Raw genomic sequence first — 284,409 nt, 5'->3', positions numbered from 1 at the left:
GTTTTGTTTGTGGAGCAGCCCAAGAATATTATACCCGAAGTATTAGAAAACGAGCAGGCTGCTCTTCTTGATATGGATTTGACACAAGTGAAGGTACGCAAACAAAAAAAAAAAAAAAAAAAAAAAAACCCTAATAATCTCTGATTATTGCAATTTTTTTTTTTTTTTTTTCTAGAAATGAATTAGTTTATGGATGATATGGCAGTTAGTTTTGGTTGGTTATTATATAGGCAGCTGATTTGTATGCGATACTGAGTTATTTCTTCCCAAAGATGGGAAAATTCGTGTGTGACCATCTATCCATCCGAGTATGGAGTCCGGCAAATGGAAGAAGAAGATGAAGTTGAGCAATTGTTGGAGTAATGAAGATGAAAATGATAACAGTGATCACATCCACGAGGATAAATTAATGTGAAGAGAAAAGGAGGCTGAGGTGATTGAAATGCTTTCCTTCTTTTCCGCATCTGTATATATTTATATAAGTAAAATCTATCTCTTCTTCAGTATTAATATTCGCTGCATGGAATGTGATTGCATGAGAACAGCTAAATACATCTACAAACTTGTGATGTAGCAGGCTTTGAAAGAGGTCCATTAGGATATTTCCTCATGTATGGAATATAATTATCCAGCTTGGATGTTGCAATAGGGGTACGTGTACGTGTAATTTTGGTAAGATATGTGTAAATATATGGCAATAACTTCTCTGTGTTCATTTTTCAGAGGATGAAATGAACTAGATCGTTCAAGGACCTTCGATCAAGTAGCAGCGATATTTTTGGAGAGGAGCTTGGGTTGAAGAGAGTACGGAGGGGGGTGAGAGGAAAGCGAAGAAGAAACAGAGCAATGCGAAAGGGGGCAGAGCTGATTTATTACTGGCCGATGACAGTGGATGGAGAATGGTAAAAGGGAAGTAATTTGAAACATGAACAAAGCAAGGGGAAATGAAAAAAGTGAATTTCACTACTCTTGATATACGCATTGCAAAAGGTATGAACAAATATAGATCAGAATCCTTGACCTCTTTATCTTTTAATTGTAAGATAATGCATTTGACAGTTTGTCCGTTGGTACAATGTAAACCTCTTAACTCACTATGTCATATATACCTTCCATTTATGAGTTTAACTGAGTTCATATATTTTGGCAAAAACTTTTTTTGTTAAGAAAACAGCTGCTTCATTAATTATATTCCTTTCAAGTTCAAACAACACTTCCAAACAGAAAAAATCCGTATTTGAGAAAGGGATGTCAATATGGACAATTTTTCTACTGGGACTATCTTCCCTTAAAAGATAGAATTTTTTATTTTTTTTATAGCCGAGGATATCCAGACTAGTTTACAGTATCTCAACTAACGCTAAGTCCTTAAAACCACCGAGTAGATAAAAGCTCCAATAATAATATAATAGCAACCGAAAGAGGGTTATCGACGTCGATGTCTGTGAGATCTACTGGAATGTCAATGTCGATAAGCATAGTTCTAGGAAGGTTGGTTGATGACTCGATTCTATGGGAGGTTTTTATCAAGTTCACAGTTTCTTGGCAAATAATTAACCAAGTCTATGTATGTGAGAACTTAAAGATAGTTAAGCTTGTTAAAGTTTCAAATAGTGGTACATTGGGTTGTTTACTGAAACTTATAATAGATTTAACAGATTTTACTCTATTTTACTCAATATTTTCCAGGTGTAGCACATATAAAGGCTGTCTTTTATCGGATGGGTCTATCTGACAAGGACATTGTTGCACTGTCCGGTGGCCACACATTGGTAACATTTTGCCCTGATTCCACTTTGCAGCTAATTCTCTAGTCTGATTAAATGTTATATGTAATTTCTTTTTATTTCTTTTAGGGGAAAGCACATGCAGACAGATCAGGCTTTGAGGGCGCCTGGACAAAGGATCCTGCAAAATTCGACAACACATACTTTGTGTATGATAAATTATCAGTGCTTCACATAAATGAAATTTGCATACATTCTATTTGCATAATTCATGATGAATCTAACTTTTGTATACATTCTATTTGCATAATTCATGATGAATACTATGATGTGAGCAGGGAGCTTCTGAAAGGAAATTCAGAGGAACTGTTACAACTTCCAACAGATAAGGCTTTACTGGAGGATCCAGAGTTCCGCCGCTATGTGGAGTTATATGCAAAGGTAATATTGATTCTTAATAAATGGGAAGATGAATGGTTTATGTTAGGATGAAAACTTACAGTGTTGCATCACATTATTAATTGAGATTTTTTTTTGTTCATATGGTAGGATGAGGATGCATTCTTCGCAGATTATGCAGTATCACACAAGAAACTTTCAGAGCTAGGCTTTAATCCATCTCCCCTGGGTTCTAAGGGCGCTGTGAAGAACTGTACTGTATTGGCACAAGGTGCTGTGGGAGTTGCAGTTGCTGCAGCCGTGGTGATCTTCAGTTACTTTTATGAAGTTCACAGAAGGGTCAAGTGAAGAACTTTTAAGTTTTATCCGTATCACATGGAATCCATGTTGGAAATTTCACCAATAAGTTTCTTGATTGAACATGATGTTACTGGCAAGTCCTATGAGAGGAAGCATTTATGTCTTTCACTTTGATTTGATAATAAATGGGTCTTTTATGTGGAATGATCATATTACATTTTCTCATTTATTCATTACTTCAGCTGTGGTCCTATGTTTAGTATCAAGTCTCTGAGCATTTGGTCCGAGACTACTGTGGTTCTATTTCTTAGAAACAGGTCCCGTTTTTGATTTCGACTTGAAATTTAAAGAACTTTTTTTTTTTTTTGGTATCCGGGGATGTCCGGGTCAGCTTTCCCTTCCTGTTGTCCATAGGGAAAAGGGGAGACTTATTTTGCATAATAGATTGCCAAAAGTGAGACATCAATTATTTTTTTCTTTTATTGAGATGTGCCTTGTTGAGGCATACATTAAATAAGTGGTAGGCAAAATTAAATAAATGCTACATTGTTTAGTGGATACAACCGTCAAATTTCTACCCTCAGATTTCTACCTACATACTCCTTCCACTCTTCTGCAGGAAGTGGAGTCAAGGAGAACAAGTTTATCTCCAATCTAAAAGCTACATAGATTATGAAATTAAATTATTAGTTAAGGTAAAAAGACTCCATCAGATTCAGGCTCTTGGACTCAAAGAAAGAGTGATATCTTGGAAAACCTTAAGTCGCTTGTCGATCTTCCTCTGAAATATCCCTGCATTATTGTTGCTAGTTTCATCACTCTTCCCAGCTTCATTTGTTGAACCTAGAACTGCAGCAATAATAGCCTCTTCAAAGTCCTCGTTGTTGGGCAAAAACTCTGTCAGTTTGTTCTCTGCTTCTTCAGTCGATAGCCTCCTTGTCTTGTTTTCAGGTTTCTCTGGTTCTATAGCAAAAGGCTTGGTGTACTCCCCAATGTCATTCACTCTCATAGAATTAGCAGCATTTCCTGACCTTGTTCTTTTCAGTTTCTCATGAAACTGATTCCCAATTGGTTCTTTTACCATTGGCTCCTTCAAAAATTTGGATGAATAAAACGGCGGTGCATCGATATTCCATGGATTTCCATAAGGGGGAAGTTGTTTGATACTTCTCTGCTGAGGAGGATCAATGTTCTCATCAGCAAAATCATCCTGAGTTTTGATTGCCTTGGTTGTGGGCAAGATTTTTTTTTCTTTGGAAGGCTGAGATTGCCATGAGTTCCCATAGGGAAAAAGTTGTTGTTTGACACTTTTCTGCTGAGGAGGAGGAATGATTTGATTCACAATTAAATTGGAATCAGTGTTCTCATCAGCAAAGTCATCCTGAGCTTTATTTGCAGTTGTTGTTGTTGGCAAGACTGTATGATCTTTGCAAGGCTGAGGTTGCCAAATTGATGAAGAGCCAAGAAAGGCATCAAACAGCCTACTTTGTTCAACCCGATCCCCTCCTTTGTTCATCATCTCAGACTCAAGGTCTTTGAGCATCTGTTGTGCTCTTTCATAGGCCTTAAGATGAGAATCAACCCCTCTGGGTCCATCAGCAACTGCCGGTTTCACTCGCCGCAAAGTTTCTTTAGCCTCAGCAATTCGCCCTTGTTTCATCAAACAAATACCAAGATTGCACATCTTGTTGTTATCCGGTGCAATCGTTAGTGCTCGTCGATAAGCATCTTCTGCTTCAATGTAGTTGTTCTGCTGCATCAATGCCCATCCCAAGTTTCCCTGTAACATAACATTGACTCCAGTTCAGTAAAACCGATTTATACAATTTTTTGAAGGAAAATACTAAGCCATTGAACAAAATTTGTACTCGAGCATTCTCACCAGTAATCGAGTTGCTTCTTGCTCCACAGAGACCTGAAATTTCTTGCCTTGAGATCTGGCAGTCTTAGTGCGTTTCCCATTGAAAGCCAGCCCTTGTTGAATCAAATACAGCTTGTGTCTCAGTAGTGCTATTTGGTCATCCAATCTTCCACATCTCTGTACAATAATTTACCCGAATAACTAAAAATCAGTACTCCCTTAGTCTGAACAACAAAAAAGAAGTACAAAATGGGGAAATGTGTTAAAACCTTGTAAAGATCCAACAGGATATTGTCAAGAGACTCCTGTGCTTGATCTGAACAACGACTTCTCAGTGACTTGATGGCTTCAATGGCTTCTTCCGCCCGGTTCTGTTGCTTCATCACAATAGCCATATCTTTCAAAGCACTATCTACTCTATCCCCAGCATTAATGGCAGCCCAAAACAAAGGAATCGCCTTCTCAGGGTCTTTATCCACCAACTAATCATACAAAGAAACAAAACCCACATCAAGAAAACATAAACCAGAGAAACAAAAAATCAACTAAAGATCAAAAACCAATTTTAAAACACCCTAATCTTACCTGAACATTCTTGGCCCTCACATAAGGACTGTCACCAACTGGGACTTTGTGTATGGCATGAAAGGACTCCGACCGTGTTCTTGACACCCCGAGAGGCTTCGCCGGTGATGAAGGAGCCGATTTGGTTGGCCTGAAACCAGGAGGAGCGTTCCACATATCTTGCAACATCTTTAAAACCAATTTTTTTTATCTTCTTTTTTCTAATTAGATTAGAGTATTTGTATTTCAGAGATTTTAAAGATGAACAAGAGATAAACGAAGTCTCTGTGGAGAAGAAAAAAGAAGAAAAGGAGAGAGATTTAAGAGTGGGGAGGCAGAGAGTGAAGAAGAAAGGTGTGATTTAGAGAGGCTTTTTAGGAGAAACTTTTTGAAAATTTCCGACCGTTGAAGTTACCGTTCCACCTACTAGCCGTTAGAACGTAGACTCTCCCCAATAATATACTCAGAAAGCGGCACTCAGAAAATCATTATTTTAAACTCACCCCCAAGATAACCGTATTTACGCATTTTTGTACGTAGTCCTCTATTGATTATTTCTAGTAATACCATATAGAATTGAAATTTTTGCAATAACATCCTTACCGAATCTATTTAATTATACTATATATATATTTTTCAACATAAATTTCCATGAAACGACAAAAGATCATTCAATTATATAAACATTCTAAGTTGTTAATGGAAATACAACTAATTTTTTTAATAATTGAGGTGTTCGGGTTAGCTTATGCGCATATCAACTAATCTTGAGGTTTATTTATTTATTTTTTTGGTAATCAGGTGTTTGAGCCAGCCTCGAGGTTTGAATTTAGAAACTCAAGGAAGGGAGCAAACCTTCTTAACCATCAGGCCAACCTCTTAGGATTTCTGGGGTTTATTTAATACCTTACAAACTCAATAGATCAAGTAAATCACAAATGTGGTAAATGACCACTTGGTGTGACTCGAAATCTCGAATCTGGGTAATTGACGCAGCGAGTTAGCGTGAATAAACAAAGGTAGCACTCGACTATGCCTTCAGAACTAATAAACAAGTCTCAATCCAAAAACTTAAACTGCGAAATCTAAAGAAAAATCTGAATAATGCATTGAATGGTCTTCAAAATGAAAAATAAGTTTATATAGGGTGACAACCAACCCTAATAAGACTCCTAATAACAAAAGGAAACAAAAACTAAATCAATTAAAACAAGAAAATCCGAAATAAAATAAGAAAAAACGTGCAAATAACTAAAATAGTCCCGAACATGCCAAAACGGTGGATTTTGACCTCAAAAATTACCTCTGACCAATTAAAGCAGTTGCCACGTCGACGGGCTCGAAATAAGCTTTCCAACGGTATCTTACAGGCCCCATAACTCTTTCTGGATTAAAAGTTATGGCCATTTGAATGGGACATGTTCATTTAAGCCCTTTGGACTTTACGTATGGACTTCTGACGTTCAGCCCACTCTATGAATTCATCTGCCAGACGTTCTACGTTAGTAACCAAAGTTCTTGCACCACATCCCAAGTGGTTCAATTGGAGGGATGTTCCTAAGAAAGCTGGTCTTAAACGCTACAATAAAATGAAGATATTATTACTGTACAAACAACACAAAAAACCAGTAAATATCGATCAAAATATTATTTAATTCATTATTTCTCTTGGTTTATCTAACATAGGTTTGATTATAAAGTGTTTTTATGTGTATTCGTATATATTAGATGCTGGCGTATCGCACAAGAGCTACCTGGAAGAAGTACCTCAAGTGTCAGGAATCACAGCAGAACCAGTAGAATGAAAAATTACTTAAACCAAGCTACCGGTGGTGAAGGCTGTAGTTCGCCGCAGAATCAAAGTGTCCAAGGTAGAGAAAGAGTTAACAGACTTAAATCTAAATCTGGAGCTTTCTCTAAGCTGTACTCCAGCCAGCGCCATGAAATTTTAATTTGGAGTTGACATTTTAGACATTATTCCCTGCTTTTAATAATACCCACCAGTGAATTATAAAGGAGAAGGGAGATTATTTGAGTTCCAACTAGACAGATTACTGGGCACTTGCTGTTCAAATATCGTAATTCTTGGGTTTTATTTCGTCTTCATAGTGTCATGAACCATCAAACTCTCTGGTTTTTAACCTACATATGATAAAACTCAAAAGCTATCTGTTTTAAATACAGTAATGTTTTCATTACGGATCATTCCATATTATTTTTATTTTTATGCAAAATCATGGACTTATAAAAAAACCCTATGTAATTAATGATATATTAATCCAGAATAAATCATTTTAACGCTTAGAATTTTAAATTTAATTTAAGATTTTCCTCTCAATTAAGATGTTAATTAAGAAGATTGATATGTTTTAAAAGAAAAGAGATGAAATAAAATGACAGGCCAGAATCGCTGCCTGAAAGAAATCCAAGGAAAACACATTGAACTCCAAACCAATTGCCCTGCCAATTTTACCATATACCAAAACTACCCCTCCCGTTCTCTCTGTCTCTCTGTGTCTCTCCAATCCACCTCCCCAGGCTCTGATTCCAAATCTTTTCAGACCGGGAGTGTTCAGGCTAGTTTATATACACTTTAATTAATCCATCGAGGCTCTGGAATTGTTGGTCAAGTAAGAGTTTTAATGGCCACCGCTATTAGTGTCTTAGGATACTTGAACTCAAGTGCTCGTAGAACTTTTTTTGCTCTTTTACTATCAAACCCCCTATTAGTCAGGAATTGTTAGTTTCAACAACATAGAAAACATTTCCTTTCCTGGAACAGATCAAATTCTGTTCTGCTTGGATGAGATAAGTTAAACTATGCTCATCACTTGTTAACACTTAGCTTCATTAGTAGCAAAGTGGATGATGATGACGGTAAGATTTTAGAAGAAATATTAGATGTTGACGGTTGTAAGAAAGAAAAGGAAGGTAAAGAGAGAGAGAATAGGATCATGTGCATGTATAATTTGATCAATTTTTTTTTTTTTTTTTTTTTTTTTTTTTTTTAATAATTAGGGTATTCGAGTCAGCTTGCACGTATTTCAACTAATTTTTCAAGACTCTAAAACTGTCAGCCTGATAAGAGCTCCAATGACAATCGTGGGGATTCGAACTCATGAGACTATATTAGATCCCGCTCTTACTCTTTTACCATCAAGTAGAGACCGATGCAGTACTAGTTGATTAATATACAATGTTTAGATTTTGGCTCACTTTATTAGAAATATTAATGAACAAAAAAATTAATTTACAATTAGTTTTTATTTTGATCCACTCTAACAGAAATTTCTGGATCCAACTATCATCAAGGGAACTCAAATTCAGGAGATCATGTTATATCCTCCTTTACTCTTTTACCTTGAGGTTACCCAATGGTTGTTAATTTTGATCAAATTGCATGTCAAATCAAGTCTACTGCGTGGGAGGATTGTGGTGAATTGTTAATTGAATCTAAGAATAGGTATTAATAGGAATAAAGTTATGAAATTCCGATAACTTTATTCATGTATCCCAACTCATTTATATACACTGCCTTTAATTAATAAAACAAACAAATAGACATTCCAACCTTAGATTGAGGAGCCAACACTAACTCACTCCTTTTTCTTTTTTTTTATGACCGAAGGTGTCTGAGCTAGTTTACACGCACATCAACTAATCTCTCGAGATCTTAGAATTACCGATCAGATATGAGCTCCAATGACTACCCCTATTAGCAATTGTGAAGACTCGAACTTGGGAGTTAATGTTAAATCATTTTCTTGCACTTTTACCTTCAAATAGACTTAAACTTGAGAGACTATGTTAGATCATTCTTTTGAAAGATAATGTTAGATCATATTCTTACTCTTTTACCATCAATAAGACTTGAACTTAGGAGACCATGTTAGATTCTCTTTTGCTCTTTTACCATCAAACCATCCACTGGTGGTTAAGTCACATTTTATTGTGGCTAAACTACTAACCATCCGAAATACCAATTCAACATAACATGTTATTGCCGGTTATTGCCCTTCATGTGTGTCGCCGTAGCTAGTAACAGAAGCCATGGAAGATATACTTCTCTAAAAAAAATAATAATAATAATTAAAGGGCTTAAAAAGAGATTTTACGAGGCTCAAATAACACCAATTATAATTAAAAGAGGGATTAAAAAAAAAAAAAAAAAAATATTTTACTTACAAAATTACAATTGATATTTAACCCCATTTAATCTCTTTTCTAATAGAATTAAAATTTCAATATTGTAATTAATCCAAAAATATTCTTCTCCCGATCTTCTTGTATTCCTCAAGACTTAACACATCATAGCGGTATATGAACACAGGCTGATTGAGTGATCTCTTCATAACACATCTTGATTTAAATGTGTTAAAAAGATACATATCCATTACCTATTGATTGTGACATGGATTTGGATATCATGGTTCTAATAATAATGAATATGTGATGAGAAGAAATTATTAAATGTGAAGTAAAATGAGGCAATAGAATAATGGGGTAATTAAGTTAAGGCCTTTCAAGCATATGAAACTCATGAAAGTTAATGTAGTCAACAATTCCAACAAAGATTCGGAAGAAAAAAAAGGATAAGCTTTCTCTAAAGGATTATGAATGTGTCATGCTTTCTATCTAATATCCACGTTTTTTTGGTACTTTGAAATCTTCTAAACCCTACTATCTCATTCTTAATGAATATTGATCATATGCATGTCACGTATCATTATATAATATACATATTCTTTCAAAGAATGTGGAGCCCTTAGTTTCTTCAAAAATAGTTCATTCTTCGTGAAGTCAAAAGTTAACAAAAGATGGTTTGAGCTTGGAGAGGTAAAAGTAAAGGTGGAGCGGAGCATTTACTAATTATAAATCCTAAGGGTTGGCTTGGCAGTGAAAAAGGTTTGTTCTATTCTTTGAAACCAACTTCTTGGATTCAAATCTTAGGATCACCTACCACAATAATATTGTAACTTATTTAGTCATTTGAGCTTATAAAATATTCAATAGATATCGAGAATTAGTTGAGTTATGTGCAAGCTAGTCTAGATACCCCGATTACCGAAAAAACATTACCAATGACTATGAGGTATTACATATCATTATATAAGTTACCCTAACTTCAACAACAATTCTCATATGTGATCATTTTGTCAATTCATATAAACAATTTATGCATGTAATGTAACATTATTTTGAAAATTTTAATTTTGGAAAATTAGGGTTAAAAGTTAATAGGATTAGGGGCACATCATATGCCCTAGAATCTCCAAAGTCTATAATGAAAATTAAGTAGCCATGCTTGATCATCAATGAATTGCTTTCAAGAATTCAACTTGCGGCTGTGAATCATAACCACCATAAGGCTACATTACCCCCATTATCAAGATTTATAGAAAGAGCGCAGTTAAATATACACGTTTAGCTTTATACAAATAAGAGTGTAAAGAAAAAAAAATACACACTAAAGTAGAAGGTAAAATTTTTTGTGCATGCACAGTATACCCAACTCCAATCTAATGTAAGAGAGACAGACCAATAATATCGTCCAACTTTTACTAAATTTCTTTCATTATTTAGTTGATTTTGTACGAGCATGATGATGGATGGGTGCAGTACTTAAGAGAGAAATGTTAAGTACGTATGAACTAAACAGTAAATCCCTCCTTCCTTTAAACCATCAATAATGAAGTTTTCTGTTTACTTCCATGGAATCCGTCTATATAAACAATGTAGAGTTCATCTCTTTCCTTTACATCTCCAGAAAACCTAGTAAAGCTTTAGTGAGCTGCAATAGTAGTCGTCTATTACTGTTCCTCTTTCTACTTGTATTTTTCTTCTGTCGCTTTCTCTGCTTCATCTCTCTAAGCTCTCTTAACGTCTTTTGTTCTGTTTTTTTTTTTCTTTTTTTGCAGCACATGCAAGACATGGATCCTCAAGCTCCTAAACCTCAGATCCCAAATGCTGAAGCTCCTCAAAAGCTTATTTTTTTAAGGGGAAATGAAGGTTTGGCTTCCATGGTGGAGATGGATATAGATCTTCGTCTTCCTGAAAAGAACGCTAACTTTGTCACTAGGTCTCATACAGTAAATAGATTTAAGAATATTAATGAACCGATGTTTTTTTTTTTTTTGTCCATCTCCTTCTTACGAACGTCCCTACCGACATGATTTCAGAAAACATTATCTCCCGGTGAATTGTTATGGGTGCGGTATACACTTTGATCGTCGACCCGCTACTGAAGACAAGATACCGGCGTCTCAACAACACTTTTACTTCTACAATGAGAAGGTTTACTGTAGCTTTGCCTGTAGACAATTTCAAATAGACATGGAAATACCCTCCCTTGCACTAAAAGATTACAAGGACAGTGCTTGTACCTCCAACGCAGCATCCGCAACGACTCCAAGGAAGAGCAATCCAAGAACTCAAGCTCCAGCACGAAGAAGCTAAGAAAATTGCACGTCGTTTTCTGCACTGTGATAATCTTCACTCTCTTCAGCCACTATAAGCTGTAAGGTAGAAGAAGACTTCACAAAATCTAGCCTACATGCAAGATATTTGGTGAAAATGTAGGTTTTTGTAAGAAAGCGAGTAATTAATATGTTTTCTAAGTACTGCAAACAGCTCTGCCTCTGTGCTTCTTGTGTTCGTTTCACCATCTCTCCTTGAATCGTGAACTTTCATTATATCTTGAGGTATAGATCGAGTGTAAAAGGAGGAAAAGCAGAAGGAACTCATTTTCTCAATCATATATTAAAAATAAACTGCAATATTTCTCAACATCAAAGATTTTAAAGCATCAACTGAAACCTATTCAGTTCCCATTTAAGAAAAATTAATTAACCCTTGTTAATTTATTAACTACCTTTTTGAGTGGTTGATATTTTTAAATATCGGTAATGGAAGTTGTTCATATGCATAAGTTCAGCTAAGATCAAATCAGAAAAGAAAGCTAGCTGCAGGCTACGGCTGTAGTTAATGATGATTCCATATTGATCATAGAAGAACCCCACCAAAATCGAGGTATGATATGATAAAACAGCAAAATTAGTAAGATGATAAGAAGCAGTTTCGGTAATCAAGGCCATATTTAATAGTTGTTTAAATATTAACAAGGCAAATATTGTTTGTTTGGTGGGTTAAGAACTTAAGATCACCAGAATGTCAAGACCTAAAAGAGCCCTTAGATCCGTTAGGTAGAGAGATTCATGACAGCATCGGTAATAGACGCAATGAAATACAGCAGAGAAGAGTACGAAGATCAGTGGTCGATGCACTTCGATTCATGGTTTTGGTGATAGGTCCATCTGTAACGGATTCAGAAATTTCTTTTAGGGTAAGCCAAAATAAAAATTTATTATACATTACTATTTTTGTCAATTAATATTTTTGTTAGGGTGGGTCAAAATATATAAATTTGCATATTAATATTAAAAAAAAAAAATTTGAGGGTGGGCCAAAAAGTGGCTGAATCCGCCACTGGGGTCCATTTCAATCAGGTAAAATTGAGCAATACTAACCCCAACAATCTTTTTTTCATCAATTTTTTCTCATAATATATCTAACATACCAGTTTATAATTGTTCAACTCACAATTAATTAATTTGATAGTTTATAAACTGTCATATCTGAATTATAAGAAAAAATTTGTGAAAGAAAGTTATTGGTATAGTATTATTCTACAAAATTTTCTCTCATCTTCATCACCTTTGTCACCTCATTTTATGTAACATTTTTAAATTATATTGCTCTAACTGTTTTTTTTTTTTTTTTTATGTCTGGGTTAATTTGTGAGTAACTCAATTAATCCTTTAAAATTTCAAAATTGACAGTAAAATAAATCTTTTTAGTGATCACTCCTATTATCAAGATAGATCGAATTCATACATCGAGAATCTTAGTTGATCGGAAAACCACCCATCGATGGTTATATTGCCCCAACTTGTTGCCCATCTCACTCTCCTTGTGTATTTACATTATTTCTCTTAACTCATTCCATGCCAAATCAATTTCAGCCACATATATGAAATTTAATTGAGTCTTGATTATGTACGTATGTGATATTTCATCATAATAACCATATCAGCTGTCACTTTGAAGTTTAATTTTGGATAAGAAAAGACATATCAGTGAAGGGTTTGGTTAGAACTGAATAGTTGGGGAGAATATTTAGTTGGAATAGAACTAGTGGCTATGATTAATTGGGTTAGGAGATACCAGTAATAGGATTTAAAAGAGAGAAATTGTACAAATGGTGTCATTGATCGAGGAGCTGAGGCTGTGAAGTTCGTGCCAAAATCAAATGGCCATGCCTGTGCTTGCTTTTTGGCGATTTTGCTTAAGCAAGTAAAAAGAAGGAGATGGACCACTGTTGTTGAACTGGACATTCTTAGCTAAGTTCTCCTTCAGTGTACCTTCGCTTTGGAAAGCCCTTTTGTGGTTATGGTTGTGGCTATGACCTTCAGAACTTAGTATATCGATCTCGTGACTTATACGTCATCACTGTTAAAACCCTTCATTACGTTTCATCACATGTTTCCATGGAGCTCACCTTAATCCACTGTTTCCATTCATACAACATTTTGTCACTGTTATTGTACTCCAATTCGGTCCTTCAAATTAATTAACTAAAAGTAGGAGAGACCAAGAGAGATGAATTCCCAGTGAACAAAATGAAGTGACGGTGCACCTTCTCATTGCGCCAACCGCTCAAGATGGCAGCTTGGATTGCAGCACTACAGACTACATCCTCATCTGACTAATCTTCTTGCAAAGTTCTGAGAAAATCCCAAAATTAGATGGAAGAGTTGGTTTTAGCAATATTCAGTGTTAGGTGTAGTCGGAAAGACTTTACTGTTAAACTTTGAAATAATTTTTCCTTTTCAAATTTCAGTTGGCACCATTTGATGCCATGAATCAACCGGCTACAATGGCAGACTTGGTCATGAAAATATAGGAGGGAAGGATGGAGGTCAAGTATAAAGTTAGGATCATCCAATCCTTTTTATTATAAATAATATTTAATTACAATTCTGTCTTTGGTTGGGTCTTGTTAGCATCCTTTTATTCGTTATTTTGAAAAGAGAAAACAACATTTACCCACCCAAGGTTTGGCAAGTCTCTGTTGCCCACCCATGGTTCATAAATTCTTGATTTCAACCCTTAAATTAACACCATTAGTGATTTTTGGATTCTGACACACTATAGAGATGTTATTATCAAACTGTCCTTGAACCTTTTACTTTTGATTCAAAATAACCCCCACATCTCAAAATTCTCTCTATTGCCTCTCTGCCTCCACCTTTACCATTGCTTGATAGGAGATCCCGGTCAAGCAAAAAATCTGGCCTGGGTTCGACACCGTTGGACCTCTCTAACACAACCATCAGTATCTCATTATCCTCTTCACCAAAACCCTTAACTTTTTCACTTGAGTGCACCTACTAATCGCTGGCCATCACTCCTCACTGGTCTACTCCATCGCATAATGTCAGTTTTTTGCACTCCATTGCCTGTTGTTGTGTTTGTTTGTTTGTCTATCACTTTGTTGTTTTCTGGTCGTCTGTCGTCCCCCTTGCATCCACACCCCTAGTCACTCCTCACTCAACCAACCACCATACTTCCAGCTCAAAAACACAACTCCCAACACCATTACAACCCCCAGTTGCCTTAACCCCAACTAATGCTGCCGCCAAACCAATCGCCTCTTGGGTTGTAGTGGTTTGGATGACTGTGGTGGTGGTGGTTTGAAATGTGGGCTCATTGGGAGTTAACATTTTCATTTCAGACTCAATATAATAAAATTGACAATTTTACTCTTTAACTGTTATATTAATCAATTTTCTTAATTTAAGAGGGGAATATGAAATTTATGAAACCATGGTGGGAACACAGAGATTCGTCAAACCTTGGGTGAGTAAAATTTTAAGCATATTACAGGGTGACTTATGTAATTTCACATATCACAAAATTATAATTTGCAATTCACCACCGTAAAAAAACTCTTTTGGCCCATGCAGGTCTCGAACCTGCGACCTTCGCGTTATTAGCACGACGCTCTAACCAACTGAGCTAATAGGCCGAATTATTTTTCTTAAAATGTTTTAAAAATATATTGATATAATTTTGATTTGATCATACTTACAAACTTTTATTCTCCCTTGAACGAAGAGTTAATTATTAGAAACACACCCACAATACTTTTTGGAAATTGTGAATGCGCTTTAAATTTGTTTTCATCTCTAGAGGTGAATAGTAAATCCCGAGAACTAACTGAATTGGTTGTTTGTTGAAAGAATACACCGCGCTGACGATTTTATGGTGACCGAGAAATTATCCATGGCGACGACAGAAGATTACGAGGTATGTGTTTCTGTTTGTTGCGATTTGTGAAGTATCTTACTAATAGATATGCTGATTCGTTAAATTCAATTAATTACCTTATATTTTCTTTTAATTATTGGGGTTTATATTCTGGGGTGTTCATAGATTGATAATGATAATATGGATTAGGGATTTGTTGAATTTAATCGGTCTTTTGATAATTCTGTTTCACAATTATCAATTTAATTATATTCAACCCTAAACTTAGTTGTTTTTATCATATAGTCAGCTATTTTATGTATTTATGAAGGGCGTAATTTGCTTGTAGATTGAAGAGAAAAAACAAGCTGCTGCTGATGTACTATTCCAATATTCAAAGTTTGTGATGGCTTGTATTGGGAATCAAGCTCGACCTTGTGACTTGAGATTGCATTTGATGAAGGTATATCTAATTTTTTTTTGTATAATTTGGGTATAATGTTGTTTAATTTGATTGGGGGAATGAACTTTCTTTTACACTTGCCCCAATTCAAGCGATGTTGATTGACACTGATATTTGTGGTTCATTTGTTCAGGAGATTTCTGGGTTGCCAACTACTCTGAAGAGAGACTCACCTTCTCAAGGAACAGCTTCTCCTGATGCGATGGGTGAGTCTTCAAGCTCAGGCACAGGTAAAGTGGAAAACACCGACAGTTTTCGGCTACAATAGTTTAAAGATGAGTTGTGGTTAGTTGTTATTTGAGGTGTTTCTCTTTCAATTAATTAATTTTTTTTTTTTTTTTTTTTTGGTAGTTACCGAATATTCTTTTTATATTGTGGAACATAAAATGTCATCCAGTATTGACGATTTGTTAAATCAATTTTTTGCAATCAATTATAGAGTGATTTAGACTCCATGACTTCTTGTTTCTAAATTTTCTAGTGGACAGAATCCCCAAGAAACTTTAATGCACACACGAATTTGTTTATATATTTATTGATACGTGTGTGATGAAGGGTTTTTTTGTTATTGCAGATCTTCTTGATTCTTGTCTGAACCTGATCACACTCTAGGCTATTGAACTTAAAGTAGGTTAGTCCATGGATTATGTGAGATCTTTAAGCATTAAGATAAGATTTTCCTGTTGAAGAATGTATGAACTTATAATCAAACAAATGTAACTGTTCGACTAGCTAAACAGTGGTTATTGCGCATACTTAGTCATTAAAGTAAAATAAGGTGCATTTAACATAAAGGCTAAAGTAGCAGAAACACCTCACAGAATGCTTTTGTTCGTATGTGACTGCAAAACTTTTTTGTTTTGTTTCCTAGTTGAGCTACATGACTAGGTGGTTTGTACAATGAAATGAATTGGATGCTTCACCTTTTCCTCCTCTTATTGTTAATCCACATCTCTGGTTGAAAGTTTTGTTATGCCATACAAAGAGGAGAAAGATTACTATCATTCAATAATTAACAATTATGGTGTCCATAAAGAAAAGAAGAAGAAATTAATTATCTTTTCAGGATATAGGCAAATATATTTCCACTTTTTGCTTGAACAATAGATACATATGAATTACAGAAGGGAATTTACCAATAGTATCTATTAATTAATTTTATGTTTGTGTTTGTGGTTGCCCTTCAAATTCAAAATCTGATAACTTCAAGCTTCTGTAATTTAAACATCAATTCTCAAGCCCGAGAACAATTGCAATTGCATCTATTGCTGCTATTGCAGCTGCCCTCTTTATCTCTTTTCAGCTTGAAGCAATTAAGAGCATGGGACTTCTCTTTCTTTGTTTACAAGTTGCAGCAGGGGGTTTAGGTGGTTGTTGACAGGGCTAAGTTACTGTGAGCTGAAGATTCAGTTCTAGACTCTTTTCTCTTTCTGCATTTGACTGGTTATTGCACCTAAATCTTTTAGCACCCTCATTCATAACAATTGCTTCTGGATTTTTGTTGGTGAGTCGAGGGATCAATACTTCACTTGCATAGCTTCGTTTTTATAGTAGATATTGATTTCATTATCTGTTCTTCTGGAAAACCTTCTTGCTAAAACAGACCAATTTAACAAGAACACAAACAAAATCCTGTTTGATCTTCTTTGTCAAAATTAAATAATGAGAATCAATAAAACTTTGTTTGTTGCTTACCTGTTACCAACAATAGTGAGTAGTTTAAACTTAATAATAATTTCATCTTCTTCATTGAAATTACCACACTTGGTATCAGGGCATATCTGGTCGCTTTACCAGTAGTGGCAACTCTTGCCACAAGAAAGAAGATCAGCTGCTTTTGGGACAGCTGTAGCAGATTACTACGTGAGCTTGAATGTAACTGAAAAGTTCTTCACTGATCCAGTCACCATTGTTGGTGTGACCCTGCTTACAACATGAACACCGAGACATGGTAGTACCAACAAACTAGCAACAAGTAATGGTGTAGTTCACTAGCTTTTCATTGAATTAGAATCCTCTTGTGATATAAACTACTTGAGTCAGAATATCTTGTGAAATGTGTTTTATCTTCATTATGTGTGGGGAAACTATCTCTGTTATCTTCTTTTTCTTTCTTTTTCTAAATTGTTTCTGCTAACTACCAAACTTTGGTGTTTTGTGAGAGGGTGTGGGATCGTGTTTTTTCATAATCGTATATGCACCTATAATCATTTATACATCCTGCATAAATTGGAGGGTTTATGGAAGTTTTACAGAAGTTGCTTCAAAATATTAGTCTGTAAAATTTTGAAGATATAACTTATTGATGCTAGGCATGCAATGTAGAAAAGATTTGAACAAGATTTTAAGTTGACTGTCCTCTTGCATTTATGAGTTAGATACTCTTTCCACCACACATCAAGTTCTTGTAAACTAAATATTATCTGGTTTAAGTATGGGGTTAATGTGGTGATTTTATCCATTAATTCACATGTATGATCTTTCATATCTTTAATGGCAGCATTGAGTAACATATTCTTATCAACTTCACAGATTCTGTAATGTAGTATTTCTTTAATGGTGTAAGACAATGGTAAGAGCAGGAAGCAGTACACTAATTTTTAAATTTATTTTTTTACTAGTAACCCCGTTACTGATTACACCAAATTCAAAATTTAAAATCTTTTATTGTAATTTTTTTTTATTAATTTAATAAACCGATCAAGTTTAATTATAAAATCCAGCATTTGTAGTATTGCGTTTCTTTTTTCTCTTGTGTTTGAGTGAGTTTGCGTACACCTCAACTAATTTTTTAGAGTCCTGAAGTTAATAGTCTGGTAATCCTCTAATGGTCACTCCTATTAGCAGTTAAGGAGAATCGAATTCAAGATTTCTTGGGTAATATACCTAAGGGTTCTGTCTTAAAAACTAAACTGAATCGGTCGGTCAGACTGGGACTCGACAGCTTCTCTGGTCCGGTTAAGGTCTTAGGGGTTTTTTTATAATATTTTAAAATTATAAGGGTTATTTTGTAATTTTATAGGGGTGTTTTGGAGATATATCCAAAGTTTAGGGATTAATTGATAATTTTTTGGGGCATTTTGAAATAAATAAAAACTTTAGGGATTAATTTAAACTTTTGAGGGGAATTTTTGTAATATATTAAAATTTGAGGGATTAATATGTAATTTTTAAAAAATAAGATTATCATTGATGTTATCCGTCTAATTGGCTGATCCAACCGGTTGACCTGTGACCCGAGCAGTAAAACGGGTTGCTCTCCGATTTAGGTTTTAAAACAATGCCTAAGAGTCTTTGTTGACCACTTGACTACTTAGGGGTTGGTTGAAACTTAACATTTTGTTTTGTGCTTACAAAAAATTCTCTTATTCTTTATAAAAAAAAAAAAATTATTGATAATTTTTTTTTTATTATTATTCAAATGGGGTGTTAAGAAGTAATTGAGTGTTTTTAATCATGTCTTTGAATAATTCTTTAGTCAGGATGTCTTGATATAAGTTTATTATGATCATGCATATATACTATTGGATCTGAGTTATAAAATATCATTTTAATTCAATGTAAAAAATATATTGGTGAATATGTTTGGTCATGATCAAATATATATCAGAATGTTCTGACGAGAGAATCAGGAGTGTGCCCAAAAATCATGTTCTCATTCCATTTATTAGGTAAATATAAACTTTGATAGGATACCGAACATCACTATAATTTACCCAAGCCTATTGGGCAACATAAGCTCATGAGCTTTAACACCATTTTTTTTTTTAATGATCGAGCGTGTCTGAGTCAATCTATGCATACCTCAACTAATCTCTTATAACTTTGAAACTACTAATTAGATAAGAGCTCCAGTGGTTACCCCTATTTACAATTGAGGTGAGACTTGAACTCATAACCTTTTAAATAATATACCCAAGAGTCATTGTCGAATCACTGAATCACCCAAAAATAGTTTTAACACCATTATTTGGTTGTTTTTACATGGAAGCCACAATCTATTAGGTTACACAATTGATTTTGTGTAAAATTAAATGATGTTTTTTACTTGGAAGTAAATAGTTAATACAGTGAAAGTTAAAAAGGTGGTAGTTGGATCTTGGATGGTTCACCAAGATACCAACTGCAATCATAGAAGAGTAATGCTACAGTTATTGATGGGTGTGTACCAAATTTGTACACCGAATGACGTGATAAAATCTTGACCGTTTATTTATTATCGGTTAATATTAATCAACGGTCAGGATTTTGTCGCGTTATTCGGTGCACAAATTCGGTATAAACGTTTCGGTAACTTTATCATTTTCCATCATAGAATTATTCTCTCTTTCTTTTTTATTTTTTTGTACGTAATCAAGCTGTCTAAGTCAGTTTACACTACTAATCCTCGAGAGATTTTCTCTTTTGTTATTTAGTTTCTTATTAAAACCATTTTAATATATGATGGGTTTAAAAAATCTTATATGCAAAAGACTATTCTTACTATTATCTTATAATAATCATGCGGCTTGTTTAGAAATTTAACCAGGTTATTCAGAATTGTTCTTTGTATAAATTACTAGGCCCAGCTCAGAGGAGAGCATCAATCTGTTCCCGGAAATAGCGAAACCGGTGCTGGTCACATTAACTACTGTATCCAAACATAGATTGTGATCTATAACAACTAACGCTTTAACTCCAGCTTTTAATTACAAGCTCGCTGTCTTTACTCAGTTTCAAAACCGTTGAACGCAAAGCAAAAATGGGCTCCAAAAACAAGCCGAAGAACAAAAAGATTATCAGACGCTCCGTACACTCGGATCCTGAGTTCCTGAGTGTTTCGAGGAAGAAATCTAAGCAGAAGATTCAATCTCCATTCAAACCCCAACATGGAGTTTGAGTTTTCCTTGGGTCCCTACTACGAAACAAGCAGGCCAAAAAAGAAGCTCAAAACTTCTAACTATTCTCTCCGTCATTACGAAAAGAATGATGAAGAAGAAGAAGAGGAGAAGGGAGAGAAAGGTCCAGGGAGTGACAGTGGAAGGGAACAGGAGGAAACCTGTGACGTGGCGAGAAAGTGGAGGTCGGAGGATGATTATAATGACAGGGATGAGAGTAGTAGTTGTGATGAAGTCCGAGTGAGGGACTTTGGTGAGGTGACTAGTATGAGTTGTCATGAATGTTATGAAGAAGTTCACAGAAAGTATTTTCATGAGGACTGTGAAGGGAGTGAACAGGAGGTAAATTTTCTACCTGGCTTTGCTGTGTTAATTCAGCGTCAAATATTTCTGTTTGTTAAATTCTGATTCATGTTTTATACTAAATTTATCTGAACTTATTTTTGTTTTGTTTGTGGAGCAGCCCAAGAATATTATACCCGAAAGTATTAAGAAAACGAGCAGGCTTGCTCTTCTTGATATGGATTTGACGCAAGTGAAGGTACGCCAAAAAAAAAAAAACCCTACTAATTCTCTTGATTATATTGCAATTTTTTTTTTCTAGAAATGAATTAGTTTTATGGATGATATTGGCAGTTAGTTTTTGGTTTGGTTATTATATAGGCAGCTGATTTGTATGCGATACTGAGTTCATTTCTTCCCAAAGATGGGAAAATTCTGCGTGTGACCATCTATCCATCCGAGTGTGGAGTCCGGCAAATGGAAGAAGAAGATGAAGTTGAGCATTTTGTTGGAGTAACTGATGATGAAAATGATAACAGTGATCACATCCACGAGGATAAATTACATGCTGAAGAGAAAAGGAGGCTGAGGTGATTGAAATTCTTTTCCACATCTGTATATATTTATACAAGTAAAATCTATCTCTTTCTCTCAGATATTATTACGCTGCCGTGGAATGTGATTGCATGAGAACAGCTAACTACATCTACAACACTTGTGATGTAGCAGGCTTTGAAAGAGCGTCCATTAGATATATTCCTCACTGTATGGAGTATAATTATCCAGCTCTGGATGTTGCAATAGGGGTACGTACGTACGTATACTTTTCGTATGATTGAAAGGAGCTAAGATATGTGTAAATATATGTGCAATTAACTTCTCTGTGTTTCATTTTTCACAGGATGATAATGAACTAGATCGTTCAAGGACCTTCGATCAAGTAGCAGCTGATATTTTTGGCGAGGAGCCTTGGGTTGAAGAGAGTACGGAGGGGGCTGAGAGGAAAGGCGAAGAAGAAACAGAAGCAAATGCGAAAGGGGGCAGAGCTTGATTTATTACCGGCCGATGACAGTGGTTAAAAGGGAAGTAATTTGAAACATGGACAAGGCCAAGGGGAAATGAAAAAGTGAATTTCACTACTCTTGAATACGAATAATATACTGATCCGCATTGCAAAAGGTATGAACAAATATAGATCCAGAATCCTTGACCTCTTATCTTTTAATTGTAAGATAAAGCATTGCAAAAGGTATAACCTCTTAACTCACTATGTCATATATACCTTCCATTTATGAGTTTAACCGAGTTCATATATTTTGGCTTAAAACTTTTCTTTTGTTAAGAAAACAGCTGCTTCTATTAATTATATTTCCTTTCAAGTTCAAACAACACTTCTAAACAGAAAAAACTCCGTATTTGAGAAAGGGTATGTCAATATGGACAATTTTTCTAATAGGACTATTTTCCCTTAAAAGATAGAATTTTTATTTTTATTTTGTTATGGCTGAGGATGTCTGAACTAGTTTATGTGTACTTTAATTAATCATTCAAGAACTTGAAACTACCGACCAGATAAGAACTCCAATAACTACCCTTACTAGCAACCGAGAAGGGTTATCGACGCCGACGTCAGTAAGATCTAGCCTTAAATGCCCATGCTGACGTTTGTGAGATTTGACCGAAATCGAATCAATATCTGCCAAATCTTGAATAGATTTTCAAGGGAATGGACTCAAGAGACGATTGGGGTTCCATTTGCGGTGTCGTCGCCGACCGATTTGTATTTGGGGAGTGTTTGCTAAATTTCAAACCTATAGGGACTTAACTGTTATTTTTAGGGGTGTATTTGCTAAATTTTTTAACTTTTTGTCAGCTGGTTAAACCGGTCAACCCGGGATCCGGCAACGTTGCTAGGTTTCATCCTGGGTTGAGTTTTAAAACATTGAAAAATACAACTACTGGGGATGTCAATGGAATAACAGTTAGAATAACTGTCTCCTCCCCACAATTTTTATTGTGATCAATGGATCCAAACTCATTCGTCTTGCTCCAAATTCAGGCTTTCATGACTGCAAAATCCAAAAGCAGTAACAAATGGTTCCAGTTGCAAAAAAGTAAACCACACATGATATAAATAAATTCTGAAATGTGAAAGAGCAAGGTGAAGTACAACGATAAGAAAACTGAAAAATACACTCAAATTCAAGTTTCCTTGGGAGGACCCTTCTTTGCAGCCTCAGCAGCAGCTTTTTCTTCTTCAATCTCGGCTACAATGGCATCAATTTCAGCTTCATCAAGTTGCTTTAGACCATGCTCCTTTGTCATCACAGCAACTTCTATGTTTTTCCCTCCACTTTCAACAACCTATCAAGAGAAATTTAAACAATTACACTTCTCAGAAGATATTCAATTGTTTATTACTGTAATGTAATCAAATACTGTACTCTTGCTTCATAACTGCGTTATATTTTGCAGCATAACTTAACATTAAATATGATAGCCATGTGAATGTACATAGACCAATGTGTAAGTGCCAGTGGCATCCTAAAGACATTGCCATCTCGGGTGTAAAAGCAAGTTTGAAGAACATGTGACACTTTTAGCAGCGTCATAGTTTAGCAGGACAGTAACCCTGAAGGGTATTGCTTTGGTATACACAATTATAAGCCAAATGATTGATTTTTTATTTCAAGTGATTGCATGTGATTGAAGCATTCCTACACCTAGTAAATGTATAGTTGATATATCAGATACAATCCATTGAGAAATAAAAACTTCCAAGTATACTAATTGCTCACTATGTTCCTTTGCAAATGGTCGTACACATCTAAAAGTGCATAGTACCTTTCATATATCAAGAATGAGACATCCTTAAAGAAGCAACATTTATGTATAAAAAGGGAGATATAAACAAATAACTTCTCATATAAATAACCAAGCCAGAATAAACAAACCTCAAGCAATGCTCGAATAGCAAGCTTAGTAGTTTCTCTCCCAGAAGTTTCTTTATAATTCTTCTCAAGAAACTCCCGCATTGAATTAGAGTTTCTTCCAGTTGCATTAGCTTTCCAAGCAGAAAATGTCCCAGAAGGATCAGTCTGATACAGTGCTGGTATGCCAGTGTATGGATCAAAACCCACTATCAGAGTAGAAAGACCGAAAGGTCTCACACCGCCACTCTGTGTGTACTTCTGCTGAAGACCAGCAATGTAACGAGTAATATACTCAACAGTCGCTGGATCCTCAACAGTCAGCCTATGGCTCTGACATTCAATCCGAGCCCTATTTATCAGGACACGAGCATCTGCTTTCAACCCAGCACAAGCCAATGCAATGTGATTATCCAAGCTCACAATCTTCCTAACCGACCTGTAGAATTATGCATTAGAAAACACATCACAAAAGTCCAATCCACTGCAACACTAATTAAATAAATCTAGATACCAAAACTAAACCGAACACAATGTATTTCAATCACGGGTACAATTCCAACATCTAATTCTGTAGCATTGATATTAAACTTCAACGAACAACAATAACACACGCATCAATTCGATTCATAAAAACCCTAAAAAAGGGAGGCAAGGTTGAAATTTACAAAAAACCCTAACAAAAACCTAATTCTTATTTATGTTTATCCAATAAAGAAAAACAAGAATAGAATATGGAGAAGTACCTGGAGTCTTGGAGCTTGGCAGTGGATTTCTTCTCGACGCCGAGAACGATGGTGTCGGTGCCACGTACACCGACGGCTGCGTTGCCTTTGCGCACGGCTTCCAGAGCATACTCCACCTGGAAGAGATGACCGTCCGGTGAAAATACTGTAATAGCTCTATCGTATCTGGCCATTGCTTTTGTTTTCTTTTTGCTTGATCTCTCTCAATTTCTTTCTTTTGCTTCTGTTCGTGTTTGTGTTTGCTTAATCTGTGTTAATTGATTCAGCGACTTACTGGCCAAGTCACTCACTTTATTTTTCCTTTTGAATATAATCTGGTGTAGGCTGGTCATGCTAGTTACGTGCGCTCTCCAATAAGATGTTGCCATATGGACTTGAAATATTGGACCCACTTGTTTTTTGCTAATTATCAAGGGTAGTAAAACCATTGGAACAAAATTCTCTTGGGAAGTAATAGAAATCTCCGTTAAGTTTTAAACGTTAAATAAATGATAAAAAGGTAATTTAATAATATTTTACTAATTTATAACCGTGTAAAGTTTAATGATTTACTAACCATTTATTATAAATAGGGGGATTTATGTTATTTCAGAAATGTCAAGAGGACTTTTACTATTATATTTATATCGTACTTTATATGGATTATTGTCGTTGACTCGTAATAGATGCAATAATATTCCGACTATCAATTTGATGATATTTTGTTGATATAGTGATTTGCCTCTCATTTATTGGAACTTATGATGAAGTCATGAAGATAAAACCTCCAAATAAGTGCAATGGATAATTTGTTACACAAATTATGATGATTATAATTTTCATTTTGTTTTAAGAGAAACAAGTATAGTTTAACCTTTGTTTTAAAAATCGGATCGGATCGGCCGGTCAGACCGGGACCCGACAGCTTCTCTGATCCGGTTCAGGTCTTAGAGGGGCTTTTTATAATATTTCAAAATTATAAGGGTTAATAGTAATTTTATAAGGGTGTTTTGGAGATATGTCAAAAGTTTACGGATTAATTGGTAATTTTTTGGGATATTTTTTAAATAAATAAAAATTTTAGGGATAATTTGAACTTTTTAGGGGAATTTTTGTAATATATTAAATTTAAGTGATTAATATATAATTTTTAAAAAATAAAATTGTTGCTGATGTCATCGGTTGACCCGTGACCCAGGCAGCAAAACAGGTTACCTTTCGGTCCGAGTTTTAAAACAATGAGTTTAATTACCTCTAGTGGTCGGATGGTAATAGAACTTTAGTGTTAGGTGTATTATTCAAGAAGCCTGAGTTTGATTCTCCTTGATTATTAATAGGATAATAATTGGTGGTTTATCTAGTCGTTAACTTCAAAGTCCCGGAGATAGTCAAGGTGCGCACAAAATGGGTCAGACAACCCGTTCACCAAAAAGGATAGTTTTGCTTAGTCTTCTCTCTACAATGTTGAATTCATATTGAGTAAAACGTAAGAAGAAGATTGAATACAAACCAAACTTCATATCGTAATCGTAATCAGAACCATAAGTTCATACTGGCTGGCACATAATATATATATATATATATATATATGGCCAACATTACAACCCACTGACTTACACTAAATAGAAGTTCAACAACAGTAGCTGAAATTGAAAGGTTCTAAACAGGCATAATCCTGAAACAAACCAATGTACATTTTTTCAGCTACTATAGTAGTTCAGATAGGTAAGGTGGTCTGGTCTTCTTCTTCTTCTTCTTCATCTTCTTGTTAGTTACTTGTTAGCTTCTATTTCCCATGGCCGTCAAAACTTAATCAATGCTCCTGCCCAGATGCTTCATGATGGTCTCAACCGTTATCTTGTCCTGAAGTGGCTTTGTAAGATACCCATCCATCCCCACTGCCAAGCATTTTTCTCTGTCCGTTGACATTGCATGGGCTGTTTGAGCAATAATTTGGATGTGCATCCTAGTTCCCTCTTCCATTCTCCTTATTTCTTTCGTAGCTTCGTATCCATCCATCACTGGCATCTGTTTTTGCAGGACAAAATATTTGCATAAGTTAATTAGTGCTGCAACCTTTAAAATGCAACAAAAATTGATAAATTATGTGTTGTTCCTTGTAATTTCTTACCTGGCAATCCATTAGTATCAAGTCATATGGTGGGCTCTTTAAAGGCTCTGGTTCTAGTCCTTTCTTGACAGCTTCATTCCTTCTCACCAGTGAATCGATCATGCTTGTCATCGCTTCCACTGCCTGCAATCCATCTGACACAGCGTTAACTGTTGCGCCCGCCTTGAGCAGAATTTTAACTGCTACCATCTGGAGTAGTAATGTATCTTCCACAACTAGTATATGCAAGCCCCGGAGTTTTTCTTCATCACATCCGCTTGATGATGAACTACCTTTCTCTTTTGGAGGACTGCTGACCATTTTTTGCCTCTTGGATGTTGGACTTCCATTTTGACTTTCATCGGAAGTGGAAGCTATTTCCTTGCCCTTTGACTTACTCCTTCCACTCTCAAGTCCATTGTCAGGTAATTTTGGGCTGCTCTGAGATTGATTTTCTGAATCTGTGCTCGAATTACTTGGTTCAGGATTTTGATCAGTGAACTCAATATGGTGGTTTATGAAATCCTGGTATCGAGTTGGTCTGGAATTAATGAGTCTTTCTATTTTGTCTCCCAGACTCAAAGGGACTAAAGCATCAGCAATGTCACAATCAACAAGAGCTTTATTTGTTGAAGCTCCACCGTCACTTGAACAAATCTCTATCTCCAGAGTCCTCCCCTGTAAAGCAGCTTCCAAGATTTGGATCATCTTTGTCTTGTAGAGCGGTTTGTTAACCACAATTACATGCCCTCTCTTTCTAAGCTCTGCCTTCACCATACTTGAGCTGTTATGGCTTAGCGTCCAGGCGAATTTTGCTTTCCCCGTAAATTGATCCAGGTAATCAAGTTGACTCAACCATATACCAGCCTTAAAATCAAGAAGTCCTATATCAACCACAATGATGAAAACTTGATCCTTCATGGCTTTTATGTTTAGTATTTCCTCTTTCAATGTTTGACTTAGTGAAGGCTGTTCCTCACTTGATAAAGGTTGCTCCTCTTCCAACGGTTCACTTAATGAAGGCTGTTCCTCTGAGCCATTGCACTCATTTGTGGGATTAAAGAGTTCCGGAAGAATTAGTGTCAGCTGCTTCCAGTCACTTGCTTCTATGGTGGACACTTTGTTCCTGCGCAGCCACTGCGACGTAATCCCTCTTCCCACGCTACCACCTAAAGCAAGCACCACCTGTTTCAAGTTTCAACATTTTAAATAAGTCAGTGTTCTGCTGTTTGATAGTTGCATACAAGAGCTCAACTCAACATGAATCACTATACAATTTTGAGAAAATTAGTCCTGTATCATATAGGAGTTGCAAACCGCTACAAAATGAACCCAATTTACACACATTGGCGCAAAAATTTAACCTGTAATGCCAGTTGAGCTAAGAAATCTGGACATGTTTCAAATTCAGAAGGATGTAATTTACTCACCACAGTAGGTTTTGAAAAGTCAACTTGGCAGCTCTGCTCACTGCCATCTGAAGGTGTATTGAGAAGCAAGTATAATCGCATTAAAATTCCTGGAGAATCTTTCTTAACAATTTTTACTTCTCCACCCATCTTGTTCACCTGCCATTAACATAATTTCAAAAAATGAATTAAGGGCTTTCCAAATGAAATACTTTGTGTAGCTTTGTATTGTGGTATGCATTTATTTAGTTCAGAAATCTTACCAGTGTTCGCACAATGCTTAGTCCAAGACCAGTTCCACCATGCCTGAAAATTGAAAAAGGCTTTAGCAACAAGTTCTCTATCTCAGTTTTCAATTTTTTTATTTATTAATTTCTTATTTTCATTTGATTTGTAGAATAATATATGGTATGGTTTGTAGTTTAACTGTAAAATTCAATGCGATAGTTAAGCTGCCAAATCAACTAGTCCCGAAAATTGATGGCGCTGAAGTGTGCAACCTATACCCGGCCGTTGAGGCAAGTGCTAGGCTCTGATGAGTAGGAGGGCGCGACAGTTGCTGCAAAACCTGGGGCCCGGGCTCAGGCGAAGCGGCAGTCGGTGCATTTTATAAAATCATAAACTCCTATAAAGAGGTTGGATTTGATTAAACTACTTACTTTCGAGTGGTTGAGGCATCAGCTTGTTCAAAACTGTCAAATACAGTTTCCCATTTGGCTGGATCAATTCCTATACAAATTAACAAACAGGTATGAATTATGCAGAACTGGATTATGTTTCTTTTAGAATGCATATAGAAATATCACATTTTTATAAGGTTCATACCACAGCCTGTGTCTTCAATTTCAAACCAAAGAATCATCTTGTTTTCCTTTTTGCAGGTCTTCTTCACATAATTAGTCTGCTGCTTGAACTTCGATCTAAGAGCACACCATGATTTTTTCTGCTCAAGCAGAGACTTCCCGGAATCTTCAAAAGCATTCCAGTTCTCACACCATCCGCGGACAATAACATGACCCGCTGTAACTCATTGGAACAGTTTTTGTGAGAGCTAATTATACTATTAATCCAATGATACTCTAACAATGGCTTGCATTATTATTGTATATTGGCGTTGAAAAGAATTAGCACTTACATTTTGTGAACTTAATAGAGTTGCTAATAAGATTTGAAAATATCTCTACAAATCTAGCAGAGTCGCCTCGGAATGTCTCTGGCATATCATCTAAAAAGAAATGCATCAATGAAAAATGTATCAGAATTCATAATATATGCAAACATTCAAATTTACATTCATATAAATTTCTTTCTCAAAATAAAAATTGAAGTCATACCAGAGAGATCTAAAACTAACTCCACATCCTGGTTTATACACTGCACAGAGTGCATGTCAACAATTCCTTCCAGTTCCTGGCCCAAGTTGAAATCAGCTTCTTCCAAGACCAGCTTTCCAGATTCCACCTGCATAATGTTAGAGGAAACAATAGGAAAATGAGAAATTTCCATAAACACAGTATAGGGGAATAAAGCTCTATGCATGGCTTTAGAACTTTTGCTACTCCGATGTTACAGAATGGTAGTAATCAATATGTTCCTTGAGAAACAAGTAAACGGTAACTTAAACCTCTTAACAAACATTAAGCTGAGACTAATTAAGCATATAGTTGATCAAATGGGGGTTCTTGGCAGTTCATTATTCTTATAATCAGATAAATGCTGAATGCAGTAGACTAATCTTTCTTAATCACCGTATAATAAGCATTTTGTAACTTTTAAAGTTTTGGCTCATCTTAGATGAAAAACTAATAAACAATTTGATATAATAAAGCTGGTAAACGTGGGAAGCTAGTTCGGGTAATTCACCTTGCTCAGGTCCAATATGTTGTTCAGCAGCCTCAGTAGAGCCAAGGAGCATTTCCTTATTTGAGTCAAAGAAGCATAGTGTTCACTGGCAAGGCTTGAATCAGTTATCACGATGTCCAGAAGGCCGATAATGGCCGCCATTGGTGTTCGAAGTTCATGACTGTAAAGCAACATAAGGTGCAAACAAAATGTGTCATATAGGCGTATCTTTAATAGTGTTAAGACAAGTTGAAGATGAAGTTAATTAGGACCTGCTTTAAACCATAATGTGCTATCAGTTCTATTCAAGTTATTCATTATATATGCAAAGTTAAGTCCTTCAAATCATTAAATGTACTATTTAACAGCACTTTATGTGTTATTGAGACTATAAACTGACCTCATGTTTGCTAGGAACTGGCTTTTGTAGTTGTTGGAGGCCTCAGCCCTTCTTCTTGCATCCAAATGACTAATTAGTTCTGCTCTCAATTTCATTTCCTTGGAGACTCCATTTGTCAATATCAAAATGCATAAGCATCCTATGATGAGAATACATACTGATGCAGATATCAAAATAATTAGAGTTTTGAAGGCTCTCTGATCAGCCTTCCCCATTATGTATTCCCGTGGTATAATGATGACACCCACCTTCAAACAGAGGTTAACTCAACTCAGTTTCGTGGTAATAAATATAAATTTTTTATAATTTTTTATAATAAATTAACTACATGGCCAAAACTTACAATGGGCAGTCTCTTCAGGTTCAGAAAGAAGGAGTCTATGTAGTAATCCTCCTTTCCCAGTTTAGCATGCTCAATGTGGACAACGTGGCCAGGAGGAAGCTTATTTCCATAAATCGCCTGCAGCCACCTTGCCCCTTTTCGTATCACATGGTCTTGAGAATCAACAGCCATCACAAGCTCCGGGCCCATTGATGTATTTGCTAACAATGGAGCATTAGTTGACGTGGCTAGCAAGTAACCCTCCTGGGAAGTTAAATATATGTGGCCACTGTGCACTTCTACCAGCTCTTTCATAAGCTGGCCTACACTAGAAAGTGCTGTGGTGACACCCACAACAGCCACAATGCTTTGATTGGAAGGGCCAAAAACTGGTAATGCTGCTGAAAGCAGCGGTGAATCAGTGTACTTGCTAACTGCAACATCCCACGTGGCCGCACCATCAGGCACTTGTGAAAGGCCTGCAATATTGATAAGATCGTCTGCAGGGATAGGCTTTGCTTTGCCAATCTTGATCCCCGTGTTGGGATCAAGTGGTTCTCGATACCAAATGGCAGAAATATTGCCTTTTATGGATTGATCATTCCAACCTTGACGTGAGTACATACCTGCACTGATTGAATAATTTGAGAGATCAGAGTAAATGTAGAATGTGTTGTTACTCCTGTGATCTCTATGGAACGCCTGAACAAAACCATTTCTATAGTTTATGGTTATTGCATTAAGTGCTTTACGGCTTTGAAACAGTGACCATGTTACAGCCTTCATGGTTTCATAGAGCTGACAAGAAATGAAAGTCCAAAAGTTAGATCATTTTAAACTGATTATCAAATTTTAAGGATAAAAGCGGACTACATTTTGCTAACCTCAACTAGTTGTGCCTGAGACGTCGGATTCGCCTGAGTCACCGGACTACTGTATTTTCTCAAGACATACTCAGACAGCTTGACTTGGGCAGTGGTAATTTCAGATGTGGAGTTTAATATGTTCCACATACGCAAGATGGGTCGTTGTAGAAGTTCATAACGGAGCCCATAAGCCAAAGTGTCGAGGGATTTAGTAGTGTAAACTTTAGTGAAATGCCATGTTAGAACAGTTAACATGCCAATCAGAATGGCAAGCATAATCTGCACAAACCCATTACGAGAAAGAAGCAAAGTTAAAATCAAACCAACCAAAGTAGAGATTTTGGGCGTACGTACGAATTCCACAAACCAAAAGTTAGCTCTCTAGACTTTCTTATCATATCAACACATACCATGTAAAAAGAAAAAAACAAAAAGTAAATTTTCCTTCTGTAGAGGTGGGAACCTCATCATAACATATATAGTCTTTTGTAAAGGAAACGTAAAGCCATGATTTTTCGAAACGCTACAGTAGTGTGAGTATATTCATCTCTTCCTTTGTGAACAAGTTCATATAGTTTTACGAAAAATAACTAAAACATATTTCATCTTCAACCTCACCACCACTTCAAGTTGAGTAAACTTTGCCCAGAAACCAGAGAAAGGAGAATTTTTTTTTTTTTTTTTTTTTCAGCAAAAATTTACACATGGGCTGGGCTAGTTCTTTTCAAGCCTTGGTGGTGGGTACGTATGTGATGTTTGTTACATAAATAACACGTATTGCGCACAAAAACTCATACACAGTTGTGCAGTGAAGGTAAAGAAAGCATCTATACAATGGAAACGATGAAAATATTATGAAAAGAAGATTAAAGAAAAGTTTTTTTCACCAACCATGATAGCAAGGCGAACGACAAACACACTGTAGTAAGATGTGAGACAGTGAGTGCTTGCTTGCTGGAAGTCATCCTGTTGGTCAACGGGACACATCCTACGTCCACTTGGTGCCCTCTTCCTCCTGCAACTCAAAGAGCGGGTGAAACCCGTGAGTCTGTGAAGAGCTCTTCTACGAGGAGTGGTCATTATTGGTGAGTCTGGAGTTGCTGAAGTGCGACAGGGTGGTGGAGGAGGAGGAGTGGCCATTGGTGAGTTTGGAGTGGGTGTTGTAATAGTAATTGGTTGGATCTCTAAAGCTTTTTCAGGCATTTTGGTGACTGGGGTAGAATGGTTTTTGGTTTTTATTGTTTCGAAAAGAAGAAAGAACTTTGGAGTGAGAATTTGAAAGCAAAAGAAGAAGAAGAAGAAGATGGTGGAGGAGGAGGAGGTGTCAGGTGAGGGTGTGAAGAGATCTAATGGCCTATTGGAAGTGGTGGGCGGTGTCTAAATAAGTAGTTGGTGGGGGGGTGTTGTGTGTGTATGGGTGATTCGTCATTACCCACTTTGTGAAGGACAAAACCTCATCTTCAATTCAGGTAAATGTTTTCAGAGGTGGACAAGGGCAATTGCAAATGTGCTGTTTTATTCCTCTCCCACAAATATTTTGCCACATCTCCCCATTCCCTTTCCTAAATTCCCTTTCCCATCTTCCATTTTGTGGGCTTACTCTACTATTTTTTTTTTTTTTTTCTTTTTTTCTTTTATCACTGCCTTCAAGAAGATAACAACTTTCATCTTGTGGGATATTTCAGAGATTTAACCTTGATAGTTCTAAGTCTACCCTGAAAATGAAAGGATCACATTAACAGAACAAGAAGCTAGCTAGATTTATTGATGTATTTTAATTATTGCCTCATGATTGTATTAAATTCAGATATTTGGATACACTTTCCTTTTAGCAGTACTACTTTTACTGTAAAATATCGTTTTTTATACCATAAAACATATCAATTCCACTACTGTTTCTGTATAGGATTAATCAAGATAACAGAAAATGAGACATGTTCTTATTTAGGGTTTATAATCCAACTGTGTTGTGCTCAAGGACTTATACCAGCTTTCTGTAGCAGTAAAACCAGTTTGGTCCACCATTTATATATATCCATCCACTTTTGAGTTATACTTGTAAGAATTTCAGTCAAGAACAGAAAAATTCCTGGGCCATATATACTTGCAGAGAGAGTATTGCCATTGGAGGTTTCCTGATCGAGCTGGCAACTTATCAAGAAAATGGGCACGAAAGCAGCTTCATTTTTTTTTTTTTTTGTCAGGAGAATGTAGATCAGAAAAACTATTTACAGTAAGAAAAGAGAAAGAGGTCAATATCAATGTGGTAACTATTTTATGTTACGTAATACGGATGGTGTGTGTATTCAGAATTTTCCAAAATTGAAAGAGGCGACACCCTCGTACCCACAAAGGAGATCTCTCTCTTATAACTTGATGACCAAGCATTTCAGGGCCTGGCCCACTTTCTACTTTGTCTCGTTGGGGACCTTCAACTTATTTCTTAAACTTATTAAAATAACAAAAATTATTTACCATTTTTTGGGCGTGAATATTCATTAACTCTTAATGATATAATTTTTAACAGCTTATTAACAGTTTATCAATGATAAAATGATCTTTATTTTTCAAAAATCTTAAATTTTTAATTTTTTTAATGATCAAGGGTGTTTAGGCCAACTTCTGTGCATCTTAACTAATCTCTCGGGACCTTAAAACTATCGCTAAGTGCTCTAATGGCCACCCTTATTAATAGTCGTGGAGACTCGAATTCGGAAGATTATATTATATCATCTTCTTGCTTTTTTACTATTTACCATCAAAGAGATTCGAACTTAGAAAATCATATTAGATCCTCTTCTTACTCTTTTACTATCAAGGGAATTTGAATTTAGGAGATTATGTTAGATCATCATTTGCTCTTTTATTATCAGCTCAATCAGTGGTGGTTTTAATTTGAAATGTGTATGATGGTTTTTATTTTTTTATTTTTTTATGACCAAGAGTGTCCGGGTCGATTTGTACATACATGAACTAAACCCTTGGATCCTGAAACTACTGATCAGATAAGACTTCTAAGGGCTATCCCTATTAAGGGTCGTAAGGACTCGAACTTAAGAGGTCATGTTAGGTCTTCCTCTTGCTTTTTTACCATTAAAGCCGTGAGAGTTTAAACTCGAAAGATAATATTAGATTCTTCTTTTACTCTTTTATCATTGAGAAAACTCAAATTTACAAGATCATGCTAGATTCTTTTTTGTCCTTTTACTATCAAATCATCATGTTCCGTTCACGATTTAAAGTTTCTAAAAATAGGGAAATCCTATTAAAATTGAAGAGTCTATGTGCAATTCAATAAATCCCCCACAAAAAAAGATGTGGATGTGGGAGGGAAGGATAAATGATCGCAAGATTTAAAGAATCTTTGGTGATAGAGACTAAAGAAATAAAAATCAAGAAACGACAATTACGTGTAAAAACAAAACCATAGTCCTAACTAAGTCACATTTATGTGGTGGTTTGGTGTCGAACTATGAGTAGCAAAATGTCCTGCTCAAACCAAGTCTAAATCAATGAAGATTTTAAAGAATAAAATCGAACCCATGACAGAAAAAGAAAAAGGGTATCCAAAAATCTGAACATAATTTTGATGGGGCAAAAGTGGTGCTGGTAGTTGACACTCAAAATCATCAATTCTTATCCTTAAAAAGGATTAGTTTGCCAATAAAAAAAAAGTTTGCTTACTTCTTTGAATTTTTTTGTTCAAATTTTTGGATATTTTAGACTTATGGGATGTTCAATAGATTCCGAAGATTAATTGAGATACGTACAAACTGATTTAGACACTCAATTATCCAAAAAAAAAAAAAAAAAGAATCGTGAATTCTTGATAAGCAGGCACAAACCAAAATAATAGTAAATGGGAGAGCGTGCGTGGTGGTGGTTCTTCTTCTTCAACCTCTGGCATGAAGGTTTAGTGACTCCAACTCAGTAATCCATAAAAGCTTAAGAATTAATTGAAGGGTGTTATTTAACACCACTTGGTGTTAGGTCTTGGTTCAACTTTAAAGAAACAAGATCATGTCACTTACTCTTAGTGCTCCTTATAATTCTTTTCTCACCCACCAAACTCCCAAAAGATAAAACACTCATAATAATAATAATAAATCCTCAATATTATTATTATTATTATTATTATTCTTTTGGTTCATCGGCATTTTCCATTTGGTAGTGGGTGATTGCTTCTTTAAAGTTTGGAGAGGGTAACTCATAGAATGATTCTTTCTCCTTCAGCATGCAGTTACTTTAACTTTGAATTCGTTTCAGTTCTTGCTTTGAAGATGAGACAATGGACNATTGAAGTAAATTTACGAAGTATTTTATTCACATTTTTTATTTACAAATTTCATGTTACGAGTTTACAAATTTTAAGTTAATGTATTGTTAAAACATTGTATTTAAATGGAACCTAAATTTATGAAATCACGGCAATAATACGATATTACAACCTAGTACGTGGGCTTTCGAAAATATATTTCATTTACTTCTTTTATTTACAAGTTTCATGTCGAGAGTTTACAAATTTTAAATTGATTTATTGTTATAACGTTGTATTAAAACAAAACTAAAATCTATAATATTACGATAAAATTAGAACAACATTTGATAATACAAGCTAATATATAGGTTTTTAATTTAATAATCATCAATTATATAACTTATATACATCTACACATATTGGATTATACATATATTTTAATTAATGATATTAAATAATACTAATAAATTAAATAATTGATTTTGAAATCACGAATACTGGAGTGGACTGTGGACATAAGTAATGAGTCAAATTATTCTGATTTATGTATATTTAATTTAATAGTTTAAATAACCCTTAAATTAGTAAATATTCAATGTATTAAACTTTAATAATTCATGTCTTTAGTTTAATGTTACAAGTTTTAATATAAAAAATTATACATCAAATCCTACTAGTGTAGGTTGGCGTGTAAAGACAATCTCAACCTATAGGGATTTATCTTTTATATAGATAATTATCAATACAAAACAAAAACAATTATTAGTCCATATAAAGAAAGAAGAAAACAAAATGATTTATTTTATAAATAGGGTTTAGGATTCATTTTTATTTTTTAATAATGAGGTGTCAAATCAGTTTATGCGTATCTCAATTAATACTCAAATGACAGAAGTATTATCTTTGTGTCCCACGAGGAATCAAATCTGGAATTATGGATCTCAATGGATTAGCCTGGCGGTTAAGGAGATTTGCACTATTTCTTAAGTTTCTGCGTTCAAACATTGGGATCACCTACCATAATAACATTGTAACTTACCTGGTCTTTTTAGTTTGTAAGGTGTTCAATAGATCCTAGAGATTAGTTGAACTTTGTGCAAGCTGACCTAAACACCTTGGTTACCAAAGTAAAAATCTCGAACTATAGGTTGGACCATTTATAGCATTTTAGTTTGCCCTTACCGCTGGGTTACCATGGGTGGGTTTTAGGGTTTATTTTATTATTCAAAATGAGTAATAAATATAGATAAATGGTGTAACAATTGAAAAAATCATACCACATCAGTTTAAACACAAAAGTTTACGTACTTAGTTTATAAGTATAACATCACTCTACTTTCATATAATCATGGGTGTGTTTCAAATTAAACAACGAATAATGTTATGTGCATTAACCAAAACCCATACAACCCAAGTACTAACTGGCGGATTTCTCTTATTGTCACGTCAGTTCCCCCCAAAAGCTAAAAAAAAAAATTTTAATTTCAACTGTTAGTACTTGATTAGTACAACTTGGTTAATGCAGATAGCATTACTGCCCTAAAGTAAATAGTAATAACCTTACAAGAAAATGGAAATGTACGAATGTTTAAACAATAATTAGGGTTTGAATTTACAAAGGGGCAATCATCATAGCATATGTTGAAGCGCCATGAGATGCGATGGAACATATACAGGGCAATTGTGTACTAATTTTAAATTTGCTGGACCATAATTTCTGGTTTCCCATGTGAGCCCTTTGCAGAATTTACATGATTTTATTATTTCTTTTTAGTACTAGTGCTACTTGATGAAACATCTAGGACATTTTTGCCCTCAAAAATGTTTTTAAAAAACAAAATCTTGAATGTGTTGTATGTTCATCTTTATCAAATGAAAAGCATTTTCCCCCTTTTTATTGAAGAAGCTTTTAGGTTTTATAGCATGATGGAAATTCTAACCCTACATGATTATTATTTGTACGTTCACATATTGGTTATATTCCTACATCCAAATAAATCTATCAAACGATTCATTATAATGTGGTTGAATCTATAATTAAAGTTAACTTGTTTAACTCTACTAAAAGATCTTCCAAATGAAGCATCAAATGACTCACGTCCATACTTTACCGTCTATGACTCTATCGCGCACAATAATGTTTTTTTTTGTAATTATAATCAGTGTTCATATTTACCGAATCTAAAACATTTTTCCCCTATTTATTGAAGAATTTACTACCATTAGCTTTAATAACAAGATGAAAATTCCGAGCCTATATAATTATTATTAGTACGTTCATATATAATTAAAGAAACTCGGTTAGCTCTAGTATATGACCGTCACAAACAAACTATATCTATTTAGTCATAAACGCGTTCATACCTTAACCTCCCCCCAAAAAAAAAAAAAAAAAAAAAAAAAACCTCCTCTTGAGTTTATCTAGATTTTGAATAAATAATTGGGAATTGATTTTTGTGTTGCTTGAAGGAGTCAATTATTTGGTAGATTTAGACCATTCAACTTTTTTATTTTAAAAGAATTAATTAATTAAAGCCTTACCCAACTAATAGAAAATACCAATAAAATGACAGGAAAATAACAGAAATAGTGGCAAGAAAACAAATACATCCATCAATGTTGAGAGATGACTTGTCTATTATTAAGACACTCCAATAATACCCCCTTTTTTAATTAGATAGTTCATGGTGGGCATTATTAAGTTGCCAAACCAATAATTATTGTTCAGATTATGGTTCCGGATTATGTTTGGTTTATAATCCGAACAAGCTTCCCTCGTGCAAGTGTCATTCACATAGAACTTTTTCCCTTGTCGGCCTTCAAAGTTCTCATTTGAATATTTGCTATTATCACCAAGATCTGTATCGACGATCGCTCTGTCCGGGCTTACACCCTGAATTTTGCAGCAACTGTCACGCTTTCCTACTCAATTAGGGCCTAGCACTTGCCCCGACAATCAGGTATAGGTCATCGAAAATAATTTTCAAAAATTAAAATAAGATAAAAAAAAATATATATATATATTCTAATGTTTTTAATATTTGAAAAGGTGTATGATATGATATGATATTTAGAAACTATTTTCATATTAAAAGCTATAAAAATAATTGAAAAAAATTTGTTCTTCTGATTTTACACTAGTTATTAGGATTTTATTCGAAAAACAAGTTTCGAAAACATTTCAACTTATTTTAATCAAACGTGCTTTCATAAGATTTTTTGTATTCAGTATTTTGAAAAACAAAAAACTGTATTTGAATTCTACCGTCTTAATTGTTTTTCATCGTGATAATGAGACATAGGTAAATTTTCTCCTTTTGCATCAATGATACAGAGGAAATAAATAATGAAAGGGTTCACAAATGTAGATGCTAAATCAATCAAGAACCCCTAAAAGTAAAGGGAATGTGTAGAACTTAGAAAAATGGCTACTTTAATAGCAAAAAATCCTCCACTAAAGGGGAGAAAAGCACTATCTTTATTTTATTTTTATTTTTTTATGGGCCCTATAACATGCTTCTTCCAAGGTCATCTTGCTTTCTTATTCAAATTAAAATACTAATCCAAACCCAAATTGATAAAAATCAAACCCTAATTATGGTGGGATTATCTTTTGCTTTTTAAAATTAAATGTCTCATATGGGGTCACTAATCTCCTAAACAATCAACTTTAATTATGTCTTTTAAATTATGAAAAATGTTTACATATTGATACTGCAACACTATCGAGACGATATCAATTATTAAATTTTATTTAAAAGTTCAATCTATTGACGAACTTATATTGATCAGAAAAGAAAACATTATCACACGAATAACAGTATGACTATAGAACCCTATAATTAATTCAAAATAGACTTTCACGGAAATGGCGGATGACCTCCTAGACCATCTATCCAAAAGTCGTTTTCTTTGTATTTCAACTTGTTTGTTTGCTTGATTGTTTAATCCTCTTTTTTCTTATCTCTTGACTCTTATTTTCTTTCGCTTTTTCCTCTCAAAGGATGATAAAAGGCTGACAAAGATAGATGAGACTTAAATTTTATTGAATTTATTGAACTCATTTTCTTTTTCTTTAACCTTTAAATTGCCCTTTGGCCACAATCAAATACTTCTCAAGAACAACAAATTAATCTATTAAAAGCATGATTTCAAGTGTCATTAAATAAAATTAATTAATTATTTTAGTAGTCCCTTGAACCCTTTATGGTGTTCATACCAATTATCTAAACCCTTTGCTTCAATGAGATGGTCAATCTTGGAGGCTCCAGTTGGGTGCAATTGTTTCATCCAAATTTATAGGTCACCAAACTTTCTTCATGCTGTCATCAACAGTAAACCAAGATTATAATATTCAATAATTTTTTAAAATTTTATATTAATAAATTATCATACGATACATCAGTGAATTCTGGTAGAAGTAAGTTTTTATTCGTTGTTTTACATAATGAAATGAATTTTGTACTATGGTGTACTTGTCAAAATGACACCAAATCTTGACTCCAATTGAAACCATATCATAGATAATTTAATGCAATGAAGCATAAAGTATTGGGAAATTATTGAATCTTGTGGGTTATTTTAATCCATGACTTTGACTTTATAACACAAGACAAGAGCATCCTAGATATAATTACCCAACTCCACACAAAACCCAATACAATTAATTAATTGATTGATTAAGCAAAGGGGTTAATAAATTATTAAATAAAATTAGGAACATTCTTGTTATTATACTGGCACTCAATTGTCATTATTCTAAGTTTAATTAATTATAATTAGTAACATCATGAACATGTTGACATTTTACTCACCAAATTAGACTTAAAATTCACAATTGGCTTATAAGTCACTTTGGAATTTAAGCCACAAAAATTGAACTTGTAATGCCACTTTGATGATTGAATATAAAGTTAAAACCCTAATTTTTCAACTTTCCTTTTTAAGCATGGCTGATTTTGGAAGTATTTGAAGAAAATTGTAGCCATTCATGCTCAATTGAGTAAAATATTATTCAATTAAGTCCAGAGCAGACAATATCTACTTGGTTTGGGTTCAGGGTGATTAGAAAATTTTGATTGTTCACAAAAAAACACTTTGAAAATATGGACAAACATAACCAGGTTGTTCTATTAATTGAGATATCATATCAGTTTTACGTATATCAATTAATCTTTAAAGGTGGGATTATCAGGTTAATCAAAAGGTTTATGCAAACGAAAAACACACCGATTTCGATTAAAAATCGAATGTAAACTGAAACGAAAATGAACTAAATTTTTGGTTCAGTTACCTGTTAACCGGTTTTAATTAACTTTAATCTTTAAAATTCTTCAATATTTATTTAAGTCCCTAAATTCAAATATTTATTATTTTATATTAATAATTTTTTGCTTTTATATTTAGGGTAAACCGAGAATCGAAATTCATGGGCAAAGATACTAACTTTGCACCCAACAGAAACTGAAAACCGAACCAGTTTTTTGAATTTCACAGACCGAAAACCGAATTGGTTGTAAAAAAACCTAATTTCGGTTCGGTTCGATTTTCGGATTATTTATCCTGCCCCCATTAATCCTCAAAGAAAGTTATCCCTCAACAATCACCGTCATAGCCCTCACAAGTAAATCATGGGCAAAGATACTAACTTTGCACCCAACAGAGAATCAAACATAGAACTGTGGTTGAAGTCATGCACAATCCTCTTAGTTCGCCTTTAAGAATATTTATCAATTTCATATTATAAGTTTATAAATTTTAAATTATTATATTTCCATTGAAGTAAATTTACGAAGTATTTTATTCACATTTTTTATTTACAAATTTCATGTTACGAGTTTACAAATTTTAAGTTAATGTATTGAAAACAGTGTGTTTAAACGAACCTAAATTTATATCACAGCAATAATACGATATTACAACCTAGTACATAGGCTTTCGAAAATATATTTCATTTACTTCTTTTATTATAAGTTTCATGTCGAGAGTTTACAAATTTTAAATTGATTTATTGTTATAACGTTGTATTAAAACGAAACTAAAATCTATGATATTACGATAAAATTACAATAACATTTGTAATACAAGCTAATATATAGGTTTTTAATTAATAATCATCAATATATAACTTATAACATCTACACATATTGGATTACACATATATTTTAATTAATGATATAAATAATACTATAAATTAAATAATTGATTTTGAAATCACGAAACTGGAGTGGACTGTGGACATAAGTAATGAGTCAAATATTTGATTTATGTATATTTAATTTAATAGTTTAATAAACCCTTAAATTAGAAATATTCAATGTATAAACTTATAATTCATGTCCTTAGTTTAATGTTACAAGTTTTAATATAAAAATTATACATCAAATCCTACTAGTGTAGGTCGGCGTGTAAAGACTATCTCAACCTATAGGGATTTTCTTTTATATAGGTAATTATCAATACAAACAAAAAAACAATTATTAGTCATATAAAGAAAGAAGAAAACAAAATGAATTTTATAAATAGGGTTTAGGATTCATTTTTATTTTTTAATAATGAGGTGTCAAATCAGTTTATGCGTATATCAATTAATACTCAAATGACAGAAGTATATCTTTGTGTCCCAGAGGAATCAAATCTGGAATTATGGATCTCAATGGATTAGCTGGCGGTTAAGGAGATTTGCACATTTCTTAAGTTCTGCGTTCAAACATTGGGATCACCTACCATAATAACATTGACTACTACCTGGTCTTTTTAGTTTGTAAGGTTTCAATAGATCCTAGAGATTAGTTGAACTTTGTGCAAGTGACCTAAACCCTGGTTACCAAAGTAAAAATCTCGACATATAGGTTGGACCATTTATAGCATTTTAGTTTGCCCTTACCGCTGGGTTACCATGGGTGGGTTTTAGGGTTTATTTTATTATTCAAAATGAGTAATAAATATAGATAAATGGTGTAACAATTGAAAAAATCATACCACATCAGTTTAAACACAAAAGTTTACGTACTTAGTTTATAAGTATAACATCACCTACTTTCATATAATCAGGGTGTGTTTCAAATTAACAACGAATAATGTTAGTGCATAACCAAAACCATACAACCCAAGTACTAACGGCGGATTTTCTTATTGTCACGTCAGTTCCCCCCAAAAGTAAAAAAAAAAATTTTAATTTCAACTGTAGTACTTGATTAGTACAACTTGGTTAATGCAGATAGCATTACTGCCTAAAGTAAATAGTAATAACCTTACAAGAAAATGGAAATGTACGAATGTTTAAACAATAATTAGGGTTTGAATTTACGAAGGGGCAATCATCATAGCATATGTTGAAGCGCCATGAGATGCGATGGAACATATACAGGGCAATTGTGTACTAATTTTAAATTTGCTGGACCATAATTTCTGGTTTCCCATGTGAGCCCTTTGCAGAATTTACATGATTATTATTTCTTTTTAGTACTAGTGCTACTTGATGAAACATCTAGGACATTTTTGCCCTCAAAAATGTTTTTAAAAAACAAAATCTTGAATGTGTTGTATGTTCATCTTTATCAAATGAAAAGCATTTTCCCCTTTTATTGAAGAAGCTTTTAGGTTTTATAGCATGATGGAAATTCTAACCCTACATGATTATTATTTGTACGTTCACATATCGGTTATATCCTACATCCAAATAAATCTATCAAACGATTCATTATAATGTGGTTGAATCATAATTAAAGTTAACTGTGTTAACTTACTAAAAGATCTTCCAAATGAAGCATCAAATGACTCACGTCCATACTTAACCGTTACGACTCTACGTGCACAATAATTTTTCTTTTTAATTATAATCTGTGTTGGTATTTACCGAATCAAAAAAAATTTTCCCCTATTTATTGAAGAATTTACTACCATTAGCTTTAATGGCAAGATGAAAATTCTAAGCCTATATAATTATTATTAGTACGTTCATATATAATTAAAGAAACTTTGTTAGCTCTAGTATATGACCGTCACAACAAAACTATATCTATTTAGTCATAAACGCGTTCATACCTTACCAAAAAAAAAAAAAAAAAAATCAAACATAGAAGAAATTTTATATTCTACATTTAAAGCTACCATATATTCTAGTTCTTGCAATCAAATGGACCCCAAGCTTTAATTTTATGAGTCTTATTTATGAAGCTTTCAAATTGATTTATGCTAATTTTCAAGTAACATTTATGTGTTTTTATTGATTATAAAGAGATGAATCCAAAGCCCAGAAAAACCTCCTCCGAGTTCATCTAGATTTTGAATAAAAATTGGGAATTGTTTTGTGTTGCTTGAAGGGTCAATATTTGGTAGATTTAGACTATTCAACTTTTATTTTTTTTTTTTAAAGATTAATTAATTAAAGCCTTACCCAACTAATAGAAAATACCAATAAAATAAAAGGAAAATAAAAGAAATAGTGGCAAGAAAACAAAACATCCATCAATGTTGAGAGATGACTGTCCTTTCGGAGCTTTCACATGGGATCCCAAAATACTCAGAAACCATCATCTGGTTCTCATTCACAATCTTCGGATCTGGGAACTCAATCTTATCCAGAGACTCAGACATTTCTGAGGTTTCATCTGCTGCCAAAGGCTTAGGCATTGCAGGAATAGCCATTACTTCAGGTGATGTCCCGGCATATGAAAGAGACAACTGAACAAATCCTGCTGGAGAATGAAAGAGATCAGTTGAAGAAAGTGAAAACTCTTTCTCCAACTTCCCATTCTCGACGACTACTTCAGACAAAGGCACCAAAGCAAATCCCAGTAATTGGTCTTCCAGATAATTCTTCACCCTGCTCATCATAAATATCTCACATTTCAGGGAGGAATCAACAGTTTTAACATTAAGTCGAAGATTTTCCTTGAATACTGGATTCCTCCCCCCACCGTTGATGATTTTGGTGGAGACTGTGCTCTCAGGATCACTAGTGAGACAAAGCTTAGCATAAACATCTTGCTTGTGGTAAATGCAGATGTTCTGGATGTCCCTAGCCTGATGTATGTAAACTTCAAGCACACCAATGAAGTTCTCCAGGTTAGACACAACAACTTCTTTCCTGTTCGCTTGAGCTTGAGCTTGACCTCCCTTTGTTACGCTGCCAGTGTGGGCAAAAAATTCAGATTTCTGCTTCTCAGGCTCAGCAATAACAGCGCTCTTAAATGGTGAGACAACAGATTGTGGAGAATCCATGGGAACACCAAGAGATTGAACCTGGAAAAGCAAAACAAGATATAACTGAACAATCAGCAAAACACAAATGAAATCCTAAGTCAAAGCTGAGAAATTGAAGCAAATTAAAAAACCAGCTGATACTTAGAACAGATATTCATAGATTAAGAACTAACTTTCAGAACATATTTGGTAACACTTGAACCAAATTCTAAAACTGTTAATATGCTTAGACCCAAAAGTACGGCAATGCATCCAAACCCAAAATTGAATTACTTCCCTGAACTAAAACAAAGATCAATCCTACACAAAATTCAGAGTTAATCAACTATCAAAACTAAGGAGCAAACTACAAGACCAAAACATAACTTAAGCTCAAAATTAAACAAACCCCAGAGCTGAAATAAAACCCTAAATTTAAAGTTTTACCTTAGCCTAAGCTGAAATTAGCAGACAATTCTCAAACCCAGAAACAGAAACACTTCCAAAATGAAACCTTTCACATGAACCAAGTACCAACCCCACAAAATTCTCAAAACCCAGAAGGCAAAAACCCTAAAAAAACGGTTACTTTTTCTCAAAGTGAACTTCTCCAAAAACCGAAAACACCATAAACTTAAAAACAATCAAAGACCCACAAACAGTTATGGCTAGATGAGACCAGACTCCCATAAAGCAACCAACTTTTCAACACAGAAACCGGAATCCAAGGAAGACTTAAACAGTCAAAGCCAAAAAAACACAGTAACCCAGATCATGTCACACAATTCTAAAAACATACCTACTAAATTCAAAGCGCAGAAGTAAAAAAGAGAAACGAACAAAGTGATTATAACAACAAAGCCTGAGCCTTTATTGCTCATTAAATTTTTCACCTGCCCTTTAGCCTCAAAGTCAAAAAACCCGTTAGAGTAAAGCTCTAGATCTAGCCAAAACCCAGTTGAGTAAACCAGGTAGTATCTTGAGAAGTGAAGTGATAAGAGAATAAAATCCAACAAAACCTGCGAATTCAGTTGGGTATACAAAAAGAGGTCTGGTATTATGTAGGTATATATGGAAAAATTGATTGTTTCTTTTTTAGATGAACAGTGAGGAATAAAATTTTAAAAAAAAAAAGGGATATTAACGCTTTTTGGGTATTAAAATAAGAGTGTAGAGACAACAGAGTTTAGAGAAACACCGCCCCACGCTCTTGGCTTGGCTTGGCTGGGGACGGGCGATTGTGGACCAATTAGAGGAGAGATTGGTGCGTTCTTGCAGGTGGGACATGGAACAGAAGATGAGTCTTCATTCACTGTTTCAACTGTGGACTCCTTTGTCAATGTTGTCAGGCTCTTTCCCCTTCTCTTTCTTTCGCCCCCCGTTTGTTTATACCTTCTCTCTCATTGTTGGGATTTTTTTTCTTTGTTTATCTTGGGATTTTCAGATTTTTGTGTCTTTTTGTTTCCTCTTTTTCAATCTTTTCAACGTTAATTACACTCTTTTCCCTCGCTTTCTCAACGTTAATACGTTTATAATACTCTCTTCTACTCACCTTTTTCAACGTTAATAACACCCTCTGTCACTCCTCCTTATAAACGTATCAATTTGTAACTGATTAATTCATAATCAAACATATATGATCTATTATAAATTGATTAATTATAAACTATTATATCAGAATTATAAAAAAAAATTTATAAGATTTAATTGTCTCATATATATATTATTAACTAAGGTATCTAGATCAGTTTATACGTACATCGATTAATCCTTAGAGGTGGAATAATCATGTTAATCAAACCGATTTATGCAAATCGAAAATTGCATCGGTTTTGATTAAAAACTGAATGTAAACTAAACTGAAAATGAACCAAATTTTCGGTTCAATTACCGATTAACCGCTTTTCAAATTATCCTTAAAATTCTTCAATGTTTCATTTAAGTCCCTAAATTCATATATTTATTATTTTATATATAATAATTTTTTTGCTTTTATATTTAGGGTAAACCGAAAACCGAAATTTATGGGCAAAGATACTAACTTTGCACCCAACAGAAATCGAAAACCGAACCGGTTTTTTGAATTTCACAAACCGAAAACCGAAACGGTTTGTAAAAAAACCTAATTTTTGATTCGGTTCGGTTTTTGGATTATTTATCCCCCCTATTAATCCTCAAAGAAAGTTATCCCGCAACAATCACCGTCATAGCCCTCACAGGTAAATCATGAGCAAAGATACTAACTTTGCACCTAACAGAGAATCAAACATAGGACTGTGGTTTGAAGTCATGCAGAACCCTCTTAATTCGTACTTTAAGAATATATATCAATTTCATATTATAAGTTTATAAATTTTAAATTATTATTATTTCCATTGAAGTAAATTTACGAAGTATTTTATTCACATTTTTTATTTACAAATTTCATGTTACGAGTTTACAAATTTTAAGTTAATGTATTGTTAAAACAGTGTGTTTAAACGAAACCTAAATTTATGATATCACAGCAATAATACGATATTACAACCTAGTACATAGGCTTTCGAAAATATATTTCATTTACTTCTTTTATTTATAAGTTTCATGTCGAGAGTTTACAAATTTTAAATTGATTTATTGTTATAACGTTGTATTAAAACGAAACTAAAATCTATGATATTACGATAAAATTACAATAACATTTGGTAATACAAGCTAATATATAGGTTTTTAATTTAATAATCATCAATTATATAACTTATATACATCTACACATATTGGATTACACATATATTTTAATTAATGATATTAAATAATACTAATAAATTAAATATTGACTTTGAAATCACGAATAATGGATGGACTGTGACATAATTAATGAGTCATTATTCCGATTTATGTATATTTAATTTAATAGTTTAAATAACCCCTAAATTAGTAAATATTCATGTATTAAACTTTAATAATTCATGCTTTAGTTAATGTTACAAGTTTAATATAAAAAATTATACATCAATCCTACTAGTGTAGGTTGGCGTGTAAGACAATCTCAACCTATAGGGATTTATCTTTTATATAGATTTATCAATACAAAACAAAACATTATTAGTCCAATATAAGAAGAAGAAAACAAAATGATTATTTTATAAATAGGGTTTACGATTCTTTTTATTTTTAATAATTGAGGCGTCAAATCAATTTATGCTTACCTCAATTATATTCAAAGGGAGTTATCGGATATCAATTCATCGTCACAGCCCCCCAAATAAATCATGGGCAGAAGTACTATCTTTGTGTTTAACAGGAAATCAAATCTGGAACTGTGGACCCCAAGGGATAGTCTAGCAGTTAAAGAGATTTGCATTCTTTTTTGAGTTTTTGGGTTCAAACTTTGGACCACCTACCATAATACATTGCGACTACTTGTCCTTTTAGTTTGTAGGGTGTTTAATTTGAAACACGCCCGTAGACCACACTGTTATGTGGCTTACGGTGTGTTTCAAATTAAACAACGGCCCTAGAGTAAATAGTAATACCTTACAAGAAAATGGAAATGAATGAATGTTTAAACAATAATTAGGGTTTGAATTTCAAAGGCAATCATCATAGCATATGTTGAAGCCCCCATAGATGGATGAGCATCTACAGAGCAATTGTGTACTAAATTTAAATTTGCTGGACCATAATTTCTGGTTTCCCATGTGCCCTTTGCAGAATTTACATGATTTTTTATTTCTTTTAGTACTAGTGCTATTTGATGAAACATTTATGACATTTTTGCCCTCAAAATTTTTTTAAAACAAAATCTTGAATGTGTTGTACGTTCATCTTTATCAAATGAAAAGCATTTTCCCCCTTTTTATTGAAGAAGCTTTTAGGTTTTAGCGCATGAGGAACTAACCCTACATGATTATTATTTGTACGTTCACATATTGGTTATATTCCTACATCCAATAAATCCTCAACGTTCATTATATGTGGTTGGTCTATAACTAAAGTTAACTTGTTTAACTTTACTAAAAGATCTCCAAAGGAAGCATCAAATGACTCACGTCCATACTTACCGTCATGACTCTATCGCGCACAATAATGTTTTTTTTTGTATTATAATCAGTGTTCATATTTACCGAATCTAAACATTTTTCCCCTTTATTGAAGAATTTACTACCATTAGCTTTAATAAGATGAAAATTCCGAGCCTATATATTATTATTAGTACGTTCAATTAATTAAAGAAACTGGTTAGCTCTAGTATATGACCGTCACAAACAAACTATATCTATTTAGTCATAAACGCGTTCATACCTTACCTCCCCAAACAAAAAAAAAAAAAAAAAAAACCTCCTCTGAGTTTATCTAGATTTTGAATAATAATTGGGAATTGATTTTTGTGTGCTTGAAGGAGTCAATTATTTGGTAGATTTAGACCATTCAACTTTTTATTTAAAGAATTAATTAATTAAAGCCTTACCCAACTAATAGAAATACCAATAAAATGACAGGAAAATAACAGAAATAGTGGCAAGAAAACAAATATACCCATCAATGTTGTGTGACTTGTCTATTATTAAGACACTCCAATAATACCCCCCTTTTTTTAATTAGATAGTTCATGAGGGGCATTATTGAGTTGCCAAACCAATAATTATTGGTCGATTATGTTGGTTTATAATCTGAACAAGCTTCCCCCGTCAAGTTATCGTCACATGAACTTTTCCCATCTTCGGCCTTCAAGTTCGATTTGAAATTTGCTATTACCACTAAGATCTGTATCAACGACTGCTCTCTCTGGCTTGCGCCCTGAGTTTTGCAACAATCGTCACGCCCTCCTACTCATCGAGGCTAAACTTGCCCTGACGACCAGGTATAGGTCATCGAAAATAATTTTCAAAAATTAAAATATGATTAAAAAATTATTTCTATGTTTTTATATTTGAAAAGGTGTATATTGATATGATATTTAGAAACTATTTTCATATTAATGCTATAAAAATAATTGAAAAAAATTGTTCTCTTGATTTTACACTAGTTATAGGATTTTTCGAAACAAGTTCGAAAACATTTCAACTTATTTTAATCAAAGTGCTTTCATAAGATTTTTTGTATTCAGTATTTTGAAAAACAAAAAACTGTATTTGAATCTACCGTCTTATTGTTTTTCATCGTGATATGAGACATAGGTAAATTTTCTCCTTTTGCATCAATGATACAGAGGAAATAATAATGAAAGGGTTCACAAATGTAGATGCTAATCAATCAAAACCCCTAAAAAAGAAGGGATGTGTAGAACTTAGAAAAATGGCTACTTTAATAGCAAAAACCTCCACTAAGGGGGAGAAAAGCACTATCTTTATTTTATTTTTATTTTTTATGGGCCCTATAACATGCTTCTTCAAGGTCATCTTGCTTTCTTCAAATTAAATACTAATCCAAACCCAAATTGATAAAAATCAAACCCTAATTAGGTGGGATTATCTTTGCTTTTTAATTAAATGTCTCATATGGGGTCACTAATCTCCTACATCAACTTAATTATGTCTTTAAATTATGAAAAATGTTTACATACTGATATGCAACACTATCGAGACGATATCAATTATTAAATTTTATTTAAAAGTTCAATCTATTGACGAACTTATATTGATCAGAAAAGAAAACATTATCACACGAATAACAGTATGACTATAGACCCTATAATTTTCAAAATAGACTTTCACGGAAATGGCGGATGACCTCCTAGACCATCTATCCAAGTCGTTTTCTTTGTATTTCAACTGTTTTGTTGCTTGATGGTTTAATCTCTTTTTTTCTATCGCTTGACTCTTATTTTCTTTTGCTTTTTCCTCTCAAAGGATGATAAAAGGCGACAAAGATAGATGAGACTTAAATTTTATTGAATTTATTGAACTCATTTTCTTTTTCTTTAACCTTTAAATTGCCCTTTGCCACCAATCAAATACTTCTCAAGAACCAAATTAATCTATTAAAAGCATGATTTCAAGTGTCATTAAATAAAATTAATTAATTATTTTAGTAGTCCCTTGAACCCTTTATGGTGTTCATACCAATTATCTAAACCCTTTGCTTCAATGAGATGTCAATCTTGGAGGCTCCAATTATCAACCAAGATTATAATATTCAATAATTTTTTAAAATTTTATATTAATAAATTATCATACGATACATCAGTGAATTCTGGTAGAAGTTTTTATCCTAGTTTTACAAATGAAATGAATTTTGTACTATGGTGTACTTGTCAATGACACCATCTTGACTCCAATTGAAACCATATCATAGATATTTAATGCAATGAAGCATAAAGTATTGGGAAATTATTGAATCTGTGGGTTTTTTAATCCATCTTTGACTTTATAGCACAAGACAAGGCATCCTAGATATAATTACCCAACTCCACACAAAACCCAATACAATTAATTAATTGATTGATTAAGCAAAGGGGTTAATAAATTATTAAATAAAATTAGGAACATTCTTGTTATTATACTGGCACTCAATTGTCTTATTCTAAGTTTAATTAATTATATTAGTAACATCATGAACATGTTGACATTTTACTCACCAAATTAGACTTAAATTCACAATTGGCTTATAATCACTTTGGAATTTAAGCCACAAAAATTGAACTTGTAATGCCACTTTGATGATTGAATTAAAGTTAAAACCCTAATTTTTCAACTTTCCTTTTAAGCATGGCTGATTTTGGAAGTATTTGAAGAAAATTGTAGCCATTCATGCTCAATTAGTAAAATAGTATTAATGAGTCCAGAGCTAACAATATCACTTGTTTGGGTTCAGTGTGATTAGAAAATTTTGATTGTTCACAAAAAAACACTTTGAAAATATGGACAAACATAACCAGTTGTTCAAGCTAGTGGCGCGTACCTTAACTAATCCTCGGATCTATTGAACACTCTAGAAACTCAATATGCTAGGTAGTTATAAATGTGGTAGATGACCACTTTGTCGGACTCAAACATAAGACCTTTAGGCAATCCACCTAGTGACTAAAGTCTTGTCGTTCGGTTACAAGGCTAGTGGTTTACAAACACACTATTATCCGTCAGAAAAATGATATCAAGATACCGAAAATTTTTCGAGTCTTCAAATTGACGGAGTAAACTAGTTTACAAGTCTTGGAAAATGAATGAAAGTTTCACATTATTATAAATTTTATTAGCCCTTTTTTCTTTTTTCTTTTTTTTTTTTTTTTCATGTATTGCTTGGGAAAACAATTAAGTAGTTGGAGAAGAAAGCCTGAAATTTAGGTTGCATTTTTTGTCCTCAATAATGTGTCAAAAAAAACAGTTGAGCATTCAAAGTGCTTCTAGATAAGCTTTTGAAATGAAGGGCTGAGTGGGCAATTGGCAATTAAAATAGTAGGACCACATCCTTTTGAAAAATTTACTAATGATTACTGTGCTTAATGGGCTGGGCCTGAAAGTTATTGGGCTGGTGTACTCAGTGGAGTTACTGGGCTTAGGCCCATTATGATCAGCCCAAGCCTAGCCTTGAAAAGATTGTGTAATAGCCCACCCCACCTCACCCCATCTATACATCTCTAAATTCTCCAAATAAAATTAGTTTTTTTTATTGTTTTTAAAATATAGATTTAATTTTTTTTTCTATTTACAAAAAAAATAAAAATAAATAAATAAACATACTCAATGTATCAATTTAATTCAAAGATAATGAATTAAATTCATGGTGCTTTTTAAAATTAATCCCAACTAAAAGTTCATTTGGAGGATTATTTAAGAGTTATATTTAAGTTTAAATAAAGCCAAACATTGCATAATTATTATTATTAAGAGTTAATTACATAGACTTCCCTTAAGGTTTCAATATTTCACAGGTGCATAGAAAAGATCATTAAGTTTAACATGAACACCGCACTTCTTTCACTTATGTTAGCCGTTAGGATCATTTCCATTACATCTCCTTCATTATAAAAAAATTAATAACTTGCCCCCTATAAGTAGCCACTTACACTTCCTACCGTCAAATTTTGATGTTAAATTAATTGAGAGAAGTGCACAAAGTTGAAAATTAAAATATTTTGCAAAGTAAAAATATAAAAACTAAAAAAAAAAAAAAAAACAAATAATAAAGTATACTTTTCAAAATATATATTTTTGTAAATTGAAAATTTAATAATAATTTTTTAAAGAAAAGATCTAGAGGTGGGCATTTGGGACTGGGTTAAAAAACCCAGCCAAAAAACCTGGTCCTAGGAGGCCTGGTCCCAAAACAGGACCAGGCCTAAGGAGGAGGGCCCGGTCCCTCCTCCAAGGCCCTGGGCGTGAGCTCAAATTTTTTTAAATGTTTTTGTTTTAGTCCCTTGTACAATTATATAAAACTCTTATAAATTTTGAAATAAACATAAATTATAAGGGTTAAAAGAAAGTTTTACAAAATCTATAAAAAAAATAAAAAAAAATTTCCAAGCCTTGAAAAATTTATAAATTTTACCCTTGAAAAATACTAAAAACCCACTACAAAATTTTGTTTTGCCCCTAAAATATAAAAAAGGATCAAGGGGGAAAAAGAAAATTTTCAAGCCCATAGGACCGGTCCGATTCCTAAAATTGCTCATGGGCCTAGGATCGGTCTCAGGCCCATGAACAACTGATCCCATTTAGGAGTAGTCCCAAACGGGCCTAGGCCCGGGCTTGCTTGGGATTGGTCCTTGACTAGATCTAAAAAGATCGTCCATTCTGGAGATCTAAGAATGGTGGTTCTACAGATCTTTGATCATCCTACACCTCTTTTTTTTCTTTATTTTTTTAAAAGTAAATTCTTGTAAAAATAATATTATATCTTAAGTATATATTTTTTTAAAAAATTTCTAAATATTTTATTATTATTTTGAAATGTTTAATATATGATTTAGTATTTTTAATATAAAAAGTTTATTTTACCCTTTCCTCTATTAACTTTAAGACAAAAAATAGATGATAGATGGTGTAAGTGACTAATTATGGGGGACAACTGCTAGTTTTTTATGTTAATAGGCTTGTAAAGAAAGTAACCCTACCAGAGCCTAATAATTAATAAAGTTAAAAGGATGGGGTGTTTGTGTTAACCTAACCATTTCTTTCATCCTCCTGTGAGATGTTCAAACTCTGGGAAGTCTACGTAATTAACTTATAGTTAAACTTTAATTTATGTACACTTACATTTGCACTTTTGAAAATTAATAAATAAATCAATAAAATTAATAACAGCTGTGAGATGACTTGGCTTCGTCGATTCCAACGGCTATATTTTTGAATTTTATTAATGGACGAATAACTCCCTCCCTTGGTCACATCTCCAACGGTCATCTTCCTCCGCCATCCTCAATTCAAAAACGCTCTTCTTCACGCTCTTTCTTCTCTATACTTTTTGAACTCATCTCTGTCTCTCTCTCTCTCTCTCTCTCTCTCTCTCTCTCTGCGTGTTTCTGCAAATCGAGAAAACAAAAACAGAGAAAACAAGAAAAGCAAAAACATGAAGCACAGCACTACTTCATCAATCCGAAACCTTCTCTCTAAATCTCTCTCTTCGAAGCACAAAACCAACCTTAAAATTCCCAAATCCAACAACGAAAACGATCCTCCACTCCACCCTAACATCAAGCAACTCTCGCCCACCCTATCACCTTCCAAATCGTTGAGTTTCAAAGCCCAGATTGCCCCATCCGACGGTCACCCTGAAGTGTCCAAATCTCAGGACCCACCACTCAAGGTAATTAACCTAATTTACTGCTTTTGAACTTTTTAATTCAATTTCTTGCTTAAAAATTACTAAAAGTTGTGGAATTTTTGAATTCACAGAGTCAAAATGAGTTCCCGGAACCGGACGCTCACTGTGAAGTATCACCGGTTTCAGATCCGCCAGTGAAGGTACACTGAATTACTCCATGTTTCAATTTTTTTTTTTAAAATTTGAATTGTTATTTAATTATATATACAAGAGGCCCTAATAAATGCGTTTTTTGTGATTGATTTTGTTATATAAATATATGATAAGGTTGTGGTGAGGGTTAGACCAGTGTATGATCATGAAAGAGATGTGAACCGGACGGTGAGGAAGGTTTCTTCGGATTCATTGTCTGTTGGGGATCGTAAATTTACATTTGATTCGGTTTTCGACTCGAATTCTAATCAGGTTTGACACTTATCTTCTTCTGGGTTGACTCAGTTTCTTTGATTTACTTAGCAACCAAACATAGAGTAATTAATGGAATTGAGTTGTTTTTGTTCCTATTTGCTACAATTTGACAAATAAATTAATTAAGTTTAGCTTAATTATAAGAAATTGGGTTGGTTTAGTGAACAAAGCTTACATTTTTGGATCATTTTTTTTCTATGCTTCAAAACACAAACTACTGTTTGATGCTTACCAGAAGAGTATTTTAGATAAATATTAATTGAATTTAGCTTAATTTAACAAACTGGGTTAGGTTAGTTTGGTGAACCAATCTCATATTTTTCTATCTTCTTGTCTTGTGTATTTTTGGCAACAAACATAAGCTGACCAGGATATTGTACAGAAAGATTTTATTCAATTTAGTTTAGTCTATTAAAGTGGGTTAGTTTATTTAGTGAACCAATTTCACAATTTTCTATCATTTTGTTTTCTGCTGTATTTCTTCGCATTGAATTATAAGCTGTTGTTTGATGCATACCAGGAGGATATATTTCAGTCAGTTGGTGTCCCCTTGGTTGAAAACGCATTGGCTGGTTACAATGCTTCAATCTTGTCGTATGGGCAGGTATCTAAGAATTAATGCTTTGAGTTTAGTAGTTTTTATGAGCTTTTTGATTGTGTATGTGCTGGTATTAAGTAAATGTTGTTGGATTCTTAAAAGACTGGAAGTGGAAAGACCTACACGATGTGGGGGCCTCCAAGTGCCATGGTTGAGGATCCTTCACCCAGAAGTCAGCAGGGCATTGTTCCTCGGATATTTCAGAAGCTCTTCGCTGAGATTCAGAGAGTATGTTTTGTTTTCCTGAATTCATAGTCTGTAAGACTTAAGTTATGTTGAAATGTTGTTCATGGCTGATTGGCTTTAACTGTTGTGTGCAGAAGCAAGAGAACTCTGATGGAAAACAAATCAATTATCAGTGTCGCTGTTCTTTTCTTGAGGTGTGTGAAACATTTCAACGTTAACAAGTGATGCTTGGCTTATTGCTTTGCATAATGTAATGCGTTTGTGGTCTGATTGGTTTATAATTGCAGATATACAATGAGCAAATTGGGGATCTACTTGATCCAACTCAGCGAAACCTTGAGGTGCAAATTTTACTGTCCCTTTCCTTGTTACCCTTTTATGTGTTCGTGATGTATGCCTGGAGCTAAGAGTTGGTTTTGTCTAAATTGTTGCAGATAAAAGATGATCCCAAAAATGGCTTGTATGTTGAAAATTTGACTGAAGAATATGTGACTAGTTATGAGGATATAACTCAGATTCTGATCAAGGTAGGCAAGCAGATATCTCAAGACCATTCTATTTTGCCTATGCTCTATCCAGTAACTACCTTCCTTTTCTGTCCTGTAACTTTCTATACGTGTGTGATTCATAGGGGCTTTCAAGTAGAAAGGTTGGAGCAACAAGCATCAATTCTAAGAGTTCACGATCCCATATTGTGTTTACTTTCATTTTAGAGTCCTGGTGCAAGGTATCGTTGAATATTTGCAGATTCATTGTCCCTAATGCAATTGAAGGATATTTTTCTTTGTTCATGTTACTAAGACTTCCATTTAAATATGCGGTTGATTTCATGAAACAGGAAGCTTCATCAAAATTCAGTAGTTCTAAAACTAGCAGAATCAGCCTCATTGATCTTGCTGGAGCAGATAGAAACAAACTTGATGAAGTGGGTAGACAAAGTGCAAAGGAAGGGAAATATGTTAGGAAGACCCTCTCACAGCTTGGGTATAAATCCTTGACCAACATACTAAATGAAGATTTTTACTTTCAAAAAAGAGAAAATATTATAAAAGGAATGATTAACAATTATGTCTTTGTTTCATTGGTGCAGGTATTTGGTAAATGCTCTAGTACAAGAAACTCAACCTGGAAAACCTGAAGATGCTGTATCCAGAAATTCCCGTTTAACGCATTTACTGCGAGAATCACTTGGTGGCAATTCAAAACTAACGGTTATCTGCAATGTCTCCCCAGATAACAAGTATGCCATTTTAACTTCACTTTAGTTGCTATATACAGAATTTTAGAAACAAATCAACTATCACCTTAAGCTAAAGGATATGGTAGTTTTCAACACTACTGGTTGGAGTCAGGATGTTAATTGTTAATTGTACTTGGCTGGCACACCGAGCATGAGGGAAGGTATTAGAAGTTTTATTTGTCTCACATCACCAATTTAGTGGGTTGTTATGGTCTATATGTGTTGGTCTCTCTTCTCCTTTGAGCTAGCCTTTGGGAGGGGGAGTGAGGGGGAGGATGATAGTAGTTGTGCTGGTTTCAACACGATTGTTAATTGCACTTGACTGGCACACCGAGCGTGAAGGAAGGTGTTAGAAGTTGTATTTGTCTCATATCACTAATTTAATGGGTTGTTATGGAGTATACGTGTTGGTCTCTCTTCTTCTTTGAGCTAGTTTTTGGGAGGAGGGAGTGAGGGGGAGGGGAGGGAACTTTCCCAAAGGGTCCACAGAGGGAATTTCACAGAGGGGAGTGTGGGGAAGGTCCACAGAGGGAGTGTGGGGGAAGGGAGGAGGGAACGAGGGGAAGGGAGGGGGAGTCCCTACCCCCACAGAGAGTGGGAACTTGGGGAGGGAACTTGGGAAACTTGGGAACTTCTACTAGATCCCTTCTGTTTCTCAAAATCCAATTGTCTGCTGCTGTGTTTTAATGGTTTTCTCATAATTAATTATTGCATGTCCCTACCCCCACAGAGAGTGGGAACTTGGGGAGGGAACTTGGGGAGTCCCTACCCCCACAGAGAGTGGGAACTTGGGGAGGGAACTTGGGAAACTTGGGAACTTCTACTAGATCCCTTCTGTTTCTCAAAATCCAATTGTCTGCTGCTGTGTTTTAATGGTTTTCTCATAATTAATTATTGCATGTCCCTACCCCCACAGAGAGTGGGAACTTGGGGAGGGAACTTGGGGAGTCCCTACCCCCACAGAGAGTGGGAACTTGGGGAGGGAACTTGGGAAACTTGGGAACTTCTACTAGATCCCTTCTGTTTCTCAAAATCCAATTGTCTGCTGCTGTGTTTTAATGGTTTTCTCATAATTAATTATTGCATGTCCAATAATTAATTAATTAAATTTTTTTATGCTTTGCAAGTTTAACAAGGAGACAAAGTTATCCTTTATATGCACGTTTAAATAACAAATGTTTTGTTAGCTTTATATTACTCACAGCTTGTTTTATAAAATGTAAAGGGGAGTAGTTTTTGTACTTTTAATATGTTTGTTTGAATTATACAAATCAGTATCCGTGGGATTATCGTGAAACTGTGCTTGAGATATCTGGTGTCATTTTTTTAAGATTTTGCTTGTTGTTGAAGCAGAAATATCGGTGAAATACTGAGCACCATCAGATTTGGACAACGAATCAAATGCATAAGAAATGATCCGGTAATAAATGAAATATCAGAGGATGATGTTAATGATTTGAGTGATCAGATCCGTCAACTAAAGGTACAAATTCTCTCCTGCAGAAGTTACATTTTCTGTTTAGTTACATTTATTATTAAAATATGTATCATTTTGTTTGCAGGAAGAACTAATAAGAGCGAAGTCTGATGTATGTAAATCAGTTAGGAGCAAAAATGGACACTTTAGAGGGAAAAATGTACGGGACAGCCTTAATCAATTGAGAGTAAGCCTTAACCGCTCCTTGATGCTCCCACGCCTAGATAATGACTTCGAAGAAGAAGTGAATTATGACGAGGAAGATGTTAAGGTACTTCGTGAGCAGCTAGATAAGTTACATAAGTCTGATGAGGAGGAGAAGGAAAGCTCCAGAGATCAATCTGACAACAGAGATTCTGTCCACTTTTCTTCGGTAGATGAAAGTTGTGAGGCAGACTTGATGAGCGAAGATGACATGACTTATCCGCAGGAAATTGAATTGGAAGAAATCAATCTGGAGGGTCCTCAGAATGAACTTCCTACCACCACGTCAAAACCCATTAATCATGCATTTAGAAGTAGCATTTCAATCAGCTCATGCCATAACTCTACCCTTCTCCAAGAACCAACTTTGTCCGAGTCTCCGAAAATTGGAAATATCCAGAGAAAGAGCATGGCCATTCCATCAAGTCCTTTGGCAAGTCAGAAGAATGTGTCAGAGAGTTCCAAATCAGATGTATTACGACAGTCACTTAAACATAGTGAGCACCTGCGATCATCATTTCAGTCAAGCAAGATGCCTCCAGGTGCAACTGAATCTTTGGCTGCTAGCCTTCAAAGAGGCTTGCAAATTATAGACCATCACCAGCGGAACTCACTATCAAACAGATCTTCGGTAGCGTTTTCCTTTGAGCACTTGACTTTGAAACCTTGTCCTGAAGTTGACAAAGCTAATGCTTCTGTTCAGACATTACCAGAAGAGAGACCATCTGGCATTTCACTTTGTGCATCTTGCCGTAAAAAAATCGATAACAATTCCAATGAGGTTCAGGATAGCCTGAAGACATGGATTGTAGCAGTTAATGAAGAAGGGAGTTCCCAAGTGACTAGAGTATGCTCCAGACTTAAATTCTGCAACCGCCATAGAATATTCTATGTTTTGTCTGTGTAGATTTATTTGTTCTGTTGCTTTTGTATCAGGATGGTGCAGAGCCCATTAAGAGAGAGGTGCTTGAAAATATTTGCAAGGAGCAAGCAGCAAAAATCGAGCAGCTAAACCGCCTGGTGATTATTTTTTTCTTTTTTACATCTACGAATGTTGGATCTGACAACTTGTCTTTCATATTATTGACAACATTCTGAATTTCTGCAGGTAGAGCAGTACAAACATGGTCATGAAAGCAATGCTCTTTGTGTCGGGGCTCTTGAAGAGGCGAGTCATGAAGACCTTTTGATGAAGGATGACAAATGTGATATAAAGGAAGTCCAGGAAGTCTCGGACCATCAGGAGAAAAATACTTCATTTGATGTGAATGAGAAGGAAGCACTTCTTAAGGAAATAGAAAGTTTGAAGAGCAAGTTGCAGTCATATACTGATGCATCGCCATTCAAATCTACTGAGAATCTGAGATCCTCTTTGTTGTCACGATCCATTCAACTGAGAAAGAGTGTAGATTGTCGACCTAATACTGCTGAAGAACTAGAGAAGGAAAGAGAAAGATGGATAGAAATGGAGAGTGAATGGATTTGTATAACCGATGATTTAAGAGTTGATCTTGAATCAAGCAGACGGCATGCAGAGAAAGTGGAAATGGAACTGAGATCAGAGAAGCAATGCACTGAGGAATTAGATGATGCACTTAGTAGAGCTATGCTTGGACATGCTAGAATGGTTGAACACTATGCTGATTTACAAGACAAGTATAATGACTTGGTTGGACGTCATCGCGCAGTCATGGAAGGGATAGCAGAGGTGAAGAGAGCAGCAGTGAAGGCAGGTTCAAAAGGTCACGGCTCACGTTTTGCCAAATCCCTCGCCGCACAGCTTTCAGCTGTTAGAGTTGAGAGGGAGAGGGAAAGAGAATTCCTGAAAAAGGAGAACAAGAGTCTTAAAATCCAGCTTAGAGACACTGCAGAAGCTGTTCATGCTGCTGGAGAACTCCTTGTTAGGCTCAGGGAAGCTGAACATGCAGCCTCAGTGGCAGCGGTAATCATAATATATCATATCCTTTATTTCTCTTCATGTTTCGTCTTAAATCTTTTGCCATCTTGTTGGAAATATACTGAGTTAAATGTCCTTTACAGGAGAACTTTTCCCAAGTTCAGCAAGAAAATGAGAAGTTAAAGAAGCAAATAGAGAAGGTAAAGAGGAAACACAAGATGGAGATGAACACAATGAAGCAGTATCTTGCAGAAAGTAGATTGCCAGAATCTGCATTACAATCGCTATATCGCGACGATTCTGATGAAGCAGTACACAGCAGTGCAATCCCAGATTATGATGATCAAGCATGGAGAGCAGAATTTGGAGCTATATATCAAGAGCATTACTAAGTGGACTTAACAACTCTAAAACTCTGTCAAATGAACCTTAACTTGCCTGTGCAAAGTTACCATCCATTGATGAGCTTGCATCGGAGCAATGACCCTACTTGGGTTATCTAGACCACTTCCTCTGTTATTGGCTTTCTTCATTTCCTTTTTTTGGCTTTCTTGTATTTGTTGTGCAGCACTACTTTGTGGGTGAACTGAGAATATGCGAATGTTTGTTGTAATATCAAGATTATCCCTCCTAGTTCTCAAAATGTCACAGACATCCTCTCATCAGTGAATCTAGTAAAGGGATCTAACTGATATTAATGATCTCTATAATGAACTGATGTCATTTACCGTATTAATGTATATTTAAGAGGTCCCTCATTGATTATTAATAGGAATAGTCACTAAGTCTTTTATCCGAACGATAGTTTTAGGATCTTGAAAGATTAATTGAGGTATGTATAAGGTAGTCACTACTCACTAGGTCTCTTATCCGACTGATAGTTTTAAGATCTTGAAAAATTAATTGAGGTGCGCGTAAGTTAGTCTAAACAATCTCAATCATTAAAAAAAGAAAATCAGATCGACATATGGTCTCTTATCCGATCGATAATTTCAGGATCTTGAAAGATTAATTGAGATGCGCGTAAGGTAGACACTACTCACTAGGTCTCTTATCCAATCGATAGTTTCAAGATCTTGAAAGATTAATTGATATACGTGTAAATTGATCTGAACAACCTTGGTCTTTAAAAAAAGAAAATCAGATCAACATGTTACGTGAGATTTCAATTTTTAGGTCGATGAACTTCCTCATCGGATCCACATTTCACGGTAAAGGAGAGTGTTTACTGTTTTGGGGTAAAGAGGTAATTTGACAATTTTAGTATATGCAAATAAAATGTGTGAGAATATTCTCCAAAAATAAAACGTACGACATGTCGTATCTGGTTCAACTACAGTAAATAAATATTGTTTTACACTCGTTCAGTCTCTGTCCGTAGCTGGTGTATTTCATCAGATAAAATCGAGAGAGAACAAGAGATAGATACAGATATTTAGGCATGGCAGCGCCGGATGATTCTTCTTCTTCAAACCCCATCAACGATGAGAATTCTATTTCCGAAACTAACCCTAACCCTAGTTCTTCTAAATCTTTAGTCTCTGTTCCGTCCGGTTCCCCTGCAGTGTGCCTGGTCCAGTTCGCTAGCGACTCCTTCGCCGGCGCCTTCATGGGCTCCATCTTCGGCTACGGTATGTTTATAAATAGCGTTTTGAATTTTGGGTTTTATTTTTGTTTTTGTTTTGGATTGAATTGTATTGTACAGCTTTAATTTATTATTATTATTATTATTATTTTTTTGGTTACCATTGATGGGTTTGGTTTAATGTGCTTAAACATTTATATTTTACGCTACATAGTTGTTTCTTTGATATATGTGTTATATTTGGTTTTTTTTTTTTTTTTTTTTTTTTTTTTTTTTTTTTTTTTTTTTTTTATTATTTCTTTTTTGCATGTTTTTATATCTTGACTCTAGATAGTTGATTCATTGATAAAATGTGTAGATTTTAGGGTTTTTCCTGGCATGCTTTTATTCTGTTTTTGGATTGAACTTTTGGACAAAGCTTTAGATTTTTTGTAAACCTTCATGGTTTTGGTATGTTGTGGCTTATTTCGCAGTGGCTTAAGGTTTTTTGCGGAATTATTGGTAATTGATTGTGAATGATCTGTTTAAGTTATTATTTGGTGTTAATGTTGACTGATTATTGTATATTATAAGACTATGAGTTGAGCTCCAAATAATCTCAGTGGTTGGAGAATCTGGCGATGGATTGGGAATGTGGGTGTTTTCCGTCTTTGAAAGCACTAATGCCATTTATTGATATGATCGAATTAGGATTTCTTTTTCTAACTCTATCCTCTAATTACTGTGCTTTAAATGTTTTGTTTTTGCATTATCCTGCTTTGCTTCAAGGGACCTTAAATTGGATGTCCATGATGTTATTTAGTTGAAATTGTGTTGGGAATAAGTGTTGGTAGTATTGTATGTATTGGAGTTACTTTGTTTTGATGATTGAGTAAAGCTTTGTAGCTTATTTGCAGCTTTGAGGTGATTGCTTTAAAGAACGAGTAAATGGGCAGCTTTTTGTTTTTGCAATATTGAGCTTTGACATTAGATGGAACTTTTTAAGTTGTAACTTAGATAAGAGTGCTATTTACGTGGATATTATGTTGGGAATGCACAAATGACATATGAATTAGTGATTTAGTTTGCCTTGGAAGTTTTATTTCACTGAGACATTATTTCCTTCCTGATGCTCTATGTTAATTAACCTTGTTGTGCTCATGCTTTAGAATGCCTTGCGTGGACTTGTTTCAGGTTCCGGGTTGGTTAAGAAGAAAGGCTTCAAAGGATCCTTTGGAGAGGCCGGATCTTATGCCAAGGTATGTGAAATTCCATGGTTTTTATCTTGGGTGGATTCTTTAGTCTTGTTAGAATTTGATTAAATGTCATGGTTTGATTAACAATGTAGTGTTTTTCAATATTTGCTGGCTATAAAAGTCTCATGCATCTATAAATTTCCTTGTTAGACATTTGCAGTTTTGTCTGGAGTACACAGTTTGGTTGTCTGCTTCTTAAAGAGGTTGCGAGGGAAGGATGATGGTATGGCATTAACAGTAGAATACTTTCCATTTTTATTATTTCTGGATTTTTATTATAATCAATGTTCTTTCCCTGCAGTAATTAATGCCGGAGTAGCTGGATGTTGCACTGGTCTTGCTCTAAGTTTTCCAGGTAAACTTATAATATCTCTGGCCATGCTCCACTCTATTTTCCTTTGGTGAGAGAAATAAACAATTTCTAAATATTTTTGAATATCTATCAGACATGTCTAGCTCAAGAATAATTTATCACCTACAAGGAAAGCTTCTTCTCAGAAATTATATTGATTATTTGAAGTTATAGTTGGGCTCTTGTTAGTTTTATCTTCAGTATATAGTTAATTCAAAATCTTTTATATAGTTATCACTGGCTGGGTGGTTTATTTGTGTCATTTGCTTATGTAGGTGCACCCCAGGCTCTCTTACAGAGTTGTCTCACATTCGGAGCATTCTCGTTTATCATTGAAGGGCTAAACAAACAGCAACCAGCGATGGCTCATTCATTTTCCACGAGAAACATAAGTGGGCAGTTCAAGAGGCCTTCTTCCTTGGCACTCCCTCTTTCACTCCCTCTACCTGATGAATTGAAGGGTGCTTTCTCTTCTTTCTGCAAGACCTTGAGAAAACCTAAAGAGGACGATTTTCCAACTTCCTGTTGATAAACTTGGGCATGTGATGTTTTCCAGTTTCTCTTAGATTTACCTGTGTGGTGACAATGTTTTATGTAGAATCTTAGTTGAGATTTTGAAGCTTGTTGCAGGCAGAATGATGAAATTATTTTTTGTTTGACACTGTTACATTTCTTGATTAGGTTGAGCTTTAAGTTTGATATAACCTAAGAAAAGCAGAAAAACACTCTCAATTCTGCATGAACCCTTTTAGAGAATGATTATCAGTTTGAAGAAATGAAGTGTCTATTTTTTCAGGGAAAAAAATAAAATGAAAGGAAAAAAGATACCAATCTATGAGAGGATCCCTTATAGAAAATATTCAGAAGGTAATGATATATCTTGATTTACTGCAAATATATATATATAACATATGGAACTAAATTCTTCAGAAACTCCTAAATGAATGTTATCCCAAATAGGAAAAAGAATATTACAGTCAACCGAGTGGAGAATATCCAAAAAGAATCTAAAAATCTTTATTAACCTAACTGTGTTGTACATTGAGGAACACAAAACCACAACTCTATAAAACCCTTTATAACAACCAGCTTACTTTTTCCTCCTCTGCCAAACAGCTTCTCACCTTGTTTTAAAACACCAGAATGTTTTCTTCAAACTGTGATGCAAAAATGGTTAGACACTTACTCTAATATGCATTTGATTATTGTTTTAATATTTTTTTTTTCTCATTAGTTTTAATATGGAAGATGGGTATATCTACATATGCAGACATGTGGCTTGAAAGTAGACACCTCTGATCCTGGATGGTACAAATCCATGACGAAAATTCTCAGGAAAATCAAGGGTAAACTTCCCTTTTATTATCCCATTCCAACCATGAAGATCTATATTTAAATTCTATATCAAACAGGCTATTACGTTTTTTTAACCAAATGTTTTTTTAGGTGCATCATACAACATAAATGTAGAGGAAGGGATGGCGTATATTACAGGAAAAGCAAATCCGAGTAAACTTCTGAAGAAGCTCAGGTCAGAAAAATATGCAGACCTCTGTTGGGTCATGACTGGAAACAGAATCACTTATGGCAATGGCAGTGCTTATTGTCAACCAATGGAGCCCCCTTCAAGTTACTGGCACAACCACCATCCTGTGCCTTTGCATCATCATAATTTCTATCCTCAAAGGCCTCCAATGGTGCCTTATTCATACCATGATTTTCAAAACTACGGCTACTGGGACAGAATTTCTTACTAGCTAGAGTTCTTTTAGGGGGGAAAAAAATAAAATAAATAATCTATTAGACGACTATCTCCTCTTAAAAGATGAGATTAAAAGCTTTTATTTTCGCTTTATTTTAAATATATTTTTAGTAAGACATTGTGTGTGCTAATGTGCAAATCCTTGATTTTAGTTGGATTTTTGTACAAGCTTTTCCGGTAGAACAATTTATGGATGTTATATTTGAATTTCGACTTTGTTTTTTATTGGAATATATTAAATAATGGAGTTAATTTTTGGTTAATATATGAGATAAATAATTGTTTTTATCTTTATTTTTTATCAAATGTGCATTGATTCAAAGAAATTTGTGAATTATAAATTGTTGGATATGATTCATACTTTGTATAGCCTTGACAGATTATCAGCTTATGCCGATGCATTCGACGGTCTCACTTCCCTGTGAGTGGGCGGCAGTTTTCTATTATATACATTATGTAATAGTGAAAAACTTAGAGTGGAAGATAGAGAGCAAGACGATGAGTGGGCGGCAATCTTCTATTATATACATTCTGTAATAGTGAAAAACTTAGAGTGAAATGTCGATACTTTTGATTATTGTATTGTACTGATTACTAAAACTTAATAACATTATTTTATTTGAATGCTGGATATAATTCTTTTTATTGGAACAAAACAGAGTAAATCGATTGTCTTTTTTACTTTTCTGTTTTATTATTGTATGTGTTTTGGCTGTGGTTTCAACATAAACCATGTCTTGGGACGATGAAAATTAAAGACATTATGACTAATGAATGGGACACATGAACAAACAAATTAATACAAGTATAATCATACTATAATCTTAAGAATTTGATATGATAAATCTTCTATAGTAGATTTATACATGGTAGAACGAGATACTGCGAGATTAATAGTATCACAAGTCTATGCATGTATATATACACATACCTAATTGCCATTCAATTTTGATTCACAATAACGTAAGAATTTTATGATATCTTTGATTCAACAATGGAGAATTTTATGATATCATATTCAAAACTGGAATATGAATCTCATATCTATGATTTAAAATGGAAAATGAATCTGATCATGATCATAATTAGAGTTTTGTCATTTTGAAAGGTAAATTCTGAAACTTAATGAAAACCTAAAGTACCCTAAAATTCATAATCATAAATAACACTTTCATTGCTCAATTTTAGAAGAACAAAGCACACAACTTTTCTTATGGGTTCTTCATCCTCAGGATTCATGGTAACACTAGCTCAAACACCCATTTTTTTATTTCTTTTATATGTTCTTTGTATCTTATATTATTATTATTTTTTTATTTTGTAATATTTATAATGTTGAAGACTAGTAGATTGATAGTGGAGACTGACTCTCCTGGTTGGCATAAATCTATTATCAAATTATTGAGCATTGTAGAAGGTACTCTTTCTCGTCATGAATTCTGCTGCATCATTCATTCTCATCTTATTTGTTGACGGTGATTTGAATGGTTTTGGCCAATTTTTGTGAATTTTTTCAGGTGCATCCTACAGGATTGATGCACAACAAGGGTATGCATACATTTCAGGTAAAGTAGATAGAGGGGATTTTCTGAAGATGGTAGCAAAACTAAAAGAACATATACAACTCTATCATATGGAATATGATTATGGGTACCAAGGCCATGCACAGAACCAGCATTCTGCCGCATCATCAGATGCAAAATCTCCAGATCAACAGAAACCGGGCGATATGAAGAATCACAAACGTATCAAGCCTAGTTGCTGTACTGTAATGTGAACAAAAATGGGAACATGAATTGCTTTTTATTTTTTTTTTATAAGTTTCCAAGAGACAATGCAGATAAGTTTCCAAGCTGAATGTTTCATTCTACAGCTATGCCAAAATATCAGTCTCTATGTTTCATAATTAATAATAGTACAACATCTCACAATTTCATTTAAACAGTTTGAAGAGAAATGTCGTATGAGAATCAGTTTTCTCATAGGCTCCGAAACTCATTACCTGTTCCACTTGTACTTTTCGACTTATTTTCGTGCCTTTCAATAGAAGGGAGATCATAGAATTCTTCCAAGTAGGACAAAGCTTCTGAGTTATTGTCACAGATCTTCCATAAAGATGCAACCTCATTTCTTGCTAAAGTACCCCAATTTTCACAATCACCAAGAAAGTCGAATAGCTTCCCATAAAACGAGTCGTAATTCATCACAAGAAAAGGAACTGGAAGCTCTGACCCAATCCTTTCCAGCTGAATTAGTGCTAGAATCTCAAACATCTCATCTAGTGTACCAATCCCGCCAGGGAGAGAGACTACTGCAGTTCTAATGGAGCTACTATTCCTAACTGCAGCATCCACCATGCCATGCTTTCTTGCAGAGAAAAACCTACATTTTTTATTGTAGTACATACAACTTAGAAACCTGTGAGACATGTCGGTAAAATTTGTAGCAATAGTAATATTACCTGCAAGTCAGATATGATTCTGAAGGTAGGTAGGGATGAAATTTAGAGGCTGTCCATTCACCTGCTTCTTTATCTATTTTAAGTCCACCAACTGGCTTTCCTGCTTGCATAGCACCTTTGGTCACAGCATCCATGAGCCCAGGACCAACCCCCGACCACGTGGTGCAGTCCAGGAGGTTAGCAATCTGCTCAGCTACAATGGCAGTCAAAAATCAAAGAAACTAATGGGGAAAATCTCAGACATCAGGACAATTTTATTCAATAATGCATGCACCTTATGTTTGTTAGCCATGCATCCCAGCACATACATAATTAACAAAATACTGATTTGAAAGTAATTTGAGAAAATGATAATATGAGATATCTTGCCTCTCTACTCAACTCCAGAGCTTGAACATGATGTGGATGATCAGGTCCCATCCTTGAAGAACCCAAGTACACAACTCCCCTCCCCAGTCGGTGTATGAGTTCGTAGCATTGTTCTATCTCTTTTCTAACCTTTCAAACAATAAACCCACTTTAGAGAAATAGCTCCCCCATGTTTATTGACACTGTGATGCATGACATATATTCGTAAAATCGACTAACAAGAAAGCAACGGCACAAGGTGGCACCTAAATGCAGAAAACCTGCAATAATGAATCTTCAAGAGGTTTTTCCCTCTCCCAATAAGAAAGCAAAAGGGAGACAAGATGCTAAATGCGAATTCCAACAGCATGCCATATTCAATCCTTTTGAGGTCTTGTTGAATCAGATCAAAACTAAATACCACAAACGCAAAGGCAAATGTAAATCAACAAATCAGTTCTTATTAAATAGTCTGGCTGCAATATTTATCTTTTACTCCACCTCAATATGGCTTCTCCCAATCGTTCAATTAAACTCTTAGCTTCTACTTCTACAGTGCAAATGGCAATTCAAATCTTATGAATCAACACTCATCATATAACAAATCTCAAAACGTCGAAGCTTGAATGAACAAAGAATTTGAAAAATTAGAAACTTTAGAGAAACTAAGAACTGGGTTTACCTCAAGAGGGCTTGTTCTCTCTTCAAAGTCAACCACCTCACTCTTACAGAGCAAAGCTGAAGCTCTTCCTGGGCAAGAATTAAACTTTGAAGTAAATTTAACACTGAACCTCTTTTTCCCGCTTGAAGTTTGAAACTTTACAGTCTTATGACAAGAATTCTTCAACCAAACATGAGAACCAAATGAACCCACCAAAGAAAACCCCATTTCAGAACATTCAAATTAGAAAAATACTGTTCTTGTTTTAGTCAATTGGTTGTTTCTAGTAAGGGTTTATGTCTGAAATTTGCAAATATGGACCATCTGAAAACTTTTTATGAGATTTTTGCAGAGATAAGGAATTGGGTTCCAATTTGGACAGAATTTTATGCTGTTTCCAACCACAAAAGAGAAGAAAATTTTTAAATGATCAAAATATTATATTAGGGAGTCAAGATTCCAATTGAAATTTGAATGTCATTTTTATAAATTAGCCGGTAATATATATATACTCTAATTGAGATCATTGTGGCAGGGTTTTAATATATTAATTTGGCCGAACGACTTATGCATACCCAAGGTTTGTCGAAATGACATTGGTATCTAAAAAGTTTTGAAACGATAAATAGGTACCTTCCGTCATATTCTGTTAGTGATTTTCGTTAGATAATAGTGAAAAGACTCAAATGCCCTTGAAAGTTTAATTTTTAGTTTTTTATAAATTTAAAAATTTCTAAAAAACCCCCTAGGTTTGCTAATTTGACTAAATACCCCAATATATAAAAATTTTATAAAATAACAAATACACCCCCGTCACCCACAGTGCCAGATTCTGGCCACCACCGCCCGAATCTGGCCGAAAAATTGTGTTACGACACAGACCCGTCGGATCTGTGTCGTTTTAAAACCTTTTGGGTACCAACTTGTCGTTTCGATAAACATTGGGTATGTATAAGTCGTTCTCCCTATTAATTTTTATTCTTAGTTTATAATTATATAGCATATGTGCTCATTAATTATTATCAATTTTTTTTTTTTTTTTGGATAATATAGTTTTTATAATTCCGGTTAGGTAGTAAGCTATATGTGAGACTAATGATAATAGTTGCTTTATCTTACTTTCCATTGATATAATTGGATAAGTAATTGTGCCAGTTACATTTTGGGCTACATATTAGTTGTAAACTTTGTTTTTATAATGGACCTAGGAGGTTGGTGTTCTAGTAGAACTTTGAGTCCTACTTGCTAGATAAGTCTCAATTAAGATGGTAAGTCTCAATTAAGATGGAAGCATCATCCCCTGCTATTATCATATTAGACTTACCAATTCAGGATCTTGAGTAAAGTAGAAAGTAAATAGGATTCCAATTCTTTGTTTTGGATTACTGTGAGTTAATGGGCTGGAACCCAATTTAGCTTAACTCGTAGGATAACTTAACTTATATAGTGGTCAGTTCACAAGCTAGATTTAAGCGTAGATTCAACCAGAATTGGGTTAAGGTATTGGGCCATAAGATGTTTATTTCATTATTGGACCTTGTTAGGCCCAATACGAATTTTGGCTCATACACTATTGTAACCTTTATTGACTAATTAAATTTCCTTTAAATCAACGTTAAGACTTTCTTGATACTTACATGGAAAATACTGTGAGGTCCTACTTTTCAAACTTCTATTCCAGATGAGCTGGATAAGCTGAGCAATTAGATTGGTCATTCATGAGAAGTTCCATGGATGAATAGATTTAATTGGGTCAGCTGAGTAGGATTTGCCTTAGAGTGAACCATTGGAACTAACTGGATGGATGAAAAGTTGTAGCTGCTTCTGTAGTATGAAATCAAATGTCCCCCATGATACTTTCTATTTACTTCATAGATAGCTTCGAGTGCCAAGTATTTTCCACGTACTTCAGTCATTCTTAATTTGTTGGTAATTTAATGGCTATAAACAAACTTTCTCTTTAACTTCCATTTGAATTGAAATTGAAACAAAGGCCCTACACAGAGTAGATAACTAAAGTAATTAGAATCGAACACTAGGAATATTTCTCAACAAACTAAGCAAATACTACACAACTTTATAAAATATGAATGGCAAGCTGTTAGGGCTAAAAATCATATTGGGTTTGACGAGGCCCAATAACGAAATAAATATGTTACGGCTCAAGGCCTCAACCCAATCCCGATTGGGCCTACGCTTAAAATTACCTTGTGAACTACCCACTCTATGAGTAAGGCTATCCTATAAGTTAAGCTAAATTGAGTTTCAGCCCGTTAGCCTGCAACAATCCATAAATAGGAAATCATAATTCCATTATATTTCCTTTTTTTTTTATGGGATAAGGTAAGTATGTATAAAAGACAAAAAATGTACAAATACGAGGGGCATACCCCAAGAGAATGATTGATAACTCTCAGTCAAGAACCCGTGGGAAAACCCATAAAGTCACGAACAGCATGAAGAGAGCACGCAGGCTCCCCACAAAGCAAGAAGATGCCATAAATAACAAAGCCACAAACCAGCATAAAAGAGCACGTAGGCTGACCACAAACACAAGCCACAAACCGGCATAAAAGAGCATGCAGGCTCACCACAAACACAAAGCCACAAACCGGCACAAAAGAGCACGCAGACAAAGCTAATCAAGAAGATGCCATATCACACGGAGCTGAGTCGAGATCTCGTACTTAGGTGCTGAGTCGAGATCTCGTACTTAGGTGCTAGACCCAAAATCTTGGCTCGAACTAGATCACAAATAGCTAAGACAATATCTCTGCGAGAGCTACAATGCTGACAAAACACGCGATTATTCCGTTCAAACCATAGGAAATAAACTGTGGCTGAAAGGACCAACTGGGAAAGAAGGTGGCTGAAGTCACATTTTCGTTGAAGATGCAAGCTAGCCCACTGGAGCAGAGGGAGCCAGGAGAGAGTAGGCCATGTAGAAAGCGTCCTGGTAGTGACCTCCTGCCAAACATAACTAGAAAAGTCACAGTTGAAAAACAAATGGTCATGGGTCTCTGTAGCTGATCTGCACAAAACACACCGGGAGGATGTAATGACACCATGAGAGCTGAGCCGGTCCATGGTGTGAAGCCGACCAAGAGAAGCGAGCCAGAGAATGAAAGAGTGACGTGGAATATGCCCGGGAAACCACAAAAGATGATGAATCGAGTTCACATCCCGTTTGTCTCGCAACACATTCCAGGCTGAATCAATAGAGAAACGTCCAGATGGATGGCCTTTCCACACAAGATGGTCAAGATGACTCGTTGAAGGCTGCACTGTAATAAAGTCCCAGATATGCTGAAGGTCTACACTGCCCGAGGGAAAGTCCCACAAACCATCCTGAATAATGTCTGAAACCCGAGCATCCCACGATAAACCAGTGGAAGTCAAGGTTCTAAAAGGGAGGAAGTCACACAAAGGACCCTGCGGAAGCCAGTGATCTCGCCATAACATGGTGTCCCTACCATTTCCAATATAAGTCACAATAAGACCCCGACACCAAACCCTGCTAAGTAAAATCTTCCTCCAAGCCCATGAAGCCCTAGAAGTAACTCGGATATGCCAAAAGGATCGACCACGGAGGAGAACCAAACGGGCCCAAGAAGACTATATAGAAGATCTATCAGTAAGAAGCCTCCAAACGTGTTTAAGAATAGCTGCCCTATTCCAATCTTGGATCCTCTTAATCCCCAGGCCACCCTCCGTCAATGGATAGCAAACAGAAGACCATGCAACCTTAGCACCAAAAGAGGACAAAGAAGTATCCTTCCAAAGAAACGAGGCCAAAATACTCTCAATCCGTCTGACTGTAGTTGCCGGCAAAAGAAACATGGAGGACCAATAAACCTGTATGGAGAAAAGTACCGACTTTATCAATTGTAGTCAGCCTGCATAGGTCAAAGATGCTGACGTCCATAGCCTAATCCGAGAAAGGATTCGCTCCAACAGAGGCCTACAATCAGAATGTCAAAGGCAGGTAGAGATTAGAGGAACCCCTAGATATCTTACCGGTAACTGGCCTAACTAGAAACCCATGATAGACTGTAACCTAATCTGCTCCTTATCTGTAACTCCAGAAAGAAACAACTGGCTCTTCTCTGCATTAGTCACTAATCCAGAAACCTTTGCAAAATAATCTAAGGCCGATTTGATCAAGCTAACAGAGGAAGCATCTGCTCTACAAAACACCATCAAATCATCTACAAAACACAAATGAGTAATAGCTGCCCGCCTACATCTCCAATGATAATGAAAACTAGGGCTGTGAGAGGTCCGTCTGACTGTGGTTGCCGACAAAAGAAACATAGAGGACCAATAGACCTGTATGGAGAAAAGTATCGACTTTATCAATTGTAGTCGGCCTACATAGGTCAAAGATGCTGACGTCCATAGCCTAATTTCGAGAGAGGATTTGCTCCAACAGAGGCTACAATCAGAATGTCGAAGGTGGGTAGAGATTAGAGGAACCCCTAGATATCTTACTGGTAACTGGCCCAACTGGAAACTCATGATAGACTGTAACCCAATCTGCTCCTCATCTGTAACTCCAGAAAGAAACAACTGGCTCTTCTCTGTATTAGTCACTAATCCAGAAACCTTTGCAAAATAATCTAAGACCGATTTGATCAAGCTAACAGAGGAAGCATCTGCTTTACAAAACACCATCAAATCATCTGCAAAACACAAATAAGTAATAGCTGCCCGCCTATATCGCCAATGATAATGAAAACCAGGGCTGTGAGAGGTTTCCCGAAAAATACCAACTAACCCCTCCATAGCCAACACAAAAAGGTAAGGAGAAAGAGGCCCCCCCTGCCGCACACCCCGGGAGGACCTAAAAAAATAGTCAAGCTCTCCATTCAGGGCAATAGAGAAATACGGGGTAGAGATACATGCCATGATCCACCTCACCATACGCTCAGGAAAACCTACAGTACGAAATCCCAAAAGTATGAAATCCCAACTCACAGTATCAAAAGCTTTCTGAATATCAACTTTAAGGGCACATCAAGGTGAAGTACCCCCAAGATGATAATTCTGCAAAAGCTCTTGAGTCAACAGAATATTATCAGAAATTCTTCGACCCGGGACAAAAGCTGACTGGGAAACCCCAATAATATCCGTAAGCACTACTTTAAACCGATTCACAATCACCTTAGAAATGCACTTGTAAAGTACATTACAACAAGATATCGGCCTAAAGTCTGTCATACGACTCGGGCTCTCCACCTTAGGAACCAAAGCAATCCTGGTGGCATTAACACATCTTGGCATTTCATTAGTAGCAAATAAATGTCTCACTGCATCTTTGAAATCTGTACCAATAATATCCCATGCCCGTTTAAAAAACAAAGATGTGAATCCATCCAGGCCCGAGGCTTTATCGTCTAGGCCCGGGGCTTTATCATCTAGGGACTAGGATAGAGAACAAAGCAATCCTAATCTTATCATCAGTGATAGGAGCAGTCAATGGAGAAATCATATCAGGAGAAATGCGGCCAGAAAAATACCTGGAAGCCTCTGCAATCTGAGGTTGACTAGGGGCAGCAAGAAGATCCTGAAAAAAACCCACTGCCAAATGCCCTAAACCCCGAGTGTCAGTAATATGAGTACCATTCCCATCAGTCAAACCATGGATGTGGTTCCGAACCTGCCTATGGATCAGCGACTTATGAAAGAACTTACTATTCTGATCCCCTAAGTGTAGCCACTGAACACGAGACCGCTACTTAAAGAAAGCCTCCTCATCTCGACAAAGACTGAAATACTGGTTGGCAAGGTTCCTCTCCTTAGATATACACTCAGTAGAAAAGGGGTCCCGATCCAAATTTCCTTGGGCTATTGCCCACCGAGCCTGAGCCTCAATTACCCTGCTGGAGATATGACTAGAAACCTTAATATGTAAAGCTTTTAGCTTCAGTTTCACTAACCCCAATTTCTGCGTAAGACGGAACATAGGATTGCCTACAATAGGCTCGTCCCAAACTGCCTGAACAATATCCCTAAAACTTGCATGATCAGCACAAAAATTTAGAAATTTAAAAGGGGATGGTACCTTGCCACGGTAGGGACCAAACCGGATGACAATAGAGCTATGATCTGAAACATCCCGAGGTCGAAAATCTAAAACTGTACTTGGTCGATCAAGGAACCAAGAAAGTGATGCAAAGACCTAATCGAGCTTCCATAAAATAATCCCATCGCCCTGTTGACTGTTATGCCAAGTATACCGAAGCCCAGTAAAAGGAACCCCAATCAACTTAGCATCATGGATACATTGGCCAAAATCATCCATATAATCGTACCACGCAAGATCACCACCCACTCTGTCAGAGGTTCTCAAGATGGCATTAAAATCACCTAACACAAGCCACAGGAGCCCCTCTGAAGCAAACACTGCCAACTGATCCCTAAGGAAATCCCACAGATTGCGGCGATTCCCAGGGTCATTAGAACCATACACAAAAGTAATCCCAAATGAGAATCCCTCAGAAACATGAGTAACCCTGCAAGTAATCTCCTAAAGAGAGCAATGAAGACTATGCACAGAGTAAAGAGAAGAGTCCCAACATACCAGAACACGGCAAGCAATAGAATCTGTCGTATTCGATAAAAACTGCCACGAAGGACAAACAGACGAGACCACTGACTGTAAATGAGACTACTCAACCTCAGTCTCTAACAAACCAATCAAACCCAAAGAAGAGTCAGAAATCCAATTCCGCACAGCGCGTTGTTTCAAGAAGCTGTTAAGGCCTTTAATATTCCAACTCCCTATCATTGGAATTGGGATAAAAACAAGCTAAGAAATCACTTGAGCCGAAGCCCCCGCTTTCCCTGACCTATCCCCTTTGCTAGGGGTGGCAAGGAAACTGATCCAGATAAGGTGGCATCTGGTGTCTGGAGATCGTTACTATGCAGAACAAGCGAGGCAAACCTATTGGAAGAGGTAGATTGCCTACTCCCAGAACTCATAAAGGACTGAGCATTTTCTGTGCAATTTGTAAATCCCATAATACGGTCTTGCTCATCCTCAATAGGAAAAGGGGAATCAGGTTCCGACCCCGATTCAGAGCCAAAAAATTCACCTCTGCTAGCATGAATAGTCTGCTGAACGGGACCAAAGCCAAAGAAGCATCCCGAACTCTAACTGTACTCGGGACTAAAACTGTAGATGGCACTAAAACATCCCTCTCCATCCCCTGCTCCCTCTCCCTAATGGGATCAACAGTGGCTGGCTGCCTCAAAGGCTCACAGTTCTCAGATTGCACTGCTTTCCCTGGTGCCTTCTGGAGACTAGTAACTACCTTATTCTTACCCTGATCTATAGCCGCAGTAGGTACCTTTGGTTGGAGACAAACAGGACCAAAAACACAGCACTTAAGGCACCTCTTAGGGGTCCACTCATATTCCACTGTAATCTGAATCCGCTCTGCAGATAATCGGCACTGAAATTCAATATGACGTCTTAGAGGCTTTGCTGCATCTAGCTCAACACATACCTGAGCATAATCCAAACGGGTCCGCTCTGATGTTGTCTTATCACTAGACAACGGTCGACCTAACATAGAGGAAACCATGCAGAGTCCTTTGTGGGACCACAAAGGATAAGGCAAACCATGCAAACAAGCCCATACCGAAACCTTAGAGATACGGCTCTTATCAAAAGTAAACTGAGCATGCCATTGTTGCAGAATAATAGATTTACCCCCAAACATCCACGACCCTCTCTCAAGGATTGAATGCACCACATCCTCATCCCTAAATCTGAAAATGTAGAAACCAGTACCTGTGGACATAACATCTTCCAACCCCACAGCTTCCCATGCACGGAAAGCAATTGAGCGGACAACATGAAATGGCATAGAATACCCCGGGAAATGACCCACAATACAACGAAGCCATTCTACATAATTGTCATCAATAACATCATCTGGTATATGTAAGATGTCATCCTTAATATCAAGGTCCATAGCTTCAAGGGTGAAATGGGACCCGACCTCTGTCACTCTAACCTTGTCCGCCCAAGAGGAGGACACTTTTGATGTGCTCTTTCCCATACTTTTATGCTCTACATTTGGCTTAGGGACTGGCTTTTTTTCACAGGGCTCAGAAGACGCCCAATTGAGCTTGAAAAACTTCTTAGACTTCGGCATTTTTAAGCCATTAAACGATTGCAAAGACAAACCTGCAATATCATTAGATTCAAACTCAAGAAAACCAAAGGAAGAGTTTTTGTGATGAAAAACCTTGGCTCCTTGAATCGCCACATTTGAGAAAACGGATAACAAATACTTGTCATCCATCCATGGCTCCAAATCCCCAATCCATAAAGATTTGCCCGAATTCCCAGAAGTTTGTGGCTGTTGGGAGTTGGTTGAGGCAGCATTTAATGTTTTCGCTTGGGTTGGGGGCGGCACGATGTTACTTGGGAGTGAGGGGTTTGGTTCGGACATTTTATCGAACACTTGGTGGCAGGAACAAAAGGTGTGATTTTGGTGAGTTTCAGAGTTTGAAAGAGCTGGGATTTGTGAAACAATGGTTGGGGTGAAAAGGTTTTGGTGTTGGAAAGTGGAGTGTGGTCGGGAGGGCTAAAAGGGGAAGGCTGGGCGCTGGGCATTACGCGCTGGGCGCAATGGCCGCACGCGCACGAGTGCGTAAGGCTTACGCGCAAGGCTAGCAGACTTTTGTCGAACACCTTGCGTGCACGATCAAAACTCGACCAGAATGCAACCAACTTTCCACGAATATACAAAATCAAAACCAACAAGAAACCAAGAAGAAAAAACTACAGAAAATCACACCAAAACAGGTCCACGAAATGGCATAAAAACCCAACCCAAACCGTACGTTCCTGTGAAAAAACAGTGGGTTTTTCTGGGAACCAAAGGTCAACAAGGTGCAAAGAGATGTGGGGATTGTCGATCTTGCCCGGATGAGTCAGTATTGGCACTCCATAGCAATTCTTAATTGAAAAAACCCACTACGAAAGAAATCCAGATGTGCAGTTTTCGTCAAATTCGACAAAAAAATCCCGACGACCAGAACCCCTAAGTAAGGCAGTGACGAAATGACTAGAAAGAGGGTTGAACAAACTTTCCAAAGACGGTTGGATTGTCGGATTCCGATGTCGGATGCGCTGGGAATAAGACGGCAAAGCACCGGCCGCGGCCACGAGTTGAGAGCAAAAAACACTTGAAAAAAATTCCTCCCTACTAAGATTCCAAATCTTACTCAAACTATCAAACTTAATATGATAAAGTCAAGAAATCATATCTCTTTCATGATAGGGATTATCTCCCAAGATAGGACTTAGTGTCTTACTAAGATTCCAAATCTTACTCAAACTATTAAACGTAATCTGATAAAGTCAAGAAATCATATCTCTTTCATGATAGGGATTATCTCCCAAGATAGGACTTAGTGTCTTACTAAGATTCCAAATCTTACTTAAACTATTAAACTTAATCTGATAAAGTCAAGAAATCATATCTCTTTCATGATAGAGATTATCTCCCAAAATAGGACTTAGTGTTCTACTAGGATTCCAACCCCTTGGGTTCACTATAAAAGTAGAGGCTTATCCTCTCATTAGGCATGTAATCTCCCATAGTCAATCTACACTACTCAAAACCATCTATTTGCTCCTAAAGTTCTTGCTTCCGAGAACCCGATGCCTTCGCTGTATTCCTAGCTTCCGACAAGACTCTTGGTAATTCTTCATTTCCTTAATTCTCATCAAATAATCTCTTTTAGCCTTATTGACCTGAGCATCGGAATGCCTACGGCAAATACCACCCCGATGTTTTTCGGAAGCTTCACACTTGTCCTTTCATGTGTGCAGGTCTAGTGGATTGTCAGTGGCTTCAACCTTACAGGATTAGACCTTATTTTCATGATGGTAGATTTTTTGTATCTACAGTTTGGCGCCCATCGTGGGGCTTCTAACAATCGTTATTCCAACAATGACTTGTAACATGACAGGAGACATGGAACTCCCTTCGACTAACATCGTTAATCTGAAAAGTTCCATCATGATAAGAAATTTTTTCTTTACTTTTCTTCATTGGTTTATCTGTTCACGTCATATTATATCTATTCGGCATATCATAATCTGTTTCATGTGTATTATATTTATTCAGCGTGTAATATGATACCTTGAAGCATCTAAACACAAATCACGCTTCTCATTCTCTGTCTGCATATTCTTCGCATCTTTTCTTCTTCTCCTCTCTCTTTTACTTACTTCAACATCCTCCTCTTATAATCCCTCACACCTTAGTCAATCTCCACATCTTCACCCAAACGAGTGCGAGGGACCATCAAATTACCAGTGAAGTTTGGCAGAATATCAAATGACGGAAATCACCCCCTGAAGCATAAATTGCAATCCATCTTTCCAAGCATCACCCTGCTCCCAACGCCAGTAAGAGAAAAACCCAACTACATTGACTCCTCTTTAGAAAAACCAAATCAGATTCCCCTCCCAAAACCTTTGTGAACCTTCTCAAAGTCCGACAAAAGTCAAACATAAAAACCAACTGCCCCTCTCGCCAGTAAGCCTCTCTAAAAACAGAAAAGACTTTCTCACCATCCAAACACTGCTCAAAGGAAAGAAACGCAGAACCTACATTTTCGGTTCCCACTACCAAAAACTCCTTCAAATCCAACCCAAATTATTTGCTGCAGATCCAAAACAAAAAACCATTAAGAAACTGCCACTCTCCACCTATAAATTCTCCCTTTCCCCTTCTCTCTTCTCACACACTTTCCGTCTTTCTTTTTATACCAACGCCCATGGTAATCGCGCGGCTGATTTAGCTCTCATTTAGCTCTGCATGCCTCACCTTGAATCTTTCGTGTACGCAAGAAAAGTCAGTCAATCCCATATGCCTCGGTCAAGCCCAACAACAACTCTCCCCTTAGCTCGGTTCCTAAGACCCATTCGGTGCAGCTAGAAAACCCATTTTGACTTTCGTTCGGAGCAACAAATTATCACCAAAATGCAACCAAGCGTGCTAAAACTATCGCGAGTCAAAACCTCCCTTTTAACTTCTTTTTCTCCTCGTTATCGTCTACCTCATATCCTGTGCATCCACTATCAATGCACCGACACTTACCGACTCACTCACAGTCGATATCTTCTCTGGAGCTCCCATGTCGCGCTGTCGTGCCCATTCTACCATCACCCCCCCCCCCCCCCCCCCCCCCCCCCCCGATCTCTTTCTTTTTGCATGGAAATTTTAAGGTTCCCTATAAAGCTTCACCCGAAACAACCAACACCAACGCTGACCTTGCTGTTTTCCTTAACAAGAACTTTACCAATTACAGTATGCTTCATCCTAATGGAGTTGACTCGTTTAGAGACTACTTTGACAGATAATAGAGACACGTCCTTATTTCATATAGAGGCACATGGTGGTAGTCTTTTCCCCTTTTTGGACTGCTAGAACAATTTCTTAACCTCTGCTTGTTTTCTTTACCTTTTGTTTTCTAGTTTTAAGGGCAAAGGTTCTGCCACTCTAAAAACAATGCCCTTTTTCTAGACTTAAAACACTACTGAACACTGATGAACAGAACACTCTTAAGAACAGTGCCTTTCTTGGTGTTGCTTTGAAAGTCACTTGTAGCTTGATCTGTTCTTATCCTTCTCGGGTTATCACCATTCCGTCTACTTGTGACTGTTTTTTTTATTGTTTTTAATATATAGAGAGATGTACCCTCATGCATATACCCTTTCTCCTTACTACGCTTCTCAGCTTCCTCAAGTAGTGCCTGAGCTTCTTCAAGTTCACGCTCATCTGTTTTCCCTAGATTTCTGTTTTTTCATTTTCTTTGCTCATACTCAGCAGCAAGCCTCTTCGGCTCAACCTCCTTTGTTATTTTCTGTTGCGATTAGTCCCCTTGACTCCTCCTCACGTTCCATTTCACTAAGTTGACGTTATTGTTCTCCTTTCCTTTTCTCAATGATTGAATTCCTAGCAAGGAGTATCTTATGCTCCTTGTCAACATTCTACCATAATACAAGTAACAATTCACCGAGTTTGATGCCAAGCATGCAAGAGGATATGTCATGGCCCTCGGTTTACGATTTCTCACTCAACTCCAATAAGCACCTTCACTCGCCAACATTCAGCAATACTCAGCACCACTAAACAACACAAGTAGTCCACTCAATGATATTTGGGTCTGCACATACAACATCAGTGTGCCTATTCGGTTCAGCCCAAAAATGAATCACGTGCCCACTCAACTTCAACTGGTTTAGCTCTGACGTAAAAAGTAACACCCCTCTCTCCACTTAGTCCAGCAAGCATGGGTGGCAGCACTTGAAGGGGAAAGGTATGTGTCATTATCTCCTTTTAACTAACACTCTATTTGGTTAAATCTTTCTCTATTCGGCCCATTACTTAAATAAATGCAGCCCATTTTTCCATTTAGCTCACTCTTCATTCAGTCCATAACACTGCACATCATGCATATTGACTCTCCATTCGACACTTTGCTTAAAACATGAATGTCATGCATGTCACTACTCCAGCTTTAATCAAATGTTTTCAACTACAAAGTCGGTCATGCCAACTGAGCCACATAGCCCTCAAAGGTTTTAAACTACAAAGTCAGTCACGCTGATAGGGTCTCGATACTTAGTATCTATAATTTTTTCAACTATAACTGGTTTACATTGACTCGGCCACAAGGCCTGATACATTGATTTTCAACTACAAGTCGATCACGCCGACTCGACCACAAGCTCCATACAAGCTCCACTTGGCATACACCTTCAATTGGCACAGACTGATTCATAAGTTTACACTTTCGATCGGCTCAGACTGATTCATAAGTCTACACCTTCGATCGCCCAGACCGATTCATAAGTTTACACCTTCGATCGACCTAGACTGATTCATAAGTTACACCTTCGATCAGCCCAGATCGATCCATAAGTTTACACCTTCGACCGGCCTAGATCGATCCAAAAGTTTATACGTTCGATCAGCCCAAACCAATCTATAAGTCTACACCTTCGATCGGCCTAGACCGATCCATAAGTTACACCTTCGATCGGCCTAGACTGATTCATTAGTTACACCTTCAATTGGCCCAGATCGATTCATAAGTCTACACCTTCGATCAGCCCAGACCGATTCATAAGTTACACCTTCGATTGGCTCATAAGTTTACACATTCGATCGGCCGAAACTGATTTATAAGTTACACCTTCGATCGGCCCAGACCGATCCATAAGTTTACACCTTCGATCGGCCCAGACCGATTCATAAGTTTACACCTTCGATCAGCCCAGATTGATTCATAAGTTTACATCTTGATTAGCCCAGACCGATATATAAGTTTACACCTTCAATCGGCCCAGACCAATTCATAAGTTTACACCTTTTATCAGCCCAGACCGATCCATAAGTTTACACCTTCGATCGGCCTAGACCGATCCATAAGTTTACACCTTCGATCGGCACAGACCGATACACCTTCGATCGGCTTAAACCGATTCATAAGTTTACACCTTTGACCGACCCAGACCGATTCATAGGTTTACACCTTCGATCGGCTCAGACCGGTTCATAAGTATACACCTTCGATCGGCCTAGACTGATTTATAAATTTACACATTCAATCGGCCCAGACCGACTGAAGGACTTGCACCTCAAATCGACAAGTCATCGACTCAATCCACACAACAATCCATCCGACCTAACGTGCTGCTATCACTAATCCACTCAGTCTGCACTCATTCAATTAAATCTACTCTCTAAGCTAAGTACTTTTTAACTTAAAGAGTGGGGGGCTAACTATTAGGGCCAAAAATCGTCTTGGGCTTGATGAGACCCAATAACGAAATAAACATGTCACGGCCCAAGGCCTGGACAAAATCCCGATTGGGCCTATGCTTAAAATCACCTTGTGACTACCCACTCTATGAGTTGGGCTATCCTATAAGTTAAGCTAAACTAGGTTTCAACCCATTAGCCTGCAACAGTCCATAAATAGGAAATCAGAATCTCATTCTATTTCCTCTTCTACTAAGATTCCAAATCTTACTCAAACTATCAAACTTAATATGATAAAGTCAAGAAATCATATCTCTTTCATGATAGGGATTATCTCCCAAGATAGGACTTAGTGTCTTACTAAGATTCCAAATCTTACTCAAACTATTAAACTTAATCTGATAAAGTCAAGAAATCATATCTCTTTCATGATAGGGATTATCTCCCAAAATAGGACTTAGTGTCCTACTAAGATTCCAAATCTTACTCAAACTATCAAACTTAATCTGATAAAGTCAAGAAATCATATCTCTTTCACGATAGGGAATATCTCCCAAAATAGGACTTAGTGTCCTACTAAGATTATCTTACTCAAACTATCAAACTTAATCTGATAAAGTCAAGAAATCATATATCTTTCATGATAGGGATTATCTCCCAAAATAAGAGTTAATGTCCTACTAGAATTCCGACCCCTTGGGTTCACTATAAAAACAGAGGCTTATCCTCTCATTAGGCATGTAATCTCCCATAGTCAATCTACACTACTCAAAACCATCTATTTGCTCCTAAAGTTTTTGCTCCCGAGAACCCGACGCCTTCGCCGTAGTCCTAGCTTTCGACAAGACTCCAGGTAATTCTTCATCTCCTTAATTCTTATAAAATAATCTCTTTTAGCCTTGTTGACTTGAGCATCGGAATGCCTACGGCAAACACCACCCCGGTGTTTTTCGGAAGCTTCATGCTTGTCCTTTCATGTGTGCAGGTCTAGCGGATTGTCAGTGGCCTCAACCTCACGGGATCAGACCGTATTTTAATGATAGTAGATTTTTTGCATCTACACAAGCTATAGAAAATTTATAGAAGGCATGACTGTCTTTGGTTAAATTTTTGATAGACAATATGTCGTCAAGCTTTATATATGAATAAATGGTAAACATTATATGCTAACTCGCTCAAAGAATGTTTTGGACTTGGAGAAGAGATTTTTTGTTAGGTGTGAATTGTAATGTGGTGTGATTTGTGAGGAAAGAGCAATGCCTCCATTGTGGTCAATAGCTTAATGCATTCACATGCAAAATTAACTCCACGCTAATTAATCACCACGTTTATGGTACTTTTTACTTTTGATTTTTTTTTTCAGTCAAAATTTAATACTTTGGGTTTAATCTTTCAAACTTTTTGTGTTACGTAAAACATGTGGAATGGATATCAGATATAACATTTATATGGTTAGACAAGATGAAATACTTGTTCAAGGGAAGTAATGGTGCTTCAAATGATAAGAGTATAATCACAATCTAAATGTGATCTTTGTTTTGGACAAAGCTTGAAACGGAGTAATTTCCTAAGAGATCACCGTTCTCATATGTGCTTGTTATATGTTATCCTTTTTAATTAACTTGGATTCCTTGCCGCTTATTAAACAAACGTCCATTATGTATAAAACATCTTACAATAATTTACATAAAAATCAACACATTGTGTGAAAAGAAGAAGAGTAACAAAGAGGTTAAGTAAGCAAGTATTGTCAGCATTTCTCCATCATTCTTTCACTTCAATGACATATTAAACTTGAAGGAGGGTTTAGAAAATCCAATTAAAACTTTTATAGTTTTCTACTGTAATCTTATTGACTAAATTATAGATTTGTGAGGAAAGAGCAAAGCCTCCATTGTGAAAAGAAGAAGACGTAACAGAGAGGTTAAGTAAGCAAGTATTGTCAACATTTCTCCATCATTCTTTCACTTCAATGATATATTAAACTTGAAGGAGGGTTTAGAAAATTCAATTAAAACTTTTATCGTTTTCTGCTGTAATCTTATTGACTAAATTATAGATTTGTGAGGAAAGAGCAAAGCCTCCATTATGGTCAAGAACTTAATGCATTCACATGCATAATTAAATTTAAGTCCTTGCTAATTAATCACCACGTTTATGGTACTTTTTACTTTAACTTCTTTTTTTTTTTAGTTATTAAGTTTAATACTTTAGCTTTAATCTTTTGAACTTTGCGTGCCACGTAAAACATGTGGAATTGATATCAGGTATAACGTCAAGCATATTTGCATACGCATACTTGCAGAACAAAAGTATATGGAACCCACATTGAAATCAAATCAATACAACTTGTGAATATCACTTGAGTCCATTGATTTCTCCACAAAAATTTACATATAAAATGTAATAAACAAAAGAAAGAGAAAAATTGAAAAGAAAGAACTGTCCATGAATCTATCATACTGCAGGGATCACTTGATTTCAGATTTGCTAAATTAGTTTGAAACCGTAGGAAATGAAAACTGTGTTATTTTTTTTTTTTTCATATTTATTATTATTTTTGTTTTTTGTGCAGGTGTATTAATTCTAGTGAAACAGTACAATATTAGTGGAAGACTTAAAAGAATTTAAAATATAATTGACGTCAAGTCCACTCTGTTAGTGGAAGACAGAGAAATAGAAGTCTATAAAATCTTCTGCTATTTGCTGCCTTTCCAAATTGTACTCTATGGATTGATTCCTTTGTTAATGGAAATTAAAAGTCGTAAAAGTCTTTTTTAATGGAAATGGATGTATATTCGATCAATGAATCAATGCTGGAATGCATTATGATTCCTTTGTTCACATATAAGATGAAATATTGATGGAAAGGAATCAAATGGGTGGTATGTGGACAAAAAATACCCTCACCAATAAAATAGCCAATATAAATTAAAAACTATTATAATAAATAAATCTCATATTATATTATTGAATTCATTGGATTCCTTACCTCCAAAATTAGGATTCCTTGCAAAATTTTGAGGAATCCTTTACAAATATTTTTAAGGAATTGATTATGCATGAGATTTCAATTCCATTACGTAAACAACGGAATTAGGAATAAAAGTTATCAAACAACTTCATTTTCCATCCTTATTCATTTTGTTGATTTGTGAAATTTTCAGAGTAGATTTTTTGTTAATCGATTATTTTTTACTCATCTTGGAAGTTACAGTCCTTACGGTTTTAGCTCTAATTTTTAAACTTAGCTATCTTTTGTTTTTATTAAATTTATAAAAACTTATTTTTCCTTTTATGCAAGTATCAAAACCTAATTAACTACTCAATAACGAGCTCAATTAAATATAAGATTATCCTTGAAATCTTGCTGCATAAAATAAAGAACAAGGAAATTTCCTGCAATTTTCCAGAGTCGAAATCTTGACCAACTAGTTTGGTGTTCACAACTTACAAATGGGTCCCGACATAAGTTGAGAAAATCAGCTAAGGTTTGTTTAGCGTATTATATGTTATATGTCAACAATAGTTGAGAAAATCATATTAATTATTATCAATTTTTTTTTTTTTTTTTATAATTCCGGTTAGGTACTAAGCTATATGTGAGACTAATGATAATAGTTGCTTTACCTTACTTTCCGTTAATATAATTGGATAAGTAATTGTGCTAGTTACATTTTGGGCTACATATTAGTTGTAAACTTCGTTTTTACAGTGAAACTAGGAGGTTGGTGTCCGAGAAGAACTTTGAGTCCTACTTGGTAGATAAGTCTCAATTAGAAAGGAAGCATTATCCCTTGCCTTCATCAGATTATGCTTATTATTTCAAGTAGATTTAGGATCTTGACTAAAGTGGACAGTAAATAGGATTCTAATTCTTTTTTTTTTTTTTTTTGGATTGTTGCTGGAACCCGATTTAGCTTAACTCGTAGGATAGTCTAACTCGTATAGTGGTAAGTTCACAAGGTAGATTTAAGTATAGACCCAACCAGAATTGGGCTAAGGCATTGGGCCATCAAATGTTTCTTTCTTTATTAGACCTCGTTAGCTCCAATTCAATTTTTGGCCCATACACTATTGTAACCTTTATTGACTAATTAAATGTCCTTTAAATCAACGGTAAGACTTTCTCGATACTTACATGGAAAATACTGTGAGGTCCTATTTTTCAAACTTCTATTCCAGATAAGCTGAGCAATTAGATTGGTCATTCATGAGAAGTTCTATGGATGAATAGATTTAATTGGGTCAGCTGAGTAGGATTTGACTTAGAGTCGACAAAATTTATTAATGTGAACCATTGGAACTGATTGGATGGATGAAAAGTTGTAGCTGCTTCTGTAGTATGAAATCAACTCGCTCAAAGAATGTTTTGGACTTGGAGAAGAGATTTTTTGTTAGGTGTGAATTGTAATGTGGTGTGATTTGTGAGGAAAGAGCAGAGCCTCCATTGTGGTCAATAGCTTAATGCGTTCACATGTATAATTAACTCCATGCTAATTAATCACCACGTTTATGGTACTTTTTACTTTTGGTTTTTTTTTTTTTTTTTTCCAGTCAAAATTTAATACTTTGGCTTTAATCTTTAAAACTTTTTGTCCTACGTAAAACATGTGGAATGGATATCAGATATAACATTTATATGGTTAGACAAGATGAAATACTTGTTCAAGGGAAGTAATGATGCTTCAAATGATAATAGTATAATCACAATCTAAATTATGTGATCTCCGTTTTGGATAGAGCTTGAAATAGAGTAATTTCCTAAGAGATCACCGCTCTCATATATGTTTGTTTTCTGTTATTCTTTTTAATTAACTTGGATTCCTTGCTAGTTATTAAACAAACGTCCATTAAATATAAAACATATTACAATAATTTACATAAAAATCAGTACATTGTGTGAAAAGAAGAAGACGCAACAGAGAGGTTAAGTAAGCAAGTATTGTCAGCATTTCTCCTTCATTCTTTCACTTCAATGATATATTAAACTTGAAGGAGGGGTTAGAAAATTTAATTAAAACTTTTATAGTTTTCTACTGTAATCTTATTGACTAAATTATAGATTTGTGAGGAAAGAGCAAAGCCTCCATTGTGGTCAAGAACTCAATGCATTCATATACATAATTAAATTTAAGTCCTCGCTAATTAATCACCACATTTATGGTACTTTTTACTTTAACTTTTTTTTAGTTATCAAGTTTAATATTTTGGTTTTAATCTTTCGAACTTTGTGTGCCACGTTAAACACGTTTATGGTACTTTTTGCTTTAACTTTTTTTTTTTTTTTTTAGCTATCAACTTTAATAGTTTGGCTTTAATCTTTTGAATTTTGTGTGTCACGTAAAACACATTTATGGTACTTTTTACTTTAACTTTTTTTTTTATTCTTAAGTTATCAATTTTAATACTTTGGCTTTAATCTTTTGAGCTTTGTGTGCCACGTAAAACATGTGGAATTGAACTTGATATCAGATATAACGTGAAGTATATTTGCATACTTGCAGAACAAAAGTATATGGAACCCACATTGAAATCAAATCAATACAACTTGTGAATATCACTTAAGTCCATAGATTTCTCCACAAAAAATTTACATATAAAATGTAATAAACAAAAGAAAGAACTGTCCATGAATCTTTGATATTGTCTTAAAACAGAAGATATATTGTTAGTCTTGTGACCTGAGGTTATTATGTGTCTCTCTAGTTAGGAATTAACACCCTTGATTTCCACCTTTGATCAACCTTTACTTGATTTTGGTTAACACCCGTGATTTCAGCCATTGATCAAACTTTTGTTGATTTGGGCTAACAGTGTGATAAGAAGAAGACGTAACAGAGAGGTGAAGTAAGCAAGTATTAGATATATTAAAATTCAATTAAAACTTTGATACTTTTATAATGTAACCATTATTGACTCATTAAATCAAAGTTTCATATTTTGTCCTCTTTAATTGACTTGAAGTCTACTCTGTTAATTGGACCACTAAAATTATAAGTATTTGCAATGAGATATTTTTCCAGGTCAATATTGTGAGGCCACGGGGTCCCATATCTTTGAAATTTTGATGCATAAGTAATTAATATTTGGGTCAATTGACTCTGTGGCCATAGGGGTCACTTATCTTTGAAACAGGGGATCTTGGAGCCACGTGGCCCACTGACATCTTTAAAATCTTGATGTTATCAGTAAAGATCAAAGAAATTTCCTGCAAGTTTTAAAATTGATTTCAGGACAAACTAATTGAGTGGTTCAGTGAACGGAAACTCTATAAATAGCGGGCCACTAATAATAATATTCTCATGCACAATTCCTTTTCCATAAACTTTTCCTACGCAAATGAAAACCATGAGCATTTTTCTTGCCTTTCTTTTCATTTCCACAACCCTCAACATTAGCTTCTGCGGAGGAAGCTCTTACCGGGGTTGCATTGAAAGTGAGAGACAAGCTCTTTTAAGGTTCAAGAAAGATCTGATAGTTGATTCCAACCGGCTTGCCTCTTGGACTTCTGGTCACGCAGATTGCTGTACATGGTCTGGCATTTTCTGTGACAACTTGACGGGCCATGTCCTTGAGCTCAACCTTAGTTCTCCTCAGTATAGGTCAATGCTGGGTGGTAAGGTAAATCCCTCTTTGCTTGATTTAAAGCATTTGCGCTCGTTGGACTTGAGCGTTAATGATTTTTCTGGTCAGATTCCTAAATTTCTTTGTGATATGCACAATTTAAGATACCTTGATCTTTCACTAAATTCCTTCCAAGGTATAATTCCTCACCAGCTTGGAAACCTCTCTAATCTGCAGTATCTTGCCCTCGGTTCTGGTTTAGATGTTGACAATTTAGGGTGGTTACCTACTTCTTTGGGCCGTTTAGATGTTGACAATTTAGGGTGGTTATCTAGTCTTTCTTTGTTGAAACACCTTGACTTGAGGGGTGTGGATCTCAGCAAATCCTTTGATTGGCTGCATGTGATCAATACACTCCCTTCTCTAGTAGTGTTAAAATTGCGTTCTTGTGGAATCCATTATTTTCCTCAACTACCCATTGTAAATTTTTCGTTTCTTGAGACCCTTGATCTGAGTTATAATCATTTTGAAGGTCCAATTCCTTATGGACTTCAAAACTTGACCTCCCTTAGATATCTTGGTTTATCTGGAAATTATTTCAATTCTCCAATACCCAATTGGTTTTACAGACTTAGCCGTCTCCAGGGACTTCGTCTTGATGATAATTGGTTGAAAGGCACGTTAGGGATTCTAGGAAATCTGACATCTATAGAAGAGCTTCATCTCTCATCAAATGGATTTGAAGGTGGAATCCCAAAATCAATGGGACGACTTTGCAACTTAAGGTCAATCAGTATCTCATTTGTCAATTTAAGCCAACCAATATCTGATGTCTTTGATATTTTTTCTAGATGTGTTTCAGACGAACTAGAGATTTTGGATTTAAGTGGAAGTCAAGTTTTTGGTCAATTTACTGATAGACTTGGACAATTTAAAAAGTTACATACTTTTTCTTTGTTTTACAATTCTATTTCAGGTTCTATTCCATCCTCTTTGGGAGAACTATCGTCGTTAAAATATCTTGGTATTGGCTATAACAAATTGAATGGAACTGTTTCTGAGATGCATTTTTCCAATCTTACAAGATTATTAGAATTTAATGCAAATGAAAATTCATTAATATTCCAAGTCAGTCATCACTGGGTTCCTCCTTTTCAACTTAGGACTCTAGTATTGAGCTCTTGTCATTTAGGGCCTCAATTTCCACTGTGGCTTCGTTCACAAAAGCATTTAGAATTTCTTGACATATCCGATTCAAGAATTAAAGATGCTATTCCAACATTTTTATTCAAAATTCCTTTCATTTCTGTAAATCTCTCTCACAACCAACTCTATGGGCAGATTCCAAATTTAATAGAGTCAACTCAACTTGAAGTCCTTGACTTGAATTCAAATAATTTATCAGGTTCAATGCCTCTTATATCCTTCCAATTGTCTCTGCTTGATCTTTCCAACAATTTTTTGTCAGGACCAATTTTCCATTTCTTGTGTCATAAGTTGAATGAGTCAAAGAGCCTGGAGATTCTCATCCTTAATAACAACTCTTTGTCAGAAGTTATACCTGATTGTTGGGCGAATTTGGAAGTCTTAAAAGTCTTGAATTTAGCAAACAATAGATTCACTGGCAAGTTTCCAGCTTCTATTGGGAATTTAAGTTCTCTTCATCTATTAAAGCTTCGCAAAAACAACTTTTCTGGAACAATTCCTGTGTCACTCAAAAATTGTACAGGTATGGTGTCGCTTGATTTGGGTGAAAATGAGTTTGTTGGAAATCTCAAGGCTTGGGTTGGAGAAAGATTCTCAAGAATGAAGATTCTCAACCTTAGATCAAATAAGTTTTCTGGCCATTTACCAAAAGAACTTTGTGATCTCAGTTCTTTGCAAATCTTAGACCTTGCAGATAACAACTTCTTTGGAACCATACCAAGATGCATCAATAACTTTAGTGCTATGATGACAAAGAGCTCTGATGAGGAAAGCGATATGAGTTATGAAACTTTTGAGTCGACTTATGTTTCAACATATCTGGAGGGTGAACTACTTGTGAACAAAGGTCACATGGTCGAATACAACACAATTTTGAAGTTCGTGAGACGTATAGACCTTTCAAAAAATAACTTCTTTGGACAGATTCCTACGGAAGTGACAAATCTTTCAGAATTACAGTCATTAAATCTATCACACAATGGTTTTACTGGAAGAATTCCGGAGAAAATTGGCGATATGAGATCTTTAGAGTCTATCGATTTCTCCAGAAATCAACTTTCAGGTGAAATCCCACAAAGTATTTCAAGTTTGACCTTTTTGAGTCATTTGAACTTGTCTAACAACAACTTAACCGGAAGAATTCCTTCAAGCACTCAATTAAGTGGCTTTGATGCATCCTGTTTTACAGGAAACCAACTTTGTGGACCTCCACTTCCTAATAATTGTATTGTGACGGTTCCAACAGTCAACAATCAGAACAAAGGAGAGAAAGATGGTAATGAAGATGAAGTGAACTGGTTCTTTGTGAGCATGGCACTTGGATTTATTGTGGGATTCTGGAGTTTTATCGGTTCTCTACTCGTCAACCGAAGATGGAGATACTTGTATTGCCAATTCTTGAATAGCCTCGAAGACAAACTGGGCAGTGTTGTAAGAAAATGTTACTAGAGTATTTTTGTTTTTTGTTTCATCTTTTGTCGTTTGGAGCTTACTTTGTTTGTACCAAAAAGAGAAGTGAGTAATTGTTTGAACGTTTGTCATGAAATGATATCTGCTATCTTTTTTACATATCAAAAAGATTATGTTAATGCATTCATTGCTTTAACACACTGATAAGTGAGTAGAATTGTTGTAGAATGATCAAATTTTTTGTTTTAATGGGGCCTACAAAATTGAATAGATGACATAAATGTGAATAAATAAAATATTAAAGGCAAAATGTCATGATCAACCTCAACACCACTTCTAGTACTCACAAATCCCTTCATGGAGACTTTCAATTTTTCTATCATCCATAAACAGACTTCAATTTTTGATCTTCAAGACCGACTCTGCACTTTCTATCTCCCTTGCTCACAAAGAAACCCGCATACCCATTGCAAGAGACGGTTTTTTAAACATCATTTGTGAGTTCCAATAATGGAGGAAGTGATACAACTTGGCGTTGAAGTGAGACAAGAATTGATGGTTGCTAGAATCATAAAAATGACTCCATTAAAGTAATTTAATACTCTTTGTTATGATTTAATTGAATATATATTGAGATAATTTGTGAATTTATGAATTTATTGATGAAAAATCACATTTTAATGTTTTCGTACTAATTTTGCATGTTTGGAATGATTTGGGAAATGGTGTGAGTTGATATTAGGTTATGGTTTATGGATTGGGGTTGATTCTGTCTCATTTATGTTTATTAAGGGGTAAAATGTCATGTTTTCAAGGGGTTTATTTTGTCACTGTTTAAATGTATAGGGACTAAGATTACCACATTTTCTATAAAAGGAACGTGAACCGTGGTAAAAAAGAAGCAGCCACCGAAGACCCAAACCCTTGCTCATCTCCACTAGATTTCGACCATCTCCGGCGACCCTTCTTCTTCTAAAACTCCGATCGGACATTACCTCCATCATCTCCTTGAAGATCCGCCGCGGTTGCCATTCATCACCATTTGCGTCGCCACGATTCTTCATTTTTCTAGCGACTTTTTGTCTTCTTCGACGACGTTTCAGCTTCCCCAAGCGTCGACTTCTTCTTCCCATTGTCGAGAGCTGTCGCTCGACGTCTCACATCATCGTTTTGCTCTGTCGCGACGTTCCACCTTCTAGCCGCGATTCTTCGTTTTTACGGCGTCGTTTCGTCTTCTCCGACGTCGATTCAGCTTCCCCAAGTGCGGACCATCCTTTCCTCAGGGTTCCCTAGCATTTTCATCGCCTTTCACCATCCGCTGCCGTGAACCACCGCGGGAATCCTCGGCTGTCGACGCGTCTCTTCGTCTTCAGCCAACCGTTCAACTTCCCAGCTCACCTTGGTTCTCCCTCATCCACAAAACAACCACTCCAGCTACCGGGGACTTGTCTTCCATCATGGGCAGCAACCGTTCACCTTCCCCAGCCTCCGTCGACACCTCTCTGAGCGGCTGAGCACCGGTTGCCTGTTAGGCAGAGGCGAGACCAGGATTCAGGCTATAGTTTTCTTTACTTAAACAATGTATGATTTGAATTATGAAATGCTTTGTTGGATTTGTGTTCGTTATGAAACCAAATTGATTGCGTGTTGAATGTTGGGTTTGAAAGTTCTGAATGATTAATTTTCGGCCTTCTAGATGCATTTTTCACACTTTATTTTTTATATTAATTTAGTGCACATTAGTCTGTGTTATTAGCACCGTATTCGATGGAATTGTTGACATTACTCAATAATTACAAAAAAGTTCTTGTTCAATACATGATATTTAAACTAAAATTATCAAAAAGATTTTACCAAACATATCCTTTTATTTAATGATAATCAAAATAAAATAGGGATGGTTCACGGACTCATCATGGATAAGTGTAATTAAAATGTACTTTAACTCCAAGGGGTTAGTCTAGCAGTCAAGAAGATTTGTTTTTCTGATTAATTTCTTGAGTTCGCATATTGAGACCACTTATCATATTTATGATTTACTTGGTCATTTAGATTTGTCAGATGTTCAAAATGGATCACAAGATTAACCAAGGCGTACGCAAGTTGACCCGGACACTCCGGTTAAATTTCAGCTAATTTATAGTTTACACATTAAGATTGTTTACCTAAAAGAGTCGGCAGGGTTAATAACATAAATTACGGTAATTAAATAAAATAGATAATGAGTGGATTAGCACATGCATGGTGGTGGAGATTTAGATTATGAAAGGGTGAAATGTCAAAGTGAAAAAGGAAAAATGACATATCATAATCATATATTCACAAAACAAAGAAGGGAGATCATAGAATTCTGCCGAGTAGGACAAAGCTTCTGAGTTATTGTCACAGATCTTCCATAAAGATGCAACCTCATTTCTTGCTAAAGTACCCCAATTTTCACAATCACCAAGAAAGTCCAATAGCTTCCCATAAAACGAGTCGTAATTCATCACAAGAAAAGGAACTGGAAGCTCTGATCCAATCCTTTCCAGCTGAATTAGTGCTAGAATCTCAAACATCTCATCTAGTGTACCAATCCCGCCAGGGAGAGAGACTACTGCAGTTCTAATGGAGCTACTATTCCTAACTGCAGCATCCACCATGCCATGCTTTCTTGCAGAGAAAAACCTACATTTTTTATTGTAGTACATACAACTTAGAAACCTGTGAGACATGTCGGTAAAATTTGTAGCAATAGTAATATTACCTGCAAGTCAGATATGATTCTGAAGGTAGGTAGGGATGAAATTTAGAGGCTGTCCATTCACCTGCTTCTTTATCTATTTTAAGTCCACCAACTGGCTTTCCTGCTTGCATAGCACCTTTGGTCACAGCATCCATGAGCCCAGGACCAACCCCGGACCACGTGGTGCAGTCCAGGAGGTTAGCAATCTGCTCGGCTACAATGGCAGTCAAAAATTAAAGTAAGCAATGGGGAAAATCTCAGACATCAGGACAATTTTATTCAATAATGCACCTTATGTTTGTTCGCCATGCATCCCAACACATACATAATTAACAAAATATTGATTTGAAAGTAAATTGAGAAAATGATAATATGAGATATCTTGCCTCTCTACTCAACTCCAGAGCTTGCACATGATGTGGATGATCAGGTCCCATCCTTGAAGAACCCAAGTACACAAACTCCCCTCCCTAGTCGGTGTATGAGTTCATAGCATTGTTCTATCTCTTTTCTAACCTTTCAAACAATAAACCCAATTTAGAGAAATAGCTCCCCCATGTTTATTGACACTGTGATGCACGACATATATTCGTAAAATCGACTAACAAGAAAGCAACGGCAAAAGATGGCACCTAAATGTGGAAAACCAGCAATAATGAATCTTCAAGAGGTTTTTTCCTCTCCCATTAAGAAAGCAAAAGGGAGACAAGATGCTAAATGCGAATTCCAACAGCATGCCATATTCAATCCTTTTGAGGTCTTGTTGAATCAGATCAAAACTAAATACTACAAACGCAAAGGCAAATGTAAATCAACAAATCAGTTCTTATTAAATAGTCTTGCTGCAATATTTATCTTTTACTCCACCTCAATATGACTTCTCCCAATAGTTCAATTAAACTCTTAGCTTCTAATTCTACAGTGCAAATGGCAATTCAAATCTTCTGAATCAACACTCATCATATAACAACTATCAAAACGTCGAAGCTTGAATGAACAAAGAATTTGAAAAATTAGAAACTTTAGAGAAACTAAGAACTGGGTTTACCTCAAGAGGGCTTGTTCTCTCTTCAAAGTCAACCTCCTCCCTCTTACAGAGCAAAGCTGAAGCTCTTCCTGGGCAAGAATTAAACTTTGAAGTAAATTTAACACTGAACCTCTTTTTCCCACTTGAAGTTTGAAACTTTACAGTCTTATGACAAGAATTCTTCAACCAAACATGAGAACCAAATGAACCCACCAAAGAAAACCCCATTTCAGAACATTCAAATTAGTAAAATACTGTTCTTGTTTTAGTCAATTGGTTTTTTCTAGTAAGGGTTTATGTCTGAAATTTGCAAATATGGAACATCTGAAAACTTTTTATGAGATTTTTGCAGAGATAAGGAATTGGGTTCCAATTTGGACAGAATTTTTATGCTGTTTCCAACCACAAAAGTTAAGAGAAGAAAATTTTTAGATGATCAAAATATTAAATTAGGGAGTCAAGATTCCAATTGAAATTTGAATGTCATTTTTATAAATTAGCCGGTAATATATATGTACTCTAATTGATATCATTGTGGTAGGGTTTTAATATATTAATTTTTATTCTTAGTTTATAATTATATAGCATATGTGCGCATTAATTATTATCAATTTTTTTTTTTTGATAATATAGTTTTTATAATTCCGGTTTGGTACTAAGCTATATGTGAGACTAATGATAATAGTTGCTTTATCTTACTTTCCATTGATATAATTGGATCAGTAATTGTGTCAGGTATATTTTGGGCTACATATTAGTTGTAAACTTTGTTTTTATAAAGGACCTAGGAGGTTGGTGTTCTAGTAGAATTTTGAGTCCCACTGGGTAGATAAGTCTCAATTAGGATGGAAGCATTATCCCATGCTATTATCAGATTAGGCTTACCACTTCAAGTAGATTTAGGATCTTGACTAAAGTAGAAAGTAAATAGGATTCCAATTCTTTGTTTTGGACTGCTGTGAGCTAATAGGCTGTAACTTGATTTAGCTTAACTCGTAGGATAGCCTAACTCATATAGTGGTCAGTTCACAAGCTAGATTTAAACGTAGATTCAACTAGAATTGGATTAAGGCATTGGGCCATAAGATGTTTATTTCATTATTGGACCTCATCAGGCCTAATACGATTTTTGACTCATACACTATTGTAACCTTTATTGACTAATTAAATATCCTTTAAATAAACATTAAGACTTTCTTGATACTTACATGGGAAATACTGTGAGATCCTACTTTTCAAACTTCTATTCCAGATGAGCTGGATAAGCTGAGCAATTAGATTGGTCATTCATGAGAAGTTCCATGGATGAATAAATTTAATTGGGTCAGCTGAGTAGGATTTGCCTTAGAGTCGACAAAATTTATTAATGTGAACCATTGGAACTAACTGGATGGATGAAAAGTTGTAGCTGCTTCTGTAGTATGAAATCAAATGTCGCCCAAGATACTTTCTATTTACTTCATAGATAGCTTCTAGTGCCAAGTATTTTCCACGTACTTCAGTCATTCTTAATTTCTTGGTGATTAAATGGTTATAAACAAACTTTCTCTTTAACTTCCATTTGAATTGAAATTGAAACAAGGGCCCGACACAGAGTAGATAACTAAAGTAATTAGAATCGGACACTAGGAATATTTCTCAACAAACTAAGCAAATACTACACAACTTTATAAAATATGAATGACAAGCTGTTAGGGCTAAAAATCGTCTTGGGCTTGACGAGGCCCAATAACGAAATAAACATGTCACGGCCCAAGGCTTCAACCCGATCCCGATTGGGCCTAGGCTTAAAATTACCTTGTAAACTACCCACTCTATGAGTTGGGCTATCCTATAAGTTAAGCTAAACTAGGTTTCAGCCCATTAGCCAGCAACAGTCCATAAATAGGAAATCAGAATCCCATTCTATTTCCTCTTTTACTAAGATTCCAAATCTTACTTAAACTATCAAACTTAGTCTGATAAAGTCAAGAAATCATATCTCTTTCATGATAGGGATTATCTCCCAAAATAGGACTTAATGTCCTACTAAGATTCCAAATCTTACTCAAACTATTAAACTTAATCTGATAAACTCAAGAAATCATATCTCTTTCATGATAGGGATTATCTCCCAAAATAAGACTTAATGTTCAACTAGGATTCCAACCCCTTAGGTTCACTATAAAAACAGAGGCTTACCCTCTCATTAGACATGTAATCTCCCATACTCAATCTACACTACTCAAAACCATCTATTTGCTCCTAAAGTTCTTGCTTCCGAGAACCCGATGCCTTTGCCGTAGTCCTAGCTTCCGACAAGACTCTTGGTAATTCTTCATCTCCTTAATTCTTATCAAATAATCTTTTTTAGCCTTGTTGACTTGAGCGTTAGAGTGCCTACGGCAAATACGACCCCGGTGCTTTCCGGAAGCTTCACACTTGTCCTTTCATGTGTGCAGGTCTAGCGAATTATCAGTGGCCTCAACCTCACGGGATCAGACCCTATTTTCATGACGGTAGATTTTTTGCATCTACAGTTTGACGCCCACCGTGGGGCTTCTGACAATCGTTATTCCAACGACGACTTGCAACATGAGAGGAGACACGAAACTCCCTTCGACTAACATCGTTAATCTGAAAAGTTCCATCATGATAAGAAAATTTTTCTTTACTTTTCTTCATTGGTTTATCTGTTCACGTCATGTTATATCTATTTGGCATATCATAATCTGTTTCATGCATATTATATTTATTCAGTGTGTAATATGATACCTTGAAGCATCTAAACACAAATCCCGATTGGGCCTATGCTTAAAATCACCTTGTGAACTACATACTCTATGAGTTGGGCTATCCTATAAGTTAAGCTAAACTAGGTTTCAGCCCATTAGCCAGCAATAGTCCATAAATAGGAAATCAGAATCCCATTCTATTTCCTCTTTTACTAAGATTCCAAATCTTACTTAAACTATCAAACTTAATATGATAAAGTCAAGAAATCATAGCTCTTTCATGATAAGGATTATCTCTCAAAATAGGACTTAGTGTCCTACTAAGATTCCAAATCTTACTCAAACTATCAAACTTAATCTGATAAAGTCAAGAAATCATATCTCTTTCATGATAGGGATTATCTCCCAAAATAGGACTTAATGTCCTACTAAGATTCCAAATTTTACTCGAACTATCAAACTTAATCTGATAAAGTCAAGAAATCATATCTCTTTCACGATAGGGATTATCTCCCAAAATAGGACTAGGTATCCTACTAAGATTATCTTACTCAAACTGTCAAACTTAATCTGATAAAGTCAAAAAATCATATCTCTTTCATGATAGGGATTATCTCCCAAAATAAGACTTAATGTCCTACTAGGATTCCAATCCCTTGGGTTCACTATAAAAACAGAGGCTTACCCTCTCATTAGGCATGTAATCTCCCATAGTCAATCTACACTACTCAAAACCATCTATTTGCTCCTAAAGTTTTTGCTCCCGAAAACCCGACGCCTTCGTCGTAGTCCTAGCTTTCGACAAGACTCCTGGTAATTCTTCATCTCCTTAATTCTTATAAAATAATCTCTTTTAGCCTTGTTGACTTGAGCATCGGAATGCCTACGGCAAACACCACCTCGGAGTTTTTCGGAAGCTTCATGCTTGTCCTTTCATGTGTGTAGGTCTAGCGGATTGTCAGTAGCCTCAACCTCACGGGATCAGACCCTATTTTCATGACGGTAGATTTTTTGCATCTACACAAGCTATAGAAAATTTATAGAAGGCATGACTGTCTTTGGTTAAATTTTTGATAGACAAGCTTTATATATGAATAAATGGTAAACATTATATGCTAACTCGCTCAAAGAATGTTATGGACTTGGAGAAGAGATTTTTTGTTAGGTGTGAATTGTAATGTGGTGTGATTTGTGAGGAAAGAGCAAAGCCTCCATTGTGGTCAATAGATTAATGCATTCACATGCATAATTAACTCCACGCTAATTAATCACCACGTTTATGGTACTTTTAACTTTTGATTTTTTTTTCAGTCAAAATTTAATACTTTGGCTTTAATCTTTCAAACTTTTTGTGTTACGTAAAACATGTGGAATGGATATCAGATATAACATTTATATGGTTAGACAAGATGAAATAATTGTACAAGAGAAGTAATGGTGCTTCAAATGATAAGAGTATATCACAATCTAAATGTGATCTCTGTTTTGGACAAAGCTTGAAACGGAGTAATTTCCTAAGAGATCACCGTTCTTATAGTGCTTGTTATATGTTATCATTTTTAATTAACTTGGTTCCTTGCCGGTTATAAAACAAATGTCCATTATATAAAAACATCTTACAATAATTTACATAAAAATCAACACATTGTGTGAAAAGAGAAGACGTAACAAAGAGGTTAAGTAAGCAAGTATTGTCAGCATTTCTCCATCATTCTTTCACTTCAATAATATATTAAACTTGAAGGAGGTTTAAAAATTCAATTAAAACTTTTATAGTTTTCTACTATAATCTTATTGACTAAATTATAGATCTGTGAGGAAAGGCAAAGCCTCCATTGTGAAAAGAGAAGAAGTAACAGAGAGGTTAAATAAGCAAGTATTGTCAACATTTCTCCATCATTCTTTCACTTCAATGATATATAAACTTGAAGGAGGGTTTAGAAAATTCAATTAAAACTTTTATAGTTTTCTACTGTAATCTTATTGACAATTATAGATTGTGAGGAAAGAGCAAAGCCTCCATTGTGAAAAGAAGAAGACGTAACAGAGAGGTTAGGTAAGCAGTATTGTCAACATTTCTCCATATCTTTTACTTCAATGATATATTAAACTTGAAGGAGGGTTTAGAAAATTCAATTAAAACTTTTATAGTTTTCTACTGTAATCTTATTGACTAATTATAGATTTGTCAGGAAAAGGCGAAGCCTCCATTGGTCAAGAACTTAATGCATTCACATCTATAACTAAATTTAAGTCCTTGCTAATTAATCACCATGTTATGGTACTTTTACTTTAACTTTTTTTTTTTTTTTTTTTGGGTTATCAACTTTAATACTTTACCTTTAATCTTTCAAACTTTGTGTGCCACATAAAACACGTTTATGGTACTTTTACTTTAACTTCAGATATATGTCAAGCATATTTGCATACTTGCAGAACAAAAGTATATGGAACCCACATTGAAATCAAATCAATACAACTTGTGAATATCACTTGAGTCCATTGATTTCTCCACAAAAATTTACATATAAAATGAATAAACAAAAGAAAGAGAAAAATTGAAAAGAAGAAACTGTCATGAACTATCACACTGAGGGATCACTTGATTTCAGATTTGCTAAATTAGTTTGAAACCGTAGGAAATGATAACTGTGTTTTTTTTTTTTTTTCATTTATTATTATTTTGTTTTTTTGTGCAGGTGTATTAATTCTAGTGAAACAGTACAAATTAGGAAGACTTAAAGAATTTAAAATATAATTGACGTCAAGTCCACTCGTTAGTGGAAGACAGAGAAATAGAAGTCTATAAATCTTCTGCTATTTGCTGCCTTTCCAAATTGTACTCTATGGATTGATTCCTTTGTTAATGGAAATTAAAAGTCGTAAAAGTCTTTTTTAATGGAAATGGATGTATATTCGATCAATGAATCAATGCTGGAATGCATTATGATTCCTTGTTTCACATATAAGATGAAATATTGATGAAAGGAATCAAATGGGTGGTATGTGGACAAAAAATACCCTCACCAATAAAATAGCCAATAAAATTAAAAACTATTATAATAAATAAATCTCATATATATTATTGAATTCATTGGATTCCTTACCTCAAAATTAGGATTCCTTGCAAAATTTGAGGAATCCTTTACAAATATTTTAAGGAATTGATTATGCATGAGATTTCAATTCCATTACGTAAACAACGGAATTAGGAATAAAGTTATCAAACAACTTCATTTTCCATCCTTATTCATTTGTTGATTTGTGAAATTTTCAGAGTAGATTTTTTGTTAATCGATTATTTTTACTCATCTTGGAAGTTCAGTCCTTACGGTTTTAGCTCTAATTTTTAAACTTAGCTATCGTTTGTTTTTATTAAATTTATATTCAACAGAAACATTTTTCCTTTTATGCAATTATCAAAACCTAATAACTGCTCAATAACCAGCTCAATTAAATATAAGTATCCTTAAATCTTGCTGCATAAAATAAAGAACAAGGAAATTTCCTGCAATTTCCAGAGTCGAAACCTTGACCAATAGTTTGGTGTTCACAACTACAAATGGATCCGACATAGTTGAAAATCAGCTAAGGTTTGTTTAGCGTATTATAGTTATATGTCCCCATAGTTGAGAAAATCATATTAATTATTATCAATTTTTTTTTTCAATAATATAGTTTTATAATTTGGTTAGGTACTAAGCTATATGTGAGACTAATGATAATAGTTGCTTTACCTTACTTTCCGTAATATAATTGGATAAGTAATTGTGCCAGTTACATTTTGGGCTACATATTAGTTGTAAACTTGTTTTTACAGTGAACCTAGTAGGTGGTGTCTGAGAAGAACTCTGACTCCTATTAGGTAGATAAGTCTCAATTAGAAAAGAAGCATTATCCCCTGCCTTCATCAGATTAGGCTTATTATTTCAAGTAGATTCAGGATATTGACTAAAGTGGAAAGTAAATAGTTCTATTTCTTTTTTTTTTTTTTTTTTTTGGACTGTTGTTGGAACCCCGATTTAGCTTAACTCGTAGGATAATCTAACTCATATAGTGGTAGTTCAAAAGTGGATTTAGCATAAACCCAACCAGAATTGGGCTAAGGCATTAGGCCAAAGATGTTTCTTTCATTATTAGACCTCGATAGGTCCAATTCATTTGGCCCATACACTATGAACCTTTATTGACTAATTAAATATCTTTTAAATCAACAATAAGAACTTTCTTGATACTTACATGGAAAATACTGTGAGGTCCTACTTTTCAAACTTCTATTCCAGATGAGCTGGATACTAAGCAATTATATTGGTCATTCATGAGAAGTTCCATGGATGAATAGATTTTTTTGTTAGGTGTGAATTGTAATGTGGTGTGATTTGTGAGGAAAGAGCAGAGCCTCCATTGTGGTCAATAGCTTAATGCGTTCACATGTATAATTAACTCCATGCTAATATCACCACGTTTATGGTACTTTATACTTTTGGTTTTTTTTTTTTTTTTTCCAGTCAAAATAATACTTTGGCTTTAATCTTAAAACTTTTTGTCTACGTAAAACATGTGGAATGGATATCAGATATAACATTTATATGGTTAGACAAGATGAAATAATTGTTCAAGGGAAGTAATGGTGCTTCAAATGATAATAGTATAATCACAATCTAAATTATGTGATCTCCGTTTTGGATAGAGCTTAAAACAGAGTAATTTCTTAAGAGATCACCGTTCTCATATATGTTTGTTTTCTGTTATTCTTTTTAATTAACTTGGATTCCTGCAGTATTAAACAAACGTCCATTAAATATAAACAATATTACAATAATTTACATAAAAATCAGTACATTGTGTGAAAAGAAGAAGACGCAACAGAGAGGTTAAGCAAGCAAGTATTGTCAGCATTTCTCCTTCATTCTTTCACTTCAATGATATATTAAACTTGAAGGAGGGGTTAGAAATTTAATTAAAACTATAGTTTTCTACTGTAATCTTTTTGACTAAATTATAGATTTGTGAGGAAAGAGAAAGCCTCCATTGTGGTCAAGAACTCAATGCATTCTATACATAATTAAATTTAAGTCCTCGCTAATTAATCACCACATTTATGGTACTTTTTACTTTAACTTTTTTTTAGTATCAAGTTTAATACTTTGGTTTTAATCTTTCGAACTTTGTGTGCCACGTAAAACACGTTTATGGTATCTTTTTGCTTTAACTTTTTTTTTTTTTTTTTTTAGCTATCAACTTTAATAGTTTGGCTTTAATCTTTTGAATTTTGTGTGTCACGTAAAACACATTTATGGTACTTTTACTTTAACTTTTTTTTTTTTTTTTTTAAAGTTATCAACTTTAATACTTTGGCTTTAATCTTTTGAGCTTTGTGTGCCACGTAAAACATGCGGAATTGAACTTGATATTAGATATAACGTGAAGCATATTTGCATACTTGCAGAACAAAAGTATATGGAACCCACATTGAAATCAGGTCAATACAACTTCTGAATATCACTTAAGTCCATAGATTTCTCCACAAAAAATTTACATATAAAATGTAATAAACAAAAGAAAGAACTGTCCATGATCTATCATACTGCAGTGATCACTGATTTCAGTTTTGCTAAATTAGTTTGAAACCGTAGGAAATGAAAACTGTAATTTTTTTTTCATATTTATTATTATTTTTGTTTTTGTGCACGGCTTCTGAGGTGAATTCATTCTAGTGAAAAGTACACTATTAGTGGAAGACTTCAGAATTTTCTATTATGTGAACCATTGAAGTTAATTGGATGTATGAAAAAATTGTAACCCAGATACTTATTTACTTTAGATAACTTCTAGTTCCAAACATTACAGATAGTATGGCACATTGTAAAATCGTAATGTTCTGCGGAGGAAGCTTACCGGGGTTGCATTGAAGTGAGAGACAAGCTCTTTTAAGGTTCAAGAAAGATCTGATAGATCCTTCCAACCGGCTTGCCTCTTGGACTTCTGGTCATGCAGATTGCTGTACATGGTCTGGCATTTTTTGTGACAACTTGACGGGCCAAGTCCTTGAGCTTAACCTTGCCAACTTCGTTGAATTTAATGAACTGTTTCTGAAGATGAACTTGAATCATTTCCTTGGTCAAGGCGGCTGGGTGGCAAGGTAAATCCCTCTTTGCTTGATTTAAAGACTTTGCGCTCGTGGACTTGAGCGTTAATAATTTTTTCTGGTCAGATTCCTAAATTTCTTTGTGATATGCACAATTTAAGATACCTTGATCTTTCACTAAATTCCTTCCAAGGATAATTCCTCACCAGCTTGGAAACCTCTCTAATCTGCAGATCTTGCCTCGGTTCTGGTTTAGATGTTGACAATTTAGGGTGGTTACCTATTCTTTGGGCCGTTAGATGTTGACAATTTAGGGTGGTTACTAGTCTTTCTTTGTTGAAACCTTGACTTGAGTGGTGTAAATCTAGCGAATCCTTGATGGCTGCATGTGATCAATACACTCCCTTCTGTGGTAGTGTTAAAATTGCGTTATTGTTGAATCCATCATTTTCCTCAACTACCATTGTAAATTTTTCGTTTCTTGAGACCCTTGATCTGAGTTATAATCATTTTGAAGGTCCAATTCCTTATGGCTTCAAAACTTGACCTCCCTTAGATATCTTGGTTTATCTGGAAATTATTTCAATTCTCCAATACCCAATTGGTTTTGCAGACTTAGCCGTCTCCAGGGACTTCGTCTTGATGATAATTGGTTGAAAGGCACGTTAGGGATTCTAGGAAATTGACATCTATAGAAGAGCTTCATCTCTCATCAAATGGATTTGAAGGTGGAATCCCAAAATCATGGGACGACTTTGCAACTTAAGGTCAATCAGTATCTATTTGTCAATTTAAGCACACCAATATCTGATGTCTTTGATATTTTTTCTAGATGTGTTTCAGACGAATAGAGATTTGGATTTAAGTGGAAGTCAAGTTTTTGGTCAATTTACTGATAGACTTGGACAATTTAAAAAGTTACATACTTTTCTTTGTTAACATTCTATTTCAGGTTCTATTCCATCCTCTTTGGGGAGAACTATCGTCGTTAAAATATCTTGGTATTGGCTAACAAATTGAATGGAACTGTTTCTGAGATGCATTTTTCCAATCTAACAAGATATTAGAATTTAATGCAAATGAAAATTCATTAATATTCCAAGTCAGTCATCACGGGTTCCTCCTTTTAACTTAGGACTCTAGTATTGAGCTCTTGTCATTTAGGGCCTCAATTTCCACTGTGGCTTCGTTCACAAAAGCATTTAGAATTTCTTGACATATCGATTCAAGAATTAAAGATGCTATTCCAACATTTTTATTCAAAATTCCTTTCATTTCTGTAAATCTCTCTCACAACCAACTCTAGGGCAGATTCCAAATTAATAGAGTCAACTCAACTTGAAGTCCTTGACTTGAATTCAAATAATTTATCAGGTTCAATGCTCTTATATCCTTCCAATTGTCTCTGCTTGATCTTTCCAACAATTTTTGTCAGGACCATTTCCATTTCTTGTGTCATAAGTTGAATGAGTCAAAGAGCCTGGAGATTCTCATCCTTAAAACAACTCTTTGTCAGAAGTTATACCTGATTGTTGGCGAATTTGGAAGTCTTAAAAGTCTTGAATTTAGCAAACAATAGATTCACTCGGCAGTTTCCAGCTTCTATTGGGAATTTAAGTTCTCTTCATCTATTAACACTTCGCAAAAACAACTTTTCTGGACAATTCCTGTGTCACTCAAAAATTGTACAGGTATGGTGTCGCTTGATTTGGGTGAAAATGAGTTTGTTGGAAATCTCAAGGCTTGGGTTGGAGAAAGATTCTCAAGAATGAAGATTCTCAACCTTAGATCAAAAAGTTTTCTGGCCATTACCAAAAGAACTTTGTGATCTCAGTTCTTTGCAAATCTTAGACCTTGCAGATAACAACTTCTTTGGAACCATACCAAGAGCATCAATAACTTTAGTGCTATGATGACAAAGAGCTGATGAGGAAAGCGATGAGTTATGAAACTTTGAGTCGACTTATGTTTCAACTATCTGGGGGTGAACTACTGTGAACAAAGGTCACATGGTCGAATACAACACAATTTTGAAGTTCGTGAGACGTATAGACCTTTCAAAAATAACTTCTTCGGACAGATTCCTCGGAAGTGACAAATCTTTCAGAATACAGTCATTAAATCTATCACACAATGGTTTTACTGGAAGAATTCCGGAGAAATTGGCGATATGAGATCTTTAGAGTCTATCGATTTCTCCAGAAATCAACTTTCAGGTGAAATCCCACAAAGTATTTCAAGTTTGACCTTTTTGAGTCACTTGAACTTGTCCAACAACAACTTAACCGGAAGAATTCCTTCAGCACTCAAAGTGGCTTTGATGCATCCTGTTTTACAGGAAACCAACTTTGTGGACCTCCACTTCCTAAAATTGTATGTGACGGTTCCAACAGTCAACAATCAGAACAAAGGAGGAAAGATGGTAATGAAGATGAAGTGAACTGGTTCTTTGTGAGCTGGCACTTGGATTTATGTGGGATTCTGAGTTTTATCGGTTCTCTACTCGTCAACCGAAGATGGAGATACTTGTATTGCCAATTCTTGAATAGCCTCGAAGACAAACGGGCAGTGTTGTAAGAAAATGTTACTAGAGTATTTTTGTTTTTTTGTTTCATCTTTTGTCGTTTGGAGCTTACTTTGTTTGTACCAAAAAGAGAAGTGAGTAATTGTTTGAACGTTTGTCATGAAATGATATCTGCTATCTTTTTTACATATCAAAAAGATTATGTTAATGCATTCATTGCTTTAACACACTGATAAGTGAGTAGAATTGTTGTAGAATGATAAATTTTTTGTTTAATGGGGCCTACAAAATTGAATAGATGACATAAATGTGAATAAATAAAATATTAAAGGCAAAATGTCATGATCAACCTCAACACCACTTCTAGTACTCACAAATCCCTTCATGGAGACTTTCAATTTTTCTATCATCCATAAACAGACTTCAATTTTTGATCTTCAAGACCGACTCTGGACTTTCTATCTCCCTCGCTCACAAAGAAACCCGCATACCCATTGCAAGAGACGGTTTTTTAAACATCATTTGTGAGTTCCAATAATGGAGGAAGTGATACAACTTGGCGTTGAAGTGAGACAAGAGTTGATGGTTGTTAGAATCATAAAAATGACTCCATTAAAGTAATTTAATATCTTTGTTATGATTTAATTGAATATATATTGAGATAATTTGGAATTTATGAATTATTGATGAAAAATCACATTTTAATGTTTTCGTACTAATTTTGCATGTTTGGAATGATTTGGGAATGGTGTGAGTTGATATTAGGTTTGGTTTATGGATTGGGGTTGATTCTGTCTCATTTATGTTTATTAAGGGGTAAAATGTCATGTTTTCAAGGGGTTTATTTTGTCACTGTTTAAATGTATAGGGACTAAGATTACCACATTTTCATAAAAGAACGTGAACCGTGGTAAAAAAGAAGCAGCCACCGAAGACCCAAACCCTTGCTCATCTCCACTAGATTTCGACCATCTCCGGCGACCTCTTCTTCTAAAACTCCGATCGGACATTACCTCCATCATCCCTTGAAGATCCGCCCGGTTGCCATTCATCACCATTTGCGTCGCCACGATTCTTCATTTTTCTAGCGACTTTTGTTTTCTTCGACGACGTTTCAGCTTCCCAAGCGTCGATTCTTCTTCCCATTGTCGAGAGCTGTCGCTCGACGTCTCACATCATCGTTTTGCTCTGTCGCGACGTTCCACCTTCTAGCCGCGATTCTTCGTTTACGGCGTCGTTTGTCTTCTCCGACGTCGATTCAGCTTCCCCAAGTGCGGACCATCCTTTCCTCAGGGTTCCCTAGCATTTTCATCGCCTTTCACCATCCGCTGCCGTGAACCACCGCGGGAATCGGCTGTCGACGTCTCTTCGTCTTCAGCCAACCGTTCAACTTCCAGCTCCCTTGGTTCTCCCTCATCCACAAAACAACCACTCCAGCTACCGGGGACTTGTCTTCCATCATGGGCAGCAACCGTTCACCTTCCCCAGCCTCCGTCGACACCTCTCTGAGCGGCTGAGCACCGGTTGCCTGTTAGGCAGAGGCGAGACCAGGATTCAGGCTATGTTTTCTTTACTTAAACAATGTATGATTTGAATTATGAAATGCTTTGTTGGATTTGTGTTCGTTATGAAACCAAATTGATTGCGTGTTGAATGTTGGGTTTGAAAGTTCTGAATGATTAATTTTCGGCCTTCTAGATGCATTTTTCACACTTATTTTTATATATAATTTAGTGCACATTAGTCTGTGTTATAGCACCGTATTCGATGGAATTGTTGATTACTCAATAATTACAAAAAAGTTCTTGTTCAATACATGATATTTAAACTAAAATTATCAAAAAGATTTTACCAAACATATCCTTTTATTTAATGATAATCAAAATAAAATAGGGATGGTTCACGGACTCATCATGGATAAGTGTAATTAAATGTACTTTAACTCCAAGGGGTTAGTCTAGCAGTAAGAAGATTTGTTTTTCTGATTAATTTCTTGAGTTCGCATATTGAGACCACTTATCATATTTATGATTACTTGGTATTTAGATTTGTCAGATGTTCAAAATGGATCACAAGATTAACCAAGGCGTACGCAAGTTGACCCGGACACTCCGGTTAAATTTCAGCTAATTTATAGTTTACACATTAAGATTGTTTACCTAAAAGAGTCGGCAGGGTTAATAACATAAATTACGGTAATTAATAAAATAGATAATGAGTGGATTAGCACATGCATGGTGGTGGAGATTTAGATTATGAAAGGGTGAAATGTCAAAGTGAAAAAGGAAAAATGACATATCATAATCATATATTCAAAAACAAAGAAGGGAGATCATAGAATTCTGCCGAGTAGGACAAGCTTCGAGTTATTGTCACAGATCTTCCATAAAGATGCAACCTCATTTCTTGCCAGAGTACCCCAATTTTCACAATCACCAAGAAAGTCCAATAGCTTCCCATAAACGAGTCGTAATTCATCACAAAGAAAAGGAACTGGAGGCTTGATCAATCCTTTCCAGCTGAATTAGTGCTAGAATCTCAAACATCTCATCTAGTGTACCAATCCCGCCAGGGAGAGCGACTACTGCAGTTTAACGGAGCTACTATTCTAACTGCAGCATCCACCATGCCATGCTTTCTTGCAGAGAAAAACCTACATTTTTTATTGAGTACATACAACTTAGAAACCTGTGAGACATGTCGGTAAAATTTGCAGCAATAGTATATTACCTGCAAGTCAGTATGATTCTGAAGGTAGGTAGGGATGAAATTTAGAGGCTGTCCATTCACCTGCTTCTTTATCTATTTTAAGTCCACCAACTGGCTTCCTGCTTGCATAGCACCTTTGGTCACAGCATCCATGAGCCCAGGACCAACCCGGACCACGTGGTGCAGTCCAGGAGGTTAGAATCTGCTCGGCTACAATGGCAGTCAAAAATTAAAGTAAGCAATGGGGAAATACTCAGACATCAGGACAATTTTATTCAATAATGCACCTTATGTTGTTCGCCATGCATCCCAACACATACAATTAACAAAATATTGATTTGAAAGTAAATTGAGAAAATGATAATATGAGATATCTTGCCTCTCTACTCAACTCCAGAGCTTGCACATGATGTGGATGATCAGGTCCCATCCTTGAAGAACCCAAGTCACAAAACTCCCCTCCCTAGTCGGTGTATGAGTTCATAGCATTGTTCTATCTCTTTTCTGACCTTTCAAACAGTAAACCCAATTTAGGAAATAGCTCCCCGTTATTGACACTGTGATGCACGACATATTCGTAAAATCGACTAACAAGAAAGCAACGGCAAAAGATGGCACCTAAATGTGGAAAACCAGCAAAATGAATCTTCAAGAGGTTTTTTCCTCTCCCATTAAGAAAGCAAAAGGGAACAAGATGCTAAATGCGAATTCCAACAGCATGCCATATTCAATCCTTTTGAGGTCTTGTAAATCAGATCAAAACTAAATACTACAAACGCAAAGGCAAACGTAAATCAACAAATCGTTCTTATTAAATAGTCCGGCTTCAATATTTATCTTTTACACAGCTCAATATGACTTCTCCAATCGTTCAATAAACTGTTAGCTTCCACTTCTACAGCGCAACTGGCAATTCAAATCTTATGAATCAACACTTATCATATAACAAACTCCAAAACGTCGAAGCTTGAGAGGAAAGAATATGAAAAATTAGAAACTTTAGAGAAACTAAGAACTGGTTTACCTCAAGAGGCTTGTTCTCTCTTCAAAGTCAACCACCTCACTCTTACAGAGCAAAGCAGAAGCTCTTCCTGGGCAAGATTAAACTTTGAAAAATTTAACATGAACCTCTCTTTCCCACTAAAGTTTCAAACTTTATAGGCTTGTGACAAGAATTCTTGAACAAAACATGAGAACCAAATGAACCCACCAAAGAAAACCCCATTTCAGACATTCAAATAGTAAAATACTGTTCTTGTTTTAGTCAATTGGTTGTTTCTAGTAAGGGTTTATGTCTGAAATTTGCAAATATGGAACATCTGAAAACTTTTATGAGATTTTTGCAGAGATAAGGAATTGGGTTCCAATTTGGACAGAATTTTATGCTGTTTCCAGCCACAAAAGTTAGAGAGAAAAATTTTTAAATGATCAAATATATTTAGGGAGTCAAGATTCCAATTGAAATTTGAATGTCATTTTTATAAATTAGCCGGTAATATATAATAAACTCTAATTGAGATCATTGTGCAGGGTTTTAATATATTATTTTTATTCTTAATTTATAACATATAGCATATATCCTCATTAATATTATCATTTTTTTTTTAAATGTACAGTTTTTATACTTCCGGTTAGGTTCTAAGCCTATGTGAGATTGATGATGATAGTTGCTTTATCTTACTTTTCAGTTTTCATTAATATAATTGGATAAGTAATTGTACCAGTTACATTTTGGGATACTATTGATGAATTTGAGAGAAGTAAAAATAAATTATTCTTCATTGATGAACTCTTGAAAATACATGAATATATATACAGGTGTTCTGTAACTAACAACAAACTGGAAACAAACTTTCTAAATGTAACTAACTCTTGCCAACTTATTCAACATTGGAGGGTGTTACAATATGAGCAGGAGTGGCAAAAGGAGCAAACAAAGTTGCTGAAGAATGCCAGAATAGAGAGAAAAGTAGTATATTTCTTGTGTATTGAGCTTACATGATTGAGTAATTTATACAGAAAATGTAAAGCTTACAAGGGATGTAATCAGAGTTATAAAGACAGAATATTTGACAGTAAAGGATTTCCTGATGTTGCTCCTGGAAATCATGTCAATTTGCTTGATTCCAGGTTGCTTAATTCTAGCAATCTTCCTTCCATATTTGCATGATTTACTTCACATTCCATCACTCCCCCTCAAGTTGGTGGTTTGTAGATGTCAAAACTCCAAGCTTGTGAAGCAAATATGAATGTTGTCGACTACACAATGGTTTTGTAAAAATGTCTGCTGGTTGCTCTGATGTTCGAATATGCTTTGTCTTGATTACCCCTTCTTGAATTTGTCTCGAATGAAGTGACAATCAATTTCAATGTGCTTTGTCCTCTCATGGAATACAGGATTTGCCGCTATGTCATTTGCAGCTTTTGTCACCGTGTAAGATGACAGGTACTTATTTGTATCCCCAAATCTTTAGTAACCCAGAATCCGACAATCTCACATGTAGTTTTTGCCATAGCTCTGTATTCGGCTTCTGCTGAAGATAGTGATACCGTCGACTGCCTCTTTGTCTTCCAAGAGATCAAGGATCCCCAAGCTTTATACAGTAACCAGTGAGAGATTTTTGTCATGGGACCGTTCCCCAATCTGAGTCCAAAAGGCTGTTATGTCCAAATTCTTGTCTCTTGGTAGAAGAAGTCCTAAACCTGGGCAACCTTTCAGATATTTTAGTACCTTAGTTGCTGCCTCCATATGGGATTCTTGGGTCATGCATGAATTGGCTTAGGATGTGAACGGCATAACTTATGTCTGGTCGTGTCATGGTGAGAGATATTAGCCTTCCCACGAGTCTTTGATAGATGGTGGGATCCTTCAATGGGGGATCTCTTTGATGATGACATTTCTTTATCATATTGTTGGCTTTGAGTTTAGTGTTCTGTTCCACTGGAATCATGCTTGGTTTACATGCAGATAATCCGAAATCTGATACTAGCTCAAGAACATATTTTCTCTGACTGAGGGATAGCGGCGGGGGATCTTGCAATCTCAATTCCAAGAATACTTAGGTTCTCCTAGATCTTTTATGCGGAAATGTCTTTGAGGTGTTCTTTTAAGGCTTGAATGGCATGTGCATCATTCCCTGTGTAAGAATGTCATCCACATAAAGATAAGGCAAAAACGAAGTACTTTATGCCATGTGAAGGAGCGTAGTCATTTCTGGATTGAACAAAGCCAATGTCGTTAAGAGCTTCTGTGATTTTAGCATTCCATTGGCGAGATGCTTGCTTAGACCATAGAGGGACTTTCGCAGTCGACATACATTATTCTTCCCCTGGCGGCGAAGGCCCGAGGGAGATCCATATAAATCTCCTCATGAAGATCACCATGGAGAAAGCATTGTGCACATCCATTTGGTGGAGAGACCAATCACGAAACAGCAGCAACAGATAGAAAAGCTCGAACAGTAACATGTTTAGCAATGGGAGAAAAAGTTTCTTGGTAGTCAAACCCTTCCCGTTGAGTGAACCCTTTGGCAACCAAACGAGCTTTATAGCATTCAATGGACCCATCAGCCTGATGTTTGATCTTATACACCCACTTGCATCCAATAGGTTTCTGATGAGGGGGTCTAGGTACAATGTCCCAAGTATGATTTTGTGCTAGAGCATGGAGTTCATCGGCCATGGCTTGCCTCCACTGTGCATGAGGAACAGCATCGGAATAGCAAGATGGTTCTTGTTCTGCGGAGATTTGACTGATACAGATCCTGTGGGCGGAAGAAAGACAGTCATAATTGACATAGTTGGTAGTAGGGTAAAGAGTACCTGAGGTAGTTTGAACAGTATGGCAGTCATAATCGGCAGTCCAAATGGGTGGTCGGGTGGACCGTGTGGAACGGCGGGGGGCCGGCTCTGAATCATCAGGGAAATTGATAGGAATAGCAAGGGAAGAGTCTTCTAAGGAAGAAGATTCTTTGGTAGGATCTGTAGGAACACCAGTAGGGTCAGCTGTGGTTGGAGAAGTACCTAGATCTGCTGTAGGTGGTATCATAAAATATGTGCCAGAATGAGATGGGTGATCTTCCAGAAAAATTGATGTCTGTTGGGGAGGAATGGTGGACTGAGCAGTAGTGTCCATAAAAGGGAATGAAGCTTCATGAAAAATTACATCTCTAGAAATCAGAAATTTGTTTCTTGTCTGATCATATAATCGATACCCCTTCTGATGCATATGATATCCCATGAAGACACAGCGAGTGGCCCGAGCACCAAACTTGTCATGAGCCCCAAGATTAGTAGCATAACACAAACAACCAAACACTTTGAGATGGCTAATATCCTGGTGTTTCCCAAAAAGAAGTTCATAGGGTGTCTTACCATTAAGAACTCTGGTAGGCATCCGATTGATCAGGTAAGTTGCTGTGACCACACATTCGCCCCAAAAGGTGACTGGTATGTTGGCTTGGTGTTTAAGAGCTCTTGCAACTTCTAAGAGGTGTCGATGTTTTCGTTCAACTATCCCATTCTGTTGGGGTGTGTAGACACAAGAACTTTCATGGATAATGCCTAAAGAGGAAAAATACGAAGAACAATGGTGATTAAAGAAATCACGGGCATTATCCGTTCGTATTCGTTGAATGGATAAATTGAATTGTGTTTTGATCATGGAAACGTATGCCTGAATTTTGGAAAGGGTTTGGGTTTTAGAGTGCATGAGATAAACCCATGTCCCTCGGGAGAATTCATCAACTATGGTGAGAAAGAATCGAGAGCCATCATGGTTCGGGGTGTGATATGGTCCCCAAATATCCATATGAACAAGGGAAAAAAGATGGGTAGTGGTTGATGTGCTGTGTGGAAAAATGGTACGAGATTGCTTCGCAAGAGGACAAATCAGACAATGGGGTTGTGGAACAGAAGCACTATGACCCAATCTTTGGTGCAAAATCAAGGAACCTTTATTAAAATTTGTATTACAATCAGAGAATTTATTTTGAGTAATACAAGACAAAAGGTTTTGAGATTTTTCCGCGGATTTAGTGATCCAATAGTAAAGGCTGTTTTGGACTTTACCCGAGCCCATCAGTTTCCCAATCAAAGGGTCCTGAAATTCACATTTGTTAGGAAAAAATTTTAAATGGCAATTGTTATCTTGACAGATTTTTGAAACAGAGATAAGGTTAAATCTAAAGGCTGGGACAAATAAAACATTATGGAGAACTAAGGTTTTGGTAATCTGAACGGTCCCTACTTGGGTAGCGGGAGCCATGGTTCCATTCGGCATACGAACAGATGTGTAGGATTTTGTGGGCATATGAGTGAAATATTTTGAGTTGCAAATGATGTGGTCACTTGCCCCTGAATCAATTATCCAGATATCATCTTTAATTAAATTGAGACAACAAGATGTACCTGCATAGGATGCTGTATTAGCCCGGGGAAGCTGACTGATCATCTGTATTATTTGCTGATATTGCTCAGGACTGAATGTGGGTACTGAATTCTCAAGGGTATTTGTTTGGTTGACAGTGGTTCCAGATTTATGATTGGATGGGCGTCCATGCAGCTTCCAGCAAGTATCACGAGTGTGATTCCTTCGTTTGCAATAATCACAATAACGTGTACTCCGTCCAAGCTTATTTGGACTTGGTCCATGTGACCCACTTGTTGGATATGGCCCATTGGAATTAAAAGTAGCTGGCCCATTAGAATTAGAGAAACTTGGCCCATGTGATGGAATAAATGAATTTGGCTTGAAATAATTTGACCCGTTGGATGGTAAAATTGAACTTGTGCCATTGATATTAGTCTTTGCCCCATATAATACTTTTGACTCATTCTTTCCCAGATCTGAAAATTCTTGTGCGTCACCATTACCACTTTCACTTTGCACTCCCTCATGGATCCCTTTCTGTGTGACATTGAAAACAGCAATGTTGCCGGTGTGGGAGCCATCGTGTGAGTTGATACGTTGGCTCTCATCTTGCACTGCCAACTGGTAAGTGCGACGGAGCGTCGGTGCCGGCGTGGTGGCAAGCATCTGTGTTCTGAAAGGCAGAAAACTATCATTTAAACCCATTAAAAAGTGGATCAATCGATCCTGATCTTTTACCCTTTTAATTTGTTGAATCATGGTTGGCGGCCCCTCAAGTGGTTCAGCGACAGCGTCCAATTCATTCCAGATTGCTGATAGTCGGTTGAAATAGGATGTCACCGGTAAGTTGTGTTGTTTTATTTCGGCAAGGGACTGCCGCAAGGTGAACATTTTTGCCAAATCAAGTTGACCATACATTTCCCGTATATTTGCCCACATCTCTTGGGCATTCTCTGTCTGTGGTAGTCCAGCGGCAATCTCCTGGGTCAGGGAGTTGCTGATCCATGCTCGGACGAGGGTGTTGCAACGTTTCCAATGTTTGAGGAGGTGAGATTCAACTGGTGGGGGAAGGGTTCCATCGATGAACCCTTCCTTGTCTTTTGTGATCAATGACCACCGAAAGTCACGAGCCCAAGTGGCATAATTATTTGATCCGGTGAGTGGTTGCTTAACAAGGACCAATTCGGCGCCGTCGGACGCCGGTGAGTAGAGAGGGTCGCCAGGTTCTGGTCTATTGGAGTTGTTTTGGACAATTTGGAATATTGGGTTGGATGTCTGACCCATGAACTCGAATGGGTTTCTGCAAAAATGGGTTTGGGTTTGGTCAGATTTTGGATCCTGATTTTGGTTTTGGTTTTCTGCTGATTGGTTGGATGATGGTGGGGTTGTGAGTTGCGGGTTGGAGTTTGAATCCATGAGGGAAGTAGTTTGGTTTGGTTGAAAAAAAAATACTGATAACTTTGTGTTAAAAATAAAAGAAAACTAACCCAAGTGCCTTGTTTGCAGGTTCTGGAAATCTGGCGAGGAAGGATTTGCTGGGAAGAAGGATGCTCAATCCAAAGGCCTTGATTCACTGACTCTGAAATTCTTGGCTTGAGAGGGCTTGCTGGGCGGAAGCACAATTAAGCAGGTTGCTCTGATACCATGTTACAATATGAGCAGGAGTGGCAAAAGGAGCAAACAAAGGTTGCTGAAGAATGCCAGAATAGAGAGAAAAAGTATGTATATTTCTTGTGTATTGAGCTTACATGATTGAGTCAATTTATACAGAAAATGTAAAGCTATACAAGGGATGTAATCAGAGTTATAAAGACAGAATATTTGACAGTAAAGGATTTCCTGATGTTGCTCCTGGAAATCATGTCAATTTGCTTGATTCCAGGTTGCTTAATTCTAGCAATCTTCCTTCCATATTTGCATGATTTACTTCCACATTCCATCAGATTCCACTGTACCATTTGCGTGGAATCTCTTATGGAATGGAACCATTTTGTTAAGTGCTATACTGCTGATGCTGTCATGCATGGTTTCAAAAGGAGATACTGAAGTGAACAGGGAAAATTGAGACGGTACCCCAACTTCTAATCTCTAAGTATTTGAATGCTCTGAAAATTTGTTATGAGAAACTGAACTTGGAAGCGGGAGTTTAGTCGATTTTCATACGGGGGTTGAGGAGTGGATTTGCGCTACCAACAAGCTCGATGAGATTGACCATACTGAGGGTGATTGGGTTTTGCTTGGTGGGATTTAAGGGCCCAGTTGAATAAATGGTAGAGGGAACATTCTTTTGGTCATGTACGCAAACTAGTACACTGAGTTTCTGTGTTGTGTTTTGAATGCATCAACATTCTTCTACCATAAACTGAATACCTCCTTGAAGAATTATAAAGGTTTCTTATTACAAGTGTGGTAATAACTGTTATAAGCACAGGATTGTGAAAGACCCATTGTCTATTTTCTATAGAACATCAAACTGTTGGTGGTAGTGATATTTTGCTGAAAAATGAACAAATGTTGTTGGTTGAAGATGCAAGTTTTTTGACACCAAGTTTGAAAAGTTGTTGTGCTAAAGCAGTTGGTGGAGCTGCTATTTTTGAAATGTTTATGTGATAGTTTTAGGTGAAGAATTAATATCTAGATGAGAATGATCACACAACTAATCAAAGTTATTTTGTAAATAAAAGTAATGAAAACCAAACAATGGAAAAAAAAAAAAAATTATTTTGCTTTGGTTAGTAAAAGTAATAGAGAAGTTAAAAAACAAAATAATGATTTTTTTCTTGCTCTCATTTGTATTATTCTTTTCATAAGAACTTTTGTGTTATGATACATGATAATTTTTTTCCTAAAGAAAGCTAGTTTATATATATTTATCTATTTTGAGGTCAAACCTTACTATCTCTGTCAGTGGCGGAGCCAGGATTTTTTTCCGGGGGGGCCTCCACGGCTCCGCCATTGTTTGTCAAACAACTAGTGAAAACTTTTAAAAAACAATCAAACCTTAAGCAAAAGAGTTTACAACAACCACAATTCATCAAAAATATTCCACACAAATTTAGAGGTCAATCGCAACTTTAATACAAGTAAAATACATAAAAGCTTACAAAGAGATGGATTAAAATCACCAGAGAAGCAGTCAAACTTCATGCTGTATAACTCCAAATCCAGATGTTAATATCAAAACTCAACCGTCTAGATTAAATATCCACACATCCTCTGCGTATTGACCAAAAAATCAAGTTAGAATGGTATATCTGAAGATTTGAATATATGAATATTGATTGTTTAAATATGAAAGCAAGTTAGAATAATATACCTGAAGATCTTCAATTTAACACGATTTTCCGCTTCGATATATTCTGAAAGTGTTCAATGATATCTTCATTTTCAATTGTAGCAAAAACTCCATTTTCAATGTAAACCACCAAGCAATTATTCATCCAGTCGTCTCCCATTCGATTACGCAAACTATTTTTCACAAGATTCATTGCAGAGAACACCCTTTTAACTGTTGCAGTAGCCACAGGCAAAACCAATGCTAATTTAATAAGCAAGAAAACTTTGTTGTAAGCAACATCCTTCTTAAACTCAACCTTTTTTTTAGCAAGGTCGACAATCACTTCGACATGAGTGAAATTGGCATTGGTGCTAACATCCTCATAATAGTTTTCAAGTTGATCATTGAGTAACCAAATATCGTGTTGAGGAAAATCGGCAGGATAGAATTTTGCAAATTCAAGCAATCTATCTTTGTTAAATGCAACAAAAGAGTTACTTGGATTAAGAGATGTCATACATTGAAGCAACCTCATATTTACTTCATCAAAATGATTATTGGGTTCTTCTTGAATGTTATCCAAAACTATATACATCAATTCCACCTTAAAATGACGTTTATTCGTAATTGGCGCAATCCCCCGTTTTGTCCTCCCAAATTTATCTTCCATATTCTCCAAGATTGGTATGTCATTATCTTTGCACAGATCAGAAGCTTCTTTTAACAATATGTCGAAGCAAGTGTCTTCATTTCTCATTTTATGCAATCGACGCTTCGAAATTTGTACAAATTGTATGACATTAAGAAGATCTTGATCTTTTCTTTGTAATGCTTGTGACAGTTCATTTGTGATTCCCAATACTCTTTTCATTAAGAATAATAAAAAGACGAATTCAAAATTCTCCATGATTTGTAATAAACTCATTGCTTGACTTTTGTTTTGCCAATCGTCTCTTTCAATCTCAATCACCCTAAGCATATCAACAACAGAAGAAAATAAATTTATGACACTATGAATTGTCCCTATGTGTGAACCCCAACGTGTATCTCCTGGTCGTTTAATAGTGCATTCTTGATTCAAACCTCGTCTCATATGAAGATCATTATTAGAAATCAAAGATATCACATTTTCATATTGTTTATCACGTAGAAGATCTCTGCACTTACAAGATGTTGCTATAGTGTTTGATAACATAGAAAGAGATTGAAAAAATTCACCCAATGCCGAATGGTTACTTACAACTTTGACTAGCACCAGTTGGAGTTGATGAGAGAAACAATGAATGTAGAAAGCTGATTTATTTTCTCTCAATATCAAAGTCTTCAAACCATTGAACTCACCTCTCATATTGCTTGCTCCATTGTAACCTTGTCCCCGTAAACTTGTCGAACTCAATCCATGCTTTACAAAAAAAGCATCTATTGCAATTTTCAAAGACTTTACAGAAGTATTATTAACATGCACAACCTTGATAAAACATTCAATAACACAACCTATTTTGTCCACATAGTGAAAAACAATAGCCATTTGTTCTTTCACTGCCACATCACGATATTCATCAACTAGTAAAGAGAACGGTTGTTTATCTCACAATTTCTGCAATAATTTTCTTGGTCGTCAAATGAACACAAACACTAGTTAATTCCCTTTGGATGTTCGGGGCCGTCATTTGATGGTTTTTCGAAGCATTTTCCAGCACAACTTTTTTTATGTCGTCATTATGATTGGATAGAAACTTTAATAATTCCATAAAGTTATCTTGATTTTCAGATTCAACCGACTCGTCATGACCACAAAATGCCAATCCTTGATGTAAAAGAAATCTAATGCAATCAATTGATGCATTCAAGCGAATGCGATAGTCCAATTTGGCTTTTTTTGATACACACGTAAGCAAGATTTACATCGATGTGTTGCCTTTGGTTTATCAAATCAATACACTTGGCAAGACATTGGTTATGAGTACTAGAATGATCTCCAACATGTTTTTTCACTTTCTCTTTATCTTTCCAATTATTACTTAGTCACAAAAACTTCACCACCTACTTGGTCACCATAACCAGTTTTGAAAAGATAACAATTTAACAAAAGATGTAATCTTTTGCCACACTATATTCCATCTAACTTAGACCTTCTTTGTACCACTCTAGTGTAAACCTACCATTTTTATCTCCGAAAAGAGTGAAAGGAAAGTTATGATCTTTAGGTTGGCAAGGACCTTTCAACAAGTATGCTCTTCGAACTTCCTCCTTTTGCTTGTTAGTACAACAAATTTTGTTAATTGGTATCCTCAATCCTGGATCAGTTTCAAGCTCATCTAAATTGAACATCTTGACCGAAAGTTGAGTTTCTTTTACTTGGTGTTGTTGTTGCTGATGTGGGCTTCTTCTTCTAATGAGATTTGATTAATCTCAATATCAGTAGAGTCTCCATTAACAATTTCTGCTGGAATTTTCTTTAATCTCTTGAAATAATTGGATATCATAGCTATCAAATAAAAAAAAGATAATATGATACATGTAAAGAAATACTGATGAAACTTTAATTAATAAAATTACAATGACTGACTTATCACGTTTTTAGATGTAACAATTAGATCTAATTAAAATATTATTTTAGCAATTAATTAATCATTTTATTGTGTTAATTTTCTTATATTTAAAATCATTTTAGTGAAATTTAAAAACTTATATAATTTGCTAATCAATTTTTTGACTTATTTAAATTATTGGCATAGATCAACTAGATTTAATTTAATTACTATTAGAGCATACTTAGTCAACTAATCACATTATAAAATAATAAAAATATCATTATTAATATATTAATGATTGGTGCAAATCAAGTTGTCCTCTAATTATATAAAAAATTAATTTTATAAATGTATTTGTGATATCTAAAGTCACAAATTAATAATAATGTTTTCAACCAATTACAAAATCAAATAAACACAAAACAAACTCACAAGATTCATACTTCTTTTCATCAGAATAACAAACCTCCATAAAAACAAATATGATTTAACCCTAAAATAAACTAAACTAAAATAAGTAATATACATATCTAAAACTGATAAAGCAAAAAATACTCTTCAAAAGTTGTAACTTCAACCGAGCTAGTAAGACAAAGAGAAAGAGAGGCGCACTCACTAAATAAAATGAGGGATACAAAAGTTGTGATCCTATGGAGATTGGCCGGCATATATATAATATATTTATAATAATGAAACTAGTGGGCCAGCATAGCCGCAATATTTATGATGGGTGAGCCTGGCAATGCTGCATTAACATATTATAGCAATTAGTTTGATTGTGGGCCATATATATTTGTACCTTTTTTTATATAAAAACAATTAATTATAAATATTTGCAATTTTTTTTTCAAAATCTGAGGCCTACCCTCAAGGATGCTGGATCCGCCCCTGATCTCTGTTTATAATGAAGTGAAAGATAAACAAAAGTATTCTGAAAAATAATAGAGTTCATCAATTCACATATGAACTAATTAATTTGCATGCCCATTGGGCCGGTTTGATGATAACAGATTTGAAGTTCACGTTGTAAAGAATTGGAAAAATAAAAATATGCAGTAAATAGCATGAAAATCAAGCTTCTACAAAACAAACACATAAAAGTAAATATAATAGGCAATAAAGCAAAAATATGGTCATCATACAAATGTCATACCTAATTAATCTCCAATCATTTTCACGATTGGTCCATATAGCTTGCAAAGCATTATCCTAGTACATGAACAACAGAGAATAAGTGACTAAATAAGCCAAAAAGCCAAAACTTCTTCAATTCTTTCAATTGCATCCAACAACATACAATTAAATTTGCAAGAGTAGTTTCAAAAGTGCATTCTTCTTGCAGCTCCATTAATAGATCAGTATTTGGCATCAAATCCCACATGCCTTGTAAACAAACCAGTCCATCAAAAAACTTAATACAATTTCTTCATTAAGCGCATAAAAGATGAAATCACAATGAATGTTCAAAATCAACAATAAAACAAAATATTCAGAAAGTCAGAAATATTAAGAATTACTAGCCTCAAAAGTATTGGAAATCTCACTGGGTCCATCCTAATGAAGAAATAAACAAATTAAAGCATCACTAAAACATATGATTTTCAAGGCTTCCTTTGAACATAAACTCATACACAAGTAACTTATGATCATCCTCACAACAATATCTGATCAATTTAACAAGATTTGGATGTCTAAGTTGGTTGAGGCATCTGCGAAAAACAATTAATTAATTAATTAATTGAAAAAACCACATTACAATGAAACGAAAGAGAGAAAGAAAGATATGCAAGCCGTTCACGGTGGCCCTAAAGGCCTTCCTTATTGAGAACCTTTATAGCGGTAGGGAGAGATTTGAGAAATATGTTAGGGTTAAGAGAGTGAGGAATTGGAGAGATTTAAAGGACGAGAATCATATGTTATAACGTTTAAGAAGATCAAGTAAGTTTTAGTTTTGGGATCAAAAGACAATTTTGCCCTCCAGCTTCCAGGTATTATTACCGTTGTAATGTTTTTTGAAATTTGAAAATGATCCAAAAGATTACATGGTGTTGGTGTTTTCTTTCAACTGTTTAATTCTTTTTCTATAATTTTCCATCTTTATATGACTTTATAATATTGAAAGTGTTACGATAATCACCGTCGAGTGTCTTTAAATTGAAAAATTCATAAATTTGTGTCCTTTTTTTTTTTGTCATTTCACAAAAACATTGTACCGTGATTAAAAATATTTCTATATATACGTGATTATAATTGCATCTTATACAGTTTTCCAATATGTTAATTCATTTTCAACTTTACAAATTCATAGTTACTATCATGTTGCCGTGCCTGGATTGAAATTATTAGTTATTGGATTAGACCTGATGCTTTGACAAACATAGTTTTAGTTATTGAAATTGTCAGATTTGATTTTTTTTAAATGCGCTTTCTTAAAGAGAGAGAGAGAGAGAGAGAGAGAAGAAACCCTCCACAATGGAATATGTTGCTTTAACAAAGATAATTAGTAATGTTGTCTGTGCTTGCTATTATTCTCCCTATATTGAACTGTCTTCAGAGAAACTTCCCCTGCAATAGGAATGCTCCACGCTATGAGCTACTATCTTTCTACTACGTAATTCTTTTCTATAATTTAATGTACTACCATTTTTCCTTTCTTTCTCTGTTGTTTCCTTTAATATAGATGTTGTGGTTTTACAAATTGTACTATTACTTATGCTCCAGTTTTAATAAATGGACCATGCTTATGAATTTAAACTTCTTCTGAATAAATTGTGTAAGCTGTTGTTTCCTTTAGCTAAAGTTAAACTTCTCGATTATATATTGGTATTGCACTTTGATGCTTTACATGTAAAGACCGTGCTTATGAATGTCAAAACAAGAATCACATATTGTGTAACCCACAAAGGCATATGGATCCTAGGGATAGCTTCAAGTAAACTAGATTAAAGAATCTGGTTCTCTATATGTCAAGTGAGTGAAAGTTAGGTTTAGTTTTACTCAAGTCATAATGTTATCAACCAATAAGCTTTGCTATATCCATAATACATAAGAGAACAATCATGAATTTTCCCACACCATGTTTCAAGCAGTACATTTACAGGATGAGTTATGCCATAGCGTAGCATTGCATTACGAATGACTTCCAAATCTTTCTCATTATCAAACTTAGCTGAATGTACTCCTACAATAGTGAACTGTACAAACGTAAAACACATATGAAACAATCATGTATTAGAACAAGGTTCAATAGTGAGACCAATCAACTCGTCAATCAGTCAAATAACTATCATTAGTAGATATGAATGTTAAGCAATATTTCATAGTACAAAGCCAAGTGTCATGCACTATTATCCAGCTAAATACGCTTTTGTTATTTGTTAAACTTGTGTAATAGTTAGCAACATTTAAAATTTAGAATTATATATAGAGGATGCATGTTATAATTATACACTCAATTTAATATGCCATGGAAGTTTATATCCAGAGAAGTTTGTCGTGTGAAAATGAATATAGCTCAACTTGCCAGTACAACATGGAAAACCAAACACTGATGGAAATAGTCAGAAAAATAGTATAAATGATTTTTCGTAATGGAAACTTTCCATGTACTCCCCTCCACCCAAGTCAATCAATCTTGCAATTTCATCTTTCATGGTTATATTGCCTCTCTCTCTCTCTCTCTCTTTCCCTCTCTAACCTGTTACATAACGTTAACTCACAAAACTGTTTGAGTAATTCACCAAAAGCATAACCCCAAAAAGGAGAGACTTCAAACAATTGAGAGATTCATATATAATAACTGAAGAGAATTTTACTGGCTTGTCTTTGTATTTTTTCTCCAAAAACTCCAAATCCGGTCGCACATGCACACAATTTATACAGAGTAAGTCCAAAAATCAAGCACGACCACTTTTCCTTTCAAATCCTATACAAAAGTTGAAGTAGTTCAGAACTAAAGCTATAAAAACAAGCAAATTTTCTGTATTTGACTCAATTAGATATGAAAAAGAATCATTGCCCTCACATAAATCTCATTGCTATATTAGGATACATAGTTTGAAAAACATGCAACCACTTTGGCTCCAAGCAAATTTAAGGGGAAGAAGTAATATGTTTGACAGCCTATAAACTCAATTATATTTATTTGGAAGGTTAATTAAATTCTATAAATTTGAGTTAAATCATTTACCCTGTGAAATTGAAGGGGAGCTATATTCAACCAATCAAGTTTCGTTGGAAATTCCAGTACAATGGAAGTAGTTTTCTTAAATTGACCAAAAAAAAAAAAAAATTTAAACAGATTAAACATCAAGGCACTCACAAAAAAAATAAAATTATTTGCAGAATGGCTTAACAAATTGAAGAGAAATTTAATATAACTTATTATATAAGGTGAAAGCTAGTCTTTTTACCTGTTTTCAACATCATAAATATAGTTCATAAATTGTTGGACTCGTGTTGATCGTGATGAGTCTCCTTCAATGATTCAAAGGAAGTAGACTAACATCCTATATTATGTTAAATTGCATTACCTATTTATACACTTCATAATTGGAACCATAATGAACATGGCAATACCGTCATTTGGTTTAAACAATGGCCAGTTGACTCCAAATAATCCATTCCAGATAGCTTTAGCAGATGCATATTGCATTGCCTGTGAAAACACAATAGTTTTATATTCACTAAAGCAGTTGGTGGAGCTGCTCATTTTAATGTAATGTACTTGCATTAGTTAAGTCTGAATTGTTAGAATTATGTTTGTAAAAATATCCACTGCAAATAGGTGTAACAATGGACAATTTGTGTATAAAACTTTCCCTGCTGTGTAAATGAATGGGTAATGAAAACTTTAGTAATAACCTTCTTCCTACAGTCTCTCTTTCTTCCTTAGCATTCTCTAGCAAATACCAACAAGTGGTATCACAGCTCACCATAATCTTCCAAGACCTGAAAACAAAATTCCTTAACAACACTCAACACCATTTGAAACCACCTTCATGGCATCAACTTTATCTTCACTTTTTCCACCTGTTTTCAATGGAGATCAGTTCCATGTATGGGTTTTTACGATGAAAACTTTCTTAAAAGGTCATGGTTTGTGGCAATACGTGGAAGAGGAAAAGTAACCACCTTAGTTGAGGGAAAATCTCACACTAAACCAAATTAGGATCCATGAAGAAGATGTGGCAAAAGCTCCAAGAGCCCTATCATGTATTCACTCTGTAGTTACATACCAAGTGTTTACTAGGATCATGGCTTGTGAAACTTCCAAATAAGCTTGGGACAAGCTTAAGGAGGAGTTTAGAGGAAATGACAAGACCAGAATATGCAAATCTTTAACTTGAAGAGAGAATTTGAAATTCTCAAAATTCAAGAAGCTGAGTTTGTCAAGGAATATGTAGATAGACTCATGAATGTTGTTAATAATATCAAGTTGCTTTGTGAAGTGTTGACAGACAATAAAATAGTTGAGAAAGTTCTTGTCAGTTTACTAGAGAGGTTTGAGGCAAAAATCTCTCAAAGACTCTAAAGACTTGTCTCAAATGACATTGGATGAGCTTGTCCATGCTTTGCAAGCTCAAGAGCAAAAAAGGTTATTAAGACAAGAAGATTCAAATGAAGAAGTCATGGTAGCAAGTCAAAAGGGAGCAACGTTCCAAGGTGGAAACAAGAGATATGCTGGAAAGAAAAAAGGGAAAGAAAAGGCCAATTACCAAGGAGGAAAGTATGGTGGAATAAAGACTTATCCTCCTTGTTCTCACTGTAAGAAGAAGAACCATGCCGAAAATCATTGTTGGTTCAGACTTGACATACAATGCAGGTTATGCAAACAATTTGGTCACATTGAAAAAGTCTGTAAAAACAAAGGGAACCAACAAAATTAGTAAGCAAATGCTATGGAGAACCAACAACAAACTCATGAATCTAAGCAACTATTTGTGGTTTCATGTTGTGTTGTTAGCACCTGTTCAGATGTGTGGCTGATTGATAGCGAATGCACCAATCATATGACACCTAACATCAACAATTTCCTAGACTTGGATCAAGCTTACCAGTCCAAGGTGAAAGTGGGAAATGGTGATCTTGTAGATGTCAAAGGCAAATGAGAGGTTTTTGTCCAAACCATAACAAGTACCAAACATAGAGTTGATGTCTCATATGTTCCTAAAATTTGTCAAAGCTTACTCAGTGTAGGACAAATGCTAGAGAAAAACTATTCTTTGCATTTTCAAGATTGATCATGTGTCATTTTGGAGTGTGATGGTAGTAAGCTAATGAGAGTTAGGATGCTGGGAAAGAGCTTTCCTATAAAGTGGGGGAAAACTGTTTTTCAAAATCACTTAGCTAGTGTAGATGAATTTGATTTATTGCACAAAAGATTTGGACACTTTCATTATAATGCTCTTAAGGAGCTTAAGCACAAAATCCTTGTCAAAAATCTGTCCGAAACAGAACAAAGGAAAGGTTTATGCAATACTTATCAGCTAGGCAAATTCAGCAAGCCACCATTTTTAGTAAACCAAGCATGGAGAGCAAGTGAAAGACTCTAGCTTATACACACGAATGTGTGTGACCTAATGCAAAATGCATCCTTGAGTGGAAGCAAGTACTTCATCTTGTTTATAGATGACTACTCTAGGATGACTTGGGTTTACTTTCTGAATCAGAAGAGTGAGGTTGTTGTCATGTTTAAAAGGCTCAAGTTGTTGGTTGAGAATTAAACTGGTTTGACAATTGAATCAGTTAGAAGTGATAATGGTACTAAATATACCTTTAATGAATTCGAAGAGGTATGTATGGGAGCTAAAATTATGCACCAATTCAGTAACCCTTACACCCCACAGCAGAATAGAGTTAGTGAGAGAAAGAATAGGACAATCATGGAGCTGGCCAAGTGTATGATGGTTTAGAAGAAGCTGCCAAAAGCCTTTTGGGCAGAAGTTATAAATGCTAGTATATACATCCTCAATAAACTCCTAGCCAAAGCTCTTGATAATCAAACACCATTTGAGGCTTGGTATGGAGTTAGCTGATGGTAGATCACTTGAAGGTGTTTGGTAGTGTATGCTACACTTATGTCCCAGCCAACAAAAGAAGTGAGCTGGATGAAAAGGTGGAAGTAGGCATCTTGATTGGTTACATCAATCAATCTAAAGCCTACATAATTTATAATCCAAATAACAAATAAATAATGATCAGTAGGGATGTCAGAGTTGATGAAATGGTTGTGTGGAACTGAGAGAGTCAATAGGTTGAGGTGGAATCAAGCTTGTAGCAAAGTAAAACTCCTGAAAATCAGAACAATGAGGGAGATTCAGATGCAGAAGATGAAACACCTTTTACAGGTATCAGGCCCTTGTCTAAAATATATGAAAGGTGTAGTGTAGCTGAATTAGAACCTATATGCTACATCGAGGATACAAAATCAAAGGTCTAGAAAGCTACAATGAAGGAGGAGTTGACCATGATAGAGAAAAATGGCACTTGGGGGCTGGTTGACAAACCTGCAAGCATGAAGGTGATACAAGTGAAGTGGATATTCAAAAGAAAATTGAATCTTGATGGGTTTGTGAACAAGTACAAAGTCTCACTTGTTATCAAAAGCTTTGTACAATAGTATGGAGTGGACTTTTCAGACACCTTTGCTCTAGTGGCAAGGCATGGTACCATTAGACTTCTTGCATTGGTAGCCTAGTTCAAGTGGAAAATCTTCTAACTTGATGTGAAATCTACTTTCCTTAATGGGTGGTTAGATGAAAAGGTATACATAGAGTGGTTTGAAGGACATGAAATCAAGGGAAAAGAAAACAAAGTATATCTGCTAAAGAAGACTTTGTATGGCTTAAAACAGGCTCCTAGAGCCTGGTATAGCAGGATTAATGAGTATTTATGTAGCCTGGATTATATTAGGAGCCCAAATGAGCACACTCTCCATGTAAGAAAGCAAAATGGTAAGATGATCATTGTTTCTCTTTATGCTAATGATCTGTTGGTAATTAGAAGTAATGCTAACCAACTAATGAAGTTAAAAAATGCAACACAAATGGAGTTTGATATGACAGACTTAGGAGAAATTAGTTATTTCCTTGGTGTGGAGGTACATCAAGCTCCAAATGGCATATTTGTGTGTCAAAGGAAGTATGCTTATGAAGTCTTAAAGAAATTCAGCATGGATAACTGCAAGCCATTGGATACTCCATTGGTTCAAAGCCAAAAGCTATGCAGAGAAGATAGATGAAGGTGTGTATACAAAGCTAATAGGTTGCTTGCTGTATCTAACAACAATAAGACGTGATCTCATGTACACCACCAGCCTGTTATCTAGATTCATGAATAAGCCTAGTGAGATATGCGTCAAGGCTACCAAAAGAGTGCTAAGGTATGTCAAAGGCACTATAGAACTTGGAATCTGGTTTAGAAGCTTTGAAAAGTTCAATTTAATAGGTTACTCAGATAGTGATTAGGCTAGCTCAGTTAATGACACAAGAAGCACTTCTAGATATGTATTCTTCTTGAATTTTGGAGCATTTAGTTGGTTATCCAAGAAACAAGAGACTATAGCTCAATCCACGATTGAAGTAGAGTGCATCTCTACTGTAGTTGCTGTGAATCGGGCAATCTGGTTAAGGAAGATTTTAGATGAATTAAAGTTGAAACAATGTAATCCTATAGTTATCCTTTGTGATAATAAATTAGCAGTGGCTATGGCCAAAAATCCAGTATTACATGGTTGAGCAAAGCACATAGAGATCAAATTTCATGTTGTGAGGGAAGTTGAACAAGATGGAGAAGTTGATCTGGTGCATTGCAAAAGTGAAGAGCAAATTGCAGACATCATAACTAAAGCTTTGAGCAAAACCAAGTTTGAAGAATTAAGACTTAAACCTGGTGTTTCCAACAAAAATATCAAGGAGTGTTGATGGTAGTGATATTTTACTGGAAAATGAAGAAATGTTGTTGGTTGAAGATGTAAGTTTTTTGACACTAAGTTTGAAAACCTGTTGTGCTAAAGCAGTTGGTGGAGCTGCTATTTTTGAAATGTTTATGTGATAGTTTAGGTGAATGCAACCAGTGATTAAGGCTCATTTTTAATGTAATGTACTTGCATTAGTTAAGTTTGAATGGTTAGGATTGTGTTTGTAAAAATATCCACTGCAAAGTAGGTGTAACAGTGGACAATTTGTGTATAAAACTTCCCCCATTGTGTAAATGAATGGGTAATGAAAACTTTAGTAATAACCTTCTCCCTACAGTCTCTCTTTCTTCCTTAGTATTCTCCAACAAATACCAACACAAACAAATTAAAAAGATTTTAGATTAGTGTTACTAAAGTATGATTAATTACAAAATAATTTGATTGTTAAAACTAATTTCAAATGTGTGTGTGTGTATTTTGTGTGTGTACCTTTCTGATTCTCATGATTTAAAAAAAGTTAAGCTCAACAAAACCTTGGAAAGTCATGACTAGGCCAAGCGATATTGCATCTCTCTTTGGCGCTTGGCTGTAGAGTGAAGATAAAAAGGCTCATGTAAACTTCCAGATTTAGCAATTAATACAACGCTTGAAATTACTAAGAAGTTTTTCTCTTAAATGGAATAGATATCTATCAGCAGACCAATTCTGGCATAATATTGTGGCAAAACACCCAAAAAGTGATTAGATGAAGCCTCTCCATCAACAGGGAGCATAATGGTGGCCCTGTTGGTAAAGTTATTCCAAGAATAAGAAAGCCAATATGCTAGTTTAATCCCATAGCATGACTACAAAACCCTGTAACTAAAACTGCTAAAATTATCCAAGTTATGAACTCCTGTCTTAATGGCTCACCATTAGGATTCTTCCTTAACATCCAAGAAACCACCAGATGGATGACCAAAATGTTAAGTAGGAGGGCAATAGTAATACCAAACCAAATTATTTGGAACAACTTCAATTTTTTATTGCTTAATCAAGGCATGCTAAGTGAAACCACCATTGCGACATTGTAGCATGTGGCAACCATGGAGAATGACAATGCCACTCATCTGAACTTGATGTTTATAATTCTAAGCTTGACAAGGAAGTAAGGTATCATTGGGAATGAGTGAACAGATTCTACTTTGGCGACTGGAAGCAGTGAATGGGCTACCAGCTCCATTTCTCTAACAAAGGAATCAATAAATGAGCAAAACCTTTGCTTAATAGTGTTGGTAAACCGAGTGTACAAAGTCCAATAAAGATTGAGCTTCTGTCAATTTTCTTAATTAGCCATTTGTCACATATCTCGAAGGGAAATGGGGGGTCTTGGGTTTATAAGGGTGAGAGTCTCTCCACCTAATATAACACATTTTGGGTGTGAAACTCCCAACCCATGACAAGTGGTATCAAAGCAAACTTCATTCATCTTTTAGTGTCCTACCAAGCGCCCACGCAGAAGGATATCCACTTGTGATTGTGGATCCACTTAAGGGTGAGATGGACGAGCAGGTAGGGGGCCTCACCTGTGATGGGGGTGTCACAGGATTAGGTGGGGGAGAATGTCACATATCCCACATTGAAAGGGAAATTGGGGGCTTGGGTTTATAAGAGAGGAATACCTTCACCTAATAGGTTAGTCTTTTGGGTGGTCTTGGGTTTATAAAGGGTGGAGTCTCTCCTCCTAATAAATTAGCCTTTTGGGTAGGGTTGCAAAAAACTGATTAACCAAACCGAATTGGTTTTTCGGTTCAAAGAGTATTTGAAACCGAAACCCAACCAAAATGCCCCTTGAACTGGTTTCTAACCAAACCGAAGATTCGGTTTGGTTAGCAGTTAACCATTTTTTGAAAACACCCCTTGATTAACTTTAATTATTTGAGCAGCTGTTTCCCTTTCCAATTTTCTTGCTATTTTCACATAAATCAAGTGCTTTTACAAAAAAACACCTCTTCTCCATGTCACTTCTTCAAGAGCACTTTCAAGGTTTGAAATCCCCTAACATAAAATTAACAAAAAATCACTTTTGAAAATTTAAAAGCACTGTAACAGTAGCAAAAGCACTTGCAATTCCAAAACTAAAAACACACTATATATTCAATCAGCACGTGATAGACTAACACTCCAACAGAAGTTGTGCTCATTGCTTAATGGAATTGAAGACGAAGAGGGAATTGGAGAGTGGAGAAGGTCAGATGGAGAGGGTGGGATTTGAAATGTCACGCAGTCATAGTGGTGCTTTGGCAATGGCGAGTAAGTGGAGATATTGTCGCATCGAGACGGCAGATGACGGTGTCACGTGGTGGGGTTGGGAGTTGGAGACGGTGGTGGTTTGCGCTGGAGAGGATTCAAAGTCAATTGAAAATTTGAAATGTGAAATTAGGGCTTTTTAAAGAAATAATGGTTTTAAGTTAAATAGGTTTGGGTTGGGGAAAACTTTTAACGTTTGGGGAAAATCAGTTTCCCAAACACAATTACTCTTAAACCATTAACCGTACCGGTTTTTTTGTTTGTAAAATTTTTTAATCTCGAACCGAACTGGTTTTCAGTCCGATTTTCTGGTTCGATTCGTTTTTTATTTTATTTTATTTTATTTTTTTGTTGTAACCCTGTTTTTGGGTGTGAGACTCTTAACCGTGACACATGAATCTATTTGTACTTCCATTAGGAAATAGAAAAACATGAATCCGAGGGAGTGATGCATCCATCAATATAAAACTTATCGAGGGAAAGATCGATACCATATACTCGGAACTCAATCCCAGAAGATGAACCAACTACAATACCACACTGGAAAACCAAAAACAATGATCAGTACAAAATAAAAGAAAATTAAAACAAAGCAAATTGCTTCAAGACTTGAGCGACGAAAAGGGGTGGGTGGAGAGGCCTGATGAGTCTATAGACAAGGAGAATGACTGCAGACCATATAAACAGTTGCAACAATAGAAGAGTGAAAGCACATTCCAAAGGGTTGGATCGGAAGAAACATTTTCGATTTAAACTTGAGGAGGGATGAAGAGGCATGCAAATTCTTGTGACGTCCTTGAATCCTTTTACATTTATATTCCCGAAATCTACAATTTCAACGGGATCCATAAGAACCGAACCCATGGTTTAGCAGCAGGACTGAAGAAAACAAAAGAGAAGAGAAACGGGAAAATAGAGAAACAGATAGACAATAGAGAAATATACTGTATATGTTTGTTTGTTCAGAGGCAAGTGCAACAGAATTTAGGCACAGCTTTCACGTTTGACTATGAATATTATTCTCTTTCATCCAGATGATATCTTGCAATTTAATTTATTTCATCCCAACATAAGAAAACAAATACAAAAATCATCTGCCATAGAAAAATTTCTTCAGTAAACCATGATATTGAATTACTGAAACTGAACCAGTTACTGCGAGGAATTTTAGAAGAACAGTTCTTTTAAAATAATATCTAAAAATGGATACAAATTAACAACTTATTCTGTTAATTAACCCAGAAGGCGCTGAATCTATTTCGGTTGCCACAATTAACAATGGCAAATGGGGGAATATTAATCTAACCAAGCAAATTAAAACATCCAACTCAGAAAATCTTATGCCATTTACCATCATGCGAGATGCAACACCACGTTTAGTTTACTTTATTTTAAATAATAAATACAAAAATGTAGATACGCTTTTAATGGTGAAACGCCGCGTTTAATTTTTATGTCTCTCTCGGCTATTCGTCGTATTCGACGACGCCTGCAGTGGTAATCAACTTGGATGAGTCATGAGACCGGCAACTGAGGTAGCGACACGGATAAGCCAGGTACTAATTTCGGCATCCAACTACACAAGGCCAACACGATCTTGGACCCCGTGTCTGGAACAAACTCTCCATCGAATCGGTGTTCGCCACTCACTGAGTCCATCTTTGGTAGCCGGAGTTATCGACCCGCATCTATTAACTCACCACTCACTCGCCCTTGGCTTCTTCAACTGGGCCTCTCAACAGCCCAACTTTACTCACTCCTCTCTCTCTTATCAGTCAGTCCTTAAATCTCTGTCTCTTTCCCGCCAGTTCAACGCCATCGACTCTGTTTTAAAGCAAGTCAAAGTAAACAAAATCATTCTCGATTCTTCTGTTTACCGCTTTATAATTCGCTCATTGATTCAAGGGAAAGATTCCCAGAAAGCGTTTTCGGTGTTTAGTGAACTCAAGTCGAAAAGTGAAGAAATCGGGCCTGAAATATGCAACTCTCTATTGGCTGCTTTAGCTTCTGATGGGTATTTTAATAGTGCATTGAAGGTGTTTGATGCAATGACTCAAAGAGGTGTAGATTTTAGTACTATTGGTTTTGGTGTGTTTATATGGAGATTTTGTAAAAATGCCGAATTGGGTCAAGTACTAAGTACGTTAGATAATGTTAAAAGGAGTTATAATTCCGTGATTAACGGGTCAATTATTGCAGTTTTGATAGTTCATGGGCTTTGTGAAGCTAAAAGAGTGGAAGAGGCTTATAGGGTATTGGATGAGTTGAGGATTAGAGAGTGCAAACCTGACTTCATTGCGTATAGGATTGTTGCTGAAGAGTTTAAACTAATAGGGAGCGTGTTTGAAAGAGAAACAGTTTTGAAGAAGAAAAGAAAGCTGGGAGTTGCTCCGAGAACTAACGATTATAGAGAGTTTATTTTAGGTTTGATTTCGGAGAGACGGATATGTGAAGCAAAAAAATTGGGTGAAGTGATTGTTGGTGGGAATTTTCCCATTGATGATGATGTTTTAAATGCATTAATAGGATCGGTATCAAGCATTGATCCTGGTTCTGCAATCACGTTTTTAAATTTTATGATTGAAAAAGGGAGATTACCAACATTGTTAACATTAGGTAACTTGAGCAGGAACTTACGTAAACATGGCAAAAGTGATGAATTGGTGGAGGTTTATAAGGTTTTATCTGCAAACGATTATTTCTCAAATATGGAGAGTTACAATGTGATGATTTCATTCTTGTGTTCGGCAGGGAGACTGAGAGAAGCATATATGGTACTTCAGGAGATGAAGAAGAAAGGTTTAGCCCCAGACGTCTCATTTTATAACTCTCTTATGGAAGCATGCTGTAGAGAAGATTTATTGCGTCCTGCTAAAAAATTGTGGGATGAGATGTTTGCTAGCGGCTGTAGCGGGAATCTGAAGACTTACAATATACTAATTGGGAAGTTCTCAGAAGCAGGTGAAGTTGAAGATGCTTTGAGGCTCTTTCACCATATGTTGACAAAAGGGGTGACACCTGATACTACAACCTATATGTCCCTCCTCGAAGGCCTCTGTCAAGAAACAAATTTTCAAGCTGCTTTTGAAGTCTTTCACAAGTCTGTTAATCAGGACACAAAGCTGGCTCGCAGTATATTGAGCACACTTATCCTTTCTCTCTGTCGTAAAGGTCTGTATTTATGAACTTTATCGCGTATTTCTTTACAGCTATAATTACCTTTCTTCTTCTAAATCTATTTCTGATTGGATTTTGGCAATATTTACCCAGTACTTGCTTTTTATGAGAGGTTATATGTATATATGAAGGTTTACTATATATCTTTCCTATGCTCCATGCAGGTCATTTTCTTGTTGCTACTAAGTTCCTTCATGGTCTTACTCCTGATATAGGACATTCAGACTCCCATGTAATTTTGCTGAAATGTTTAGCTGATGATAGAGAGGTTCAAATTGCCATTGAACATATAAAATGGATTGAGAAAACCTCACCATCAATGTTGCAAGTTATATCTACTGAACTATTAGCATTGCTTTCTTCATCTTCACAACCAGAGCCTGTTTTACAATTGCTACGGGCAGTGCAAGAAAATTTTCTCGATTCCAACAGTGTTGGACAGAAATTGGGCCGCTGATAATACACTGAATATTTGCGGGCGTTTTATTGGTGTGATAAGGCTTTGAAGGTGGTCAATACGTCAGTGCTGGATTTAGTAATGTAACAATAAAGAGTAATTGTATGCATTTCATGTGGCCAAAACATCAGTTGAACTTAATCTGAGGTCATTTCTACTGTGAAAAATACAACTCAGTTTTGTTTCAGGTAGTGTAAGCTATGTCTACAATATGCAGAGCGAAGGCCAATCTCACCTCTTTAGTGACCTCTAAACGATTTTAAAAATCTGTGTATGTCCCATTTCCTGGCGGAAATGGAAAGTGTGAACTTTGATTTAATCCTAGATATAAAACAGTTAATACTAAAAAGAATTATACAGAGAAAACGAGTGTTAATTCAAAAGGATATGAGAGATGAGGATTCATTGGCCGAGAGGTTTGAGCTATCTATAGAAAAGGAGAATGATTACACAAGATATGGACAACTGCGACAACAGGAGCAAATAAGAAAATGCACAAGGTTTTAGTGGAAGAAACCTTGATGTATCTTTAAAATGGGCATGCATATTACAGTCCCATTCTTTAATGTTGTTGCAGATACAATCTCGACAACACCTGTGACAGTTGTTCACATTGTTCTTGTAAAAATTAAATTAAAGGATTCATTGCCCAGGACCGAAGAGAATACAATGAATTAAAAAGAGATTATTCCTTTCATTATTGTATGATCTCCCTACAAAAAAATTTCTGTTCCATACACACACCAATGCCTTACTTCCTCATTTACACTATTCATAGTGAATGGCAAACAGGTATCCCAAACTAAATTGCTCCATCTCAAAACTAAAACATGAGAAATATAAATTGAGGAATTCTAAAAACAACTGTACAAGTGGAAGAAAATTTACACGCAATGTACAACTTGTTTTGGTCAATCTTCAAGCCGCTGGATCTCACCCATCATGATCCGGTTGCTAGAAACTTTGAAGCCAAGGAGAGCAGGATCAATCTGTCTTCCTTTCTTCCCTTTCTTTTTGCCACTTCGCCCAGCTGGTGCAGCAACATCAGATGACTCCAAAGCCGCTCCATTTAATGGATCAGCTTCTGGGAGAACTGGTTTCTTAAGCATGTCTATGAATGATGTCTCTGAAACAGCAGCCTCACTGAAAGATGATGTCCTAAAACGCAAATCTTTCTTGCTGGATGCTTGAGTTTCAGGAAGCCGATTCGCTACAGGATTACCAACAGATTCCCGCTTCCCTTCTTAAATTTGCCACAATTAACAATGGTATAAGAATCAATAATATTATTGCAACCCACAAATCACAAGCATGTTAAGTAGAAAATAAAAAAAAAGAGAAAAAAAAATTAATATACCATCAGATGCAAGGGTTATTGAACTTTTCTGCTTGACAAAAGCTGCAGAAGTTGGCTCAGGCAACACATCCTGGGAAGTTGAAGCTCTTGCTAGAAGTTGGTGTTTGCTCAAGTCAGTGTCAAGCCCTTTGGGTAATATAGAGGGAAGCCTGTAAACCAAAGACCATTTTAACCACACAAGTTAAAAACTAAAAATTAGTAATGTGAGCACTTATTGCTATTTTAATTTCACAAAACAAAATTTTACAAGAAAATTAGATGCTGGCAGTTGTATAAAAAATTCGTGATTTTACAAGCCAGTATGTGTATGAAAACTTCATGATTTTACGAGCCAGTCTGAGTGTGAAAACTTCATGATTTTACGAGCCAGTATGAGTATGAAAACTTCATGATTTTACAAAATTACAATTAGAGCATCAAAGAATCATACCTTTCATTTGAAAATTCTCCAAGTGACTTGTCTAGCCCTATTTCATAATTGTATAAGCCTCCATTTCCACCTGCATCATTTCACTGTACTTTAAGACATTCACTTTAACATAAAGGAAAAACTATGACAATAGAAATTTTGAGACTTTACCAACACTACTTAAAGAACTATGCCTACTGTGGGCATTAATTGGTAGCTCTCCATAATCCAGAGAGTTTTCTGCTTGCTCCACCGAGTTGTCTTTGATCTCTGAAATTGACATGCCCATGCCTTTGGACCCATGCCTCTTCCCCTTAGGTCCTTCCAGCTCTAAGAAGTCCTTATCTAAAGTTGATTTACCAATGGGGCTCGAATGTTCTATGCTGCTGGACAAGAATGGCTGTTCTAATAGTGCTCCAGAATTAGATCTTATGATTAATCTTTCACCATTCCCTGAATGCTTGAATTGTGCACTTGAATTGGAATTTTGAGGCCCTTCCACAAAGGAGCTGCTCACAATGACTTCTTGACCTGGGAGAAGATTAAAAGGAAGATTTGACGACTGCGTCTCAGAAACTGGCCAAAAGGCTTCCCGGGTTTTATGTTGGTAACCAATTTCTGAGGACTGCACAGATTGAAGACCCGAATTTTGCCGGATAAGATCCATTAAAACTCGCTCTGAGTTCTCCCTATCACCGCCAGTGGATGTCCACAAACTTGTATCCACAGAAGTCATATTAACTTCTGAGTCTTGTCGTTGTCTATCACCTTTAAGGTTCAATTGTTGCATCTGTTTTTCAATCCAGCTATTTTCCTGCAGCATATTGTTCCCAGAGTGGCTCTCTTTCATATCTGGATGAGTAGCATAAAATTCATCAGAGATTTGTTGGGAGTGTGAGGGGATGCCAGAAGAAAAGGAACTCAGCTGACCAGTTGAGTGCATATAGAGATGTTGATCTGGAAAATCTAGACCTTGAGCTCGTGCATTTATATTATCTAAATTCCTTCCAGGAGTGACAGCAGGAGGAACAGACAATGACCTATCCAATGCCATAGAGCTAGGCTCAAATGACCCTCTCTGATGTCGTTCCTGTAAAGCATGATTCCAGTTATGGTGGTTGAATTGCTCCTCATGCGAAGAAAGCCTCTGCTGTTGCTGGTAAAAATCTGAAGCACTAAAACCTGCTGAATGAGCTTGGTGATGACCAGACGGACTCCTGGCAAGCTGACCAGCCTCATCAACCGACCATGGGCCAGTTATACGCCCTTCCCCTTCCAGCCCTGACTGCTGCCTCAATGCCATGGATAACTGACGTGCTCGCAATTGTTCTTGCTGGAAATGAAGCTGTTGTTCTGAAGAAAGCATATTCACATGCTTCGCTTGTGATCTTAGGTCCAACAAATCAGCTGGCTGTCCCCGGAGTGCACTCTGACCAATCTTTGCTTGGATGATCTGCTCCAGTGATGGATCGAGGTGCCTTGCTTGAGAATTCAGTTGGAGTTCATGTAGAAGTTGCATCCTTAACTGAACTTGATCGAGCATGTTATCTCTTACAGGTTCCACCTTCAACTGTCCATAACCAGGATCAGGCATCTGATGCTGCAACAATTGTTCCAGAAGTAACTGCTGTTGCTGTTGTTGTTGCTGCTGCTGCTGCAGCAACTTCATTTGGTTGAAACGGATCTGCTGCTGCTGCAGCAAGCGATGCTGTTGTTGAAGTTCAAGCTGTCTCTGCTGCTCAAGCTCAAGCTGCCGCTGTTGCTCAAGCTCAAGTTGCCGCTGTTGTTGCAGCATGAGCTGCCGCTGTTGTTGAAGCTCAAGCTGCCGCTGGTGCTGAAGCTCAAACTGTCGTTGGTGTTGAAGCTCAAGATGCCGCTGGTGTTGAAGCTCAATATGCCGTTGGTGTTGAAGCTCGAGATGCTGCTGTTGTTGAAGCTCGATATGTCTCTGTTGTTGTAACTTAAGTTCCAAAAGTTGTTTCATGTCTGCTACTGGATGAGCCGACTGCTGTTGATGCAGATTCTTGCTCTGAGAAAGAGAAAAACCAGGAATTTGCTCCATCCCCAACTCATTTGTATATGAAAAAGGATGAGGAGAAGAATAATTTTGTTGTTGAAGTTGTTCCTTTTGCAACTTTTGTAACATTAAGTGCTCTGCTACATCAAAACCATTCAATTCTTGCTCCCTACGAAATAATTGTTGCGCATCTATAGAACCTTGATGAGGGTGGGATTTTGAAAATGTATTCCTTCTATGATCTTCAGGCCACATCTCCCCAAAAGCAGGTTGATCAGCCCATGTACCCAAAGAGCTTTGGCTGACAATTGTAGGATCTCTGTCAAAAGAATCCAAGAACTGACCCTGGTCACCTATGCTTGAAGCCAAATTTGATGATTGAGAACGCCTCAAATGAGAGCTATCTCTCAGCTCAGACATCAACAGACCAAAAGGATGCACCTTATCATCCTCCTGATGTCTAGGCATATTAGCTTCTGAAAACTCACTAACAAGGGAATGGTGGCTAGCAGGACTAGAAAATGAACTGTGAATATCAGCACCAGATCTCCTCATATGATTAGCATTGCTGCTTCCAGGTCTCCCAGGAAAGACAATTTCTGCAACAAATAAAAGATCAACAATTGAAGTGGCATCATGAACAGATACAATAAGAAAATTAATAGAAAAACCAAGCCATGGAACATACCTTCATCTTGAGCAACAGAATTTTGGAAGCTTTGATTGTCAGGAAGATGGGGCTCAGACTGATGTTCATGATTAGGCACTCCTGATCTAAAATCAATACCTGAAGTAGCCTCAAAACCAGTTGAAACCCACAGCTGATTATTTACAAAAGCAGACCCCTTATAATCAGGTCCACTAGCAGGAGAGCCTACACTCTCTTCCAAGCTGCCTACAACAGTATCAGACAGCTGTGATGTTGTAACCAGATTATTGCATATGGAGGACCCAGATTTAACTTTCAGATGCGGCATGAGTACACCAAGTTCTTGAAAAGCTGATCCAGCAGGGGCATTTGACAATCGAACAGGTAAATCAGTTCCAAAATAACCTTGCTCAAACCACATAATGATGTCAATCCCCATGTATGGTCCCTGAATTACTCCTTGAGGATCAAGATAGAACAAATTTAAATCCTCTAGTGATACACCAACATCTGATGGATGTGCACTGTTATTGCTTTTTTGATGAAGCTGATCCCTGTTTGCAGTTTGTTGCAGAGATGCAAAATCAAATAGAGAATTTGAATCATCGGGAAGCTGGTTACCGACTTCAAAAGAAGCAGCTGATTTAATATCTTCCAATTTAGGGTGCTTTGTGAGAATCAAATCATCTGCTCGTTGGTTTTCAACAAATTTCACTTCATTAACACTGTTACTGGAGTCGGTAGTCTCTCCAGCACCACATGTATCGTTTCCCTTCAAAACTGAAGGTATCAAGCTATCATGCATGACATCAGTTGCACCTGACCTAATACCTTCACCTTCTTTAAAACCACCCCTTTCTGAAATGATGGAAAGAAATATTAATATATATAAAATGAATAGTTCATATTTCTCAAATCAATTAGCTAGAAATACTCAAAGATTTAAAGCAACATTTCTCACCCTTGGCAACATGGGAACCAGATGAGCTTAATGCCTCGGCACCATTACCTTGACCAGAATTATTTACACCAGTTTTTTCCAAAGATTCAACAGTTCCTTCAGTATTAACTGAAGAACTCTGTTTACCCTCGCCGATAGTTGTGTCACCAAATCCTGAATAACAGCAAATCTCAATCAGAGAGAAATTGAACAGTTTATTAGGGGTATAGTCAATGGTAATGCAACTCTTGTTACCTGTAGTATTAACACTTGATGCCACACTTTTGTCCCTATTAGAGTTCTGTAATACTTCACTGCTTCTAATTCTTCCTTTCCATATATCCCCAAGAATAGCCTGTAAACAACAATAATCCAGTTTGAAGAATCTAAAATAACTACAATAATTTTATATTATGAAGGGGGAAAATTCATATACCTCTTCCTCTGCATCAGGAGCAACAAAAGCCAAGGGCTCAATGGAGGCTACTTGTGTTATTGGTGATACATGGTCCATCTCATCAGCTACGGAATCAAAATTCAGAAGTGTTTTTTCTTTACGATAAATGTCAAGAAGCTTTCCTCTAGGATAACAATATACAGCTGAGGAGCCAGATAATTTATTTACAGGAACGGAGCCAATAACAGATACAGAGGGAGGCCTGCCTATTTGTTGGCTTCCATTGATAGTAGACCTACCACGTCCAGGAGCAAATCGAACATTTGAGCTTTCTACCCGTCCCCGCTCCAACCCAAATCCTGGTGCAGAGCGGTATGCAGCCGACCCACCTGCATGAACTTCCATGCGATGACGTGGCCTCCACTTATCACGGGAGTCATTGTCACGCTCGGAAGTGGTGCGATTGCCACTGACAAAAGATTGTCTGTCAATCTGAGTATCTTCCTTCTCAGCTTCTGTCCTCTTTTCAGTTCGAGAATCCTTCTCTTTATCTTCGGGACCCCACCTTGAAGACCACTTGCTGTCTCTCCGGGATTCATGGCCAGAAGTACGGTTACTAGGATCATGCCAACGATCTGCAGAAGACAAAGCTCTAGTTTCAGATATATCCCTAGATGAGGTGACATCTGCACGACGATCTTCTTTTCTGCGATCTCTTCTACCAAGTATGCCTGTTTCTCTCTCCTCTTCACGCCAGCGGCGACTGCTTTCAATATCAGGCACAGTCTTCCTCCAGTCTTTCTTGTCTTGAGATCCATCTAAACGCCAACTGTCTTTTAAATTAGTATCAGTTGTGTTTCCCTGAGGCAATGAATTTGGTGCACGCATTTCCTGCCATTATATAGATACAAAAGGGTTTTAAGGGGGTAAAAAACATACATGCTTAAAAGAAAATTTAACGGCATTCAAGAAGATGTCATGAACCTCACAGCAAACATATGTCACACTCATTTACCTCTCATAAATTGGTACTGGCATAAATCAAAACCCTGAATTAGTCTCAATAAAGACATGATTCTAGGTCCTCACAGAGGATAAAACTCACTGAATTATTCTCAATAATGATATTATTATTCATTCTTACGGAGGATACAATGAGCTAGAACTCTCCTTTACAAAAAAAAAAAAATTTGTGAACCATTATGCTAATAAACCAGTTTTAATGGCATAAATAAAACTAACTGCAAACACAAATGCCGTAAATTTTGAGGCAATTTCCATAACTCGAATTTATCCAGAGGCTCTCACAATGCAACACTGCTTGATACAACATGGGCAGGTGAAAGGGGCACACACACAGAGATAAGCAATTTNAAAAAAAAAAAATTTGTGAACCATTATGCTAATAAACCAGTTTTAATGACATAAATAAAACTAACAGAAAACACAAATGCCGTAAATTTTGAGGCAATTTCCATAACTCGAACTTATCCAGAGGCTCTCACAAAGCAACACTGCTCGATACAACATGGGCAGGTGAAAGGGGCACACACACAGAGATAAGCAATTTTAAAAGTACAAATTGAGTGACCATGGCATAAAGGATGAGGTTTACAAACTTGAAATGAAGAATCTAATGGTAAAAATATCTTACACAATAATCCCAAAACCACCTTGACACATATATCATATTAGGCAATATGGAGAACACACGAGAAAGGAGACGTTTTTTACTTATATTGAGAATATTTACAGTGAAGCAATAACTAAAAAAAGAAAAGAAAAAGAATCAGAAGCACTATCACAAGTAAAACCACGGTTTACAACAACTCCATCTTCCAACAAAAAGGAAAGAAGTTCATTTCGATCATGCATTTGGTAAGAGTCATATTAAATTTGACATTTTAATATCAGAAGAATAGTAAACTGTCAAAGTTATGCTAAACAAGCGATCCAACAAAAGCAGTCTCTCATCACCATCATATTATTCTTTTAAAAAATGAAAGCAATAAAAGCATCAAACACAGTTCAGTCACTCCTACAAACAAGTAACTTTTAACATAAAATCCAGTTTATTATGTACCCATAACAAATCTAAAACTTGCCCTGTCCACCCCACACATTGGTTAATAGAAAACCCTAAGGCACATATCGAAAGAATGAAGAACTTTCTTACCCCTCCTGTAGTCAATGTCTTAGGATCAACTGGTTTAGCATAGAGCCACTGTGGAGACAGCGGTATGCTGTTCTCTGGAGTTACTTGATCTGCGGTATCAACCAAAAGAAAAATACAATAATAAATAGCTATCAAAACTATGTGGGCATGTAAAAGCAAGAGGACTGAAAGGAAGACAAATGAGAATTTGAACACACATATAAATTAGTAAACTTCTATCCAACACTAACATAACTCCAAAGAAAAAATAACTACCTTTTGACTCATCAAGTAACCCCATCAGGGACTTCTCCTCACTAGTTCCTCCCCAAGCTTCATCTAACATAGTGCAAAAACCAAATTATTATCAACTCATACAGAAACGAGCATCATTCTTTAGAAACTAAATAAGAAACTAACTGATAAAGAAACCATTGATACAAAACAAACAACATCAACTACTTTCACAGGAAAACCAAGAGAATTTTTCTTTTGACAAGAAACGAAATATCATTCAAAGAGGGAAAAAAATTTAAAAAATGAACCAGGGACCTCTGGAACGTCAAGGAAAGCAAAAAAATGCTATTCAAATCATATGCCAAAATCAAACTATACCCCTAAAAGTATACCACCCCAAAAGAATAAAAAGGAATTAGATCTGGGCCCAAGAAAACGCTTAGCCCAGGGAAACTTCTTAGTGCAGATTATGAAAAAACCAGTAGATTACTAAACATAAGTTATTTGGTATCACTTACACAACAGATTATTATTTTTTTTTTAAATTTTGAAAATAAAAATAAAAAAAGAAAAGAAAAGAAACATAAACATAATAATAAAATTCAATTTCTAAAAGAGGCAATCACAGTATGTTCCAATTACACCAGTTATATAGGAGTTCCTACAACGTTAAACAATTAAGAGTAAAATATAATCTGAGATAAAAACGTGAAAAAAGAAATTGAAGCTACCGTTGTAGATCCTAATTAAATTTTGACTTATGGTTACACTCAATGGAATCAGTAAGCAAATAAACAGTATCATAAGATTTGACAAGTTAATGGTCTAAAACGATTCAAATGAATAAACAAACCGATTACATAAACGAAAGCATGAAGCTCAAAACATAAAATTAAGTAATTCGAGGGAAGAAACGAACCAAAAAAAAGAAAAGAAAAGAAAAACCATTAATGATATCTACAGTTGAGAATTTACAATAAGCAAAGAGCTGTATTACAGATCGATCAGATATAACATAAACGTTACTTTTAATAGAAATGAGATCAAATAATGAGAAATTAAAATTTAAAAACACAAAAAAAAAAAAGAGGAGAACCTTTGACGGAGCGGTCTTGATCGAGCGTCTTAGAAGAGAGGAGATCGTCCGGCAGATCGAGCTTTCCGTCAGCCATCACCGAAATTCGCAGGAAATTGGAGACCGAGATTAGGCAGATAGCGAGCGAGCGTGAGAGAGAGAGAGAGACAGAGAGAGAGAGAGAGAGAGAGATTGCTAGGGTTTGATGAATTGCAGAGTTTGTGTTGTGAGACAGAGAGAGAGTGAGTGATTTTTTTTTAAGAGAGCTTACCCAAAATAAAAAATTAACTATATACTGTACTACTGCGTAATACCATAAAAGACTTTTTCATTTGTTACTTAATTTTATATATATATTTTTTTTTTAAAATATGTATTGGTAACGTCACTTGCAAGTGCAAAAAGAAATATTAAACTCAATAGAATTTTTTTAAATTAAAAAAAAAAAAAAAAGTGTGATATAGCTTTTATCCTTGAAAAATTGATGGGTCGAATGGCGTAATGAAATAGTTTACGTACACCCTAGTGATGTAATTAGCAGTTAAACATTAAAATATTAAAAGGATAATTGATAATTCAGGTGGTAAAAATTGAAAGAAAACAAAAAGGAACAATAACAGGAGCCAGAAAGTCGATTTTCAGGTTATAATGAAGTTAAATAAGTTGCTCCTCTTAAGTAACCCAAGAACAAGCCAAACTGTCCTATCTGTTTTCGCTGCTGCTTCTTTTCATGTAAATCAGAATTAAGAATAGCTTTTGTTTACTGATGTTCGTTCCGGTAATAAAGGAAGATTATTGATACTTGACAGCACAGTTCACAAGGAACCACATTGCCGCCTCGCCCGTTGCTGCCGAATATCCTTTTAGGAAGGGGGATGCAATCAAGCATGGAAAGGCTCAGTAGTCAATATTCATGAAAATGCAATCATGTCCATAGACACTAAAGTACCAGATATTTTTCAAATACAATAAATGTTTCCAAAAACAGAATCTTTAATCGAGTGTGGATTTAGAAGGCTTTCTTTTTTCATTTATATAAATCATATGGTTATGGAACCGTAAAATGCTTTCTAAAAATAAGTTACCAAAAACAAAAGTTTTACTTTAATAAAAAAATAAAAATAATGGAAAGAAAGTAAATAGAAAATTATCAAATACCAGCTTTTGAGCTATTCCCATTTAACAAAGAAATGTTTTTAATGTTATCCATGAACTCCTCTCAACTTGCAAAATAATCCATAAAAAATTGAAGGAAAAAAAAAATTGAAAGCTTATTTGTCAATGGATAAGATAAGTACACTTCAGAACTATTATTACCAAACAAAAAATTGGGAATTGCATTAAGTATAGACCTAACTATAACAAGAAGGTAAATTTCCAATCAAACACCCTGCATTACCTCTCAAATCAATTAAGAAAAGAAAAACTCAGAACCTTAGAATAAACAAAAATCTCGAGGCTACAGCCTCAAATAATCATGTATCCTAGAAATAAATTGCACAATACTGGCTTTTAATTCATTCTCTGGGCAGCTTCCTTAGCAAGGACCTTTTCTTTAGCCTTGGTCTTGGCTTGAGATTTGGAACCCATAATCCCACCACCCCACTTCTTCCTGTTCTCGTCATACTTGTCATTGAAATTGGCCTGAGACATTATAAATAAATCCAGAAATGAGATCAAATCCTCCAAGAACTCTAAAGTCATTCTGTTTATGACTGATTTAACTTTAAACTTACCTTAATAGCCTCTAAGATTCTGCTGAAGTCCAGTTTATCTTCATTCTTGACTGTGGTCAAGCACAAAACTGATGCAGTCTTCTTGTGAACAATCTATCATAAACATTACAGTGATTTAGTTTCCGGTTCATAATTTTTGCTTTGACATGCGTTTAAGACAAAAGATAAATGGGATAATTACCGCTCCCAAGCGTGCTTTTCCCTTAACAATACAGTATGGGATCTCCATCTTCCTGCACAAAGCTGGTAGCCAGACAACCAACTCTATTGGGTCTACATCATGAGCAATAACCACCAACTGAGCCTTGTTCTATTACAGGAATTCAATAGAAAAATTAGCTGTTGGGAAGAGAAAACAAAGGGTGACAGTTGAAGACTTGGAAGTGCAATTGAGCAAAGATTAGACAAAATGAATTTTACCTGCTCAATAAGGTATGTGACATGGTTGAGCCCATATTTCACGACAATAGGCTTTTTAGCTTCAACAGGTTTTCCTTCAGCCTCTGCCTGAGCCTTTTTCAAGAGCCTTTCCTTCTTTGCTGCTTTGTCTTCGGGCCGGTACTTTAGAAGCATCTTGAATAGATTTGATGCTGTAGATAAAGTTTCAAAAAAGAAAATTTATTCAAAATTGACGTCTCTAAAGAAAACTCTGTTGATGAGATAAAGTATAAACAGAAGAATAAAGGGGAAACTATACCTTTTAACAAATACAAGGTTAAATTTCAACACATAGAAACTCATCAGAATAGAAACTCATCAGACCAAGCAAAGGGTTTAGACATACACATCTCCAAAGCATTAATAACTTCATTTTATGTAAATGTTCAAATAGCATTAAAAAGACTACAATGAAAAAGCAGGAGATATAACAAAAATATTATAACCATAAATCACTGCTACAAGGAAACATTACGGCTCATATAAGCACTTCATACTCAAGAATAATGCAGAAATCACACGTATTTGATTACTGGCTCACGTATTTCCTCAAAAGAATATGAAAATTTCGGGGGAAAGAGTACCTAAATCATGTACTTTTACAGATACAACCAATCATTTTAGCATCAATTATAACAAATGGAATAGGGATAAAAGAAAGCAGAATGATTCAAGAACAGCATATAATTTGAAATCCTTGATAAATGACATAACAAAAGAACAAGATCCATTGTAACTTTATCACAAAACAAAATGAATAGAAGTGATGCTTATAAACACTGATACAGAATCTCACACAACGTAACTACCTCGGGCCAGTTGTTTAATCCCATTCGAGATGAAACTATCCATTTATCAAAACAAAGATTGAGAAACAAAGAAAACAAAGTAAAAGCTGCTTTTGAGTTAAATATTGAGCATACCGAGGTTCTTGTCAAGAGTCTTGGTGAACTGGTTCAAGGCAGGCGGGACCTTAAGCCTGAGTTTAAGAACTCTCTTCTTCCTCTGAATATCAACCTGTTTGGGCCACCTGACGAACCGGGTCAAATCCCTCTTGGGCGGCAATGCACCTCCGATTCCAAACTGCTTCGTTCGCTTCTCGAACAACGGGTTCACCACCTTCTCCTTTAAAACAAAAATAACACCAAAACCATCAATACCGTAGCCAAAACCAAAACCAAACAAAAGCACGGAGAGAGGAAAAAAAATTACCGATTTCTTCTTGGCTGCGGCTACTGGTGCTTTTCCAACTCGTTTAGGAGCCTACGAATGTAATAGTAAGATGCGAATAGTTTATCATCATATACATTTGAAAAACATAACGATATTGTGTGAAGTGAGTAAAAGAAGAAAAGAGAGGAGAGGCTCACCATTTTTGAGAAGAAGGGTTTCCAAAGCTACAGCTTCTTCTCGGCTCACTGTTGTAAAGGCAAAACCCTAAAGAAGTGGATCGTTATATAGGTAGTACGCTACAGACGGCATATGGCGTTTAAGCTAGGCCCAACACTAGCTAAACTAAGCCCAACCCAAATGCCATAACCATTATAAAAAAATAAAAATAAATACTCTCATGAAAAAATCAAATAATTTGTATAATTTTATTTGCCTAAAAAATAAATAGCTTTTATACATGTACATACAGCCAAAAATCCTTCAACATTATCTATCTTGAATCCTTGATGCACCGCCTTGACGTATTTTTATTTTATGGATTTTCAAAATCAATACTTATTATTCAAGACATTTTAATTACTTTTTCAAGTTTTGTTATGCCCACAACCATCTCAACCACAAATCATATCTAATAATATTGTGTACAATTATTACCAATAAATTTAATAATTATTTCCCAAAAAAATTATCATGTTTCTATTTTTCTTATGCCTTTAATTTATATTATAAATTATAAAATGTAAAATTTAATTGGATCAAAATCATCTACTTTTTAAATTTTATGTTCTACTATAGTGTTTATAGTCTTTCATGACTGAGCAAATCAAAATTTTAAAAGAAAGCGTGCGAGTTATAATTTTGTAAAAATCATGGATGTGTTAAAAAGTTTCCAAAACCTCATGGGCCGTCTGCGGTCTTTAGTCTTTACATACAGAAACTACATCGTGTGGAATTTTGTTCATTCCCTATGGTTTCAGTTTAAATTCTTTGAGGACAATAGTTTCAAATTCTACTGTTTTAATCCTTTGGCTAAACTAAAATGTTTGTTGACTAAAAAAATTATATTGAAAGACAAAAATACCCCTCTTTTAAAGTTATTAAAATTTTATTGAACATTGGTAGAACTCTCATATATATATATATAAGAAAAATACATTATACATTACAAATTGAAATAAATAAACACATTTCACATTAGATAACCAAAATCATATAAAATATGATGAATTTGTAGTGTATAATGTTGTTTATTTAATTTGAATTTGTAGCGTGTAATGTGTTTATTTAATTTAGGGTTGATTGTGTAAGTAATTTTTTATTTCCATAATTTAATTAGGGGTGTTTTTGTCCTTTCAATATAATTTTAATAGTCAATTAACGTTTTATTTAGTTAAAGGACTAAAACAGTAGTATTTGAAACCATTGTCCTGACTAGTACACTAAAACCACAGGGACCAAAAAGGAATTCACTCCGAATTCTTTCCTGCATTTTGACGCACCTCCCATTGAAGAAAAGCGGTTAGATGAAGAAAGCAGCTCAGTAACACTTCCAATCGTCCTATAGATCACCAGCACCACCATCTTAATTATGGACAACAGGAACGTCGTCGTTTGCGACAATGGCACTGGGGTACCTCTTTCTTTCCTTTCGTTTACTTTCTTAATCTTCTGTTTTGACATGCTTTGTATTATAATTTAATCAACGGTCAGAGCATTTCAATGAAATTAGCTTTTTGAATTATAATAAGATACTCTAGTTTTCTATTTTCATTATTTGTGATTGATATGTTTAGATCTGCTCAAATATTAGAATCTGCGTTCTGCAATGTTGCGTAGATTGTTAGTTTTAATCAGTAATAGTCCGATTAGATTTCAATGTTAAGTTTAAACTGCTCTTGCTGCTAATTTTGAAATTTACGATTAGCTTTATATCTCTTCGTTTGGTGCTGTGGGAGCCGAGAAAGTAATAGAATAGAAGGGAGACCATTTCACCTGTTTGGTTGGAATGAAGTGAGTTTAATGAGTTTAAGGATACTGTGATTAATTTGTCGTAAAATGTTTGGAATTTCCTACAAAATTATGAAAAGTAACAATTCTCCTTTCCAAATAATGGAAAGTAGCAATTTTCTACTTTTTGTTGCATCAGCTAAATGAATGGATAATAGAATAATATGTTTTTTTCTTTCGTTTTCCTTCTCCTCTACCCTTTACCTTCTTTTGTTTTTTATTTTTTCTTATAGATAATGGAATGGGTATTTATTTTCTATCTGATGTGAAGACTCAACTGTATATTAAATCCATTTTTTGCTTACTGTTTTCCTTTGCTTTGGTTTCATATTACTTAATGCAGTATGTCAAATGTGGATTTGCGGGGGAGAATTTTCCTACTTCTGTGTTCCCTTGTGTGGTGGGGAGGCCAATGTTACGGTATGAAGAGTCGCTCATGGAACAAGAGCTCAAGGTGAAACTATTCTTTTTTAAATGTGAAATTATTTTAGTTATCTTAAAGATACTCATGTAAACATAAACTTGATCTTAATAATGTGAAATCATGCCTATCGCTCATGCTTAATACTTGTAGCTCGTAAGGAGAAACCCTTTTTCCTGTTTTATTTATTCATTTTCAAATTCATATAGGATATTATTGTTGGAGCAGCTTGTGCTGATTTGCGGCATCAACTGGATATATCCTATCCTGTTAACAATGGTATAGTGCAAAACTGGGAAGATATGGGTCATGTGTGGGACCATGCTTTTTTCAGTGAATTAAAAGTAAGCTTTATGGTGCTTCTGGTTATTGTGGATGTTTATTATAGGTGGCCTTAATCTGTCTTTTTTCTTTGCTGTTCTTAGTGTAGTTTTACTACATTGTAGCTAACTTTGTGTACACACTATTTCAACAGATTGACCCAACAGAATGTAAAATTTTACTTACAGACCCACCTCTTAATCCCTCAAAAAATCGTGAAAAGATGGTTTGTGATCCAATTTTTTTAACCTAATATTTTGGTAATTAGTACATCCTATTATCTAGAATTAGTATCTGATGATTTTGGTCTGACTTGACTTTACAGGTGGAGACAATGTTCGAGAAATACAACTTTGCTGGTGTCTTCATTCAAATCCAAGCTGTTTTAACTTTGTACGCTCAAGGTGCTTATGAAGATGTTTGCAGGTTTACTTTCAATTAACTGTTCAGGCATATATATATATAAAAGAGTTTGTTCTACTGATACTTTTGAAGAACTACAATAAGCAGAATCATGATGACTTCAAGATTTTCCATTTTTCTTGAATGCCTCCATATTCTTACTTTTTGTCTGTTTTCTTTCCTCCATTCCCCTTTGCATGTTTTCTTGAGCTTTTCTTTGAATTTGCCACAGGTCTGCTGACTGGACTAGTTATTGACTCTGGTGATGGTGTCACCCATGTGGTAACTACTGAAGAACAAGTTTTACATTATTAATCAGAATCTTGCAACATATTATCTCTGTGTCTTTACTTTATTGTCTTGAGCTGATAAGTGGCTTGGATGTTGCTTGTAATTGAAATGATTCTATCATCATGGATCATTTGATTTGAGGTCATTCTGTTTTCTTTAGCATTTGAAATCTTTCCGGAATTTTATTACAGTGCAGTTTCATTATTTTCCAACCACCGATCGCTTAAGATAAAGGTGCATTATTGGATATAAAAAATTAATCTTTCATTCTGAAACAGAATAAAAGTTAAAAAAAAAAAAAAAAAAAAAAAGGGGAAAAATGAGTTATTAGCAACATGACACTATACAGAGTACTTTGCTGACACCCATCAAGGTAATCCTAAACCATAATTTTCATCAATGTTTCTCCCCAGGTTCCAGTTGTTGATGGCTACTCATTCCCTCATCTTACTAAGCGAATGAATGTAGCTGGTCGGCACATAACATCCTATCTTGTTGATTTACTCTCACGGAGAGGGTGAGGGTCAATACTTTGTCCAAGAATTAGCAAGAAAATTACAATTCATATTACATTTTGGTTGAATGTTGAATTTCTGTCCTGTAGGTATGCAATGAATAAGACTGCTGATTTTGAGACTGTTAGGCAAATCAAAGAGAAGCTCTGCTATATAAGGTGAATGCAAAATTTCATGCTGTGGAATGATTTTGTGGATCTTGTTGCATGATGATATAATATCTGTTTTATCTTACTGCAGTTATGATTACAAAAGGGAATATCAATTGGGCCTTGAAACCACCATTCTGGTTAAGAATTATACTGTGAGTTTATTCTCCTATTATTTTATAAATTTTTCTTTTTCTTGTTTCAATATAAATTCTTAATTTAGTTATGTATTAACTGAATTTATTTTGATCAGCTGCCAGATGGAAGGACCATTAAAGTAGGAACTGAAAGATTTCAGGCCCCTGAGGCTCTTTTTACGCCAGTAAGCCTATACTATTATTTATTGTCATGTTCTATATGTTAAAATTTTCCAAGCTATGTATTGCCTGATCAGGTTAATATGCTGTTAGCCTGTTACATAATTCCAGATGCTTTGCATTGGTAGTTAATTTGAAATGGCTTGGTACTCAGATCATTTTATGACACGCTATTCCTTTTTGGACAAAGAACGTAGATTTTAATAATGGAAAAATTGAATCTGTAATTACAAATCAAGCTACCACGACATTTTAATTCCTTAAGAGCAAAGAAAAAGATTACGGCATGTGCTATTAGTTTCTGTAAAACTAGTACTTGTTTGAACCCTTGTGTATGGATTTTTATAATTTGCAAAATTGTTACACGAGTGGTTTATATAGTAATGAATAACCTGATTTAATATATTTTACTGGCATCAGAGAACTATGAGGCCATCCTATTACACTATGTATTAATGGTTTTAATTTGTGAAACTTAAAGAATACTTCCTTCTTTCAGGAACTTATTGATGTTGAAGGTGATGGAATGGCTGATATGGTTTTTCGCTGCATTCAGGAAATGGATATTGACAACCGTATGATGGTACGTTCATTAAAAATCTAGTAGTTTGTATGTAATTCTTAGTTGAGATTCTTTGTTGAAATTTTATTTTAATCTTTGCAGTTATACCAGCATATAGTTTTAAGTGGAGGGAGCACCATGTATCCTGGACTGCCTAGTCGGTACTACATTAAACTGCATTTTGCATCACATGAAATCTCGCATTCTCTTGTTCTTTAATGGAGTACTACAGTTGGATTCATTTTGATAACCTTGGAATGCACCATGAAGTTCGTATCTTCAGATTCTTCTGTAAAAACTTGCATAAAGATGCTGAAAACTATTAACTTGCTTTATCCATGTCCGTAAAACATCTTAACATACTTGAACTCGAAAGGCTAAGAACTATATCCAGTAAACGTAGTGATAAATCACTCTCTCCTTTTTTCTGGCATGGTCTCTGCTAACAAAGAATGCTTTCTAAGATTTCTTAAGGGCACATTTTTGGCATGGTGGTATATTTCATGGGTAATGCTAGAGGTACAAAGAATTTTACAAAGATTTCTTATACAAAGTGATGTGACAGGAGATGAATGGAAGAGTGAATATGATGAGTTTGACTTTTTGTATTCACTCTTCTATTCATCTCTTACCACATCACTTTGTAAATTTCTTTATACCTCTATCATTATTAATATTTCATGCAGTACACTATCATAAGGTGGCGTTACTTTTGTTTCAGCCTTGAGAAAGAAATCCTGGATCGGTATCTTGATGTGGTTCTGAAGGGAAATAAAGATGGGTTAAAGGTGAGATCTGAGTCCTTTCTGTTATAAGTTAGAAAATTAGATACCAAATTATATTTTTCTTCTATATGTAATAGATGGTTAGAGTTTTATTTTATACGGACAAACTTAATTACTGTAATTCTCACGTAAAAGAATAGACAAAATCTTGGTGTTCCAGGACCTTCATAAGTGATTATCAAATTAAAATATGATTGGAAAGATCTTTAGAACTGCTGTATGTAGGAGGCAATTGGTAGAAAATGATTCTTTTATGTGGGGAGCTGCATTTATAGAAGAGCACAATCTTCAATTTTTTTTTTTTTTTTTTTCCTCATGTTCTTTACCTTGTGAACAGAAGTTGCGATTGCGAATTGAGGATCCGCCAAGAAGAAAGCACATGGTATATCTTGGAGGGGCAGTTCTTGCAGGAATCATGAAGGTCTCTCTCTCAAACAGACTCAAATTATAAGTCTTGGTTTGACAATAGCATAGACAATTTTCCCACATTCTCTTCCAACTTCTAAATCATCTAAGAAGTGAATGTTTACACATGCAGGATGCACCGGAGTTTTGGATTAGCAGGGAAGATTATATGGAAGAAGGACTTGCTTGTTTAAGCAAGTGTGGTCAGGCTTGACTTTTCTGATGCAGTCTGCCTGTGCTTTCCCTGTTTGGAATGCCTCTGATACATTCCCTATGAGCAAAAGCATGAGAGAAACAGCTATACAGATGAGGGTGTTTTGACTTTGAAGAACTTGTGAAGGTAGTGAATTTGTTTGGGTTTCATCCTGTGCTGTCCATCTCTAGGCCTATTGGATTAGATTCCACAGCCCATGAAAGTGTTGTTTTCAAATAGCCATATAATTGTAAAACAGTTATGATTTTTTATATTCGTAAAATTGGCCATCAATATATTTTGTTCTATTTCAGGTGAAAGTTTAACGAGGCTTACAGCTTGGTGATGACTTTCTATGTGCAATTGCGTGTGATTTATCTTGAATTTTGACTTTCTTTCTACCCGGCAATAATTTTCTAGAAAGATTTGGGTTTGAAATCTCCGATTAATTATATTTGATATAGCACGATGGTGTAATTGTTGTGATATTGAATTTAATTTACCTTGACGGAAAGAGGGTATACTTGCCGATTAGAAAAAGGAAGATCAAAGAGAACCAAAGCTACATTTTAACATAAATTTTGGTTTACGAAATTGGGTTGATTTAATTTCGTACACCAAATTCGTTGAGAAGTTGCAATCAGGTGATGTACACTCCTTTTGCTTTAATCAATAAATCATCGTTAGATGAACAAGAAATACTAAACTTGTACAGCTGACGTTTAGTATCTTTCTATAGAAACCGAAATACGCAGACTCTGTTGACTGTAAAATAAAAAAAAGAGCTCCTTCAGTAGAAATACAAAACAGATCAGCAGAAGATGCCATGTTCTCGTATAAATTTATGAAATCCTATTCTGAAAAGGATAGGATAAGATAGGATTCGATTAGATAATGTGTTTGACACATTATTAGAAAATATTTTTTGGAAGTATTTAAATTATTGAACCCCTTATATTTGTTAATTTAGCTTAAAACCCCCTATAATAAAAGTTTATAAATTAACAAAAACACTCTCACTCACCTAACTGATTGTCGGCAACTAGTCACCACTTTTGGATGGGCGGCAACAGTCGTCAGAATGGTGCATAATTAGTTGGATCTGTCCAATCTTGCGTTGATCTGGTAGTTGATAATGACCATATCTTGGCCGTTTTCGACCAGATCCAGCTGTTCGTGCACCATTTCGATGGTAGCTGGTAGCCGATGGTGGTTGCTAGTAGGCAACTGTTACTTAGGTAGGTAGGGGTATTTTTGTTAGTTTATAAACTTTTATTGAGAAATGTAATTATTATATGTTTTAAGTTGAATAGTATGAAATTAGATTTTGATTTGAGTAGTCAATATTAAAATAACCATATTTTCTAATAAAATAGAATATGGATAAAAAAGTTAAACAAAGAGGAGTTGGATTTTCATGTACGGAATTACTTGTCTAATGAATTTTTGTTAAACCAATTAGATGTTTAACAACTTGTCCTAAAGCAACTTTGTTATTTATTTATTTTCTAGTTTTAGAGCTGAAAATTTATTGGCTTCTAGAATTTTTGCTTAAAAAAAAAAAACAATAAGACACAAAGTAGATTTATCAGAGCATTAGACAATAACTATATCCTTTTATAAAATCTTAAAAATTAATCATCACAATTATATATATATATATATATATATATATATATATATATATATATATATTAACGATTAGGTAAACCTCTCGATAGTCACCCCTATTAGTAATTGTAGGGTCTCGAACTCAAGAGCATCATAATTATAGGAGATTTATCATCCTCTCCTAAATAAATAGCTCTTTTAAATAGAGTCAATTAGTCAAATATCCAACAAAATGATTGATTTCGATTAATAAGAGTATTTGCCTTTCTGGGTTTTGGTTCAACTATGGCAAGGTTCATGTTATGAACTAGTAGCAGGTTTTCCATGTTCTTGAAAAAAAATAAAAGAAAGAAAAATGTTTCCACCCAGTTTGACAGTAATTTCCCAAGGCCTTTTTTAATATATTCTGAAAGGTCTAGACAACTTTTTTAATTGAATAAGATTCAACAAATAGCAAGCAACCTAATATTTCAAGATAACAAAAATCAAATCAGCAGCTTAATTAGCATGCAATTACAAATTGGGGCGCCAACCCTACCAAACACTGGAGCAAAAGTTAGCACTCTCTGCTTGTCTGGTACGCTAGGTCCCATTACTAGTTGGCCTAACCTCACCCATAACCAATATTACCAAAACTAATATCCATACAAACAAGACTATCCCCAAGAAACAAATAATTGAATCAATCAAACAAAACCTCTCCCTGTTTTTTTTTTAACAATATAATATTAACTATCAAAGCACATCTGTCATGCCCCAACCCAATCAGGGATAACCACTTGTCCTTTTCATACCAATTTCATTTACCAGAACAAGCAAAATAAAATTTGGACTTGGGGGCCACACACTATCCATATATATCTCCTTTCACCATTTGCCTGTCATCAGAGCATTGCAAACTTTGTGATTAGCAGGACTTCAGCTTTGAATGCAATCCTTGTGTGTTTGATTATCATTTGGGAAATTTCTTGCACTCAGTTCGGAGCATTCTCCTCAGCTACTTTAATATCACAGCGAGTTCACATGGTTTGTTTTTCAGAATCAATAAATTCTACATGCTGCTTTAGTTTTGACTTTTGTTTCTCTTCATAAGTTTCCATCTTTTCTTGCTTTTTATGCTTCAGGGTATTGAGCTTGAAGAGTCTGTTGTGATGGAGAAGTCTAATGGCTATGGCAATGCGTTTCAGCTTTGTGTGAAGCAAGGTGAGCCAACTTTAGTTACCCCTGCGGAGGAGACAGAGAAAGGTCTGTACTTCCTTTCAAACCTTGATCAAAACATTGCTGTGATCGTCCGAACTATCTATTGTTTCGAGTCAAATGAGAAAGGAAATGAAAAGTCTGGAGAAGTGATCAAGAACGCCTTGGAAAAGGTTCTTGTTCACTACTACCCGCTTGCTGGTCGTCTAACAATAAGCGCGGAGGGAAAGCTTATCATAAATTGCACCGGGGAAGGGGCTGTGTTTGTTGAGGCTGAAGCTAACTGTTCAATGGAAGAGATCGGAGACATAACAAAGCCAGATCCTGAGACTCTTGGAAAACTGGTTTATGACATTCCTGGGGCGAAAAATATACTAGAGATGCCCCCACTTGTGGCTCAGGTTTTTTAAATTATCTCTATGTGGTTTGCGGAAATTGATCACAGCTATCTTAATCTCTTTTTTATTTATTCATTTATTATTTTTTCAGGTGACCAGGTTCAAATGTGGAGGGTTTGTTCTTGGGCTGTGCATGAACCATTGTATGTTTGATGGAATTGGTGCCATGGAATTTGTAAACTCATGGGGTGAAACAGCAAGAGGTGTGCCATTAAACGTCCCACCATTCCTCGATAGAAAGATTCTCCAAGCCAGGAACCCACCAAAGATCGAGTATTTGCACCAAGAATTCGCAGAGATAGAAGATAAGTCTGGCACTAGTGACCTCTACAAAGATGAAATGCTCTACAGGTCCTTCTGTTTTGACCCTGAAAAGCTTGAAAAAATCAAGATGAAAGCAATGGAAGATGAAGCTCTTGACAGGTGCACTACTTTTGAAGCACTTTCAGCTTTTGTGTGGAAGGCTCGGACCAAGGCATTAAAATTTTTCCCTGACCAACTTGCAAAACTTCTGTTTGCTGTTGATGGCCGGCCTAAATTCAACCCACCACTACCAAAAGGCTACTGTGGGAATGGAATTGTGTTGACAAATGCTATATGCCAAGCCGGTGATCTAATGGAAAAACCACTCTCGTTTGCGGTGGGACAAGTTCAGGAGGCAATCAAGATGGTTACAGATAGTTACATGAGATCTGCCATCGATTACTTCGAAGCAACAAGAACAAGGCCTTCTCTATCTTCCACACTTTTGATAACTACTTGGTCAAGGCTATCTTTTCACACAACGGATTTCGGGTGGGGAGAGCCAGTTCTATCAGGGCCAGTGGCGTTGCCAGAGAAGGAAGTGATCTTGTTCCTATCTCATGGAAAAGAAAGGAAAAGCATAAATGTGCTTCTTGGCTTGCCGGCTTCTTCCATGAAGATCTTCCAGGAACTTATGCAACTCTAGAGTACAAATTATCTCATCATGTTCATTTTAAATTAAAAATTTATGGTGTTATTTTCATAATGTTATACTGTTGTGGTTCAATTTGTTTCTGTCATTTAGAACTCTATATGTATGTGTATTGTGCTGTGGGAAGAAAAAACAAGCATGACCAAGTACTATCCAGAGGTTGAAGATCATTGAGGCTGAATTTGTGAGGACTGGACCAAGGTTTAAAGCCAATTTCAGCTATATTAGTCTTTCTTTATTTTTTTTCCTTTGTCGGGATTTACATGGAATTTGTATCGACAACTATTTAATTTCAGTACTTGATCATGTGATTTTCCTTATACTTAATACATTCATTGCAATGTTACATGACTTATGATTTTTATTTATTTATGGATTATTAAATCTGAAATGTGTCATTTTTCTTTCCTGGGTAATTGCCAAACCGAACGGGAATAAAAATGACATGATAATTTTGGCATTAAATTATGCTAATGGTCATTTAGAATATACAAGAGATCATGGAATTTAAGTATTAAAAAACTTTGATTAATAATTTTAAAATCTCCAAGAAGTAAGAAAATTTCAAGGGATTCTTTCATTTAACTAAAAATCACCCAACAACTGACTTTCAAACTCCTTAAACTTCAACTTCAATTTTATAGTGACCTTTCTTCATCAAATTACAATTTCCTCTCTTTTCTTGTTCATCTTCAATCTTCCTTTTGTTCACCAACTTATTGCTCTCCAAATCTTAAGTTAAGTTATCAATGATTAGAAAGAAGAATTAACTATCTTTGACTACCTCAACACAGCTGGAATAATTATTGATTATGGGGCAAATGAACCGGAAGCTGACTCAACCTCTATGACTAGGCATCAAACATCACTAGAGTAAAACAAATTTTGAGCAAAATAAAATACAACTGAAGGGCCTACCTAAGGAAGCTTTCTGGTGCTACCAAATATTCTCTAAAAATTTTGTTAGATTGTGCATTTTGTAATTTTTTGACTACTTGTGCTTTGATTCTTTCGGTGATGCTTGTTAACTCTGATCTGGGATTAAATTTCCTCACTCAGGTGAAAGTGAAATGTTTATTAAAGAAGAAAAAGAAAGTTTGTTTACAAGAAGAACATAATTGATGTTTGTACTTCTCCATACACAAGTAATTCTGTTCATACTTCACTTGGCATCAAAATTTTCAGGCTTCCAGCCTTCAAGGCAAGTTTAGAATTAATAGCCCCGGCCCAATACTTCTTCGATCGGCCCTATAATGATGGACTCCATTAGCGTTTCACTCGACTCGGGTCTAGTGCAGTAATCACCAACCTTTTTTATTTTTCAGATAATTACCACCATAAGTCATCTTTCTATTGTTAGTACCTGAACTTTGGTGATCCTGAAACTTGAAAGCGTGGAATATGAAATTCATTAACCCTTTTCCCACCCAATAGTCATTTTGTTATTTCCCAGGACCAGGAAAAGTCACATATCATTGTGCTTGTAGATCTGCTCAGGTGACTTCTTTAGGGAAATTCTCTTACTTTAGCGTTAAGGTGCATGATTTCGCTCTGAGGACTGACTTAGTTGAACTGGTGTGGTAGGCATTTTTCTGTTTTGTTTTTGGCCCATGACAGACGATGATAAGAGTCATTATTAATCATGTTCGTAATGATGAAGACGTAATTCCAGAGTGAAATTACCAGTTTTTTATGTACAACAAAATCCTACCCTTGTAGCTCAACCATTAATAGCTTTAAATAATTTTTTTGGACCCTCTTTGTAGTCTTACTACAAACTCTTTCATCGTCACTTTGAACTCCCTGCCCGTCTCTGTCCATATAAATCTAATCATATAATTCTGTTTTCTCTTCTTAATTAATGCTACTGCTGGTTACATATACTGGTTTGGTTGCTGCCATGGAGCCAGCCATGAGACAAGATGTTTCAATCCCACCCTTATTATTTTATTACAGTACATAAAATTTATGTAGTATTTGAAGAACTAAAAATTAAACAGACGTTCCAATCCCACCCTTAATTAATGCTATTGCTGGTTAGATATACTGTTTTGGTTGGAGCCGAGGAGCCAGCCATGGGACAAGATGTTCCAATCCCACCATTAATTATAATAAAATATTAGGAACCAGGGGAAACATCTTGTGAGTATGATGTTTCTATATCTGTTTAATTCTTAATTCTGCAAATACTACATAAATTTTATATACTGTAATAAAATAATCTATATAAAGTAACCCCGGAAGGCAGAAGGATATGTAAAGCACTGCATTTCTTGTATTATGTGCAGATAGGAACATGATATGGTGATGATGGATAACAGATGATCATGTATTCTCAATTTTAAGTGAAGTCAATAAAGCAAAAGCCAAAAGGGTAGTAATTTAGGAAATTATAATGACAGTGGAGAACCTGAGAAGTCGTCTTTCTAGTTTCCACATAGACTAGTATCAATCTTTGATGGTCTGAAATTCAGTGGAAATAGACTGTAGATGCAGAGATTGGCTTGCTTGGATTTGAATGCTATCTGATTGGTTGTGGTTCTGTAACCAGGAACATTACATGAATCCAATGAACTCCACATTAACCTTGCCTCGCATGTGGATGCAATAGCCGCTTCTGCGCATGCAATTCCATCAACAGATGGTATATCTAACCTGTAAACTCCATGTCTGTTTGTAGTTCTATTCACTGAGAATGTTATTTGTTCTTTGGTTCTTGGTGAACTCGCTTTGAATTTGCAATCAATTTGGACTTCTGCACCTGGTTAATTAGACAGTGCACAACACAAGAGACAGTAAAAATTCAGTTCGTTCAGGTAAAAAGTACATGAAAAGTTGAAACTTTTCATTGATGGATGCTGTGTTGTTGAATTTTTTTACCTGGAATGAAGTAGCTGTATTTTGAGAAGGTGTTGTTGGAGCAGATGTCACAATAAACAAAACCCATTACAGTGATATGAGCATTGATCCTTTTACTTGGCTGAATTTCCCGAGACAGAGTCCTACTAAACAAAGTTGAAATAACAAAGAAACTTATCAGGTTCATGGTGCCAGATTTTAGGAGATAAGAGAGGAACTTCCACATGACTGGACTGTCTGCAAATAGATATTGGTTTTAGAGAAATAGCTTACAAAGCATTATCATATATATATATATATAGATATAGATATTCATTTCATGTACTAGTTGAAGATGATTTAATCGTGTGGATAAAGAGTGGCAGTAGTTGGTGGAGATCCAACTGTAAGCAACAAGTTGAGGAGATTTATCTTTTTCACAAGAAAACAAAGACATGTGAATGTAAATTGGCAGATATGGAATTGATGTGTAGGAGAGAGAAGGGAGAGTCGCTTCTTTATTAAGAGAGTGAGTTGCTTGTTTTTGTCAGATTCATGGTTGTGGGGCTTTTGATTTGAAGTTCATGAGAGTTCCTGAATAGCTCAAAACAGAAGTTCAAGCTATGTAAAGATTCCTTGCTTTTTAGCTATTTAGCTCATACTAATCTTTCTCCTGTAGTGTTTAACGCTTTGTAACTTGATGTTTGAATCTAGTCTAATCTAAGGCCAATCCCGCCTATTGGCTAAGTGAATTTATTGCTGGCGTCTGTGAAATTGTGTGTTGGTTGCATTGATTGATGAGGGCATTGAAGAAGAAGATGCGGGTATTGATGTTACTCACGTGCCCTTCGATGTTAAAAGGATATGGATGATTTTGAGTTATCATCAACTTGGAGCTTGGAGCTTGCATTTTCTTCTTCTGAATGACAGAAAATGCACATGCTAACTGAAGAAAATGATGTTGAGTTGAGTGTTTGCAATTGTAAACTAACCTGGAACTTCTCGCCCTTTTGATCGAAAGCATTTTCATGAAGAAAATTGAAGGTCTTCCAGCGCAGTGCTGGCTTCTCCATCACAGATTTCTTAGCTGCATTTGTGTCAAAACCCAGTTTATGCTTAATGTTGCAACAGGATTAGATAAGGCATTTTAGGTGTAGTTATTTTACCTGCCTCCATAAATCGGAGAGACTGAAGTGAAGTGCCCGTGAACTAAGTAAATGAGAGGCAGCAATAAGGAAAGTGAAAGGAATCCCATGTAGAATATATATTAAATAGTTCACTGTCAGTAATGTGGTCGAAAGAAAGAAGCAAAAGGATAAAGGCACAGAAAGAATTAAATTCAAATATCAGAGCCTGGCCTGCCAATAAAGCTGGTATCTGGAAGTTAACTGGGGGACAATCACATGACATTTCACAAATTTTCTAATTGGACCACATGGCTCTTCTTTTTAAGATTATTGGACCACACCAATCTATCATACTTTCTTAAATGGATCTGGGCTAAAGAAATTTATCACTATAAGCAGCTGGGCTTCGTTAAAAGGCCTTTAGAAGACGATCATGATCATCAACATCCCAACCTACTCTTACTATAAGTCTTTATATTTTTATTTATAAATTCTTAAAATATTTTGAGTTATTTATGTTCTCATTGTAATCAATTCAAGTTCAGTTTGTGTAATTCGATAGTGATACAGCAAGGTAGCGTAACAACAAGGCTAACATTCGACTATATCTTTAGAATCAATAAACAAATCTCAATCACAGAAACTTAAGTCATAAAGTTTAAAATAAAATCTGAATAATTATTAAAAAGAATGAATAATATGTTTATATATGGTGGTGACAGTCAACCCTAACAAGACTCCCAATAAATAAGGAAATAAAATATAAATTATTTAAAAGAAATAAATCTTAAAATGAATGAGAAAATACGTGGAAAAAACTAAAACGGCCCAAAAACACGCAAAAACAGTGGATTTTGGACCTGAACAAGACCATCAGATGGAAAGCCTGATTTTCACGTTAGGCTCGAAATGAGCTTTCCGTTAATATCTTATGAGCTTTGTAACTCCTCTTGCATCAAAAGTTATAATTGTTTTGAATTGACATGCTCATTTAAGATTGAGGACTTTTTGGGCCGTGTGTTTGAGTTTTTGACGCTCAACCTTCTCCGAGAATTTATCTATGAGTAATGCTAGTTTTACAAAGACACATACAAAGGGGACATCCCCACCTTTGATTTTCATGATTTCTCTCTCTCTTTCTCTTTTTCCGTTTTTTCTTTATTTTTTTCTTCTTGATGATGTCACTTTGTAACCCTTTTTGTATGAGTCTTTGTAAAGATAGCATTTTTCTTTATCTATTAGATGTTTTACGTCAGGTAGGCTCTCAAAAATCATCGTTCTTTCCCCTAAAAGCTTCATCATGAACCTATTTATATTCACATAAAAAGATTTTTTTTCTTTTTTTTTTTAATCATGACTCAAACCTCCCTTCATACGCATGTAAAAACTCGGTCCTGTCACAGGGACACAGGCCAAGGAGAGCTAGCATTTAGAAATGGATCCATAACAATACAAACAAAGAACTACAAGTTATCAGTTTATAATTTGATGAATACAAATGTCTTATTATTTGGTTCTAATAATCTCAACCTTAGCTTGATTCGAAATGGAGCCCTTCAAAAAACCGGTCTTTTCATCTTGAAAAACCAGCGGCTAAATTTGTCAAAGTTCAATACAAAATTGAAGAAATTAATTATCAGTTCATTTTATTTTGGGCAAAAGAGATTCAAAACTTAGTCAACACATGCAGTTAAGATTTCCATAAGAGTTCTGTTCAAAGCCGTGGTTTGACGGGGCCAGAATTTCGGCTACAAATAGTCCAAGCTGCAGAATGAAGGACGTCCCGTCTGGGGCATAGCTTTTACTACTGTTTCGTAGTGGCCTTTATGATATTAAAGGCACTACGAAACAGAATATATATCTATATATGATATTAAAGCCAATCAGAACGCGTTTTAGCAGGTCAAAACATGCTATAAAACAAGTTTAATCGTTCTTGAATGATTTCTTCAACCAATCAAACGTTATGGACTACATGGAAATTCTTATAACTACCAAATGAACCATATTTACCACCAAAATCTAGAATTTCTTAAGACTTGGTCAAGATTTTTAAGTTTTAAAAAGTAGCTTTTACAGCTACATGTACAAACTCAATATTACTTCCATGCTTTAACCAATATTGCTCTAAAAATGATCGATGCTTTCCAGGAATTGAACTGTTTTTCCCAATAAAATAATGGGTAGCTAGTGATGTAATGAAATCTGGAGTAAAATGAGGTTTTTGTTTTAGTCTTTTAGAGATTAATCACAATATAATATACGGTACATAATGATGGAGTTCCAGAGGAGGATAATTAGGGTTCGAAGAGACAAATAGAAGAAGAGAATAAAACTTCGACGTTTGTGGATGGACACATGCATATAACGTAATTTCATTTCGTTTTCCTATCCTCCTCGAGAGATAGAAATGTTTGTGTTTCCAAGTCATGAGGCAAGAATTGTTATTGGATTGGAGGTGAAAAGTGTACGTGGCTACTGATATTGTAAAAAATGACATGCAAGATCGTTGTGAAAAGAAAGAGAATTAATAATATAAATGCGAGAGGGAAGAGAAATGCCGCCTAAGAGAGACAAACGCTTCTTTCCTTTGGCAAATCCAAGGCGTAGGCGGCGCCACCGACGCCAAATCCGACGATCTTGCCAATGTCTCCTCTTTTGTCTTCTTGCTCCATCACCCTCTCACGTCCTATAGCTCCGAAGTCAAAATGAATTTCTCCTTTGCACTCTTTTTTCCATTATATTTTCTCAACTCTACATATGTATATATGGTTCGCTCATTTATATTAACAATAACTTTCCCTGTAAATATATCTCACAATACATTTAAACTCTCTCTAAGCCAGTTTGAACCACCCCATCTTCACCATTTTTGTTCATCTTTATGTATATTAACACGGCCTGCATACACTATATGTCTAAAATTTGAGCTATAAAGGGTATAAAAACTTTTATTCTAATCTTCAATCCTTCTTATTATCCATGATAGAATCAGGAGTTTCTCATTGTATAACAAAAAAAATGTCTTATGATCCACCAATGATAGATGTATTAATGACAAGACTTCGATAAATGTAGCAGTTATTTAATTTGATTCAGCTTAAAAGGACTGTGAGAAAAAGTAAAAATGCTAAACTTTGTGTTGACTTGTGGAAATAATCACCATAGATATTAGCAAAGGGCCTTCTTGTTAATGCAAAATTATTTGTTCCCATCTGTCATTGTGCATTGTTAAAGTCCTTTTCGCAAAATTATAATAGATTTGATGGGTCCTATCCTGTCGTTTTTCGTTTTAATATAATTTCCTTCTTAATTTTCTCCTGTCTATAATTCTATATTAACCAATCTCCAATCTCTGATACAAAAGTAACGATAATCTCTAATATTTTATCACAAGAAAAGGTCCAAGGAATTCCCAACTCACTTATTCCAAACCGGGCCGGCCCAAGGAAAGTGGACCCAACCAATAAATTGTCCTTTAGTAAAACCACAGGCCTTCCAAGGCTGAGTTAAAAAGAGATGGCTAAAGATGACAAATTTCATCTCTAGAAAACAACTAAACATAGTAGAGAGCGGTGATGAATTGAAGTTGGGGGTGATTAATATCACTAACCTCCAATCACAAACAATCAGAATTTGGATTTGTCCACAAATCTCTTTCCCTTTCTTTGACAATCTGGACAAAGTGACAAGGGCCCGTTTAGCGCAAATAAGAAGAGTGAAAGCCACACTCTCTACCTTTTCCTCTAAACCATAGAGGCCAAATCCTGGACCAAGAATAGAGAGAGTTATAGCTAAAAGAGAAAATACGGCAGAAAAAAAAAATATATATCGTTGTTTTCTGTATTAGGGTACTGAGAATTATTTGTATTAAGATATTAATTCACTTTGTGGAAGCATGGCTCCTCTTAAGAGTGAGAATTCCACCACTAAACTGCAACCAACTTCTCCAAATGAGTCAGTTTCAGAAACTAAAAAAAGTATTGTATCTTCTGACATGGAGCAAAATACTAGCTTAACTCCACCAAGCCTCAACTTCCCACCTCTGAAATTTGAGTTGGATGCGGATGTTGAAATCCAGTCACCGGACAGTTCAATATGGGAGACGTTTTTTTCCGATCATTTAGATGGTGACTTCATGATCTCATCTCCAGTGAGGAATTCGCCATCTCCACAAATTTCAACTTACAACTATAATTACAACTATCCTCAGGCAATGCAGGGGCAGAGTCTTTCAGGGTGCTCTCCTCCACGCTTTTCATCTCAGCTTGGAGCTTTTAGTAGTACCCTGAAATCAAGAGGGCAAAGCCCACTTCATAAGGTGTTTAACTCTCCAAATTACCAGTCTATGCAATCGGATCAGGGTCTTTCGTTGCCTGCGATTGAAGAACTCTTGGATGATTACCAAAAAGATGGGTACGGGATGTTCTCACCGATGAAAATATCAGGTAGTGGAAGTTCCCCACAACTGTTTGATATGCCTAGCACGGTTCCAGCGATCCTGGACTGCTTAACAATGCCCATTTCTTCAAGGCTTTGTGGATCAATGAGTGAAACATCGTCGACGGCTGGTGGTTCTCAACTGAATCAAGAGAAGGATATCTATCAAATGGGCTCCATTGGAACTGCACCATTATCACAACAACTGAAACAAGAGCGTCATCAGGAGCAACAACAAACGCAACTGCAGCAACAACCACCACCACCGCAGCAGCAGAATATTAACCATAACTTGATGGCACCTCTTCCAATTAGTTCTGAGCAGGTTAAACTCTCTCTCTCTCTCTCTCATTGGTGTCCTTTTTCCTTTCCTGCTGAATATTGCTGATCATGTCTTACAGTAAAAACAAGAAGAAAAAAAAGTTAATGGCGGCTTGAGAGTTACATAAACTTGTTTTCATTCGAATAAACTTGTTTTCATTTGAATGAAAAGTAGAAGATTGCTCTATGAAAGAGATCGGTCAAATTGATGTGTGCATGCATGTATCTGTAGCACTTTGTCTTTTTTGTTCCAAACATAAAATGGGATCATCACAGAATTTCCTGTCTTAATTTCATTTTTTTCCCGTATAGGAACAAGACAGTGGGCTTCAGTTGGTGCATCTCCTTCTTGCCTGCGCCGAAGCAGTGGCCAAAGAGGACTACATGTTAGCAAGACGATATCTACATCACCTCAATCGAGTGGTCTCACCGCTCGGTGACTCCATGCAAAGAGTTGCCTCCTGCTTCACTGAAGCCTTAAGCGCTAGGCTTGCGGCAACCCTCTCCACCAAACCCAGTACATCTACCACAAAACCCTTCACTTCTTTCCCACCAAACTCCCTGGAAGTCCTTAAAATTTACCAAATTGTGTACCAAGCCTGCCCCTACGTAAAGTTCGCGCATTTCACAGCTAATCAAGCTATTTTTGAGGCTTTTGAAGCCGAGGAACGCGTGCATGTCATTGACCTAGATATTCTCCAGGGCTACCAATGGCCAGCTTTCATGCAAGCCCTAGCTTCTAGACCAGGAGGCGCTCCATTTCTCCGAATAACTGGAGTTGGACCTTCAATAGAATCCGTGAAAGAAACAGGCCGATGCTTAACGGAACTTGCCCACTCTCTCCATGTACCATTCGAGTTCCACCCAGTTGGGGAGCAACTCGAAGACCTTAAGCCACACATGTTCAACAGACGTGTCGGCGAGGCTCTTGCCGTGAACGCAGTGAACAGCCTCCATCGTGTCCCGGGAAATTGTCTAGGAAACCTATTGGCAATGATCCGTGATCAAGCCCCAAATATTGTAACGCTAGTTGAAAAAGAAGCAAGCCATAATGGACCATACTTCTTAGGCCGATTCCTTGAGGCATTGCACTACTATTCCGCAATTTTTGATTCATTAGACGCAACGTTTCCACCAGATTCCGCACAGAGGGCAAAAGTGGAGCAATACATTTTTGCTCCCGAGATACTGAACATAGTGGCGTGTGAGGGAGCCGAGAGAATAGAAAGACATGAAAGGCTGGAGAAATGGAGAAAGATGATGGAGGGAAAAGGGTTTAAAGGAGTGCCATTGAGCGCAAACGCGGTGACTCAATCGAAGATATTGCTAGGATTATATTCATGCGATGGGTATAGATTGACAGAAGATAAAGGTTGCTTGCTCTTGGGGTGGCAAGATAGAGCCATACTTGCTGCTTCTGCATGGCGATGCTAATTAATTTTAATTTAATCTTATCTTAATTACCTTTTCACGTGTACTTGTTTATTAGCAAATTTGATATTAAATTGTTTTGTGTACGTACGTAATGCCATGCAAAAAAGACGAGATGAATTCCAAAAATGGAAAAGATAAAGGATTATTTATATATGTATTTATTAATTTCAGTGTAGAAAGTGACCTGTTATTGATAAGGATAAGGTCAATTTGAGGAGATGATATTTGCTTAATTTATTATCGCATACAAGATCCTCACTGTACATTACGTGTACTTATCCGATTGCTTTCCCGTCTTTGATGTCGTAACCACTGGACTAGCTTTTACCTCTTCCCAGGATTAATAATTCTTCAGATATTTTCTGGAAAATTGAAATATAATTACATATTCTTGATGGTGAGCGCCAATGTTTTAATAACTAACCGGGGAGAAACCCCGGCAAAGTCGCCGGGTCCCAGCTGTCAAAAATTTTAAAATTCAACAAATATACCCCCAAAACTTCATTAAGTCCCTACAGGTTTAGAATTTAGTAAATACATCCCAAATACAAATCAGTCGTCGATTGGTTGGCAACATTGACTACCAAATGCAATCTCAATAATCTCTTAAGCCTATAGCCTACAAAATTTACTCAAGATTTGGCCGAAATCGACCGATTTTGGCCAAATCTAACGAACATTGGCGTCGACCGATTTCTGCCAAATCTCACCACTACCAGTGTCGTCAACCCTCTCCATCACTACGAAAATATTCCCCTCAACCCCCCTAACCAAAACCTACCCCATACAAATCGGTTGCGACGACGACACATCAAATGCAATCTCAATCATCCCTTGAACCCATAACTTAGAAAATCTATCCAAAATCTAGTCGAAATTAACCAATTTCAGCCAGATCTAACCAATGCTGGCATCAACCGATTTCGGCCAAGATCTCACCAAAAAAAATACTCCCCTCAACATCCTGACCAAAACCCATCTCACACCACCTCGATTCACCTCGTCAATCGCCGACAAAAGGCGACTATTGTCGTGGCTCTTTTTTTCGATTGATTAACTCACCGAAAATCAATTCTATCACCACTATTGCAATCACTGGCACTTTCTCTTCAAAATCCCTAACATCCCGACCTTTAATTGTTCGCCAATCATCATCCCAAACTTCTAAGGTTTTACGTGAATAAGAAAATTGTTAACCCAGTCTGGTGAAGGTCCCGAGTCTTAGTTTAACCAGCCGGGCCAAGCCATGTTTTAAAACACTGGTGAACGCTTCATTATTTACATTGTTTTAAAAACTGGACCGGAGGGCAAACCGTTTTTATGGTCGGGTCACGGTCCAACCGGTTGGACCGCTTATTGGACCGATGACATCATCACACATCATGATGACGTCAGCACATTTTTAAAAAAACAATTTTTTTTTTAGATTTCTATTTTTCCTAAGACAATAAGTAAGCTTAATTATTAGGGAAGCAAAGAGCTAATCACAGAAAGTTATTTGAATCAATCAGTTTTCCTGAGAACTTCATATCAACGATGCAGCTCAAACTCTCCCATAAAGAAAATATGAAACCTAAGAAGAAGAAATATAGTAAAAAACCATGAAATAAATAAAATGATAATTCATACGAAGACCAATGCTTATCCAACAAATGATAATTGTAAATTCACTAGTCGAATTACATTTTGCTATAATGTTATAATATTGACTAGCTACTCCAAACCTTATAACAAAATCAACATTGTGCTTAGCTTTTCATCTCAGCTTGGAGCTTTTAGTAGTACCCTGAAATCAAGAGGCAGAGCAAAGCCCACTTCATAAGGTGTTTAACTCTCCAAATTACCAGTCTATGCAATCGGATCAGGGTCTTTCGTTGCCACGATTGAAGAACTCTTGATGATTACCAAAAAGATGGGTACGGGATGTTCTCACCGATGAAAATATCAGGTAGTGGAAGTTCCCCACAATTTTTGATATGCCTAGCACGGTTCCAGCGATCCTGGACTGCTTAACAATGCCCATTCTTCAAGGCTTTGTGGATCAATGAGTGAAACATCGTCGACGGCTGGTGGTTCTCAACTGAATCAAGAGAAGGATATCTATCAAATGGGCTCCATTGGAACTGCACCATTATCACAACAACTGAAACAAGAGCGTCATCAGGAGCAAACAACAACGCAACTGCAGCAACAACCACCACCACCGCAGCAGAATATTAACCATAACTTGATGGCACCTCTTCCAATTAGTTCTGAGCGGTTAAACTCTCTCTCTCTCTCATTGGTGTCCTTTTTCCTTCCTGCTGAATATTGCTGATCATGCTTACAGTAAAAACAAGAAAAAAAAAAGTTAATGGCGGCTTGAGAGTTACATAAACTTGTTTCATTCGAATAAACTTGTTTTCATTTGAATGAAAAGTAGAAGGATTGCCTATGAAAGAGATCGGTAAATTGATGTGTGCATGCATGTATCTGTAGCACTTTGTCTTTTTGTTTCAAACATAAGTGGGATCATCACAGAATTTCCTTCTTAATTCATTTTTTTCCCGTATAGGAACAAGACAGTGGACTTCAGTTGGTGCTCTCCTTCTTGCCTGCGCCGAAGCAGTGGCCAAAGAGGACTACATGTTAGCAAGACGATACTACATCACCTCAATCGAGTGGTCTCACCGCTCGGTGACTCCATGCAAAGAGTTGCCTCCTGCTTCACTGAAGCCTTAAGCGCAGGCTTGCGGCAACCCTCTCCAAACCCAGTACATCTACCACAAAACCCTTCACTTCTTCCCCACCAAACTCCCTGGAAGTCCTTAAAATTTACCAAATTGTGTACCAAGCCTGCCCTACGTAAAGTTCGCGCATTTCACAGCTAATCAAGCTATTTTGAGGCTTTTGAAGCCGAGGAACGCGTGCATGTCATTGCCGTCTGGGGCATAGCTTTTACTACTGTTTCGTAGTGGCCTTTATGATATTAAAGGCCACTACGAAACAGAATATATATCTATATATGATATTAAAGCCAATCAGAACGCGTTTTAGCAGGTCAAAACATGCTATAAAACAAGTTTAATCGTTCTTGAATGATTTCTTCAACCAATCAATCGTTATGGACTACATGGAAATTCTTATAACTACCAAATGAACCATATTTACCACCAAAATCTAGAATTTCTTAAGACTTGGTCAAGATTTTTAAGTTTTAAAAAGTAGCTTTTACAGCTACATGTACAAACTCAATATTACTTCCATGCTTTAACCAATATTGCTCTAAAAATGATCGATGCTTTCCAGAAATTGAACTGTTTTTCCCAATAAAATAATGGGTAGCTAGTGATGTAATGAAATCTGGAGTCAAATGAGGTTTTTGTTTTAGTCTTTTAGAGATTAATGACAATATAATATACGGTACATAATGATGGAGTTCCAGAGGAGGATAATTAGGGTTCGAAGAGACAAATAGAAGAAGAGAATAAAACTTCGACGTTTGTGGATGGACACATGCATATAACGTAATTTCATTTCGTTTTCCTATCCTCCTCGAGAGATAGAAATGTTTGTGTTTCCAAGTCATGAGGCAAGAATTGTTATTGGATTGGAGGTGAAAAGTGTACGTGGCTACTGATATTGTAAAAAATGACATGCAAGATCGTCGTGAAAAGAAAGTGAATTAATAATATAAATGCGAGAGGGAAGAGAAATGCCGCCTAAGAGAGACAAACGCTTCTTTCCTTTGGCAAATCCAAGGCGTAGGCGGCGCCACCGACGCCAAATCCGACGATCTTGCCAATGTCTCCTCTTTCGTCTTCTTGCTCCATCACCCTCTCACGTCCTATAGGTCCGAAGTCAAAATGAATTTCTCCTTTGCACTCTTTTTTCCATTATATTTTCTCAACTCTACATATGTATATATGGTTCGCTCATTTATATTAACAATAACTTTCCCTGTAAATATATCTCACAGTACATTTAAACTCTCTCTAAGCCAGTTTGAACCACCCCATCTTCACCATTTTTGTTCATCTTTATGCATATTAACACGGCCTGCATACACTATATGTCTAAAATATGAGCTATAAAGGGTATAAAAACTTTTATTCTAATCTTCAATCCTTCTTATTATCCATGATAGAATCAGGAGTTTCTCATTGTATAACAAAAAAAATGTCTTATGATCCACCAATGATAGATGTATTAATGACAAGACTTCGATAAATGTAGCAGTTATTTAATTTGATTCAGCTTAAAAGGACTGTGAGAAAAAGTAAAAATGCTAAACTTTGTGTTGACTTGTGGAAATAATCACCATAGATATTAGCAAAGGGCCTTCTTGTTAATGCAAAATTATTTGTTCCCATCTGTCATTGTGCATTGTTAAAGTCCTTTTCGCAAAATTATAATAGATTTGATGGGTCCTATCCTGTCGTTTTTCGTTTTAATATAATTTCCTTCTTAATTTTCTCCTGTCTATAATTCTATATTAACCAATCTCCAATCTCTGATACAAAAGTAACGATAATCTCTAATATTTTATCACAAGAAAAGGTCCAAGGAATTCCCAACTCACTTATTCCAAACCGGGCCGGCCCAAGGAAAGTGGACCCAACCAATAAATTGTCCTTTAGTAAAACCACAGGCCTTCCAAGGCTGAGTTAAAAAGAGATGGCTAAAGATGACAAATTTCATCTCTAGAAAACAACTAAACATAGTAGAGAGCGGTGATGAATTGAAGTTGGGGGTGATTAATATCACTAACCTCCAATCACAAACAATCAGAATTTGGATTTGTCCACAAATCTCTTTCCCTTTCTTTGACAATCTGGACAAAGTGACAAGGGCCCGTTTAGCGCAAATAAGAAGAGTGAAAGCCACACTCTCTACCTTTTCCTCTAAACCATAGAGGCCAAATCCTGGACCAAGAATAGAGAGAGTTATAGCTAAAAGAGAAAATACGGCAGAAAAAAAAAATATATATCGTTGTTTTCTGTATTAGGGTACTGAGAATTATTTGTATTAAGATATTAATTCACTTTGTGGAAGCATGGCTCCTCTTAAGAGTGAGAATTCCACCACTAAACTGCAACCAACTTCTCCAAATGAGTCAGTTTCAGAAACTAAAAAAAGTATTGTATCTTCTGACATGGAGCAAAATACTAGCTTAACTCCACCAAGCCTCAACTTCCCACCTCTGAAATTTGAGTTGGATGCGGATGTTGAAATCCAGTCACCGGACAGTTCAATATGGGAGACGTTTTTTTCCGATCATTTAGATGGTGACTTCATGATCTCATCTCCAGTGAGGAATTCGCCATCTCCACAAATTTCAACTTACAACTATAATTACAACTATCCTCAGGCAATGCAGGGGCAGAGTCTTTCAGGGTGCTCTCCTCCACGCTTTTCATCTCAGCTTGGAGCTTTTAGTAGTACCCTGAAATCAAGAGGGCAAAGCCCACTTCATAAGGTGTTTAACTCTCCAAATTACCAGTCTATGCAATCGGATCAGGGTCTTTCGTTGCCTGCGATTGAAGAACTCTTGGATGATTACCAAAAAGATGGGTACGGGATGTTCTCACCGATGAAAATATCAGGTAGTGGAAGTTCCCCACAACTGTTTGATATGCCTAGCACGGTTCCAGCGATCCTGGACTGCTTAACAATGCCCATTTCTTCAAGGCTTTGTGGATCAATGAGTGAAACATCGTCGACGGCTGGTGGTTCTCAACTGAATCAAGAGAAGGATATCTATCAAATGGGCTCCATTGGAACTGCACCATTATCACAACAACTGAAACAAGAGCGTCATCAGGAGCAACAACAAACGCAACTGCAGCAACAACCACCACCACCGCAGCAGCAGAATATTAACCATAACTTGATGGCACCTCTTCCAATTAGTTCTGAGCAGGTTAAACTCTCTCTCTCTCTCTCTCATTGGTGTCCTTTTTCCTTTCCTGCTGAATATTGCTGATCATGTCTTACAGTAAAAACAAGAAGAAAAAAAAGTTAATGGCGGCTTGAGAGTTACATAAACTTGTTTTCATTCGAATAAACTTGTTTTCATTTGAATGAAAAGTAGAAGATTGCTCTATGAAAGAGATCGGTCAAATTGATGTGTGCATGCATGTATCTGTAGCACTTTGTCTTTTTTGTTCCAAACATAAAATGGGATCATCACAGAATTTCCTGTCTTAATTTCATTTTTTTCCCGTATAGGAACAAGACAGTGGGCTTCAGTTGGTGCATCTCCTTCTTGCCTGCGCCGAAGCAGTGGCCAAAGAGGACTACATGTTAGCAAGACGATATCTACATCACCTCAATCGAGTGGTCTCACCGCTCGGTGACTCCATGCAAAGAGTTGCCTCCTGCTTCACTGAAGCCTTAAGCGCTAGGCTTGCGGCAACCCTCTCCACCAAACCCAGTACATCTACCACAAAACCCTTCACTTCTTTCCCACCAAACTCCCTGGAAGTCCTTAAAATTTACCAAATTGTGTACCAAGCCTGCCCCTACGTAAAGTTCGCGCATTTCACAGCTAATCAAGCTATTTTTGAGGCTTTTGAAGCCGAGGAACGCGTGCATGTCATTGACCTAGATATTCTCCAGGGCTACCAATGGCCAGCTTTCATGCAAGCCCTAGCTTCTAGACCAGGAGGCGCTCCATTTCTCCGAATAACTGGAGTTGGACCTTCAATAGAATCCGTGAAAGAAACAGGCCGATGCTTAACGGAACTTGCCCACTCTCTCCATGTACCATTCGAGTTCCACCCAGTTGGGGAGCAACTCGAAGACCTTAAGCCACACATGTTCAACAGACGTGTCGGCGAGGCTCTTGCCGTGAACGCAGTGAACAGCCTCCATCGTGTCCCGGGAAATTGTCTAGGAAACCTATTGGCAATGATCCGTGATCAAGCCCCAAATATTGTAACGCTAGTTGAAAAAGAAGCAAGCCATAATGGACCATACTTCTTAGGCCGATTCCTTGAGGCATTGCACTACTATTCCGCAATTTTTGATTCATTAGACGCAACGTTTCCACCAGATTCCGCACAGAGGGCAAAAGTGGAGCAATACATTTTTGCTCCCGAGATACTGAACATAGTGGCGTGTGAGGGAGCCGAGAGAATAGAAAGACATGAAAGGCTGGAGAAATGGAGAAAGATGATGGAGGGAAAAGGGTTTAAAGGAGTGCCATTGAGCGCAAACGCGGTGACTCAATCGAAGATATTGCTAGGATTATATTCATGCGATGGGTATAGATTGACAGAAGATAAAGGTTGCTTGCTCTTGGGGTGGCAAGATAGAGCCATACTTGCTGCTTCTGCATGGCGATGCTAATTAATTTTAATTTAATCTTATCTTAATTACCTTTTCACGTGTACTTGTTTATTAGCAAATTTGATATTAAATTGTTTTGTGTACGTACGTAATGCCATGCAAAAAAGACGAGATGAATTCCAAAAATGGCAAAGATAAAGGATTATTTATATATGTATTTATTAATTTCAGTGTAGAAAGTGACCTGTTATTGATAAGGATAAGGTCAATTTGAGGAGATGATATTTGCTTTATTTATTATCGCATACAAGATCCTCACTGTACATTACGTGTACTTATCCGATTGCTTTCCCGTCTTTGATGTCGTAACCACTGGACTGGCTTTTACCTCTTCGCAGGATTAATAATTCTTCAGATATTTTCTGGAAAATTAAAATATAATTACATATTCTTGATGGTGAGCACCAATGTTTTAATAACTAACCGGGGAGAAACTCGGTAAAGTTGCCGGGTCTCAGCTGCCAATAATTTTAAAATTTAATAAATACACCGCTAAAAATTTATTAAATCCCTATAAATTTGAAATTTAGTAAATATTAAATATATCCCAAATACAAATCGGTCATCGATTGATTGGCAATATCGACATACCAAATACAATCTCAATCATCCGTTAAACCTATAGCCTACAAAATTTATCCAAGATCAAGCCAAAATCAACCAATTTTGGCCAGATCTAACCAATGTTGGCGTCGATCGATTTCAGCCAAATCTCACCACCACTGGTGTCGTCAACCCTTTCCATCACCACGAAAATACTCCCCTCAACCCGCTAACCAAAACTCATCTCACCCCACCCCCATGCAAATCGATCGCGACGACGTCACACCGAATGCAATTTCAATCATCCCTTAACCTCATAGCTTAGAAAATCTATCCAAGATCTAGCCAAAATTAACCAATTTCGGCCAGATCCAACCAAAGCTGGCATCGACCGATTTCGACCAAGACCTCACCACTGTCGGCTTCGTCAACCCTCCCCATCACAACAAAAATACTCCCCTCAACGCCCTGACCAAAACCCATCTCACACCACCTCGATTCACCTCACCAATTGCCGGCAAAAGACGACTATTGCCATGGCTTTTTTTTTTTTTTCGATTTTCGATTTATTAACTCACCGAAAATCAATTCTATCACCACTATTGCATTCACTGGCACTTCCTCTTCAAAATCCCTAACATCCCGACCTTCAATTGTTCATCGATCATCATCCCAAAATTCTAAGGTTTTGCGTGAATAGAAAAATTGTTTACCCAACCTAGTGAATGTCCAGGTCTCAATTTAACCAGCCGCCCAAGCCAAGTTTTAAAACACTGGTGAACGCTTCATTATTGATGAGACTCACACGTATTGGTATGAATTTGGATCGTCTCTAATCTGAGTAGGCAGTAATTTCTACTTTACATCATAAACCATTCAACACTAAACTGCAATTGATCAACCAATAGTAACTTTTTTGTTTTACAAATTAAGTCTAATGGATCTTCAATCCACATTCGAAGAAGCACCATGGCATATTTGCCAGAAGATTGTACCATTTAGAAAATGTTTTTGTCAACATGGTATGGGCAGATCAGAACTTACAATAAACACTGCAACAAACCCTTCTGAATATCGTACTCAAAAGCCTTGTAAAATAAAAATAAAAAATGAATTACAGCTACCAAATACATCAAACACCCACTTTACAAAACGCAAATACATGATCACCATCATGCACTGTTACACAGGAATGCCCTTGGACAAACACATAACGACAAGGGATGACATTGTTTTACAAATTATTGTGTTTCCAGCTACTCATTTCCGTGGCCAAGGCGATCCCAGAAAATCCCAAGGTCACCTCAAAAGCTTGGCCCTTAATAAACAGCAACTCTCTTACAATATGGAACATGAGCAAAGATGTTTCTTTGGGGCTTCATCCACTTTCTTTTCTGTATAGACAAATAAAAAGGACCATTGGCACAATAAATACACAAGACTATCTCAGGATTTAAATTTGCAAATGGCTCATGCAATATTCTGAATGGCACAATGCAGAAATACAAGCAGTGAAACAAAAATTTAATTGGCAGGACCATTAGCACAATGAATACACAGAATTACCGGTTTTTGCTTTTGTTAAGGGTGGCTGCACAACAACATGCATCGTGATAGTCCCTTTTGGAAGGTCACCGAACGGTGCTCTACACTGGCCAACAGTCTTATTGTTTTCCAAAATTTTTCCGGCATTAATTAACTTGATATCATTGGCTGCCTTGGGTACAAACTTCTTGTCTAATAAAAATCAGAACATTAAACCCATCTTAGAAAACAAAAATCAATAATCAGCAACCAGAAACGGATGGAAATTAAAGTGAGAAAAATCAGTATCACTATTGCTTCAAAAGCTAATCTATTACTCTTGCTTGCAAATAGGATTATTAAAAGCCAAAAAGCATAAATCAGATCATGGACGGGCTACATTATGTTCTAAATGAAAAAAAAAAGCCAAAAATCATCAGTGCAAGGAGTTCGTTATGGCATGGCAAGATAAATTCAAATAGTTTTTTTTTTTTTTAAAAAAAAAAAAAATAGAGAGATTGGAATGTGGTGAAAAACATGATAATAGGGTTGCAAGATCAAAATAATTGAGTGTTTCAAGAAGTATTGGAAGTAATATAAATCAAAGACCTGAAATTATCTTATCAAACTGTTATTAGCAGACATACTTACTTAGGTTTAAACCCTCTAGTTGTGGTTTGTAAATCTTAAAATGCTGTTTTACAAAGCATAATCTCAAAGTTGTGTAACGAGATAGTAAATTGATATAAAAGTTAGCCTAATCACCATTCGATCAAGGCATCCCTGAGGTGGCATCAAAGCAATACAGGATTAATTTAGACTCTAGCCTACCCATCAAACCATGATCACTCTGTTTATGCTATATGAGGCAAATCAACTCATCCAACAAGATGGCCCTTGAAGTTAACTGCACCAATTAGAAAGGAAACTTCAGCATAATCAAAACCATACCCTGTTTATGGACAGGGTACACAAGGTTGTAATGCCCCAAATGACCAACTCAAACTATGAAGGCAATCAAATTCTTAATCAACTGGCCCATAACTTAAAACAAAAGGTGAACAAACCTTATAAGATGCCAAAGAGCCAAATATCATCAAAGGGGATTAGACCCACCAAAAAGAAAAGTAAATGCATCTAAGAAGGCAAGAACAGAGGCATGTGTAAGGCGCTGCTAATTACACAGAACTCAAAAGCTCCCTTCCAGAACCTTGAAAACAAGGTCTCAAGACTCTCAACTAGAAAATTAACATTTTCCATGTATCCCAGTAACTCCAAATCAACTATAAAATGAACATGAAATAGACCTTGCAGTCGTAGATGGAAAACATTTATAGTTGTTATCACAAAAAGGAAAGATCATTCATATACGCTATGTAAAAGGGTTGACTGAATTCTACTTTGTAAAAATGACATAACAATCTAAGGGTAGCAAGGACATTCAGTTTGCCAGTGCATTACGAGAATAAATAATGATTATGAGTTCATTTACACATTCATTTAGTCCAAAAAAAGTGAACATAGAAACAGAATCCAGAATTAAACTTTTTTCATGTAGAATAAGCAATGCAACCATAAAAAATAAATGGAAAGAAAACTGTAACTATACATTAAATACCCATTTGCATGTCCCTATGGTGTCTTCAGCATTATGCAATTCACATTATAAATTAGAAATCTAAGATTGTTTGAACAAATTATTGCATCTACGAAGTACACAAAGCAACAGCATTATAGCACCACATGAAAATAGCAAGATGCACACAGGTTAAAAATTCTTTTTAATCGATTTAAAATGGTGTCTGGTTAAGGTGAAAAAGATATCATAGGTAAGAGTGGCCAGAAGGACAATATTTGAAGTAATTAATCCACGGGAAGCATGGATGGTTCCATCAGAGGTTAAGATAAAAGTTAAACAGCTCTGATGGCTTCATCATGTGGAACTAAAGACAAGGCAATGCCACTCAGGAGAAATCTGGTAAAATATGTACATAAGGACAGGTAAAGAGATTGATCGTCAAGTTTGAAAGAGTGGACATGATAATGCATGGCTGTTACAAAGAAAACCCCATTTAAAGCAAACCTGCAACAAAAATTTCTTATTCTCAATCCCAATATTAACTTTTAGGCCTAAGTTTTTGATCCATTGGATGACAGAAAGGCATGTAAAATAAGAGCAGATAAGCATTACCAGTCACACAACTTCCTTAAAAGGCATGTTATTGTCTAATCGAGGAGCACAAAAAGTTTGCAAATATTTCATCAATAATACAAAACTGTTACATTACAAACTACTAAATAGATTTCCAATTATGCAAATCCCCCACCCCCTGCACCACAAGCGTCATGTAACCTAGTCAACAAATACACACACAATCAAATAAATAAATAAAACAGACAAAGTTCTTGATCGACCTCCCTATGCCCATATCAAGTAGGCAAATATGCCAAAAGAATATAGCCTAATGATTACCCATCATGTGAAAATTTCATCCAGTAAAGGGGCACATATTAGAATGCAATAGAAACCTACAATTAAAATTAATTTCATGGAACCATCAAACACAATGTTGAATTCCTAACCTTTTGGCCACTCTGAAAATATTCTTTCTTTCAGCATGGCCACTGTCGAGGTTGGCGAATAACGAAATGGACCAATATCGGATCCATCATACAACCGAAACTTCAGCTCCAACAGGTCGTCCTCCGGCATTTCACCACTTTACTACCAATACAAAACCCTCAACAAGAACCCTGTCCACGACCTTTCACTTCAAAAGAATCAGCAAACAATCCACCACAAGAATCCCTATTCAATTCAACCAAAATCTGCAATCATGTCAGCACCCAGTTTGTTTACCATTAAAATGCAAGAAACTAAGACAAACAAAAAAAAAACTTTCATGTCATCACAAAATACACTGGTATACCAAAACACTTCTTCACTAATCAGGAAATTCACCAACGAACTCCAATTTAGAGAAAACAATAGACTGTTTGGTTCAAATAAAACGCGACAAACTAAGTAGAAACCACAATCTCAAACCGACGACTTTAAGTTAAAACTTAAGCAAAGAAAACGGGATACTGACCAACAACCAATTCAACTCAAATACCACCTTCAACCAACTAACAAACCAACCACCAAATAGTTAATCGTGATAAAACAGCAAAAACACAACGGCTAAAACCAATTAGCATCAAAACACAACATTTAAAAAACAAAAACAAAAAAAAAAAAAAAATGAAACTGTTTAACAACTACTGAGCTAAACAAAATAAAAAAAAGTTACCTTTAGAAGAAAACACAGAATGAGGAAGAGAATCAAAAGGTTTTTAAGTGGTGAATCTGAAAGAAACCCTAAATTACTTACACGGTTACACCCCGATCCTGACGCTTTGCTTACTTTGTTTTATTTGGTTTTTATCGTGTTCCGTGTGCGTGTTTATATTAGCAGGAAAGGTTTACATTTTTTTTCCTCTTTTTTATTTATTTATCTAAATTTATTCTGTTTTTAGAATTTATTTTTTGTTTTGTTTTTATCGAGTTTAAAGAAAGAGAGTGCGAGTGAGATTTCGGACCGAATCTTGTCAGTAAATAGCCGAGAAACTCACCACTTAGTGCAGTTGTTTTGTCGGTAAATGACATTGTAATAGAAGCGTTTTGTTTCTCTGTTGCCGAGTACACTGCGTCAACATGGACATCCACCACTTACGAGACCACGCGTGTCTCCCATGCTACGTGGCGATCAAATATTGGTTGTTTTGAAATGGCTAACAGTAGGTGACAAAAGAGTTTGACCAAAATTAATGGGGAGAAATCTAGAGGTCGGTAGATGCTCTGTTAAAATGGTTCAAGTGCCACCGCGTGTACACAGAGACAATCGCCTTGATTTTGTAATTACTTAGTGCTAATCTTGTTTAATAAAAACCATTTGATTGTAAATTATTTTGTTTCTCAGTTTTTGCTCTAATTTTTAAAACGTAATCTTATTCAATTGAGTTAGCCGGCATCATGAACTGCCCGTATTTGCATTCAAAAAAAAATTAGAAGCAAATGGCCAATTCAATTGGGCCTCCGGCCCAAACGGCTCACTGTTTCTGGGCCCTCATGTTACCTAAACACATCTCTATTGAACCACCTCTTCTCATATTTTAAATTACATTTCACTTTCATATATATTCTCTGCATATTTTATTTCAATTTATTTCCTTCTCTAAATTTGTGTTTAATGTAAAAGAATCGAGTTTGCATCGTCTCAATAAGCACCACATGAAAATAGCAAGATGCACACAGGTTAAAAATTCTTTTAATCGTTAAAATGGTGTCTGGTTAAGGTGAAAAAGATATCATAGGTAGAGTGGCCAAAAGAAAATATTTGAAGTAATTAATCCACGGGAAGCATGGGTTTTCCATCCTAGAGTTAGCCAGAAGGAAAATATTTGAAGTAATTAATCCACGGGAAGCATGGATGGTTCCATCAGAGGTTAAGATAAAAGTTAAACAGCTCTGATGGCTTCATCATGTGGAACTAAAGACAAGGCAATGCCACTCAGGAGAAATCTGGGAAAATATGTACATAAGGACAGGTAAAGAGATTGATCGTCAAGTTTGAAAGAGTGGACATGATAATGCATGGCTGTTACAGAGAAAACCCCATTTAAAGCAAACCTGAAACAAAAATTTCTTATTCTCAATCTCAATATTCACTTTTAGGCCTAAGTTTTTGATCCATTGGATGACTGAAAGGCGTGTAAAATAAGAGCAGATAAGCATTACCAGTCACACAACTTTCTTAAAAGGCATGTTATTGTCTAGTCGAGGAGCACAAAAAGTTTGCAAATATTTCATCAATAATACAAAACTGTTACATTACAAACTACTAAATAGATTTCCAATTATGCAAATCCCCCACCCCCTGCATCACAAGCGTCATGTAACCTAGTCAACAAATACACACACAATCAAATAAATAAATAAAACAGATAAAGTTCTTGATCGACCTCCCTATGCCCATATCAAGTAGCCAAATATGCCAAAAGAATATAGCCTAATGATTACCCATCATGTGAAAATTTCATCCAGCAAAGGGACACATATTAGAATGCAATAGAAACCTACAATTAAAATTAATTTCATGGAACCATCAAACACAATGTTGAATTCCTAACCTTTTGGCCACTCTGAAAATATTCTTTCTTTCAGCATGGCCACTGTCGAGGTTGGCGAATAACGAAATGGACCAATATCGGATCCATCATACAACCGAAACTTCAGCTCCAACAGGTCGTCCTCCGGCATTTCACCACTTTACTACCAATACAAAACCCTCAACAAGAACCCTGTCCACGACCTTTCACTTCAAAAGAATCAGCAAACAATCCACCACAAGAATCCCTATTCAATTCAACCAAAATCTGCAATCATGCCAGCACCCAGTTTGTTTACCATTAAAATGCAAGAAACTAAAACAAACAAAAAAAAAACTTTCATGTCATCATAAAATACTCTGGTATACCAAAACACTTCTTCACTAATCAGGAAATTCACCAACGAACTCCAAATTAGAGAAAACAATAGACTGTTTGGTTCAAATAAAACGCGACAAACTAAGTAGAAACCACAATCTCAAACCGACGACTTTAAGTTAAAACTTAAGCAAAGAAAACGGGATACTGAACAACCACCAATTCAACTCAAATACCACCTACAACCAACTAACAAACCAACCACCAAATAGTTAATCGTGATAAAACAGCAAAAACACAACGGCTAAAACCAATTAGCATCAAAACACAACATTTAAAAAACAAAAACAAAAAAAAAAAAAAAATGAAACTGTTTAACAACTACTGAGCTAAACAAAATAAAAAAAAGTTACCTTTAGAAGAAAATACAGAATGAGGAAGAGAATCAAAGGGTTTTTAAGTGGTGAATCTGAAAGAAACCCTAAATTACTTACACGGCTACACCCCGATCCTGACGCTTTGCTTACTTTGTTTAATTTGTTTTTTATCGTGTTCCGTGTGCGTGTTTATATTAGCAGGAGACTACGTTTACATATTTTTTCCTCTTTTTTATTTATTTATCTAAATTTATTCTGTTTTTAGAATTTATTTTTTGTTTTGTTTTTATCGAGTTTAAAGAAAGAGAGTGCGAGTGAGATTTCGGACCGAATCTTGTCAGTAAATAGTCGAGAAACTCACCACTTAGTGCAGTTGTTTTGTCGGTAAATGACATTGTAATAGAAGCGTTTTGTTTCTCTGTTGCCGAGTACACTGCGTCAACATGGACATCTACCACTTACGAGACCACGCGTGTCTCTCATGCTACGTGGCGATCAAATATTGGGTGTTTTGAAATTGCTAACAGTAGGTGACAAAAGAGTTTGACCAAAATTAATGGGGAGAAATCTAGTGGTCGGTAGATGCTCTGTTAAAATGGTTAAAGTGCCACCGCGTGTACACAGAGACAAATGCCTTGATTTTCTAATTACTTAGTGCTAATCTTGTTTAATAAAAACCATCTGATTGTAAATTATTTTGTTTCTCAGTTTTTGCTTTAATTTTTAAAACGTAATCTTAATCAATTGAGTTAGCCGGCATCATGAACTGCCCGCCCGTATTTGCATTCAAAGAAAAATTAGAAGCAAATGGCCAATTCAATTGGGCCTCTGGCCCAAAAGGCTCACTGTTTCTGGGCCCTCATGTTACCTAGACACATCTCTATTGAACCACCTCTTCTCATATTTTAAATTACATTTCACTTTCATATATATTCTCTGCATATTTTATTTCAATTTATTTCCTTCTCTAAATTTGTGTTTAATTTAAAAGAATCGAGTTTGCATCGTCTCAAAATTAATTAATCATATTTTATATCTCATTTGTAACTAACATGTTTTACGATCTAATGCATATATCGATACTTGATTGATGGATAGAATTGCAAATGTAAAAAGAATAATCTTTTCTTATTTTTATTTTAATCTTTAATTAATTTTTATAGATGCACTACAGAATAATTGCGATGCCATATAGTTATCTTATTAAGGTGAAGACTTAAAAAAAGTTTAATTTAATTTAAATTGTATTATCTCGAATACCATATAAAAAACGAGTTAATATCACATTAAACTTTTGAACTATAAGATGCTTGTATATATCAATAGATATACTCTTAATTTTATCAACATTATTTTTATATTATTTCTTCTTAGATTCAACATTCAGAATGTCAAAGATGCATAGACTTTCGGTTTTGGTTTATTTGATATAATAAAATTACGAGAATATTCTAATTCTTCAAATCTTCTTTTTTTTTTGGGTCTTTTGGAAACTTTAAGGGCGGTATACTTGGCAACTAAGCAGCAACGACACCTCCCTTAAACAAGATTAACAAATAATTAACTACATAATTAAAATGAAAGAATAATTGAATTTTCTTTTCATTGATTCTGCTTATAACTTTCAGAATGATAATTTACAAAACAGAATCATGTCCAAGATAAGCTTAGGCGTTAATCACATGTATTAACAAATGTTTATCCAAAGTTTAATTAACTTAAACCATTCTTTAATTGGTATTAATAAACCTCATTTATTTAAATAAAATAAAATAAAAAATCAATCAACGTCGAATATTAATATGATTCAATAAATCTCATGATGTGTCGATGATAGGTATTTGATATTGTTTGAGAAATCAGCTGACGTGGCTATAACGTACGGAACTTGGCCATTAATCAAAGCTGATGTAGACGTATGGCAAGAAGAATCATACACAAAGAGAGAGAAGCAAAATCGGAGAACAAAGAGAAGGTAATTGGTGGGGCCACTCCAGGGAATAAAATAACTATTTATTAACCGTCCCACATTCCTTTATTCGAAATTCTCTCCTACGTCCCTACACCGGGTCACCAACGCCATAACAAGAATCACACGTGTCAAATTCAAATGGGGCGGACCCATCTGTACGGACAGGACGTCAATCGGATGGTGAAAAGACCACAAATAAGGTTCAAACTCAATCAAGGACCGTTGACAACACATGAGCTTGGACTAGTTTAAAATTGACTGTTCTTGATGGATGTAAATGAAGGAGAGAGTGTAGTGATGAGGACTGAGGAGTTCCATAACCGTATCTCTCGACATCCACCGAACAAACATTAACATAAGCCGGCGAATTTTCCGGGAAAAAACCAGAAATTGATTCGTACCGACGGTAAAAACTGAGTTTATAAAGGCTAGCGCTGTAGTCCACAGTCTGGTTTGGTAAAAAAGAAAATTCTTTTCACTTGAAAACAAGGTAGGTTGTCTTTATGATAAAAAAAGTAAACTCCGTTAAAGGGACTGTTATTTTTTCTCTTTTCTTTTTAACTTGTGCACGTACAAGTTAGAGAAACTTATAGTAATAATAACCAAAAATAAATAAAAAATGAAGTAAATGCAATTGATGTAATTCTACTTTTATAATCACATTTTTAAACTGGAGTAAAGATTTAAAGTAGCTAGCAAGAAACAAAGCGAGAAGGAGATTTATATATGGAGAACAGTTTTTCTTTAACATTGCTATCTATGGTGATACAGAGGAGGGAGCAATTACATTTCTTTCTGGAGACATTGACAAGAGAAAACAGAAAGCAAAATGAAGACTGACATGTTCAGGAAAATAAAAATAGAAAAGACATACAAAAAGTAAAGATTATCTAATCAACGCAGACATTAGTTCTTCGTGTATCCAAAACGAGGAGATTCACGAAACATACAACTCCTCTTCCTCTGTCGTTTCCTATACGAGTCATTTTTTTTTTTTTTTTGGGGGGGGTTTTTTGGAAGTGTTATTGGAGAAGATAAATCATGAGGATCATCAAAGCCAAAGAGCGCCAGCCTCTTTGAGAAGAGGCACAAGAGTGCCATTGATATGAGAGGCCATGACTCTGTCCATGGAACCAACCAGCTTCCCGCCAATGAAAACAACAGGAACAGAAGAAGAACCACCCAGAAGCCTCATGAGAGCCTTCTCCATCTCTTTGCCTCTCGGGTCCTCGTCCAGCTCGTGCACAGTCGGGTTCACACCCATCCCGCAAAACAGCCGCTTGATGGCGTGGCACATGCAGCAGGAGCTCATGCTAAAGATCACCACCGCATTCTCTGAGGCCAGCCGCTCTATGCGCTCCAACGGGTCGCCACCAACGGTTCTCTGTGGAACATACGAACTCCATGACTCGGTTTGGTAATGCATTTTAAAATGCAAAGGTGGATTCAACAAGAAAGATGTGGAGAAAGTTTAAGTTTTTTTTGTCGGTGAAGTTTGAGTGAGCTTAGTGAGAAATGAAGGGAGATTTGGTTGGTATTTATAGAGGTGACCATACGATAAAGAGACTCCGATTTTTTTTATTAATATTTTAATATAAGGGTGTTTTTGTAAATAACACCGTTCTCTAAATTTTTTAATTAATTTATTTTCTTTTAGACAAACAAAAAAGGCTTCTGTGCAGCTCTCGTCAGCGCATGCCGAAGAGAGAGATTTTCTCACAAGCTTATGTTGTTTGTCCTGTTGATAGATTTAAATATCTTTTTAGGTAAGAAAAGAATAAAGTAAAATTTATATTAAAATGGGAGAGGAGAGACATGAACATGTAGCACAGGCTTTATCAGAAGAGAGTTAATGGCAAATAGACGGCTGTCTCCACCCTTGTTGTCGGGCCAAGATGATCATAAAGTTTAAAGGAGAAACGTGGCCATCACAAACCTTTGTTTCTTTTTTTGACGTGACATTCATGCGCATTTTAGCTTCTTTTATTTGGACCCTTTCAGCTCTAACGCCCCTAGCAATTTAATTTCAATCAACTATTACGTCATGTTTGTTTGAAGAAGATGATGATATTGATGGATGAGTTCGAATTTGTAAATGGGTCCCCGCCCAATCCCATGTTGATAAGAAAAATGGAATCCTCGATCAACGTTTGGATTTGGACGGTTTGATCTTTAGGAATTCTTTAAAAGCCGAAGGAATATTGTCACTAATACTTGTTACTAATTACGAACATCTCACTCACATGTGGGCTATTTGTTTTTGAAGATTATCCCTTTGGCATCTTCCTTTCGAGATTTTATTTTCTCTCTCTCCATTTGACACAACACATATATGCCCATTCTGTATCTAAAACCCAAATCATATTCTCTTATATCTCTCTTTTTCATTAAAGCAAATATATTTTCAGCTCCATTTGTTCAGTTGGAACTGTAAATTCAGATGAATGGTATAGTTTGAACATGCTGGTTCATGTTTGCAGATGCAGCACGTCCAATGAGAAACAGGCTGGCTTTAATTTGTTAATTAATTAGAAATAAATGAGTGTATAAAATATTGTTATATATAAGTTTGTACGGAATGCTCCTTTCCTTGCCTTTACTTAATTCCACAGAAAAAGAAAGTTTCTTCTTTTTGCAGATATGAAGAGAAGGGATATGCAGGTTCATGTTTGAAATAGACAGATTATATTTGCGAAGAAAAAGAAATTGATATGGTTGGATTTATACTGTCACTGAGCCTGTGCCTGTCGGATTTTTTTTTTTTTTTTTTTTCCTACTCTCTCGTATATCGATCTCACCTCACTCACGTAAAAAAAATACACACAGCTACTCCTTTATAGTTTATATACTTCCTTTTCACAAAATCATTGCTTTAATATAACGCTTAATATTTTCCCTGCTCATTTTTATAAATCAGAAAGTTCATCATAAAATTAGTATGATTAAAGAAGTTTTCTAGAGGAAAAAAAGGTCAAAAGTAATTTGTTCAAACTCTTAAGAATCCACACTGCAGGCAGTGTGATTAAGATTTTATGCAGGAAGATTTGCTGAGGAGAGCAGATTCATGGTTTGTTTTTAGATTAATTTTTGGGAAACGGGATTAAATAAGCGTGATCATTTCTTCAGCTTTTATGTTTTCAAAGTTTATGAATTACACTCTTTATATTCATCTGCTTTTTCCTTTTACGTTGAGGCAAGCTGATAATACCACCAGTCCATCGGAATAATAATCCAAAAATAAACAAACTGTTGTTAAAAAAAATTGGTGGACATCCACCACCTTTACTAAATAGCACCACTAAAATCACAACACTCTACTAGTACGAAGAACTTAACAAATATAACGTTGCACTCTTATTGAAAGTAAATACTTTGATCCTATATATGTTCTTTAATTTTTGTTTTTGCCTTTATGGCTAGATTTATTCATTATTATTAAATTTCATCTTTATGGTCAAATTTATTTATTATTATTAAATTTTACCTCTATGGTCGGATCTAGGTAATATTGTTAAATTCCACATTTATGGTCAAATCTATTTATTATTGTTAAATTATACCTCTATAGCTGGATCTATTTATTATATTTAATACCGCCTTCATGGTCGGATATGTTTATTCTTGTTAAATACAACTTTTATGGTCATATTTGTTTTTATTATATTCTCGATAACCAATGTTAACAATTGTGCTTCCATATTATATTTGATAAATGAACTTGGAGTTCCGTAAATAAATATCGTTTTAAAACTTGAAGTTATAAATACTAATTACAAACATGAAGTTTGTAAAAAAGAGACAAAAATTGGACTTGAAGTTCCATATCATGAAGATGAAGTTTTGTAAACATCCTTACTAGTATAAATTTTTTTTTTTTAAGGATGGACTTCGAAATTGAGATATCGATATCCAGTAATGGTGGAGACATTTGTGTAGTAGACAATGCAACAATGCAACCATCCTTCGAGACAGAAAATATTTCTCAAGTTTGACCTTTACTGGGGCTAAAATAAATACTATATCAGGATCTGCAAACATAATTGAGGACTCTGGAAGAGCAATACTTGTGTTATCAAGCGAAATTAAATTAAGTATCCATAATGCTTTATATTCTAGCAAATCCAAAATAAATTTGCTTATTTTCAAATATATACGACTCGATGGATATTACATTGAAACTTTAAGTGAAATGATGGAGAGTTTTTATGCATCAATGCTAATATTTCATGCTAGAAGCATGTATTAGAAAAACTCTCCACTTTCTCATCAGGGTTATATTACACATTCTTGAAGAATGTTAAAGTCTTTGCAGTTATGAATCAGAAGTTCATTGATCCTGAACTTTTTAAGATTTGACACGATCGTCTTGGTCATCCAGGATCTACTATGATGCATAGGATCATAGAAAACACACATGGGCACCTATTAAAGAACTTGAAGATTCTATCACCTAATGAAAGTGCTTGTATTGCTTACTTAGAAGGCAAATTGACACTTAAGCCATCCATCACTAAAGTTGGTCTAGAATCCCCATCATTTTTACAAAGAATTCATGGGGACATATATGGACCTATTCATCCACCAAGTGGATCTTTCCGCTACTTTATGGTACTGATTGACGCATCGGCACGATGGTCACATGTTTGTCTACTATCAACCCATAATGTTGTCTTTGCTAGATTGCTGGTACAAATTATCATATTACGGGCACACTTTCAAGATTACCCAATTAAAGCAATCCATTTGGACAATGCTGGTGAGTTTACCTCAAAGACATTTGATGACTATTGTTCAATAATGAGAATTGATGTTGAGCACCCAGTACCACATTTACATACCCATAATGGTATGGCAGAGTCATTTATAAAGCGTATCCAATTAATTGCAAGAATTTTGCTATTACGTAAGCAATTATCGACTTCTGCCTAGGCTCATGTTGTTTTACATGTTGCGGTGTTAATTTGTCTAAGACCCACTGCATATCATCAATATTCTTCAATACAACTTGTATTTGGACATCAACCTAGTATATCCCATTTAAGAACTTTGGTTGTGCTGTGCAGGTTCCAGTTGCACCCCCTCAACGTACCAAAATGGGACATCAATGTTGTTTGGGAATATATGTTGGCCATGACTCACCATCTATCATCAAATATCTTAAGCCCTTGACGGGCAATCTGTTTATCGCACGTTTTGCGGATGACCATTTTGATGAGACAATATTCTCATCTTTAGGGAAAAAGGTGAAGCCTCCTGAAGTAAGGCCTAAAATTTTATGGAAAATGAATTCTATGTCTCATTTAGATCCTCGCACATCTCAATCAGTGCAAAGAATAACACATTTGCAAAATATTGCCAACCAAATGCCTGATGCGTTTACAGATGCAGCAAAAATAACGAGATTATACATTCCTATTGTCAATACACCAGCAAGGATTGATGTTACCAATGAATAATCTATATAGGCAGCGATCAATTCATAAGTTACACGCTCGAAGCGTGACAGGCCTGTTGGAGCCAAGGATACTATTCCTAGGAAACGAAAGGCAAAAACCAAATAGGTGTCAATGTTGACAATATTGGAATAATAGATAATTCCACATCTTATAAACTAACTCCAGAAGATTTAATAGTCCCTGAACATACACAAACCCTTGAAGAGGAACAAATCCCTAAAGGAATGCAAGAACATAAAAATAAAGAAATTTCTATAAACTATGCTCATAGTAAAGAACTGTAGAATTGTAAAACAACTATAGTCGATAACATATTTTCATACGCAATAGCTACTAAAAATATGAATGATGAGTTTGAGTTACGTTTCGTTGATGAATGTCAACAAAGACATGATTGATCAAAATTGGAAGAGGCAATTCAAGCAGAATTAAACTCCCTAGCAAAACGTAATGTATTTGGACCTATTGTCCAAACGCCTAAAAACATGAAACTTGTAGGATACAAGTGAGTATTCACAAGGAAACGAAATAAGAAAAATGAGATTGCTAGGTATAAGGCCAGACTAGTGCCTTAAGGTTTCTTGTAGAGACCTGGAATTGACTTTGATGAGACATATTCACTATTGATGGATGTTATACATTTCGATACTTGATTAGTTTATCAGTCTAAAAAAGACTTGATATGCATCTTATGGACGTTGTCACTGCGTATTTGTATGGTACACTGGATACTGATATCTATATGAAAATCCCTGAAGGACTCAAAATGCCAGAAGCAAATTAAAGAAACATGTATTCAATAAAATTGCGAAGATTGTTATATGGGTTGAAATAATTAGGATGAATGTAATATAATCATCTCAATGAATATTTGATGAAGGAAGGATACATCAATGATCCTGTATGCTCGTGTGTCTTTATAAAAATGTCAAAATCAAGATTTGCAATTGTGGCAGTATATGTCGATGACATGAACTTAATAGGGACTCCTGAAGGATCTGGGGAAAACAAAATATTGTCTCGACCTGTAGATTGAGCATTGTTCAAATAGGGTTTTGCTTCATCAATCAAATTATACTGAAAAGATCCTTAAATGATTTTATATGGATAAATCTCACCCCTTGAGTGCCCCAATGGTAGTTCGGTCTCTTGATCCTAAAAAGGATTCATTTCGTCCTAAAGAAGACGACTAAAAGATACTTGGTCCTGAAGTACCATATTTAAATGCAATAGGTGCATTATTATATTTGACATAATGTACGAGACCAAACATAGCATTTGTAGTGAATTTATTAGTAAGATTTAGCTCTATACCAACTCGCCGACATTGGAATGAGATCAAACATATCTTTTGTTACCTCAGTGTAACAAAAGATTTTGGATTATTTTATCCAATGAAATCTGTTAATAATCCTAAATTAGTTGATCATACAGATGTTGGGTACCTTTCTGATCCTCACAAAGCCCACTCCCAGACAAGATATGTTTTCACTTACAATGGTACTGCAATATCATGGCGCTCCACAAAACAAACATTGGTTGCCACTTCCTCCAATGACTCTGAGATTCTTACGCTTCATGAAGCCAGCCAAGAATGCGTATGGTTAAAATCTGTTATCCATCATATTGAAAGTACATGTAAATTACCACGTACCTCAGATGCTCCCATAATTATAAATGAAGACAATGCAACATGTATTGCTCAAGTCAGGGGAGGATATATCAAAGGAGACAGAATCAAGCATATTTCACTGAAGTTCTTTTATACTCACGAACTCCAGCAAAATTGTGAGATTGATGTCAAACAAATATGCTCTAGTGATAATCTTGGAGATTTATTCATTAAGGCATTACCGACATCAACAGTTGAAAAATTAGTGTATAACATCGGTATGTGACGGCTCAATAAGTTACTAAATTAATTCTACCATTATGATGGGGAGCATTGATCAAGAGAAGCATCAATTAGGGTTTTTTTTTTTTTTGTTTTTTTTTTTTGTTTTGGACAAATATATTGTATTGGACATATGTGCACTATACTCTTTTTTCCTTGATCTGATTTTGCCCCATTGGGTTTTCCTGACAAGGTTTTTAATGAGACAATATAAAGCACGTTGTTAGAGTCATGAAAGTGACTCTATTTAGGTGATAAAATACCCCATTTGTGATTAAATTGAAGTATATTGAGGCAATTAAAGAATTTATGAATTTATTCACGAAAATCGCTTCCTAATATTTTTCTTATGAATTTAACGTGTTTGGAATGATTTTGGAAAGTTTATGAGTTGATATTAAGTTGTGGTTTATGGATTAAGGGTGATTTTGTCTCATTTATGTTGTTTAGGGGATCGTAGAGGGTGGAGAAGAATTGTGTGAGTCGGTCTCGTGTCGAACCAAAACCGTAACGACAACATTTTTATTATAAAGTTTTTATTAGTTTTAATTGCACTATTTCATTATTTGCATTTAGTCTATTTAGTTTCATTAATCCATTGCCAATTTCATTTTCGCTACTTAAAATACATTAGGTTGTTAGTCTTGCTCCCTGTGGATTCGATCCTGCTTACCGCTAACTACGGTACTTAGGTTTAATTTTTAGACTGTGACGATCGGTCTAACAAAATTTTGGTGCCGTTGCCGGGGAGCAACGTGCTTTTGACTTTGTGTGTTTGGGTAGTTATTAGTTTTATTCTAGGTTTACTTTAGTCTTTGTTGTTTGGTTGTTTTGTTTGTGTTATTTTCTTTCTTGTGATTATTTGTTTGGGTGAATTGTTTAATATTTGTGTCCCGTTTAGTTTGTCTCTTTGCATTTTTAGTTAATTATTTTCTTTTTAGGTTGTTTGCTTAATTTCATTTTCACTTTGTTCTATTTTATTTTCATTGGAATAGTTTCATTTGTGTTTTGTTTTTGTTTTGCAGGAAAATTGCAATTGGGAAAACGCTTCAGCGTGTCGTGAGCATTGAAGATCCTGCACGTCTCGATTGTGAAATTCTCTTAACCTTTGATTTTTCTTTTATTCCTAGGATTTAATTTTTTGTCCTTAGTATTAAATTCTTTTAGGTTGCATTGATAAATTTAGTTTTGATTAAACATTTTGTTGTGTGAAATTTCATTGAGTATAGTTTCGTTAGATTTTAGATTTGTTTTAGTTTTGTTTCGTGTGCTTAGTATAATTTGTTTCTTAGGTTTTGCATTTAGTTAATTTTCTTTGCTTTGACATTGTTGCTGCGTTGCTTGTTGAGCCTTTTGTGTGTTTGGTTGGTGAATGCAAACTAGAAGGTCTTTAGAAGCAAAATCGGAGAACAAAGAGAAGGTGATTGGTGGGGCCACTCCAGTGAATAAAATAACTATTTATTAACCGTCCCGCATTCCTTTATTCGAAATTCTCTCCTACGTCCCTACACCGGGTCACCAACGCCATAACAAGAATCACACGTGTCAAATTCAAATGGGGCGGACCCATCTGTACGGACAGGACTTCAATCGGATGGTGAAAAGACCACAAATAAGGTTCAAACTCAATCAAGGACCGTTGACAACACATGAGCTTGGACTAGTTTAAAATTGACTGTTCTTGATGGATGTAAATGAAGGAGAGAGTGTAGTGATGAGGACTGAGGAGTTCCATAACCGTATCTCTCGACATCCACCGAACAAACATTAACATAAGCCGGCGAATTTTCCGGGAAAAAACCAGAAATTGATTCGTACCGACGGTAAAAACTGAGTTTATAAAGGCTAGCGCTGTAGTCCACAGTCTGGTTTGGTAAAAAAGAAAATTCTTTTCACTTGAAAACAAGGTAGGTTGTCTTTATGATAAAAAAAGTAAACTCCGTTAAAGGGACTGTTATTTTTTCTCTTTTCTTTTTAACTTGTGCACGTACAAGTTAGAGAAACTTATAGTAATAATAACCAAAAATAAATAAAAAATGAAGTAAATGCAATTGATGTAATTCTACTTTTATAATCACATTTTTAAACTGGAGTAAAGATTTAAAGTAGCTAGCAAGAAACAAAGCGAGAAGGAGATTTATATATGGAGAACAGTTTTTCTTTAACATTGCTATCTATGGTGATACAGAGGAGGGAGCAATTACATTTCTTTCTGGAGACATTGACAAGAGAAAACAGAAAGCAAAATGAAGACTGACATGTTCAGGAAAATAAAAATAGAAAAGACATACAAAAAGTAAAGATTATCTAATCAACGCAGACATTAGTTCTTCGTGTATCCAAAACGAGGAGATTCACGAAACATACAACTCCTCTTCCTCTGTCGTTTCCTATACGAGTCATTTTTTTTTTTTTTTTGGGGGGGGTTTTTTGGAAGTGTTATTGGAGAAGATAAATCATGAGGATCATCAAAGCCAAAGAGCGCCAGCCTCTTTGAGAAGAGGCACAAGAGTGCCATTGATATGAGAGGCCATGACTCTGTCCATGGAACCAACCAGCTTCCCGCCAATGAAAACAACAGGAACAGAAGAAGAACCACCCAGAAGCCTCATGAGAGCCTTCTCCATCTCTTTGCCTCTCGGGTCCTCGTCCAGCTCGTGCACAGTCGGGTTCACACCCATCCCGCAAAACAGCCGCTTGATGGCGTGGCACATGCAGCAGGAGCTCATGCTAAAGATCACCACCGCATTCTCTGAGGCCAGCCGCTCTATGCGCTCCAACGGGTCGCCACCAACGGTTCTCTGTGGAACATACGAACTCCATGACTCGGTTTGGTAATGCATTTTAAAATGCAAAGGTGGATTCAACAAGAAAGATGTGGAGAAAGTTTAAGTTTTTTTTGTCGGTGAAGTTTGAGTGAGCTTAGTGAGAAATGAAGGGAGATTTGGTTGGTATTTATAGAGGTGACCATACGATAAAGAGACTCCGATTTTTTTTATTAATATTTTAATATAAGGGTGTTTTTGTAAATAACACCGTTCTCTAAATTTTTTAATTAATTTATTTTCTTTTAGACAAACAAAAAAGGCTTCTGTGCAGCTCTCGTCAGCGCATGCCGAAGAGAGAGATTTTCTCACAAGCTTATGTTGTTTGTCCTGTTGATAGATTTAAATATCTTTTTAGGTAAGAAAAGAATAAAGTAAAATTTATATTAAAATGGGAGAGGAGAGACATGAACATGTAGCACAGGCTTTATCAGAAGAGAGTTAATGGCAAATAGACGGCTGTCTCCACCCTTGTTGTCGGGCCAAGATGATCATAAAGTTTAAAGGAGAAACGTGGCCATCACAAACCTTTGTTTCTTTTTTTGACGTGACATTCATGCGCATTTTAGCTTCTTTTATTTGGACCCTTTCAGCTCTAACGCCCCTAGCAATTTAATTTCAATCAACTATTACGTCATGTTTGTTTGAAGAAGATGATGATATTGATGGATGAGTTCGAATTTGTAAATGGGTCCCCGCCCAATCCCATGTTGATAAGAAAAATGGAATCCTCGATCAACGTTTGGATTTGGACGGTTTGATCTTTAGGAATTCTTTAAAAGCCGAAGGAATATTGTCACTAATACTTGTTACTAATTACGAACATCTCACTCACATGTGGGCTATTTGTTTTTGAAGATTATCCCTTTGGCATCTTCCTTTCGAGATTTTATTTTCTCTCTCTCCATTTGACACAACACATATATGCCCATTCTGTATCTAAAACCCAAATCATATTCTCTTATATCTCTCTTTTTCATTAAAGCAAATATATTTTCAGCTCCATTTGTTCAGTTGGAACTGTAAATTCAGATGAATGGTATAGTTTGAACATGCTGGTTCATGTTTGCAGATGCAGCACGTCCAATGAGAAACAGGCTGGCTTTAATTTGTTAATTAATTAGAAATAAATGAGTGTATAAAATATTGTTATATATAAGTTTGTACGGAATGCTCCTTTCCTTGCCTTTACTTAATTCCACAGAAAAAGAAAGTTTCTTCTTTTTGCAGATATGAAGAGAAGGGATATGCAGGTTCATGTTTGAAATAGACAGATTATATTTGCGAAGAAAAAGAAATTGATATGGTTGGATTTATACTGTCACTGAGCCTGTGCCTGTCGGATTTTTTTTTTTTTTTTTTTTCCTACTCTCTCGTATATCGATCTCACCTCACTCACGTAAAAAAAATACACACAGCTACTCCTTTATAGTTTATATACTTCCTTTTCACAAAATCATTGCTTTAATATAACGCTTAATATTTTCCCTGCTCATTTTTATAAATCAGAAAGTTCATCATAAAATCAGTATGACTAAAGAGGTTTTCTAGAGGAAAAAATGGTCAAAAGTAATTTGTTCAAACTCTTAAGAACTGCAGGCAGTGTGATTAAGATTTTATGCAGGAAGATTTGCTGAGGAGAGCAGATTCATGATTTGTTTTTGGATTAATTTTTGGGAAACGGGATTAAATAAGCGTGATCATTTCTTCAGCTTTTATGTTTTCAAAGTTTATGAATTACACTCTTTATATTCATCTGCTTTTTCCTTTTACGTTGAGGCAAGCTGATAATACCACCAGTCCATTGGAATAATAATCCAAAAATAAACAAACTGTTGTAAAAAAAAAAAATTTGGTGGACATCCACCACCTTTACTAAATAGCACTACTAAAATCACAATACAGTTATTATTATGAAAAGCTTAACAAATGTAACGTTACAAAAGTAAAAACTTCGATCCTATATATGTTCTTTAATTTTTGTTTTTGCCTTTATGGCTAGATTTATTCATTATAATTATATCTTTATAGTTGGATCTACTTATTATTGTTAAATTCTATCTTTATAGTTAGATCTATTTATTATTTGTTAAATTCTACCTCTATAACTGGATCTATTTATTATATTTAATACCGCCTACATGGTCAGATTTGTTTATTCTTGTTAAATACAACATTTATGGTTAGATTTGTTTTTATTATTTTTCAATAACCAATGTTAGCAATTGTACTTCCATATTATATTTGATAAATGAACTTGAAGTTGCATAAATAAATATCGTTTTAAAACTTGAAGTTCTAAATACCATTGTTTTAAAACCCGGCCCAGCCCGGCCGGTTGAACCGGTCGAACCGGGACTCGGCAGCTTCACTGGGCCGGGTTTAACTTTTCCGATTCACCTCCAAACCCTAAGATTTGGGAGGATGATCAGCGAACAATCGACGGCCGAAAGGTTAGGGCTTTTGAAGAATAAGGTCCGGTGAATACAATGGTGGTGGTGTCGTTGATTTCCGGTGAGTAAATTGACCGAAAATCGAAGAAACTTGGCAGCGGCAACAATGGGATTTTTCCGGCGATTAGCTAGGCTAACGGGGGTGGGGTGAGGTGGGTTTTGGTCGGGAGGAACAGGGGAGTAATTCCTGGGTGATGGGGAGGTTTGTGGGCGCCGGCATGGATGAGATCTGGCCTGGAATACCCACGCCGACGTCGGTGAAATCTGGCCGAAATCGAACCTATTTCGGCCAGATCCTGGGTAGATTTTAATGGAAATGGGCTCAGGGGAAGATTTGAGTTGCATCTGGGGTGTCGTCGCTACCGATCAGTCGCTGGTCGATTTTCAGTTGGGGTGTGTTTGAGAAAGTTCAAACATGTAAGGACTTGAAGGTAATTTTTAGGGGTGTATTTTTTGAGTTTTAAATTTTTTTTTCAACCGGTTTGACCGGTCAACCCGGGACCTGAAAACTTTGCCGGGTTTCACCTCGGGTTGGGTTTTAAAACATTGCTAAATACTAATTACAAACATGAAGTTTGTAAAAAAGAGACAAAAATTGGACTTGAAGTTCCATATCATGAAGATGAAGTTCTGTAAACATCCTTACTAGTGGATTTATTTATTATTTTTTTTTTTTAAGGATGGACTTCGAAACCGAGACATCGATATCCAGTAATGGTGGAAACATTTGTGTATTAGACAATGCAACCATCCTTCGAGATAGAAAATATTTCTCAAGTTTGACCTTTACTAAGGCTAAAATAAATACTATATCAGGATCTGCAAACATAATTGAGGGCTCCGGAAGAGAACCACTTGTGTTACCAAGCGGAATTAAATTAAGTATCTATGATGCTTTATATTCTAGCAAATCCAAAATAAATTTGTTTATTTTCAAAGATATACGACTGAATGGATACCACATTGAAACTTTAAGTGAAAAGAATGGAGAGTTTCTATGCATCACTGCTAATATTTCATGTCAGAAGCAGGTATTAGAAAAACTCTTTGCTTTCTCATCAGGGCTATATTACACATTCCTGAAGATGTTAAAGTCTATGCAGTTATGAACCATAAGTTTATTAATCCTGAACTTTTTAAGATTTGGCACGACCGTCTTGGTCATCCATGATCTACTATGATGCATAGGATCATAGAAAACACACATGGACACCTATTAAAGAACCTGAAGATTCTATCACCTAATGAAAGTGCTTGTATTGCTTGCTTAGAAGGCAAATTGACACTTAAGCCATCCATTACTAAAATTGGTCTAGAATCCCCATCATTTTTACAAAGAATTCATGGGGACATATATGGACCTATTCATCCACCAAGTGGACATTTTTGCTACTTTATGGTACTGATTGATGTATTGGCACGACAGTCACATGTTTGTCTACTATCAACCCGTAATGTTGTCTTTGCTAGATTGCTACACAAATTATCAGATTACAGACACACTTTCCAGATTACCCAATTAAAGCAATTCATCTGGACAATGCTAGTGAGTTTACCTCAAAGACATTTGATGACTATTGTACAGCAATAAGAATTTATGTTGAGCACCCAGTATCACATGTACATACCTAGAATGGTATGGCACAATCATTTATAAAGCGTATTCAATTAATTACAAGAACTTTGCTATTACATAAGCAATTACCGACTTCTGCCTAGACTCATGTTGTTTTACATGTTGCGGCGTTAATTTGCCTAAGACCTACTGCATATCATCAATATTCTCCAATACAGCTTATATTTGAACATCAGCCTAATATATTCCATTTAAGAACTTTGGTTGTGCTATGCAGGTTCCAATTGCACCCCCTCAATGTACCAAAATGGGACCTCAACATCATTTAGGAATATATGTTGGTCATAACTCACCATCTACATCAGATATCTTGAGTCGTTGACGGGCGATCTGTTTATTGCACGTTTTGCGAATGACCATTTTAATGAGATAATATTCTTATCTTTAGGGGAAAATGGTGAAGCCTCCTGAAGTAAGACCTAAACTTTTCTGGAAAATGAATTCTATGCCTCATTTAGATCCTCGCACATCTCAATCAGAAATTGAAGTGCAAAGAATAACACATTTGCAAAATATTGCCAACCAAATGCTTGATGCATTTACAGATGCAGCAAAAATAACGAGATCATACATTCCTGCTATCAATACACCAATAAGGATTGATGTTACCAATGAATAATCTATATGGGCAGCGATCGATTCATAAGTTACACGCACGAAGCGTGGCAGGCCGGTTGGAGCCAAGGATACTATTCCTAGGAAACGAAAGACACAAAACTAAATAGGTGACAACGTTGACAATATTGGAAAAATAGATAATTTCACATCTTATAAACTAACTCCAGAAGAGTTAATAGTCCCTGAACGGACACAAACCCTTGAAGATGAACAAATCCCTGAAGGAATGCAAGAACATAGAAATGTAGAAATTTCTATAAAGTATGCTCATAGTAAAGAAATGTAGAATTGTGAAGCAACTATTGTTGATAACATATTTTCATACGCAGTCGCTACTGAAAATATGAATGATGAGTTTGAGTTACGTTTTGCTGATGAATGTCGACAAAGACATGAGTGACCAAAATAGGAAGAGGCGATTCAAGCAGAATTAACCTCCCTAGCAAAACGTAATGAATTTGGACTTGTTGTCCAAACACGCCTGAAAACATGAAACCCGTAGGATACAAGTGAGTATTCACAAGGAAACAAAATAAGAAAAATGAGATTGCTAGGTATAAGGCCAGACTAGTGGCTTAAGGTTTCTTGTAGAGACCTGGAATTGACTTTGATGAGACGTATTCACTAGTGATGGATACATTACGATACTTGATTAGTTTATCAGTCTCAGAAAGACTTGATATGCATCTCATGGACGTTGTCACTGTGTATTTGTATGGTACACTAGATACTGATATCTATATGAAAATCCCTGAAGGATTCAAAATGCCAGAAGCAAATTAAAGGAACATGTATTCAATAAAATTGCGAAGATTGTTATATGGGTTGAAACAATCAGGACGAATGTGGTATAATTGTCTCAGTGAATATCTGATGAAGGAATGATACATCAATGATCTTGTATGCTCATGTGTCTTTATAAAAATGTTATAATCAAGATCTGCAATTGTAGTAGTATATGTCGATGACATGAACTTAATAGGGACTCTTGAAGAGCTCACAAAAGTTACCAAGTACTTGAAAAGAGAATTTGAAATAAAGGATCTGAGGAAAACAAAGTATTGTCTCGGCCTGTAGATCGAGCATTGTTCAAATGGAGTTTTGCTCCATCAATCAAATTATACTGAAAAGATTCTTAAGCGATTTTATATGGATAAATCTCACCCCTTGAGTATCCCAATGGTAGTTCGGTCTCTTGATCCTAAAAAATATCAATTTCGTCATAAAGAAGACGACGAAAAGATACTTGGTCCTGAAGTACTATATCTAAATGCAATAGGTGCATTAGTATATTTGGCACAATGTACGAGACCAAACATAGCATTTGCAGTGAATCTATTAGCAAGATTTAGCTCTGTACCAATTCGCCGACATTGGAATGGGATCAAACATGTCTGTCGTTACCTCAGTGTAACAAAAGATTTTGGATTATTTTATCCAAGGAAATCTGTTAATGATCCTAAATTAGTTGACTATACAAATGCTGGGTACCTTTATGATCGTCACAAGGCCCACTCCCATACAGGATATGTTTTCACTTACAATGGTACTGCAATATCATGGTGCTCCACAAAACAAACATTGGTTGCCACTTCTTCCAATCACTCCGAGATTCTTGCGCTTCATGAAGCCAACTAAGAATGTGTATGATTAAGATCTGTCATCCATCATATCGAAAGTACATGCAAATTACCATGTACCTCAAATGCTCCCACAATTATAAATAAAGACAATGCAACATGTATTGCTCAAGTCAAGGAAAGATATATCAAAGGAGATAGAACCAAATATATTTCACTGAAGTTCTTTTATACTCACAAACTCCAGCAAAATCGTGAGATTGATGTCAAATAAATACGCTTTAGTGATAATCTTGGAGATTTATTCATTAAGGTCTTACTGACATCAACATTTGAAAAGTTAGTGTATAACATCGGTATGTAGCAGCTCAATAAGTTACTAAATTAATTCTATCATTATGAGGGGGAGCATTGATCAAGAGAAGCATCAATTAGGTTTTTTTTTTTTTTTTTTTTTTTTTTTTTTTTTGGACAAAGTATATTATATTAGACATATGTGCACTGTACTCTTTTTCTTGATCTGATTTTGTTTTAATGAGACAATATGAAACACGTCAAACTGATGTCCACCAATTATAGAGTGTATTTAACCTACTCAAGAAAATCTTGTGGAAAAAAAAACCTAAGTAAAGAAATACAACTGTACGTTACAGTTGTATTTCTTTACTTAGGTTTTTTTTCCACAAGATTTTTCTTGAGTAAGGTTAAATCACTTATTATAATGGTGGATGTCCAAGTGGAGTGTTGTAAAAAAATTGGTAGACATCCACCGCCTTTACTTGAGGTGGTGAAAGGGGGAGGTGTATTAGCTATAAATACCCCTATCCCTTTCATTTAATTGATCATTTTCAATTGAAAGCAGTCAAATTTGAGGTAATAATCAATCATATCTCTCAATTTCTTTTGGTACTGGTTATTTATTCTGTTTATTACTTTCTCAGTTATTACTAATGCAACACTAAATCACATCAAAACAACCCATTTCAATTAATGCTTCTGTCTGGTGATCTTTAAAAAAAAAAAAAAGAATAGTGGGAGCACGTGGTAAAGCAAACGAAGTTAAATGGAAAACATTGAGAAATACAGTAAGGTTTGATAATGGTGTTGGAAAAAGGTGAAGGGGACCTAGGAACATGTTGCGGCGAAAAGCCGGTGAGATGTGCTCAACATAGCCCCTTAAAAGTACAGGGCACCCATGCACTGGATGTCGCCCGCCCCATTATTATTTATTTAAAATTAATCTGGTTTAACTTTGATTAATCAAAATTAGTCACAGCTAATGAGAAATTCACTGTGTCAGTCCTTATGCTTCATGATGGCAGACCAATTTCAGGTGGGGAGGCCCAACTTAATTAATGACGTTAGTTAATTTTCATGTTGTAAATGTTGGTCGGTGGTTTTGTAAAAGATTAGTGAATCATCAAGTTAATTGAATTCGTTCATTCCTCTTCATTCTTGGAACTAATACCCATAACATAATTAATAAATCAGTGTCTAATTTTGCTTTAATTAATCTTGATTATTAGCCAGGATGTAAGAAAAGAAAACATCTTTGTATGACACGTGCATTTAAGTGTTGAAAAATTATAATAGTGATTAGTGAATCACCGAGAATAATTTAAGGAAATGCAAGCGACAAGACAGATCACAGAACACAGAAAAGAAATTAAAGGTGAAAATGTTGGTTAGGACAAAACTAAACCCTTGTGCTATTGTCCAATGGAAACCACGTAAGGCCAGTGGCAAATTCCGTAATTTTAGAGAGACAAAGATTCTCACTAACAACCATCATTTAATGGGCAGCTCCCTCCGGTTCCAATAAAGTCAAATTACTCCGATTATATCCGAAAATAAAAAACCAAATATTAATATAAATAAATTAAAAAAAAGAAAGAAATAATGAATTAGGTGAAGAATAGGGAGAATGCTGTTACTTGGTCTCCCAGTTTGACCAAATATTGAGCGCTGGGGGCATGCTTTTGTAACAAAGTCTGACGCAACACACCTTTTTAAAATGTGACCAACCTCACTTTATCATAGCCCTTAGCTCATGAGCCGTTAAAGCAAACTGCGACATGACGGCTTTTCTCAGCTTTTGTTTGTTCATTAACAAGCTGAAGCCTGAAGCTGACGTCACCCAAACGTTGACTGACTGCTTTCTTTTACTTTTTTCCTTTTCCTTTTTTTTTTTTTAATATTACTGCTTCTTATTTGTCGTCTTTCACTTTGAAATTAAATGGGGGGGCTTCATTATCAAGGGCAATGTTTGGATTGGATTAAAATTTTAGTCCCGAGTTTAAAAATAAATAATCTGGTTGGTGTATCGGTATTGGGATCTGACGGTGCTTTTGTCTCTCCTAGTGTTTCAACACTGTCGTTTGAGGGGAATGTCTCTGTGTCTCTGTTTGGACGCCAGAATAGTATTATTCTATTATTTTAATCCTAAATGGCTCAGAAAATGTTTCACAAACCAACATTTACTCTGAAACCATGTCGGGGAAACCAGTTAATCAAATTTTAAGGTAAGAGATTCAGTTAAACAAACTAATTTATATATCGTTACAACTTAGTTAGGGGTTGGTCTTAATAAGACTATATATCTCTCTTAATTTCAATTTAGTTGAAATCCCCAAAACATTGGGAAGTCACAAGATCAAGTGATTTTGGTGGGCTGATGTTCGAATGGTCAAAGTGGAATGATGGTTTGTTAGACAGAAAATGCTGTTGGGAAGTCACAGTTGATTTTGGTGGGCATGATGTTCGAATGGTCAAAGGAATGATGGGTTTTGTTAGACAGAAGACAATGCTGTTCACTGTAAGTCTATTTTTATTATTTCAAACTCAAAATTGTCCAACCATAACTCAAACATGAGTAACACTAGTCTTACAAAAGACAATAAAGATAATCTTTACCTTTAAAAGAAAGAAAAAGAGAGAAGAGAAACACCATGAATTTGAAGGATAAGAATTGTCTCTTTATATGACACTTTGTAAGATTAGTGTTACTCCCCAAACAGAATGTTAATTAGTTAACACTCACACTCAGGTGATTGTTTCATCACCACCGACTTCTGTTTGTCTTTCCAACCACAAAAGCTTTTGTTTTTTAATTTAGTTTCAGGTTAATTTTTTAATTAATTAATTAATAACACCAAACTTAATTACAACTCAACCACTTGAACAGACGATCTGATATATAATGTATTTGGTCATCTTAAAACACGGAGAAATAAAATATCATCAAATACTAGACATTTAAGCCACCAGAAGGCACTCCACCACACCAATAGAATGGACGATACATAGCATTAACAGACCATAAACAAAGATGATCTAAACATGAGTTAAATCCCTATCTAAATTCAACAATGCAATTGATTTTTGGTAACATCAAATCTAAAACCAATTCAAAGCTAAGTTACAAACATCACTATGTGCAATTCTAAATTAGTTGTATAATAACAGACACAAACAATAGGGTTTCTAGTGCCAAGCTCACAACACGGCTTCATAAGTTATCAAGAGAGAGATGCTGCCTGTTGCCCAGCAAAACCTATCAGAGCAGCCCCGACTGACATTCTACTGTCGAGAAATTGGTGCCATTGGCACGTGATGGTTGACTATAGAAATTACCATCAGAACCTTGAAAACTCTGATAAGGATTTGTTGGGTGGCTGCAAAGGGAACATGCCCGTGATTGGAGCTGCAGCTCCTGGATAACCAGGCATGTAGGGGTGTGGTTGGCTCATGTTGTAGCTGTATGGGGCACTAGTCATAGCTGCAGTATTTTGAATGTACTGGGGCATCTGAAAGTGGCAGAGGTGTAGTGGAGGCATCGGTGGAGGAGATGATGGTGGGGGAGGTGGCGGTCATTTGTAGTTAATTGTTGAGTTGTCGTTGTTATGTTATGTTGCAGAGATTCAGGGTGTGGAAAGGAAGGAACTGAGGGCCGCTGGTTCTGTGGTGGCAAGTAAGATTGCTCATTCTCAATCTTAGGCCTTTTCTCTGAAGGAAATCACCCGAGTGTTCTTACTTGAATTACCAATGACCCCTCAGATGCCAAGGACGAGAGGACGTAAGAGAGCATCTGGGCGGAGGATGCGAAGCAGTTAGCTTTGCTGCCACTGCAGCAGCTGCAGACTTCCGAGTGTCCTCCTCAACAGACCAGATTTTTCAGACAAGATACCTGCCGAGTGTACATTACAGGAGCTGACTGTTCTCTGTCTCCTGACATAAGCTTGGAGGTGCCATTGAAGTATGAGCTTCCTTTGGTTCTGCTCGGCTAGCATCGGCACATTGTCACAATTTAGTAACTGCCGACAGACTGCTCTGACTGGACTTGTGCAGCCTGGCAAGGACAAACAAATTAAGATTTCTCCACATGCTTAGATCTGCATGAAGTCATTACACCAAGGATTTTAAAGCCAGAAATGTCAAATTACACTCTTAAAATTGTGAGATACAGAAGGGAAGACATCCCATATCCAACATCCACAACCATAATATAAGTCTCAAAGCTTACAAGAAAATTTCAAAAATTTCTCACTCAGTTTCCTTCAACACACTGAAGGATATTGAGAAATAGAAAGAATCAATAATACAGCAGATGTCTCCTCCCCAAAGAGGCAAATGTCACTGACTAAATTAATTTTAAGCTACAAGTTAAAGAATAATAAGGTAATTCCAAAGTGAGACATGAACTTAGAAGCATAGCATTAATCAATTACAAGGCTTTACTCTAAATCAAAGCACGTGCAAACATCAGTGGATATATACCACCGAGAGTTAGATAAATAAATTCCCATGGACATAGGAAGGTACAGTGTCAACCTGTAACTCATTACGGATTTGAGCCAGCTTCAATTCTTAAAAATAAAAAAGGTAAGTCAGCTTATATGCAATCACAAAGTTGCAAACAATACATTTCAACAACAGAATAATCTGGTTAACCAACCTGTTCCTGAAAAGCTTCCCTCAAATGATTCACAAGATCGCTCTCGATGACTCCACTGCCGTTAATTGCTCAATGCAGTCCCTCAGTGTAGCATGCTGACCCTGCAACTCCTCCACCAATGAAGATCCATGCAATTGTCCGTTCAGAGTAAGCATGATTTAGCAAAAGGAATTGTGCCGAAAGATGTGAACAATGTTTCAAAAATCAATAACGTAAATGAACTATCTGAAACAACTGATAAATACAAATGATTTTCTTTCCCTGACATCCATTTTCCAGGTGGAGGGGCATATGTTACTAAAATTTATAATCTCAATGTTACAACTTGAATGGAGACAGGTCTATTAGCTAACCGATTTTCTGCTCCTCACCACATGCATCCAAGGTAATGTCAGTTCAAGAGGGAAAATAACTGGGCTGGCAATATATCAAACCTCTTTTTCCATCTTGTCAAATGAAGATATCATTTTGTTTTTCATATTGCAGATGGTAACATGGTGACAGTATAAAATAGCTCCAACAAACTTAGACTTGACTCCTGCATAAATCTAGACTGCAAAATAAAAAATGCCACTTAAAACATGGCATGCTTGGTTCATATCATAATCACAATGCAACTATGCAATAAGACACAGTAACTGGGCCTGCAATCCTCTATTTCCATCTTTCAGAACAAAGCTCTCTGTATTATAGATGGAAATATGGCGACAGCAAAAAAGTGGCCTCAACAAACTTGACTTGACTAAAGAGTACATCCATATTTCTAAGCCTAGAAATGCCACTTCACAATATATGCTTGGTTCTTATACAACACAAATGCATAGCCTTGCAGTAAGACACAATAACTGAATATGTTTCATTCCATAAACATTATATAGTCAAACATTAACAAACGTATTTATAGCGGCTGTCTAAAGAAGGCAATGCGGTAATACCAGAATGGATGTCACTACCAATTTCCTTCTCTACTTTCTCAATAGAGCTAATAGCATTCCACATTTGTTCAAACAACGTCTTCATCAATCTGGCCACCATAGACAACTTGATAACCTGAGACTATTTTGTCCCCTGTATTTCCATAGGCTGCTTCTGCTTAAAAGAAGAAGATGGAAATGGTATTAACTTTAATTCTAAACCAAATATATATTATATATATATAATAAAAAGACTGATACCATTTCGCCCTGATTCCCATTCTGTTGTAACTTTCCAGGTGCCTTCCCACAGCTCTTCTTCAGATTTGCCCTCGAGAACCAAAAACTTTCCTCTCCTCCCAAATATTATCTGCACATATAGATGGAAGAAACATAACCGTCATGCTAATGTCCAACATAACCATCGAAGGAATTGACTCTGATCCAAGCTAGTAAAAACCATATGCATATAGTGCCATGCAAGCATATGAAAGACCAAAGATGGCAAGACAATTGCATTTGTCCTAGCAGTTCTTTTAGCAAACGTTTAATATAATTAATGGACCTGATCTAACTGTTTAACATGAATCCCCCAGAATATCAATAATGAATATTTGCAGCCCGCACTCTCCTTCTCCGTCACATCAGTGTGTAATTTCAGCGGTCTATGACGGTGATTTCCACAAAGGGGGGAAAAAATCAAGAAGCATCTAAAATAATAGTTAACCATGCAGCAAAACACCACAAACAGAAAAACATAAAACAACAGGCGCAACCCTGTTTCTCTCTACCAGAATATTATCAATGTCGTCTTTATGTTTTTCTAAAATATTTAGTGTATGAGGACTGCTTAAAGAGATTGACGTTTAGTTAGAGATTTGAAGGCAAGAGTCTGAGGAATTTATTCTTATGAGATGATCCTGGTTCTGCCACTGCTTTGCAAGTATTTGGGGTCCTTCAGGAATTCCTTGATATTTTGAAGTTTAGGTAACAGTCTCCAAATCCATATCCTTTTCCTTTATTTTTTAGTATGTCCTTTGTATACCACAAACTGGTAGTTGGTGATATTCCAGATAGAATGAAGAGACCATGAAAGTTGTTTAATGCTCTTTCCTTAGTCTTCCCACTAACCCATTAAGTATGAGGGAAATCCCTAAACTTTCCAAATACATACTTGCAAGGATTCATAAGGATACAAAGTCATTTCCATTCAGATCCTCGAAGCTTTGCTTCCCAATACATAAACTATCATCTTTTTGGATCTAGGTTCCTTCTAACAGAAATATTAGATATTTCAAAGATATTTATCAACATGAAAACGATATAAGACTCATAGCAATACATCAAATTTGACTAAATAAGTAGAAAATGCAATGTCAATGAATATACCAGCCGTCGTGCAGCATTTCTTCCAAACTCGTCTCCATTACCATCACATCACGAAGCATCTGGAAGAACCTTCCAAATTCACCAACAAACTCAGAACCTTTTCTTCTACATTCTGCAAGATGTCATTTGCAAGATACAGAAAAGCCAATCTCTGCTCACGTGGAGAGCAATGAAATTGTCTGTCCCATGTTTCTACACTTGCTTGGCCTATTCATATAAAATACACCAATGTGATAAAGCTGAATCACGTAAGGATAGAAACAATCAATTGTTTATAAAAATTGTTGAAGAAAACAAAAATACATAGAAAACTTATGTTCAACTTAAGTTTACATTGGTGGCTTGTCTTAAAAATTACTGGGAAAGAAAAAGGTACTGAAGCAGCTAAATGAGAATCCAGTGAAAACAGTCTCAAACTGAAAGCAAAGCAATTATTTTGATTTTGAAAAAGTTAGGAAAAAAAAAATTCAGACTTAACAAAGAAAAATTTGAGAGTGGATTAAGAAAACAACTAAATAATTATACATTTAAAGACCCTAACAAGATGTAATGTGGCTACACCTGAATTATAACAAATCAAACTCTAAAACATAATGCTGATCCCACTATACACAAAAAAGCAGACAGCCTGATTGTCCCAAAATATACGAACACAAACAAACAGGATAAAGGAAAACCATCCATAGTCCAACGAGGATACTCTCTATGCTCGTCTGTGAGTTGTTAAGCTTGGCTAGCTTTTCCACTAAATCTGAGGATTAAATGTACTTCCCATGTTCTTGATAGTAATATCAAATTAATGGAGCAAAAACCGATCTTTAGAAGTGAACAAACCTTCAAAGAGAAATAAATGCAAGGAAAAAATAAGTACCTTAGAAGATGAACAAGTACATATGTTAAATGAAAGTATCCTCATAATTCCACAGTGATAAGAAAGAACTTCACATTTTCCATTATAAGAAGGAACTTAAGTGTCAACATTAAGGTAATGAAAATTCATAACACAAATTTGAATTAAGGATTGTCAATGTTCAACAAATTCAACATCACCACACATAATAACAATATGCTACATAATTGTTCAAATAATTATGAGGCACTCTACTGAGAAATCATTTGTCACATATAAAACATTTGAAAAGTGAGAAGCACTTCGAAGACACTGAGTGTTAATCAATATATATGCTAGGTTAAAACATACATCACCTAAATACTTAAAAGGCAAAATGTATCCTATCATCAACCAAAAGTGAAATGCCACATAGGAAACTAAATTACTCAGCAAGGTAACGTTCATTTAACCTATCTAGGCCCCTTTTGATTTAAGCAATTAATATGAGGATAAATAAAACTTCAAGCCTTTATAACTACGGCAACTGGAAAAGCACAAGTTAAAAGTGTTGTCCTTGGCCAAGATAAAGAATCTAAGTTAAATGAGTTTAAACATGAGAAGAGAATGATTATAAAAGGGTCTACACTTGTCCTTTCCAAAAAAGGTCTCCCGCGATAAGGATGATGCTTGTCGCGTTGGAAAACTTTAATGACTAAATCAAAACATGTGTCAACATTATGCACATTCAACACAAAATCGTTCACATAAGTATGTGAATTGATACGTGGCAGACGAGATACCCCTCAAAGATTTAAACAACTGTGGGAAGAACTTAAAACTTTATTTTGTCCGCCATTCTCTGGCGATCAAATGTCAGTCCAAAACGAATTAATTGTTAAAAAAGACGTTCTTTCTTTAAAAATGAAACCTTGGTCATCTAATTTCTCAAATTCACAGAAAAAAATTAAGTTATACATGTGTCTGATGCTGAATAGCTCTTAACATATCATCTAATTGCGAAAACTTCAATAGCTATTAACCATCTAAGAAGATTATCACAACAGTTACAACTACGGTAATCTTTTTCTAAACCTAGAAATTATGATTACAACAAACAAAAATTCATAAAACTAAGCACTTAACAGTGAATGCTACTGGAAAACAAGTCATAAAGAAACAAAATACATGCAACACCAACAATTAAAACACTACAACACAAAAACAACCAAAAACCAAAACGGGCTTTCCCTAAGTGAATTAAGCATGAAATCTACATCAAAGGCCAAAACAATGTTATTCAAGAAAAACTAAAGTAAACAGTTAAGATAAGTTGAGAATAAACCAACAAAGAAAAGGAATGCGGGTTAGGCACGCGAGAATCACCGGCCGGTGAGACGAAGCCGCTCTAATCGTTCACCATGGGGAGGATATGGGGAATTAGGATTTTTGGAGAGGGTTTCAAGGGGCAGCGTTGAATTTGTTAGGTGAGTTTGGGTAACTGTAGGAACAGATTGTGAGAATCGGAGTCCGAATGAAGTGTTTTCTAATAGTTGTTTGTGTTCGAAAAGGCTGGCGAAGAGAAGTACAGAGTTGTTTGGGTTAGCTTTCTGTTCTTGTCTTGGATTACGGTACGGTGTTGAGAACGTGAGATATTTGAGTTCCATATTGCCCTTTGTGTAACGGATTTCGTCATGAATGACACGTCCGCTCAGGTCGACGACGGAGACAGACAGAATCTAGCTAATGGTCGAAAGTTTATCCTGTAAACGACGTCTTTTTGTGTTAAATAATGACACCTTTTAAATTGTTAATAATCTCATTTTTTGTATTTTTTTATTTTCTTGTTTTAACTAATTAATTTACGATTCCAATTTTTTTATTTTATTAAATTTTCTATTTTTTTCAATCTTTGAAGCTAAAATTGTTATTGTGTTTATTTAAAGCTCACAAAGTTATAAGATCAACATAGACTATTATTAGATAAATACCTTCCAAACCCATAATAATTAATGTTCAAATGTACATTTTTTGATAAAGAAAAAGAAATAGAAATTATAAATTAATAACAAAAAAATTATTCTAGCTAGTAGGGTGAGTGGTTCGGTACCTACATTTTTCGAGAACCAGAATGGAACCGCACATACAGGTTCCAAAAAAAAAAGAATGGAACCGCAAAGTGCTTCTTAAATTCAAGGAACCAAACCTAAAATGCAGGTTCCGGTTCTTCCGGGTACTTGTAAGAAATCATTTACCCCCTATTAGTTTAAAAATAACAAAAATACCTAAAAGTTTACAAATACACCCCTAGCAATTTGATTACTCATTCATTTGTGTCAAATGTGACTCATAAATCCTCCTAATCTCAGGCACACTTGAATTAGTCAATTCATCAAAATTCACAATAAATTTCTCAATCAAAACCCAAATACAAAATTATTAAACAATCATACTATAAATCTATTATTTAATATTATAATTAATTAAATTTAATCATTTAATTAGTATGTACTAATGTTTATAATAATATTATAATTAATTAAGTAATTTACTATAAATCTATAATGTAATGTAAATTAATAAATTTTTAATCATTTAATAGTATGTATAATGAGTAAATTATTATATTTATAATATAATGTTATAAATTTATAATTAATTAAGTAATCATTAACTATGTAATATTATAATTAATAATGATTATAATATAATGTAATTATTATTATAATAGTAATCATTTAGTTAAATGTAATGTTTTAATTAATAATTTCTAACATTTAATTAAGTTTGACAATGTTTATAATGAATTTTAATAATTAAGTAATCATACTATAAATTTATAAGTAATGCTATAATTAATTAATTTCTAATCTTAATTAGGTATTGTGCTAATATAGTAAATTACTAATGTTTTAATATAATGTCATAATTAATAAATCTTTCATTATGTATGTTATAATTATTATATAATCATACTATAATATAATGTTATATGAATTAAGTAATCATACTATAAATCTTTAATATATTATATTAATTAAATTCTAATCATTAATTAATATTATACTCATATTTGTAATGGAATGTTATATTAATTAAGTAATCGATCATTGTTTAAACGTAATGTTATAATTAATTAAGCATCAAATTGTTATAATTAATTAATTTTTAATCATTAATTAAGTATTAGTACTAATATAGTGAATTACTAATGTTTATAATCTAATAGGCATAGTTAGTTAAATAATCATTTCATTATATAATGTTATAATTAATTATGTGATCATATTATAATGTAATGTTATAATGAATTAAGTAATCATACTACAAATCTTTAATGTAATATTATAATTAATTAAATTTTTAATCGTTTAATTAAGTATTGTACTAATGTTTATAATAGAATATTATAATTGATTAAGTAATTATTTAACTAGTAATGTATTAATATTTATCAATTTATTTTTTATCATTAATTAATTATTAATTTATTACAGATATACTTATAACTTGATAATTGAAGTAAATAACTAAATGTTATATTATTAGTCAATCAAATATACTATTCTATTAAAAAATAATTCTTTTAATAACATTAAAATACATTTAACTAGTTTTAATTCCAATTATATACTTAATTAATCAAAAATTTAATATTAATATTTTATAATATATTAAAGTTTTGTATATGGTGAAGTTTATATGTAATAAGTATAATTGTATATTTATTTAATTAGGTTATAGTAAAAATTTAACTTTTCTCATTTTAATATTTTTTATATGTAAAATTACAACAGACCCCTTATTCTTCATAGATATTTATTTCAGTCCAGGTTCTAAAACAAGGTATCCGTTGCAGGTGTCAAGCAGGGTACTCGTTGTAGGTTCTTTTTTTCAGGTTCCGAATCATACAGTATTGATTAGGGCTGTGCAAAAAAATCCGATATCCGATATCCAATTCTAATCCGCTCCACTCCGCTCCGGAAAATTCGGATCGGATACGAATCAGAATTTAGCAAAATCCGAATATTCGGATCGGATACCGGATCGGGATAATAAAAAAATCGGATATCCGTATCCGATCCGGATTTTGCTAAACTACGTAGTTTTGGGTTTTCAAAATTAAATTCACCCCCTAACACTGCTTTTCAAAATTAAATTCAACCCCTAACACTGCTAACACAGTAACGCACTAAGACACTAACACTAACAGATGTCTCCAACGAAAAATACAACTCTCACAGTCTCACTACTCTGACTCTCTGTCTCTGTGTCTCAGACTCGAACAACACGAAGTCACGAACCCTAAAGGCCTAAACAGTAAACACCCAGCAATCCAGCATCTCTCTCGCTCGACTGGAACACGATTCGTTACACAAACACGCTGTCTCGCACTCTCGCTCACGCACAGTCGTCAATCGTCATCGTCAATCGCAGTATCGCACAGCCTCTCAGTCTCTCACAGCCGTCATCGTCAGTCGCACAGCCTCTCAGTCTCTCACGGTCGTCATCGTCACTCGTCAGTCGCACAGCCTCTCAGTCTCTCACAGTCGTCATCGTCAGTCGCACACGGCACAGCCTCTCAGTCTCTCAAACCAGATCGCGTCTGTACTCTGTCGTCTCAATCTCTCACACTTTCACCAGATCTCATCTCAATCGATTGTATGTTTGAAAACCTTGAAAGTATATGGGATTAGAAGTTTGATGATGTGAGAGGAGTATGTATTGAATGGTATACTGAGGAGGTTGATGGATCTCCCCGGAATTGAATTTATTTTGCATATGCAATGGTAACATGGTGACAGTATAAAAATAGCTCCAACAAACTTAGACTTACTCCTGCATAAATCTAGACTGCAAAAAATAAAAAATGCCACTTAAACATGGCATGCTTGGTTCATATCATAATACAAATGCAACTATGCAATAAGACACAGTAATGGGCCTGCACTCACTCTCTATTTCCATCTTTCAGAACAAAGACTTCCTGTATTATAGATGGAAATATGGCGACAGCAAAAAGTGGCCTCACAAAAACTTTGACTTGACTAAAGAGTAACATCCTATATTCTAAGCCTAGAATGCCACTTCACAATATATGCTTGGTTCTTATACAACACAAGTGCATAGCCTATGCAGTAAGACACAATAACTGAATATTGTTCATTCCATAAACAGATTATAGTCAAACATTAACAAACGTATTTATAGCGGCTGCTAAAGAAGGCAATGCGGGTAATACCAGAATGGATGTCACTACAATTTCCTTCTCTATTTCCAATAGAGCTAATAGCATTCCTACATTTGTTCAATACAACGTCTTCATCATCTGGCCACCATAGACAACTTGATAACCTGAGACTATTTTGTCCACTGTATTTCCATAGGCTGCTTCGCTTAAAAGAAAGAAGATGAGAAATGGTATTAACTTAATTCTAAACCAAATATATATATATAATATATATATAAAGAAGACATGGATTACCAATTTCATGCCCTGATGCTTCCCATTTCTGTTGTAACTTTCCAGGTGCCTTCCACAAGCTCTTCCTTCAGAATTTGCCCTCGAGAACCAAAACTTTCCTCTCCTCCCAAATATTACTGCACATATAGATGGAAGAAACAACCGTCATGCTAATGTCCAACATAACCAATCGAAGGAATTGACTCTATACCAAGCTAGTAAAAACCATATGCATATAAGTCCATGCAAGCATATGAAAGACCAAAGATGGCAAGACAATTGCATTTGTCCTAGCAGTTCTTTAGCAAACTAAGTTTAATATAAGATTAATGGACCATGATCTAACTGTTTAACATGAAGATTCCCCAGAATATCAAGAATAATATTTGCAGCCGCACTCCTCAGACTCTCTCTCAGTCACATCATGTGTAATTTCAGGCGTACTATGACGGTGATTTCCACAAAAGGGGGGAAAAAATCAAGAAGCATCATAAAATAATAGGTTAACCAATGCAGCAAAACACACACAAACAGAAAAACATAAACAACAGGCGCAACCTGTTTCTCTCTACCAAATATTATCAATGTCGTCTTTATGTTTGTTTCAAAATATTAGTGTATGAGGACTGCTTAAAGAGATTGACGTTTAGTTAGAGATTTGAAGGCAAGAGTCTGAGGAATTTATTCTTATGAGATGATGTGGTTCATGCCACGCTTTCAAGTATTTGGGGTCCTTCAGGAATTCCTTGATATTTTGAAGTTTAGGTAACAGTCTCCAAATCCATATCCTTTTCCTTTATTTTTTTAGTATGTCTCTTGTATACCACAAACTGGTAGTTGGTGATATTCCAGATAAATGAAGAGACCATGAAAGTTGGTTAATGCTCTTTTCCTTAGTCTTCCCACTAACCCATTAAGTATGAGGAATCCCTAAACTTTCCAAATACATACTGCAAGGATTCATAAGATCAAAAAGTCATTTCCATTCAGACTCTCGAAGCTTTGCTTCCCAAATACATAAACTATCATCTTTTTGGATCTAGGTTTCCTTCTAACAGAAATATTAGATATTTCAAAGATATTTACAACATGAAAACAATATAAGACTCATAGCAATACATCAAATTTGACTAAATAAGTAGAAAATGCAATGTCAAGATGAATTACCAGCGTCGTGCAGCATTTCTTCCAAACTCGTCTCCATTATCCATCACATCACGAAGACATCTGGAAGAACCTTCCAAAATTCACCAACAAACTCAGAACCTTTTCTTCTACTATTCTGCAAGATGTCATTTGCAAGATACAGAAAAGCCAATCTCTGCTCACGTGGAGAGCAATGAAATTGTCTGTCCCATGTTTCTACAACTTGCTTGGCCTTATTCATATGAAAAATACACCAATGTGATAAAGCTGAATCACGTTAAGGATAGAAACAATCAATTGGTTATAAAATTGTTGAAGAAAACAAAAATACATAGAAAACTTATGTTCAACTTAATGTTTCATTGGTGGCTTGTCTTAAAAAATATACTGGAAAGAAAAAGGTACTGAAGCAGCTAAATGAGAATCCAGTGAAAACAGTCTTCAAACTGAAAGCAAAGCAATTAAATTTTGATTTTGAAAAAGTTAGGAAAAAAAAAATATCAGACTTAACAAAAGAAGAAATTTGAGAGTGGATTAAGAAAACAAACTAAGATAATTATACATTTAAAGACCCTAACAAGATGTAATGTGCTACACCTGAATTTATAACAAACAAACTCTAAAAAACATATGCTGATCCACTACACAAAAAAGCAGACAGCCTGATTGTCCCAAAATATACAACACAAACAACAACAGGATAAAGGAAAACCATCCAAGTCCAAATCAAGAGGATACTCTCTATGCTCGTCTGTGAGTTGTTAAGCTTGGCTAGCTTTTCACTAAAATCTGAGGATTAAATGTACTTCCCATGTTCTTGATAGGTAATATCAATTAATGAGCAAAAACCGATCTTTAGAAGTGAACAAACCTTCAAAAGAGAAGATAAATGCAAGGAAAAAATAAGTACCTTTAGAAGATGAACAAGTACAATTAGTTAATATGAAGTATCCTCATAATTCCACAGTGATAAGATAAAACTTCACATTTTCCATTATAAGAAAGAACTTAAGTGTCAACATTAAGGTAATGAAAATTCATAACACAAAATTTAGAATTAAGGATTGTCATGTTCACAAATTCAACAATCACCACACTAATAACAATATGCTCACTATAGATGTTCAAATAATTATGACACTTCTACTGAGAAATCATTTGTCACATATAAAACATTTGAAAAGTGAGAAGCCCTTCGAAACACTGAGTGTTAATCAATATATATGCTAGGTTAAAACATACATCACCTAAATACTTAAAAGGCAAAATGTATCCTTCATCAACCAAAAGTGAAATGCCACATAGGAAACTAAATTACTCCAGCAGGTAACGTTCATTTAACCTATCTAGGCCTCCTTTTGATTTAAGCAATTTAATATGAGATAAATAAAACTTCAAGCCTTTATAACTACGGCAACTGGAAAAGCACAAGTTAAAAGTGTTGTCCTTGGCCAAGAAAAATCTAAGTTAAATGAGTTTAACAATGAGAATGAGAATGATTATAAAGAAGGTGCTGACACTTGTCCTTTCCAAAAAAGAGTCTCCCGCGATAAGAGATGATGCTTGTCGCGTTGGGAAAACTTTAATGACTAAATCAAAACATGTGTCAACATTATGCACATTCAACACAAAATCGTTCACAGTAAGTATGTGAATTGATACGTGGCAAGCGAGATAACTCCTCAAAGATTTAAACAACTGTGGGAAGAACTTAAAACTTTATTTTGTCCGCCATTACTCTGGCGATCAAATGTCAGTCCAAAACGAATTAATGTTAAAAAGACAAGTTCTTTCTTTAAAAATGAAACACTTGGTCATCTAATTTCTCAAATTTCCAGAAAAAAATTAAGTTATACATGTGTCTGAATGCTGAATAGCTCTTAACATATCATCTAATAATGCGAAAACTTCAAATAGCTAATAACCATCTAAGAAGATTATCACAACAGTTACAACTACGGTAATCTTTTTCTAAACCCTAGAAATTATGATTACAACAAACAAAATATTCATAAAACTAAGCACTTAACAGTGAATGCTACTGGAAAACAAGTCATAAAGAAACAAAATAACATGCAACACCAACAATTAAACAACTACAACAACAAAACAACCAAAAAACCAAAACGGGCTTTCCCTAAGTGAATTAAGAGCATGAAATCTACATCAAGGCCAAACAATGTTATTCAACAAGAAAAACTAAAGTAAACAGTTAAGATAAGTTGGAGAATAAACCAACAAAGAAAAGGAATGCGGGTTAGGCACGCGAGAATCACCGGCCGGTGAACGAAGCCGCTCTAACTCGTTCACCATGGGGAGGATATGGAGGGAATTAGGGATTTTTGGAGAGGGTTTCAAGGGGCAGCGTTGGAATTTGTTAGGTGGAGTTTGGGTACTGTAGGAACAGGAGTGTGAGAATCGGAGTCCGAATGAAGTGTTTCTAATAGTTTGTGTTGTGTTCGAAAGGCTGGCGAAGAGAAAGTACAGAGTTGTTTGGGTTAGCTTTCTGTTCTTGTCTTGGATTACGGTACGGTGTTGAGAACGTGAGATATTTTGAGTTCCACTATTGCCCTTTGTGTAACGGATTTCGTCATGAATGACACGCTCGCGCAGGTCAACGGAGACAGACAGAATCTAGCTAATGGTCGAAAGTTTATCTCTGTAAACGACGTCGTTTTTGTGTTAAATAATGAACACCTTTTAAATTGTTAAATAATCTCAAATTTTTGTAGTTATTTATTTATTTTCTTTGTTTTAACTAATAATTTACGATTCCAATTATTTTATATTTATTAATTTTCATATTTTTTTCCAATCTTTGAGCTAAATTGTTTGATTGTTTATTTAAAGCCCACAAAGTTATAATATCAACATAGGATCTATTATTAGATAATATCCTGTCCAAACCCTAAATAATTAATGTCAATGTACATTTTTTGATAAAGAAAAAGAAATAGAAATTATAAATATAACAAAAAAAATTATTCTAGCTAGTAAGGGTGATGGTTCTGGGTACTCTACATTTTTCGCTGGAGAACCAGAATTGGAACGCGCAAATACAAGTTCAAAAAAAAGAATTGGAACCGCAAGTGCTAATTCTTAAATTCAGGAACCAGAACCTAAAATGCAGGTTCGTCGTTCTTCCGGTACTTTGTAAGAAATCAATTACCCCTATTAGTTTAAAAAATAACAAAAATACCTAAAGTTTACAAATACACCCCTAGCAAATTTTGATTACTCATTCATTTGTGTCAAATGTGACTCATAAATCCTCAATCTCCAGGCAACACTTGAATTTATTCAATTCATCAAAATTCACATAAAATTCCCAATCAAAACCCAAATACAAACAATTATTAACAATCATACTATAATCTATTATTTATATATATATAATTATTAAATTTATAATCTTAATTAAGTATTGTATAATGTTTATAATATAATATTATAATTAATTAAGTATTATACTATAAATCCATATTGTATGTTATAATTAATAAATTTTTAATCATTTAATTAAGTAATGTACAATGCAGTAAATTATTAATATTTATAATATAATGTTATAAATTTATAATTAATTAAGTAATAATTTAACTATGTAATATTATAATTAATTAAATGATTATAATATAATATTATTATTAATTAAGTAATCATTTAGTTATAATGTAATGTTTTAATTAATTAAATTTCTAACCATTTAATTAAGTATTGACTAATGTTTATAATGAATGTTATACTAATAAGTAATCATACTATAAATTTATAACGTAATGCTAATATTAATTAAATTTCTAATCATTTAATTAGGTATTGTGCTAATATAGTAATTACTAATTTTTATAATATAATGTCATAATTAATAAAGTAATCATTTCATTATGTAATGTTATAATTAATTATATAATCATACTATAATATATGTTTAATGAATTAAGTAATCATACTATAAATCTTAATATAATATAATAATTAATTAAATTTCTAATCATTTAATTAATATTTACTCATATTTTAATGGAATGTTATAATTAATTAAGTAATCGATCATGTTTTTATAACGTAATGTTATAATTAATTAAGCAATCAAATGTTTAATTAATTAATTTTTAATCATTTAATTAATTATTATACTAATATAGTGAATTGTTTCATCACCACCGACTTCTGTTTGTCTTTCCAACCACAAACTTAATGCTTTGTTTTTTTAATTTAGTTTCAAGGTTAATTTTTGTAATTAATTAATTTAATGAGCTACCAAACTTAATTTTACAACTCAACCACTTGAACAAGACGATCTGATATATAATGTAACAAAGGTCATTTGGTCATCTTAAAACACGGAGAAACAAGAAATATCATCAAACATCTAGCCATTTAAGCCACCAGTAAAGGCAGCTTCCACACCAATAGAATGGACATACGACTAGGCATTAAACAGACCATAAACAAAGATGATGATCTAAACATGAGTTAAATCCCTATTCTAAATTCAACAATGCAATTGATTTTTGGTAACATCAAATCTAAAACCAATTCAAAGCTTAAGTTACAAACATTCACTATGTGCAATTCTAAATTAGGTTGTATAATAACAGACACAAACAATAGGGGTTCTAGTGCCAAGCTCACAACACGGCTTCATAAGTTATCAAGAAGAGATGCTGCCTGTTGCCCAGCAAAACCTATCAGAGCAGCCCCGACTGACATTCTACTGTCGAGAAATTGGTGCCATTGGCACTGATGATGGTTGACTATAGAAATTACCATCAGAACCTTGAAAACTCTGATAAGGATTTGTTGGAGGTGCTGCAAAAGGAGACATGCCCGTGATTGGAGCTGCAGCTCCTGGATAACCAGGCATGGTAGGGGGTGGTGGTTGGCTCATGTTGTAGCTGTATGGGGCACTAGTCATAGCTGCAGTATTTTGAATGTACTGGGGCATCTGAAACGGTGGCAGAGGTGGTAGTGGAGGCATCGGTGGAGGAGATGATGGTGGGGGAGGTGGCGGGTCATTTGTAGTTAATTGTTGAGTTGTCGTTGTTATGTTATGTTGCAGAGATTCAGGGTGTGGAAAGGAAGGAACTGGAGGCCGCTGGGGGTTCTGTGGTGGCAAGTAAGATTGCTCATTCTCAATCTTAGGCCTTTTCTCTGAAGGAAAATCACCCGAGTGTTCTTTACTTGAATTACCAATGACACCCTCAGATGCCAAGGACGAGAGGACGTAAGAGAGCATCTGGGCGGAGGATGTCGAAGCAGTTAGCTTTGCTGCCACTGCAGCAGCTGCAGACTTCCGAGTGTCCTCCTCAACATGACCAGATTTTTCAGCAAAAGATACCTGCCGAGTGTACATTACAGGAGCTGACTGTTCTCTGTCTCCTGACATAAAGCTTGGAGGTGCCATTGAAGTATGAGCTTCCTTTGTGTTCTGCTCAGCTAGCATCGGCACATTGTCACAATTTAGTAACTGCCGACAGACGTGCTCTGACTTGGATTGTGCAGCCTGGCAAGGACAAACAAAATTAAGATTTCTCCACATGCTTAGAATTCTGCAATGAAGTCATTACATTCCAAGGATTTTAAAGCCAGAAATGTCAAATTACACTCTTAAAATTGTGAGATACAGAAGGGAAGACATCCCATATCCAACATCCACACTACCATAATATAAGTCTCAAAGCTTACAAGAAAATTTCAAAAATTTCTCACTCACACAGACTCCTTCAACACACTGAAGGATGTATGAAGAAAATAGAAAGAATCAATAGTACAGCAGATGTCTCCTCCCCAAAGAAGGCAAATGTCACTGACTAAATTAATTTTAAGCATACAAGTTAAAGAATAATAAGGTAATTCCAAAGTGAGATATTAACTTAGACAGCATAGCATTAATCAATTACAAGGCTTTACTCTTAATCAAAGCACGTGCAAACATCTGTGGATAATATCCACCGAGAGTTAGATAAATAAATTCCCATGGACATAGGATAGGTAGCAGTGTCAAACCTGTAACTCATTACGGATTTGAGCCAGCTTCAATTCCTTAAAAATTAAAAAAGGTAAGTCAGCTTTATATGCAATCACAAAGTTGCAAACAATACATTTCAACAACAGAACAATCTGGTTAACCAACCTGTTCCTGAAAAGCTTCCCTCAAATGATTCACAAGATTTGCTCTCGATGACTCCACTGCCGTTAATTGCTCAATGCAGTCCCTCAGTGTAGCATGCTGACCCTGCAACTCCTCCACCAATGAAGATCCATGCAATTGTCCTGTTCAGAGTAAGCATGATTTAGCAAAAAGGAATTGTCCCGAAAGATGTGAACAACATTTCAAGAAATCAAATAACGTAAAATGAACTATCTGAAACAACTGATAAATACAAACTGATTTTCTTTCCCTGACATCCATTTTCCAGGTGGAGGGGCAATATGTTACTAAAATTTATAATCTCAATGTTATAACTTGAATGGGAGACAGGTCTATTAGCTAACCGATTTTCTGCTCCTCACCACATGCATCCAAGGTAATGTCAGTTCAAGATGGGAAAAATAACTGGGCTGGCAATATATCAAACCTCTTTTTCCATCTTGTCAAAATGAAGATATCATTTTGTTTTTTCATATTGCAGATGGTAACATGGTGACAGTATAAAAATAGCTCCAACAAACTTAGACTTGACTCCTGCGTAAAATCTAGACTTCAAAAAATAAAAAATGCCACTTAACAATGGCATGCTTGGTTCATATCATAATACAAATGCAACTATGCAATAAGACACTGTAACTGGGCTGTCAAGACTCCAAACCTCTATTTCCATCTTTCAGAACAAAGACTTCCTGTATTATAGATGGAAATATGGCGACAGCAAAAAAGTGGCCTCAACAAACTTTGACTTGACTAAAGAGTAACATCCATATTTCTAAGCCTAGAAATGCCACTTCACAATATATGCTTGGTTCTTATACAACACAAATGCATAGCCTATGCAGTAAGACACAATAACTGAATATTGTTCATTCCATAAACAGATTATATAGTCAAACATTAACAAACGTATTTATAGCGGCTGTCTAAAGAAGGCAATGCGGGTAATACCAGAATGGATGTCACTACCAATTTCCTTCTCTACTTTCTCAATAGAGCTAATAGCATTCCTACATTTGTTCAATACAACGTCTTCATCAATCTGGCCACCATAGACAACTTGATAACCTGAGACTATTTTGTCCACTGTATTTCCAATAGGCTGCTTCTGCTTAAAAGAAAGAAGATGAGAGATGGTATTAACTTATAATTCTAAACCAAATATATATATATATATATATATATATATAAAAGAAGACATGGATTACCAATTTCATGCCCTGATGCTTCCCATTTCTGTTGTAACTTTCCAGGTGCCTTCCCACAAGCTCTTCCTTCAGAATTTGCCCTCGAGAACCAAAAACTTTCCTCTCCTCCCAAATATTAATCTGCACATATAGATGGAAGAAACATAAACCGTCATGCTAATGTCCAACATAACCAATCGAAGGAATTGACTCTGATACCAAGCTAGTAAAAACCATATGCATATAAGTGCCATGCAAGCATATGAAAGACCAAAGATGGCAAGACAATTGCATTTGTCCTAGCAGTTCTTTTAGCAAACTAAGTTTAATATAAGATTAATGGACCATGATCTAATTGTTTAACATGAAGATTCCCCCAGAATATCAATGAATGAATATTTGCAGCCCGCACTCTCCTTCTCCCAGGTCACATCAGTGTGTAATTTCAGCGGTGCTATGACGGTGATTTCCACAAAAGGGGGGGAAAAATCAAGAAGCATAGAAAATAATAGGTTAACCAATGCAGCAAAACACACAGAAAGAGAAAAACATAAAACAACAGGCGCAACCCTGTTTCTCTCTACCAGAATATTATCAATGACGTCTTTATGTTTGTTCTAAAATATTTAGTGTATGAGGACTGCTTAAAGAGATTGACGTTTAGTTAGAGATTTGAAGGCAAGAGTCTGAGGAATTTATTCTTATGAGAATGAACCTGGTTCATGCCACTGCTTTCAAATATTTGGGGTCCTTTCAGGAATTCCTTGATATTTTGAAGTTTAGGTAACAGTCTCCAAATCCATATCCTTTTCCTTTATTTTTTTAGTATGTCTCTTGTATACCACAAACTGGTAGTTGGTGATATTCCAGATAGAATGGAAGAGACCATGAAAGTTGGTTTAATGCTCTTTTCCTTAGTCTTCCCACTAACCCATTAAGTATGAGGGAAATCCCTTAAACTTTCCAAATACATACTTGCAAGGATTCATAAGGATTCAAAAAGTCATTTCCATTCAGATCCTCGAAGCTTTGCTTCCCAAATACATAAACTATCATCTTTTTGGATCTAGGTTTCCTTCTAACAGAAATATTAGATATTTCAAAGATATTTATCAACATGAAAACAGGATATAAGACTCATAGCAATACATCAAATTTGACTAAATAAGTAGAAAATGCAATGTCAAGATGAATATACCAGCCGTCGTGCAGCATTTCTTCCAAACTCGTCTCCATTATCCATCACATCACGAAGAGCATCTGGAAGAACCTTCCAAAATTCACCAACAAACTCAGAACCTTTTCTTCTACTATTCTGCAAGATGTCATTTGCAAGATACAGAAAAGCCAATCTCTGCTCACGTGGAGAGCAATGAAATTGTCTGTCCCATGTTTCTACAACTTGCTTGGCCTTATTCATATGAAAAATACACCAATGTGATAAAGCTGAATCACGTTAAGGATAGAAACAATCAATTGGTTATAAAAATTGTTGAAGAAAAAAAAAATACATAGAAAACTTATGTTCAACTTAATGTTTACATTGGTGGCTTGTCTTAAAAAATATACTGGGAAAGAAAAAGGTACTGAAGCAGCTAAATGAGAATCCAGTGAAAACAGTCTTCAAACTGAAAGCAAAGCAATTAAATTTTGATTTTGAAAAAGTTAGGAAAAAAAAAAATATCAGACTTAACAAAAGAAGAAATTTGAGAGTGGATTAAGAAAACAAGCTAAGATAATTATACATTTAAAGACCCTAACAAGATGTAATGTGGCTACACCTGAATTTATAACAAATCAAACTCTAAAAACATAATGCTGATCCCACTATACACAAAAAAGCAGACAGCCTGATTGTCCCAAAAATATACGAACACAAACAACAACAGGATAAAGGAAAACCATCCATAGTCCAAATCAAGAGGATACTCTCTATGCTCGTCTGTGAGTTGTTAAGCTTGGCTAGCTTTTCCACTAAAATCTGAGGATTAAATGTACTTCCCATGTTCTTGATAGCGTAATATCAAATTAATGGAGCAAAAACCGATCTTTAGAAGTGAACAAACCTTCAAAAGAGAAGATAAATGCAAGGAAAAAAATAAGTACCTTTAGAAGATGAACAAGTACAATTATGTTAATATGAAAGTATCCTCATAATTCCACAGTGATAAGATAAGAACTTCACATTTTCCATTATAAGAAAGGAACTTAAGTGTCAACATTAAGGTAATGAAAATTCATAACACAAAATTTAGAATTAAGGATTGTCAATGTTCAACAAATTCAACAATCACCACACTAATAACAATATGCTCACTATAGATGTTCAAATAATTATGAGGCACTTCTACTGAGAAATCATTTGTCACATATAAAACATTTGAAAAGTGAGAAGCACTTCGGAAGACACTGAGTGTTAATCAATATATATGCTAGGTTAAAACATACATCACCTAAATACTTAAAAGGCAAAATGTATCCTATCATCAACCAAAAAGTGAAATGCCACATAGGAAACTAAATTACTCAGCAAGGTAACGTTCATTTAACCTATCTAGGCCTCCTTTTGATTTAAGCAATTTAATATGAGGATAAAATAAAACTTCAAGCCTTTATAACTACGGCAACTGGAAAACCACAAGTTAAAAGTGTTGTCCTTGGCCAAGATAAAGAATCTAAGTTAAATGAGTTTAACAATGAGAATGAGAATGATTATAAAGAAGGGTCTGACACTTGTCCTTTTCCAAAAAAGAGTCTCCCGCGATAAGAGATGATGCTTGTCGCGTTGGGAAAACTTTAATGACTAAATCAAAACATGTGTCAACATTATGCACATTCAACACAAAATCGTTCACATAAGTATGTGAATTGATACGTGGCAGACGAGATAATCCCTCAAAGATTTAAAACAACTGTGGGAAGAACTTAAAACTTTATTTTGTCCACCATTACTCTGGCGATCAAATGTCAGTCCAAAACGAATTAATTGTTAAAAAAGACAAGTTCTTTCTTTAAAAATGAAACACTTGGTCATCTAATTTCTCAAAATTTCCAGCTAAAAATTAAGTTATACATGTGTCCGAATACTGAATAGTTCTTAACATATCATCTTAATAATGCGAAAACTTCAAATAGCTAATTAACCATCTAAGAAGATTATCACAACAGTTACAACTAACGGTAATCTTTTTCTAAACCCTAGAAATTATGATTACAACAAACAAAATATTCATAAAACTAAGCACTTAACAGTGAATGCTACTGGAAAACAAGTCATAAAGAAACAAAATAACATGCAACACCAACAATTAAACAACTACAAACACAAAAACAACCAAAAAACCAAAACGGGCTTTCCCTAAGTGAATTAAGAGCATGAAATCTACATCAAAGGCCAAACAATGTTATTCAACGAAAAAACTAAAGTAAACAGTTAAGATAAGTTGGAGAATAAACCAACAAAGAAAAGGAATGCGGGTTAGGCACGCGAGAATCACCGGCCCGTGAGACGAAGCCGCTCTAATTCGTTCACCATGGGGGAGGATATGGAGGGAATTAGGGATTTTTGGAGAGGGTTTCAAGGGGCAGCGTTGGAATTTGTTAGGTGGAGTTTGGGTAACTGTAGGAACAGGAGTTGTGAGAATCGGAGTCCGAAATGAAGTGTTTCTAATGAGTTTGTGTTGTGTTCGAAAGGCAGGCGAGAGAGAAGAGAGAAGTACAGAGTTGTTTGGGTTAGCTTTCTGTTCTTGTCTTGGATTACGGTACGGTGTTGAGAACGTGAGATATTTTTAGTTCCAATATTGCCCTTTGTGTAACGGATTTCGTCATGAATGACACGTCCGCTCAGGTCGGACGGAGACAGACAGAATCTAGCTAATGGTCGAAAGTTTATCTCTGTAAACGACGTCGTTTTTGTGTTAAATAATGACACCTTTTAAATTGTTTAAATAATCTCAAATTTTTATACTTATTTTATTTTTCTTTGTTTTAACTAATTAATTTACGATTCCAATTATTTTATTTTATTAAATTTCATATTTTTTTCAATCTTTGATAGCTAAAATTGTTGATTTGTTTATTTAAAGCTCACAAAGATATAAGATTAACATAAGATCTATTATTAGATAAATATCCTTTCCAAACCCATAATAATTAATGTTCAAATGTACATTTTTTGATAAAGAAAAAGAAATAGAAATTGTAAATTAATAACAAAAAAATTATTCTAGCTAGTAGGGGTGAGCAGTTCCAGGTACCCTGCATTTTTCAAGAAAACTAGAACCGGAACCGCACAGTGCAGGTTCCAAAAAAAAAAGAATCGGAACCAGAACCGCACAGCGCTTGTTCTTAAATTCAAGGAACCGAAATCTAAAATGCAAGTTTCGGTTCCTTTCTCGGGTACCCTGTAAGAAATCATTTACCCCCTATTAGTTTAAAAAATAACAAAAATACCTGAAAAGTTTACAAATACACCCCTAGCAAATTTTGATTACTCATTCATTTGTGTCCAATGTGACTCATAAATCCTCCAATCTCTAGACAACACTTGAATTGAGTCGATTCATCACAATTCACATAAAATTCCTCAATCAAAACCCAAATACTAATAATTTATTAAACAATCATACTATAAATCTATTATTTAATATTATAATTAATTAAATTTCTAATCATTTAATTAAGTATTGTACTAATGTTTATAATGGAATATTATAATTAATTAAGTAATTATACTATAAATCTATAATGTAATGTTATAATTAATTAAATTTTTAATCATTTAATTAAGTAATGTATTAATGTAGTAAATTACTAATATTTATAATATAATGTTATAAATTTATAATTAATTAAGTAATCATTTAACTATGTAATATTATAATTAATTAAGGGATTATAATATAATGTAATGTTATTATTAATTAAGTAATTATTTAATTATAATATAATGTTTTAATTAATTAAATTTCTAATTATTTAATTAAGTATTATACTAATGTTTATAATTAATTAAGTAATCATACTATAAATTTATAATGTAATGCTATAATTAATTAAATTTCTAATCATTTAATTAGGTATTGCGCTAATGTAGTAAATTACTAATATTTATAATATAACATCATAATTAATTAAATAATCATTTCATTATGTCATGTTATAATTAATTATGTAATCATACTATAATGTAATGTTATAATGAATTAAGTAATCATACTATAAATCTTTAATATAATATTATAATGAATTAAATTTCTAATAATTTAATTAAGTATTATACTCATGTTTGTAATGGAATGTTATAGTTAATTAAGTAATCATTTGTTTATAAAGTAATGTTATAATTAATTAAGTAATCATACTATAAATTTATAATATAATGTTATAATTAATTAAATTTTTAATCATTTAATTAAGTATTGTACTAATATAGTAGATTACTAATGTTTATAATATAATATCATCATTAGTTAAGTAATTATTTCATCATGTTATTTTATAATTAATTATGTGATCATACTATAACGTGATGTTATAATGAATTAAGTAATCATACTACAAATCTTTAATGTAATATTATAATTAATTAAATTTTTAATCGTTTAATTAAGTATTGTACTAATGTTTATAATGAAATGTTATAATTAATTAAGTAATCGTTTAACTATAATGTAATGTTATAATTGATTAAGTAATCTTTTAACTAGTAATGTATTAATGTTTATCAATTTATTTTTTTATAATTAATTAATTACTAATTTATTACAGATATATTTAGAACTTGATAATTGAAGTAAATAACTAAATATTATATTATTATTCAATCAAATATACTATTATATTAAAAAATAATTATTTTAATAACATTAAAATACTTTTAATTAGTTTTAATTCCAATTATACACTTAATTAATCAAAACTTTAATATCACTATATTATAATATATTAAAGTTTTTTATATGGTATAGTTTATATGTAATAAGTATAATTGTATATTTATTTAATTAGGTTATGGTAAAAATTTAACTTTTCCCATTTTAATATTTTTTATATGTAAAATTATAATAGACCCCCCATTCTTCAGATATTTTATTTCAGCCTAGGTTCCAAAACAGGGTACCCGCTGCAGGTGCCAAGTAGGGTACTCGCTGCAGGTTCTTTTTTTCAGGTTCCAGTTCCTCCACATGTAGGAACCGGAACCAGAACCGCATGATAAAAGCTTGAAAATACACATTTAGTTAGTGGTTTTTGGGGGATTAATTGTGGGAAATTATGCTTAATTTGGTAAAATTGCTTAATATTTTCATAATTGTCTTTTACGGGATCACAGGTGTTTTTGAGTGTTTTTCAGGTCACTAGTGCTTAAATGTTATGCTCGGATGAAGAATCATGTTTGCAACGGAATGAGTGACGAGTGGACACAGACGGATCAGGAATCGGAGTTGAATTGAAGAAGTTATGGAAGTTGAAGTAAAGAGAAGATTCTAGATTACGTTCCAGCTTACGCATGTCTTGGTATTTTGACAATAGCTTGAGCTATAGAACTCGGATTAAGACAATTCTTAAACCGTTGGAAAGCTGATTTAAAGGGATACATTTCATATGTTTACAAATTTTTCAAATTTCATCGTTATCGAGTTCAAAAATCAATATCGTTGAAGAACAGTGAAATGATGCAGGAAAAAGGCAGCAGCTATTGTGCCGTGGCACACTTTTCTAGTAGCTACTATGCCGTAGCACAGTGCCGCGGCACAGTCACGTAAGTCACTAGTTTGTTGTCCGTTTTTAGCCAGGAGAATAGGGTTAAGGGTTCAAAATCAAATAGAATTAAGGAAAAACAAACCCTAAACCTTGTGAGATATAAATAGAAGTCTTTTAGCATTATTTTGGGGATCTTTTGGTGAGAAGAAATGGAGAAAAATCTGGAGAGAAGAGAAGTAACAGAAATTCTGGAGCTTTGATTCACAATATAGAGAAGTTTTCCTTATTCTTTTCTTGTAAACTCATGATGAATGTTTCAATAAATATGATTGTTTCTTTCATGTTTATTATGAACTAATTCTCTTTTCTAGAGCTAAGATGTAGCCCAATTTATGAATATGTATTGACTTAAATTGTTGTTAATTCCTATTGAGCTTTTAATTCTAAGTTTTATTATTGTGCATAATGCTTTCAATTCTTAAGGGCTTGAGAGTTGATTGATATTATGGGTTAAGTTGAGATCGAGAGATGAAACCTAATTTGACTAAGGTAATAAAACCATAGATTGAGCGAACGCTAGAGATAGGTTACCGCAGTCTGTGAAGTACTTATGGTAAATTCCATAGAACTTAATGATCTCTTAGCTTCTAAATCAAACTTAGAGATATCTTGGGTTGTTGCTTAAGGGTTAATTTGCTAATTGTTCGAGAAAAAGTTAGTGGAATTTTAGGGAATTTGGCTTTTAGAATATGTTTAATTAGGTTAGCAATAACTGTCAATGCATATGATTAAATTGGTATGAAATCTGTGCCCTAGGTTTAGTTATTTTGATCTTGACTTCTAAGTGTTTACAAATTCTGCATTTATTTAGTTTTTAGTTTATTATTTTTTCATTAAAGTTATTCTTAAAATTCTGTTTTATCAAATAGCAATAGAATAGACTAGTTTGATACTTGGTAGGTAGTTCCTCTAGGATTCGACACTCATTTACTCGAGCTTTCTTACTTGCACGATTTCGTATACTTGCGAAAAGCCTGTCACCGCACAATATCGATTCCAAAAAAATAGAACTGGAACTTATCCGCATAGTATTGATTCTAGGTGGGTTTCGACTCTAGTTCCGATTCTATCCGCTACCCGTGCTCACCCCTACTAGCTAGATTGTGTATAAAATACTTTTGCATCTAATTTAGTAATTTCTATTAAGAATAAAAGTATAATTAAGAAGAAAATAGTAATTAAGGTCAACTCAGATAACAGGTAGGGGGCAATAGCATCGCTTTTTTATATATTCGCGTATATAAGTTCTTTTTATTATTTTTCTAATAATTCTAGAATACTTTCTCATAATCTTTAAGTAGATTAACTGATTTTACAACTGTAAATGAATAAACTCATTAGGTTATTATTAAGGTATTTTTGTAGTTGAGTTAAAAAAATCATCTTATAGCCTACTTTTAAATGTAGTTTTTTTATTTATTTATTAAATAAATAATTACTTTTTAATCCATTCTTTAATTTCAGCAGCCTAGTCATGTTGTAGATATGCATATACCTATTAATTAATTAATTAATTAAATTAAAGAAAAGAAGCTAAGCAAAATCACACGGCGAGTTACTTACTAACAATTATCATCATCATCATCATCATCATCATCATCATGTTGTTCATTTCATAAATTAAAATGCAAGAACAAATAAAACAAAAACAAATACAAGAAAAACAATTTCAAAAAATGGCTAGCTACTTTCTCCAAGTCAATTTGAATCGACTCCCATGAAGTACTGCAATTAGATACCAAAAACAAAAATATATTTTCTAATCCAGTTTAGCTTCTTGCTTCTACACATGACGCAATGACCATATATATTGCAGCTTCGCGGATCACCAATTCTCTGTGGCTTCAAAAATAGAAATAGTTCTCTTCTTCCCCATCATGATTTCTAGGGCTTGTAGTTTTGTTTTGTGTTCAGGGCGTGTGCATGCATATATATAAATAAATAAATACGGTGAAATTATGGTTTCCTCTTCCCATCAAACAACTCCTCAATGTAAGTCTCTATATCTTCAGGCTGAAGCTTGATATATTTCTCCGATTGCCTTCCTGGATCCAGGTACTGTGAGAATCTTCCTACAAATGATCTGTAAGCAGGGATAACAACTGCCGATATTGAAACCCTGAGCTCTGACTGAAGCTGGTCATCGCTGACGACCCACGACGTCTGAGTCCTGTGAATTTCATCGAACATTGCGTTGAAGCTCTTGAACCTCTCTTTTAGCACCGGCTTCACCACCTTCCCTTTTTCCATCAATCCTTCAAGTGTTAAACAACCCAAAAGCCTCCCCCAGGTCTCCCTCTGGTAATTCTTGTGGTAGTTCCTTAGATCGGACGACTTCTTGCGGCACCACGTGTCCCCCATCGCATCGTGGATCTCCGTTGACCCTTTTATCTTCTGCAAGATGTAGCGTCCGTTGTTCATCATGAAAATGCTGCTCAATGATATGTCCCTGTACAGCTTCGATTTCCCCTCCAGATTGGTGTCCAACAAATCCATCACTCTCACTAATTGATTCGAAAACGGGGACGGCTGATGTTCTTCATGGTTATTGCTGTTACTGTTATTATTATTGTTTCTATTATACTGATCCACTTCGCCCACTTCAAAATCTGTTCTTCTTCTCGAGTCGTTTCTTTCAATCTTACAATGCTCTTTGAAAACTTGCTCTAACGTGTTCTTATACTCACAAGCATACTTCAAATAATTCATAGTGTAGCGAGTCAAAGGATGGACAGCACCACCGGGCACGGTCATCTTCCCTGTATCGGATTTGATCGAATTCTCAAGATCACAAAACATGCAAATTGCCGCCTCTCCAAGCCTCATTTTAGCAGTTGCCGTCTCCGTCTTGACCTCGTTCGAACATTCACCGGGATACAGTTCTTGCAAAGCTGCCATATTATCACGTAGAGTCTCATACATGTCAAGAACCTTAAACAATTTTTCCGCCGAGCGTTTGGTCATTGCCATAGCTTCGGCGAAATTAAGTAACTGAATCATCACGCCACGTGTAAGATTGCTGAACAGGCTTGACGAGACCATGGGATAGTCCGTAAAAACCGACTCAGCCAGCTTTTTCTCTCCGGGGAAGTACAGCGTGGCACATTCCGAGAAGGTAGAGATCCACGTGGCGATTTCTCTCTCTAGGTGTTCCCAACTCATCTTCTGTACTTCATCGATGCTGAACTTCTCAAAACCTGTGTGGTTCAAGTTATCATCAAACGTGATCCTTCTTGATATCATGTAAATCTCGACACATTCAGATTCATACCCTGCCGAGATCATTTCATGGGCGATTTTATTCAAGCTGGACAACATTTCCGGAGTATATCCGGAATAATTTGTGGAATAATCCTCAGTGGGAGCGGATTCTTCAGCATCTTTTGTTTCAGTTTTTGGATCTGATGAATCAGGAATGTGTTCAAGAATCAACCTGAATTCATCCTCCAAGAAACACATTGCACGCTGTTTAATCGCACCGATTCGGTTGATCAAAACGCATTGTTTTTTGTCAGCATCCGATTTCAGCTCACCAATGGACGTTGCCAGCTTCGAAACTCGATCCACAGCGTTCAAAATCAACGTATCATCTTCAGGAACCTGAGACCCTTTCACTTTTCCTTCGACTGTTGAGTCATGCTTGGTGAGTTGCTCCTCAAAAAGATCCAAGAATTTCCCAATAACCGTCTCCGGGATCTCCGGCGAGGCTTTATTATTCTCATCATCAGTTTTTGCAGGTAATGTTGAGAGAAACTTATCGATTTCTTCCGAAGCTGTTTCAAGAGTATATTGGATCTCAGGAGGAGGAGCTTCTTCATGTACTTCTTTGGTCTCTTCGATCTCTCCGAGCTGATCACCCTCCTTTTTTGGTGTCTTCCCCTCTGCAGTTTCGATTTCATTTGGCTTTGTCTCGACCTTGGGCGACTCCGTATTGGTGGCTTCACCGGCCTTAGGAGAAACGGTTGAAGACTTATCAGGGTTGTTTTTCTCTTCGTCCATGGTTGTGTATGGCTTGACAGAAAAAATGAAATGAAAATGAAAAATTTGGGTTTAGGAATGATAGAGAGATTGAAGAGAAGAAATGAAAAGAGATGCGTTTAGAGAGGAGAATTATCCGTGTTAATTTAATTTAATAATAAAATTATTATTTTTGCTAGTGTTAGTTTTTTAATCAATTAATTTGAGGTGTTTAATTGTTAAGATTTTTTTTTTAGTTTTAATTGTGGGTTGAAATGGTCGTTTGGTGAAGTGGAGGGAATGTAGGGTAGAATATTTGGTTTGGAGGGAGTTTGTTATGTTATGTGTGTATATCTGTTTGGAGGGGTCTGACCGTTGACCCTTTTTTCTGAAGAATGGCAATTTGTGCATAGCACGTTCTAAATTTGGGTGAGTTGAATACTAGCCAGCCATGAACTGCAATGGGCCAAACACACGTTAACACATACGCCTACAATGAGTTATAAATTTAATATCTTATTGTTATTCTTAGAGCTAAGGGTTTTATCATGTTCATGTATATTAAATCATCATACATATATTTATATAAATAATAGGTTCGTATCAATTAAAGTTTTATTAACGAGAGATATGGCAAATGACGTTGGACGTTGTAATCAAAACTAAAAAGAGTCTAAAAAAGCAAGGCATGCCGCATGAATGGTAGTAACATTGTATCCCTAGACTCTAAATGTGACCAAATTCTAAACCACCAAGTGCGTTGAATATCCGCACCAGGCTTGGGTTATCCATATCAGTCCATGTGCAAAAGAATATTATTGAGACATTATAATATATATGGTATAATTTATTATAATATATTATATATTATAGATAATATGTTATTATCCGCAATCATAATATCATATGTTAATACTTATTACTTAATACAATAATACATAATATTATCTATTAATATGTATGTATAATGTATCATAATTATCATTTTGATATTTTGATTCATTATAATAAATTCATAAATCATTATAATTTTTATTAATCATTATAAATAAAGTTCTTGTGGACCTTGTCCGTCATTTAAATTAAATAATTTAATCATTATTTTAAATTTTCGATTCCATTACGTAATACCCATTTGCCCTTGTTACAATTTTATAATAACGGTTTTGCCCTTCATTCATAAACACAAATTATTAGGGGTGTTCAAAAGAATTGATCGGAACGGGAATCGACGGGTACTCAGGGTTTGGTTTCAGTTCCTACCTGAAATCAGTCGTTAATAGGTAGATTCCGGTTCTAAATTTTTGAAATCGGAACCGGGAATCAAGACTAATATAAAATAAAATTAAAGAGTGGGTAAAAAAACATTTTTTCCTCACTCTTCAGTCAATCTTCTTCTAGTACCAATTTCTTCACTCCATCTTATTCTTTCTTCAGTCCCAATCCATCCCAACACTCTTCTCAAACGTTTTTTCCTCACTCTCTTTTTCAGCACAAAATAATTTGCAAGAAAAACAATATCTCACCGACAGTTGCTTGCACGATCTCTCAAGCACAACACTTGCAGCATAAGGTAAAGTCCTTTTGCTTTTTCCTCCAAATGCTATGTGGGTTTTGTTTTGGGTTTGGCTAAAAATATAAGCTTCTTTCTTTTTCGTTTTTGTATCTGGATTTTTTTTTTTTTTTTTTGTTCTGGAATGCTAAAAATTGAGTTGTTGTATGGATGAGAAGTGAGAATTACATGATGCTGAGTTGGTGTGATGATAAAAGGTGATTATGATAATCCGGCTGAAGTATTCTGAGTTGTTGTGATGATAAATGGTGATGATGGTAATCCTGCTGATATTGAAGTGTTATGAGTTGTTGTGATGATAAATGGTGATGATGATAATCTTGCTAATACTGAGGTGTTAAATTGTTGAATAGTGAGATGTTGAGTTGTTGAATTGATAAAGTAATGATGGTGCTAGTCTTGATGCTGAGTTGTTGAATTGATTAAGTGATGATGATGATAGTTTTGTTCTTATAATGTTATTTTGTAATGTTTTGTTCGATTTGTTGGGAGGTTACTATGGACACTGTAAAATGTGAGCAGTTGAAGTGTTTAATAAAGAAGTTGTTTTAGTTTAAGGAAGGATATTGAGATCAAGACTAGGTTTTAGTTGTAACTAAAATACAAGAACAACTGGGTGCACTGTAGAAACCAGAAAGCAATTAATGAAATCCCCAAAACTTTTCTTCAAATTGTCTAACTACTTTTCTCTGCAATTTCTTCTTTCGCTTCTCAAATCACATGTAATGTGAATACATTAAAGTAATGTGAGTAAAAACTTTTAGGGGCTAATTGTAATTTTACAAGGTACCTGGAATTGTTATTACAGGTTCTGGTTTTGGGTACCCAGGACCATCGGTTCCGGTTTCAAATTTCAAGGAATCTTCGGTTCTAGTTCTAGTTCCTTCAAAAGATGCAGGGTACCCGAAACCAAACACTTCTACAAATTATGCCCAAGTACACAACTCAACTCAACTCATGAAGCACAATTCAAAGTTTGAAACCCTAAATCTCTTATCCAGTTAAAATGCTACCGCCTATATATCGTCAAACCTTCACCGGAATATCATCGCCTCTTCGCCGATTCCAACCTCCACAATTCATCGGTATGTCTTAAATTCTACCCATTCAATTCTCTTTTCTTTACCTAGAAATTCTTGGATGTTTATTGCTTTCATCAGTTGCATTGCGTGTTCTTTATAATGATTGATGAAAATTTTCATCTAATCTTTTTTGGAACTTCAATATTTGGTTGTGTTTAATTGAAATAGTGTTTTTTCAACTGAAAGGCTTAACCCACTTCTTGTTTTGTCTGTTTTTGTAGTTCTTTTATTAATCAACTATGTAAAACCAACGCAAACAAGGTCTTTCTCCATGCCCTTTGTGTCAAGATTCAAGAAAAAGAGGTTTGTTTTCTTTTAAAGTTTGGGTCTTTTATAAGTTTTGGTTCGTATGATTGAAGATTTTACGTGGGGTTTAAGGGTTTACATTGATTAAGTTATGATCCAAGCTTGCTTTTGTATTTGCCGTTTAGATTGATTGTTTGAGTTATGATTGAGTTATGCTTGAAGATTTTATGTGGGGTTCAAGGGTTTAGATCGGTTCGTGTGATTGAAGATTTTATGTGGGGTTTAAAGGTTTAGATTGGTTTGTGTGATTGAAGATTTTATGTGGGGTTTAAGGGTTTAGATTGATTGAGTTATGATTCGATTCGAGCTTGTCTTTGTGTGAGTTATGTTTGCACTTGTTGTGCAGTTTGCTTGTGCAAACTATAGTATTGATTTTGTTTGCACCTGTTATGCAGTTTGCTTGTGCAAACTGCATTGCAATTTGCACTATAGTTTGCATCTGCAATAGGTTCCAACTGTTGTTTACATTTGCAAACTACAGTGCAGTTTGCAAATGCAACTTGCAGTTTGCATCTATTGCAGATTATTAATAGGTTATTTTTTAACATCTTTATTCTTTTGTGGTAGGTTATTAATAGGTTACATTACACCATGTCAACATCGACCAAAAAAAGGGGTTTAGAAGAGGATATCAGCCGATCTTCTGAGGCATCCAAAAAAGTATCTATTGCGAGTTCCCACATGAATATTCCACCCGAATCCGATGGAAATGACCAAGAACAATCTCCAGTTGGGAACTAGCCTACCAATCACGATCGATACCCCTGATTCAACCCCTCCCCTGTTTCCCCAAGAGGATACTTGTGTTACTAGAACTAGAAGGTTTAGGTCAATTGTATGACAACATTTCAAAAAAGTCTTAGTTGATGGAAAGGAAAAGGCAGAGTGTAACTACTATCACCGACAGCTCGTCGGTGGTTCTAAAAACAGAACAAGACATTTGCATGATCATTATAAAATTTGTGCAAGGCGAAAGAATCAAGATGTATCACAAATGATGCTTGCAGGGATGCAAAAACAAGACCCCAAAAAGACATTAAGCAATTACCATTTAGATCAACAAGTGGGGAGATATGATCTTGCAAATATGATTATTCTTCATGAGTATCCGTTGAGCATGGTTGACGATATGGGGTTTAAAAAATTCCACAACACTATTTCCCTTTCCTTCAATGTTGTCTCTAGGAGAATTATTAAAAGGGATATTATGAATATGTATGAGGTTTAGAAGGAGAAGTCTATGAAAATGTTGAGCAAGAATCGGAGTAGAGTTGCCATCACTACTGATTTGTGGACTGCTAGCAACCAGAACAAAGCATATATGACCATCATAGCGCAATTTATCGATGATAATTGGGTCTTGCATAATCTACTTTCAAGGTATTATGTTTTTAATTTTTATGTTTCATTATTCTTATTTCTTTGTAAATTTTTAAGATAAATTAAAATATTAATTATCTACAATTTTATATTGTAGGTTTGTACATTTGCGTTGCCCACATACTAGAGATGTGCTTTTTGAGGCATTGATGGACTGTTTTTGTGAGTGGAATATTGATTCGAAGCTGTCCACATTGACGGTTGAACATTGCTCCACCAATGATGCGATTGTCCAGGATATCTTAGGAGAGCTTCAACGTTCCACCCTTATGTTACATGGCGAATTTTTTCATATGCGTTGTTGTGCGCATATTCTCAATTTAGCTGTTCAGGATGACTTATCGGTTATTAGAGTAGCAATATCCAAAATTCGTCAAACTATTTCCTATAGGATGGCATCGCCTAAAAGGGAGCACAAATTTGTGGAAATGGCACGTCATGCAGGTATTCCAAGCACAAAGAAGTTAGGTATTGATTGTAAGACATGTTGGAATTCAACGTATTTGATTCTTCAAACAACTTTCATTTATAAAGGGGTATTTACGCGTTAAAAGCATCAAGATTCTAATTTTAGATGTTTACCAAGTGATGAAGAATGAGAGTTTGCAGAAAATATCAATGAGAAGCTTGAAATATTTTATGATACCACACTCGTATTCTCTGCAATGAAATATCCCACTGCCAATTCTTATTTTCCTAAGATTTATGAAAGTAGACTTCATGTGACTAATTTACTAACAGATGAGGATGATTTGGTAAGGAAGATGGCAACTCACATGGATGAAAAGTTAAAAAAGTGTTGGAGTGTGATTCATGGTGTCATGGGGATTACAATGGTTTTAGACCCTAGGTTTAAAACGAAGTTGTTAGATTTCTTTTTTCCTTTGCTCTATGGAGATGATGGTCTAGATGAGATTATGAGGATCCGAAGATTATGTAATGATTTGTATGTTTAGTATGATAGTAACCATTGAAGTTGCCAAACACATCAATCTTATAGTTTCACTGCATCCTCTGGTACCTTTTCTCAGGCTGAGTTTGAAAGGGCGGGGGTAATGACTAGTTTGGATAAATATTTGTAGGAAGAATCTAGTGTTGGCCAAGAAAAGTCTGAGTTGGATTCTTACTTAGAGGAGAAAATTATTCCTAGAACTCCAGACTTTGATCTATTGACTTGGTGGAGGTTACATGGGGCCAAATATCCTATCCTACAAAAGATTGCTCGAGATATCCTAGTTGTTCCCGTGTACACAGTTGCTTCTGAGTTTGCATTTAGCATTGTTGGTGGCAACATAGGGATCCACTTCGCAACAAGCTTCGTTCTGATACAATAGAGGCGTTGATGTGTTTACGGAATTGGAAATGGGTTGACATCAAAGTTAATCAAAAGGAATTTTTTTTTTCTTCTACATTAAAAATTAAAAAGCCTATTAACATATGCTACTTGTTAATGTTGTTAATGCTTATTTTTACTGTTATGTTAGGTCCAGGGCTAGGATATGGTTCATCAATTTATAATGACAATGATGCAGACGATGAGGTATTATAGATTTGTATTTTGTAATGTATTCTTTTTCTTTCCCTTTATAGTCATTTGTATGATAGTTATAATTTGTGTACATATTACTTAAATATCATCTAATTTATATTTTTCGCTTGTTTAGGAGGAAATCGAAGTGGTATAATTTTGATGATATAGATGCTTTTGGTGAAAAGTTTTGGATTTCTTACGTGACAGGTTTATTTCTCAATATTTTAATTGTATGCAATTTAATATGGTTTACATTTTTTTTAGGTATGTAATAATTTAAAATTTGTCTACAGGTTGTTTGTGGGTTGCACATGGAAATGGAATGTTAGGTGTTGTCTGTTGTGGTCTGGCCATCTGGGTGTTACTCTTGAATGTTGAATCTTGATAGTGTGATGTATTGAATCTATTGATGTGGATTGTGAGGTCTTTTTTGCAGTTTGGCTTCTTATGTTTTGAATCTTTTGATTATAAATTTGTAATATATTATAATTTTAGTATGACGGTCTTTATGTTTAATATGTACATTATAGATTTAATTTCTTTTTGGATGATGTACATTATAATTTGGAGAAAATGGTAATAAGGCAGGATCAAGGAGGCAAAACCCCCAAATGGGGATTTTGGGGATTCGCTGAATTCCCCGTTTGGGGATCGGGCCTAACTTGGGGATTCCCCGAATTCCTCGTTTGGGCTACAGGTCGGGATCGAGGAATCCCCTTGGTCTTTCGGGCCAGGACCGGAAATAGGGATCCCCGGTCCGTACCCATCCCTACACCCTACTTTTATTAAATTTTATAATGATGAATTTATTCATGTATTAAATTATTAAAATTAGCTTTAATTTCTTATTCTTTACAAATACTTTTGACACCCCTCCATTACCTCACAAACCCTAATTTTTTTATGCTATTCAAATAAAATTATTTAATGGAGGAATAAGATTTGCAATGTGATTACAATTTGCGAGCAATACAAAATTATAAGTTTTTAATTAATTTACATATAAATTTATTGTAATTTTCTCTTCAAAGTATTAGTAGATATTTTAATCTATATATTTTTTTTATGTTGTTTGGTTGTATTATAATTTTTGGATTATTTGTAGGACTTTTTTTAGCTTTAATTTTTTCTTAAATTTCAATTTAATTATCTAAAATTTTATTTTGGGAATACCAATGGCGGGGGACATATAGCATAAGTGAAGGTAATTAAATTTTAACTCTATTAAAATATAAACTAGAAAATAGAATGAAGGGTATTTAAGGAATTTATAGGGTTCCATAAGAAAAAAATAAATAAAACTTTAAAATAGGGTGTCTTAAAAAATGAGACTTCTTTAATCCATTAGTTGGGTGCTAGGGGTGTTCAAAAGTGGTTAATCGACTTTCTTGAATCGAATCGGTTTTTCGATTTAGGAAAATTCCTGAACCAAAACCAAACCAGTTTGGGGGGAAAATCGGTTTTTTCGGTTAACCTTAAAACTAGTTAACTGCTTTAAAAAAACTAGTTAACTGGTTTTGAACTGGTTTTCCCCTTTGTTATTGGATAAAACATATATGTTTTTTAAGTTTTTCCTAAATTAAATTGTAACGTCAACAATACATATCCAAATAAAAATTAAACATTCATACATATATAATATATATTATTTAGTGAATTTAGGGATTAAGATTATTATTTTTATTTTTATTTTTATTTAATATATAATATATATTATTTTTTATTTAATATATATATATTTTAGTAAACCGGTTTAGGTTAATCAATTTTCATTTGTACTCGAACCGAAAACCGAACCTAAAATCTGGTTTTTTGAATTCTTTGAACCGTAACCGAACCGTTTTTTTGGTTAACCGGTTTTTCGATTCGGTTCAGTTTTTGCATTTTTTGGAACACCCTTATTGGATGCCAATAACTCCACCCTTCTCTTTCCAAAGAGAAATGTCTAATATAAACATGTTATAGAACCCGTTAAATGATGTAAAATAGGTTAGTTTCTTTTAATTTAGAGTTTGAATTTAATTGAGATACAACTTTCTGATTATCAAATATATTTAAAATTAATTAACATATGAAGGGCTAAATTTTAGGTTTAATTTCGAGTTAAAAATCTTTGTATAATCTGTTGATGCTTGATTTTGACACCAATTACTCGCACGTGAGAAATGCTAAGTGGACTTAGAAGTTACACTCGATATGAGAATATTTAGTAAAAAAAAAGAGTAAAGGCGATGTTTAAAGTGGTTTAGATGCTCAAAAGCGAATCCTAAATCCACTAATATTGTATTAATGAAAGTAAGGTCAGGTCGCGTTCAGTGAGCTGAGTCACAATTTAGAGAATACAAGAGAGAGAGAGAGAGTAAGTAAGCTATTTTGGAGTAAAATTAGCTAATCCTACAAATGAGAGAGAAGACCTCTATTTATAGTGGGATGAATCAAGATAATGATTACAGAACGTGTAAGTGGGTGGGTACCGTGTAAATCCTTCTCTGCGTCCCATTGCTCACCTGCCCGAGTGATTTCCTCTACTTATGCAGGGATTGGACACGTGGACGATTTCCAACCATCCGCTAACCTAGCATTCACCCACTACACTGACAGGGGCATGCCACTTACGTCATTATGCGATGTGGCTGTGTCTGAACGGTTGCGAAACTTTCCTAATCTCTAACCACCCCATGTTGACAAGACTCCGCGTCAGCCCTACTTTTTCAGGCATAACAGAAGTCCCCTAGTTTTTAAGGTTTGAGAATCGAACCTTGAGAACTTCACAATTATGCCTTGATTTGATATGTCTCGAATGACGCTTGATCGATTCGACCTGGCTACAAGGAGGTCGCAAGACATTTCCCTACGAGCGACCTGATATGGTCTCTTTCTGCAAGGTCGATGACTTGGATTAAACCCTCTTAAATGCCATATTGATGCGCCTCTTATCTTAACCGAGGTCCGCAACCTGGTTATACTTAGCACATTTTTACTGAAGGTAAGGAGTCACATCGCTCCGCAACTGACATGCGACGAAAAGTGTTATGTCCCAACGACCTCTTCAGATGTTATCCATTGCACTTGACAGCTAATCCATTAATGAAGTGTCGTTTATTCTGAAAAAGGCGTCATATGTGCAATAAGTGCCAGCCATGCGCATTAAATGTAAGCCATGCTGAAACGACATTCCTTATCAGAGCATTAAATGCGAATGAGCGCGCATTTAATGTGGAGGAGGGAAACGAGTCGTCGCTTGATTATTTCAACAGAGAGAAGCGACGATTGAATTTCTCGAAGCGTGGCGGTTACTTTTTCTTGCCGATTGACAACATGTGGTTGCAATCGACGGCGAGAGATGATTTTTGCCCAAACGTCGATTGGCTTCTAGACAATCGCCACTTCCTCCACTATAAAATCCTAGGCTCGCCTTAAGCAATGTCACAACACTCACTTTTTTTCAGAAAAAAGCAAGAAGCTTTCCAGATTTTCCATCCTTCGAGTTGGTGCGCATTTGACATTCACAACAGGAAGTTCAATCCCCACACCCAAGAGGTAAGAAAGATCTTTCCATCACTTTCTTTTTTCCGATTTGTACATAACCATGCGATAACGGTGGGTGTTTGTGGGCGGTCGAACGGAGAATGGGCTTTCTTCTAGGGTGTGAATCTTTGGGGGTGGTCCCTAAGGATTCTTAGGGTTTTTCTAAGGTTTGAGGAAGACACATTATGTTTATCTGTTCTTCCATGTCATCGTATGAAACTTTCTACGAAGACTGAGTAATCCCTGCATGTCGCTCTTTTTCAGACAGTAAAAGAGATGAACCCTTCAGCGACCAAGACAGACGAGGGAACGAGCTCGCTGGTGCAGGACGCCCCATCGGGTCCCTTGCAAGAAATTCTATCGATGGCCACAGGAGAGGAAATACAGAAAGCAGCTGACCAATACGCAATTACCCTAGATGTCTACCAACACAGGACGTATACAACTTAGAATCTGCCAAAGGAAATAGCTGCAATCTCCGAGAACATATTACCTACTCCTTTTGGACATAGAAATAGCGTACCATGGATGAACAAGATGATGGATGCAAGGTAGAACACAAACATAACACATAAGCCCAAAAAATTTCAAGGTAAGGATGGAATATTACCTACTCCTTTTGCTATTCAACACTTGAATCTTCTTTCTTGGAATCTTAGTTTTTCAAGTGAACTTGAAGAACCTCAAAATGTGATCCACACAAGTAAGGAAGAAAGAGCCGAGAGAGTGAGAGAGAAAATGAGAGAGCGATTTTGCTTTAATTGACTCAATTTAATCAAAATGGTATAAAACTTAATTTATATACCATGGGCACAAAGTGTAATTTTAAATTGTTTGAATTGTTTTGGGAAGGCCTCAAACAATTTAAAATTAACTTGAGAATAAACATTTATGTCAAGTCCTTGGTTTTATGGTTAATTCATAATTAGACTAAATTTTAATTCTATTAAATATTCTAACCCTTTAGAATAAAACCAATGCATTTTTGCCCCCATCATTGAATGCAATTCAATAATAATATTTAATAAATCCTTATTACCCTTGGTTAGTGCTAGCTATCCATGGATAATCATTTCTCACCAATACATTAATTCGGAGGCAACCGTTTACGTCTGAATATCATTAATCTGATTAATGATATGTATTACTCTCTCTCCTTGAGCTTGGTTTTATATGTGACCATTTTGGTTCACTGTGATCTAGCCGTGGGCCCAATATTTGATTTTGATATGTTTCATTATAATTCTTTATAATCGAAACTCCCACTGATTATGGTAGACGTCTAGCAATGTTCCATAACTTCTAAACCACAATGAAGTGTAAACTCTAATGAACCTATTCTGATCGTACGTACCGTGTAGTCAAATCTCTCTGTTATCTAATCCCGATTAAGAATGGTTCATGGTATGTTAAAACCTTTAACTTAATCTTTAATCGAATTGTCAATCGATACAATGGAACTTGTCAACATGAAACTACTTTTCATCTGACATTCCTTATACTCTGGCCAAAGATTTCCCTTTTTCAATTTTTATTGACATTCGTCTGGGAACTTGAGGTTGGACTATTTTGAGTTAGCGGATCCCATCTTGACCATCACTTGTCCTCGCACATGAATAACATATGACCAAACCGGCTTATTACACAAGATATGACTAGTCTCGTGCTTATACATCATATGAACCATATGCGTCCTATGTTGAATCCAACCATGACGTCTCAGGTTTAAGGATCAGTGGTACACTAGCACGATCCTACGATGCATAATTGACCACATCCATGTGATTCATCATAATCGGTCGTATTCGATAAATAGTTCACTAATCGTTTATCCATGCTAATGCCTTAGTGACATACCTCTTATAATCACTCACACTAATACCATCACATGATAGTCAATGGAGACATTCAACATGCCTACTATGCAATGTTATTGCCCAATTAACATTACTTGCATAGGGAATTCTTTGATGATTTGATCTTCTGAAGATCCGTGTCATCCGGACATTTCACATGCAATATTAAATATAATATAATATAAATGAAGTAGAAAATCAACATGTGAAATAAGAACACTTTCTTTTATTCATAATACATTTATAAGATATAATGTCTTGAAACCGACAACATGATTGGTTCCTAGGGCATACACTAACAACTCTCACTGACTTTAATAGAATAACAGTTTTTGGTCTTCTGCCCGATAACAGTCGCAACACAAAACTGCTCGTGACGACCTCTAACTTGAGGAAATACAGTTTTTTCAATTCCAAAGTGACCTTAGAATCCTTACCGAGTAAGTGTCTGTAGCCTTGGCCAATCTTATTTTTTGCATGCAGCGAATTATTTTTTATAACGATATTCGCATGCAGTGACCATGCCACCCAAAGTGCCCAGGTCGTTGAGAGCCAAGGGGTTTGCCTTTCCCCAAGTCGGCGCCACAGGACCAACCTCGACGGGCCGCAGCGGTACCCTTGTCAGAGGAACGCTGGTGGGACACCGACTCCCGTCGAATGGCCAGCGGACGCTCCCCAGCTTGTGGCTGCTAAACCTAAGTAAAAGACTATGGCCCAGAAATCTAAGAAAAGAAAGCAGCTGCAGGTCAAAGAGTCAGAATTTGAGCCGGAGGGGTTAGGCGTATAGCCTAGGGGGTCACAGTCTTACCAGGCCTTTCACTTGGGAGAGCCCTTTAGGCTCGCGATCGGCATTACATTTGCTCTTGAGGGTTCTTGCAGAGGGCAAGGGGAGGTCGCGGCTCCTGGGAGGAGAGCGGGCAAAGAAACGGTGGGTGAGACGCCACCTACTGCGGGAATTGGCATGCTTGTGCTGGATTCTATGGGGCAACTCCTGGAGCACTTGCAGCCGATGATGTTCACCCTGCTAGAGTGCCAGCTTGTAGAGGCTTTTGAACAATTCGTGGCCTCCAACCTTGTGGATTTAATGACTATGGCTTTTCAGCTGCAAAGTCAGGTAAGAGGGTTCGTCCTCGTCGAGGACTTTCTTATATTTCCTTTATTTTTTCAATGAAAAAGAATTTAACCCCCTGTTCTCTTTGCTATTGCAGTCTCTTCTTGCCATGCACTTAGCCCAACAGAAGAATCAACTGGGAGCCGCTGAGGGGCTCGTCGAGTTGAGAGAAGAGAAAGTGCGACTGAAACGGGACTTGGAGGCTACGCAAATAGAGATGAACTTGTCCACTGTTCAAGCGAACTAGTACCTGTCGAAGAGGAATGCTACGCTTTGGACAGTGGACTTCCAGAAGGCCGAGCTGGAGAAGAGGGGGGAGGAGGTCAAAGAGCTCCAAAGGACAGTGGCCAGGCTTACCAAAGAGGTTGGTAAGAAAGAGCTGGAGCTACGAGCGAACTTCGAGCGGGCCATGCGAGCAGAACAAGAGAGGGTGCAACTGTGGGAAACCACCAAGAAGTAGAGGTGGGCACTTGAGGCGGAACTCCAATTGTCCCAGGGACATGTCGCTTCGTTAACCGAAGAGATGAAACGACAAGAGCTGGAAATTGAGAAGAGAGTTGCTGACTGGTCGATCTAGTCCATTTATGCCCTTCGACCAAAGAATCTGAACATAGACCTCACTGATCTCCCGGATGACTACCAGAGGATTCTCGCTTCCAAGGCACAGGCTGATGACGAGGAGGAAGGTCAAGGGCCTTATCTGGAAGATGAGCATCCGGAGGAGTATGTTCCAGAGGAACCGGTGGCTGACTAAGTGGTTGGCGACCAACCTAGGGATACTGAGGTCACACCTTCGGGGCCTGGGAACGAAGGCTAGTGATGGTTTCCGCTTATGTTTTTCTTTTTCTTATAATTGTACCTGTGCTCGCACTTCTGTACTTGCTTTCAATTATAATAAATAAAAAGACTATTTCTTTAATCATTTGTGAGTACTTATAATTTTTCGTGCCTCACAAACATTACACATGTGGACAGAAGGTCGCTTTCTAACTATTTGCTATAATACTTGTACAAATGTTACATATGCGAACAGAATATGCGAACAGAAAGGCACACATGCGAGAAACAATATTACATGAGAGTTATCTTATTTACAAGGCTTAAAAGAGTAAATCTTTACAAGAAAATGAGTTCGGAATTACTGATAATAGGGGCGAAGATGTTCATCATTCCAAGCTCGTAGTACTTCAGAGCCATTGAGTCTTTTAAGGTGATAAGTCCCCGGTCGTATCACCTTAGCGACGCGGTATGGGCCTTCCCAATTTGGCCCCAATACTCCCGCACTTGGTTCTCTCGTACCGAGAAGGACTTCTTTCAAAACCAGGTCGTCGACCTAGAAGTCTCTTCTCCTTACTTTAGAGTCGAAGAATCTTTTCGCGCGCTGCTAGTAGGCTGCTATCCTCAGCTGAGCCTTGTCGCGATGTTCTTCAACTAAATTCAGACTTGCACGGATAAGCGCTTCATTGTCTGTTTCATTGAACAGGTCTCTCTAAAGTGAACCAATCCCTACTTCCATTAGGATCATCGCATCGCAGCCATATGCTAGCGTGAAAGGTGTTTTCGAAGTAGAGGTTCTCAGAGTTGTCCTGTATGCCCATATGACTTCGGGGAGGTCATTGACCCAATTACCCTTGGCAGCGCCAAGCTTAGCTTTCAAGGTATGCTTGATGGTCTTGTTGACAGCTTCAACCTGTCCATTTGCTTGCACTCTTATGACTGAGGCAAACTTTTTATGGATCCCCAACTCATTGCAAAACTGCTTGAATTCCCCGTTATCGAACTGCCTTCCATCATCAAAGATGAGGGTATGAGGAATTTCGTAGTGGCACATTATGTTTTTAAAGACGAAGTCCTTGAACTTTTTAGTAGTAATCGCTGCCAAGGGTTCGGCCTCGACCCACTTAGTGAAGTAATCCACCGTAACCACCGCATACTTGACCCCTCATTGTTCCAACTAGCATGGGTCCAATAAGATCAATTCCCCACATAGAGAATGGTCAGGGGCTGGTCATGGTTAGCAGCTGGTAGGAAGGAGCTCGTTGTATGTTCACGAACTGCTAGCATTTGTCACATTTTTTTACAAAGTTGAAGGTATCTTCTTAGAGTAGAGGCCAGTAATACCCTTCACGAACAACTTTGTTGGCGAGGGGTCGCGCGGTAGTGCGATTACCGCAGATCCCTTCATGTATCTCCCTCATGATATAGTTTGCTTCCTTATCGGTTACACATCGAAGGAGAGGGGCGCTAAACCCTCGCTTGTATAATTGATCTCCTGTAAGAGTGTAATAAGCAGCTCTAGTCCGCATGGTTCTTGCCTTGATCTTGTCATCGGGCAAGGTCCCATCTCGGAGATACTGAATAATTGGAGTCATCCAAGAAACTGATTCTGTCACATTCACGGCCTGTTCGGGCGAGTTGATACTAGAGATGGCAATGGACCCAATATTTTCAGGTACTCGGCCCGGCCCGACCCAAAAAGGTCGGGCTTTACTTGATGTTCGCGGGCTTGGGCTTGGGCTTGGGCTTGGGCTTGGGTCTGGGCCTGATTTTAAGACCCGACCTTGGATATGGGCCGGGCCAGGGTATGTCTTTAGGACCCGACCCGACCCGACAATTTTAGTATTAATTATACTAAATTACCCTTATACTATATATTTAATTACAAGATTATCCTACATATATACACTCATTTTTCCAAAACCCTACATGGATGGATGGATGCACTTTGTGGAAAGTTATTTATATATTTGGTGAGTATTCAAAAATAAATTAATACTTAAAAATTGTTTCTAGAATTAAAAATATTAAAAAAAATTGAAATATATTAATATTTAAAAATTCACATTATAAAAATGGGCGGGCTTGAGGTTACAAAAAGTCTGTCGGACCGGGCTTGGGCTTTTGTTATGAGGTCGGGCTTGGGCTTGGGCCTGTGCCAAGGGGTACCCGGTCCCGACCCGGCCCATTGCCATCACTAGTTGATACTAGGGATCTCTATAAACTGAACATGAATACTTTCTGGTGCATCTGAGTCCAGCGACGACGCTATTTTGGCCAAGGCATCCGCGACAGAATTACTGTCTCTAGGGATCTGCGTGATCGTGAAGTGCTTGAATGGCTCAAGCGCGGCCTTAGCTTTCTTCAAATAACTGATCATGTTTTCTTCCTTGGCCCGATATTCCTCCAAGATCTGGTTAACAACCAACATGGAGTCGTTGTGAATGCTGATCGCGGTTGACCCTATTTCTTTTGCCAACCACAGACCAACGAGCAATGCTTCGTACTCGGCTTCGTTGTTGGTCGCTTTGAACCCAAACTGAAGAATACCGTGGATGCAAGTCCCTTCGAGACTAAGGAGGAGAAATCCTACCTTGGCCTTTTTCCTGTTCGAGGATCCATCGACATAGAGGCTCCAGGTCAATAGATTCTGAATGGTTTCCTGGGTGACTTCGCTGGCCTGTTACTCAGATTTCTTAACCAATTGGTATGAGAATTCTAAAATGAAATCGGTAACAGCCTGCCCTTTAATGGTTGCTTTCGGTTTGTACTGTAGATCGAATTGACTTAGTTCCATCGCCCACTTGAGCAACTTACCTGAAGCCTCTGGTTTCTGAAGGACTTGCTTGAGCGGATAGTTGGTCAATACATGAATTGTGTGGGTATGGAAATAAGGTTGCAACTTCCTAGAGGCGATCAGTAGGGCATAAGCTAATCGTTCCATTTCTGGATACCGTATTTCGGCGTCCAGCTGACATCTGCTCGTGTAATATACTGGTCATTAGACCCTGTCTTCTTCTTGGATTAGAGTTGCACTGACCACATGTTGAGAGACGGACATATACAGAAGAAGAATGTCCTGAGGGAGAGGTTTGGACAGAAGAGGTGACTTTCTGAGGTGCTCTTTAATGCTCTGGAAAGCCTGTTCGCATTCGGGAGTCCATTTGAACTTCTTGTTGGCCCTGAGTATATTAAAAAATGGCAAGCAGCAATCTGTTGCCTTTGATATGAAGCGACTGAGTACCGATATTCGCCCATTGAGACTCTGAACCTGTTTTCGGTTAGTCAGACTTCTCATATCAAAGAGAGCTTGGATCTTCTCGGGGTTGATTTTTATTCCCCTCTGGTTAACCATATACCCCAGGAATTTTCCCGAGGATACTCCGAACGAACACTTGAGAGGATTGAGCTTCATTATATACCTCCAGAGTATACCGAACATCTTAATGAGATGCGCTATGTGAACCAGCATGTCATCAACATAAAGGTCCACTGATTTTTCAATCTGCTCGGAAAACATTTGGTTAACCAGTCACTGGTAAGTCGCCCCAACATTCTTTAAGCTGAAGGGCATAACCTTATAGCAATACAACCTCTGATCTATAACAAAGGAGGTATGCTCTTCGTCCGGTGCATACATCAGAATCTGATTATATCCCGAGTAGGCGTCCATAAAACTCAGCAGCTCGTGCCCGGAGGTGGCATCAACGAGCTGGTCGATTCTTGGCAAGGGAAAGCTATCATTCGGACAGGCTTTGTTGAGATTGGTGAAGTCAACGCAGGTCCATCATTTGCCGTTAGGCTTCTTTACTAAGACCAGGTTGGCAACCCAGCTCCAGTAGAGTACCTCTCGAATGGATCTGTTTAGGAGGAGATTATCTACCTCAACTTTCAAGGCAACATATCGATCCGGATCCATTGCTCTTCTCTTCTGGCGGATCGGCTTGACCTCACTATCAACATTTAGGGCATGACATATAATATTCGGGCTGATCCCAACCATGTCAGCATGAGTCCATGCGAATACGTCGATGTTTTCTATGAGGAAGCTGGTCAGGTTTCTGATGAGCTAGGGGTTGAGATTACTTCTGATTCTCAACACTCGGCTCGGCTCGCTTTGATCGATTGATACTTTAGATAGGTCCTCGACCGGCCCACTACAAGGGCATTCCTGGATGTGAGGATCCATGTTTTCCTTAACTAGGCCAGGTTGCGGCTCGATCCTGCTGATCATCATTGCCTGCTTAGGGATGCCGAGTGAAGTTCTTTTTCCCCTGCATACCATCTGCATTGCCCCTACATAGCAGTCGCGAGATGCGCGTTGAAATCCACTTACTTTCCCTATCCCCGTCGGGGTGGAGAACTTCATCTTCAGATGATAGATTGAAGTGACCGCTTTGAAACTTCATAGTAGAGGTCGTCCTAAGATGCCATTGAAGGTGGATGGACAGTCTACTACTAAGAACTCAGTCATTTTGGTCATCTCGTTGGTCTCTCCCAATGTGACCCGGAGTGAGATCGTCCCTTTGTGAATCAAATGATACCTGATGAAACCGTACAAAGGGATAGATGTAGGCTTCAGATCTGCCTCGTCCAGTTTCATCTTTTCGAAGGCTCGCTGGAACAAGATGTTCACGACGCTTCCATTGTCCACCAACATTTTGTGGACCTCACACCGTCCTATTTCAGGCGGGATGACGAGAGCATCGTCGTGGGAATGATGCAGTCGCACCGTGTCTTTCTCAAAGAAGGTGATTTCCTCCTCCCTGCAAACCTTGGTGGGTCGTGGCGTTGTGTTCATCACACTTATGGGGTCATGACGAGCTGCGCGAGCATACTTTTCATGGGCACCTTGAGAATTCCCAACGAGGTGTGGTCCCCCAAAGATGATTCGTACATTGTAGAGACATTTGCGACCACGACGCTTCTTTCCCGGTTCCTCTTGATTTTTCTCCCGAATGGGAGCAAAGTCATCGACATACTCTTTGAAGTGCCCCTGCTTAATGAGGTCCTCAATCGCTTGCTTGAGGGCCCGACACTTATTGGTGTGGTGCCTATTATCCCGATGATAGCGATAATATTTTTTATTGTTTCTAGTTGAAGGGCGATTTTTCATGGGCTTGGGCTCTCCGAGCTAGCCGGCCTCCTTTGATTTATCCAGAATAGCCGATACTAAGGCATCCAGATGAGCATATTGACTCTTGTAGCGATCGCAACGAGGAACTGGGGCATAGGATTTCTTCGGCTTGTATCGCTGCTTCTTTCCTTTTCGCTAATCGTCATTAGCCCATCTGCGATCAGCCCTCCTGTTCTCCCTCTGATTGGGAGCACTATCTAAAGGACCGGGGTTATGGCGGTTGAGCGTAGCCATGGAGTTTTCAATGCGGAGGTACTTTTTAGTAAGGTTGTAGAAGCGAGTGAGGGAAACATCGTCCTCAGATTGCAGCTTCTTCCATAAGTCTGTCTGCAGACGAACTCCCGTAATAATGAGAGTCCGAACGGACTCTTCGAGAGTGTGAGCTACTTTGTGAAACTCCCTGTGGAACCTGTCTATATAAGATTGGAAGGATTCATCCCTCTCTTGACTTATGTTGCTCAGGTAGCTTAGCGGCATTGAGAACTTCCTGTTCGCCTGGAAGTGCCTCAGAAATGTTGAGCTCATTTGAGGCCACAAGCTGATTGATCCTGCTAGGAGTGACCTGAACCATCGCTTGGCGTGGGAGGTAAGGGTTACCGCCAAGCAACGGCATTTTGTCAAGTCAGAGACTTGGTGGAGTTCCATGAGGTCATTGAACTCGTACAAATGATCTTGCGGATCAGAATTCCCATCAAATGCTCGCATATCGGGCATTCTGAATCTCGATGGAAGAGGAGCAGCTAACATTGTCGGAGAAAAGGGAGACGCCTTTACGACCTACCCTTGCTCATTTTGTTGAGCCTTAAGCTAATCCAGAGCTCGCTGTAGCTCCTCAATTTGAGGCAGCGGAGCTATCTGAGGATCACTTTCTGCAATGTGGGTTCGACACTCACGGTTGCGATTGAGGAGAGACTGCAAATCAGACTCCTCCTCGCCTCGGTCGACAGTTCCGGCCAATCTTGACACACACTGGCTAGAGTCGTGTGATGACATTGAGTGGTTCGGGGAATCTTCCCGACCTCCGTAATGGTACAAACTGACCCGCGGACGATGGGAAACCCCTGCACAATGACGATCGAAGTTGTCACTTTGGCGATAATGGGAATCTCCTTGCCTTGCACTTTTGTGGGAGTGCTTGTGCGGCGTGGCGCGGGATAGCTCATGCCGCGACATGTCACCAAGTCGCAATGCCACGGGTATTCTCCCGGGTGCGATCGGTGTTCGTTGGCCCCTCGGAGCCTTTGGGTCCGCTGGCTGCCACTTGTTTTCCCTTTCTCTAACACATTGCAGTGCATGCAGTATGGGTTTCACCTTTTTTCGTGCTTTCACGCGACCTGCAGGCGTTTTCGACGGTGGCACCGCCTCATTGGATTCAGGTGGCACGACCCGATCCAATCAGTCTAGCCTTTGGCTAACCGTTTGGAGAGTATTACTGAACCTCTCCAGGTAACTCATGACGGCCGGATCAAGCCGTGAGCTTGAAGGGATATCCCCCATAATATTCTGCTGGGCTGGCGGCACTTCGGAAGAAGTGTCCTCCTGTACTTGAGGGATCTCTTCATTGCCATAATTGGTTTGCTCATATTCGAAACTGCGAGGCATTTGTTGTGGTAGGACCGATTAGTCAGAGATTTTCCTGATGAAGAGCAGGTACTAAATCAGGCCCTCCTTCTAACACCAAACTGTTGATGCTTGATTTTGACACCAACTATTAGCACGTGGGAAATGCTAAGTGGGCTTAGAAGTCACACGCTATATGAGAATATTTAGTAAAAAAAAAAAGAGTAAAGGCGATGTTTAAAGTGGTTCAGATGTTCAAAAGCAAATCTTATGTCCACTGATATTGTATTAATGAAAGTAAGGTCAGGTCGAGTTCAGCGAGCTGAGTCACAATTTAGAGAATACAAGAGAGAGATTAAGTAAGCTATTCTAGAGTAAAATTAGCTAATTCCGCAAATGAGAGAGAATGCCTTTATTTATAGTGGAATGAATCAAGATAATGATTACTAAACTTGTAAGTGGGTGGGTATCGTGTAAATCATTCTTACCTGCCCGAGTGATTTCCTCGACTTATGTAGGGATTAGACACGTGGACGATTTCCAACCATTCGTTAACCTGGCATTCACCCACTGCACTGACAGGGGCATGCCACTCATGTCATTATGCGACGTGGCTGCATCTGAACGGTCGTAGAACTTTCCTTAGGTCTGACCACCCCATGCTATCAAGACTTCGTGTCAGCCCTACTTTTTCAGGCATAACATAATCAATATTATTTCCATATGATATTACTAATTTATCGATATTGATTGTTGAACATGAAGTTCAAATTATGTAAGATTATAACTTAAAGGCAAGACCATCAAACAAGTTTAAAAGCGGACAAATATATTTTACTTATAGGGGGCGTTTGGATCATATAATGTTTTTTTATCTTAGTAATAAGATTACCGGAAAGAAATATTACATTGTAGATTACCAGGTTTAAATTATTATTATACTTGGTTCAATTGGGATGTATTAAACTATTAATAATTAATGTGTTTGGTTGATAGTAATAACAGATGTCCTGAAATACCTTTTTACTAGAATGCCCTTTAGATGATTACTAGATATAAATAATTAAGGGCTTGTTTGTTTTATTATTTCAAACCCTATTCTCTATCATATTCCCAAAATACTTGTTTGTTTAATTATTTGGGAAATACTATTCTAGTTTTTTAATTACTTTTAGACCCCTTAAGTTTATTAACTTAATTAAACACCCCCAGAAAAAAAGTTTAAAAATTAACAAAAACAACCCCACCCACCCATAGTTGCCAGATTCCGGCAACCACCATCAGTGATGGCCGAAATCTATCACAACGGCCTAAAAACGATTGGAAATGACCGTTTATTCACCGATCTAGCCTTTTCGGCCAGATCTGACCGTCGTTGATGGTCAACGACGACCAACTCTTTGGCCGTCTCTGACGGCCAGATCTGGCCTTTTGCATCTGTCGACGACCAGATCTGGCCGAAAAAGGCCAGATCGACACACCACTGACCAGATTCGACCAGTCTGAGTCATAACGACAGATTCTAACCAGATTCCGGCAGTGGTGGCCGGAATCTGGCATTGTGGTGGTGGGGGTGTTTTGGTCATTTTATAAATGAGGTGTTTTGTAATTATTAACAAAGCCAAGGATATTTTCGTCCATATTGTCCACTGTTTTGGGGCAAAATTGGACAGAAATTTGGATTACCGAAGTAATATTTTAATACCACCCTCCCCCAAGTAATATTATTCCTAGTGATTTACCCCTTTTTTGGCACTGTTTGTCATCTTATTTTCTGATAATATTTTTGTACAAAAATGCCAAATACGATCATTTGCTCAATTAAACAAATATTACTCATGTTAAAAAATTTCAACCCGATCCAAACGGGTCCATCAAATAATAATATAGTCCACCGACTGTCCTCTTCCGGATCTAATCATCACTATACAGCTACAGCGTTACAATATACTTTCACTGAACCACTTGCACACTAAGCATTACTTGCAACTTTCAAATTATGAGGCACGGTGGATCAAGGCGGAGACGATTGTCGGCACGACTAATCATCGCCGGTTTTGCAATTTTTAGCACTGGCGTTGGCTTGTTGATGCTTTTGATTATGATGTTTGCACTCACATCGATTGCTCCTCCCACTCCTAATGTTGATAAGTTTCTTCAAAACCCAGCCGAGGTCGTTTCTACTCCCGTTTTTCCAGAAACAAAGACCGAGAATATTACAGTTGGGAGCTCGAATTCGAGTTCAAGTTTGAAGCGGTGTGTCACGGTGGAAGAAATGGGCGAGGTTTTTAAGGGCCATGTTTGGGAAGAAAGTCTTAGAGTTAGAAAACTCATTCAAAATCACTTCCTTTTAAATGGTACTTCCTACTAGCTGCTCCTACTTTTTCTTTTTTTGTTGTTAATTTTGTATTATTATTGATTTTTGTTTACATGAGCTAGAATATGATTTAGTTGAGATTTACTTGCTTCTGAATTTTTTATGCTTAAAGACTTTGAAAGTAAAAATTACAGCTTCTTATGTGGTGAATATGAGGGCAATTTACGTGAAACTGATTGTAAATTAAGGATCATGCTAAGAAGATGCAAGCTATAGAAGATTTTTCCGTATCACACTTGTAACATTGAAGATTGAACTTGTAATAGAACATGACTTGTAACACGAAGAGTGTGTGATGTTTCATGTGACATTTCGGTTAATAAAAACATCATTTCGGTAATGTTAAATCCACTATATTGTAACAAAAGCTTAGTTGCCAAATTATTATAATAAGTAAATAATCTTGTATGAGATTTCCCTTCATCACCTCTGTCGTATGATTAATCTTGTAGTTGTTTTTAATATGCAATTTTACTGCATCTAAAACATGTAAAAGCAATTATTGTATTTGACATTTTTGTCTAAAGTTAAATTTGTAGTGTGACAGTATGAAAGGAAGTTTTTATGGTTTAACATTAAAGCACTTCTACTGAGTACCTTTTAGTATTGGAAATTAACAACAACCCACTTTTTTTATACCTCATAAAATATCTAATTTTATGGTGAAATTTGATTAATTGGTTTGTGAACATGTTTAGCTTTTTATTAAGGTGTATACAAGGTCTCGTCAAACGTTGTAATATGAATGGACAAGCTATTGCTTGGAAAAACAGTTGTGAGAAGCTCACATGTTGGACCTATTACAGGGGCTTCGAGAGTCCGTAGTCTTCCACCAGAGCAGTTCTGCAGACATGGGTTTGTGATGGGGAAGTCATCAGAAGCAGGCTTTGGAAACGAAATGTACAAGATCTTAACAGGTGCAGCGCTGAGTGTGATGTTGAACCGGTCACTAATAATTGGGCAAACCAGGCATATTGGTTCTTTCTCAAGCCTTTCTATTATCATTTTAAATATTTTCATCTTTGATAATAGTGACTTCTGTTGTATGCTGCATGTTTGTGTTTTGTTTCAAAAGTTATGTCATTTCATGGTAGTGGTGTGATATAGGCACCAAAAAATTTATGTAAACTTCTCGACTTTTTTAGATGCTTTGCTGAGATGGAATGTTTTGGCTGGAAGCAACACTAGAAAGCCTAAGAGAGCACGTCATTTAAATGCTTTGAGCACTCCAATTAAATGCTTTTCTAAAGCTCTATCCAGGCTTATAACAATAAGAATAGCTTTTGGTGCCTAGGCCCGACATGTTATGTGAAAGAAAGTCTATAGAGTATGGAATTGTAGTTATATTATGTGATTCTTTTCTCTTGCTGATTATTTTTTCATTTTATCTAATTCAGGGGTAAATATCCTTTTGGGGATTACATTTCTTATTCCAATGTTTCCTTTACCTTGGAAGAAGTCAAGCATCTCTGGAGACATAATGGTTGTGTGAAGAAGTTTGGAAGACATCTGGTTATGAGGATAGATGATTTTGAGAAGCCAGCACAAACAAATGTCCTCTGTAGCAACTGGAGGAAATGGGAGCAGCCTATTATATGGTAAAGTGAGAACAACTTTGATACCAACTTGTTGCTTGTCTCAGGTGTCCTTGCTTCATGACTAACTTCAGGATGCAGGTTTCAAGGCACAACAGATGCTGTGGCAGCTCAGTTCTTCTTGAAGAATGTACACCCTCAAATGAGGATGGCAGCTTCTGATTTATTTGGACGTATAGATTCTCTCCAAGCCCGACCTAATGTCTTTGGTGAGCTAATGAGGGCACTGATATCCCCGTCAGAAGATGTTAAGGAAGCTGTCAATTGGGTTCTCAATAATGGGGTGGATCCGGATGTTTCATTGCATATGCGGATGCTCACGAATAGGTACTGAAATTTAAATTTTTGTTAGTTCCTTGAGGGAGACGATTATGCCTAATAATTGAATGATTGAGATTGGTGAATTATGGTATTTATTAAGATTTTGTTTCTCCTGTCAATTTATCTTTGGATTAGGGTGATAACCATTATCAAGGGAAACTATTGAACGCTATAAATTCATACTATAGGTAGTTTTCAGAAGAACAATGGCCAAATTTATTTCATAATCGCACCAAGGACTTTTTATAAATGTCATCATTTTGAAAACCCAACTGTTTTTGCCAGCATCTTTCCTATGCATCTTTACGTGTTTACTAGGAAGTTCCATGAAGTAGTAGTTCTTTCTGCTGTAGAATTTCCTTAACATCATAGAAGATGTATCTTCCACTTTGATCTTATTGAAGAAAAGCTGGACCATCAAATTCAAACAGAATATTTAAAACCCCTTCAATCTCAAAATCTAAAATTTTCCTGTACACATCTCATGAAGATCTTGTCTTATATGGTTTGTAACCTACAAATACGTATGACGGGCACTTTGATTTTATTGAAGAAAAGCTGGACCATCAAATTCAAACAGAATATTTAAAACCCCTTCAATCTCAAAATCTAAAATTTTCCTGTGCACATCTTATGAAGATCTTGTCTTATATGGTTTGTAACCTACAAATAGGTATGACGGCCATGAAATGTCTAATTGTTCTTGTCGGGTAAACTTCAGCTGATTAATGATACATGTTCTTGTTTCTAATATTCAGGTCTGTGAGAGTTTTACAGGCAGCATTGAAGTGCATTAGAAAAGTGGTGGACAGTCTTCACCAGACATCAAGACCTAAGGTAGTTTTAGTGTCAGATACCCCATCTTTTCCACCAAGTATCGCCCCAAATATAAGTAAATTTGCAGAGGTAATTTACACTGCAGTGAATCATCTTTGATCAGCAAAGCTTCACTTGTAAAGATGCAGAATTTTTTTGTCTGTTTGATTCTAATCCAATTGCTCCTTTTCCAGGTTCTTCACTTTGACTATAATCATTTCAGAGGAAGTATCTCTCGTGATGTTAATAGAATGAATACTTTAGAATTTAGGGCGAAGGATTGGGGCCCTGCACCCAGATGGGTTGCATTTGTGGACTTCTTTCTTGCATCACGTGCAAAACATGCTGTTGTTTCTGGAGCTTTCAGGCGAGTTGGGACTACTTATGCTCAGTTGATTGCAGCACTAGCTGCAGCAAACAGTCTCGGTATTTCTATGCCCCTGCATTCCATTATCTTATTTCATTTTTTTAATTTATACTTACTGGGTCATTCCTTTTCATGGATGATATTGAAGTATCTTAATCTCTTTCTTTTTTTTAGGTGATAATTCAACTGGTTTAAGTTTCTCATTCTTAAGCAGTTTCCAGAGTAATTTGTTGAGAGAAGGATTGAGGTTTCAGACTGGTTGGGGACATATATGGAACAGATTTGCAGGGCCATTGAGTTGTCATAACCAGCCCCATCAATGCGCTTTCACACCACTACTTCCTCCTGCATGGTGGGATGGCCTCTGGCAATCCCCGCTCCCACGAGATATCCAGAGGCTGGCAGCATACGGTGTCCAACTATCTGGCTTCGGCACAATAGACGATAATAAGCTTCAGTCATTCTGTAGTTCTAAGAAAAATAGTGTGAAGACTGTTACAATTATATAGTTGCCATTGTTGGGGTTGCACTTTCTTCTTTCACTTTTGCCTAGCAATAGTCACTCAAAATTTTGGAAAGAAGATCTACCGATATGCTGATCATTAATTCCACTTTCGGTTTGCTTTTTCTCCATCATTTCTTTTGGAGTGACGGATCCAGCTGCAAAAGGGCGGCTCTCCATGTGCCAGCCGCATTGAAACCTAGTTCTTTGGCCACTTGGTGAAATAGAGGCAGATTTCTATTCAGTTCTTTAATGGCTACCATTACAATGTTAGGGTTAACGTTTTTTTTCTTTTTAGTAACCGGGGTGTCCAGGTTAAATTTTGAGGGTTTATTGAATATTCTACAAGCCCAAAAAACTAGGTAAGTCATGTTATTATTTTAGGGTTTCCTTTACTGTTGGATAAGGAATAATCCTGATCAACCTTACCCTAGATGCATAGCAATTTTTTTAGCTCGAATTTCTTGGACTATCTATAGATAACTTTTAAGTTTTAGATTACCTTACTTGATTGTTTTACCTAATTATCCAAAATACGAAAAACAAACTATAGAAGACACATTATGCATAACCTTTTGGAAGTTTTTTCTTTTGTACTATTATAATATACAGGTATATAAATCTCAAAGGAATGTAAGTGGCTTCTCAAAAAAAAACCATTGAAAATTATACTTGATTTACAAGATTGGGGTTTTATTTATTTACTGTAAAATTCCCAGTATCATTTAAATGAAATATGGTCAACTTTACTTGCAAGAAAAGTATTAAACAACCCAGTTGAGTTGACAGAGAGAGTAACTACTGCTAATATTCTACCATCCTTAAACATGAAATGGGTTCAACTTACGCTATCAACCTTTCATGCTTAAATCCAATATGCCATTAAATCACTTCAACATCAATAATATAAATAATGTAACTTCATATTCTAGATTGATATGCTTATGCTAAACTACCTAATTTATCATGCAAAATACCAAAATAATCAACGCTTACAAACATGGTAACAAAAGTCAAGTCTATTCTTTAAGTTAATTGCATTTCAATTAAGTAAATTAACAAAAACAAATGAAGGGAAATTATGGTAAGAACCAATACCATGCTGACAACTCATCAAGCCGATCCTCCCAAATCATCTTATCATAACTGTAAACAGATTATTAATTATTTAAAATAAATATCTTTCACAACCATAACCAAATACTGTAGACAGTCAGACACCTCAGCGACAGGAACGAACGGCGTTATGTAAAACGTTAAAATTGACAAAACAAAACAAAACAAAAGAGAAATGAGATTCAAAGGGAAACCGTGTTACGTGTAGCATACTTTGAACGAACGAAATCAAGTGTTTTTCTTGTAAGCGTCTGCGTGATCTGCTTTATTAGAAGAAATACTTATACAACACACAAACTCCCGTCAAACTCCCTCCCAAAATATAACTCTTCCTTCCTTCCTTCTTTTACACAGCGGAAAACTGGAAATGTTTTGCGCTTTCTCTTTACGTGCAAACTAACCAAACAATCAAAACAAAACCAAATCTTTATGTCGAGTGCATGCAGTATGGATGGATTTCGATTCCACTCCTTACGAAAACGTCTCGTTTTTTAGTTTTTGTTTCTGGAAAAGTAAAACGCGTTTGACTTTCATCTTTTGACGGAAGGAAGAAATAATCTTTCAAGCGAATGGGTCGTTGCCCGTGTTTTGGTTCGAGGAAGAAGGGAACCAAGCTCAACAACAGTGATAAACATGAAGATGTTATGAGGATACACAAGCCTGATCAATCATCTTCTGGTCTGTCTCTTAACCCTTTTTTTTTTTTTTTTTTTGGTATATAATTCAACTACGTTTTCTTCGTTTATTTAAATTCCTGGGTTTTAATCTTTATATAATCACATAGCTATTTTGTTATATATGGTAATAAGATATGCCCTGTTAAAAAAAAATTCTTATTTTTTGTTTTTCATTGTCTGGTTAGATTATGCTAATAATTAAGTTTCAGATAATTTTCTTTATATTTAGTTGATATTAAGTATCAGTTTTATGGAGTTACAATATGGGGTTTGTTTATCATGAATCTAAATTACAGTTAAGCAAATGTTGATGAAATGTGACGTTTGGTTCATTTCTAAGTTGTAATTGTAAAGTGCTTGAATCGCTAAAATTTGAGTCTTTGAATTGGAAAGGTTTTTTTAAGACAAATGTTGCACATTATTGAAGAAATTCTGAGTGCAATTACTATTCAAGTAGGCATAAATTTCATCTGTATTGCAATTTAAGACAACAATCAGCAGCTGAATAGACTTTATTTTTTGCTGTTGTTTGGGCAAATAACGTTGATTGTAATTTTTAATCAATTGATTACTTGTGTTATCTTCAAATTAGTGCAACCATATATCACTATAGTGTAAAGTTAGATCCATACTTTAGGTATATAAATCTCCGTTATGCAAGATCTATTTTTAAAGCAATGAGTTGCTTTATAATGCTTTTGCATGAGATGGCATCTGATAAAGTTTAGTACTTCTGATGTTTCTGTTTCTTTTGTTATTCTTTTCCTTTTTCTATCTTGCATAAGCCTTCTTCCACTCAGTCAAGTCTCTTGGAAAATTGATCTTGAAGAAACCTTTTATTATGATTTTTTTAGTAATTAGTAAGACTCGCAAACATCTGCACCTAATTTCTAGCAGTGGTTTTAGATTGCTGCTAGTTAAGCTGTTTTGTTTATTCTCAGTTGGGATATTATCTGCTTTGAGTTTAGTGAAGCATTTTGTTAGATCAAGTAGTAATGCTCTAAACAATTGCACATGCGAAAGGGGTTTAAGAATCAGTTTTCTTTTTATATTTATTTCAAAGTTTCACAAATATAATTGCCGCAAGCATATAAAAAATATGGCATATAGATCTGTTGTAGCTCAATCCGTTGCAATGAAATGGCTTCCTACCTTGCTATGATAGAAGAGATTTACTTGCTTGGCATCTTTCTTTTCTGTGTTTCTTCCACAACTAGTAGCAAATGAAATTTCTGTCACTTTAACTGATCTATGCCACTGTTTCCACTAAAAACAGAGGTGATATTTTGGAGGATTTATGTATAAATAAAGGTAACCACATCTAAAGAGAGGTGTTTTCCATTAAAGTTATACAATACATTCATTTGAAGTTAATTTGCAGGATACAGTCCGCTCATTACATTTAATTTAATAAGATGACTCTAGTGATAATTTAAATATGTACTTATGAAAAAAAAAGAGCTACCAATTAATGGTAATTTCTTTTAAGTTGAGAGGGATTAGAACCCAGATATATTTCTATCAGTATTTAAACACACTAATGAATATGAATTCAAAACACTCTGGATTTTATTTCGTGAGACAAATGTGCATTTTCTGATCCTAACCTATGTCTTTAATTATATTTGTGCTTGTTTAATGGATCAGATGTCACTCCTTTCAGTGCAAAAATCAATTCAGTGTCAAGACGGCAAAGGTCAGCTCCAAAAAATGGGCCTAATACCAATCAAGATGATCACATATTCTCCTATGAAGAGCTTGCAGCTGCAACGAATAACTTTTCGGAAGACAACTTTATTGGGCAGGGTGGATTTGGAGCTGTTTATAAAGGGCAATTAAGTCGTACTGGTCAGGTAATCTTTCTGCAGCTCATGGTTGACAAACTTCGTGAACCTCATTATCATCTAACTTGGAGAATCTAATTTTTGTTTTTCTCTCATTCTATTATGGCTTAGAAGTCAACAAATGTTCTTTTATATATGTATAACACCTTCACGATTTTAGCAGGCTGTGGCCGTCAAACAACTAGATAAGGCAGGTGCTCAAGGGGAGAAGGAGTTTCTGGTAGAGGTTCTCATGCTTTCTCTTTTGCGCCACCCTAACCTTGTGAGTTTAATTGGGTACTGTGGCGATGGGGATCAGCGTCTTCTTGTCTACGAATACATGCCCCTAGGATCCTTGGAAGATCACCTCCATGGTAATATATTCAGTGCCCTTGGTCTTATTTTATCTCTGGTTTTAGATGTTCAAAAAACTATTAGAGAAAGAAAAAGGTTCTCAGGTGTTCAAAAAACTATTAGAGAAAAAAAAAAAGAGTATTTCAAACTAATAGTTCATATGCTAGAAGACATATTTTCTTATGATTTTTTGGGAGAGAAGGGGTTGCAGCAGTTGTATGTGCTTCCTGTTGGTCATACTTGGATTACAGATAGCCTGGTATCAAGGAGTTTGAGCTGAAAAGATTTATCTGCTTGATATCTCCTCTCTATACCAATTATGAGAAGAAACTTTTGTTAAGCCTCCTATTTATTGCTCATTTGGAAACAGGCAACTTTAGCCTGAAAATAGTTAATTTTCATTCCCTCTCTTTTGCACTATCAAGCAGGATTTCAGATCTCCTAAGAACTTTTAACTCTTTTATTTGACATCATTAGATTATGGGACAATCTTACCTGCAGAAATTTCTATTGTTTTACAGTCACGGGTTTCAAAGAGGATTTTAAACTTGGATAGCTCTGCGTACATATTTCTGGACTAGAAATTTTCCTTCACCTCATATTAATTTTGTCCCACAACAATTTTGACACTGCAACGTTTTTCTATTAATATTTGAGTCCAGAGATGTCTTTGGTTTCTTTTAATCAGTACAATTTTCTATTTCTATAATTTTAGGGAGAAAAACTGTTGGTCAATCTCATGGGTGACAGTGAGTAGACATTAAATCTTCATTCTGTTAGTATAAACAGTAAGATAAGTTGTGCTTCACTTACATTCAAAATGAAATGATTCGATCTTATTTGTTTAAAATAAATAAATGAATCAATGATATTTGAAATATTACAAAAATCAAAGGTGGATTCTGTCTGCAAAATAGCTCCAGGGACTTTTTCAATGTCTTTGGACCAATGAAATTATACTTTTCCAAACATTTAATATGACTAGTTTGATATCTATTTTACATCACACTGACAACTCTGAGCATGTACCATCCTTTTTAAATCTTTATATACATAAATTTAAAATTTATGCTTGTGCAGATCTTGCGCCTGATCAGGACCCTCTGGATTGGAATACGAGGATGAAGGTAGCTGCTGGTGCCGCCAAGGGATTGGAATATCTCCACAATCAAGCAAACCCTCCTGTTATATATAGGGACTTAAAATCAGCTAATATATTACTGGGTCCGGGGTTCCACCCAAAACTCTCAGATTTTGGACTTGCAAAATTTGGTCCAACTGAGGATAAATCACATGTTTCCACTAGGGTCATGGGCACCCATGGTTACTGTGCTCCTGAGTATGCCACAACTGGAAAATTGACCATCAAATCAGACATTTTCTGTTTCGGTGTAGTCTTGTTGGAGCTGATTACTGGACGTCAGGCAATGGATGATAGTCTCGGTCGTGAAAGAATGCTTGTCAATTGGGTAGTACACCTCTTAAAATTCTTGGTTATCACTTTGCATAACTTCTTAAATATTTGATTTGCTTGTCAATGGAGATATTAGCTCTTCAGAGAATTACCAGCGAAGTCAATATAGCCCCTTAGAGACTTCACCCTTACCGAAAGAAGAAACCACTACCTTTTAGTGGGGCCTTTTAAGTAGTCTTAGGGAATAGCTAAGCCCCACTATTATCTCAAGTAACTATGCTTGTTTTTGTTGATCTTTATGTCTTACAGGATCAATGTCTTTGTTTGACAACTCCAATTCCTGAAACTTAGACATTGAAGGATTCTAATTCTTTCAGAAGATGCCATATCTTAAGCTGAAAGGCAGTCAGTTGCATATATATGATGGCTTTATTGGCAACTATACTGATAGCTCTCCAATTCTATTGTCTGAACCTGGAGATGGTTTCAGCTTTTGAGTATATTAAATTGAAACCATGCCATTATTATTTCTCAACTAAAGCTTATTCTGAGTATAGTCAGACTTTATTTGTTTGTAGGTACGTCCAAGGTTCAAAGACCGCAAGAATCTTTTGCAGTTAGCAGATCCAATGCTGAGAGGACAGTTCTCAGAATCTACCTTGAAAAAGGCTCTAAATGTTGCATTCATGTGCATCCAGGAGACTCCTTCTCTCCGTCCACCTATCAATGAAGTGGTTCTTGCTCTTGATTACTTGGTGAATCATCAGTATGACCCAAATGAGGCCACCAAAATTCCTCGTAAGAAGAAGTCTGAGCATAGCTCTCCAAAGGAAACAACCAAGATTATAGACAAAGATGCAGAAAGGGAGCGAGCTGTTGCAGAGGCAAGGACATGGGGAGAAGCTTTAAGACGGGAAAGGTTGGAAAAAAATGGAGAGTAGTTATGATAGGGTAAACAGGTAATTAACCTGCAACAGATGCTTAAGCTTTTCTCTTTGTTTTATTGAAATTTAAGGAAATCCAAAAGATTTAGAATATCTAACTTGAATGAAAAGAAAAATAAGTTTGAGACCATTCATGCTATCCATTCCTTTGCCTTGAAACAGTGTTAAGAGTTTAATCCCACCTGTTGAATCATTTCCTCCGGTTGGGTGAACAAACCTCAGCATGGATAATAGTTTGGAAGACATTGCAAGGATACTGAAGCATAGCAAAGGTTTAAGTGTTGAGCACTGTGGAGAAAGTCGTAAGATCATCGTTAAAGCTGATGCTGCATAATAAAATGAGTATATATCTTCACCAGATTGACTTTCTTGCTGATTGAACACCATTAATATTATCACTATAGAAAGGGAATAAGTTATTTGCTATCTCAATTACTGCTATATAGCTCTGTGCTTCAGGTACTTCAACATTTCTTTGCTTTATGTGAATTGTGTATAATTCTGGAAAATATAAAGGAAACTCCAGCTCTTGGTTTGTTCATGTTGCATAATATTTAGATATCCACTTGAATATTATTCACTGAAATTATTCATTCTGATCTTTTAAGTACAGCAGAGAGAAGGGTATCGACATCTCCTTTCCAAATTTCACATCAAAACCATTAAGTAGGAGTTGACCATGTCACCAACTGCAAAATGATCATCTGAAGATGCATTCTGGCAATTGGAATTTTCTGCATTGCAGTTTTTAGAACTCAGAAATGAAATAACCACATGGTTTATAATACAATAACATTATATAATGAAAACCAAGTTAAATTTGTGTCAGGAAACAAGAATGTGTGCTCCCTTCTGTCTCATAAGTCATAATGGAAAGCATATACTATTTGTAACAGTCATGAATCATGATACCATTTCATCATTATACTTCTGAGTTGACATCTTTTAAGCTTTGGCACTCTGGAAAAACGCCATAACTACTCAAGTGTGTTTAATGCCTGTAATTAATTTAGGCTTTTTCGACAAGGAATCTAATGGACATATGAAGAATAAATAAAATAATTCTCCAATTTTTGCTGGGAAACTGGACTTCAGTTGTGTGAAAGTTCCCATATTGAGAACTTGTAATGGATGCATCAATGAGTGAAGGAAGCTAATTGGAATAAAATAGGAGGAAGCTTCTATGCTTATTAACTAGTTTGGTGATGCCTTTCACTTTTGGATGACACACAAAGTTTATGCATTGAATGTAGTTTTTCAAAATATTCATCTTAAATTATATCTCATTCAACAGTAATATATAAGTGATAAACTGATATAAGAAATTTTATATTATATTTTAAAATGTGCAGTATTGTTTAATTTTTTTTTTTTTTTTACAGCACAGTTAGTTTGATATGAAATTGTCATAATAATAATAAATTTTTAATTTAATGTTTTTGAAGCGTACAAAACAAAATCCGTTGTCGTCCAGCGGTTAGGATATCTGGCTTTCACCCAGGAGACCCGGGTTCGATTCCCGGCAACGGAAAATATTTTTATCTTTTTAAATTTCCTGACTCTTTAATTTCGTGGATAAAACACCGTTTTTAATTTATTTCCTTTTTTCTCCTAATGATAAACGACACCATTTTTGTTATTCCTTTTCATTCTTTTGGGCTATTGATAAAACGAAACTGATTTTCCTCCTAACAAGGAAACAACACTGCTTCAAATTCATTTCGTGGAAAAAAAATTTCTCCTCACGTCACTATTGTTCTTCTAATGAGAAAATGACAAGTTTTTTTTTACAGTTTCAATTTCTTATAGATTTTTTCTTTCTTACAGTTAACCCCATTTTAATTCCTTATAGATTTTTGTTCTTATGCCGTTTAAATTTCTTACAAAAAGTAGGGCAAAGGTCCTACCGGGAGTCGAACCCAGGTCGCTGGATTCAAAGTCCAGAGTGCTAACCACTACACCATAGAACCTTTTACTTTGTTTGTTCTCTTCTGCATAAAAATACTTTATATAGTAATATTCTTCGCTCATAAAAACTATCCATGGTTATTGAAAAGTATTTTACACCCTTAGAATATTATTTATGATGCCTCATATCCTTTAAGAATAGTATCATAAAGTGGTATATAATATTTTTCTAAAATAGTAGGTGTGTTTAATGTTTCGCTAAATTTGAACGGTATAAATTATAATAACTCCTTTGATCAAGCTAATCAATTTTATTTAATTTCCTTGAAGATAATTCAACTAATTCAAAAAATTAAAGTCGTACAAAATAATCCACAAAATTTTAATTCCAATCAATTTCATCCCATCAAATTTATGAAGGCTGTTTTCAAATTGGAATAAATTACTACTGTACTATATAAACTTAACATCTTAGAGTTGAAGGCAAGATAACGCCCTCACAATTATACTAGTACAGAGTTCAGAAAATATATTAAATATTTATATTAAGTAAACTGTGAAATTAATATAAATATCTTCTAATAAAATCTAATGGATTAAAGTACACCTGTAATTGAGTAATGTATTTTAGAAACTGAATTACAAATAATTATATATGTAAATAATTAAAAAAGAAAGTGCATGAAAATTGTAAAAACAAAAAGGGATATATATTATGAAGGTCTTAAAATAATTTGGTATTTCAATTTCAAAGTAGTGGGCGGCCCAAATGGGCCAATTTGTAGCTAGGTTCTGTAACTTATTAATTTTAAATATTAGCCATAATTATGGGATTAATAAAAAACGGATTTGGTTCGGCTGAGGCTGATGCATTTGCTGGTAAAAAGTGGCATAGGGTAGCCCCCACCTCGTTTTGCAAATCTCAATGTATAATTTTATATTCTTTTTTTTTTATGTGCGTATCTATCATGGCACCAAATGTGTAGGGAGGGTGTCATCATGGCTGTTTAATTAATTAATTTAATATTTTTATGTTATTTAATGATTTTTATTATAATAACATTATCTATTAAAAAAAATCAATTAGTAGTTGAAAATTAAGGTAAACAAATACATCTTAATTTAATTTAATAAAATAAAATAAAATAAATAATTTTATATAATAAAAGTCAATATGAATGTGACGTTCTAGGAAGATTTTATGATTAACTCACCTGAAATCTAATTTGACTAATTAATTTTTTAAAATTAGTTTCGATAGGCAAAACTATATCTAATTATATTTTGAATCTTTTTAACACATGTATTAAAGATTCATATCCAAAAATAATTTAAACTGAGGGAAATATTTCCTTAATAACGTACCATTAAAGAGGGATCGATGGCATAATTGTAAGTATCCGGAAAGAGAGGGTGGAGATAAAAGAAGATAAAAGGAGAGAAGTAGAGAACCCATGGGGGATCTTGTTTTAAGTGTATTATCATGAGCAAAGCAGAGAGCAGTCATATTCATTCTCCATCTCAGTTATTAAAGCAACCGGTCCACCCACCACAGCCGGTCCATTTCAGTGCCCCTCCCCCAATCACTCTTCGCCACGTCACTACTACCCTCCTGTAAAGCACAGATAACGCAGACAACAAAACGCAATCAGAATCTCTGTTAATCAACCTCACCCTAACTCACCTCTCCCTTTCTCTCTCTATCTCATGTCTTGTCGCCGTCTATTTTCAACTCGCCGCCTTCTGACTCTCCTTAACTCGCTTCTTGTCATTTAAGCTCGCGAGATCACCATTTCGTGTTATGTTTATTGTGGTTTAAGCTGAGTGAAAGAGAGATGTATGTGGTGCCGCCACCTCAGCGATCGGATCCGAGATCCGCGGGCGGGTCGGGTGATTTACGAGTCTATCAAAATTGGAAAGGAAGCAATGTAAGCCTTTCTTTTTTTTATTTTACGTTTTTTTTTCTTCCTTTTAATGTTTCTATTTTTAGCGGAGTAGGCGAAAATTTTCTATTTTTGTGTCTTAGAATTTGCTTCTCTTTAATATTAGCGAGAATAATGATATAATGTTACTGTTTCTGTAAATGGTTCATTCAACTTAAAAATGGCTTCATTCAACTTATAAATGGTTGGTAAACAATATAATTGTTGACTACTTTTTAAGTAAGATTAGTGGAGTAGCACTGTAGCAGGACCTAAGTTGTGGGAGACTGAGGCTGTTGTGGATCGCCAGAAAAGAGTTTAATTCATTTAGTTCGAATTCGTATTGACAAATGGCCTACTGGTTTTTTGTATTGCATTAAAAAAGAGCAGTTTTTTTGTTGAACGCCGTTTAATGTTTATAAATGGTTCTGTAATGATAAAATTGTTGTCGAATTGATAATGCTTAGAATTGTGGTTGTATCAATTGATTTCATGCTGAAGGCAGATAGATTTAGTAGATCATAGATTGAGAAACTCTGTTTAAAGAACTAAGGTGCAGGGGTTGAGCCTTGTTCAGTCTAGGCTTTGATCAGGCATTTTTAATTCTTAGTTGTGATTTCTGAGATTTCTGAATTAGCCTGTTGAGACATTTATCGATTTTATTGTTCTGCAGATATTTTTTCTTCAAGGGAGGTTTATATTTGGACCAGATGTAAGATCGCTGGGTTTGACTATATTTCTCATTGTTGCTCCTGTCACAGTTTTTTGTGTGTTTGTTGCTCGAAAATTGATGGATGATTATTCTCATCATTGGGGAATATCAATAATGGTTGTTACAGTACTATTCACTGTTTATGTGAGTATATTTCTCTTTCCAGCTCTTTATGAAGTTATTTGCATATTGCAGTAATATCAATAATGGTTGTTGCCTTGTTATATTCCTTATGATGTGCCAAATGAGTAGGAACTGGCTCTGGATTTCCTGTTACTCATGAGCAAGTTGGGTAGTTGCTAAGATTAGCTTTGCAAGCCGACTTTAGGGGTTTCTATGATAGGATTGATAGTTTGGACAAAATTTGTGGTCTTTAATCCTAGAGGCAGAGGAATGAGCATGGTGAGTTATGGAGGAATCTGGGGAGTGATGCACTGGGGGTAAAGAGTGGGCTTGATTTGCATGAATGGTTGAAAGATCTTGTCAAGTAATAGGATTTTATGGTTGTGTTGATACAGTGCATGTCTTACCGCTGTGAAATGTTTAGAAGAGGAATGTGCTTTCTGCTGTGTCCATTTCTAGGAATGGTAGTGGCTGGTTTGCCATTTCTTGTCACCTTTCTGGAACAGTAAAATTGTAGTTTATCATCAACATTTCAACTCCCTTTTAAACAAGTTCAATATACATCATAGTCATTGACACAGGCATCTGCACCTTGCATATTGTTCATGTTTGCATTTCTTCGCTTGTGATGTTTCTTCTGTATTGTTTTCTAACTCAATTTGCCTCAATCAACACTAGGAGGCCTTCATGGGCCCTGTATGTGAAGCTTTAACAAACTTTATCAGTTACCTGTTAACCTTGAAGTGAAGTTAATTTAATTTTTTCATGCTGGACCCTGACTCATGTTTGATATTTCAGGATTTACTTCTTCTTCTGTTGACATCGGGAAGAGATCCTGGTATAATTCCACGCAATGCACACCCTCCAGAGCCAGAAGGCTTTGATGGGAGTGTAGATGTTGGGGCTGGCCAAACTCCACAGTTACGTTTGCCTCGTGTGAAGGAAGTGGAGGTCAATGGGGTCACGATGAAGATTAAATATTGTGATACTTGCATGCTTTATAGACCTCCTCGCTGCTCACACTGCTCAATTTGCAATAACTGTGTGGAACGTTTTGATCACCACTGCCCTTGGGTTGGGCAATGTATTGGGCTGGTAAGTGATCATTTGTTCAGAAGTATGTTAATGAGATCTGTTGAGTAATGTTCCTTCCATTAGTTATTTTCGCCATTTCTTTTTTGATGAGCACATAGTAGTAGCATTTTTGAGTTCATTAGTATTCTAGTTGGCTAGAAGGTGTCAGTTAGCTTTGGAGAGGATGAATGATGCCCATATTCTTTTAGATGTTTTATTAGTGAAATACTTTGGTGGGAGGCTATCAATACGTGTGCCCAAACTTCTTGAGCTTGTATATATCTTGTTTGGTCTGTCTTGAAGAAGGAGAATGGAGGGTGAAACATACATTTCCACTCTTGATGCTCCCATAAAGTCTGATGAGTTGGAGCTCATGAGCCTATGATTCTTTTTTCTAAAACTTGACCATTATGTAGATTAAAATTGTTTAAAATGCTGGAAGTTGAAGATTGTTGGAGTTGGTCTTATGGTGTTTTAGACTTATCTTCACCAACATGACTCATGACATGCATACTTTAATTAATGATCTGAAAATTTTCTATTTTTACTGCAGAGGAATTATCGATTTTTCTTCATATTTGTCTTCTCGACTACCCTTCTTTGTATATATGTTTTCGCATTTTGCTGGATCTACATCAGGAGGATAATGGATTCGGAGGAGACAACAATTTGGAGAGCCATGATCAAAACCCCTGCATCAATCGTTCTAATAGTTTACACTTTCATATCTATGTGGTTTGTTGGTGGCCTTACTGCCTTTCATTTATATCTCATTAGTACAAATCAGGTAAGATTCTCTTCCTCTGCTGTTAAAAAATCCTTTCATCCGCTATTGTGTTTATTCTAGTGTTCTAATTTGTAAAACTTTCCCCTTATCTGTCTTACTTTTGTAGACTACTTATGAGAATTTTAGATACCGATATGATCGGAGAATCAACCCCTATAACAAAGGGTTGATGGGAAACTTCAATGAAATATTTTTTTCAAGCATACCCTCGTCAAAGAACAATTTCAGAGCAAAGGTGCCAAGGGAACCTGGGTTACCAGTTCGACCAGTGGGTGGGGGTTTTATGAGTCCAAATATGGGCAAAGCTGTGGATGACATCGAAATGGGTAGGAAAACAGTGTGGGGAGATATTGGCCCTGGGGCTGATCTCTCTGAAGGGCAACTTAACAACAACGATCGAGTAAATGTTAAAGATGGTGAACTAGCTGAATTGTCCCCAGACATAAGGACCACGGTGGAAGAAGGGGAGCGTGCTGGAATACATCCTAGGCGATCTAGTTGGGGAAGAAAGAGTGGAAGCTGGGACATGTCACCTGAAGTTCTTGCTTTGGCTGCTAGAGTGGGGGAATCAAACCGTGCAGGTGGGAGTTGTAGTAATGGCAGCAACTTGACGACTGAGAATAGACAGACATAGCCAGAGCTGTGACAGAAGATGGATTGTAGGAATGGAAGTAATCTGGTTTGGTGGTTTTAAGAGTTGCAATCTTGGAGGTTTCCTCATTCATCTTTATTTAAATTCCATGAGTATCATATCAGTTGCAGAATGCAATACGGAAGAGGTTTGTTTTGGCAGGGTGTTTGAAAGTGTTGGTTTGGCCATTATGGTTTTTAAGAAGAAATGGTGTGTGTTGTATGAGTGAGCTTTCTTTGTCCTGATTTTGTATTTGTGGAATTAGTTAGTATCTAACTGTATTGAATATGTGGATTCAGTCAGTGACATTAGATATCTTTCCCTCTCTCCGGTGACTATAATATATGGATTTAGTTCAAGTGTCACTAGGCTCTCCTTATTGATTGGGACAAATGTTGAGTTGCCCAAAATTTAGCTTGTCCCTGTTCCCAACCTTAGCCTGCATTAATGATGGAAATGAAATTGAATTAGTTGAATCAAAATTTTGCTGACTGGTAACATCATCATCTGATTCGATAATTGTTAGGCTCAATGAAGAGCAGACAAAGACAGATTCTCCGATTTCTGACTTTCCAGAAAGGAAAGGCAAGTGAAAACGTTTGATTGTCAAAGGCAACAATGAATTACGTTCACATCCGATCCTGGTTAAAACTTGAAAAGTTTTAATTCAAATTTGTAATCAATCACTTCATAAAGCATTAGGGTTTAGGGGCTCATCGATTGTGTCTTTGATTCTGGATGTGGTCAACCGGGCGGGTACCTAGTTGATCCAATGTTTTTCTGTGCTACAGTCTTTTAAAATCATTGTCATCATGGTGAAGGGTAACTGGACCATTACTAGACTGGTCTAACTCTGGCTTACCTCACCACCCAATTCAATGCTTGCCCTACACAACATTATTTAAACAAACAATATTAGATAGTAAATAATTCTATTTACTTTTCACTTTACCAATCTAAAATTGTTTAGTTCAAATTATGGCGTCAAATGGGTAAATGTCCTCAAATAAGCTCCAAACACAAACTGGGCTGAATCAAACTTAAGTATTTGAGCCAATCATATGTCTCGATTCACCTCATGTGATGACTAGACAACACTTGTTTCAATCTGAGAGGCAAATGTAATGAGGTATCTGTCTGGTCAACTCAAAGTCTGGACCATAATCAAGCTAGTTTTATTTTGTGAAATCACTTAAATGACCCCTTTTTAAAAGCCAATTTCAAAACTTGACATTGATTTTCGACAAAATTGCCCTTATTATAATTCATCCACGCTTGTCTTTTCTCTTCACTTATCTTCTCACTTCACAAAACTTGGTTGTGTTTGGTTTATTATTTTAAATAGTATTTTTGGAAAATTTGAGTTGGATTGTTATTTCGAGATAAGATGTAAAAAATAACAAAAACACCTCCTAGGTTTATTAATTTAGCTAAACACTCTCTACAATAAAACATTAAAAAATAATAAAAACACCCACATTCACCCATTAAATGCCAGCAGTCAGCTACCATCGCCGGAGGTGGATAGAAGTTGTCGTAATGGCGCACGATCAGCTGGATTTGGCTGATCGTGCTTCGATATGGCCTTTTCCCACTAGATTCACCATGGATTTGGCCAAAAAAATGCTATCAACGATGGTCATATCTTAGTCGTCATTGATAACCAGATCTGGCCAAAGATCTGGCCAACGATGGCTAGATCTTTGGCCTTAGATTTGGCTAGATCGGCTCTGACGGTGCACGATCGGCTAGATCCAACCAATCGTGCGCCATTACGGTGACTTCCGACCACCCTCTGGTGATAGCGACTGGTTGCCGGCATGTAATGGGTGGATAGGGTGTTTTTATTAATTTTTAATGTTTTATTATAAGAGTGTTTAACTAAATTAACAAACCTATGAGGTTTGTTTCAAACGCAGTCGAAGGCTGTGTTTGTTTTATTATTTTACTTTTCTTTTTTTTTTCAAACTCAAATTTAGAAGGATGTGTTTTATTATTGATTAGTTATTTATGTGATAAAATTGATAATGTTAGTTTGATATATACAACTGTAATATTAATTAATTATATTTGATATAAAAAAACAAAACTTTTAATTATATTAATTACTTAAACATTAACTTAATGTGAAATTGTTTTATTAATGAAATTATTTTGTTTATACTTTATATAGGTCATAATGACTATGGTCATACTCATTCCTGCGTCAGTTACAAGTATATCTATATTTTGAAAGACAAAAACATTTTCAATTCTTTCTCGCATGCTGTGAAAGAATATACCTTGACATCATGTCCTAAATCCTGGTTTTCCCATGTATTATTTATGTATATTCATCAAAATTTCTTCTGGGATAGCTCCAAAATGTAGTCTAGAGATTAACCCAAACTCATAATGTCCAAAACTAAGTTTCTTACCGTCAACCTCAAATCAAATCTCCATTGGCAAAGCATCAGGAATATGTAGTTCGTTCAATAACACATTGTGTAGTAAAGTCCCTTTAAACTTTATATTCATATCTAAAAGTCTCCATAAACACATCCTTATAAATTTGTTAACAATTTCTCCAGTAAATTATGTTATAGAACAAATTTTATCAAATTATTTAAATCGGCTTTATTCGTCTTACATAACGTGTTAATTACTTAAATCTTACTTTATAATAGTGTATTTATTACATAAGTATACTTTTTTTTTTCTTCTTAATTCTAGGTATATTAATTAATTGAATTTTATATTTAAAATTTTAATGTGAAATAATTCAATATGTCATCATTGTAACCATACAATAAACAACAAGGAATGCGCTTAATAAGTTTGGGTGAAACGAATCATTTATCTATACAATGGAAACTAGAGGAATTTTAATTTTTCTTCCAATCCCATAATAAAAAAAAAACAAAAAATCACATTGTGATCGTCTCTTCACCCCAGGTAATACATAAGCAAACTCCATTGAGGACTCACTTCAATTGAAACTGAAGAAATTTTGCTCTTAAATTTCGAATTTCAATTGGAGGCAGAAATGAATGAAGTTTACGTGACTGTAGTTTGTTTAAGTTTAGGTGATACTTAGAATAAGGGTAATTTTGTCTTCTTATTTGTTAATCCATTTTTTAAATGGGCTTTTGAAAACGGGTCAATCAAGTGATTTTCTCTTTATTTTTAGATAAACAATCAAGGGTACGCTTTAATACTCAGAAAATACAGGGAGTTTTATGTAATATTTGACATACCCCTAACTCTAAGTAAATTGTCAATAACTCCCTACCCCCCACTAAGGGCAATTTAATTCTTGGCTTTTTAACTGTTAGAAATGTGTGCTCTATTCCATTGGGAAAGCTTTCTCGAATTAAAAACCGTCATAAAATCCAAGTTAAAAGAAAAAGAAACAGAGGTACTTGATCTTTTTAAAACCTCTTAGCTTAAACAGAGGTACTTGATCTTTTTAAAACCTCTTAGCTCAAGGTTTTTCTATTTTAACATTTTTCACTTGACTGTCTTCTTTTTGTTCTTGGTATAAGAGTACATTAGTTTCAGATGATTTTGTACTGAGACACCACACATCCATGCCAATGTAGGAGTGAGAAATAAGGTGAAGTAGGTGAGTTTCTTCATTTTTTTGTCTTTGTTTTGAGGAGTTAAAGTTTGTTTCTTCTTCTCAGTCCTTGGTTGGTGTGTGGTTTTCATATCCCTCTCATTTGTTTTATGGCAGATATGTTTAAGAATCAACTGCAGGAACTTGCACAAAGAAGCTGTTTCAATCTTCCTTCTTATGCCTGCGTCAGAGAAGGCCCTGATCACGCTCCAAGATTCAAAGCTTCAGTAAATTTTAATGGTGAGATCTTTGAAAGTCCAAGCTACTGTACCACATTAAGACAGGCTGAGCATGCAGCTGCTGAAGTTGCTCTCAATGTACTCTCTACAAGAGGTCCTTCAAGGTCTCTAACTGCTAGAATTCTTGTAAGTTCATTTGTTCTTTATTGGTTTAAGAGATAACATATTCTGTTCAATTATTTCTACCATCTTATTTTTGTTTCTCTCTTTTTGGTATGTAATTAAGGATGAGACTGGAATTTATAAGAATCTTCTTCAAGAAACTGCTCACAGGGCTGGATTGAACCTCCCTGTATATACCACCGTGAGATCAGGCCCCGGTCATGTCCCCATTTTTACTTGCACTGTGGAGCTTGCTGGTATGAATTTTACAGGTGAACCAGCCAAGACAAAGAAGCAGGCTGAGAAGAATGCTGCAATTGCAGCTTGGTCTGCCTTGAAAAGAAGTATATTCTTGTTACCCCTTTTTTTTTTTTGGTATTTTTCTCTTATTAGACATTAGCATTTTGGCATCATTAAATATCAATACCCATATTGTGCAGTGCCAAACTTGGATTCATTGACAAATAAAGATTTAGAGATTCGTGAAGAACAGGATCAAGCTATTGTGGCAAGGGTTCTGTCAAGTTTTAGAACTAAATATGAAAACAGAAATGCTAGGAGGAGGGATCAAAACCAAGCGAGAAGGAGAATGTTTAGGGGTCCTAGAGAGAATGTCGCCTCTTCATCCACTAGTTCTTTACTGCATCAACAGTGGAGGCTCCTGGATCTGTTAATGGATTCTTCTGGTTTAGATGGTTCAACTTCAACACAAAAACAAAACAGCTTTGTATCTCTTCTTCCTCCACCTCCACCTAGATCAACTTCAAAGATCTTACCACCAACTTCACATACATTAGCCTACCCATCAAATAGGCCTATTCCACAGCAAGTTAAGGGCAACTCAATAATGGAAGAACATCAAAGGAATGAGGAAGAATGGCTTGGTGGGAAACAAGATATAATCAAGAAACACATCGACAAGGAGGGTTCAAGCAATTCAAATTCAAGTCATGTCTATGGAACAAGTTCTTTATACAAGCGCTTTCGTCAACCTAGTACCAGCAAGTTTAACAGTTCTATGCTTAATAACACAACCCACATCAATAATAATAGGCTTTTTGGGTCACTAAATCCATCTCCAATCACTACATCAACTCCCATTAGGACTCCTTTAGCTTCTCACATGACAAGAAGTATGTACACTGGAGGATTCAATCCTCACAGGATTGCACCAGCAGTTCAAATTAGATCAGTAATCCCAGTTTGTGCAGCACCGCCACCAATGAGAACCCCGTCAACAAATCAACCATCAATGAAGGAAGCTTCAACATCATCTTCTACTTCTTCAGTGCCCTCACAAACAGGAGGAACAGAGGTCTCATCAGCCGGCAGCAGTTCAGTGTTCAACAATCCAACTCAACAACTGGGTTCTGAGTTCAACAAGCTACAATTATGAAGAATAAGACAATGAGAATCTAATATCAACTCCCATGATAGGCATTTTCTTGCCTGTTTAATCACTTGATGGATTCTCCACTAAATATGTTTTTGGCCCTTTAACAAAGAAAAAAAACCATGGTTTTGTCTCATGGGAACTGCGGTAAAGTTTTGTAGAAGACAACTTTTTTATATAATTTTATCCTTTTACATTTACTTAATGCGCGCACACACACACACACACACCCACACCCATGGAGAAAGAGAGAGCATTAAATGGGATCTGGGGAGTTGGGTTGCAGGAGATAAGTCTAAGCGATGAATTGAAGGCAGTCTGAAGAAAAGATGAGGGAAAGACAATTGCAGCGATAAACGCAAGCCATTAGGTTGCTTTCTCAGCAAATATTTAATGGTCTTGTCTTCTCCATTAATGCCTCCTTGCATTTCTTCCTCATCTTCTTCACTCTCATTTATTGTTCCTTCAATTTTTTATTCTTTTCTTTTCTCTTTTATCTCCTTATTTTGTCCATTCAGCATTCACTGCCTCTGTCAACTTCTGTAAACAAGTAATTACTTCACTTTCATTTGCATACACATCCACTCTCCGAGTCTCCTCTCACTCCTCCTGTCCTTCAAGGAAAAATATTATACTATCAAAAACCCTTTTAAATTATTTAAATGCAAAGTAGCCGTTACCAGTCCATGGACCATGGCCCAATTGAGGATGGTTGACTTTCGACAAACCTCTTACTGGGAATAGGAACTTGCCATCGTCTGAGCTCTGTAAAGTAACAGGTACAGCCTCATAATTTTGATAAGAGATTTGATGCAGCACTTCCAAGTTCCAACTGATTTTATGTTGTCTCAGTAAGCTTCTTGTAGGGCCATCAAATTATAATCTAATCTGGTAAATCTTCTATGACATTCTATGAAACTTTGTTGAATGGCTAACATTAGAACTGACCAATGTTGGCCCTAACACACTGTTTTTGACCAATAATTGAAAGGGCTTCTTCTTTCCAGGGAGCAGTCCGACCATTAAACATCAAATTTTACTTTATGTATCTTAGGAAACGAAATGGGCAAGCTGCGTTTTTCATTAAACTTAGCTGAACCCAAGTCTGGAAACTTTCCCTTTTCAACTACTCCGATTCTCATGAAGTACGAACTTGAGATGAAAACGGTAGAGATATAGAACTTTCACTATCTGTAAAACAACCCTTTTGAATCATCTTGAAGCATCCATTAATTTGCATTTACATATCTAAATAGAACTGAACGACCCCATTTTGTTTCATCAAGGACTTCACTTGCAAATTTATCGGGGGGTGGGTGGGGTGCGGTTTAAGAGTTGCAATCTGGAGGTTTCCTCATTCATCTTTATTAAATCCATGAGTATCATATCAGTTGCAGAATGCAATACGGAAGAGGTTTGTTTTGGCAGGGTTTTTGAAAGTGTTGGTTTGGCCATTATGGTTTTTAAGAAGAATGGTGTGTGTTGTATGAGTGAGCTTTCTTTGTCCTGATTTTGTATTTGTGGAATTAGTTAGTATCTAACTGTATTGATATGTGGATTCAGTCAGTGACATAGATATCTTCCCTCTCTCCGGTGACTATATAATGGTTTAGTTCAAGTGTCACTAGGCTCTCCTTATTGATTGGGACAAATGTTGAGTTGCCCAAATTTAGCTTGTCCCTGTCCCAACCTTAGCCTGCATTAATGATGGAAATGAAATTGAATTAGTCGAATCGAAATTTTGCTGACTGGTAACATCATCTGATATGTGAGGCTCAATGAAAGCAGACAAAGACAGATTCTCCGTTTTCTGACTTCCCAGAAAGGAAAGGCAAGTGAAAACGTTTGATTGTCAAAGGCAACAATGAATTACGTTCACATCCGATCCTGGTTAAAACTTGAAAAGTTTTAATTCAAATTTGTAATCAATCACTTCATAAAGCATTAGGGTCAGGACTCACGATTGTGTCTTTGAATCTGGATGTGGTCAAGCGGGCGGGTACCTAGTTGATCCAATGTTTTTCTGTGCTACAGTCTTTTAAAATCATTGTCTCATGTGAAGGGTACTGGACCATTACTAGACTGGTCTACCTCTGGCTTACCTCACCACCCATTCAATGCTGCCCTACACAACATTATTTAAACAAACATATTAGATAGTAAATATTCTATTATTTTTCACTTTACCAATCTAAAATGTGTTAGTTCAAATTATGGCGTCAAATGGGAAATGTCCTCAAATAGCTCCAAACACAAACTGGGCTGAATCAAACTTAAGTATTTGAGCCAATCATATGTCTCGATTCACCTCATGTGATGACTAGACACACTGTTTCAATCTGAGAGGCAATGTAATGAGGTATCTGTCTGGTCAACTCAAAGTCTGGACCATAATCAAGCTAGTTTTATTTTGTGAAATCACTTAAATGACCCCTTTTTAAAAGCCAATTTCAAAATTGACATTGATTTTCGACAAAATTGCCCTTATTATAATTCATCCACGCTTGTCTTTTCTCTCCCCTTATCTTCTCACTTCACAAAACTTGGTTGTGTTTGGTTTATTATTTTAAATATTTTTTTGGAAAATTTGAGTTGGATTGTTATTCGAATAAGATGTAAAAATAACAAAAACACCTCCTAGGTTTATTAATTTAGCTAAACACTCTCTACAATAACATTAAAAATATAAAAACACCCACATTCACCCTTAAATGCCAGCAGTCAGCTACCACGCCGGAGGTGATAGAGTTGTCGTAATGGCGCACGATCAGCTGGATTTGGCTGATCGTGCTTCGATATGGCCTTTTCCCACTAGTTCACACCTGGATTGGCCAAAAAATGCTATCAACGATGGTCATATCTTAGTCGTCATTGATAACCAGATCTGGCCAAAGATCTGGCCAACGATGGCTAGATCTTTGGCCTTAGATTTGGCTAGATCGGCTCTGACGGTGCACGATCGGCTAGATCCACAATCGTGCGCCATTACGGTGACTTCCGACCACCCTCTGGGATAGCGACTGTTTGCCGGCATGTAATGGGTGTAGGTGTTTTTATTAATTTTAATGTTTTATTATAAGAGTGTTTAACTAAATAACAAACCATGGGTTTGTTTCAAACGCAGTCGAAGGCTGTGTTTGTTTTATATTTTACTTTTCTTTTTTTTTTCAAACTCAAATTTAGAAGGATGTGTTTTATTATTGATTAGTTATTTATGTGATAAAATTGATAATGTTAGTTTGATATATACAACTGTATTTAATTAATTATATTTGATATAAAAACAAAACTTTTAATTATTTAATTACTTAAACATTAACTTAATGTAAATTGTTTTATTAATGAATTATTTTGTTTATACTTTATAGGTCATAATGACTATGTCATACTCATTCCTGCGTCAGTTACAAGTATATCTATATTTTGAAAGACAAACCATTTTCAATTCTTTCTCGCATGCTGTGAAAGAATATACCTTGACATCATGTCCTAAATCCTGGTTTTCCCATGTATTATTTATGTATATTCATCAAATTTCTTCTGGGTAGCTCCAAAATGTAGTCTAGAGATTAACCCAAACTCATAATGTCCAAAACTAAGTTTCTTAACCGTCAACCTCAAATCAAATCTCCATTGGCAAGCATCAGGAATATGTGTTCGTTCATAACACATTGTGTGTAAAGTCCCTTTACACTTCATTTCATATCTAAAAGTCTCCATAAACACGTCCTTCTAAATTTGTTACAAATTTCTCCAGTAAATTATGTTATAGAACAAATTTTATCAAATTATTTAAATCGGCTTTATTCGTCTTACATAACGTGTTAATTACTTAAATCTTACTTTATAATAGTGTATTTATTACATAAGTAACTTTTTTTTTCTTCTAATTCTAGGTATATTAATTAATTGAATTTTATATTTAAAATTTTAATGTGAAATAATTCAATATGTCATCATTGTAACCATACAATAAACAACAAGGAATGCGCTTAATAAGTTTGGGTAAACGAATCATTTATCTATACAATGGAAACTAGAGGAATTTTAATTTTTCTTCCAATCCCATAATAAAAAAAAAACAAAACACACATTGTGATCGTCTCTTCACCCCAAGTATACATAGCAAACTCCATTGAGGACTCCCTTCAATTGAAACTGAGAAATTTTGCTCTTAAATTTCGAATTTCAATTGGGCAGAAATGAATGAAGTTTACGTGACGTTTTAGGTGATACTTAGAATAAGGGTAATTTTGTCTTCTTATTTATTAATCAATTTTTTAAA

General features: G+C 35.7%; 31 protein-coding genes, 3 non-coding genes and 3 pseudogenes across 52 annotated transcripts in view; 19 read left to right on the top strand and 18 right to left on the bottom strand.

Annotated features, from left to right (window-relative positions):
- LOC116129839 (L-ascorbate peroxidase 3-like) overlaps positions 1-2,636 on the top strand; it is a 7,733-nt gene extending 5,097 nt beyond the window's left edge. The window contains exons 4-8 of the mRNA XM_031415569.1: positions 19-93; positions 1,659-1,772; positions 1,857-1,936; positions 2,066-2,168; positions 2,277-2,636. Coding sequence (XP_031271429.1) covers positions 19-93; positions 1,659-1,772; positions 1,857-1,936; positions 2,066-2,168; positions 2,277-2,474 — 570 coding nt within the window. The 3' untranslated portion in view covers positions 2,475-2,636. The remainder of the gene's footprint in view (positions 1-18; positions 94-1,658; positions 1,773-1,856; positions 1,937-2,065; positions 2,169-2,276) is intronic.
- A 253-nt stretch (positions 2,637-2,889) lies between these two features.
- LOC116129910 (protein POLLENLESS 3-LIKE 2-like) lies at positions 2,890-5,170 on the bottom strand. Its single transcript, XM_031415655.1, has 4 exons — positions 4,873-5,170; positions 4,557-4,769; positions 4,309-4,464; positions 2,890-4,206 (listed from the first exon to the last, which is right to left on the bottom strand). Exons 1-4 carry the CDS (start codon positions 5,038-5,040, stop codon positions 3,142-3,144), a joined length of 1,602 nt encoding a protein of 533 aa, XP_031271515.1. The 5' UTR covers positions 5,041-5,170; the 3' UTR covers positions 2,890-3,141.
- A 9,694-nt stretch (positions 5,171-14,864) lies between these two features.
- TRNAI-AAU lies at positions 14,865-14,938 on the bottom strand. The gene has a single exon. It is a non-coding gene; the product is annotated as a tRNA-Ile (tRNA).
- A 100-nt stretch (positions 14,939-15,038) lies between these two features.
- On the top strand, positions 15,039-17,838 carry LOC116129907. Of its 6 annotated transcripts, none has more exons than XM_031415650.1 (5): positions 15,039-15,219; positions 15,509-15,622; positions 15,756-15,828; positions 16,197-16,253; positions 17,397-17,838. In XM_031415650.1, the coding sequence occupies exons 1-4, from the start codon at positions 15,175-15,177 to the stop codon at positions 16,232-16,234; spliced, it is 270 nt and encodes an 89-aa protein (XP_031271510.1). In that variant the 5' UTR covers positions 15,039-15,174; the 3' UTR covers positions 16,235-16,253; positions 17,397-17,838. The 6 variants fall into 6 exon arrangements, with proteins under 6 accessions (XP_031271510.1, XP_031271505.1, XP_031271511.1 ...); XM_031415645.1 differs by having other exon boundaries at positions 15,756-15,852; XM_031415651.1 differs by lacking the exon at positions 16,197-16,253.
- Positions 17,839-20,346: 2,508 nt separating this feature from the next.
- On the top strand, positions 20,347-21,844 carry LOC116129939 (pre-rRNA-processing protein ESF1-like). The gene is made up of 5 exons (XM_031415692.1): positions 20,347-20,841; positions 20,963-21,040; positions 21,163-21,371; positions 21,511-21,587; positions 21,683-21,844. Exons 1-4 carry the CDS (start codon positions 20,491-20,493, stop codon positions 21,515-21,517), a joined length of 645 nt encoding a protein of 214 aa, XP_031271552.1. The 5' UTR covers positions 20,347-20,490; the 3' UTR covers positions 21,518-21,587; positions 21,683-21,844.
- A 1,000-nt stretch (positions 21,845-22,844) lies between these two features.
- On the bottom strand, positions 22,845-24,699 carry LOC116129893 (proteasome subunit alpha type-7). The gene is made up of 3 exons (XM_031415631.1): positions 24,458-24,699; positions 23,736-24,150; positions 22,845-23,145 (listed from the first exon to the last, which is right to left on the bottom strand). The coding sequence occupies exons 1-3, from the start codon at positions 24,628-24,630 to the stop codon at positions 22,984-22,986; spliced, it is 750 nt and encodes a 249-aa protein (XP_031271491.1). The 5' UTR covers positions 24,631-24,699; the 3' UTR covers positions 22,845-22,983.
- Positions 24,700-26,022: 1,323 nt separating this feature from the next.
- Positions 26,023-32,797, bottom strand: LOC116129901 (histidine kinase 1). Its single transcript, XM_031415640.1, has 13 exons — positions 32,277-32,797; positions 31,404-31,664; positions 30,541-31,317; positions 30,198-30,445; positions 29,819-29,978; positions 29,290-29,416; positions 29,091-29,180; positions 28,781-28,975; positions 28,615-28,684; positions 28,219-28,261; positions 27,977-28,114; positions 26,568-27,731; positions 26,023-26,464 (listed from the first exon to the last, which is right to left on the bottom strand). Exons 1-13 carry the CDS (start codon positions 32,586-32,588, stop codon positions 26,246-26,248), a joined length of 3,804 nt encoding a protein of 1,267 aa, XP_031271500.1. The 5' UTR covers positions 32,589-32,797; the 3' UTR covers positions 26,023-26,245.
- An 11,315-nt stretch (positions 32,798-44,112) lies between these two features.
- On the bottom strand, positions 44,113-45,715 carry LOC116129838 (protein SRC2-like). The gene is made up of 2 exons (XM_031415568.1): positions 45,629-45,715; positions 44,113-44,888 (listed from the first exon to the last, which is right to left on the bottom strand). The coding sequence occupies exons 1-2, from the start codon at positions 45,708-45,710 to the stop codon at positions 44,113-44,115; spliced, it is 858 nt and encodes a 285-aa protein (XP_031271428.1). The 5' UTR covers positions 45,711-45,715.
- An 8,530-nt stretch (positions 45,716-54,245) lies between these two features.
- LOC116129786 (kinesin-like protein KIN-12F) lies at positions 54,246-61,216 on the top strand. Its single transcript, XM_031415520.1, has 16 exons — positions 54,246-54,555; positions 54,645-54,713; positions 54,841-54,978; positions 55,502-55,585; positions 55,682-55,807; positions 55,900-55,959; positions 56,053-56,106; positions 56,200-56,292; positions 56,397-56,492; positions 56,604-56,749; positions 56,856-57,005; positions 58,359-58,488; positions 58,568-59,533; positions 59,623-59,706; positions 59,795-60,628; positions 60,727-61,216. The coding sequence occupies exons 1-16, from the start codon at positions 54,319-54,321 to the stop codon at positions 60,973-60,975; spliced, it is 3,516 nt and encodes a 1,171-aa protein (XP_031271380.1). The 5' UTR covers positions 54,246-54,318; the 3' UTR covers positions 60,976-61,216.
- A 687-nt stretch (positions 61,217-61,903) lies between these two features.
- LOC116129905 (chloroplastic import inner membrane translocase subunit TIM22-2-like) lies at positions 61,904-64,418 on the top strand. Its single transcript, XM_031415643.1, has 5 exons — positions 61,904-62,214; positions 63,342-63,406; positions 63,554-63,626; positions 63,705-63,758; positions 64,031-64,418. Exons 1-5 carry the CDS (start codon positions 62,025-62,027, stop codon positions 64,282-64,284), a joined length of 636 nt encoding a protein of 211 aa, XP_031271503.1. The 5' UTR covers positions 61,904-62,024; the 3' UTR covers positions 64,285-64,418.
- A 490-nt stretch (positions 64,419-64,908) lies between these two features.
- Positions 64,909-65,784, top strand: LOC116129841. The gene is made up of 3 exons (XM_031415571.1): positions 64,909-64,928; positions 65,026-65,101; positions 65,202-65,784. Exons 1-3 carry the CDS (start codon positions 64,926-64,928, stop codon positions 65,510-65,512), a joined length of 390 nt encoding a protein of 129 aa, XP_031271431.1. The 5' UTR covers positions 64,909-64,925; the 3' UTR covers positions 65,513-65,784.
- A 1,573-nt stretch (positions 65,785-67,357) lies between these two features.
- On the bottom strand, positions 67,358-69,416 carry LOC116129851 (probable cytokinin riboside 5'-monophosphate phosphoribohydrolase LOGL10). The gene is made up of 4 exons (XM_031415577.1): positions 69,009-69,416; positions 68,348-68,476; positions 67,979-68,163; positions 67,358-67,899 (listed from the first exon to the last, which is right to left on the bottom strand). The coding sequence occupies exons 1-4, from the start codon at positions 69,213-69,215 to the stop codon at positions 67,497-67,499; spliced, it is 924 nt and encodes a 307-aa protein (XP_031271437.1). The 5' UTR covers positions 69,216-69,416; the 3' UTR covers positions 67,358-67,496.
- A 19,712-nt stretch (positions 69,417-89,128) lies between these two features.
- On the top strand, positions 89,129-92,008 carry LOC116129837 (receptor-like protein EIX2). Its single transcript, XM_031415567.1, has one exon. It carries the CDS (start codon positions 89,129-89,131, stop codon positions 92,006-92,008), a length of 2,880 nt encoding a protein of 959 aa, XP_031271427.1.
- A 2,200-nt stretch (positions 92,009-94,208) lies between these two features.
- On the bottom strand, positions 94,209-96,152 carry LOC116129850 (annotated as a pseudogene).
- Positions 96,153-109,351: 13,199 nt separating this feature from the next.
- Positions 109,352-110,981, bottom strand: LOC116129836 (annotated as a pseudogene).
- A 17,407-nt stretch (positions 110,982-128,388) lies between these two features.
- LOC116129835 (uncharacterized mitochondrial protein AtMg00810-like) lies at positions 128,389-129,180 on the top strand. Its single transcript, XM_031415565.1, has 2 exons — positions 128,389-128,460; positions 128,794-129,180. The coding sequence occupies exons 1-2, from the start codon at positions 128,389-128,391 to the stop codon at positions 129,178-129,180; spliced, it is 459 nt and encodes a 152-aa protein (XP_031271425.1).
- Positions 129,181-133,503: 4,323 nt separating this feature from the next.
- LOC116129834 (pentatricopeptide repeat-containing protein At5g14080-like) lies at positions 133,504-135,781 on the top strand. Its single transcript, XM_031415564.1, has 2 exons — positions 133,504-135,318; positions 135,489-135,781. The coding sequence occupies exons 1-2, from the start codon at positions 133,665-133,667 to the stop codon at positions 135,779-135,781; spliced, it is 1,947 nt and encodes a 648-aa protein (XP_031271424.1). The 5' UTR covers positions 133,504-133,664.
- Positions 135,782-136,451: 670 nt separating this feature from the next.
- LOC116129840 lies at positions 136,452-145,272 on the bottom strand. Its single transcript, XM_031415570.1, has 11 exons — positions 145,039-145,272; positions 143,982-144,044; positions 143,727-143,815; positions 141,590-142,441; positions 141,409-141,508; positions 141,175-141,327; positions 140,253-141,071; positions 137,719-140,163; positions 137,569-137,638; positions 137,139-137,287; positions 136,452-137,024 (listed from the first exon to the last, which is right to left on the bottom strand). The coding sequence occupies exons 1-11, from the start codon at positions 145,112-145,114 to the stop codon at positions 136,693-136,695; spliced, it is 5,148 nt and encodes a 1,715-aa protein (XP_031271430.1). The 5' UTR covers positions 145,115-145,272; the 3' UTR covers positions 136,452-136,692.
- Positions 145,273-146,330: 1,058 nt separating this feature from the next.
- Positions 146,331-148,634, bottom strand: LOC116129900 (60S ribosomal protein L7a-1-like). The gene is made up of 7 exons (XM_031415639.1): positions 148,562-148,634; positions 148,404-148,454; positions 148,115-148,316; positions 147,174-147,343; positions 146,935-147,063; positions 146,754-146,846; positions 146,331-146,661 (listed from the first exon to the last, which is right to left on the bottom strand). The coding sequence occupies exons 1-7, from the start codon at positions 148,562-148,564 to the stop codon at positions 146,530-146,532; spliced, it is 780 nt and encodes a 259-aa protein (XP_031271499.1). The 5' UTR covers positions 148,565-148,634; the 3' UTR covers positions 146,331-146,529.
- Positions 148,635-149,804: 1,170 nt separating this feature from the next.
- LOC116129885 (actin-related protein 2) lies at positions 149,805-155,347 on the top strand. 2 transcript variants are annotated; one of them, XR_004127966.1, is made up of 16 exons: positions 149,805-149,994; positions 150,715-150,825; positions 151,002-151,136; positions 151,268-151,339; positions 151,439-151,517; positions 151,748-151,797; positions 152,220-152,323; positions 152,411-152,479; positions 152,562-152,625; positions 152,724-152,792; positions 153,287-153,370; positions 153,452-153,510; positions 154,071-154,137; positions 154,472-154,555; positions 154,673-154,879; positions 155,047-155,347. XR_004127966.1 is itself a non-coding variant. In XM_031415615.1 (15 exons), the coding sequence occupies exons 1-15, from the start codon at positions 149,953-149,955 to the stop codon at positions 154,751-154,753; spliced, it is 1,170 nt and encodes a 389-aa protein (XP_031271475.1). In that variant the 5' UTR covers positions 149,805-149,952; the 3' UTR covers positions 154,754-155,040. The 2 variants fall into 2 exon arrangements, 1 of the variants encoding a protein (XP_031271475.1); XM_031415615.1 differs by lacking the exon at positions 155,047-155,347 and having other exon boundaries at positions 154,673-155,040.
- A 1,866-nt stretch (positions 155,348-157,213) lies between these two features.
- Positions 157,214-159,244, top strand: LOC116129934 (omega-hydroxypalmitate O-feruloyl transferase). Its single transcript, XM_031415685.1, has 3 exons — positions 157,214-157,369; positions 157,468-157,941; positions 158,030-159,244. The coding sequence occupies exons 1-3, from the start codon at positions 157,367-157,369 to the stop codon at positions 158,885-158,887; spliced, it is 1,335 nt and encodes a 444-aa protein (XP_031271545.1). The 5' UTR covers positions 157,214-157,366; the 3' UTR covers positions 158,888-159,244.
- Positions 159,245-161,248: 2,004 nt separating this feature from the next.
- Positions 161,249-162,914, bottom strand: LOC116129930 (major pollen allergen Ole e 1-like). Of its 2 annotated transcripts, XM_031415681.1 has the most exons (3): positions 162,724-162,914; positions 161,774-161,898; positions 161,249-161,654 (listed from the first exon to the last, which is right to left on the bottom strand). In XM_031415681.1, the coding sequence occupies exons 1-3, from the start codon at positions 162,759-162,761 to the stop codon at positions 161,320-161,322; spliced, it is 498 nt and encodes a 165-aa protein (XP_031271541.1). In that variant the 5' UTR covers positions 162,762-162,914; the 3' UTR covers positions 161,249-161,319. The 2 variants fall into 2 exon arrangements, with proteins under 2 accessions (XP_031271541.1, XP_031271540.1); XM_031415680.1 differs by lacking the exon at positions 162,724-162,914 and having other exon boundaries at positions 161,774-162,035.
- Positions 162,915-166,639: 3,725 nt separating this feature from the next.
- Positions 166,640-169,053, top strand: LOC116129935 (GRAS family protein RAM1-like). Its single transcript, XM_031415686.1, has 2 exons — positions 166,640-167,623; positions 167,932-169,053. Exons 1-2 carry the CDS (start codon positions 166,757-166,759, stop codon positions 169,051-169,053), a joined length of 1,989 nt encoding a protein of 662 aa, XP_031271546.1. The 5' UTR covers positions 166,640-166,756.
- A 4,918-nt stretch (positions 169,054-173,971) lies between these two features.
- On the top strand, positions 173,972-176,385 carry LOC116129933 (GRAS family protein RAM1-like). Its single transcript, XM_031415684.1, has 2 exons — positions 173,972-174,955; positions 175,264-176,385. Exons 1-2 carry the CDS (start codon positions 174,089-174,091, stop codon positions 176,383-176,385), a joined length of 1,989 nt encoding a protein of 662 aa, XP_031271544.1. The 5' UTR covers positions 173,972-174,088.
- Positions 176,386-177,827: 1,442 nt separating this feature from the next.
- Positions 177,828-184,563, bottom strand: LOC116129887 (membrane-anchored ubiquitin-fold protein 4). 6 transcript variants are annotated; one of them, XM_031415622.1, is made up of 4 exons: positions 184,416-184,563; positions 183,625-183,870; positions 178,495-178,665; positions 177,828-178,322 (listed from the first exon to the last, which is right to left on the bottom strand). In XM_031415622.1, exons 2-4 carry the CDS (start codon positions 183,752-183,754, stop codon positions 178,267-178,269), a joined length of 357 nt encoding a protein of 118 aa, XP_031271482.1. In that variant the 5' UTR covers positions 183,755-183,870; positions 184,416-184,563; the 3' UTR covers positions 177,828-178,266. The 6 variants fall into 6 exon arrangements, with proteins under 6 accessions (XP_031271482.1, XP_031271478.1, XP_031271483.1 ...); XM_031415618.1 differs by having other exon boundaries at positions 184,335-184,514; XM_031415623.1 differs by lacking the exon at positions 184,416-184,563 and adding an exon at positions 183,972-184,199.
- A 2,712-nt stretch (positions 184,564-187,275) lies between these two features.
- Positions 187,276-187,792, bottom strand: LOC116129921 (glutaredoxin-C1-like). The gene has a single exon (XM_031415669.1). The coding sequence runs from the start codon at positions 187,694-187,696 to the stop codon at positions 187,322-187,324; it is 375 nt and encodes a 124-aa protein (XP_031271529.1). The 5' UTR covers positions 187,697-187,792; the 3' UTR covers positions 187,276-187,321.
- Positions 187,793-196,042: 8,250 nt separating this feature from the next.
- Positions 196,043-196,559, bottom strand: LOC116129916 (glutaredoxin-C1-like). The gene has a single exon (XM_031415663.1). It carries the CDS (start codon positions 196,461-196,463, stop codon positions 196,089-196,091), a length of 375 nt encoding a protein of 124 aa, XP_031271523.1. The 5' UTR covers positions 196,464-196,559; the 3' UTR covers positions 196,043-196,088.
- Positions 196,560-202,331: 5,772 nt separating this feature from the next.
- Positions 202,332-202,790, top strand: LOC116129833 (secreted RxLR effector protein 161-like). Its single transcript, XM_031415563.1, has one exon. The coding sequence runs from the start codon at positions 202,332-202,334 to the stop codon at positions 202,788-202,790; it is 459 nt and encodes a 152-aa protein (XP_031271423.1).
- A 4,604-nt stretch (positions 202,791-207,394) lies between these two features.
- LOC116129779 lies at positions 207,395-218,241 on the bottom strand (annotated as a pseudogene).
- A 3,521-nt stretch (positions 218,242-221,762) lies between these two features.
- LOC116129914 (regulation of nuclear pre-mRNA domain-containing protein 1B-like) lies at positions 221,763-228,472 on the bottom strand. Of its 3 annotated transcripts, none has more exons than XM_031415660.1 (8): positions 228,226-228,472; positions 226,699-226,835; positions 225,968-226,215; positions 224,791-224,910; positions 224,534-224,693; positions 223,568-223,707; positions 223,441-223,476; positions 221,763-222,937 (listed from the first exon to the last, which is right to left on the bottom strand). In XM_031415660.1, the coding sequence occupies exons 2-8, from the start codon at positions 226,772-226,774 to the stop codon at positions 222,146-222,148; spliced, it is 1,572 nt and encodes a 523-aa protein (XP_031271520.1). In that variant the 5' UTR covers positions 226,775-226,835; positions 228,226-228,472; the 3' UTR covers positions 221,763-222,145. The 3 variants fall into 3 exon arrangements, with proteins under 3 accessions (XP_031271520.1, XP_031271518.1, XP_031271521.1); XM_031415658.1 differs by having other exon boundaries at positions 228,230-228,472; XM_031415661.1 differs by having other exon boundaries at positions 224,534-224,690; positions 228,230-228,472.
- Positions 228,473-229,137: 665 nt separating this feature from the next.
- LOC116129832 (exocyst complex component EXO70B1-like) lies at positions 229,138-235,530 on the bottom strand. The gene is made up of 3 exons (XM_031415562.1): positions 233,501-235,530; positions 231,197-231,243; positions 229,138-229,172 (listed from the first exon to the last, which is right to left on the bottom strand). The coding sequence occupies exons 1-3, from the start codon at positions 235,528-235,530 to the stop codon at positions 229,138-229,140; spliced, it is 2,112 nt and encodes a 703-aa protein (XP_031271422.1).
- Positions 235,531-257,328: 21,798 nt separating this feature from the next.
- On the top strand, positions 257,329-261,612 carry LOC116129831. The gene is made up of 7 exons (XM_031415561.1): positions 257,329-257,686; positions 258,513-258,675; positions 259,104-259,304; positions 259,383-259,628; positions 260,381-260,528; positions 260,633-260,864; positions 260,980-261,612. Exons 1-7 carry the CDS (start codon positions 257,329-257,331, stop codon positions 261,312-261,314), a joined length of 1,683 nt encoding a protein of 560 aa, XP_031271421.1. The 3' UTR covers positions 261,315-261,612.
- A 1,084-nt stretch (positions 261,613-262,696) lies between these two features.
- LOC116129777 (serine/threonine-protein kinase PBS1-like) lies at positions 262,697-268,176 on the top strand. 3 transcript variants are annotated; one of them, XM_031415510.1, is made up of 6 exons: positions 262,697-263,101; positions 264,748-264,953; positions 265,105-265,297; positions 266,358-266,746; positions 267,270-267,650; positions 267,798-268,176. In XM_031415510.1, exons 1-5 carry the CDS (start codon positions 262,993-262,995, stop codon positions 267,630-267,632), a joined length of 1,260 nt encoding a protein of 419 aa, XP_031271370.1. In that variant the 5' UTR covers positions 262,697-262,992; the 3' UTR covers positions 267,633-267,650; positions 267,798-268,176. The 3 variants fall into 3 exon arrangements, with proteins under 3 accessions (XP_031271370.1, XP_031271371.1, XP_031271372.1); XM_031415511.1 differs by having other exon boundaries at positions 262,699-263,101; positions 265,108-265,297; XM_031415512.1 differs by having other exon boundaries at positions 262,973-263,101; positions 264,764-264,953; positions 265,108-265,297.
- A 918-nt stretch (positions 268,177-269,094) lies between these two features.
- On the top strand, positions 269,095-269,166 carry TRNAE-UUC. Its single transcript has one exon. It is a non-coding gene; the product is annotated as a tRNA-Glu (tRNA).
- A 367-nt stretch (positions 269,167-269,533) lies between these two features.
- Positions 269,534-269,605, bottom strand: TRNAQ-UUG. Its single transcript has one exon. It is a non-coding gene; the product is annotated as a tRNA-Gln (tRNA).
- A 1,416-nt stretch (positions 269,606-271,021) lies between these two features.
- On the top strand, positions 271,022-275,119 carry LOC116129906 (probable protein S-acyltransferase 7). Its single transcript, XM_031415644.1, has 5 exons — positions 271,022-271,471; positions 272,139-272,321; positions 273,099-273,395; positions 273,928-274,161; positions 274,268-275,119. The coding sequence occupies exons 1-5, from the start codon at positions 271,379-271,381 to the stop codon at positions 274,793-274,795; spliced, it is 1,335 nt and encodes a 444-aa protein (XP_031271504.1). The 5' UTR covers positions 271,022-271,378; the 3' UTR covers positions 274,796-275,119.
- A 3,007-nt stretch (positions 275,120-278,126) lies between these two features.
- On the top strand, positions 278,127-280,287 carry LOC116129937 (double-stranded RNA-binding protein 3-like). Of its 3 annotated transcripts, none has more exons than XM_031415689.1 (5): positions 278,127-278,189; positions 278,317-278,387; positions 278,508-278,755; positions 278,856-279,075; positions 279,172-280,287. In XM_031415689.1, the coding sequence occupies exons 3-5, from the start codon at positions 278,510-278,512 to the stop codon at positions 280,125-280,127; spliced, it is 1,422 nt and encodes a 473-aa protein (XP_031271549.1). In that variant the 5' UTR covers positions 278,127-278,189; positions 278,317-278,387; positions 278,508-278,509; the 3' UTR covers positions 280,128-280,287. The 3 variants fall into 3 exon arrangements, with proteins under 3 accessions (XP_031271549.1, XP_031271548.1, XP_031271547.1); XM_031415688.1 differs by having other exon boundaries at positions 278,317-278,396; XM_031415687.1 differs by lacking the exons at positions 278,127-278,189; positions 278,317-278,387 and having other exon boundaries at positions 278,501-278,755.
- Positions 280,288-284,409: the final 4,122 nt, after the last annotated feature.

The sequence above is a fragment of the Pistacia vera genome, unplaced genomic scaffold (genome assembly GCF_008641045.1).
Source record: "Pistacia vera cultivar Batoury unplaced genomic scaffold, PisVer_v2 Contig214, whole genome shotgun sequence".
Taxonomy (NCBI): domain Eukaryota; kingdom Viridiplantae; phylum Streptophyta; class Magnoliopsida; order Sapindales; family Anacardiaceae; genus Pistacia; species Pistacia vera.
The sequence above is the reverse complement of the archived record's forward strand: the minus strand, read 5'-3'. Positions and strand labels throughout refer to the sequence as shown.

Coding starts and splice junctions, on each gene's coding strand:
- LOC116129935 (XM_031415686.1), top strand. CDS start 166,757: ATGGCTCCTCTTAAGAGTGAGAATTCCACCACTAAACTGCAACCAACT. Junction 167,624..167,931: donor TTCCAATTAGTTCTGAGCAG/GTTAAACTCTCT, acceptor TTTCCCGTATAG/GAACAAGACAGTGGGCTTCA.
- LOC116129837 (XM_031415567.1), top strand. CDS start 89,129: ATGAAAACCATGAGCATTTTTCTTGCCTTTCTTTTCATTTCCACAACC.
- LOC116129910 (XM_031415655.1), bottom strand. CDS start 5,040: ATGTTGCAAGATATGTGGAACGCTCCTCCTGGTTTCAGGCCAACCAAA. Junction 4,465..4,556: donor TCCTGTTGGATCTTTACAAG/GTTTTAACACAT, acceptor ATTATTGTACAG/AGATGTGGAAGATTGGATGA. Junction 4,207..4,308: donor AAGAAGCAACTCGATTACTG/GTGAGAATGCTC, acceptor GTTATGTTACAG/GGAAACTTGGGATGGGCATT.
- LOC116129937 (XM_031415687.1), top strand. CDS start 278,501: ATGGCAGATATGTTTAAGAATCAACTGCAGGAACTTGCACAAAGAAGC. Junction 278,756..278,855: donor CTCTAACTGCTAGAATTCTT/GTAAGTTCATTT, acceptor TATGTAATTAAG/GATGAGACTGGAATTTATAA. Junction 279,076..279,171: donor TTGGTCTGCCTTGAAAAGAA/GTATATTCTTGT, acceptor CATATTGTGCAG/TGCCAAACTTGGATTCATTG.
- LOC116129933 (XM_031415684.1), top strand. CDS start 174,089: ATGGCTCCTCTTAAGAGTGAGAATTCCACCACTAAACTGCAACCAACT. Junction 174,956..175,263: donor TTCCAATTAGTTCTGAGCAG/GTTAAACTCTCT, acceptor TTTCCCGTATAG/GAACAAGACAGTGGGCTTCA.
- LOC116129921 (XM_031415669.1), bottom strand. CDS start 187,696: ATGCATTACCAAACCGAGTCATGGAGTTCGTATGTTCCACAGAGAACC.
- LOC116129786 (XM_031415520.1), top strand. CDS start 54,319: ATGAAGCACAGCACTACTTCATCAATCCGAAACCTTCTCTCTAAATCT. Junction 54,979..55,501: donor TCGACTCGAATTCTAATCAG/GTTTGACACTTA, acceptor GATGCATACCAG/GAGGATATATTTCAGTCAGT. Junction 56,750..56,855: donor AAGACCCTCTCACAGCTTGG/GTATAAATCCTT, acceptor TCATTGGTGCAG/GTATTTGGTAAATGCTCTAG.
- LOC116129831 (XM_031415561.1), top strand. CDS start 257,329: ATGAGGCACGGTGGATCAAGGCGGAGACGATTGTCGGCACGACTAATC. Junction 257,687..258,512: donor AAATCACTTCCTTTTAAATG/GTACTTCCTACT, acceptor GACCTATTACAG/GGGCTTCGAGAGTCCGTAGT. Junction 260,529..260,632: donor ATATAAGTAAATTTGCAGAG/GTAATTTACACT, acceptor CTCCTTTTCCAG/GTTCTTCACTTTGACTATAA.
- LOC116129914 (XM_031415660.1), bottom strand. CDS start 226,774: ATGGGAAGTACATTTAATCCTCAGATTTTAGTGGAAAAGCTAGCCAAG. Junction 223,477..223,567: donor GGGAAGCTTTTCAGGAACAG/GTTGGTTAACCA, acceptor TTAATTTTTAAG/GAATTGAAGCTGGCTCAAAT. Junction 222,938..223,440: donor AAATCCGTAATGAGTTACAG/GTTTGACACTGC, acceptor TGTCCTTGCCAG/GCTGCACAATCCAAGTCAGA.
- LOC116129916 (XM_031415663.1), bottom strand. CDS start 196,463: ATGCATTACCAAACCGAGTCATGGAGTTCGTATGTTCCACAGAGAACC.
- LOC116129835 (XM_031415565.1), top strand. CDS start 128,389: ATGAAGGAGGAGTTGACCATGATAGAGAAAAATGGCACTTGGGGGCTG. Junction 128,461..128,793: donor ACAAACCTGCAAGCATGAAG/GTGATACAAGTG, acceptor GGCTTAAAACAG/GCTCCTAGAGCCTGGTATAG.
- LOC116129851 (XM_031415577.1), bottom strand. CDS start 69,215: ATGGGGTTTTCTTTGGTGGGTTCATTTGGTTCTCATGTTTGGTTGAAG. Junction 68,477..69,008: donor AGAGAACAAGCCCTCTTGAG/GTAAACCCAGTT, acceptor ATTGTTTGAAAG/GTTAGAAAAGAGATAGAACA. Junction 67,900..67,978: donor GAATCATATCTGACTTGCAG/GTAATATTACTA, acceptor TAAAAAATGTAG/GTTTTTCTCTGCAAGAAAGC.
- LOC116129840 (XM_031415570.1), bottom strand. CDS start 145,114: ATGGCTGACGGAAAGCTCGATCTGCCGGACGATCTCCTCTCTTCTAAG. Junction 140,164..140,252: donor TTCTGTTGCTCAAGATGAAG/GTATGTTCCATG, acceptor TATTTGTTGCAG/AAATTGTCTTTCCTGGGAGA. Junction 137,025..137,138: donor AATAACCCTTGCATCTGATG/GTATATTAATTT, acceptor GGCAAATTTAAG/AAGGGAAGCGGGAATCTGTT.
- LOC116129901 (XM_031415640.1), bottom strand. CDS start 32,588: ATGCCTGAAAAAGCTTTAGAGATCCAACCAATTACTATTACAACACCC. Junction 30,446..30,540: donor ACCTGAAGAGACTGCCCATT/GTAAGTTTTGGC, acceptor CTCTGTTTGAAG/GTGGGTGTCATCATTATACC. Junction 27,732..27,976: donor ACTTTTCAAAACCTACTGTG/GTGAGTAAATTA, acceptor AACTTGAAACAG/GTGGTGCTTGCTTTAGGTGG.
- LOC116129905 (XM_031415643.1), top strand. CDS start 62,025: ATGGCAGCGCCGGATGATTCTTCTTCTTCAAACCCCATCAACGATGAG. Junction 63,407..63,553: donor AGGCCGGATCTTATGCCAAG/GTATGTGAAATT, acceptor TTTCCTTGTTAG/ACATTTGCAGTTTTGTCTGG. Junction 63,627..63,704: donor GTTGCGAGGGAAGGATGATG/GTATGGCATTAA, acceptor CTTTCCCTGCAG/TAATTAATGCCGGAGTAGCT.
- LOC116129838 (XM_031415568.1), bottom strand. CDS start 45,710: ATGAGCAATAAAGGCTCAGGCTTTGTTGTTATAATCACTTTGTTCGTT. Junction 44,889..45,628: donor CTGCGCTTTGAATTTAGTAG/GTATGTTTTTAG, acceptor TGCTTTTCCAGG/TTCAATCTCTTGGTGTTCCC.
- LOC116129887 (XM_031415622.1), bottom strand. CDS start 183,754: ATGCCGGAGGACGACCTGTTGGAGCTGAAGTTTCGGTTGTATGATGGA. Junction 178,666..183,624: donor ATTTTCAGAGTGGCCAAAAG/GTTAGGAATTCA, acceptor GATTTTTATTAG/ACAAGAAGTTTGTACCCAAG. Junction 178,323..178,494: donor CTTAACAAAAGCAAAAACCG/GTAATTCTGTGT, acceptor TTGTCTATACAG/AAAAGAAAGTGGATGAAGCC.
- LOC116129907 (XM_031415645.1), top strand. CDS start 15,175: ATGGTGACCGAGAAATTATCCATGGCGACGACAGAAGATTACGAG. Junction 15,220..15,508: donor CGACGACAGAAGATTACGAG/GTATGTGTTTCT, acceptor ATTTGCTTGTAG/ATTGAAGAGAAAAAACAAGC. Junction 15,853..16,196: donor GTCTTCAAGCTCAGGCACAG/GTAAAGTGGAAA, acceptor TTGTTATTGCAG/ATCTTCTTGATTCTTGTCTG.
- LOC116129893 (XM_031415631.1), bottom strand. CDS start 24,630: ATGGCCAGATACGATAGAGCTATTACAGTATTTTCACCGGACGGTCAT. Junction 24,151..24,457: donor GCCAAGCTCCAAGACTCCAG/GTACTTCTCCAT, acceptor ATAATTCTACAG/GTCGGTTAGGAAGATTGTGA. Junction 23,146..23,735: donor CTATTCGAGCATTGCTTGAG/GTTTGTTTATTC, acceptor TTCTCTTGATAG/GTTGTTGAAAGTGGAGGGAA.
- LOC116129906 (XM_031415644.1), top strand. CDS start 271,379: ATGTATGTGGTGCCGCCACCTCAGCGATCGGATCCGAGATCCGCGGGC. Junction 272,322..273,098: donor CAGTACTATTCACTGTTTAT/GTGAGTATATTT, acceptor TTGATATTTCAG/GATTTACTTCTTCTTCTGTT. Junction 273,396..273,927: donor TTGGGCAATGTATTGGGCTG/GTAAGTGATCAT, acceptor TTTTTACTGCAG/AGGAATTATCGATTTTTCTT.
- LOC116129832 (XM_031415562.1), bottom strand. CDS start 235,530: ATGGACGAAGAGAAAAACAACCCTGATAAGTCTTCAACCGTTTCTCCT. Junction 231,244..233,500: donor GAGGAGTTGTTTGATGGGAA/GAGGAAACCATA, acceptor GAATCTTCTCTT/TACTTCAACTTCCATAACTT. Junction 229,173..231,196: donor TCAACTCCGATTCCTGATCC/GTCTGTGTCCAC, acceptor GATTTCTTACAG/GGTACCCGAGAAAGGAACCG.
- LOC116129939 (XM_031415692.1), top strand. CDS start 20,491: ATGGAGTTTGAGTTTTCCTTGGGTCCCTACTACGAAACAAGCAGGCCA. Junction 20,842..20,962: donor GTGAAGGGAGTGAACAGGAG/GTAAATTTTCTA, acceptor TTTGTGGAGCAG/CCCAAGAATATTATACCCGA. Junction 21,041..21,162: donor TGGATTTGACGCAAGTGAAG/GTACGCCAAAAA, acceptor GTTATTATATAG/GCAGCTGATTTGTATGCGAT.
- LOC116129841 (XM_031415571.1), top strand. Junction 65,102..65,201: donor AATTCTCAGGAAAATCAAGG/GTAAACTTCCCT, acceptor ATGTTTTTTTAG/GTGCATCATACAACATAAAT.
- LOC116129885 (XM_031415615.1), top strand. CDS start 149,953: ATGGACAACAGGAACGTCGTCGTTTGCGACAATGGCACTGGG. Junction 150,826..151,001: donor TCATGGAACAAGAGCTCAAG/GTGAAACTATTC, acceptor AAATTCATATAG/GATATTATTGTTGGAGCAGC. Junction 153,511..154,070: donor TATCCTGGACTGCCTAGTCG/GTACTACATTAA, acceptor CTTTTGTTTCAG/CCTTGAGAAAGAAATCCTGG.
- LOC116129777 (XM_031415510.1), top strand. CDS start 262,993: ATGGGTCGTTGCCCGTGTTTTGGTTCGAGGAAGAAGGGAACCAAGCTC. Junction 265,298..266,357: donor CTTGGAAGATCACCTCCATG/GTAATATATTCA, acceptor ATGCTTGTGCAG/ATCTTGCGCCTGATCAGGAC. Junction 266,747..267,269: donor AAAGAATGCTTGTCAATTGG/GTAGTACACCTC, acceptor ATTTGTTTGTAG/GTACGTCCAAGGTTCAAAGA.
- LOC116129930 (XM_031415680.1), bottom strand. CDS start 161,978: ATGTGGAAGTTCCTCTCTTATCTCCTAAAATCTGGCACCATGAACCTG. Junction 161,655..161,773: donor ATACAGCTACTTCATTCCAG/GTAAAAAAATTC, acceptor CTAATTAACCAG/GTGCAGAAGTCCAAATTGAT.
- LOC116129900 (XM_031415639.1), bottom strand. Junction 147,344..148,114: donor GACTCTTGACAAGAACCTCG/GTATGCTCAATA, acceptor CTTTATCTACAG/CATCAAATCTATTCAAGATG. Junction 146,662..146,753: donor GAATCTTAGAGGCTATTAAG/GTAAGTTTAAAG, acceptor ATAATGTCTCAG/GCCAATTTCAATGACAAGTA.
- LOC116129834 (XM_031415564.1), top strand. CDS start 133,665: ATGAGACCGGCAACTGAGGTAGCGACACGGATAAGCCAGGTACTAATT. Junction 135,319..135,488: donor CCTTTCTCTCTGTCGTAAAG/GTCTGTATTTAT, acceptor TGCTCCATGCAG/GTCATTTTCTTGTTGCTACT.
- LOC116129833 (XM_031415563.1), top strand. CDS start 202,332: ATGGTAGTTCGGTCTCTTGATCCTAAAAAATATCAATTTCGTCATAAA.
- LOC116129934 (XM_031415685.1), top strand. Junction 157,942..158,029: donor TGCCCCCACTTGTGGCTCAG/GTTTTTTAAATT, acceptor TTATTTTTTCAG/GTGACCAGGTTCAAATGTGG.